A 281740-nucleotide genomic window follows, 5' to 3' on the forward strand; every position below is an offset into this window, starting at 1 on the left:
ATTGAATGTGGTCTTGTGAAGTTTGGCCAGAGGTGGCTCTGAATGAAACGACACAAACTGGCTTCCCGAGAAAGCGCTGCAGATGGGCCCATGAATCTGATCCCTGCCTCCTGCACTTGAGATGGCTATCCAGTTCCTTTCTCTCCACTCATGGCCTGTTCTCCTGTCAAATGACCCCAGTAACTGTGAGCCAATGACACAAAAAGAAGACACTGAATTCCAGACGCTTATTTATTAATGGTTCTGTGAAATCGTTTGGGCTCCACATTACAGGTGTCGAATTCTGGTCAGTTGAATTTAGATGAAGGAAAAGGTACAAGAATATGCTTACAATCTGAATTACTGGTTAAAAACTTGTGGTGCCATATTACAAATTTAGTTCATAGCATTTCTTAAGACAGTGAGTGTGATTGGTGAACATTGCCTGTGCAAGTGTAACATTTATATAATCAGCTTATGCAGAAGTGAAGTTTATGACTGTGTTCTCCTTTAACCTCTAGTTAACCACTGACACCAATAACAATGTTCAGAGTGACACCAGACAGTCCTTTTAGTGGCATTTCAATTATAGAAATGAAAAAATGAAAAAAACCTGTTTGGTTTTTGTTACAGTCTTAATCATAGCATGATTCCAGGCATTTTTGGAAAGCATGCAAGAATGAATAAAGGGGAAAAAATAGATGAGCAGGCTTGAAACTGCAAGGTCAAAAAAATGCCACGGTCAGATAGTGGAGAGTCCTACATCCTTTTGAACAAAACTCATCACTTTTGTAATGTGAACTGATTTTATTCCCTTTATCAGTGCAGAGGTTAACATGAGCAAACCACCTTACTTCCTGTCTACTACTGTTGGCTAGTGAGGGTCTCAGAAGGGACAATCCAAATGCTTACATAAAAAACGAGAACCCTGTCTTTACTGCCAGCCTAAACCAGAGGAAATCAATATTTCATCATCTCTCCACCACACGGGGCAAGATAGAAACATATTAATAAATGATGATTTGGCAGCTAGTATGACAACAACTCTTAGGAGGCAGTCAGCTCAGGTCAAGCACTGCCATAGCTTTTGTACTGTACGATGTCTAGTATGACTCATTTATCAGTATTATTATAATGTTTGTGTTTTAACATAAGTCTGTTTTCCCTAGCCTTTTAATTCTCTTGACTGTGTACAAATTATCATCTTAAGTGTTAAGGGTGATGTTGGCAAGCTAAACAAAATGTTAATAATAATATGCAGAATGGTGCATTTGTAATGTGTTCACAGAGCAGAGAGATGTAGGTCGTTATGGATGTGTGTAGGCACGGATTCATTTTTTCTTAGTTTGGCAGTTCAGATAAAAATCTATGTATGTGGCGCCACCTCACGGTTAAAATGAAAACAGCAATTTGCCAAGGACTGCATTGGAATTCACTGCAAAATAAATAAGGCTACAATGACAATGATCACCGTACCTGAGAATATTTGATTTATTAATTTATTTTTTCCTGATAACACTTCGGCAGTCACGTTGTGTGCTTTCTGTCCAATGTCTAGAATCAAAACTAACAATGTCAGATTCGAGAATTGAGTCATTCTACAGAAACGGCCACTTTTCTGTCCTTAGACTTTACAGAAATATTACAATTGAAAAATATTATTTTTTTAAATATATTTTAAAATGAAACAATATGTTATTTGAACAATTACACCCTCCTGAGCCATCAATGTGGCATTATCTTTTTATTTATTTTTTTATATAGAATTAATATATATAATCAATTATATAGAATTCCAAGTAGCACAAAACTGCTCGTCCCCACAGCCATGTACAGCGGGAAAGTGCTTTCTTTTGAGGTCAAACATAGGATTTTCTACCATTTAAAATACAAGTCTATTCATAACTATCAAATATGTAAATGGGATAAAAAAAACTAAATGCCAAATAAATATTATAAAATATATAATGAAAACAGTGGTCCCCTGGAGTTGTGTCACTGGTGTTACCGTTTAACAAAAGTCTCTTATTTTGGAATAAAAAATCAAACTGATGATTTTTATTTGACTTCCTACCTTCTATTTTCTAAAGATCTGTGAAAAAAGGCCTATGTTTCGTCCACTGTTTCTTTTCAGATACCAGCCATTCTCTCATTTATCTCATGATTTCATATGAAGCTTTTAGTTGATGGCACTGGTATGACTTATTTTTTTGTTAGGGAATTGTAAAAACAAAAAATCTATAATCCAAATGGATTAAACTACTTAATTTAGTGAGTATACCATGATTGACAACATGTGGTTTGATATCTTGCGGCGGATTTTGTAAAATGCATTTTTCATGAAAATTGTCACTGGTGTTACCTTCCTTATGGATAACAACAGCGAAGATCATATCAGGTCTTATGTCACTGGCGTTACCGTACTGTGTTACTGTACTGTTTTTGTCTGTCACATTAAATACATAAAACAAAATCTACTTATTTCTTGCGTTTTCATTATTTTTTTGTAACTCTGACTACGTGTGCTGAAAAATATAGAGAAATAATATTTCATAAAAACATTTAATATTGCTAAAGAAGGTAACATCAGTGACAAAAAAAATTATACATGGGGTCTTGAAATAATTGCACAAAAAAGCTAAAAAAATAAAAATGTAAATGTATACTTGTAATGTACTTCAAATCTTAAAAGAAGCCTAATAATATATATATATATATATAACTCTCAAATTGTTCCAAACCTGTATGATTTCTTTTTCTTTTACTGAAATACTAATGAATGTGGGTAACCAACACTAACGTCCATACTATGGAAGTCAGTGGAGACCAGCAACTGTTTGTATATTTAGTTTTATTATAAATCTGCAGTACACAAACCACATCTCAAAGACAAGAAAATTATGAAATTGCATATAAAGTGTTAAGTTCTACTTATTTGGGGACAAAAAAAAAATCACTCTGAAGTTCAACTCATTGCATTTAATATAAATTTAAACTACATTTTCATTTAATTGCAATTAACATGCAAGTTTGCTCTTAATTATATTCTTTTAAAGTATATTTCTCAGTAATAAAAACTCCCTATGCTGAAGTGGACTTGTTTTTCACAAGGGTGGACAGAAGTGGAAAATAAATAACTCCATTTAATACAAATTAGTATGCATTTTATTTCAAAAATTCTTCAAATCAAGGACTGTTAACCAAAAAGCACAAACTTTAAACTGTTAGGACATCCACGAGGCACACATAATCCATCTTTTAAAAAAAACTATTACATTTTCAAATATGTCCATGTTGCCAGTGCCAACCCCTGACAGTCCATATCAATCCAAAGTTATCTTTGTAAAAAATAACCATTTATTTGTATGCAAACTAATTTTTGCCTTATACACATGTTGATTCAATAGTGCTACTCCCACCACGTTTATGAGGTACAAAACCTGTTTTAGCAGCCTTTCTAAAGCTACAGTGTGTTAGTAATGGAAATAAGCAGGCAAATCCTGAAGAACGTGAGTTTAAACCAAACTGCAGTGCTGAAGTGTACTTGTGGTTAATTAAACCTCAGGTTAGCCTAATGGTTCAAGTCTCTAAATCTATGCTAGCACTCCCTTTCTTAGCATGTCAATGCTAATTAATGCAGCACAGCACAACTTCAAGTAAACATTTTAAAAACATAAATGTTTATCATGTGTCACTGCATCCCAACTTGCTTAATTAGCTAAGACTAAAGTGGTTTTAATGCCTGAAAACCAGAGTTCAGGTAGCGCTAACAGCAAACTGATAGCCGTCTGTGTAACATGTCGTTCTTGTCAGAGCATCACAATAAATCAAGAGATTGTCCATCGTGGCTCATTGTCGACAGTTCTTTCATTATTTGTGAATTAAATTAATGAAACACACTAACAAAAAAATGAAAAGAAACAGTAATAAATAAAGATTATGAAACAAAATAGCATTTGTTGTCTTGGTTGGTTGACCACAGTGACTGCTGCGTTACATGCGGTTACAATATACACATTTGAGGAAATGACCGTCATCTTATAGACTCACATACAGACTCTCCTTACTGCATCATTTCAATGCTGAAAGGATCTCCCAAACCTATTCTTCAGAGTTGAGGTTTTTTGGTGGATGTTGAAAAGGAAAGCTGCGAAAAGGGCCTTCAGTACACCCGAAGGGGGTCCTGAGTTAAGTCTGTTGAAGTGTTTTACGAAGCATGTAACATGGACATGAAAAGCTGGTCAGCGTCAGTAAGCTGTTAGTAGATAAGCTGCTCTCTTTCCGTACCCACAAACCTTTTGCGAGCAGCCATGGCTTTTGCTTTATTTACAGATGGGCCTGTGAAAAGAAAGAAAGGGAGAGGCTTGAAAAACTTATCAAATTTTCTTTTTGGGGCACAATCTAAATATTTAATTTAGAAGACTTTATATGGCTGGGTTCAGAAGTCTAGGGCGCTATAAAATCCATTTAAAAAAAAAAAAAAAAAAAAAAAAAAAAAAAAAAAAAAAACTTTATTCTGTTTTACTGGATTCCTTTTTATTTCCTGTTTTAATTGTCCTGTATTTTGTTTTAATGGTTGAATTAAATTTTAGAAATCAAAAAGCATTTCAAATTAAGTCATTCAACAATTTCTTAAAAAATAAACAGTTTTCACATTTTATGGATTTTAATGTCTTAATTCCATTTTAATGGTTTAATTAAATTAATAATTTTATAAAAAGCATGTCTAATTAATTGAATTAAGACTACTTTAACAATTAAATACTTTATTAAAAATTTTACCATAGTACATACTATAATACATACAATTTTTTTTTTTTCAGAAACTCTGCTGTCCGTTTAATTATTATTATTATTATTTTATTTATTATCCAATACAAATTTATTATCAAAAACAGTGATAATTAAATGAAGGCATGACAGATTAACAATCCCATTTTAAGTAATTCAAACAAAGTGCTGGTTTATTGTTAAAATTAAAACCTGGAAGAAAAATCATGTCTTCCTTAAAAATAGTTGGGTAATACTTTAAATATTATTGTTATTATTACTTCAAAATAGTGCTGTCAAACGATTAATCATATTTACATGCATATACATTTACATTCTTATATTTTATATTATATTATATATAAAATAAAATTTTTCTTGTATTTATATATACATAATAAATAAATATACACAGTACAAACTCATATATTATGTAAACAAAAACATTTATTTTGGATGCAATTAATAGCGATTAATCGTTTGACGGCACTACTTTTAAAAATAATATTATAATCTACAACAGTAATGTTTCATCAGTTTCTCCAAGTAAAACTGAACTTTTATTTTGGTGGGATGTCTTGAAGTTCTCAAATCTAGGTGAACGACTTCTTACCTGCATAACTGAGTAATACAGGCAGAAAGATGAGGCCGTGAGCGGCTCCTAGCAGGACTATTGAGAGATACATGCGGAAGTAGAAAATCTGGAAGATCTGGGATTTGGACAGGGCGAGAATCAGGATCCCACCGAATTTAGTGAGGGTGATGCCACTGAACACCTGCGGAGTCAGAGCAGCACGTAAGAAGGCGCTTCATTGCACTCACATTATGTAGCTTCATGTTCGACAAGAATATGTTTGTGCACGTCACATTCATACAGCAGCAGTAAACATCACTCACAGAGCTGCCCATGTGTGCCAGCGCCTCCTCTGCCCGATCGACCCTCGAGCTCCTGGTACTGACAGAGAAAGCCCTCACAATATGACTGCAGAACTCCACCGATATGCCACAACACTGCCAAGGAAACAATTATGGGAAATGATGTTAGCAAGCAGTGCTAATAAAGTGCTTCAGTAATGAATGTTATTTGTAGGTCACAAGCTTCAACAATCCTGTATTACCAATTCCATGAAACACTATTCCTTTAACTCACCATGACAAGGTTGACCAATGAGACCGCGTTGAGGCTGATATCCCACAGCCACATGACTCCGAACATGTTGACCAGGATCATGGCAATGGTGAAGGACACCAGTACTGCCGACCACAGCTCAAAGCCCAAAAGCACCGTAGACACCACAAAGATGGCCGCCAACGACACACCAAGGTTAAAAGCAGTGTCATAGATGATCGTGAGATACTGTTCATAGAAGACGTAGAATACACTGTCCATGGGAGAAAAAGAAAGTTAAAAACAGGTCAGGGGCCATGGAGATTTTTAATTACTGATTACAACCCTAGTATGTATGCATGTATATATCAATAAATAAAGATTTAGTATTACCACAATTCTCATAAATGTGACAATAAGATAACTGTTACTTTTCAAAATTGACTGTTTGGAATTAATGTGTTGAGATGACAAGCATAGTGTGTATATTTATATAAATATATATACTAGTTCTACTACTATGACTATTACTAATAAACAACAACAATTACAATTTCTACAACAATATTTTTTGGTACACGTACCATTAATGTGATGCTATAAAATAAGCAAACATTATGCTCCTTTTTACAACATGAAAATTCCCCAGGAGGCTTTATTTTACTGTGTGACATTTTCAAATATTTAACTATGAAATTGTGTTAAATTGATAATCCCAGTATTCATTAAAATAATGTAATAAAACATGAATAAACATTGAAATTCCTTACATAAGAGGTATGTGAAGGCTGCTAGGACCTGCAAGACTTTTGGCAGTTAGCACTCACCATAACTGCCCCTCATGAGAACATATTTGTTTGCATTCAGAGAGCTTCATGTTTATGATACATTTGCACGATATCACCACTCTTAATGGAAGTAGGTCACTAAGGATGATTTTTCCTGAACATTCCATGTGACTAACTATTAAATCAAATATTTAAAAAACAGCGGCAATTTTAATTTTTATTTTAGTGAAGGGCGTCACAATAAGGATGTGACATCATCCCATGTTCAAGGTGTGTTTACCTGTAAGGAAAGACGCTGTAAGTCTTGTTTTGTGGCCCGATGGCCTGCGTGATGTTGTCGGTAAGCTCTCGTGCCATCTTCAAGGCATCAATGAAGTCAGATGATGTTTTCAGGATGGTGTGATAGCTCATGAAGTAGGTGGCACCTACGTCAGTGTTGTTCTGTATGAGATCCACAGCAGTGCTGTATGCAGCATGACCACTGCATGGGAAAGAAAAGGAGCTATTAGTCAAAACAGAGATTCCTAAACTTTTTCTGTGAGTTGAATCCACTTGAAGTGGATATAATATTTGGTCATTGTACCCAACATAGGCGTTTATGGCATACTGGTAAAACCCTATGTACCCTGATTCCTGAAAATTGCATTAATTCCTGAAAATTGAAACCTTGTGTAGAATACAAATCAGACACAAAACGGATCACTAAATGGATGGTAGACAGGAACTGGATGCATGAGTTTATAGGAAATCTGATGAATGGAAATTATTTAAACTTACCCTTTTCCACACTTGATATTTGGGTTGTCTGAGAGAAACATGGGGAGGAAGTGCATGAATTCAGTACCATTAGGCCTCTGCTTCCCACTAGTGGTCATAGGTCTGCAGTGAACACAGGTCTTATCCACCACTGATGGAAAAAAACAACAACATCATAAGCATTAAAAAAAAGAAAGAATACAGGACAATAGTTCATCCAAAAATAAAAATGCTGTCATCACCTTTTGTGGAATTGTGGGCGAGTAAAATTTTTCATTTTTTGAAGAACTATCCACATAATCTGATACTAAAACATGCTTTTGTGATGACATTCACATATATCATGACACATCATTTCCATTTAAATATATTTAGGTCCAAAGACCCAAGATTAGTGTGATCTGTACAGTGGCATCTGAAGTGAAAATTCAATAACTAACAAACTCCACCCTGGACAAAGGTCCTCTGGGGCAGTGGAGGTCAGGGCTCTGTTGATTCGGTGGATAATGGTTTACCTGAAGCATTGCAGAAAGTTCCAGTGCTGTTATAATATCTGCAGCAGGAGGACTGCGGCTTCACCCAGTCAAAGTAGTCGTCCAGCCAGGAAGATGGAACATTGCTGATCTTAGTACTAAAATTACAACACAAAATATGGCTTTATTGATCTAACAAAAGTTATTCAAAAACTGAAAGCAGGTGGTTAAGTCAGGAATTTTCTGGGAATTTCCGACACTTGCATGACTGACAAAAAGCCAAACACTGTTTATTGCATGGTTATTATAATGAACTAAAACCAAAAACTACTTTGTTACTCAAAATAAAATGGTTACTAAAATAACAAACAAAAACTAGATATTTAAAAATAAAAACAATTTAAAATAGGAATAAAACTATAACGATCACATTAGCCGGTTTCCCATTACAGATTTGCACAAAACTTTTGCTTTATTTTATAAATGTCAATAAAAAAAAAACCTATTGTGAATTGATGCGGTTTCCATTCACTGATTTTATGCGACTAAAACCTAACTTTTTCCTCTCACGATTCGCAAAGTCATGGTATTGAATGTTGGGAGGTTTACGTATATTGCAGCCACTTTTTTTAATTGAAGGAGACTTAAATGAGTATCTTTAGTGAAGTAGTGTGGAAAAATGCTTCTGAAATGTGCCACGGCGCAGCTGGTATAAACAGCTGTAATGCACCACAGATGACTGCAGAGTAAATAAGGGCTTATCCAAGCATTAATGGCAACGAAAGCCCTTTATACTTCAGAGCGGCCACGTATGAAGTGTTTCTTGGAGGATATAGTACATTAAAGTGTGTTTTACGTCAGGTGACCTGTAAATACAAAAAAATTATATTTTCTTTTGTTGATTTTGATTGCTTCCATTCTCCTAATTTGTAAGTCGCTTTGGATAAATGACTAAATGTACATTTTCTTTTTTTGGATTGCCTGAAAAACCACCTCATGCGATCGAAAAAGTTTTTGTGATATATGGGAGCTTTTGCAAAACAGACGTGTTTCAATTTTTTCAATTTGTGTTTCAGGCATATTTTTTATTTGTGCATTTTGAAGGTTAATGGAAACGCGGCTACTGATTCTAAAAGAAGAATGGTTTCCTGAAATCACTGAACTCACTGGAAAGGTATCAAAAATGGTCACTCACTAGTTATTCAAGAGAGATGCGGCATAAATTTGCTGGACTAGAGAGTTGCTGTTGCAGCCCACTCCACCACACACTGTGTTCTGACCCTCTGATGTTTTATAGTCATGTCCGTCCTCCACCACAAAGTAAACTGGCGCCCCAGTGTGCAGGTACTCACTCAGATTCCCAAAATAATTCATCACATAAGAGTCCTGTGAGACGGTAAAGATTTATGTTCACAATGACAGCTTTCAGGTTCTTCAGAATGCAAATATGTGGGAAAGGATTGAATAGGTATATACGTACATCAGGCATGGACAATCTCTGATCAAGTCCAATCTCCACTTTATTAACAACGGCTATACTAAATGATAGCATTCCCACAAACACAGCAACCTGCAAAAGAGAATCAAAATTTCAGAAAAATGCCAAACTTGATAAAATCTTTGTACATCATTTCAATGTTTATGTAGCTTAAATGTTATACAGTAGCCGTTGCACCACAGTTATACATTTATTTTAATTATTTGCTTTATATTATATCATTCATAATGCATTAAAGTGTAATAAAAAAAAAGATTAATACTACTTGTATTTTGTCTTGTTTCTTTACACTTACCACCAGTGGGCGCACCCAATCCTTCAAGATGAAAGGAGCGTATATCTTCTTAAAAAAGCGGAACAGACAACCTACTGATTTTTCCTGCTGTCCCTCAGACAGCTTCACACAGCACAATATATCTGGACGATTTGCCTGGGAAACAAATAAGGAAGGAAGGAAGCAACATATCTGAAGCATCTCAAATCATTACATATTGAAACAAAAAAAGTGCTTAATACTACAGTGGGTAATCAATCACTGTTTTAAGTATATTAAAAGCCAAACATGAAGAAAAAAAATGATGAAATGTGTTGTTGTGAATTAAAATCGAATATTAAACCTACTTTATATTTCACTTTTTTCCCTGTTCCTCTAATTCTGTTTTCTCCCACAGATATAGTACTGGTGTGACCTTTGACCTCTCACCTCTTGTCTCTTGATGTCCAGGCCCAGCAGGGACACAAAGCAGCTGATCTGCAGAAGGAAGTCAATGAAGACGGCCAGACCAGCGAATAGAGAGAACGTCCTGACTGCAGGCATGCTAGACAGAGCACCTGGAGACACATGTAAATAGGAAAACTATAGTCACCTGGAACGGGAAATGAGAGTCTCACTTTATGAAAGCTTCTTTGTACGTAATGTAATGTAATGCATACTGACAGATTTTTTTCATTTTTTGCTATTGCACAAAAACGTTTTACACATTTTATACTAATACTTCTGCAAAGTAAAGCACTTAAAAAGGCCCCACTTTTCTGCTAAGGGGGAAAAAAAAGAAAAATACATGAAACTAATTTGTATTTGTATAAGTACATTTAAATTATTTTACTACTTTTTAACACTACATCAGCAGCAAAAGCTTAATGGAGAGAAAATTAATGATTTAAAAACAAAAATTAAAAATAAAATAAAAAACGTTTAAATGCAATACACCACGTATCTCGGAATAAAAACTGTGCAAAAATGTTTAACAGTCATAAGAGTTTAACAAGGAAAACATGATGGTGGTTCTTCATCTTTCATGATATGTGTAAATCTTGAATGATATAAACTACACCTGGTAAAAACAACTTGACCATACCTAAAATTTAAAATCATTACTTAAAAACGAATTAAAACAAAACCCACTTTCTTATACTAGCATTAATTATTGCAGTGGCATTCATCCACATTTCATCTGCCATTTGTTAGAAATTAAGGAGTTAAATTACAAGTCTGAGGATACCTAAAAAGAAAGCAACGGTCTCAGAGAAGGAAGAGAGGAACATGCTGGGAGCCACCTCTCCGAGGATACGTCCAATCTGCTGATGAAGCTCCTCCTCAGGCATTCGCTCATCCCTCTGAAGAAAATAAAAACGTATTACTCGGTAGTTTTGTGAAGGCAAACAATCTCATCAATCTGAAAAACACTGAAGTGAAAATTACCATTTAAAAACAGGAACTAAAAAGGTGCTCGTCTGAACTATTTTAGTGGAATGAGTCAGTTGACATTAACAATCAACAAAAATGGTGTCTTGTTGCAGCTGAATCTGCTCTCAGGAAACACCACCCACCTGGTAGGTTTGTACAATGATGAAGATGTTGTCCACACCCACAGCCAGCACGAGGAAGGGAATGACCTCAATGACAATAAGCGTTAGAGGGATGCCGATGTAGCTGAAGATACCCAGTGAACATGCGACTGAACTCAACACGATCAGGATACCGGCGATACCCAGAGAGATCTTAGAGTCCACCTGTGAAACATGTACAAATGCAACGTTTAAAATAATTCGGACATGCAAGGCCAGCTTAACGATGCATGCACAGATCACACAGTCAAGTAAAAAAAACAAAAGAGTTCGCAAACCAAAAAAAAACAACAACTAATGATGTGTCACAAATGTGTCGATTGTGGCACTAAATTTACAGTAGAACCTTAATGTAGTGCAGAAGCGGAAAAGGGCTTAGTTATTGAAGAACAGCATAGCCAAGCACTGAAAAATTAACACTGAAATTGTAAGTGTATATTGCTTGCATAAGTATATAAGGTTTATAGCATATTCTTTTGAATTAAGCAATATCTATATTAGTGCTGTCAAACAATTAACTCTATAAATACACACGATATATATATAAAATATTTACATGTATTTACACACATATTTATATTCATATAATTAATATTATATATAAATATATAAACATAACAGTTTCCTTAAATATATACATGCATGTGTACATAAATAAATACACACAGTACACACATATATTATGTAAACAAAAACGTTTATTTTGGATGCAATTAATCGTTCGACAGCACTAATCTATATACTGCACCATTACCAAACAAACATTTCGAAATACTGTCACAGCATCAGAATTAAGGCCACATTTAGAATAAAGATATATGAGGGTCTTACCAGCAAGGTCCAGAAGCTGTTAATGTGTCCCAGAGCCAGGGAGATGTAGACAAACATGATGACGTAGCTGATCACGATGGTGGTTACATCACTGTTGCTCTCGCGGTTGATCTCATCTTCAATGCTGCGCTCCGCACTGAATGAGATGGTCAGGTTGGGGTTGTTATAGTTCTTCACAAAGTCGATAAACCTGTAGAGGTATGGGCAATGGCGGTTACTCCTGAATATACTGTATGTGACCACAAAAGAGTTGCCATTCTAGATCAAATTATTCATTTTTATAACCTTTTCATAGAATATTCAGCCATAGGATATACTAAACAGATCATTTAATCAAACCTACACTTTCTCCCATGCTAAAGCTTTGCCTAGTTTGTCTGTGTCATTCAGGTAGTTGTTGACAGGAAAGGTGATCACTAGAGCTGTGGCATTGTTGTAGGCAGTACCTATATATGAAAGAGGACAAAACAGAAAAATGTAAAGTTATTTTTTAAAATACAATAGGAAAAAACAGTTACAGAAGCTAAAAGAAAGACTATTACTAGATTATCACCATTACATACTAGATATGATTTGTGCCAAGAAAAACTAAATATGAAACTTACAAAAACACATTAAGACCCAGCATTCATTGGTAATATAGCCAATAATATTGTTCTTCCAAAAGCACCACATCAAGTAGTGGCTTGTGTTAAAATAGCTTATATAGTAGATTTGACTTATGTTTTAAAGTAGTTTTAATTTATATTTACAATATCTGTTAGAATGCATTGAATAAATACACAGTTCCTTTAAACTGTAATATTTCACTGACTGTTTACGTCAGTAATTATGACTGTCTAATGTCTGACTTGACTCTTGGTAATGTATTTTGGCCCGCTCCCAAACATATGATTCGACTCTCCATCGACTATCGGCAAGATTCGAAAATTCCGATTCGACTATGAAAATCCTTAGTCGGGGACACCCCTAGAAAGAGTACGTAAAAGATTGTGGAATACTTTAAAAACAAACTCAAATTGCAGAGGCTTTGCAAATCTCATCATTTACATTGCATAACATCATCAAAAGATTCAGAGAAACTGGAGAAATCTCCGTGCGTTAGGGACAAGGCTGAAGACCTTGGTTGGATGCCTGTCGTCTTCGGCCCTCAGACAGCACTGCATCACTCATCGGTATGATTCTGTCATTAACACTACTAAATGGGCCCAGGAATACTTCCAGAAACCACTGTCGGTAAACACAATCCGTCGTGCCATCTGCAGATGCCAACTAAAGCTCTATCATGCAAAAAGGAAACCATATGTGAAGATGGTCCAGAAACGCCGTTGTGTCCAGTGGGCCAAGGCTCATTTAAAATGGGCTGTTTCAAAGTGGAAATGTGGTTCTATGGTCAACAAAGTGTTCTATGGTCAGGCGAGTCCAAATTTGACATTCTTGTTGGTAAATCACAGACGCCAGCGTATTATCAGCGTTCAGTTGAAAAGCCAGCATCTCTGATGGTATGGTGGTGCATAAGTGCATACGGTATGGGCAGCTTGCATGTTTTGGAAGGCACTATGAATGCTGAAAGGTATATAAAGGCTTTAGAGCAACATATGCTCCCCTTCAGACAACGTCTATTTCAGGGAAGGCCTGGTGTATTTCAGCAGAACAATGCAAAACCACATACTGCAGCTATTACAACAGTATGGTTTCGGAGTAGAAGAGTCCGGGTGCTGAATTGGCCTGCCTGCAGTCCAGATCTCTCACCTATAGAGAACATTTGGCGCATCATTAAACAAAAAATACGTCAAAGATGACCACAAACTCTTCAGCAGCTGGAAACCTATATCAGGCAAGAATGGGACCAAATTCCAACACCAAAACTCCAGAAACTCATAACCTCGATGCCCAGATGTCTTCAAACCGTTTTGAAAAGAAGAGGAGATGCTACACCATGGTAAACATGCCCCAGTCCCAACTATTTTGAGACCTGTAGCAAGCATCAAATTTGAAATGAGCTTATTTTGTGCATACAATTAAAATATTTCTCAGTTTAAACATTTGTTACTTTATCTAGGTTTTATTGTGAATATGTGAATAAAATATTGGCTCATGTGATTTGAAATTCTTTGGTTTTCATTTTATTCAAATTTAAAAAAATGTCCCAACATTTCTGGAATTCGGGTTGTAGACAGGAAGTGAAATGGGAGAGGGGGAGGACAGGATCGGGAAAGGTCCACGAGTTGGGACTTGAACTTGGGATGCCCGATGCACAATGGTGCTATATGTTGATGCGCTGCCTAAGAGGCTATTGGCGCAGACTAAAAACATTTTTAAAATCTTACTGACCCCAAATTTCATAGGGTAGGGTATGTTTCCAAAATGAGATCACGTTCTATTGCATTTTGTGTTTATTTCAGTTAAACTCACCCTCATATCCACCAAGAGCAAGCCAGGGGAAAACTGGTCCTCCAAATGTACCCATGCAGGGGTCATGTAAGGGGCTCGTGTCATCCAGGGCCGTGGGAGAACTAAGACAAAAGCAAAAGATAAGAAACAATGAAGAAAATAAATAAAAAAAAAGAAAATAAAAAAGAGGCATATTCAGAATTTATTCAGTTTAATTTACGTTTAAGTTTAACAAATACAGTACATTATGAATGACAACAGTGTTCTGGAGGGAAAATATATTTTTGTAGTCCAAAAACTGGAAATAAGGTAGCATTTTATCACCTCCAGTGCCATAGTCCTGTCAAAGGGTTTTTTGGATGGGTTTTTTCGTTAAATGCCTGAATTAAGGTCTGTGGCTCACATTATTCTACAACATAAACCACATCAGCAATCTATATATACATTTTTAAAGTTCGAATTGCATTTAGGCTTTAAAATTCATAAAAGTTGTTTTTCATTTGATGATAAAGAAAAAGGGTATAAACTGTTGCTGGTCACTGAGCTTATTTTCTGCAGGGAATCAGGGTAACGTCCAGGGTGGCTTACAAAATTACATCACCACTGTATCACTCTATTAATCAAAAAAAAAAAAAAAAAGGAAGAGCTCACCTGGCACAATATAGAAAATGAGTGTGGTAGTCAAAGTAGACGTAGAACTCATCAGCAACCACATGATCCAGGACTTCATGACTGTTCTGGTAGTAGTTTAACACACTTAGGATGGTACAATTATCGTTGTAAGGAGCCAGTGGAGAAAGACAGATGTCTTTAAGAGTAACCGTCTCTCCCTTATATTCAGCTGTTAGGTTTGTAATTTCTGTCTGAAGATCCAACACCTACATCCAATAGAGCAAGAGTTGAGTATGGCGCATGGAGGATTGACTGAATGACTAAAACACTGAAATATTACCACTGTGAATCATTGTGACTCCATTTCATACATGCAACTTGAATGCTCTCAAAACAAATGACAGTAAAAATCTATTATACTGTCATACAATTTTTTATTAAATTAAAAAGTGTCTTGCCTGATGGAGAAGTGTTATGTTCAGAATGGAGGAGAAGTTGATGTCTGGTCCCGACATGGGTGAAAAAACGAATGATGCATTCACCGGGGTGGTGATGATGACCTGCTCAGTGCGGAAAAATGGTCCGAAGTGCTGGTCGAAATAGTCCTTCTCCTGCCTGGCCCTGCTGCTGGGAGACGACCAGAGCTCCACCGGGTTGGTTGTGATGCGCATGTAGGTCAGTCCGGCCGAGCAGATCGACACAAGCACCACGCTGGTCAGGATCACAGTTAAGGGGTGACGCACACACATGGAGCCCCAGCTGCTGAAGAGAACGCGGAGACCGTTCTCAAAACGCTCACCCAGTGTCTCACAGCATGTAGCATCACCTAAGAAATAAGCAAGACATTCAGTGAGGACCTGAACTGAGAACTTCTCCATTGCCCATATAACCCTCATTCCCTGAAGGAGGGAACGGAGATGTTATATCAACACTGACGTTAGGGGTCTCCTAGTGACTGACTGAAAGAGAACTGTTATTCTGTGTACAACTGGTTATTCTGTTGGATGCTAACAGAGATGTGTGAATTTCAGAACCACTATTATAAAACAAATGCAACTGCAGAAATTATGAAATAAATATTAATTTTAGCAAACAGTTTCCAGGGCATCTTTTGAAACATCGAATTCAAGACTTCAAGACAGGGGTGCCCAAACTCATTCCTCGAGATCTACCTTCCAGCGTAGTTTAGCTCCAACCCCAAAACCTGAACCAGCCAATCAAGCTCTAACTAGGCCAGGGGTGCCCAACCCTGTTCTTGGAGATCTACCTTCCTGCAGAGTTCAGCACCAACCCTGATCAAATACAACTGAACCAACTAATTAGGATCTGACTTGATAATTACAGACAGGTGTGTTTGATCAGGGTTGGAACTGAAGTCTGCAGGAAGGTAGATCTCCAGGAACAGGGTTGGGCACCTCTGAACTAGGCATACTAGAACATTCTCAGCAGGTGTGCTGAGGCAAGTTGGAGCTAAACTATGCAGGACACCGGCCCTGCAGGACCGAGTTTGGGCACCCCTGCTTTAAGTAGTAGCAGTATATATTTATTTAATGCCATGTCAGGATCTTCGGCTATTTTCCCCTGCTTTAAGACATTTAAGATCTGCACAAATACAATTAGATATGTCCATAAAGAAAAAACCCATACAATCATAAAATAAATCATGCATCTCAGACCATTATACTCAATTAAACTGACATCTAAACAGGCATGTTTTATTGTAGTGAAATTGCTTTATGCACCAAAATATCAATAAAAATATATATCAAAAAAGATTAATCAAACAGATTATTGTGCAGTTATAATAAAACGTGTACATTGATCTTAATCCTTTCTTTCGGTGACAGGGCGAACCAGCTGTAAAAACAATGACAGTCATAAAATGTACTTTTACAACCAACACATCAAAATGTAAACATAATAAAATAAAAATCATAATTCATCAACAGTAAAGCATGAAGTTTGCTCTGAAAGTGTAATAGATGGCACCATATCCAAATCCCAACCTTTTAAAATGATAATTAACACTATTTTATGCACAAACATTACATAAAAAATATGTACTTACCAACTAAATCTGTGCCATCAGAGTTTATGGAGTGGGGAAGGTTGCTATCAAGAATTGGGCCATATTCAGATGTGACCATCCTCCTCCTGTAGTAAAGTAAAAAAGTAAAGTTAAGTAAAGTAAAAAATATTGAACTTTGGCTTAATTTTAAGCAACCTGACTGAAATGGTCTGTTTGATTCTGGATTGATGTGTGGACCCACCATAAACCAACTCTATCTATATGCAGATTTCAAACAACAATTATGTATACATAAAGGCATCCCTCATACTGTAGGCCTACATTTGATTAAACCTGCTTGTGTATGCTTAATAATTAATGGAAATCAGCAGGGACCGGGCAACACAACAGCATACTAATGTTTAACACGTAATATACATTCTATATTTTTTATGTTCAGTGTGTTATTCAAAAATTTAATATATCATGACTTTTTACTCACTGGTTTAATTTTGATTACACTGAACTTCGGTGTTTTAAGCAATTACATTCTTATCGCATTTTGAGCTTTGGTCTTTCTTTCGGTTTCACGGTTTCAAATGCTCCAATAAATATGGAGATTTTTCCAAACAATTTTGTCTGAACCATTGCCACTTTAAGTATACAAAATGTACAACAGCTTATGCATGTTACCATAAACTCCCATTTATGGCAAAATACACTATGCAATTTACTAATCAAATAAATCCCTTCTGCAATGTCACAGATTAAGGGGGAACTTTCCCTCACAAATCTCTCATTTCATTGATTAGTGCATGTTTAGGTCAGTTACCTGTAATACCACGCCCCCAGCACAACTCCAAAGAAGATCATGAGGAAGGCTATATAAGAACACCACATGATGACGGTCATGGCGTCCAGGCCAAGGATGGTCCAGGGTGGAAGGACTGAGGGGGCCACAGGTGTGGGGCCACATGCTTCACTGCAGTCCTGACATGAGCAGGGCCCCGAGCCGTCATCCAGAGACTGTGTACAGTTAAACGTCACATTGCTCATTGGAGTCATGCCTGCGATGGTTACATCTGGGGAGACCAAATATTTTTAAGACCCATATTATACATTTTCAGCACTGAAACCAATGTCAAGAATCTTTAAATGCTTTCAAGTACACTAAAAGGCAGATTTTTAGGTCACATTATAGTTTGAAAGCAATAAAATGAGTGGATTACAAGCAACAATTCTGCAGTTTTTATGAGCTCAATCTCAGCAAAGTGTCTTGTGATTCTGAAAGTGTTTGTGTGTGTACCTGAGAAAATCGCCTCAATAGCGAAGGGGACTTGGCCATTGTTGATATCAAACATGTACAGGATCCAGTTGTTGGGAGTACACTGGCTAGCGTCTCTCCCGCACAGCAAACTGAGGGCTTTGACATTGGTGGAGGGGGCCTGAACGTCACTGCAGGCGTTATACATGGCTGCAGAGGGACATAAAATAAATTATTCCGTTACATTTGTAACCAACAGTAATTTAAAACAATAGTTTGTTACAGTCCTATAATTTGACTGGCTTTAATATAAGATACAAGTCATTTAATGTAAGAGTAAAAGTAGTTTTATATAAGAGTACTGGGACATTTATATCACTTCACTTGTCTGCTTTCATTGTGTTCCAGAACAGTATAGATCGCAAGCAAAAGCAGAATTAAGTATTGTTGCCTGAGGCAAGGAAAAAGTTTTTGAAATTCAAGAGTGTTGGTGTTTGTGAGGTTTGAACAGACTACAGAATGCTTTGAAACGAAAACAAGTCCTGATATGACCTGCTTTTAATACTGGACAAATAATAATAATAATAATAATAATAATCTATATATTACATATCCTGAAAAACAAGTCTATCAATAAAAAAAAAAAATACATAATAATAATTAGTATTAGCAATTTAATGATAATAATAATAATAATTATTATTATTATTGCTGTAGAAATAATTGTCAACAATAAGCAAGTAATACAGTATTAACAAATAATAATAAATTATTAATGTTGTTAGTATTAGAAGCAGTACAAATTAGGGGATATTTATTACTAATATTAAGGTTAATAAATCCCTATTACCAAGAAATACTTCAAATTAACATATTTCTTAAATCAGTAAGAAATGCTTTAAAAAGTTAAAAGAACAATAATTAAAAATGTGTTCCTAATTTGTTTTAAATGTAGGTACCACTATGGTACCACATGGTCTGTTTACCATTTCTGAATTTAGGGGTTCACATTCATACAAGTCACTTCTGAATCATGTATCTGAAGCATCAGTAAATTTGTGATCTTCTCCTCTAATCACGGTTCCTCACCATTGGCAAAGGTCTGGCTGATATAGTAGGACACCTCGTTCACATTAGTTTTGCTTTCGTTAAATGCAGAGAACTGTGTGGAATTGAGGAAATCACTCTGTCTGGGACTGCAGGTAAGCTCGCAGAACAGGGTCATGAAGTTGAAGAAACATGCCGGACACCTGTCACACAAAAACAGAAACAACTTACAGCTTCTATGAAGTGCATGTTATATTACTGCCATAAACTGGGTGATTCTCCCACTGTAAGCTGTGTCAGACAAACACATGTTATTTGATTTTAACTGAAAATGTGACTTGGATTAATAAATAAACTGCTCGTGACTCAATAATGGGTCAAAGTTCTTATGCCGCACAATTATCTTACAGTATATCTTTATAGATACATATCAGTCATACCTGGACAGGTACTGAAGGGGGATCTGAATATTGTTTTTCAGCGTCTTGAGCTGTTGGGTGTCACAGCAAACTTGGTTGTCCCCATAGACCAGTCCTGGGCACAGCTCCTGCAAACAGTGTGAGAGGTCACAAATGATTTTGCTTTCAAAGAAATCATTCTCTTAACAGGTTGTTAAAAAGCAAAATAGAATCTATTGCAAATAGATTCTGGTCAATTTGAAAATGCTGTATACTTAAAAGACCCTTCTTTTTGAAATTAATCCAATTTTAGAAAATCTAAATCAAATTGAAAAAAAATTAAAATGTAAAAATAATGTATTACAGCAATGAGAATCGCCATGAATATGAAAACAATAGGATTGGTTTACACACAAAAAAAAGAAGAAAAAAGAAAATGCATAATTTGCAATATATATAAAATTTACAAAAAAAAAAAAAAATTTCACAGTCGTTTTAGTTTGCCAAGTAAGGCATGATGTTGGTTCTTTAACTTTTAATTATTATCCATGTGCAAGTCTTGTATGACCACACCTAGATTTAAAATTAATAAAAAATATTTCTCTTACACTAAGATTTGTTTCATATAGCTTTTTCTTCTGTGACATACATCCCGTTACATCTGCCACATTTCATTAACATAAGAGGTTTAGCATAACAGAGAGGAATTTGACACTGAAATATTCAGGTTAAGGGTCTCTTTCCATTGATTCAGATCTCTTACTGCGTAGACTAGAGTATTTGTCATTGTGAGGTTTGACACGTGAGATAACAGAAAGAATCCCCTTTTCCAAAGGTCAAGGAGAAGTTATGTTAAAGGAATTTAAAATAACATACAGTTTTGGAAAGACAGGGTGAATAAATAATGACACAGAATTTTAATTTTTAGGTGAACTCTCTCATCTAAACACTATGAAACGTCTTGAACAGCAGACTAGTGGTTCTAAAGGGGCATGCTCTCTTACCTGTAGCAGGTCCTGTCCTTCCTGGTCAGGTAAAGGTATAGGTGGGCCTGTGTAATTACAGTTTAACTTCTTCTCTGGAATTTTAGGAGAATCACCACATTCACCATACCAGATACAGTGCTGGCCATGCACCTGAGCGGACACACATGAGAAAACAATTCAATAATGCAATATCTTTTCACTGAACCTATTTCTCAAAACTTATGTCAGCTTTTAACAACTCTTCACACAGAATGAGCACAACGGCAGTCTATGTGGGTGAATCTATGGATGCATGAATGACTACTAACTTTCAAATTATATTATTATTTTTCTCACTTCATGCTACGTTTTGTTATGAGTCATTGTTTTATAAAGTGTAAATAACTTTGAAAAAGTGACCCAGGTTATATAAATGTGTCCTAGCTACTGTATAACAAAAAACAAAATCATCCCTCTGCTCTGAACATCTGTTTAGCATGATATGTAACCACTGATGTTTAAAATTAAATGTTCCTCAAAAATCAGGTTCCTTCCCTTTTTCAGTTTCATTTATGGGGGGTTACTTTCAAGACAACAGACCTTGTTGTCCTCCGAGACTTACACAATTTCCTGGAGAAAATCATCACTAATCCAGAATAGCATCTCAGTGAAACCAAAGAAGTGTACATTCCTCAGCTATTTCATCACTGCAGTCATGTGACCACAATTCACAGACACATGTGCTGCATTCCGAAGAACCGTGTCTCTCCCCTAAGTTGATTTTTCAATTAATGCAATCAAATTCAACAATGATATACTGCTTTTAAGATCAACAACTATTTGATTTTAAATGGTAAACAGTACAAAGTGTTACAAAGGTCAAGGGTCAAGCATTTAGAGCGAATAACTGTCAAGCTTTTGTTGTGCTGAACAGTCTCCAGTCATCTGAAAACAAAAGAGCGTGACTGTTCATGTGACTGAGGCTTGTGCCATCTCTTACGCAGGAAACTTTGGGACAGCTGAGTCATCATTTTTACCATTCCCTTTTCCGGTTTGGTCTGTTATGCCGGACGACAACAAGGCCAAAGTTATGACTCACTTATTGACATGAAAACTATGAGTAGGCTAGACCTGATAAATTCAGAAACAATGCACAGATCATTCACATGAGAAATCCCCTACAAAACAAAGGGTAACACTTTATTGTAGGGAATTCTCACTATTAACTAGTTCCTTATTAGCATGCATATTACTTGCATACTGGCTGTTTATTAGTACTTATAAAGCACACATTAATGCCTTATTCTTCATGACCATATTCTAGATCTCTTAATCCTACCCCATGCCTAAACTTAACAACTGCCTTACTATGGAAGCAGAATAATGCCAATAGTTTTTGAAAAAGCATGCTGAATTCCACAAATCGAACAAAAAGATGCATTGCAATTAACAGTGCTTGCATTTTAACGCCTTGTATTTCCAGGGCTTGCATTTTTAGGTCCTGAAATTGAACATAGTTGTTTATTTAAACTGTGAATATTTCAATTCTAAATATTTCACACACATTTTCATAATTAAAAATTCAATAATTCATATTCACCGTACAGAATTCACTTCCAAAATATTCAGTCTGTTTAAAAATGCGATGTATAATATTCGACAGGCAAATTTCGGTAATTTTATTTCACTTTCCGAATTCGCTGCCACAAATTCAGTGGTTAAAATTCGGCAGAAAATTCGGCGTTGCAAATCCGGGACCCGCAGGAATAGCAGTAGAGCACCGATGCATGATCTCCTGCTGATGTCAGCTGCTCACCAGCAGGTGGCGCAATCGGCTGTTGATGAAGGCCATTCATTCACAAAAACTGATTTGCAGAAATGGAGCAAGCTCTAAGTAGAAGTTTTGATGATTTTTTTTAATTCTTTATTCCGGTTGCTTAGTTTCTGTAACTTTGTATCATGGCTAGTGTGACTGTGCTGTAATACTGGGGTTCCCCGTCACACTCCAGGATTGCGTAACCGCCTCAGTGATATAACTAATACAGTGATACAAGACCTCAGATCTCAGAACACTTTACTGATGATTATGCCAACTATATACAGTGAAGCAGATGTGGAATATGAACTAACGCGCAAGGTTTCACGCTGTTTTCCTCCGAAATCGGTTAAAGAAAACGCGTAGCAATATTTTGGAAGTGAATTCTGTACGGTGAATATTAATTATTTAATTTTTAATTATGAAAATGTGTGTGAAATATTTAGAATTGAAATATTCACATCTTAAATAAACAACTGTTAAATTTCAGGACTTAAAAATGCAAGCCCTGGAAATACAAGGCATTAAAATGCAAGCACTGTTAATTGCAATGAATCTTTTTTTTCGATTTGTGGAATTCAGCATGATTTAATTTTCAAAAACTATTGGCATTATTCTGCTTCCATACCTTACTATTTATAAGCAGCAAATTAGGAGTTCATTGGGGCAAAATTCTAAATTAAAATAAAGCGTGACCAAACAAAATCTCTGAAAACCTGCAACATCACATACAACTTGAAAACAATAGATTTGAATTTCTCTATACAAGGAACCTGATCATACTATTAGAGAAAATGACTAACAGACTGAATCTATCCTTGGCATTGTCATTAATCACATCCATTAGATAAAAAGTGTCACTGTTGGATTAGTAAGTCAGTCAAAAATTACTGTTTTCTATTTTACACGAATTCTAATATTATAGTTCCTGACATCATTAATCAGGGCTTTACTTGTCTAACCTCTAATAAAAGGCCAGTATATTGGTCAGGATGATTAGTCAAATAATTAGTAGCAATTTTGAGATTACTGTCAGTTTTGAAGAAAAGGTACGGATGATTTTGAAGTGCTTTGAAATCTATGAGTGCTTTTTGATAACATGCATGTTGTATTTTCAAATATATTTATTGAATAGTCCTGATAAGGTGTGAAATAAACACACTGGCTATTAAAGTGAAAATAATTAATTACTATGAATTATCAATTATTAAACATGTTTTTGAATGATTTTAAAGTATTGCTATATCTGAATATGCCAACGCCACCCACAAATTGATTCAATTGTAAATAATACCACATTTCAGACATGATTTATGCAAAATATGGTTATTTGACAACATTATTTTCTATCTGACTGTTTTGACAATTCAACAGATAAAAAATATGCAATGTTGTTGTCTAGACTAGCACAACTGAGTCTGAGACATGAACAAGTCTTGGATTTGTGTTGACAGTTTGTAAGAAAATGAAAGAAGCGGGACGTGCAGCCAATATCAGTGAACACCTCTGAATATGTTGAAGGGATTCATATAAAATTACTCCTTGATACCTTAACCTAATTGATTTTTTGCAGTGTTGTAACCCGTTTTGTTTCAGTGTCCAGGAATCAATGCACAGTCCAAACAAATCTTCCATCTAAACATTGAGAGTAGTTTCAGAGTCACTGCTTATTTTAGTGCAGGTCTTTCAGTACTTATTTTGACCGAACAAGGGTATTTTTAGATAAGAAGCGAAAGCGGTTTCAACAAACTGTAAAGCTTTAAAAATTGAGAATCTATTAGAAAGCTGATGGTATTCTATGATATTCATGCAGTCAGAAACAGGAAGGCCAAACAAATGAGCTCAGCTAGGATCACTTGGTTACCAAACATTATGATGTTTGTCTTAGATTACTAACATAGATTCTGACTCATAGTCATTCACATGAGCCAAAAAGATGTTAAAAGAGCACTACATTGATTTATTTGGATTAAAGGTTTCAGATTTGAGGAATTGGGTCAAACAGAGAATATGAGATTCTAAACACATGAGATTAGACTTGGACATCATTCGCAAAGAAACAGTCCAATAAAATTCAAATGCATACTGTTTTATTGATGGAGAAAAGTTAAATGAAAGCAAAAGCAGATGAATTTGAACTTCAACGGAGAATCTATTTTCAGTCAACATGGAAGCGTTGTATAATCTTAAAACCTAGTGAGCTAACTTACCAGCCTAGACAGCAGTTTTGGCCTCTTCACAAACCTAAAATTAAATTCGGAAATTCGGAACAAAACAAAGCTGCCTAGACAGGTGCCTCAATAGGTTTTGGGAGTCATCCAGTGTGTCGTTAAGGCATATTTGACTCATCCTAACACGAACCATCCTTTAAAAACACCACAACAGCAGTTCTAGTCTACTAAAGCTGATCTTGCATGTTAGATCATGTGCTGCCATGTAAATCTGCAAAGACTGACAGATGATTCACATGATGTAGCAAATCACATTTCCTCTGTCAGAAAAGAGCACTTTGAACGACAAAGATACACGACACGCTTTTAAAGCCAAGCCTTTTGACTTAAAAATACACATATAGCATTTTGGCTTCTGACAACTGTTGAAAGCTGCCAGGCGGGTTGAAGTTTGTGCTAGGCTACAAATAGATAAGTACGTTACACTCGTTACAGTCAAAACAACAAATAACCGCCACACTTACCCACTGTGATAATAAAACGATGGTCCATAAAAGACAGAAAAGCTGTTTTCTCCCCGGTAGAAGCATCGCTCCTCTGACTCCAGAGCTCTTCTCTCGAGTAACTCTCATCTGTTGTGTTGAAGCTCTCTTATTTCCTGTCATCAAACTCAGTCCAGCCTTCCTCTGACTGCCACCTACCGGTCTAGAGTGTGTGATGCAGAGCCACTGAGAGACTGTAGCAGTGACATCTAGAGGAGGAATCTGAGAACTCCACCTCATTTGACGACAGAGTGCCTCATGAATATTAATTAGTAACGTGACGTTGTTCAAGTAGGCCTAGTTGATTTGCTGAAAGGCTAATGTTACGACTGGACGCGTGATTGACAATATTAATATTCATGAGGCAAGCCTGTTCCGTAGAATACGTCACGTTTTTTAAGTATTAGGCCAAGTATTTTACTTTCGAGAAGATATTAAAATCTATATTAAATCTTTATCTACCTCCAGTAAAAAAGGCAACTAAAACTTTGAATATATGCTCACTTTTTGGTGTTTTATTTTTTGCATAATTATAATTTTATTTTAATAATTAATGTGTGTTTTTGTAGGAAAGATTATGTTTATAGTTATGTGTGATCAATTTTTTTTTACATTTGTATTTCCTAAGCAAGTATATAGCCCACCCATAAAATTACAACTTTAATAATTTAAATACACTATTAGCTGATTTTATATTACATTTTGGTTATTTTAGCTGTTTTTTAGGTACTATTTCATTTTGTACAAGGACTCAAGGAGTTAAACTGACAGGAAATTAGTTCATTATATGACAGTTTAAACAGATTTTGTATTCAAAGATACCTGGTTTTTAATAATGTTCTCAAAACATTAGCACAGAAACATTTTTTATACATCATTCATGGAACTTTTTTTCTGAAACGTTTTAGTTGGATGTTTGCATAACATTTTTAAACGTTACTATTTGTTTTAGAACATTCAGAGAACATTCAAAAGTAACAATCCTATAATGTTCGCAAAATTATTTATTGAATGTTCCTTTAAAGTTTGTATATATATATATAAAAAAATGAATGAATAAATACATTAAAAAAAAAAAAAAATTTTGAAAGAAAAAAGAAATAACATTTTCAGAACTTGGAACGTCAGCAGACATTCTTAAAGCAGAATTTTGTTAGCTGGGTCTACGCCACCCTCGTCTCTTATTCACATGTTTGTGATCATGAAAGTGGGTGATATGCATAACTGTTGAGTTCAATCATGACTATTGATTAGAAGTAATGATTAAAACAGCTTTGATGAAATTAGCCCTTATTTGATTGCAACTGATGGTATCACACACAATTAATAAGTACAGACCAACTCTTATAAAACAAGTCTTTATTGATTTTACTTCTTATATAACAAAGGACAAGAAAGAACATTGTCACCATGGTTTAAGATTTCAAAGGAATGATCAAAGCAAGAAGGATAATGAATTTAAGATATCCAACCACATTATTTTGTTTTGTGCAACATAGCAATCATAGAGAAGATATGTTCTGTCTGTGAGATATGTGTCGGATTCATTGAGTTACTATTACAAAAGTCAAGTTAGGTACAGGAAGGTGAAAACACATGGACGAACAGAACAGAAATGGAAAATATGAGTGACCCCATATGTGGTTTTTATGACAACGGATAAAATACTCTGTTAGATACAATAATGCAAATGCCAGCCATATATTACAGTTCTGTACAAGTACCAGACATATGTTGGCCTCCGGATGAAGCTGAATCTCACAGATCTAAAGAGATCATCGTCTCAGCCCTGTCCGCTAACATTTCCAGCAAAAACATAGCAGTTCAATCTGAAATTTAACTCAAATTTGACTTTCATTCACAGCAGAGAGGAATTAAACGACCTCTGAGTTCATCTTACAAAGTGTTTCCGAAAAGTATTTGGACACATGAGCCACTATTAAAGATGTATTTTGCATTAGCCTATACAACACAATAGTAAAACAAAGGGCATGTAATGTACACAAATATATATCGCAAACGCATGTTTACTAGGTTTTTGAAGTATGAAGTAGTAGATACACAACCTTTCAAATGTTTGGGATCTGTAATATTTTTGAAATAAGACTCTTATGCTCACCAAGGCTGCACTTATTTGATGAAAAATACAACAAAACAGTAATTTGGTGATTAAGAAACATATCTTATTAATAGCATTATTATTTTAGAATTCTTTAATGAAAGTTAAATTTTTTTGTAACAATGTTAAAGTCTTAACTGTCACTTGATCAACTTTGCTGAATAAAAATTAAAAATATATTTCTTACTGAATCCATCGTTTTTGAAGATGTCATTAAGTTATATATTATAGATATTTCATATCTAATACAATGAATTTTTTAAAAGTGACTTAAGTGTCCAAATACTTTGGTGCAACTATATCTTTAAATGTTTCATGATTACAGACACTATTGAGCACAGTATCTTGTTTGCTCATTTCAAACATTATTAACATGACTGAAACCAGATTACTTAAAAGCAGTCTTTACATGCGTGTCGACAAGCTTGTTTCATGATATGCAATTTCAGCTCACCAGCACGTTTCCACTGGCATCGACGTGGGATTCTTTTCCTGTTGTCATTCTAAGCAACTTGTGACATTTGGAGAGAGCCACAGTTGTTCGATCCGACCAAGTCTAGCTCAGAATAAAACAAGCATATTTGAAAGGTAGCCCAGGTTATGAAAAGCTCGTTCTGTCCTTGACGGCAGGCATACCTGTCTGACAACTCTGCAAAATGTTTGCCTGCGTATCCGCTATAAATAGATGTCCTTCCATCTTTATCTACTGTAAAGTGGCTCATTTTAACAGTTACTTGTCTCCATAATGTGCTAGTGCACTTCCAGCCCCATGTATTCTGCATTTTCCGCAGCCGGCAAGTGGCCGTTAGTGTGTGTTTTGAGCTCCAGGGGGCAGAAGTCCTGCTGGTAGTCTGGGTTGTCCATGCTGTTCTGGGGGTTGAAGCCCTGTTCGCTGAAGAACGGCTGTCTGGAGAGGAGCTGTGCGTGGGACGTGTTCAGATACTCAGGTGGGGCGGCAGCAGCAGTAGCGGGGCTCTTAAAGCAGTTCAGGTACTCTTCCTCTATTTCGTCCAGTGCTGATGAAGAGTGCAGAAGTGTGCGGGGGGGTCCAGGGTGTTGGTATATTGGGTTGGTCATGCTGGAAATCAATGATTCGTTCTGGTTGATATATTCTGGGAAAGAGGGCAATATAGGGTTAAATACACAACTTATTCTATCAGTTATTTTAATTAACAGTTCATTAAGATCTTCATACAATAATGCCCTAAGGGTATTATCATCTATTAAAGTTATTGGCACCTAAATTCATGTAATTACCCCTATGACATTTCAAACCTATGCAGGCTCTTAAGGAAAATGGTGATGAAACAGAATAAGAAAGAAGGACAAATGATATCCCAATGCTTTTGCGTTTTCTCATGCAAAACCTTTATGATCCCCCAAGAAACGTTGTGTTTGCATGCAAAAGTTTTGTGAATGCCTGAAAAGCAAAACTTTTGCAAACAAACTAAAAAAGTTTCTTGGAAGAGCGCAAAACTTTTGTGAATGTACGCATAGTTTCTTAAAGGAATGCAGCACTGTTGCAAACAAACGCAAAGATTAATGCAAACAAACACACCATTTGCAAAGGCATTGAAATATAGTTTCTTCTTCCATTTTATTTTGTTCCCATCACCATATTCACACAACCTTGTATGACTTTTGAAAAAGGTAACTGTTCACAATGCGCAAATTTGAACATTCTGAGATTTGAAAAAGAGTTGTTTTTTTGTAAAAAGAGACTTAAATTTTGTCCTGTTCCTAATGCAAACACCTAGAGCCCACAAAAAGTGTAGCCGGACAGCCTCTGATGATTTTGTTTTATGTAAAAAGCAGTGTGAAAATTCTTTAAATTTTGCTTCAGAACAGCTTTGAAAACACACAAGGGTTTGTAAATTATTACTCTTCCTTTAAGAATTCAAATCAGAGCAAACCACAAGAATGCAAGATCAACAATAAGCAACACTGAGGTGCTCATTTCACCATAAAATAAAATGTGCCCCTTTATGCCCCTTTTGTCCTCATTCCACATATTTTAATTTCAGGAGATATTACAAGAGATATGATGATAATATGTCTCCCAATATCTGAGACAATTTGAACAAGTTAAACACTTTAACTTTCTAAAGTCTTGAAAAAACCCCTCCAGCCTGTGCTCGTACCATTCCATCCTGGAGCGGGCTGGAAGTCTCCCTCGTGGACGCGTTCTGTCGGATCTGGGATGTAACGCAGAACCATGCTGTTCTCCCTTCCTGGGAAACCATTCTGAGAAAATTAAAGTATATTACTTAGCAAGTGTCATCATGGTTAAACCGGTTTCATTTCCTGTAATTGTCAATAGGTGACTGGCTAGAAGATTACAAAAGCACAGCTGGGTACAGTTGCGCAACAAGTAGACCGTTGTCTTATATTTCATTTGTATATTGTGGGTGTTTCTTCAGCTGTGCAAACTTTTATGTTCAGGTTGATCCATTCTAATTAAAAACATCATGTATTTTGAACCAAAATATGAAAATACATCATAAAAAAACATTTTTCTAAAACTATGATCATTTGTGAAGAGACCGTGTCAATATTTATTATTTGAAAAAAATGATTTATGGAAATTTTCACACAAATTCTGTCTCTTAGTTGTGGGTTGATTTACACCATGAGAAATAAAGGGAAATATCATTAACAGTATATTATTGTGTGCAATTTTCAACCAATAATTTTGTCAAATTATGAAAATAAATAAATAAAAATATTTAACTATGCATTTAGGATATAAAAAAATTAATGAGAAAAACTTCAAATACTTAAAAACATAAAATGTAATTTCCTCCACACCATTTACATTAATACGGAGCCCCTAAGAGCTCATGGTGGTGGAAAGATTTCGGGGTGGGTGAAAAAAATATTTTTAAAATCTTTTGCGTTCTCCCACAAAACTTTGCGTTCTCTCGCAAAACTTTGCGTTCTCTCGCAAAGCAAACATCTTTGCGAGAGAACGCAAAAGTTTTGCGAGGGAACGCAAAAGTTTTGCGAGAGAACGCAAAAGATTTGAAAAATATTTTTTCCTCCCACCCCAAATTTTTTTCACCCACCCCGAAATCTTTCCACCACCATGAGCTCTAAGGGGCTCCGTACATTAAGGTGTCCTGGTTCCAGTACATTTGTTCATATTAACAATAAAAAGTATAATAACTGCTTGAGAAATTATTTTAAGAGGCAAATAGTTAAAGAAACACCATGGTGTTTTAAATCTAAAATGCACATGCTATACCAACTGCTACTGCAGTCTTAAAATCTATTCGATTTTCTCCTGTTTACTTATTTATTTATTTTTTTGGTTGTGCGAGTTATTAGTTAGCAATGTGATACTGTTTTGATGTTTGAATTTTTAGGCTTGTCTTGATGTTTTTTCTTAATCTATTTTTATTTTGAATTATGGAGTTCCTCAGGGCTCCATTTTGGCCCCTGTTCTGTTCTCATTATATATGCCTCCTTTGGGTAATATTTTTATGAATCAAAGGGTGTTATTTAATTTCTATGCCGATGACACCTAAAAAGTCTTAAGGTCCTTTAGCCATGTCCCTGTCTCATATCAAGTCATGGTTTTCTTAATTTTTTATATTTTTTGTATTATTATTTTTTCCCCCCATCTTAATGATAGCAAAACAGAGGTTATTGTGTTTGCTCTTTCAGGCCTTTTAGGTATCTCTGATTGTGACTTGGGAGATGTGGTCTCCTACATGTAAATCGTATCCTATATGTAAAAAAAACAAAAGCCGTGGATGTTATTTTTGATTCTGCACTTAAAAAATAGATAAATGCTGTAGTTAAATCACCTTTTTTCACTTAAAATTGCTAAGAGTTTCTTAGCTTTCACAGAGTTTGAGAGAGTGATACAACTCGACTTGACTACTGCAATTAGTAAAGTCAATCTAATATCAATTGTCTCAAAATGCAGCTGTCAGATTCCAGAATGGCACCTGGAAATTTGATCATATCTCCCCTTTATTATGTTCTCCGAACTGGCTGCTGTTCCATTACAGAATAGATTTTAAAATTCTCTCTGACCTTCTGAATCCAAATCCATCTGTTAAATCTCTGAGTTGATCTGAGCAAAGACTGTTGATGGTCCTGAGATTCAGACTGAAGTTGAAACATGACCGTGTTGTTTCCATCAGTTTCTATTCTAAATCTATATAAAAAGCCTATCATTTTACCCAAACTTATAACTGCTCCTACAGTCTAAGGTGAATCACTTATTAGTGTTTTGATGTCTCCTCCCTGTATTGCATTGCGGCCTATTAAGTGTGTACACTTAATATGTTTTTAACATTTATTTCAGTATGGTTTGTACAGCACAGTGGTCAACTACTGTTGTTTTTATTGTGCTTTATAAATAAAATGTGATTTCATTTGATTTAATATGAGTAACTTACCCCGTTTCTGCTATTACAGTTCCCAATGCTGCTGTTGAGACTCTGAAAAAACAAAATAAAAGTAACCATGTGTTTATTATTAACTCTTTAAAAACAAGTATATATTTGTAACATAAACCAAATACTGTTGTGAAATAAACTATTTTTCACTAGTTTTTCAATAAACAGTGCAAATGGGTATTGGAAGCTGTATTGAATTTTACTGGTGATTCTAATAATGCAACCCCAACTGTGTGCAGCATTATTATATACACTTATCCTATAATAACTTGCATATACATTGCAAAGCCATTAAAATAATTAACTGTAATGAACAATTTTTAATATGGGAGGGGTAATGAAACATTTAGCTGAACTTGTAGGACTATACAACTACCGATCTCCTTTTGAAGACCCCTGTGATAGGGATGTACTAACATTTAAGGTAATGTATTTTTTGCACTTTTTTGTATTATTTCTAGTCGCTGTTTGTACTATTGTTAATCCATTCAACTGACATAAAAGATGATTACTGAGGCCTGGATAAATCTTTGTATTCAACACCACGTGCACAAAACAGGCCTGTACCTGTTACGAGGAGAACAGAAGCCAGCCTTATTGTGCCTCCTGGACCATAACAAACCTAGTCAGCAGTTCACGTAAGCATGTCGTAGGTTTTCTTTTGCAAAACACGTTCATAAAATACAAGGAACTAGGAAAAAAACATACGCTAAATAAGCTACCATCTGTCAGAGAAACTACAGCCTTAAATGGCTATGCCTCAATGGCTGTGTTATATAAGACTCCGTCTGAGCTCAAGGCCTTCGTTCTGCCAAAAAAATGTTAACAAGTGTTGCCCGTGAAAGCAATCAGACTTGAAAGGCTGAGGGAGCTTTGCACGCACTTAGCGGCAGGCGCGAGGCCAGGAAACACTCAGAAAGCTGAGGCCTGGCGAGTCCTCTTGGACAGACATGCTTTGCTTTTCTGCTGCGGAACGGTCATTAATCAGGAGGCAGCTGGGAGGAAGCGGGGGAGAAGGTGAACAGACAGAAGGACAGCGGAACAGGAAGTGGGTGAAGGAGACCAGGCCAGAAGAAGATGAAAATCAGGCCAGGTACATACGCCTCTGTAATGTGAACTTTCTGTCCTTTTTGAGTGAAAACACACAACACTGTCATCAGATTTGATATCGCCTCCAGTCACTGCATTACTGCGACAGATGTTTTATTGCATTAATTTGGCGTGTAGTATGTAATTTAGTATAATTTTGAACAGAAAATATGATATATATATATATATATACATTAGTGCTGTTAAAAGATTAATCACAACAACTTTTTGTTTGCATAATATGTGTGTGTGTTCTGTGTATGTTTATTATGTATATATAAATACACACACATACAGTATATATTCGGAAAATATTTACATGTATTTACATATCTATATTTATATTCATATAATTTATATTATAAACAAATATATTTAATATATTAACATAACCTATTTTTCTGAAATATATACATGCATGTGTTTGTATTTATATATACGTAATAAATATGCACAGCACACATACATATATATTGTAAACAAACTTTTATATTGGATGTGATTAATCGCCATTAATCGTTTGACAGCACTAATATATATATATATATATATATATATATATATATATATATATATATATATACACACACACACATAAATACATACATACATACATACATACATACATATGCACAAACACAATATATCAGTTATGTGCCACTATTTATATTATAAATTTATATTAAATATAATATATTCATTGTGTAGTATTGGATGTATATTCGCCGATATTCATGCATGCTCTTAAATGTAAAATGCAAAAGTGTTTTTAACAAAACTGAAAATTAATATTCATACTTTAATTATGACGCTGTGATGCCAAAATTAACTTAATTTTTTAACTATTGATTTTATTTTTATTTATTTATTTAATTATTTATTTTGAATTTATTTAAACAAAATAGTATACATTTTAATATTGGTCATTTAAGGTAGCAAGGCTGCATTTACATGATCAAAAACAGTAAAAACAGTAATTGTAAAATTTACAATAATTGGTTTCTATTTGATATTTTAAAGGGTAATTTAATCTTCAGTGCCACACGATCCTTCAGAAATCATTCTATCATGCTGATTTGCTGCTCAAGAAACATGTCTTATCATCAGTGTTGAAAACATTGTGCTGCTTAATATTTTTTTGTGGTGTATTTTCATGATTTCAAAGTTCAAAAGTACAGCCTTTATTTGAAATATATATTTTTTGATAACAATGTCTTTACTGTCGCTTATTTAACGCCAAATTTAATTACAGTATTTTATCTGCTGAATAAAAGAAAATATTATGATAGATTACGGTGATAGATTAGGGTGGTGATGGCGCAGTGGATAAGACACATGCCTTTGGTGTGAGAGACCCGGGTTCGAATCCACTGTGTGACACCAATGTGTCCCTGAGCAAGACACTTAACCCCTAGTTGCTCCAGAGGCGTGCGACCTCTGACATATATAGCAATTGTAAGTCGCTTTGGATAAAAGCGTCAGCTAAATGAATAAATGTAGATTACGCCATGTTTTTAACCTCTGAATTGAGAAAACTAATCATATTGGCTGTCATGCAATCTTGTACGGTGTCTTTAGCATTTTTATATTGAGGTTGAAGCTCTATATTAGTATTGAGATGGAGTTTGAAATGACTTATAGAATATCATGAACTGAATATGGACCAGTAGAGTGTGTATTACCATAGAATGGAGCAGCTGTGTGCGGGAGGTGCTGGGGCTGCTGAAGAAACTGTGATTGGGCACTAAATACTCGTCTGCATCCACAGCTTCATCCAGCTCTCCACTCATCAGACTGCGGTAGAACTTGGAGTCAGAAGGACTGGGTAAATGGATCCGATCATCACCCTGCAAACAGGAAAACGCTCATCAGTGATTATACGTGAGCAATTCTCCAGAGAAAAAATCAGATTTGTGCTTCTCTCACCTGAATGACGAGATAGCGGGGCGGGTCACGTGCCATTTTAGTAAACTCAGCGATGAGCTCCCTGAAGCGAGGTCTGCTCTCTGCATCGATCATCCAACCTGGATGAAAACAGTGACGTGGTGATAAAGGAGATGATGAAAAAGAATTTAAGTTTAAGAACTTCAAATGTAACATCTCCTAACACCCTAATGGTATTGCTTTATTTATTATTCATAGGTATTGGCTGACATTGGATTTTTTAAATAGTGCACGCTCAAAATTAAGCATTGAAAATATGAATAGGTTTCATGTGTAAAAACCATTTATTAAATGGGAAGAAAGTACTACATAATACAGCAATGATTTAAACTTACATTTGACCATTATCATGTACACATCAATGGTGCAGATAGGAGGCTGAGGAAGTCTTTCTCCTTTCTCTAGAACTTCAGCAATTTCACTTGCAGGAATTCCATCATAGGGCTTTGTTCCAAATGTCATCAGTTCCCAGACTGTCACACCTAAAGTAGTGTATCATTCAATTCAATTTTCTTTTTTACACTGAAGTCTACATAAGTAAAATAAACTAAAAAAAATTTACTTTTCCGTCTGAAAAAAGCAATGGCAAATATTTCTGACATTAGAAAACTTACTAACCATAACTCCAGACGTCACTCTGGTGGGTGTATTTCCTGTGCTGGATGGATTCTAGCGCCATCCATTTTATTGGCACCTGTTGAAGGATATAGATAGATGATAAAAACCTTTATTTCAAATGTTAGAATTGGAAGAGAACACATTAGATGCATTCTAAAGATGAACGTCTGATTGTTCGCAGGCCTACCGCTGAGACACTAAAAAGGCCATACTCATCACTTTTCTCAACATTAGTTTTTATGATAGTTTATGGTAAAGCACTAATGCGTTATATACATAACAGTATGAATTTCTGTAAAGCTGCTTTGGAATGATGTGTACAGTGAAAAGCACTATACAAATAAATTTGACTTGACAGTTTAGGGACAGTTTTCGTTTAGTAAAAGACAATGAAAGACTGACAAACTTCTGTCAACAAGATCCACTTTCTCAAAAAAGAAATAACAGACCTTTCCACCATCTGCGTGATACTCCTTCTCATCGGCGTTCAACAGCTTGGCCAAGCCAAAATCAGTGATCTTCACATGCTGAGGGGTCTTTACCAGCACATTACGAGCAGCCAGGTCTCTGTGCACAAGATGGCGCTCTTCCAGGTAATTCATGCCCTAATAAAAGTCAAAGAGAATTTCAAAAGATTTTAGCTGACATACAGTAAGTAAATATAATGATGTACTCCTTCAGGCTGGAATAAAAATCCAGTAAAATTCATTAATATGGGCATCATGACTACATATTAGCTTATTTAAATGTTATGATACAGGAGTATTTACATCTGGAACTTCAATAATGCAATCATGAAAAGAGTGTAAAGTGTTTATGAGCCACATAACGGAAACTTTAACAGATCCAAACGGAACAATGTCGGAACAACGGAACAATATGGAGACACATGAATGGAAAAATAGTGCAATACTTCAATATGCGGCATTTATTATCAGAAGTGAATGAATTTCAATTATTTGCACACATGAATAGTAGATTTTCCTGCATTTTGTGTGTAAATGGAATGTACATAATGAATCTGACAGCAAACTGACTAATCGTGACGTGTGACATGACTATAATGAATGTAAATATGCTCTAAGGGAAAACATAAATTAAACTATGCCCCATCAATTAATAATCAAATTGATTTTTAATAATCGTAATTACTGTAATCATTTATTTAAAATATTGAATTTAAACAAAAAATACTGTATTAAAATATCTATTTTTAATCATTAATTGTACTGAGTAGATTAAATTGATTTCTCTAAAATCATCTGTTCATCATCAAAGCCAATGCCATTCAGTGATTGATCACAACATGTGAAATGTAAAATAAGTGTAAACAGGCACTAAGAAGTGCACGGATAAAGGAAAATATTACATGGATTAGAATTAGTGTGCAAATTGATGATGTTCAAACAAAAAGACAGTCAGTATTCAGGAACATGAAAGTATGTTTGATCAAGCATTTCTCAGAATGTTAAATCAACATATCAACCATATCGTACATTTTCTAGTCATATTCTGATCAAAGTTTCTCTCAAAAAAGAAATGCTACTCCCTAAGCAGTGAGGACCAAAAATGCCTGCCTGCTAAAAGAATCTTCACAGTTACTGATTTGCACTTTAGATATGAGTAAAATTAATGTTTTGAATATTTGTGAGCGGTACAGATCTGTGAGGGATATTACTTATTTTTAGTTTCATATCACCAGCAAGAAACCTGGATAGACGCATCAATTCATTCCAAATCTAAAAATAACTCCTTTTATCTTCTAGTTCAGCTCTAACCACAGCATATTAAACCAATTACATTTTGCCCTTTTCGTTTTATTATATAAGACAGTGGATAAAAAGCTATAAAAGTAAAAAACAAAAAAGAGAACAGGACCCAGGACACCAATTAATTAATGATTAATCAAATTAATTGCTAATAAGCATAATTCATTGTCATGAATCCTGTCCGTGGACTTCTGTCCGCTTGCCACCAGAGGTCGCCCTCCCATTATATTGACTCTCACATTACACAGACTGTTACATGTCACTCCGGACTACATTACCCATGTTCCATTTCACTGTTTACACCTGCAGCCAACTACACACACTATAAAGATCAGTCTCAAACAACCATTCAACGCCGAGTATTGGTTAGCATTTATCGCTCTTCTAGTGGTAGCTACTTTACGGAGCCAGCTCCCTAGTCCTAGTTTCTAGTTCTAGTACTAGTCTAAGTTTAGTCACATCGTGTTGCCTTATTGTCTGTTTTTTCATTTGTAATCTCATTTATCGTCTTGTCATTTGTACCTCGCCTGGATTGTCATCTGACTGATCACGTCTGTCCTTGGATTACTCTTTTGTCTCGCCTGTGCCATACCTGTTTGCTGGTGTTTTGACCCTGCCTGTTTCTGACCAAGCCTGTGAATAAAGCTCTGCAATAATTGTATTTTAAATAATAAACAGTGTTGGGAAGGTTACTTTGGAAATTAAATAGGTTACAGATTACCCTATTTAAAATGTAATAAGTAGTGTAACTATTTCAGTTACTTTATTATGTCACTGATTACATTTGATTACTTTTCTAAATTTGTAACGAATGTTTTCAATTGTTAAACATTTTAAACCAGACAGGGTTAACCTTACGGTAGTACTCAACACTGATTACTGTCAGACTTTTAAAATCGTTCATCACTTGAATTAAGATTATAACAAGATTATAATAATTTTAAAGTACAGCCACCAAACCAGACTTTACTTTGAGATCGCTCTGAGGTTAAATACAGATTTAAAATCTTAACAAGAAATAGTAAATATTAATAGAAGAAGAATTCAGATGTAACCCCCTTTGTAATCATTAACATTTTCACAAGTAACAGTAATTTAAATCCATATTTTTTCTCAGTAACTATAACAGATAACAGTTACATTTATTTTGTAGTTAAATTATGTAACACATTACATGTAACTTGTTACTCTCCAAGACTGATAATACATTTAAATAAATGTAAATAATAAAAGTAAAGAAAAATAATATATTACAATATTTAATTTTAAATAAATTGTACTGAACACATTAAATCTGTTCATCATCAAATGAAATGACTCAGTGTTTATGGCTCATTTGATTTCACAGATACTATTTAAACTGAGCTAGACAATGACATCTCTGAATTTAATAATGAAATGCCTTTAACTGAAACTTGAGTGTTTAAGCTTATCATTATACATTACTGACACTCTATCCTCCAATTTGATACTGTTAAAGTGCTTTAACACAATCTGTATTGTTAAAAGCGCTGTACAAATAAAGGTGACTTGACTTGACTTGTTTAGCAATCCATTTACCTTAGCAATCTGCACACACCAGTTGAGCAGGTGTTGAGAGCCAATGTTGTCTTTGTTTTCTCTGACGTAGCCCAGCAAACAGCCGTAGGGCATCAACTGGGTGATAAGTTGGACGGTGGAGGTCAAGCAGATGCCGAGCAGACGACACACATGAGGATGGTCAACGCTCGCCATCACATAGGCCTCCTTCAGATACAAACAAATGAGGTCAGTATATATATAGTATACAGCAACAATGACAAATACTGTCGCTGTTTATAGTCCCTACAGACTTAAAATTAACAAATGAGGTGCCTTGAGCACATTAGAAAATATTTGCAGGTATGGAGGCCTGGGGTTCTGAAGAAAAACGCTTCAGGAAAATCTAAACTTAGCAGGAACACTAATAATCAAACCCCTGGGCAATAAACTGGATTTTTCCTAGACGACTTAGAGCTGCCAACAACTTTTTCCTTTCAAAAAATGAGGGAGTGACTGGTCTCTATTTCATTACTTTTTTTCTTTTTAATATTCACTGTGCAGATCTGTTAAATTTCAGTTTATGCAGATTCTCAAAAGGTTATACTGGCTGTTTACATAGATGAGCTATCTTCAAAGTGACCTTGAGAAGCAGCCTGCACAGCCACATCCTCACAATCAAAGAGAATATTGAAGGAAATTACATTCTTTGTGTTAGAAAGGTCTTGTTTGCTGTTGCAGTGATGGGGCGCATGCAAAAAGCAGGAATTCCTCCTCCAGGTTGAACTTTTCTGTTCTATATCAACTCCACACAACATCCAGCAGGACTTGGTCAGATTACCCTTTAACTCAAGGTTATGTAGGATAGATTTCAGCTGCGCCTGTCACTGGAGAATAAGGCCTTTTCTGTGCAATCATTATCTTAACTAGAATGACGAAATGTCGGTTTTACTGTCTGTGTTTACTGAAATAATTTACATGTTAATTGGATAACACAGATACAGTGCAAATGCATGAATAATAGAATTTTGGGCAAAGAATGAAGGGAAAAGTGTTTGATTTTAGAGAAATACACAGCTAACTTTCAAATGTTGTCAAAATTTAAAATGATTTCATTCAGTAGCTACAGCAGGCTTGACTAGTAAGCCCGAGTCCAGACTACAGCGCCCCTAAAAATTATTTGGAAAATTAAGACACACTTAAAATGTAAATTCATTGCATTAGATACAAAATATCTAACCAAGTGGCATCTGCAAACAACTCTGGACATTTTCAAACATCTTTTAATGTTCAAATATCCTTTAGTATGTAACTTGTTGAAGCCTTTTTAATTGCCTATGCATTTTTTAAGCAGCAAACTGACAACAAGACCTTGAGTCACATGCAGTTTAAATTGTGAATAAGGTCTGATGTTACATGACAAACACCACAATTCAGACTCTGATACTCACATCCAAGATATCCTGGTTTGCTTTGGGAGACGTGGCTTCTCGTAAGACCTTAATGGCGACAGGGATCTTCACACTCTCTCCCTCTGGAACCCACAAGCCCTGCAGGAATGGACACATATCTGTTATAATATCTCATTCCGCAAACAAAGTAACACCCAGTGTTTTGTAACCGATGAGGTTTCACAGCTGAAATCATCTTGAGATAAAGAGATAACCTTTATGTCTACAGATAAACAACTAATTGAGATTGTGGTGTAGAGAAAATTAAGAAGGCACTGACAGAGGAAAGAAGAAAAGCACGTAGCAACACCCAAAAGAGTTGTTCCAAACCTGTATGAACTTCTATCTTCTCCTGAGCACAAATGAAGATATTTTGAAGGATGCGGGTAAAACTCATAAAGGTTTGGAACGGCTTGAGGGTGTTTAAATGATGACAGAATTCTCATTTTTGGGTGAACTGTCGCTTTAAATGGAGATCAGTCACCTTATACACAGTGCCGAAAGCTCCGGACCCAAGCACTTTGATCTTCTTGAACTCCGTCTCTTTGAGGATGCGCAGCAAGGCCTGGTTGGGGGCTTCTCCGCTGGGGGTCAGAGGCTCCACTAGCTGTAGAGACAAACAGAGTCAGGAAACACAAACACATCCCATCTTTGAATGAGTATGGGATGACACGGATCTGTCTGTATTCACGGAAGCTATTGTCTCAATGGCTGATTTCCATCAGCATTCACTGTTGACACTACAACAGTAAACTGGCTTCACTGCTTTGATCTTTCATGGTTTCACCAAGCTCTGGCAGCTCAGCTTCCTTTAAGTGTTTGGTTGTTTAACAGTAGATACTCAGAAAAAATATTCAGATTATGTGATCTGACCTCTCTTTCTTGCAGAAGTCGGCGTAAGGTTCTCTTCCTCTTGATGTGCTGTCTGCGCAGAAAAACAGCAACTCCTAGACCCAGGATAACAAACGCCAGCAGACCTCCAACCACACCAGCGGCAATCATGGGCAAACCCGAACTACAGATGAAAGGAACATTACTGAGTTTCTGCAGTGGAAGATGGCCCTCTCTTGAGATGTCACCACATCTCAGAACCGACTGAGTACTACTTAGATACCATGTGAAGAGTTTTGAGTTTAAAATATAGATTTTTTTGTCATTGGATATTATATGAATTAATTTATAGAAATATTTATGTTTTAGATGTCTTTGGATTTCTATTTAGAATTTAGATTTCTAGGGTAAAAATAGTATGCATTTGTTTGTTTAATTGTAGTTTTTATTTATTTATTTTATTTGTATACCTCTCTTAGAATTGGTAAGTGGCATGTTGTTTGTATTATGTAATTTAATAATTAATTTATTCATTATTAAAAATGTATTAATTTATTATAATTTATGGAAGTTAATATTCAATTATTCCATAAATACATTTTAAATGTTTTCATTATTTATCATAACTTATAAGGCCAATCGAAAGGAATCATGAGTGAATTTATAGTGTTTTGCTATTAGGCCTATGTATGATTATGGACTTATATAATAATGATAATACTGGATGATGCATCATCGTCCTGTACAAGCTAAAATATTTCTAGATTTCTTACACTTCAGCACAAAGGCACATTGCTGTCAAGAAGGATATCTTCCTTTATTTCTCACCATATGCATCATTTTCATTTATTACTTTATCTACTTTTGACGAAGGCTTGAGTATTTGGTACCATTTTCTAAAAATATGCAATAATTCACAGCCTCTTTATTACTTTTTCGACAGAAACTATGGTGACATATGAGGATGAACACTAATTCTTGGGATATTCTGGAAAAGGGATGTATGCAGCAAAGCATTATGGAACAGATTCTCTTCTTACCCTTTGAAATCTTTGCAGTCTCTCAGATCAGGCCCAGTACATCTGCAAAGCAAAACATAAATTGGATAAATCACAATTAGTGCACACTGCAATCCCTGATGAACCTGGTTAAATTACACAAATGACCGTTTCATGTCATTACATTCAAATGAAGGCATCATATACGATGCCTCTCTCACCCCTGGGTGCAGTTCTCATGACAGGACTGGCACACTCGCATCGCATCAGCATATTTCCAAATGAGTACGTCATTCTCTCCCGGTATGCCTTGTGGGCAGCGTGTTACACAGTGCGGCCCATCTTTGTAGTTTGCACAACCTGTACATTTGTCGGGTCCCTGGACAAAAGTTGGCAATTAGATGGCAACAAGCTACTTTTCTACAGTCTACAAGTGATGTGAATTTAATGATGTGTCTCCAGGACACAACTGGGACAGAAAACATTGGTTTGAGAGACCAGTGTGGTGCCATCAGCTTTTTTAAAAATAAGAATAAATATTGTTTACTGACTGGAGAATATGTAGTACTTTAAAACGGGTTTGATACTTACAGGGCCGGTGCAGGTCAGGGTTTCATTCATGAGCAGACATTCAGGGTCGCACTCAACACACGTTTTATTGACCTCATATTCACGTGGCTCACTGTATGGACAAAAAAATCCATTCTGGTCAATATAGTCGGAATCATAATTGAACAAAAAAATGGCAACACTTTAGTTTAGGGACCAATTCTCACTTTTAACTAGTTACTAATTAGCATGCATATTACTAAACAGCATATTGGCTGTTTATTATTACTTTTAAAGCACATATTAATGCCTTATCATATTCTAAATTCCTTAATGTAGAATGTCAATAGGGACAATTGGTCCCAAAATTAAAGTGTGACCAAATTTAAAAAAAATAGTGTGCCACTTTTCAAGTCGTTTCCATGACCTATTTCTTTGTTCCTTTCATTAAAAGTAGGCCAAAAAAGTAAGGGATCAGCTGGCCATAATCACAAAATAAACTAAGTGGTTTAATAAAAATAATCACATTTAAGATAAGAATTTAAATGTTTGCATTCAGAGACATGGCCTGTTGTAGACCTGTTATTTAGCGTTGAAACATGGATAAACTGAGAAGGCATCTCTCTCACTCACCCAGCCAGCAGGTTGCAGGAAGCAACACAGTGTTTTTTACGGGTATAATGCTTACAAGTGAAGCACATAGTGGGACCAGGACCCCAGCAGCCATCATTTGTGCACATCTCATCACACTTGCTGTTCTGATTTGCTGTAAAATTTATTCAGATAAGATATCAACACAAAAGATATGGGTAACACTTTATTTTGATGGTGCCCTTTGACCATTCTGTTGACTATAAGTAACTTTGCACATACACGTCAACTAACTCTCATTAGAGTATTAGTAGACTGTCTGCTTAATATCTCTTCATTGTGATGGTGTCCCAACAGACATTCTATATTTGCAAGTGTCAACTTATTCTAACCCTAACCCTACCAGACTACTAATACTCTACTAACACTCTAGTGAGAGTTAATAGATATGTAGGTGCAATGTTACTTATAGACAACAGAACGTGTTAAAGGGACCATCAACATACAGTGAAACCGGGACATGTGTTTTAGAGTCAAATGTCTGTAAAAGGTAACATGTAAAACATTCCCTTACAAATGGATGCTTGTCTTTGAAGGAATAGCTCACCCAAAAGAGAGAATTCTGGTACTATTTACTCATGCACCAAACCTGTTTTTACTTTCTGCAGAATGTAGAAAAATACATTTTGAAGATTCTTCGTTAACGTTTTAGATTTGGGAACACTATTAGCTATTTGCTTATTGGCTGTTTATTACCATTGTTGGGTAGTAACTAGTTACTAGTAATGCCTTATAGTAAAAATATAGTAGTGTAACTAATTACTAATAACATTTAAGTAATAATATTTCAGTTACCATCAATCAATCAATTACAACAATTAATGAAATTCAATCATCTCAATTAATTTTCATAATTTTTGTCATACGTATATGCACGTGACATCACCAACGCAGCACACTAGCTTTGTCAGAAGATGGAGAAGCCCACATCATATAGCAGCTGGAAATACAGCCATTATTTTAATTTTGTAGGGAGAAAGGATGACAAAAACATCAATGTCACATGTAAATTGCATAGTGGTACTAAGACTTTATCTACTGCAAACCCCAACATGTCTGGATGATTCTACCTGCTTGAGCCCTGTTGCAGATTTTACTATGTTGCTGTTTTATTAAATAACAGAAGCTGTTTAAAAAAAAAAAAAAGTGGCTTGTCATCAGTTTGAGTCAGTTCATTCATCTGTAACTTTCATGGATTCAGAGGCTGCAAAAAAAAAAAAAAAAAAAAAAAAAAAAAATGCAATTATCAAGTTTTTGGGATGTGATGGAAAAGTAATGTAACTAGTAATGCAACTAATTACTGTTGGCCGGGAGTAATAAGTAATGTAAAAATATTACTTTTGAAAGGTAACTAGTAATAAGTAATTTGAAAGTAGCTAGTAAGGAAAGGAAGTGAGGCCAAGTATGGTGACCCATACTTGGAATTTGTGCTCTGCATTTAACCAATCCAAGTGCGCACACGCACACACACAGCAGTGGACAGCCATTTATGCTGCGGCGCAGGGAACCTTGCAGGGAGCAGTTGGGGGTTCGGTGCCTTGCGCATGGGTCTCACCTCAGTTGTGGTATTGAGGGTGGAGAGAGCACTGGACATTCACTCTCCCCACCTACAATCCCTGCCAGACCTGAGACTCAAACCCATGACCTTTGGGTTTCAAGTCCGACTCTCTATCCATTAGGCCACGACTCCCCCCAAGAGTAAAGTGAGTAATATATTACATTTTCTGAGTTACCAACACTGTTTATTACTTACAAAGTACATATAAATGCCTTATTCTGCATGATCATATTCTACATCCCTTAACTCTACCCAATACCTAAACATAACTACTACAACAACTATTTACTTACTACAAATAAGCAATAAATTAGGAGTTTATTAGGGCAAACTCTTAGTTAATAGTGAACATAGGGGAAGTCGTGGCCTAATGGTAAGAGAGTCGGACTCGTAATCCAAAGGTTGCGGGTTCGAGTCCCCGGCCGGCAGGAATTGTAGGTGGGGGGAGTGAATGTCCAGCGCTCTCTCCACCCTCAATACCACGACTGAGGTGCCCTTGAGCAAGGCACCGAACCCCCAACTGCTCCCCGGGCGCTGCAGCATAAAATGGCTGCTCCGGGTGTGTGTTCACAGTGTGTGTGTGTTCACTGCTGTGTGTGTGCATGTTGGATGGGTTAAATGCAGAGCACGAATTCCGAGTATGGGTCACCATACTTGGCTGAATGTCACTTCACTTCACTTCACTTCACTTTAACCTAATCTAAAGTGTTACTGAATCTTCACACAGCTATTGTAAATTGCACTTCTGCTGCTGTTTATAAGTTATATGAACAACATTTATGGAGCTTCCATGATGTTTTTTGTGCTTTTTTAAAAGTTTGACAGATGTTGTCACTATGAACTGGATTTGGAAGAGGATTGTGTGAAGATTGAAAAATTCTCTTTTTGTGCTTTACAGAAAAAAAACCCCAGACACATACTGCACAGGTTTGAAATGACATAAGGGGGAGTACTTTACAACAGAATTGTCATTTTTGGGTGAACCAAACTGAAATTATTTGACAGGGGTTATTGTGATAATTCATTACCGCAGGTGGCAGAATCAGCATTTCCTAACATTTTGACAGTCTGTTGTGTAGATTTGAAGAGGCGTTTCCAGTGTTCAGGGCTGGTGTAGCAGAGATGCTTATTCTGAGAGATGACCACATCGCCGTCACTGATCTCCCTCAGAGAACGCAGGCCGAAATATGTGATTTCAGTTTGGGTGACAGCAAAGCTGAAGGCACCTCTGTGGGAGCAAGAAGGAGACACGGAGTGTCTTTATATACGAAACAGCAATTTATCGTCATGTGTCAAAATTCTCTGAGGATGCTGACATATTTTTTATTGACTTACTGCTTTTTTGTACGTCCACGGATGATCTCAAGGTTTTCAAAGGCACCGAGGGATGCCATGTCTTTTGGCCACTGCTGAATCACCAGGTAGCCTTTGAGTTAGGAGAGGAAGAATATCTTCAGGAATGTTTACGAACACTGAGGGGCTAAAGGTCCCCTACATGAAACAGCATTTTAACCATTACAAATGTCCAATATTAAACCACAGCATTCTCACCAGTGATTTCTTTTACGGTTTTGAATACGTTGAGCTTGGCCGGGTCCAGTCCTGGAGTTTTAGTATGCTGGTCACTGTAAATAATAGTAATAAAAAGGATATCAGAGATTGTAAAAGATTTGGCTCAATCACACAAATCTAAATAATTCAAAAATGGAAAATATTCAAAGTATAATTGTTTTAAAGCAACATGGAATGGTACTAAGCAATGTAGAATCAAATGATATTTATCAGAGAGTGTGAAACATCCTTCTCACCCATTAAATGTCGTGGTGAGAATTGCAACACCTCCGCTGATTTTTGTGCAGTTCTCAAAGGAATCAATGTTACTGGCATTGATTGACAGGACATTGGCCAGAGGCCCCATTCCCAGCCCACTGCAAACTAGAGGGATGGTAGGAAACATATTAAACATTAACTGCAACTTCTTTCTTAAGTAAAGAATTAGCCGTGAAGGCAAAAATAAATTCAACACTTATGCTACCAGTAAAAGGTTTAGAAACACTTGACTGAATTTATGCTTTGAATGATCGAAAAAAATCTTTAGTCCAAGCCTTAAATGACTTTAGTTTGCAAACTAATTTAAATTAATGTTAAGTATGAATGTTTCTGCAAAACGAAATTTCTGTCTGTCGACTATCCTGAAAACAAACGCAAGCATAAAAGTACACACACTATATATATTTGCAATATTATGGTAGGACAGACTACTAATAGACACTGTAATAAATTACAGTTTTTATAGCGTTAAATGTTTTTTTTAATTCTATTAAAATAAAAGTTGTAATGCACCTAAAACAAGACTAATGTGTTTGCTCAACTAGGAAAAAAAAGATTATTTTTTTTAAATTCTTTTTAAAGGAAAAGATTGTTACAAAACAGCATATCTCATCCTGATCAGCAGTCTCAACTGTACCTTTTGGACAAAGGCCATCACACTTCTTACATTTCCGAACTTCACCCTCATCCACCTCATAGGTGCCAGGGCTGCATGTTCGTACACATGCCCCATGGTCTGTCACGACATAGTTGTCTGAGAAAAAAAAAAACACCAAACCAGCAATCACTCCAGAGTCCTTAACCACAACCAACCAAAGCAACACAACACAACACACAACACAACACAACAGTAACTGATGTTCGCATCAAATCATTCTGTCATGGTTATGTTGCTTTCTGAAATGTTATTCAGAAACCAAAGTTGAGCAACAGTTGAAGAGTATTTCTCTCTGCTTGGAATGTGTCATTTATATTTTAACCCTGGTCCCCTAAAACATTAACCTCCAGATTGCAAGAATTCAAGATGTAAAGCAATAGCTCACCCCAAAATGAAAATTGTGTCATTATTCACTCACCCTCGTGTTGTTCCAAATCTGTATGAATTTCTTTCTTCTGCTGAGCACAAAAGAAGATATTTTGAAAATGTTGGTAACCAAACAGTTACCAGTAGCCATTAACTTCCATAGTATGGAAAAATACCATGGAAGTAAACGGCTACCAGCAACTGTTTGGCTATCAACATTCTTTCAAATCTCTTTATTTCACCAGAAATAAGACAAAAGGTTTGGAATAACATGAGGGTGAGTGAATGATGACAAACTTTTTTTGTCATGAACTTTCCTCCTAACAGATTGAATTCACATGGTAATGGTTATGTGTTCAACCAGGAAGACAGAATGAAGAATTGTATCTTGAGGGGTCTTACGTGGGCATATCTTGATGCACGTTGCCCCAAAACTGTATTTCCCGTCAGGGTTGGGAGCGAGCTGGTGGGTGTTGGGGTCATAGAGCATGAGCCGTGGACATGCGTCTTTACATGTCCCCTCATCCTTGAAGTCCTTACAGGCCTACAGAACACACAAACAAAATTTCCCATGAGCGCACAAGTCTGAAAGTATTTTCATTGCCCTTGAGGTTACTTTTACTGCAGCTGTACACTTCATTGGTAATGAATGTTTCACTGTAAAACTGCCTTGTACCGTTATTTAATCAAAATAAGCGTGTTATAGTTTTTAACACATTCAAGCTGCTGTGAATTTCTCACATTTTGAGTCATGTTACTGTCATTATTCACTCTGAACTATAGTTCAGTTCATAATTATATCCAAACATTATGTCTACAGCTATGGATGACTCCACTAACTGTATTTACGCTTACATATAGCATTCAGTATGTATTGAAAGATGAATGAGGAAACAAGTGAATTATTAAGAAACAAATCTTTATCTGTATATGTGCGGTTCTCACCAGGCAGTCAGTGGGTTTGGGTCCAGTGCAGCCAGCAGCACAATGTTCATTACAGCAGTCAATGGGTTTGGGCCCCTTACACCTCCCTGAACACTGCTCCGCACAGATCACCTTAGTCACTAGATACAGAGAGAGAAGAAACTCACAGATCCTGACGGTACTGTCTGTGTTCGCTAGAGTTGAGCACAGCAACAACAATTCAATATTCTTCTAAGGAGTTTTCAAAACATTCCTCTGGGGGTCAAGTAATGCTTTTTCAGTAGTCGTGAAATATAAGGATCAACTAAATAAACTAAAGAGGCCCATTAAAAACTACTCATAAAGCAGAAATTCCAAATTGTTACTCCAGTGCATTTTGCAGTGGGACTATAGATTACTAACCCAGGGTTAAATATAAACAGTATGAAACATGAAAAAACATAATTTAATTAATTTATTTGTTTAAATGTTTCTATGTAGTACACCCATTCAAAATTATAGGTGTTTATTTAAAAAAAATCTAAATTGATCAAAACTGTATTATAGTAATTATATTAAATAAATGCAGTTCTTTTTTAACTTTCTATTCATAAAAGAATCCTGAAAAAAGTATCATGTGAGCATAAGAGATTCCCAGCTAAACTTTTGAACAGTAGTGTACGGTATACAATGTGCTGTTTCCAGTCACTAACATTTGAAAGGTTTTCAATGTTTTGTTTTCATTATATCTTTATGAAACACCTCTGAATAGTATGTTTTTACTAAAGGTAGAAAAAAAATTGGATTCAGTCACTTGAGTAGTTTAAGACCACTTACTTTTTTGGCAGTTTTGGGGACCAGGGCCCCAACAGGAACCATTGTAACAGCTACGTTCACACTTCTTACCTGTGGGAGGTAAAGTAGAACCTTCATTCAAAATGCTAAATTAATTAGTAGCATTCAATATACATTTACAATAACAAACTTCTGAGGGACATACAGTGTTCTGCTGAGCTTAGTTCCAGCTTGATTTTAGGCTGGCTCTTCATGTTCAGAATGTCAGTCCACTGGATGGTCTCCACGTTACATAAATGATTGTTATTGGCAAATTTTATTCCACCCTTCAGTATTTCTACAATAGGAAAATGAAAGTGTTTGAACAATGCTTTCCTGTATGACAAACTTCACATTTGAAACACAGGTCTATTAATATTTTCCAAATATAACTTCCAGAGCTGGGTATGACAATTAATGAATATACAGTAATTCCCTCAACAAAACAAATGTGCGAAATACATAAATATAGGTCATTTGGGAGCATTTGTTATTCCCATTTATCAGGAAACACACACACACACAAAGAACAGTATTATATAACCACATACCAGTTAAGCTAGTCAGTGGCAACTGGTTTACGCCTTGTCCGATGCTGTTGTTGTAGTTCAGGAGGACAGCTAAAGCATATTTGTCGTCATAAAGAGAGTGGCCACGGATGATGCGCAGATTCTCAAGGGGGATTCTGGGAGCCGTGTTGATTCCAATAAGAACATAGCCACCAACTTCTTGGATGCTCTAAAAATCAGGAACAACAACACAAAATAACATTAAACACAAAACATATAAACAGTTGTCTGGAATAACATATAGTTTAATTTTATAAAAATCTGTCATGAAATATAAACTGGAATTAGCAACATGCTAAAAATATGGTGTACAGGTGACTTACAATACAACCAAACACTAAGGTAACAGTAAAATAACATTGATCATAGTGTTTGAAAATGGATATACCGTACCCTGAGAAAGGACAAGTCATGTTTTTCTGTCATATATGTGATTTCCAGGTTTTCCAGAACGACGGTGCAGTTGCTGTACATTTTTACCAGAATCTGATAATGGTCATCCACTGTTCCCAGAAGAGCCAGTTTGTTGTTCGCTCCCTGACACACTTAAACACACAGAGAGAAAGAAAGCCCAATTAAATCCATCTGAGGTCTTTATGGGAAAAAGTGCAATTCCAGCAAAACCAACAGCAAAAATTTTATTTGCTGGTCATTAAGTTTTCATTATTTTTGCAATTTGGTTAACTGTTAAACCTCCCAACCAAAATACATTTGAATATACTTTTTAACACATTATTATTATTGAATGAATAAAAATTATTCCAAAGTAAGACATAGGAAAGAAAACAATACTTTTATTCAGCAAGGATGCATTGAATTAATGGTGACAGTAAGGACTTTTATTGTGTTACAAAGCAAATAAATGTTGTTCTTTTGTACCTTCAATTCATCAAAGAATCCTAAATTCTTAAAAGATAGAAAATATCTTTATTAAATAATAGAAAACATCCTCATAAAAAAATCAGCACAAGCATTTTCAGCATTGATAATAAAATGTTTTTTCTTGTGACACTGGAGTACTGCAGGAAATTCAGCTTTGCCATCACAGGAATAAATTACATTTTAAAATGTATTACAATAGAAATCAGTTATTTGAAATTGTATTAATATTTCATAATATTTTTATTGTATTTTGATCAAATAAATGCACTAGGAGAATTTATTTAAAATAATAACACTGTACAAAAAAAAGGTACATTCGTATTCAAATCAATGAATCAAAGCTTTGTACACAGTTTAGGAACAATTACAGTCTTGAGCCTTCTTGTGCATTTCACTTTTGTGGAATTTTAGCCCATTTTGCAATGCAAATTTGTTCCAATTACACAAATTACATGGAGAGCGTCTGTAGACTGCAATTGTCAAGTCAAACCACAGGTCTAGGCTCAGGCCAAGCAATTTCAAAATCTGACAAATAAAAGGGTAAAATGATTGTAATAAATCAAATGTGGCTGCTGGAGTCAGAGCCAAACTGAGGCATGTAGGTGTCTTTTGCAGCTAATGAACCAGTCAGAATTCAGTGTAGGTGGGCGTTTGTTTTAAGTGCTCTGAGCGGCAACGGAAAGACTCTGTGGTGGGCCAAGATAAATAGCATTCATGGCAGAGAACTCATCTGAATGGCTTTCTCACACAATCATTTGGTGAAAAAAATCTACTTCATTTACTCAGTCTGTTCTATATTGCTGCAGAGACGAATAAGATTCTGACTAAGAGGCAAAAATAGAATTAAAGCCACTACAAATGTAAGGCTTTAATGATTAGTGACAGAATTAGTCATCAACAACTCCTATTTTGCACCACAAGATATCCCCAATGAGACAAAAATCTTAGCAGTTTCCACTAATAGATGCATCAGACTGTGAAATTGTGAATAATTACATTATCGTGTATGTAATAACTAAGTTATTGGTAACAGAAGACAGATCCAGTCATTTCAAAAGTGACTTCACTTGATCAGATGCAAAGGGTGAGCACTGATTTGAAGGAAATTAGCATTTCAAAATGTTAGATGAGACAAAATAACCTCAACACAAAGACAAAACAATGAATCAACAATTATGTATTCATGGGTCATGAATATAGTTTCTTGCTCTCTCAGTTCTAGTTTTAGTTGATTTAGTACATCAGTGTAGCTTTGGCAGCTAGCTGTTTTTTATTTTTTATTTTATTTCATGTTTATTTTAGGAGATGCTCATGTGTAAAAGAGCACAGTGCTGAAACACACAGTGCATATATTTATTTAAGTCATTCTCAATCTTTGCGATATGACAGTCTCACTGAGCCATATCAACATTTAATGTAACTCAAACCACATTAAATATGGGGTCACTTGCAACTAGTATAAATATGGTTTGTGCTGACCAATGTTATTTGTATGGTGAATTACTGGGTGCCATCAGAATTTAAGAGATGTCTAGAATCCACACAGAATAATTTAGCATGCTGTTGGGCCTGTGAGGTTTTTGGTGCTGTGTTGATCACCTCAAGGTCTACTCTGGGTCCTGAACCAGTTGAGAACCACTGCACTAGTCAGTGGAAGAAAGCATTGTTCTGTGGGTGGCAATTCAGATCTTTAATGGGCTTAGATAACAGTGAGGCCAAACAACTCAACCAGTCTCAGGTCAAAGTTGTTTCTAGTTTTAGGATAAACTAGTCTCCACTTTCAAAATGTATGTTGACGGTTTAGAGGAGCCAGTTTGAGACCAGGTCTTGAAGAATGGAGCTTTATAGTCACACAAGCGTCTCTCTCTATAAACATGGAATGGATGAACTATACAACACAATTGCAGAATTCACTCTTCCAAAACTCCTTAACAAAACTCACAGTATTGTAGCTTTGATAAGGTGTTGACATGGAGCAGGGGCAATACTCGCTGCTGTGAGGTTGTTGTGTCACATTCTTTAACGTGTCTGGTTTTAAAGGAAAAACTTAAGCTTGTAATATCAACAACCTTGACTATTTTAGTCAACATATTTCTTGATTGCGTAAAAGTATCTCCAAGTGTGACACATTTCAAAACTGAAACCATGGTTCATTTATTTACTTATCATATCCTGGTTTCTTTCATTTTGGTGCATTTGGATTGCTGAATTGGAAACAAGTAAAGATTTTTTTTTTTAGGCAACAAAGTTTGTCTTGTGTGTGATATATAGTACCAACAAACTGCAAATACCAACATGTGCTCGCTCCCAACTTGTCACATATAGATGCTTAGACAGGGGGACTCCTTGGCACTGGGTATCCTTTAAGCATAATTTTTCAACATGCAAGGTACACCATTAATTTTTTTGATAAACCTCTGGTGTCAATACAAAGATGCAAAGAACATCATCATTAAATTATATATTGGGGTATTATACTGCCATTATGATAACATTTATTAAAAAAATTTAAACCAAGTGTTTGAGGGCAAACGATTAATTTTATGTGAGGAACAAACCCAAAAGCGATCACCACCTCCAGCCATAATGTTCAAATTATAAAGGCATTCAAAAACTGCTGCCTGAGGAAGCCTTACATCAGGTTTGATTGTGAAATACCATTGGCTATGTTTGTGACCGACTGCATCATGCGAATGTTCAGATTTATCTTTTGAATGGGATATGACTGCACAATATGACTGCAATCTATTCATCACATAAAGATAATCTATAGCATCAGAAGGCTTGGAATATAACTGTTTTCTGGTCAGTTTTTGCAATAAATAGCACTGACGATACTTTTGTCTGCTTGTTACATGTTTTAAATGGTTGAGATTTATAATTATTACATTTACAATTGCATGCAAAGAATTAAATGCATCTGGATCGTACAAGAAGTAATGGTGTACCCTTAAAAATAAAAGTGGTAAAAATTGCGTCCATGTGTGACGAGTTAGAAGTGAAAACATGTTGCAAATACAAACTTCAAACTTGTTTAGAAGGATCTACAGTATACAGTATTTGCAAAGGGAATGTTGAACTCGTGGTATATCTCAGAGCAGTAGTATACAAACTGCGGTTGATGTCCCTCCAGAGGGCCTCAAGAGGATTCTAAGTAATCTGTGGAAATTAGTATTTTTTAATTATTATGTACTTTTAGGGCTGTCAAAGTTAACTGTACAAGAATGATATGTCTTGCAAAAAGTGGTAAACAAATACATTTGATTTGTACTTTAGTGAGTTATTCGCTATTACATTATATTTTAAATGTACTAAATTCCACCATCATTACATGTGGGTCTTTATACGTGCAAATATATAGCCTAGCTGCCATTTTATTTTAGGAAGGGTTTCCTCAGAAGGGCTTATATCTGAAAACTCCTGTCACAGCACTCAAATAAAACATCACATGTAAACTTCCTTTTATGCCTTATATCCTATCCAGAGGGAGTTTTGATGTATATTCTCATTTGTGCCCAACAGTTAAAGCAACTGGCCAAAAGTACTAAGTAGTTCTGAGGAACAGTGCTTCTGTTATGAGGAACAGCTTAGTAGGAAAAACAGGTTCCCTGTGCTCTCCTTTACTCTTACTGCAATAAAAGTGTGTTTCATAGCCCAGAGTAAAGCCATCAGCCTACCGCCTACACACTGGACAAGATAAATTCATAAACAGAGCCTTGACTGTGTTATCTAGGACGGCCGATATGGAGTAACTCATTTCCTGCGTCAGTCACAGGCAGAATGAAGGCTTTCTGAAGCAGATGACAGGTTGACTTCACTGGATGTTGCACAAAACATATGACGTCCTGAGACAGTATAACGCAGATGATACTGTAGCATGTGATGAAGAAATCATGGCCAGAGGTACCTTATGTCACTTGTTTCATCGTTAAAGCTTGAGCTGGCTTGCTTCCTTCTAGCAATCCTTCTGGCCCAGTGCCATGACAGTAAAGGTAAGGTGTGGCTCTACCTAGCAACTTCAGTGAGTATACTGTTCTTCTCCAGATATGACGTAACTGTGTGAATGTTTCTTATTGCCGCTGGCTGTAGGTGTGCTGAACTCATAATCTGTGTTCCCATGCACTCACACTACAGGTTTAACACCAAGAACCTGAGTCATGTAAAACTTGTTGCAAAATACAAAAGAAAAAATTATTTACTGTCTGGTCACGCATTTGAAATGCTCTTTCTTCAAGAGGGTGTGAACGTATTTGGTTTCTTTAGCATGTTACTACAAAATTATTCGGAAAAGGCTTGAAAAAAGGTTTGGGTGATTACCAAGACCAGTTAGTTCCTGCTTTGAGATTCTATCCTCTTTCACTCTTAACATGGGCGTAGAATATGCCCCCCCGCCCACCACTTTTAATAAAACGGAAATTCATCCCCCACACTTTTTTCTGGGCAAGCGTGTTCATGTAGAGGTTTTCAAGGGCCAGTGTGAATAAATCTAGATTTAAATTCAAAGACACAAAATGCATGACTTTTTTTTTGTATCCAAAATGAACCGATGTGAACTTTATGGAGCGCTCAACACTCTCATGCAGTGTATATTTCATTCATGTTTAAAAGCTGGAGAGCGCTCTCATGCAGTTCAAAAAGGACTCATAGAAATAATAACTTATAATGTACCAGGAAATCCCTAATATGGACAAAGCCATCCAGCTATTGCTGTAGCTGAGCTAAATAAAAAGCACAAACTTTTAACTGATGAAACATGAAGACGATAAACACACAACTGCGACAATGTCTGGTTTAGGTGTGTTTTTGTAAGTCATCTCCAGGTAATAAATAAAGCATATGAATAATGCAGTGTCAATTGACATAGCATTGATTACAGTATAGGAACTATAACATATATTGTATGCCTTATTCTGTCATAAATATAGAAAAAAAGTGTTTGTGGTATAAAACCAATCATAAAATTGTCATTAGGTAAATACAGGAAAATATATTATAGATAGATAGATATAGATTATATATTATAGATATATAGATACAAATGATTGGTTACTGACCAGCAGTGTATTAGATTTCTTAGCAAATTAAAAGAGATAAGAAAAAAACATGACAATTATACAAGAAAGAAAAAAAAAAATACTTTGTTGGAAAAATCAATAATAAGTGTGTCTATTAGCTATTATTCTCTTAGCATCAACAAACAACACTATGCTACTAGCATATGAAAACCTATGAAACTTATTTCTGACGTTCAGTGAAATATTGCAGGTCGGCATTTCTGCATTGCAAAATACACTGAGCGCTACTATACATTAAAAAATGTTTATAGGAAATGATTATGAGTACGTTCTTCATCTTACGTGAGTGTACGCCATTTCTATGACTCTTTACAAACACACAATTAATTTCTTAATGTAAAACCTTTTAAACTACTGAATGCAATAGACTTAATTTCTGCTAAAACCATTTCCAAGACAACATAAAATAGACAAAGGGGAAGAGATCATTTTCCCTCATAAAATACAGTATCATTACCTGGAATGAAATTATCTATTTAAGTCATGTAATTGAGTTACAAGAAAATAAAACCACAGTTATAAGGAAACAGCAATGCTAAACGATTTCCTATGCAATTCAATTTGGAACTAGGCACCTATAATATTAAATCAAAACATCTTTTTTCAAAGAACATTTTTTTTCTGCAGCATCCAACTGTACTTACTTACTAAGTATTATAATTAGAGTTATCAATAGATTTGTATTCATTTTCTTGATATTCCAATTAATTAATAAAACTAATTGCAATTAGTAATCACAACAAAGGTGTAAAACGTCATGGTAATATAATATTTTATAATAAAATGCATTCATTTCTAAAATATATAAATATATTAAAATACATATCTTTTTGTAGTTAAACAATCATATTAAATGTAAAATTGCAAACCCCATTCATTTAGATCAAATTAATTTAGGTGATTATTTCTCCTATTTCTCCCTAGAGTTCCTAATGAGTTACTGTATAGCATCACGTTTATTCCCACTTTGGCTGAAAACTTTTTCTGGAAGATTGATAGTGCGAAAGAGAACATATGTTTTTTTCTCAAGGATAAAGGCAGATGGTTTTGTACAGTAATTTTGATGTCTCTGAATCATCCATCTTGAATCTAGAGCTCAAGGCTTTCGGTTTAAAGAGCGGTTTAAACCCCTCAGGACCACTATCTGTTTTAATGAGAAAAATAAAGCTTTTCCTCAGCTCTTCCTGTGCATTAAGCCCACACTTCCCTCTCCTGCTAGGACAGAATTGTTTGAGGCTCAGCAGAGGAGGTGTATTCTGCTACATATGGTGCAATGTAAACAAAGATACCATCGCACCACAATGAAGGATTCTCTGGGTGTGGATGAGAATAATGTATTATGGGTCTTTGAAGCTCAATTCTGGATTCCGACTGGGATTGGCTCCAATGAATGCAATGAGTGGGATACAGACTCAAAACTGTGGAGATGTGGGGGTGTTCCAGATCAGGGACTTGAGGAACACACAGGAAGAAGATGGAACAAACAGAGACACACATCCACACAAAAACACCACCACTACCATTTGAAAAAGTGGATTGCAATAAAACAGAGAAAAAGAAAAAAATGCCCTTCTGACATTTCAGGAAGTTCCTTGTATGGGGTCAGTCATTGCGTTACTCCAAACCCAGATGCTATAGTGGCCTCCGGGGAGGGCCGAGGGAGCTAGAAAGGGCGGATTTGAAAGAACTGGGAGGAAAGACACGTGTTTGAACCAAGCCAGATGCAAAACACCCACAGAAGAGCCATGTATTTTATTTCACTTAATGTACTTTAAATGCATTATTAGCTTTACTTGCATAAAGTGATACTGTGTTGACTTTATTACACCGGCTGTAAAGCTTCCTCCTCTGTTGCGCATGAGGCTTCGGTGCTGAGGAGTAGCAAACTTAACAATACACATAACACTTGCTCAGTTGTTTAAAAGTACCATCGATTTTTCATTCAACAAACTGCTTTTTCTAACAATTGCAGTGTGAGAAAATGCTGTCATGGCATTAAATGTTCGGTTTCGGCTGACAGGATCAGTGACCGAAATAGTGGTGTATCATAAATGTTTTTATTGTTTTTATTTAAATGCTTATATTTCACCAATGAACTGGAGTAGAAGCATCATTATCAGGACGTTTGTATTAAAATTGCCTAATGTGCAATTTAAATATTTGTATACAAGCTGATTTTGAGTGTAGATTATTACATAAAATGGATCCATTAATTGATTATTAAATGAAACTTTATTTCCGTTTTTTTCCCCCAGCTCAATAAAAGCTTTAATTTCATAAAAAATGTCATTTTGGTACATCGTTACAAAAACGTAACGTGCTACGCTAAACTTGTTTCTCATTCCCTCTTTCATATTTACTTCGGCAACCCGATCTCATAAGAATTATTTCACGTATTAATTATTTCAAATACAAATATTGAATGAGCCTGAACCCCTAAACCTAACTTGTTGTATGAAAATGTACAAAAGAGTGTGAATTCAAACCAATTTACAAAAAGTAAAGCAGTTACGAATTGTCATGAGACTGTGTTGTCTGTGTTGTCGACTCACTCTTCTTTCAGACTGTTCATGTAGGCCTATATGAATAGATATATCAAAAGAGATACGCAGAAATATTTAGTTAAATACAATTCATTACCGTTTTCAACTCAGTTATACAGTTTATGTTTTGTTAGTGTGCTTAATGTAAATATAGCTGTTTAATTCTTTAATTCAAAAGCCCAAACTGTTTTGAGCCAGAAACCATTCTCATTTCAATTATTCATTGAAATATTATCTCATTAAATAGTTCCAATATAGTTTGTTATTTTGAATTAGTAGCTTTTATTGAAGCCAAACACTACATTTTTTTAAAGATCAGCTTAAATGGAGCTAGTAATTCTACGTAGCTGTTAGCTTGGAAAGCTAAAGTCAATGTAACTTGCCCAGCATTGAGGTCTCACCATGTTTTAAGTAGAAAAATGCCACGTTTCTACATTGAACAAAATCTTACACAGGAGATAAACGTTATGAACCTGATGGACACTGTGTTCTTAGACATTGTTGTGTTTGGGTAATCAATTTAATCAGATGAGAGAACATCATTCATCTTGCAAAGCATCACACTTTTTTTCATCGAAAACTCCTGAGAGAGACAAATAAGGACCTAAACTGAGGCAAATGTTTATCTCTCTTGGAAAGCACTCCCTAACAACTCGGTGTACATCTCCAGTTACACTTTGCAAATCTTTGACTTTGTTTATCCTGAGGCCCAGGGCTGGAATGCCGGAGAAAAGGACCTTTTGAGCACCTAGTCGTAACATTAGCAAAACATTAGCACGCTAGCATTTCACATTTTCCTTTGTGGACTTGTGATCAAGTTGCGGTGAGATCACATCTGCAGGATTTCACGCAACTAGATCATTCCTAACTTGGTGGCTTTTGTTCTATTATTTACAATAACATTTTAAACCAAAATGTTTGCACGCTATGGACAAGTATAAACACCCCATTAGAAACATTATTGAACATTATTACTTGCATTAAGAGCCTAAAAGGCTGGTGAACATGTGAACAAAACGTGCCCATTCATGACACTCAGATCCGTTACCCATTGAGTTGCTAATGTGATCACTGGTGCCCACACAGTCATGGGCTTTATTCATCATTGGAAGAACCAGAGGGAGCCAAGAGCTGATTCACTTCAATAGTTGTCTTCTTTCTGTCCACTGATTTGATTTGTCTTTTTCTGTGATATATTCTTAGAAAGTAAACACTGTGGCTGTGTTTTTATTGTAACAAAGACGCACTGTTCTCATTAGCGTCAAGCTAAGATCATTGACTGACTTACGACCTCCTTTGTTGCTGTATATATGGCCGGTTATGAGTTGAAAGAAAGTTCTATCCTAATCCAGCCAGCAGTTCATTCCAAATGGTATATGAAACCCAACATTAGTGTTCGCAGGGGCGTAATTATGCCATCAAGCCTGACATAACCCTATAACATCAGATGACTAGGCAAAGTTGAGAAGTACATTATATTTTAATACAGCAAGCAGCTAGCCAGGGAGGTCAGCATATTTTTTACTTCAAACTTAACTTCCAGAAAATGTGTCATGTGAAGTAAATGAAGAAATGGTTTTATGAGGTTGAGTCAAATCCCTGGCTAGTTTTTGTCCTTATTTCTTAGAGAGTGAGGTAATGCTCAGTAATGAATGTGCTACATCTTAAGCTCACACGTTCACTCCAAATCAGAAACATACTCTATGCAAGTACACAAAAATAAGTTGAGAACTTCATGTGCAGTTCTTGCATTATTGTGGATGTCTTCAGTACTCAAGGGGTTGGGTTAGGTTCAGATATCTGTGCCATTAAACCAAATGAGCTAACTATAAACTATAGCTATCTATAAACAAGTCGACAGTTTGACTAACTTTTTTTTTTTTAGCAAGATTCTTATCAAACTGTTCATCTGGTCTGATAGAATTTGATCTGAGAAAAAAAAAAAACTGACCATAGTAGATGTTCATGGTGTTTTTCTACAATGTACCCTGGCAAAAACACTGAAAATACAACACATACTGAACATTTTCCAAATGCAATGTGAAATTGTATTTTTGTGTGTTTAATAGCTTAGAATGTTTGGGGTTGGTAAGATTTCAAATGTTTTTGAAAGAAGCTGCATTTATTTGTTTAAAAATGCAGCTAAAACAGTAATATTGTGAAATATCATTACAATTTTACATAATTGTTTTCTATTTTAATATATTTATACATGTAATTTATTCTTGTGATTTCAAAACTGAATTTTCAGCATCGTTACTCCAGTCTTCAGTGTGACACGATACTTCAGAAATCTTTCTGATATGCTGATTTGGTGCTCAAGAAACATTTTTTATTATTATCAATGTTGAAAACAGCTGTGCTGCTTAAGCTTTTTGTGGAACCTGTGAAACATTTTTTTTCAAGATTATTAATTAAGTGTTAATTGTAATAAAATTAAATTTTACTGGACCCAAACTGTAATATTTTAATGTAAACTGTAATAGACAATTTATGCTTATAGACCCTTTCAGGGCCGACGTCATAATTACGCCACAGCGCTAGCTGGAGGCAAAACAAATCAAAAACTGGAGGCAGCCAATTCAAACCAGCACAGATTTGGCTATACAAGGAGCTTAAAATATCATCTTCTTGTGATGTTGGGTGCCTGAATCGTTGTAGTAGCAGCTCCAATTTGAAATTTTTATTGCATAACTGCTGCCACTGCCAGACAAAAAACCGAACACAGCTGTGGTTAAACGAGTTAAAATGAGTGGACTGGACAGAAACGATCAGCAAAAATGCTCACGTTTGCAGGGCACACTTTTAATCAGAAAAGGATAAAGGTCTAAAGATTTCTTATGCATCTCACTACTATGTCATGTATGAAATAATGTCTGTGTACCTGTGTGTAAAACAACAAACTGATGATTTATACGCTTAATCCTTTGTAATTGTATAAATTGCTGTGATTAATTGTGGCTGGAATAACAATGTAGCAAAATAGTTGCCTGCTGAATTTGAAATATATATACATCTTCATGACTAGACAGACACTGTGAGTTTGTCTTAACTATACACGTTAATGTTAGATGTGAGTCACTCAACCGGAGGTAATCCTCTCGGATCGTCCATCCTTTGAGTTAAAGTGTGTGCGGGTCGGCCAATCTGGTTTCGTCCGTTAAAGTTAACCTTTTCAAATAACAATCACGGACCTGGACAGTGAGTGACCTTAGATATGCAGGTTAAATCAGAATTTCTCCAATTATTGTTAAAAAAACAAACTAACAAACTTCATATCTAGCATTAGTGAAGCAGTCAGGGAAATCTTTCTACCTCCACCTAAGCTCCGCCCACAGAAAAACAGAAAAAAGGTCTATATGATATCAGCACAGTTGTATCATTGATATTTTTGACGTTATGCCTTGACTTTTCACCATTAATGTCTGTATTAAAATGAATTAAAAACGTTCATCTTAAATTTTCTTTTTACATATTTTAGAATTAACATATAATAAAGGTTATGTCACTGACTTGCATTCTTATTCCTGAAAACCTTAAAAAATATATTATTTAGGCTAAATCCTGATATAAACCATGGCATCAGCTTTAGGCATTCGGCAACTTACACACACACACACACACACACATTTCATTTGTACTTACTACAGGCAAAACAGGAAGTCGGAAGTGCTGAGAGAAGGTGAGAGGGCAACATGGGCAAAACTGTGGTCACTTTCCAATTTTCCACTACTATGCAATAAAAGAGTCTACTACACATTTGCTGAATAACCCACACATTTCACAAATCATTCCAACCGGAAAGAGGCAGCTGCATTTCGGGAATCCCCTGTTGCCCTGAACATTCCAAAATGTTTCTTTTACTACAGAGCAGCACACAATGAATCTCAGAGGTGACAGCTAACCACCAACTTCAGACGTTTCTTTGGGACTCAAACATGAAACAACACACTTATCAAGTGTATTTGTGAACATCAAAATGTATTTGTACGAATATATTTAATCTACCCCCCTAACAACCTAGATTTTATATCATTTTAGCAGATGTTTAGGCATACAGAACAGGCGGTGATGTTTTTGATTATGGGTATGCGAGTGACCGAGAGGATGGAGCTCTGATTTAAAGAGTGTGAGTGCACTGGAGCACAGGGATGAGCTTTCTGTGTGCTGCTACCAACCGTTACTCATCATTTACTCATTGTAACATTCTGCAGTTCACATTATGGCACACGTGGTTTTGTTCATGCAGATTAAGAATGACTCCCTTCCAGAGGCTCACGCACAAGATGGACTACTCGCACTAAGACTATGTTTCGCAATAGCGAAAAGCCTTTACTAGAACTGTGACCAATCAGATTTTTACTCTGAAATCCAAAGGGGTTTAGATGACACATTAAGGAATCACGTTTAAAATGCAGATTATGTGCAAAAAACACGATAAATCTCAGGAAATCTATGGAAATGAGCAAGACCCAGTCAAAATACTAATGACTAGTACGTTATCATTTCACATATTGTAGCTGATATCTTCTTTTAGAACTGAAACTCATCTGGAATTCACCAATGGCTTCGCATCATCTTTTCCATTGAAATCAAGGCATGGACCAAGGCAGAGCTCGCAAAACAATGGCACTATTTGTTTAAAACTACAATCACATCCTCAAGCGAGTTGTTTTAAGCCCACCCCCTCACTCTAAACTCAAGAGGATAGAGCGACCTGCTCCGTATCACTCAACTGGGCATTGAAGTTGGCTCGGAATAAACTTGTTCTGAGATAAATTCTAGACAAGTTGCTTTGAAACGTCCAGGCTTCCAATGGAGCAAAGAAACATGAGATGATGTGTTGGGAGATGAAGACAATACTTAAGAGTCTGAGACTGAAGAGCAATCATATTGCCAAAATCTTTGTGGTTTGAAGAACGTTCCACTGTGTAATCTAACCTAAAACCAGGCACGATGTTTGATGATGAATATGGTCTGAGATTACTCAGTGAGGTTTAATATTTTGATACATATGTATAGCGATGCCTCATCTTTCTCCTTCAGACAAAGGCACAAAATCACTTTCCAGAATGTTTTCCTTCACTGTTCCTTGCTGGTGAAATGATCTTCCCTGACCCTACCAAATCCGGAACACCAAATCCCAGGCTAATACTCCAGAAACAAAAAAAGGCAAATAAAAATGACTTCCATCAGCACTTAACCACATCCTGCTGAGTAAAAATCTTTCTCTATGATTTCACTATTACTTAATCCTTCCCTGTCCTAGTTTGCACTTGTCACACAGCTGATTGCACTAATCACACGCTCACCTGAGAACTATTACACACACCATATAAAGCACATTCAGTTCCTGATCTAGTTGCTGAATATTGTCTAGCGTTTAGCACTCTCCTAGTGTTAGCCACTTACCAAGCCTTTCCGTGTTTGTTTTTGTGTTCAGTCTCCTGTATTGTCCTGCGTTTATCACTCTCCGAGTGTTAACTGCCTAGCTTCCATTTCTTATTTTAGATTAAGTCTAGTCTTTTTGTGTTGCCTTGTTGTCTGGTTCCTGATCTTCTGGCTTGTACCTTGGATTAACCCTTAGCCTTCCATTGCTTGTGTACCTTGATTACCCCTCTTGTCAAGCCCACTGGATATTGTCCGCCGATTGAAGACCACGCCCCTTTACTTGAGTACTCATCTGTCTTGCCCTCAATATACCTGTTTGCCATTTGTTCAATCCTGCCTGTGTTTTTGACCATGTCTATTAATAAAAGCTTGCACATGGATCTGCACCCCTCATGTCTCGTTCGCCCCATTACAGTACTACTCTAAACAATGTCTGAGACTTTACAATGAACCGCTTGTTGTATTTCTCATTTGTAAGCCACTTTGGATAAAAGCATCTGCTAAATGAATAAATGTAAGGTGGTTGTTAAAGGAATGTTCTGGGTTCAATACAAGATATTCAGCATCTGTAGTATTTAAATAAAAATAGTTATACAATAAAAATTATAATACAATTTTGGTACATAAGAAATTAATAAAGGCTTTCAAATTTCAGAAATTTAATAAATCTAAATTATTATTTTTTGACAAATGTTCATTATTTTTGTTTGTTTTTTTAACAGAAATAACTAAATAATTATTAGATAGAAAAATAAACAATAAAATGAATAACGATACATAGAAATACATAGAAATATTGGGTCCCACTTTATATTAAGTGGCCTTAATTACTATGTACTATGTACATAAATGAGTACAATGTACTTATTGAGTTCATATTGTATTGCAAAACAATTTTGCTGCTATTAAGGTGGTGGTATTGAGGTAAGGTTAGGGACAGGTTTGGTGGGATGGGCAAGTTTAAGGGTGGGTTAAAGGGATTTTTAACTCAAACCATTGCAGTCTGTCAGTCATATAATGGCAGTCAATGGGACTCACGGCTTTGAGAAAAAATAAACATACACAGACAAAACCAAATTAAACCCTGCGGCTCCAGACGATACATTGAGGTCTAAAGACACAAAATGATCGGTCTGTGCAAGAAACTGAACAGAATTTATATAGTTTTTTACCTCTGATCCACTGCACTGTCCAACTGTCCTGAGCACGTCCACAACAGCCGGTGTGTGACGCATCTTCTTCTTCTTCTTGCTTTATGGCGGATCGCAGACTTATAAGTGCATTACCGCCACCTATCTCTCAAATGGACCATTGACACTCTATCTACAATCTCAATTAGGAGTTTCTTTCTTCTTTAAGGTAGTCAACAGTGTAATTATACATGAAATTACAGAAGTAGTTAACACCACCTAATATAAAGTGGGACCAAATGTTGTTTGTAAATATTTATAATATTTTATGAATTAAAAAAAAGTGTGTCAAACTTTTCTGTATAGCACATATTATTTAAATATTGCTTACATATATATATTTGTCGAACCGATTATCGGTCTATAATCCACTCAGAATGACTTTGTCCCATAAACTTTCATTGTAAACACATAAATGCACACAGGATTTTCTTGTTTGTTTTTACAAACCGAGTGATAAGTTCAAATTTTCTGCTGTAATCAATAGCATGCCACAGATGATGTTAATTGAATTCAAAGCATTCCTCTTCTGGTTACTTTAAAAAGTCTCCAAAATATCATTCACACTTGAAACAGAAAACAAACTGTTTATTATTAGTTACAAAATGTTTATTATTTCTCTAAATATAATTAATCTCTAATTGAATATCTAAGTCACTCGCAGCATAAAATCAGTTGAATCATTTTCTGGATTATTTACATTGATAGTTTTCAGCGGCACAAGCAAATAATGCTCACGTGTCGTAACCTGATTACATCAGTGAAGACTTCAGAACAGATGTTCAACCGGCTGCAGATGCAGTGATATTTCCTGTGAAGAATGCTCCATGTTTCCACTGCAGTTATAAGATCTCAGTCACCAAATTCCAGCAGTGCACCATGACCCTTCTTTCTATCCAGAACACTGACGCTGATACGCACCAACATGGACCAAAAGACTACACTGGATGACTTGCTTTCAGATGTGCATGAGGTGTCAAACCAGATGATAGAGCACCTTGCGGGTTTACATCAAAGAACATGATAATTTATTTTATGTTCAGACACAGCTGGTGGACACATGGCAAATCCACATGTAACAATAAATTGAATTTATGACTAAACCTAATTTACACCTTGTATAACAAGCTAGAAAATTTTTCAAGACTGAACAAAGGGTCATTTTATGAAGGTTCTGACTGTTGTGTGAACACTGTAAAAAAGAAAAAAAAAGAAAAAAGTTGAGCCAACTTAAAATTTTAAGGCAACCAGCTTCAGCAGATTTTTGAGTTTTCTCAACTTGTTGTTTTAAGTTTATACAACAAAAAGTTGAGAATCTCCTACAAAAATAAGTTGAGAGAACTTAAAAATCTGCTGAAGCTGGTTACCTTAATTTTTATTTATTTTTTTACAGTGAAGGTTATATGCAAAATGTATGGTCTAGACCAGGGGTGCCCAACCCTGTTCCTGGCGATCGACTGTCCTGCAAAGTTTAGCTCCAACTCCAATCAAACACACCTGACGCATCTAAATAAGGTCTTCAGGATCACGTGAAAATTAAAGGCTGGTGTGTTTGATTAGAGTTGGAGCTAAACTTTGCAGGACAGTCGATCGCCAGGAACAGGGTTGGGCACCCCTGGTCTAGACAAACAAGTTAGGGGAAAGAAATTTTATGAGACATAATCTTGCCGGAATTTTGTAAATAACCAAATAATATTTATTGGACAGTATGGCTCAACAGAGAAAGGTTGAGTCTAAGACAACATTGTTAATGTGAGATTCCAAATCCACATTTTAAAACTGTCTAACATTTAATCAAAGAAAATTTATAACAGAAAATTAAGATTAAATATTTAAATATTAAATGTAGAAATATGGATAAATAAGTAAACTCTAGAGCTTGTGTGTCATTCTCAAATCATGCTGGATAACACAAAGCTTTTTGCAGTTAATGCACATTGAGAATAGAATAGAATAGAATAGAATAGAATAGAATAGAATAGAATAGAATAGAATAGAATAGAATAGAATAGAATAGAATAATAAATGTTCAATTAAAAAATGAAAAACTAAATAATTTTCACTAGAGTCTCAGACTTTTTGGACCTTAATGTATTTTGGTCAACTGGCTTTAAAATCCTAATACAGCTCAGTGTTCTGCTGGCATTGTAAGGGGCCTTGGAATATGGTCATCGCCTGCCTCAAATTCTTCTCATATCTTTGGCTAGTCACTACGAAAACAGCCTCTCTCGCAAAATGACCTCTTGACCCGTTAACCAATTGTGAAGCCTCTAATCCCGGAGTTATGAGCATATGATTAGATTTTGCCAATGGATAAAAATTGTAGTTAAACTAAAACAAGATCTTTAAATGAAATATTCAAGGATTCCTTTTCAGAATCGGTCTGATGAGAAAAATTAAATACATAAAACATTTCCCCTGGACCAGTCAGGGAGTTAATCTGCACTTGGACCCATTCCAAGTTTATCTCTAAGGAGATTTTATCAGTGTCCTGAAGAGCCTCTACACCTATCACTAAAAATGATAGCTGGATTGCTTTGCTCTGAGGCATGTAACATCCCTCTGAGCTGTTCTGATGTCTACAACTTCCTTAGCACTGGAAATACCCCTGAGCAGCAAGACTGGATTAATTCATTTAATTAGAACCTCTTTTGAAAGCAGTATGACAGTATGCAGCATCACTGGATTGTGACTAATCTACTCCACTCTAAAACCTAGTGAGCAGGTTTAACCTAATTCATCATGTAATCCAAGATGGCATATAAATTTGTGGAATTTGCTTATAAATAAATTCATTTCATTAAAGTATGGATAAAAATAGTATCCAATAAAATAATTATGCTTATTAAATAATCACATTTTTAGTTTTCCGACATGCTAATGTCAGACTGATAGAATGCATTCGAATCTATAACCTTGTGAAAAAGAAATACATCTTTCAAAAAAGTACCTATTACTGAAGTAATATTCTGTAAAGATATAATTAAATGTGAATTGAATGTAATGTTTTTGGACACTTAATTGCATGTTATTTATTTATTAAATGAAAATGTGATATAGTTTAAATGTATAGCTGTACTGTGCACTACATAAGGGTCTACAGTCAAAGGCAATTTTCAAATTGTTAGCTTACTAAAAAGCTAACATTAAACATTACAGGAATAAACTCATATCTTCTGAACAATTTACATAAGGAGAGTTAATGTGCTTTTGCTACCTCTAAAGATTGCTCCAAAACAGTCTCTTAAGGCGCTTCATTTCACTTAGGCTGCACCCTTAGACGGCAGGTGCCTATATAGGGAACAGACAGCAAGACAGTTTGGACCAGAGCTTACGTGTAAGTGACATTGTTCTTTTTTATTATTCATTGGCTTCCTGCATTCTTTCACAGCTTACTTCAACTTCATTTATCACATACAGAGCAACCATGACTTATGAGAAAATGTAGTAAAATTCCTCACCAGCAGTGCACCTTAGGGCCTGACGGTTTTGAGACAGTCAACCTACAGTACAATGCAATGTTTCATATACTCCTCTCAACACTTAGCAAAGGAAATACCTCTTTTTTGTGAAATATCCCCAAATGTAACTACTATTAATGTTACTGAAGTGTTGCTTTAGTTAGGATGTCAACCGTCAAGAAAAAGGCTTAATACCTTTTCAGGTCTGTTAACAGGTTCTGTCTTGTTCAGGTTGGCTAGAACACCTGCAGTTTACCAGCAAGCAAATTAGACTATGGAAAAAATTTTTTTATCAAACTGCTATAAAGGCCTAGTTTATTGTCAGAAAGGAACTACACAAGAGGACCTGGTCATTCATTATTGAAAATACCAGGCCCATTTTACTTCTGCAATGTGAACAGGATCTTTTTCTTGGCAGTTTGCCACTATTCAATTGTTAACCTGCATTATTCACTCAGTCTTTGCTTCATTGTGAGCCACCTGACTTTTCTAAAGGGAAATTATAAAATACCAAGGAATAGCAGCCAAAAACACTCCCACAGCAAAAGAACTTTCAAAAATAGGGTGAATCAATAGTAATACCATGTTATATCAAACCTTTAGACATTAGACTTTAGACATAGTAATGTGCTAAAACCACTAAAAGCACTTTAGCCACCGCATGACAGGGCAATCTATTATAGAAGTGGACAAGTACTACAAATTTTGTTTTTTGATGTAATTGTTTTCCTCCAAATGCATAGAGCGCTGCAAGGATGACATATCTTTGTTTGCCAAAACACTGAAACAAGTTAGCATTTCCAGCTCCATCTTCCCAAAGTCAGTGGGTCCTTTGAATGGGTTTTTGGTTAAATGACTGAAATTAGGACTGTGTTTAACACAAAGTCAAGATATTTTCATGTTTTACTCTATTACAAAAAAATCATCAGTAATACCCCTTTGTGATTTTTTTTAAAGCTTGTCTTGAAAAAGGTGCTAACAAGTGGGACTACTATACAGTGGTGGTCGGGACGGGTTTGTTCACCCAAAAATTAAATTTCTGTCATTAATTACTCACTGCGATGTTGTGCCAAACACGTAAGACCTTTGTTTATCTTCGGAACACAAATTAAGATATTTTAGATGAAATCCGAGAGCTTTTTGACCCTCCATACATAGACAGCAACGCAACTGACACAAGGCCCAGAAAAGTAGTAAGGACATTTTTTTTTTTTTTTGTGCACAAAAAGTGTTCTCGTAGCATCATAAAATTAATGTTGAACCATTTATGTCACATGGACTCTTTTGCCAATGTCCTTACTACCTTTCTGGGTCTTGAACGTGTCAGTTGCATTACTCTCTATGGAGGGTCAGAAAGCTCTCGGATTTCATCTACAATATCTTAATTTGTGTTCTGAAGATGAAAAAAGGTCTTACGGGTTTGGAAAGACAGGGTGAGTAATGACAGCAATTCCCTTTAAATGGCTACTTGCTAGTCTACTTTAAGAGCTTCATTGTTGTTATAATTTCACCATTGAAAACAATTCTAACTCAAAATCCGGTTTCTTTTTTTCAAAGATTGAAAGAGTTTTGAAAGATTGGAATTTCATTGATAACCTATGTTAGAGCTTTTTATTTTATCTTAATATATTTAGGTTTCAAAATTCACAATAGTTGTGTTCTTTTGTGAATATTATCATATGACAAAAAGGTATAAGAATCATAAACTTTTTATGGTCAAAGTGCTTATTTTCTACAAAACATCCAAAGGCAAATATAAATATTTTAGTCATCACTGCAGTGCTCTATTGAAGAACCAAAAAATATCAAAACAAACTATCATAAGAAGATCACTGTATGTCCACAGATGTGACCATTATCGATGGTACACTGCCAGTTTGAAATGAAATTATCTCAGTTAATTAAACTAATGATGAAGAATTGCACAAACTCGCATCTTTTCATTACTAGAGCTTCCAAACAGGACGTTTGCTATCATAATCACTGTATGTGCTTCTGTAAAATACAGAAAATCCACAGATTGATTCAACTTCCTGCTCTCATCAACACAGCATTAGGTGACTTACTCTGACTCTGTGCATGACTCTTATTGCTTAACTCTAAGGTTTGTTAATTTAGTGAATTATTGTGTTTCAAAGGGGATGATAGTGAGACAGGATAATAATCTTCCTTTACCGCAGCATTTACTGTAAAAGTGAGTAATATTGTAAGAGAAGGCAAAGCATTATGCTGCCAACAATGGCGGTAAAGCCTGTTTCAAAGTCGACGCTAAATCATCGAATAAAGGTTCTTTTGTGTTACCAGCACTTGTCCCCATGGAAACGGCAATGTACTCAAACTTGTTTCTGGCTTCACTGATGAGGGCAAATGTTTCTCTTTCTGCATTTTCGCTATTTGTCACGTCCCATCCTTCTCATATTCTGAAGAAGTACATTTTCGAATGCCACAATCATGTCTTCAGTATTCAGGGAAACCTCTGTACACAAATCTCAAGAAGGAAATGTATTAATTTTAACACACAAGATTCTAACTTTTTCAGCCCTGAAGTGGTACTTCACAAGAATCTCATCTCGTGTAATGGTTATATAATTACATTAGCAGGCACTAATGTTTCCCTGCACGCTGGCATGTATAGCCTAAGAAGTCATTACGAAGGGTTGCAGTTCTGCTTAGAGGATATCGCCCAAATTAACTGACGAATTACCTAAAAGAGTAAAAGTGGGGCGTCTGGAATTAGATCCACTTTGCAAATCAACACATGCTGTGAGGCCTTGTAGACGAGACATGCAGTCTCGCTTTGGCACTACCATAACGCACCTCTAGACCAAACAAACACAGTCTGACTAAAAAAACACTTGTGCTCGTGATATAAAAGAAATCGGAAGATAAGGTCTGCACATTCCAAATCATCAAGGTATCATAATATAAGGCGCGAATGTCCAAGAGTAGGGTGGATATGGAGCAACATGTCAGATCCTGGTAAACACTAAATGAGCCATACGCTTGTTTTTCTTGCAATAATATCTGAATTTTGTTCTTTTCAAGAGCATTCGTGTGAAAACATGCCTGTGGAGGTTTCCATGTCAAGTTCTTCTAACATCCACACATTTGAGGATCTTTAGCCAAAAAGCCTTCGGCAAAGTGAGTAAACAACACAGCGATCGCATGGATATGTCATGACGGAGATGTGCTGCACAGTGATGAATTAGTTACGTTGTAGTGAACAGTAGGAGACTTCAGTCAATTAAAAGAGAGTAAATAGGAAAGAATGAAAGAGAGGAAAAAGTTCAGCTGTTCTCACAAGCCTCAGCTGCAGAAAGCCTAGGGCTGGGAAAACCACATCCAGCAGGACCTACATCCTAGATGCATATCACTGCAGTTCCTATGAGACGTGCAGTTTCAGCAAGTTAACTGAAATAGGACGCATTTGTGTCAAACATTTCTCGATGTTCGAGATACATGACAATCAATTATGACTGGGATGCATAATCAATATATATATTAATTAGCACAGAATTTTTACCATTGTGTGCTGGGAATGCATTGATTTCAAGAAATTGAAATTGTCAAATGCGATTACAACAGAAAATTATTTTGACAAACAATTTTCACACACATGCACAAACATGAAAAACGATTACAGAAAAGTACTTTTAAAGAACCTCAATGGGGCAAAATTGTTGTTAAGATGTTTGCTAACACTTTATTTTAAAATGTTAGTAAATTATGCATTATTAGTAACACTAAATCAAACCCAAACCTTAAATCTATAGTATGTTGTCAATTAATATTGCTCAATACTTATTTGTGAAATGACACTGCAATGAGGAAACATTAACATAAAGGGTGACGAAATGTTTTTTAACGTTTTTATAAAGAAAAGCATATTTAAAAGTGGGACAATGTTTTTTTTCTTACTTTTTTAATAAAACTTTCCAACAAAGGCTAAAACATATTTTCTATTTTGACATATTTTTAAAGGGTTACTCCACCCCAAAATGACAATTTTGCCATTAATCACTGACCCCCATGTCGTTCCAAACCTGTAAAAGCTTTGTTCGTCTTCGGAGCACAATTTAAGATATTTTGGATGAAAACCAGAAGGCTTGTGACCGTCCCATTGACTGCCAAGCAATTAACACTGTCAAGGCCCAGAAAAGTATAAATAACTCGGCGCCAAAAAAAGTATAACAGTATAACAGTATAGCGCCATTATGGAGAGTATCTGCTGACACAGAGAGATGAATTGTTGAATAAAGTCGTTATTTTTTTCTTTGCGTACAAAAAGTATTCTCGTAGCTTCATAACTTTACGATTGAACCACTGATGGGAGATGGACTATTCTGACAATGTTTTTTATACTTTTTTGGGCCTTGACAGTGTTAATAGCTTGGCAGTCAATGGGACGGTCACAAGCCTTCTGGTTTTCATCCAAAATATCTTAAATTGTGTTCCAAAGACCAACGAACCTTTTACGGGTTTGGAACGACATGGGGTAAGTGATTAATGACAACATTTTCATTTTGGGCTGGTGTAACCCTTTAAAGAAAAAATTTAGGAGAAGAGCTATGAAGAAGAAAGCGGGAAAATAAACAAATTTGATGCTGCAAAAGGAGCTGTCAAAATAAAATCACCAGGAGTAGTCTTTTAAAAAATAGACTTTGTCTCAAAAAGACTTATCACAGTGGGGGTCCTGAGTTTAAATTTAGCCTGGGTCATGGTCTGACCTTATTGCCTTTCGTACTCCCTCCAGTTTCCTGTCAGTTTTCCATTGACCTATATATTAAAGACAAACTGACAATAAATAAAATAAAACAATGTTTTTGTCTCCGAATGCGTTTAGGTAGCCATTCACCTGAGAGCAACAATACACTAAACAAAGCATGTAAAGAAAGACATCCATTACAATTCACTTCACACACGTCTATATTTTCACATCATGTCCTATACTGTGTTCTCACAATAGACGTGTGTAGAGGGAGTGTCACTGATAGCTGTATCACCTATCCTAGGGCATCTGTGGCCTGTTCGGCTCAAGTACTATTTTGAAACGTGATCATCCAAGAAGGCGCAGAAGGTTATTGAGAGCTGAATGCTTCACTTTGGCTGAAGGAGATTTCTTTACAAGCTCTGCCTTAAATGGAATGTTTTATGAACACAAGTTATAAATTATGGTTTGAAAAGTCAGTTAGATGTGGTGGGGTTTTGAAGAGGGGAGTCAAAATGGTTCCCCCTGCTTAAAAGGCAAAAACGTCTTATTTGACGTCTTACAAGTTTAGTCAGCAATACACACTCACTACACGCAGTGCAGAAGACATGATGAGATTTCAATTGGATATTTTGAGAAAAAACAGGTATTCTAGGACAAAAGATAATTCCAGACTTCAAAATGGGCCACTGTCAACCACAAAATGTGCTACAGATTCAATAAACGGCACTTTGTTTGCGCATGCTTCTGTTAGTGTGCATTTTAGCGTATGTGCGTCAGGAACTGCTGGCCTAGAACTGTCATCCTGTTTCTCAATGTTTTCCTTTACGGTTTTCTTTTTTTTCCCCCTTTTAAAGTTTGCTAAATATACACTCCATGGAATAATAAATGGAAACAGCACTTTCCAATTCAAAGGGTCTGAGAACAAGCACCTGAACATCACAATTCTAAAAAAAAACTATTCCACATCCTCCCAGATCATCTGTCTAATATACATATAGTAGTCACTAGATACTAGATATGAGGGGTCCATCCTCAGCGGCGTTATATTGCGATCAGACAACTGGCACTGTTTGATCATATAGTAAAGTCAAATATTTGAGTAATTGTTTGACGCTTTAGACAGGACAGACTCTGTTTGCAGTGTTTTTGCGTGTCAAAATCCTGTACAATGTGTTTCCTGCTATATTATACCTCAGTGATTTCCAATAGGGAATGAAAATATAGCCACCAATGAATGTCAGTGTGACGCACCACACAGTCAGTGTTGTCATGCTGTTTCTTTGTCTGGCTCTATTACTTTATTCAAAACTACCTTTATGCATACAAAGACTTACACCTCTTCTATGATGAGCGTGTTTTTAATTTTAACATCAAATTTAAGCATATTTAATTTTGATATTTTTGGTGGCATAAAGTAAAAAAAACGTCAGGGTGATACAATTGTACTTATATTCAAATAAAAAAAAGAAAATAAATAAATAAATCATATCGTAGAGAGGACCTCCTTAGACCCTCAATTGTGTGTGTGAAGGTAAATATGTCTTCTAAAAGATCAGAAAAGTTGGTCTTTATATATTAGTTCAGGTTGTAAAATGTGTAATTAATGAATAATTCTTGATATTTGTTAAATATATATCTTAGAATAATATACTTCAAAATATTTATAAAGGACAAAAAATTTGATGTGTGCGTTCATGTATTTAATGTGGAAGTTAAATATATGTAATCGTTTTTACTTGATGGTTAAACAATATCACATTCTTTAATGACAGTCCATCAATCTTAAAATGTTTAAAATGGTCACGTTTTTCATTTGTATTCAACATTAATACAAAGAAAATTCTAAAAACTTGGCAATTTGTTTTAAACCTGACTTTTAAAATACTTGAATTTTCCTTACCTTGGACACTCTTATTTTTTATTGACCCACAAGTAAAAAAGATATATATATATATATGCGTGTGTGTGTGTGTGTGTGTGTGTGTGTGTTGGTCTTTTCTAGTGGACAATTAAATGTGATGAGAAATCCTGTGGGATTTGCACAAACTGCATCTTCTCACATGAAGCCACACCCTTATGAGATGTCAAGAATGAAAAGGAAAGTTTATTTTTCCAGCCTGAATTCTAAGGTCTCTTTCCACCATAGATAATGGAACTTGATAATGGAAATGCTATAAACTCCATGACGTCCAGGTGCAATGCACCATTTCCGGGCACATTCATGAGTTTCCAAACATAGTCTTCCCATGATCTGGCAAACGTCACAGAACGAGCTTGAGAATTAGCATGCATGTTAACATGCAGACGTGGATTCTTATTAAGAGTTAAGAGTTCTTATAAGAAAGAAAGAAAGAAAGAAAGAAAGAAAGAAAGAAAGAAAGAAAGAAAGAAAGAAAGAAAAAGAAAGACATTTTGTCACGGGTAATCACAGCGTTTAGATCTAAACAGATTCTGGCTATTTCAAGCTCAATCCCTGTCACTGCAATCAGCATACAATCAAAATCTCAGAGCTGCCACACGACTGTGAATGACAAAGGAACTCGAAGAACATGACACTTCTGTCACATAGCTCTTTCCTTTATAGCAGTCATATGGAGAAACATTCAAAAACTGTCTGAATAAAACCCTCATTGTTCTCTGCCAAAGAGAGAGAGAGAGCCACTCCAGCAAATGAGGCACTGACTTCTTCGCCAGTTTTAGGTAACTGCTCAACAGTTTATCAAAGCAGGAGGTCCGTCTTTTCCGACTAACTCATTTGACTTTCTCCGCAGCTCTTGAAACTCCAACCGCTTCAGCAGATGTGAATCTGGGAAAGCCAATCACCGGGGAGAGGCATCAAGACCCAGAAACTACCAGCTTTCACATGCTGCAGGCCCCTTAGTAACGGACAATTTTTTACAATCGCCCTCCCGGGAACTCAATATGGAGCCATGAATGGGTTCTGGTAACTCATCTTGAAAGAAAACTTAGTAGAGGTGGAGGAGGAAGTATGCAGGTATTAAAGGCAGGAAATTGATGCCGGGCATTAGCTTTTGCTGAGAGAAATCACAGCCGGCCGTCTGCAAAACCAATCACGAGGTCATGCAAAGTGCGTGCAAACAGTGTGGGAGCTCGATGACAGATGAGGACAATGAGACAGCAAATCAGGATGGTGAAGAAATCGTGAGGTTTCAAGGTGTTTTGCATATCATTACCTTACTTTATAGTGTAAACAATGATGTTGAAATCGAAGAAATGTAAACAATATTGAAACAAAAACTCATGGTGTCAAGCATGTTTATTTAGTGGGTAGAGACTTGTGTCAATGGGATTTGCAAAAATAATCATTTGTAGGCAGCGAGCAAAGCTCTTGCAAATAAATCAAGAAATCAGGATTGCCACACAGAAGAGATTGCAGGGCTCGACAATAAGGATTGGGCCAGAGTGAAAGACTCGGGACAGTTGACGGGTTGCTCAGGCCACTGCTGCACCATCACGGAACTTATCATTTGCACATGTTTTTAAGCCTTGCCAATCTAAACATTCAAGTGATTTTAAAGGGGTCATCGGATGCCCATTTTCCACAAGTTGATATGATTCTTTAGGGTCTTGATAAAAAGTCTATAACATACTTTGGTTAAAATTTCTTAATAGTAGTGTAAAACAACACCCTTTTTACCTTGTCAAAAACAGCTCTGTTCATAGTGAGCCATTTCGTTGCATGTCCCTTTAAATGCTAATGAGCACTGCTCACCCCACCCCTCTCTTCCATGGGGTGATGAGCCGTTCTCTGAGAGACTCTTAACTTTAGCCGCATTCATCGTGAAACTTGCTAACTAGCACATTATTAGGAAAGGCGATTTGCAAAGATTCATAAAAAAACCTCATACTCACTTCTTCTATAGGTGAAGCTTGATCACAAATTATTTGCGAGAACATAGACACATTTAGGTAGATCAGGGGGCACATTCCCTTTAAAAACAAACGTAATCCACTGCGTCTTCATCGGCTCAGATGTCGGGAGTAAAATGACGATTGCCATGTTTATTATTACATCCAACAACAAAACACCTCACTTGCTTAGGAGACATTCTTGTCTACACCCGCTCCGGCGTTGAAACAATGTCGGACTGATTACAGCTCACTCAGGGTGGGTCTTTGCTAAAACCAAAGACTGACGCCACTGTCAATCAACAATCGTGGGAGGGGCCTATGCAGAACAACATCATTTTGCCAATAATCTGTGAACGGCTTGATATGAGAAAGGGGTTTGGATTTATCCTAAAAAAAAAAAAAAACTGTGGATTTTTATCATTATAGGGTGGTTTTGTACACATACTACCAAGACACATTTTACTTCAAACAACATGTAAAAGTGAATTTTGCATCCGATTACCTAGGGCTGGGTGATAATTCGATAACGATAATTATCGCGATATAATTTTCCTCGATAAAACGATATGAAGAGTTCGATAAATGTTCGATATAATGTTTATGCGCCAAAAGCGGAATGAAACAGCGCCTCTCATTTGAATCGCAAACTTGCTAGGGCAGATACGTTTATTCGGTCACGCAAGCACTAAACAGCGCTGTGAGATCCAGTGTGAAGCGCTTGAATTCAGCGATGAACACAAATGACTCGGTGATTTAAACTAGTGTATAGACAAACAGGAGAAACACTGTGTGCAACGAGACAGTCAGAAGGCTTTTCAATCTACACATCGCCAAAATTTACCATGGATTTACTGTAGTAACACTCACTGCACCAAGTGCACTAAAATAACTACGCTACATCTTTACTTCATATGGAAAGTAGAACATTAGCTACCTGTGTGTTAAAAAGTCCTGTTTTCTAACAGTCACTTGGCTGAGAGTGAGTGCTCAATTGATGTACTGAGTTCAAATTATGTTTTTCTTGTTCTTTTCTGTCAAAATGACGGAAAACGTTTTGAATTAGTCAAAGCTCAGGCAAATGGTGGAAAGTTTCCTGTTAGCTCAACCTCTGGTGTCGCAAGCATCATGCTCTCTCTACCTGTTGAACTACAGGAAAGCTGTAGGCTCAAAGCATTCCTTTGCAATGATTTTTTTTGGTGAGGAGATGTTATTTAGCCACCAGAGTACAAGACTGAAAGAGAGCTGTCATCGCTATTAAAGCTGCATGACACTAGCAAACCAGTGCCAAGAACTGTTCCCATATCAATTAACTGACCAAGAAGTTCCAGTCAATCCAACTGCATATGTTATTTACATTTATTCTTATTTGGCAGAAGACGCGATGAAATTAACGTAACAGTCCTCCATCTTGGACCGTTCTGAGGCGGGGGAGGAAGGTAATGGGAAAGTAGTATCACATCTCAAATTTAACTCACAATTAGAGGAAAACTGAGTTGATGTATTTCCCAAGATCACTGGCTAAACAATTCATAATCCCAATGGAGAACATTGATGGTCTCCAGCCATTACTGGAGTAATGATAGCTTTTTGAAGGAGGATATGTGACTGCAATAGAGGACAATCGGATTATGGTGCACTTTTTATCTGCCGTATGACAAATCGAAAAGACTATTTATCATAAAAATTATTTGAATTGGCAGACCTGGAGAACATGGAGTGATGTGCAACCTGTGTGTTTGAAAATTAGATGAGCCTGAAATTATGAAAATAGTCTGTCTTTGTATAAGGTATCAGTGTATAATTAAGGTATCAGTGTTGGCAAGGATATCAGGGTGTTTTCAAGACAAAATCTAAATGGGAAATCCGAACAGGCAAAAACACTCACTAGTGCAAACAAATCCATCTATGACCTTCATCGTTAACAAGAAACAAATCAGAATTCTTGTAAATAAATAAGAGAGACTTGAGATAAACAGGATTCCCAATTGGAAAGTTAATCCTGGATAAACATAAAGGAATTAATTAAATAAAAATAAAAAAATCAATTCTGCATTGGACCCCCAGTAGCTGACTCTTGTATGTTTTTATGTATTTTCCTCTTCAAGCCCTCTGAAACATGAATCCAGTTGATTCATTCAAAAGTCAGTCTAAATGATTCATTCACGACTCAAGAGTTCAACTCAATGATTGTGAACGACTGCAGTGCTTCACATCTCATTGGACGGGAAAATGTTTTGTGAAAAATGTCTTAAATTTCTGTTTGTTCTTTACAAAACTATCATAAGGCTTAAGAAGTCAAAAGGAGTTATTTTCTATATGTTTATGGTGCTTTTGCATCCTGTTGAATTTTGAAAGCACCGGTTCCCTATTCGTTGTACAGTAAGTGAATGTAAAGAATGCCCATTGCGATTGTTTTAAATTCCTCCTTTTGAGATCAACAAATGATGAAGTGAAAGTCATATGGGTTTGGAACAACCTGCGGACGAGTAGATAATGGCAGAAGATTCATATCTGTGTGAACTATCCCTTTAAAGGAAACTCTTTAAGATCATGCTCTTACTCACAGTTTCGGAAGATCCTAAGCATGCCAGCGATTCGATAAGGATTGGTACCTCACATGATGACTGTTTTATTTATCTGTTTTGAAATATTTGTGAGATCTGTCTTTTGTCTCACAAACACAAGCAAGTTGTAATTAATTAGAAGAAGCCTGACTCAACAAGCTGACTCATGTATGAGACGCACCGTCTAGTACAAGAAACCTGTGATGATTTTTTTTTTTGAGTAAATGACAACAGTTTTACATTTTGAGGTGATCCTATCCTTTTAAAGTTCTCTGCAGCAGATCTGCTGACATTTTAGAACTTGAGATTAAAATCATTTGGCTGCTTTAAAAAAAAGCAGCAATTTACTCTCTAAAAAGCATTGGGTTTGGACTTTTCTAGACATACTGTACACAAATATGCTGGCAAACCCCATTCCAACACTTTTACTACTTCAAACAGTCAAAGCCCCAGACCCAGTAAATATGACTAAAGCTCATCTCACACGTATTTGTATGCTTTAACTCTGAGTCACCTCTGAGCCATCCGGATGAGATTTAAGTGTCTGTAGAAGACCTGAGCACAACTCTCTCTGATGGACTGGATTAAATCCCCCTCCCTTTAGACAAAACTCATTTAAACACACAATGGGGGACTTCTTTCATTTTGGACTGAATGAAGTCCAGTAAAATAGGAATAACACACAAGAAACTTGAGTTTAAAGAATATGATCTTATCCGCTTTCGAAAAAGCTTTGATTTACGGCCCATCCCTTTATCGGAAGAAAGGAGGAGTTTTTCTCTGTTCTGCTCTGGTAATGTCTGTTTTGAAGCTATACTTTTATTTAGGTGGAAAACTAAACTAAAATAAAAATATATACATTACAAAACAGTTTTTGAAAGAAATCTCTAATGCTCACCAAGGCTCCATTTATTTGATCAAAAAAATACAGTAAACCAGTGGTATTGTGAAACATTATTGGGCAACACTTTACCATAAGATTCCATTTATTAAAATTAGTTAACAACATTAGTAAACATGAACTCAGAATGAACAATATTTCTACAGCATTTATTAATCTTAATGTTAATTTCAGCATTTACTGATGCATTATTAAATTCACAAGTTGTGTTTGTTAACATTAGTTAATGTAGTGTGAGCTAACATGAGTAAACAATGAACAACTGTATTTTCATTCACTAACATTAACAAAGTTTAATAAATAGTGTAATAAATGCACTGTTCATTGTTTGTTCAATACATTAACTAATGTTAATAAATGGAACCTTATTCTAAAGTGTTATTGTATTGTAGGTTATATATTCAGCTTAAATATTAAGCAGCAAAAACTGTTTTAAACATTAATAATAATAAAAATGAGCACCAAATCAGCAAATTAGAATGATTTCTGAGGGATGATGTGACAATGAAGACCAGCGTAATAGCTGATGGGGAAAAAAACCTGTTTTACAATCACAGGAATAAATGTCATTTTAATATATTTTAAAATAGAAAATAGTTCATTGAGTTTAATGATATTTCACAATATTACAGTTTTACTATATTTTTGATTAAATAAATACAGCCTTAGTGAGCAACAGATATGTCTTTTAACAACATTAAAATTGTATTTATTCTTTTGACCTATAGTGTATGTACTCTAGCCCAAAGTGTGCCCACATATGTCTCTCACTGCACTGGTGATTTAGGTGACCGCCTGAGAGACATTGTTCTAGGTCACAATGAGACTGGACGCTATCCAGAGGTCAGTGCCACACTAATGAAAGAAAAGACACACTTGAAAGTCTGTCATGTGGCTGGACGGATGACCAAATGTGGGACGTTTTACTACAAATTCAAATATAGCTCAACACGGTGCTACTTGGAATCTGGGCCAGCAAACGCATTTATCTAGTATTTAACCTGGGCAGTATATGAAGACTAAACAGCTGTTTCGGTCTAAAATATAAAAGATAGCTGCAGCATTTCTCTGACCTTGAGCGAGGCACAACAGGGAGCCCGAAGACATTATAGGACGTCATGACTGTCCTCACTGATACTGTAATAACTGTCCTCTAAAACACTAGGGGCTGGAAAACCAGCAATCAGTGCAATTAACAATGACAATGAGTGACTAAAACACCACTTAAAACCAATTTGTTGAATATTCTTCATACTTCAGACCTTTTCTCTATATAATTTCCATATGTAGTAGAAAGCAAAAGGTATCCAACTGTAACAAACAGTTGAGTACCTTCAAATGTAACATCATTGATGATTGTCAAAACAGAACTTACAGTATATTAAAGGAAAGTGATTCCTCTCTTGGCAACGTGAGTGTAAACCTGAATGAGTCCAAATGAGGTAGCAGACTGTAATAAAGTGATTTGTTTGTGCCCCATCTGTCAGTATTGGCACAGTCATGTGTTTACACCCCTGAGATTATCTTAATAATATGCAGAGTGGCATATAAACACATTTGAACTATTCTAATAAATGTGACAAACTCTAACATCGTAGATTAAATAAATGGCTTTAGTTCACTAAATTAATTAATTAAGAAAACAACCCGGTCTCATCCCAAGTCGTCACATATTGACGCTTTGGTTTTGGCGTCGCTTTTTGACGCTCAAGGTACCGAAAAGTGACGCGAAAGGGGTACCTTGAGCGTCAAAAAGCGACGCAAAAACCAAGCGTCAATATGTGACGACTTGGGATGAGACTGTGTTAAAGAAAATGTTCATTACAGTGAGCACTGGATTACATATTAAAACATCATTTAGATAACCTAGAGAAAAAAAAAGTTATGTGTGTGATAAAATATAAGTTAAAATCTAAAAAAAAAAAAAAAAGTTAAAATGATTGAATCAACCTGACTACATTTGTCAGGGCCAGATCAAATAAGGCAATAATTATTTTCACTTTTAAAAGAAAAATGCTTAACATGCTAAAATTGAAAACTGAAATTCTAATTAAAGTCATTCAAATTTCATAATTTACTGCACTTTTCATTTAACTATTCAAGATGAAACGTAAATATGGATTAAAAATGACAAAAAAAAAATTATTGTGAAAAGTTAAATGACATAAACAAACAATTATTTCACCATAGCAGTTAAATTTGACAAAAAAAGATCAAATGTTAATGTCAAACACTGAAATTAATTTAAAAAGCAACATGCAGAAGCTATTTCTACTTGATCTGACACATATAACAATGTAATAACTGTAACCTTATGTAGTCGGGTTGTTTTAAAATATATTAATATTTTGACTTTGAATGAAACCAGCCAACTGCCATGTTACCACATAGTTGCCTGATAAAACATTGTTATAATGCAAGAATCTTCCTCTTCTCTCAGCTTCTGCCACGCAGTATTGCACTGTAAAGCTAAAAAATCACAACCTTATTAAAAGTATGGGGTGGAGTCATATACTAAAATCTGGTCTGGGAAGTGAAAGGTTGAACGTTCAAACACAAGGATTGATTCGTGAACTACAGACACTCAACCTCAGGTTGTTCCAGAAGGAGCATTATCTGTGTCAAGTAAACTTCAATAAAAGCCTCAGTTAAAAACCACAAGTATCCAAGTGAAGTTCTCTGTGGGACTGTGAGCACAAACTTCCACTGTCCCAAACTGACCGAGGTTCCTCAAAGCGCACTGAAGGTATGTGAGCCGTTCCCACCAAACACTGCAGGAGCTCATTCTCCAACGAACTGTCTCAATTATTAAGGTTTAACCTTATACACCAAGTCGTTTCACAATACTCCTACCTTTCTTTTCCGGCGTCGCGCAGAAGCTCCATGAGAGCAGTAAGGTAAAAAACAATCCGATCTCAGCTGGTCCTGCCATTTCTTACGTGTAAAACCTCTCAGACTTCACTCCATAGTTAGAGGGGCTCTTCTTTCAAGGGTTTCTAAACGTTCAGGGATCTTGCCTTCTCGTCTTCTTGAGAAAACTCGCTCGGCTTGGCTGTAAACTTTGACAGCTCCTCCTCCGCGCTCGCGAACCTCAGCAGTGATAGAGGCGCGTCCTGCTGGACTGAGCCGCGCTCATGACGTCGGCAGCAGGGGCAGGGAGGATCGCGCGCGTGCTCTTCAACTTCAGGTAGCTGTTTGTGACATCATTCCGATAACAAATGAAATCTTCAACTTGCTGTCAATCAACAACGAGGACCCGCAGGGAAGAGAAATAGAGAAATTGTTTCTGTGTCTGTTTTTGTCACAAAATTAGACGCACAACGGTAAACAGAGTGCTGTTGTTACAGCTTAATTCACTTATGAATTAATGCACTGATGTTCAAAATGAATCCCTCCATTTTAATGAAAAATAAGATACTAAGCTATATTAGTCAACTAAACTAACTAAAATAATATATATGCACACTAACATTTTAAAGTTTGGGGTAAGACCTGTGTTTCTGATTAAAAAATAAATAAAAATGCAGAAGAAAATATTGTGAAATACCATTACAATTTAAAATGACTGTTTTCATTATTATTATGATTTTAACATCTTAAAATGTAATTTATTTATTTTATGGCAAAGCTCTAGTCTTCAGTGTCATGTGATCCTTCGGTGCTTTAGAAACCTTTCTTATCATCAACCTTGGAAACAATTATTCTGCTCGGTTTTTATATGTCAAACAACTTATATCAGTCTTCATCTGCCCAGTAGAAATGCATATGTCTACAAACTTCACCTTCTGAATGATTTTTTGTTCATTTATCCATTCATTTCTTTATTTAATGCCAAAAAGCTTGAAATAATGCTAATTCAAACCAGAGCTGTTATTTAACATCCATATACAACATCAACAAAAGTTTTTTTTCTTCTTCTTCTTTTGCAACTTTTGCAACTGTTATCGACGGTAGTGGTCATGTATGATTTCACCCATTTAGGTCATTTCTAGTTGGTTAAAGTGAAAGTGTTACAACTCCCCTGGGTTGCAACACTCCCAGTCTCAACTGTTTTTTCAATGATGAAACGAAATCCAATTGTTTCTCAGATTTTTCTCCAGAGAAAAAGAACCCTGTAAACTCAAGTGTCTCAGTTTCAGAAGATTTCAGTTTCAGTGATCTGAAGTGTTATCCACATATAGTTTTGTACGTTTGATGTTAAGGGGATCGTTCACCCAAGATGAAAATTCATCATTTACTCACCCTTAAGATGTTCCAAACCTGTATACGTTTCTTTCTTTTGTTGAACAAACAGGTAACAGAAGATATTTTGGTAACCGAACAGTTGATGGTCCCCACTGACTTCAGTAGTACAGAAAAATGCTGTTTGGTTATCAACATTCTTCTTTTGTGTTCAGGATAAGTTTTGGACCAACCTAAGGATGAGTAAATGACCTATCACACCGTACATCCCTTCAGATAACATCTAAATCAGCATTTATTTTGAGATACAGCATTTGCTCAAATCAAGTCTTAGTTAGGCTGCAGGGAGGGTCGTAACACTAGTTTACTCATTTAATGAGTGAACTATCCCTTTAGCAATTGTCTGTTTTGTTTCTGTTTATTGTTCAAAGGAATATAATGAAAACAGCAGAAAGTAAGTTAATTGTTAAACTGAAAAAAAAAAAATCTGCAAATTATTCTGATCGGATCTGTGAAAAAGCATCATCCGTGCAATAAAAAATGTGTAGATGTGTCAAATATTTTAATACAACATTCAAGACTACACATAAGGATGACAGAGAATAAGAATTTGCAAGTCATGATAACGACAGTGACATTTGGAAACTGTCCTTTGACATAATTCTTGGGGTCTCTTTATCTGTCCGGAAACCTCCCTTGTCTGTTGTGAATCGTCCATTGAGTCCTTTAAGAAATGACCATAGACATGGCTGCATTCATTTGGGTTGCCACAGTAGCCAGACAGTGGTTGGGAGATGGAAAGCATCCAGGAAGTTTGTGTTCCCAAAGGTCACCAAAGATCAACTGACCACAAAGAATCCTGTGTTTCCCACTCAAACTCCATTCTGTCTTGAGTAAACTGACCTTTTGCATCTATTTATTTAATTTTGTGTCTGAAGTTATGTAAAAAAATTAAATAAAAACAGCTAGTTTTAGTCTTCTCATTTGTAAAATAAAATAAGAGTCCTGGCAAAAAAAAAAAAAAAAAAATGTTAGATTTAACTGAATGTCACATTTAATTAATGTAATTTAATTGTTTGGTTTGTGTATTTGCTTCCTTAGAATAGTGATATAGAGCATCACTGGAAATACTGATTCCAAATTATATAGTTAGATCAGCAGTAAACAGTCTCTTTAAAATCTGTCAGAGGTTTATTTGAATGTACGTATTTGACATTTCTTTGGAGGGGTTTATTTGCAACACCTTATTCATTTCAAAAGTTGAGATTGCATCCAGCCACCCAATATCTGTGCAATACTTGTGTCCTGATTTCTAAACAGAGTAACACATGCAATTTAGCTGGCAAGCAGTCGAGAACATTTATTCAGACCGTTTGAGACCTAAAATGTGAATTATTCAAAAGATTTAACATTTATGTATTGACTTTTATTGTATTGACATCTTACATCTATAATCGGATTGTCTGTTGGAACGAATCTATTAAGTTTAGTTTGTTCAGGTCATGTCGCAACAACATTACCTGGGAAACAATTATGGATGACATTAATAAGAGTTTCAAAGTGGTCATTTCAGCAAACCGAGAAGGCCACAAATCTTAGTAATATCCTTAGCTAGACTGCGTGGGGACAGATGTGAAAGACCTCATATGTCTCCGGTCATTTTTATGAGCTAATATTGCATTATAGTAAGCTAATGCCTCGTTAAGTGGTTTTCACACAGGATGTAATGGGTGTGGTTGAGTTTTGATTGATTACGGATGACAAGGACAGGTCATCAAAATAAAAAAGAGACCCAGTATTAGCATCAGGTGGGCTGGGGGCGGTTCAAGATTCACTAGAGCCACTAACCTGTTGCTGGAAAGTTCCAGTGTTTTCGTCAGCCAACCCAGCCAATGAAAAAATGTAAACGTCAGGAAAAGTAAGACTTAAAGTCAAGATAGGCTAAGAACATTCTGTCCTGTATGGAAATTTGCAGGAGTACTGGTATCGAGAGTTTAAAAAGGCTTAATCTAATATCTATCATGTGGTGTTTAAAAAGAGTGTTATTTTTAGCAGTGATGGATATGTTTGACTACAGAAGGATAATCAAAACCATTCCAATACAAACAATAAAAGTTTCCAGTGATATGAAATATCATTGCTCTACTCAAGCAGGAACGCTGCTTGTCCAAAATTGTTAATGGACTGGAACTAACTCTTGCATAACACAGCAATCTATAAGCACATCTATAAGACCACAAGACAATCAAATAGAAAAAAAAGTTCATTTGTCGCATAATGTTGATTACCACAAAATGCTTACATTAATTCCCTTATTAAAACTTAAATGTTAGAGTACTGGCATTGTGTTGTCATAACTTTACACAGAAAAGGCTTATATTTTTTTTCACACTAAAAACCTATTAAAATACTTTTTTTCTTCTTTTTTTACGTCTTGTGGCTATGCAATTAAGCGTTTTAACATTTTCCAATCGTGCATTGTAAGTGTTACTTTTTAAAGAAAAGCAGAGAAAAGTGGAAATTCATTTTTATGATAATCAACAGTCATTAAGTGCTGTTTCCTGATTCAGAAGATATCAACTCAGAGTACCGTACATCCCTGGTATCATGTGAATCAGAAATTATTTTGAGATACAGCATTTGCTCAATTCTGTTATGTCTGAGTTAGGCAGGGAGAGTTGTAACACTAATTTCCTCATTTACTTAATGTTCCCAAAAAGATGGAACAAAATGTGCAAAAGCCAATATTTGACACGACTGTGAACGTGACTAACATCAACAGACACACTATTACTTTTTTAAAATTGTTTTGTTTAATACTTTTTCCAACTGTTTCATTAATATGGGTGAGTTGAGAGAAGGAGTTTTTTTGAGATTGGAATAAAAAAGTTAAATTCGTTAAATTAAATACATTTACAAAATTTAAGCTGATGTCTTATAATAGTGTTACAAGCCTCACCTTACTGTTAACTCACCCTAGTAACAAAAGCACTCTTTGTACTTGACATTAACTTAAAAAAGCTTAAGAACTTTTTTTTGTGAGAAACAACACAAATGGAAAAAAAACACACACTGGTTTCCCCATAACTTTTTTGATGAACTAAGTTTTTTTTTTAATTATTATTATTTTGTATGAAAAAGAGCAGCATTAACATGGTAATAAAGTAATTTTGTCTTATTTAGGGAAAAAGTCAAATAGGTTTCAACAAAATCAATATCAAATTTGTCACTTTTAGCACATCATGGCAATGGATAAAAACAAAACAGTTCCTCCAGGAAACAACACTAAAACATGTAGACAGTCACAAGGACTAAGACAACAGTAGGTATATATCAACAATATCCAGACAATAGAACAGGTAAGAATAAACTGCATTAACAGGCATTAGATTACTAGGAAATTAATCTCACAAAAAAAAAAAAAGCTGTCACTGGGGCGCTCCATTGTACCATATTTACCTCTAATAGGTGCATATTGGTACCTTTTGAAAGGATAATGCCCCAGTGACAGGTTTTGTACCTTTTTTTCTGAGAGTGTATTATAAAAAAACTGTAGCAGCAGTGGGATGATTGACTATAAGTACTAGTGAAAATATATATATATGTATTATTACTATTTCTAAGTGAAAATAATATATACAGTATACATGAGTGATGGATTGACTATATGTACACCGATTTCTGCAAAAGCATTTTATAGACAAATGTCTTGCAGACATTACTAAACAAATACATTTTACCTCCAACTGTGCAATGAAACATACAGATGAGTAACATGTGCATGACACTTCTGATACTACTCATCCAAAATAGCACATGTGCTTAAATCAAAAACAATCTTCACAAATTGCCGTGTAATACGATGCCTGCTATAGGCTACTGCCAATAACTGGAAGAACAACAGACTGTTAGACAATCTTTATTTTTGCCTAATAATTAATGCTCAAAAAGTCAAATATTTACAGTTCTCTGTAATCACACAATCAGGGGACTGTTTTTCATTATATAGTGAGAGTCAAACAGATATTGGAAAAGCACATTTAATCAGAGACATGTGTGCGTTCTTCTTGATTTGAAAAGATTAAAATAAGTAAAAGCATATTTTAATCCCTCATGTACAGAATGATTGACTCTCCCACATGATACACCACATGACCCTTGTAAAAGCCCCAAAAACATATTTAGGGCTAAATTTAATATTTATGTATTTATGAACTGCATATTTCCATTCATCTGGATTACACAGTTTTACAATAAACTAAATGTGATTGCATATTCGTCAGTCATACATAAATGAAAGAGGTAAAAATTCTGTAACAGTGCTAATAAACTTGTAAATACACAAAAACAAACAAACAAATATTAATATTAAATATCATTTGCTTCAACCGAATAAAGCTTGGCACAGCTATATAGGCATATGTTCATATTGTTTTCACAATGAACTGATTTCAAGCATATTTGAAAATATGATGATTTAAATAAATTAAAATAGATGCAAGTTAATAATAAACTATGATTTTCTAAATGCAGAAATCTGACCTGTTTGATTTATGTGACAAATATGCATCACTGAGTTTATTTATTTATTTATGTTAAAACTGTGTAACCCAAATTTATGGAATTTTAATATACAATTCTAATACATAAAATTAAAATGAAACTTTCACAAATTAAGATTTATTTTTAAATGGTATATTATGGGCCTTATTAACTGCAAAAGACTGCTGAATGAATGGGTAGATGCACTGGCACATATACAAAGTTGTGGACATAAGGTGATTTACATACATTTGCACAGCACAATGCACTTATTTACACCCATACACACACACACACACACTCAAACACAGTCAGCAGGGGTCAAGACTGAGTTCAAGGATGCCATCTGGGTGCACACAAATTATTAACAGCCCCATTCTGTTGATGTTATTTTATTCTTTAATCATTTTCAGAAAGGCAAAGCAGGACTAAACAATACATCTTAAGGTGTAAAGTGTTTTTAAGCTGGTTTGTGCTCTTCTTTAAATCCTGCTTGCCGAGACTCTCATCAGACAATAAGACAAGGAAGCAATTAAGTTGTTTATTGATGCAGAAGAGCGAATGTGTGATTCCACCGTGCAGGAGGGTCTCGCAAGCATTTTTTGCCCGCTTTGATCTTCCACGAGGACATCCAGCTGGACAGTGAAGGAGCCGTCCAAAACACAAAGGAAAACGGCTTGGACAGACAGATGAACAACAGAATACACTGTAATGAGGTCAATTAGAAGGTTATTTAAGGATACGGTTCTTTTCTCTTCTTTTCCTTTCTTAAGAATCTTATTTTAGTGGACACATACAGGAGACTGCAAAAACCTAACAGTGAAATCGACAAGAGTTCAACAAGATAGTTGATATTTCTAATTTTATTGGTTTTACTTAAAGGGACAGTTAACACAAAAATGTCCATTTACTCAACCTCATGTTGTTCTAAACCTGTATGAATTTCTTTCTGCTGCTAAACCAACTGTGTGCCATGATTCTTTAAAATATCTTCTTTTATGTTGCGTAAAATAATAAAGAATCTGGTACAGGTTTAGAGCAACTGGGTGAGTAAATGATGACAGAAGTTTCAATTTGGGGTGAACTATCCCTGTAACTTATGCTTTTATTTATGCAATGAATTTGGATTTATAGTTATTTAAGGAAATATAGCGTTATAGGAAATATAGTTTCTTTCACAAGCCCAAATTAAATAAGTTCACAATGCATTAATATTATTTTTTTAAACTTATTTGGCTTAACACAGTCAGTTTCCTCAGATGAAATTAGTTAGGGTAGTTAAATTGTTGGGTTTGCAGTGAGTTAAGCTGGTTAAGTTGTCAAAAATGTGTTTTTTTTTTGGGGGGGGGGGGGGGGGCAACAGTGGTTTGAGTTAGGTAGAGTATATGTTTATTTCATACACAACCCCCTTAAATTCATTTATTTATTCTTTTTTTTTTTCAGTTGTTCAGTAGCATGGGATATGTTAGGCTATTTGTTACTAGCTATGTAATTAATATTTAATAAATTATATGCAATTGCACAAATGTGACAACTTATCCTACAGCATATAGCGTGATGACATTCCCCAGGTTTGTAAAACATTGTTAAATGTGCGTTATATAAACTGTAACCTCTTTTTCTGAGCGATAACAAATGTACAGTAGATTTATGCACATTTTTGTTCTCTTTGCTGTTCATCTAAAGTTTGTGCAATTTGTTTGACTGATTTTTGCCCTATAAAGTTTTGAAAATGACTCACTCCAGCACCTGCCATGACATTAATCACAACCACAATAACTCAACCACAGTTCATTCAACCGTTCACTTAACAGTCACAGTCCTCTAACCAATCAAACGCCGTTTAGAGGTTCTGCTCTAATTATTAAGTAGCCATTGTGATTTGAAGAGCTGCGCCCACAACACTGTGTTGAGAAAGCTGGAATCTGCTGCAGGCAGTACAAACACAGAAGAGAAATAATTAGACTTAATTAAGGAAGGGAGTAAGTCTATAACATTCCATGGCAGCTGTTCTCCTTAAGGCTGTCTGCAACCTACCTGCCAATCATACAGAGCATTATTACATTTAGAGTCAACTTTAAAGCAAAACTGACCCAATTTAATGTGCATTCCAGCTCTCATTGTAAACATTTCATCAGTGTATGTTATTCCAAAGAAAGAAATGATCTTTAATTAAAACATAATAAGTTATTCTTCCTTCTTAAACTGTTAAGAACGGATTAATAAACCGTACACACAAATTCATAATCCGTGCACATGCTTTCGCAATCCGTTCCCCCGGGTTTGTAAGCTGTACTCAAGGATTCATTTTTAGAAGAACAGCAAGCTCCTATAGGTAGCCGACGTGTTAACGAATCATATTGTAGCCTATTATTGTTTTATTGCATATTATTATGTGGAACAGGCCTACAGCAAATTGTCTTAAGTGTCTTAAGTCTTTTTAAATTTTTCCAGAAAATCACAATAACTGATACTGCATTGTTGCTCCAACACTTGTTGACATGTAACAATCATTTTTATTGGTCTGAGTTTTTTAAGGCGGGCAGGGCAGAGTGTTATATGAAGCTTGTCAGAGAAAGTGTAAGGTAATTGACAGAAAATTTCATTAATCACTAATAAGGGTACTAAAGCAATTATAAGTAAGCTTACCAACAAAGCAAAGGTTTATGAACAATGTTTTGACATGCTCTTTCAAATAAAATAAAAAAAGTTTAATTTATAAAAGAAAAAGGTCATTTTAGGTATATGGCTGGTTAAGCTAAAATGGGCTGCACACACACACACACACTTTTAGACAGATATTGAGGGTGAAAATAGGCTTATAGGCCTAGATATGTATCCATACACAATCTTAAGTGTTTTTTTTTAATGCATTGCAGATAGTATGGCAGGAGGACAAGCAAAGAAAGGAAACAGAGAGATGAGAAGAGAAAGGGAAAGAAAGGAAGATGTCAGTAAAATGGGCTGCATACACACACACACACACACACACACACACTTTTACACACAAATTGAGGGTGAAATAGGTTTATAGGCCTATATGTATCCATACAAAATCTTAACAGTCTTTTTAAAAATAAATAAATACAAGCATACAAATGCACACAAAGACACCAATGCACAGAAACACACATGATCAGTTCATTTTTAATTGCATTGTTTAATTAAACATACATTCAACTTTCTATTTAATGAAATACATTTATGGTGTTGCTATGGCACACTAAAGACAATAGTGTCAATTTACTGTTAAAAATAAAATGATTTAAACTGAAATGAATGTTGTGCCGTGGCTCAAGAAGTTACCTGCTGATACTCTAACTCTCATAATTGTAAAACTTTTATACTTTTTCACATTTGAAAAATATACATATATTTAAGAGACCCAGGCTAATTTATGAGAATATCATTAGAACTCCTGCATAGCTTATTTGATGGTATTATAAGTCATTTACCAAAACGTGGCCCATTTTAGCCATTTCACCCTAGTTATTATTATTATAATAACTATTATATGTTTTATCCTATTGGTGATTAATGTAAAATAAACGCTAAAAAGAAGACTATTTCAGAAATGATTATTTCAAGACATGGAAAGCATTTTGGCTCGGTTATATGGGCCGTCCCAGGCATGGTTGCAATGTGTTCAATGTCAAACTCAAAAATCAGATTACTTTTAATTATTAAAAAACGCCATTATTATATTTAAAATAAATAATGATTTTATTTTACTGACAAAATATTTTAGTTTATCTTGTATATTTTTTTCATGAGCTCAGATTACATTTATAAAACAAAGTGACATATGTACTAGACAAGTGTGAAATTACTGTGGATAAAAAATTATGCTCTGAGCACGAACTGGATTTACACAATTTGAAAAAGTCAAAAAGTGTTACTTTGTGCCCCGCTCTGTAATTTCATAATTACCATTGTCTTTGAAATATGGTTAAAGTGTACTGTCAAATGTACTGACAAGCAATCACGTAAATGTAATTTTATTGGAACGTCTATGTCATGTATTTATATATACTTTTAATTATACATTTATACATAAAATATATTACCTTTAAGGTCTGGTTGCACAAAAGGGGCTTAGCTTAAGCCAGGACTAGGCCTTAGTTAAATTAAGACATTTAAACAGCTTTTATAAAAATGCCTTAGAAGAAAACATTACGGTTGTGCATCTTGAGACAGAACAATGTCACAGATGTATTTTAAGATACGTCAGAGCAAGATATTTTTAGTTGAGACAGCTCAAACATGCATTTTAGTCTAGGACTATCCTTAAGCCTTGTCTGTGAAACCGGGCGTATATGTAATATCAAATCAAATCACTTCTTTTTTCAAGATTCAAGATTTTTATTTGTCACATACTCAATTATACAGAGTATAACCAGCAGTGAAATGTAAGTAAAGTTTAAATTATAATACATTTAAATTTTTAAATGATAATAAATACTTGTGCTTTAGTGTGTTAGTCAACACATCAAAAAGTGTGCTTCTTTAAAGCATGACAAAAGATTATTAAAACATAATGATTTAAAATGTACTTTTAAAAAATTAAGACACTTAAGTGTGTACTTAAGTGTGTTAAGAAACATGAACTTGTTATGCACTCTAAGTACAATTAAGTGGCCTTTTATTTCATTAGTATTATATTATCTACATTTTTTTAAAATAGGCTATGCTTTTAAGATTTGAAGTACACTTCTAGTGTATGTTCAGCAATTAAGCAAACGTCATTTTCACAATGGATGCCCTTTCTGCTGATAATGTCAAAATATCAAAACAGCTGTTCTAGCAAACTTTCATTCGACACACTTTCAGAATCTAACCAATTCCAGATGGATCAAACGTTCTACCTGCATTTATATTTCATTTTGAAAATCATTTCCCATCTCTGCCACTATTATAAATATAAGTACATTATAAGTAAAATGTTTTGTAAACGACAAAAATTTAGAAGAGGAAATAATGGTAGAAAGGTCAGATATATTTTCTCATGTATCCACAAGAATGTCAGTGGATAATTTAAAATTAGACAGATGTACATAGAGCTACGTGTATCAAGTTAACCACTGGGAAATGGGAAATGAATTTAATGCTCATTTTCTTACTCAACATAAGCATTCTTTCTTCAGTTTGCTCTCTGTTGCGAATGGTGTTGTGCAAGGCCACATCAGACCGTTGCCAAGGCACACTTGTCATAGCATGCATGTCACCATGGCTCCTCTCCTGGTTAAACAATAAATATCTGCAACTCATGTAACTGAGTAAAGCTTTTTAAATACTAGGTGGATCAGCTTCACAAGTTCCCTTTATGCACTTTAAAGCAACGTTCAGTTTAAAGCAATACTGCAGGTTCGATCCAAGTTAAGCTCAGCTGACAGGATTTGCGGCATAATGTTTAAAACCATTAAACTTCATTTCTGACTTGTCTCTTTTTCATTAAAAAATAAGTGAATATACCGGCATTTACAATGGAATTAAATAGGGCCAATCTGTAAAAGTTAAAATACTTACTATTTCAGTAGTAGCCTTTAGACAAAAGATGTGAACAATATATGTGACCCTGGACCACAAAACCAGTCTTAAGTCACTGGGGTATATTTGTAGCAATAGCCAAAAATACATTGCATGGGTCAAAATTATGGATTTTTCTTTTATGCCAAAAATCATTAGGGTATTAAGTAAAGATCATGTCCCATGAATATATTTTGTAAATTTATTACCGTAAATATATCAAAACTTCATTTTTGATTAGTAATATGCATTGCTAAGAACTTCATGTGGACAACTTTAAAGGCAATTTTCTCAATATTTAGATTTTTTTGCACCCTCAGATTCCAGATTTTCAAATAGTTGTGTCTCGGCCAAATATTGTCTGATTCTAACATGCATGCATCCATGGAAAGATTATTTATTCAGCTTTCAGATGACGTATAAATCTCAATTTCGAAAAATTGACACTTAAGACTGGTGTTGTGGTCCAGGGTCACATATGTTAACGTGATTTTAGAGTGATAAAAAAAAGTTAAAAAGTAAAGTTACTGTATATCCGACTGTTAAACTTGGTTGCCTTTACAATGTAATGCTGCAGACCTTTAACAAATACAAAATTTTATAGGTAAAATAATACATACATTTTAACAGAATAATTCATGTAAATGTTTTATAAGATTCACATTTCTGCTTTTAAATTTTCCAAATATAGGCCACATTTATTTCCATTTTCCCTTCCATTTTTTATATTCCTTTTTATATTGACTTTATAAACAGGTAAGTGGCTTCAAATTCAAGCACTCATTACATTACTATGTTTTTACATGACTTGTCAGTGGAGCTAAAATACTTAAAAATACTGTGAAATTCATCAGTACTGTTTTTAACACTAAATATAATTTGTGTAAACTGATTTCACCTAACTGTGAATCTAAAGTACAGCACTGTTTTGGCTTGTAGACATGACTTGAACAGCTTCTTATGATTATTCTGTTCATAATTAATAGTTGATAACAGTCATAAACAACAGCAGTTAAGTATAGCATACAAATATTATTCATAAATGTGTGGTGGAAGGATCTCGTGCATGTTATTTAGATGTCTACAATTCAGATGTCAGTTTGTATCTTCTTTTTTTCTCTTGAAAAGCAAAGCGATGACACAGAAGCAATTTGAATAATGATACACACACCGTGTATATCTTTTGAGTCAAGACTTCTTCTTGAATTATCGTCATTTAATTCACAGCACATTTCAAGTGGCTGAGTGCAGCAGAGAGCAGTATCAATGTAATTGGTTTGTTTTTCAGATCAGCTGATCAGATTAAATTGCAGTGTTCATCACCGGCTCCTCACCAGCACAACTTCTGTGTGAAAATTAAAACCTTGAGCTTATTTTTAATTGAGCGCTATTAATACCCACAAAACCAGAGGCCACCGCAGATGCCTCTTTATATTCACCCTTTAATGTGCGAAGCGGATGAATTCATTTTCCCATGACTGAGCTTTCAAAGACCTCCCCGCCATTATTGGTCTCTGCTCTAATGCAGTAATTTGTCTTGCTGTTATACTGTATTAAATACACAACATTTCCAAACGTTTTAACGCTTTATTGTTGAAAAATCTGGAAAAGTTTTTTTTATCAAAGTTATGTTGTAACTTAATATTTGTAATAACTTTTTTATTATTTTCCAAATAATGATGACTACATAATGTGATTTGTCTTTTTCTTGCTCTCTCACCACACACACACACACACACACACACACACACACACACACACACATGTTGGTTTTTGTGGTTTATGGGGACTCTCCATAGGCGTAATGGTTTTTATACTGAAACTGTGTGTGCTATTGCCCTACACCAACCCTACACCTAAACCTAGCCCTCACAGGAGACTTTGTGCATTTTTAGATTTTCAAAAAAACACCATTTAGTATGTTTTTTAAGCCTTTTGAATTACGGGGACATAGGCAGTGTCCTCATAAACCACCTTCATATTGTAATACCTCTGTCATACCCATGTCATTATACAAATTTGTGTCCTCATAAACCACATAAACATGCACACACACACACACACACACACACACACACACACACACACACACACAGACACACAGACAGACACACACACACACACTTTCTTTTTGATGTATTTATAACAAACTGAAAAGATTTTTTAATTTCCTAATATAGTGAACCACCCCCATCTTGTGGTGGGCATCCACTGCCCAATCCCATTTGTATTGTACCTTTTCAAATTTTACAATTTTCAAATGTACTTTTTTAATTTATTTTTATTTTTTTGCACAATAATTGTGGTACAAAAAGGAATATAGGAAGATATGGAGCAATTGCAATTCTGTGTTACACAATAAAAATAAAAAAAATCAATTAATTATTTAATGTCTCCCTTTTTCTTTTCTTTTTTTTTTTGTACCCAACAAGAAAGTTACTGTTTGGTCTTTTTTGAAAAATGTGCTAAATGAAAGGTTGCACCCAGACTAAATATGGAACAGATTGATCAATAATTCCTTGGACCATAAACATATTTATTGCTTGTTCTGGCTAGTACTCTGCAATCAGTGGTCTAATGTTATTATTATTATTATATTATTAAACAAAATGATGCTTGACCGCTGGAAATGCTGGCGCTGACCCAATTTAACGGCCGATTGCCAGAAGCTACCGTCAGTTTCAGCGTCCCGCCTACCTAAGACCCATTTTTACACCTTCATTGATCTGTGATCGACAGGAGAGAAAGAAGAATGAAGACAGAATGAATGGTGCCTACTAGTCAACAAGCATCACTGGCGAGTGAGTCAGAGCGCATGCGCAGTGCTTACGCTCTGGATGCTGCTCAATATAGAAAAGCAACCTGCCTGTTCGCCAAGGTAACGTTTCAAAGCAGAAGAATGCCTCGAAATAGTGCATCCGATGTGCAAGATGGAATGCGTATTGCCAGCCAAATGACAAAATGTGCGGACGCCGATGCTTCTCCGCGCTCAGATGGTTTCATCTTCGGTCCAAAATGCCACTTGCTTAACTGACATACGAGGATAGAGACATACATAGTCATTGATAAAGGAAAATCAAGCGAATCTACAAATATGAACGGTACGCTGCTTACAAAGCGAAGGCTGGACTGTGTGTATGCGGTGCTGTTGTGGCTCCATCACGCTGTGTGGATGTGCTGCTCAGCGGCCGAAGACCATCATTTCAGCGTTGAGGTAAGACTGGCCCAACATCAGCAGCAGCATCTTCAGCTTGAGTCATGAACACAAAAGCGTATGTTGAGAAAACGCGTGCTGCTTTTACTGAGACCTACGAGAAGGGGATATATCGCAGGTCATAAATAAATCACAACAGCACTTGCACAGAATCACATTGAATCACCTGCTAGATCTGGATGTGTGCTATGATAGCTATATACAGCTATTCTCTTCCAGTCTAGTCTGTATTTGGGAATGCAACCCTGTTCTGTTATTTCGGTATAGTAAACAGAAATGTTATAGTCCAGTCTGGTTTAGCCTATTCAGTAATTCTGTGCACTGAGTGGAAAGAAAGCAATTCTATACTGTTATATTCTGTAATTCTGTATTCAGAGTAAAATGAATAGAATGGAAGAGAATATATTTTCTGTTTACTTTGTATAACAGAGCAGAACAGAATAGTAGGCTACGTAATTCATGTTTACCTTCTATTACAAAAAAGCATGAAGTTGAATATCATTCTTGTCTACCTTGTATTCTGAATTAAATAATAGAAATGTATAGACTTTTATTCCTGTCTACTTATTACACCAAGTTACAAAATAAAGTAGACTAGGCTACACTTAGAATGCTTCTGTAATACAAAGTAAAGATGAACTATTCTATTCTGTTATACAAAGTAAACTGAAATTCTACTCTAGTCTGTGATTTAGTGTACTGAACAAAATTCCTTCCTATTCTGTAATACAAACCAAATTGAAATGTTATTCTATTCCATATAGCCAACTCTGTTATTCAGTGTACTGAACAAAATAGAAGAGCAATCCTGTTATTATTAGATTAGATTAAAAGGCTATTCATAACCAGAATAGAATAGAAAGCTGCTATTCTATAGAATGTAAACAGAAATGTCATTCTATTCTGCCATTCTTAGTAATAAGTAGACATGAATTCTATTCAGTTCTAGTTTTTCAGCCTATTCTCTAAATGTGCACTGAGTAGCCTAAACATGAATTCTATTCTATTCTATTCTATTCTATTCTGTTCTATTCTATTCTATTCTATTCTATTCTATTCTATTCTATTCTATTTTCGTATACTGATGGACAAAAATGCTAACTGAAGTATAGTTACCTTTAAACATGCTTCATACTTAATTGTGCACTGTTACACAATTTAATTCACAAGCTCATAACAGTGCAGACCTGAGGCATGAGTGAGAGAGAGATCAGCAACAACCAGAGATATTGCTCCTTCCTCCAGTCCAAATCCATTCACTCAGAGATGACAATCAGACGCCTCTGACTGGCCATGCGACGATCAATGGGGTGATAGGGGAAGCAAGACCTCGATTTACTCAGTGCTACTCAACCACAGACTCTTGCGATAATGTGAAGCACATAAAGATTATGTAAGTTGCTTAGCAACTCTCCCCCAAACTCCTTTGGGCTGGAATGGGCGCAAATGTGATGTTTAGTGCTGCTGGCAGCCTTGGTTGACATTGAGAGAATTTGTCACCCGCTCGGTTCTGTTTGGCTGGGAGGCGAGAGTTGTAGAGGGTGCTGTGCCAGTAGATCAGCTCATGGTGGACATGGTATTGTCATGATAATATTGATTCTCTTTTAGAGCAGGCTGTATCGTCGAATCTGTCCTTCACAAAATTACAATAAGACCAGTGGTACAAAACCATCTGAATTCTAAATTCTTAGTGGTCTTCACTTTCTTGGAAACTAGAACCTCTTTCTTCTTTTCAGCTCTCTGCCACCCATGCAGCTCCTGTGTGGGTTTTTTTGCTGGCAGGGCTGCAGTGGTTGGCAGCAATTGTGAGTTGAGTGCACAGGTCAGTGGTCTTTGGGGAAGAAAGTGAATGTGTGTGAGAGAGATGAGTAATGACTGCTTGGAGGGGGGACCTCTGATCCTTGAACTAGAAATAGACTATAGAGCGCAAGGTTCTAGGATTCAGCGGTGAAATCAGGATTGGGCCCCCAGGGCTTTAATTACGCACGTCTTTCGCATGCAGGTGCAAATGTGCTTAGCTTAGTGCTAAGTCGGTAGCGACATTTCATGTAGCTCTGGTTCTATATGTGATTAATAGGGAGTCATGGGTTGTTGCTATGTGCTATTAACCACCGAGCTACGTAAACAGTCATACATCTTATTAATGGTTTGGATAAGAGGGGTGTAGGTTTTGTGGATGATAGAAGTGGACATAAAAGTATAGACCCTTCATCAAAATGAAGTTTTAAATGCATTTGAGTCATCATGATGCCCTAAAAGGAGTAAAGCAGGTTATGAGAATTATACTGCCGCTTGCTAAACATTTGTGCTATGGATATGATTATTGACTTGTCCCTCCTTTTCTTTAAAAAGGTTGCAGTGAATCACCAACACACTCTCATGGCAGCTCTTAACTTTTTTTTTGGTTGAATTTGTGGTGAATGCATATGAATTCATACAATCTCTTTTGTACATTTGCATATGATCGGCGTACTCACCACTGAGTTAGGTTTAGGGTTGGACCTTCATGCTTACTTTTTTCTAAAAATCATGTTTTCATTCAAATTAAATTGTGCAAATTCATACAAATTCATCCCCAATTCGCCAAGATGTTAAATAGTTTTATCTTGAGACTGGGTCGGAAGCATTTACAATGGGAGAAATGGGGCACAACTGGCACATGTTAAAATACTCATTATTTCAGTATAGCCATTTACACAATATGTGTTCATCAAGTTCATATGAAATCATAGAAATTCATATGCATTCAGCACCAATTTGTGAAAACATTATTATTTTATCTATATTATAGATCAGTTTGGAAGCACTAAATGGATGTTAAAATATATGTATAGCCACATAAACATATTTTTTTAGTGTAAAAAAAACATGTTCTAACTAACCTGTGTAAAGTTTTAAATTTTTTGGGCAAAATTTTGATGATTGAGCTCAACTTGTATTGAACAAATACTCTTTTAGATTGAAGAAGAACTAGCAATGACCTAGAAACACCTTGCATCAGTTTACAGCCAACCACACCAAGCTAAAAAATCACTTAGCAACTACATAGCAACATCTTGGCAACCATCCACAACAACCAACATTGTAACTGTAAGCTTTGCATAGGCAAGCACCAAAAATCAGTTTGAATGTTGTGAAATAGAGAGTGCAAATAAACCAATTTTCACAGAATCATTGACTCCCATTGACCTGAAACCTGTTTCAGCTCAAAATGCACACCGTATACACACTCATGTGCTTACAGCTGATTAAAGGCGTGGACAGTGGATACAAAGGGGTTGTTTGGCCTAATGGGAAGTTGCAGAAAGAAAAAGGGAAGGAGGGAGAGATAGAGATGAGCAAGAGAGAAGTAGAGGAGATTAGTAGATTCCTGGCTGCTGGTTAGTGGGCAGACTATGTATGTAGAGTAGAAGTACTTGAGGTTAGTTCTGCCACTGACCCCTAGGAAATGGATGGCGTTGCACTCAGGGGAAAATATGGCAGCTTATTTACACGAAGAATTGTTTGCCTGGAAACAGTAGCACATTTTAGGATGCAACCGCATTTCGGCATACTGACTCCTGTAATTGACTTCATTGATTGGCTTTTGCTGCAAGATGCAAATGAGAGAAGTGAGAGAGAAAGTGAGAATGAGCTACAGAGAAAGAAGTGAGAAAATTCTGCAGTGGAAAGAGAAGAAAGACATGTTCCCTTAAAACAGATGAAGTTGTATCCTGACCAGTTTATGTTCATGCAAAGCATATAGTATAGAGTAAAATGTTAGTAATTTAAAGGGAAATTGTTGTTTTAAAAAAGGCTACAGTAAAAAAAAAAAAAAAAAAAGTCTGTAAGTCTATATAGTTTTTATTAATTTTTATTTCAGTTTTAGGTCTAGTTATTTCAGTACATCAAGTTCATTTAACGCTTATTTAATTTAATGATGAAAAAATGTTTTGTTTAATGGTATCAATTTTAGTGTCAGTTTTAGCTTTAGTTTAAATATTACATGCAGTTAAAACACAGACACTATTGAACACACTGCAATTAAAACACAACGATGTTACTGTACTTATAGAATATATAAAAGCAGTAAAGCACACATCTCTGTCTATGAAACTGCAGCCTCTCGTCAGATGTCACACTCAAGACATTATATATTTATGATGGATTTTTCATCTTAGTGGATACACTCAAGGGTCTCCATAAAGAACACGGTTGTGCCAACGTCCTCCAGAAGGATGCTTTTCATCATCATCTCGTCATGCCCTTTTTCTGTCTGTCTCTGCCATCTGGTATAAATGTGGCAGCAGCTTCTGGGTAATGATCATTTTCATGTTGTCATGGTAGGGTGAGATTGTGACAGGATACAAACCAGCACCTAATGACTAAGCACTTTGAACATCAAGAAAACCTGTCTTAGACTGGCTCGCTTTTGAAATCAAACCCATTTCAAAGTACATCTTGCATGTGTATTATGGAGATACATATAGTCAGCTTTAGCCCTTTACAAAAAAATCAAATCATCGTCTTTCTGTGGGTAATATTCACTCTTGTCAGATTCTGCAAACAGAAATAATTCAAGCCTTTTTAAATTGTAATCATGTAATTAATAAAGCCTGTATTACTGTAAATACTATAGACAAATTCTGGAGTGACCATTTGGCTAGTTAGGATGAAATGTCAGTTTTTTGTTTGTTTTTTCTCCCAGTAAAATATTAATGGTCCCTCAACTTGCAGTGTTGAGTATATTAAGCCAATTAGGGAAGTGGGTGATATACACAAAAGTAAATAATGTGGTATTTCTTCTAGCAATATACACCACGATTTACACACGTGATTCAAAGACATCTGGTTCTACCAGTACGATATGACTTGGAAATTATAAGAAGTATCATTAAGCATTAGTAAATATAAGCATCTTTTGTATTAAAAGTTGGGTCACACTTTATTTCAAGGTTCAATTCACGCTATTAACATACCATTAACTATGACTTTTTCATTAGTAAACTCCTAATTTGCTGCTTATTAATAGTTAGTAAGTTAGTTGTTAAGTTTAGGTATTGTGTAAGATTAGAGATGTAGACTATGGTCATGCATGTATGTGCTTTATAAGCACTAAGAAACAGCCAACATGTTATTAATAGGCATGCTAATAAGCAACTAGTGAGAATTGGTCCCTATACTAAAGTGTTACCAAAAATTGTAAAATAAAATCATACATTCACCCAGAATAAATCATGTATTTCATAATACATTTGAGACATTTAGTAAAATACAGAATCAAACATTAAGCAAAATATGGTTATATCAAGTGATGTTACAGTATGTTATATTTAAGAAGTTATAGACACTCATGCAAAAGTTTGTGGTCTGTAAGATCAACACTGATAATAATAATATGTTTCTTAAGCAGCAAATTAGAATGATTTCTGAACAAATATACAAATATACATTTAAAATATATCAAAACAGAAAACAATTCATTTAAATTGTAATAATATTTCACAATATTATTGTATGTTTGATCAAATAAATGCATCCTCGGTGAGCATTAAAAAAAGACTTCTTTCAAAAACATTAAAAAACACACCAATTTTCTGAATGGTAGAATACATATTTTATTCAATTTGAACTAGATTGTAATTTTTGTGCATAGCTTTCTTTTTCTCTCTCTTTCTTTTGTTCTTTCCTTGCTTGGTTGGGTCAATAAATAATTACACTTGAGAAAATAATAATAATAATAATAATCTTGGACAGATCAGTTGGCTCATTTGGATGAATTTCCTTTGGTTGGGGATTCTGGAACACTGTTGGACCGCTGAGAAGATGTTAATTATACAATCATGTTTGCTAGATGCTCCATTTTCACCTATTAAGCCTGTTTTTCATCGCATTTCTGTATTTATGCATAAACATGAGTGTGAGAGCGCCTGTGTGTTTCCCCACCGAGTTTTATTCGACACACATTGAGTATATTAACGTGGCAGATTTTTTCTTCTTTCATTGACATTTTTAATGCGCATCAGTTTGGCTGAGCTCTGTATTTATAGCTTCACGAGAGAGTGATTACAACACCCGGAGGATGACAAAGTTGCTTCTATCTATGACTCTTTATCACCATGGTTACACCCTGTCATACCAGACCCCTGCGGCTCTATAGCACATCTGTGTTTTCTTCATATAAATTAGTAATCAGCCCTTGTGTTGGTTAGAGACGCAGGGTCTGATTAGTGCTAGAGAATCAATTTGGCTCTCAACCGATTTTGCTTTCTCATAAGGAGAACTAAGCTTGCATAGATATACTACAGAATATAACCAAATGTCCTTTTATAAGATACATGTACAACACAAATTTTTAAATAACTGTTTTTTTCTTATATATGCATGTATATTTATATATCACACATGTACACATTCATATAGAATTATTGATTTATGTGGTGGCAGATCACTAAAACATTTAGTTTGCTTTTGTTTTAAAGTATGTTTGACCTCAAGTACATTATCTTAAAAGCTCTTTCCAGCATAATGTTGTTTGGAATGAAATGATCTTAACATGCACCTTCAGAATACCACTCTTCTCAAATCACAGCTCTCATAGGACGCATTACAACAGGCCATTGCAGTTCACTGCAACAACAAAGAGACTTCATCAAATGTTCTAAATGCTCACATTTAGCGCTCTCTAGGAATGCCTTTTGCTGAATTCAGGACTGTGTACTAACATGCTACCTTTACTATTCCTGCAATATGGTGAAAGTAGTATGTTAAATGAATTCAGCCATTTAAATCCTGAGGCTAGCAAAACTAGCATCTCTGGAAGGTCAGTGTGATACATGTTAAAACTGATGATGAAACTTTAACTGTGCTGACTCATTTTGAGGGGAAAGACACTTTATATAAATCTTGTTGATGTCAAATATCATGTGACATCCCTTACGGAAATTATAGTAGGCGGTTATTTATAGTAAAACCTTGGTTAATATTCATAAGGGATGTCCAGTCAAATTTTGCATTACTTTGCCAGAAATTCATCAGTCATTTTGCACCCTTATGTACACTCCAGAATACTTTTAAAAATAATACATATTACATTAATAGCATGCTTTAAAATACTTAAGTGTGAACTGATGTGAGTGTGAATTTAATTGCTTTATTTATGATTAAGCAAGAAGGTATTAAAGTGTAAATTAGATTAAATTCATTTAATTGAATTTAAGTGGGTTTTGACCCACTTATGGAAGGACTTCATATGAGTAATTTCATAATTACATCTATCGTCTTCATATGACTAAAGTGTACTGTCAAATGCACTTACAAGCATTTATGGTAAACTAAAATAAACTTTAATGTCATTTCTACTGAAACTATATGTCATGTATTTAAATATATTTGTAATTATGAAGTTTATAATACTGTATATTACATTTAATTGTAACAAAAATCATAGTCAGGAAATTGCACTCTCTTTAAGAACACTTGGCCTTTTGTTTCATTAATATTATATATTTTTTAGTGCAATGCAATAGTTTAAGTGCATCTTTTTTCATGTTTGAAGTACACTACAAGTGCACACCTTTTAGACAAGGATATGGCTAATACAAATACAATATTTAGTCCAGTTTTTGTCCTATGTGTTTGCATGGTGTATCACACTTCTGCTGCTGTTTATGCATATGCAATATTGTTAATATTCTTAATAAACTATGATCATGTCAGTTACTGCATATACTGTTGGGCCTGGTTCATGTTAATCAATTGCAACGTTTGATTCTACAGACATTTTTGTTCCTTTTGTATGCAAACAATTTTGGTATCATGTTAGGTTACCATTCAACGTCCAATATACCATCTCAGCTTGAGAACAAAACCATCCGAGAACCAGGCTAAATTGAAATCCTGTATCCCTAAACATCTAGGCTCCTTTCCAAGCCTTGCGAGGGCATGTTTCGCTTCTTATTCTTTTTTGTTGTTGTTCAGGCTACAGCTGAGCCTTGGGGTTTAGCTGAGGACATTTTGTCAGGTTATGTTTGTTCTATCTTTTGCAGGTGTGGTTACAGAGGTATGGCTACCTCCACAAGACACAACCTAATATGGCTGTCCTGCGATCAGTCCAAACCATGCATTCCGCTATTGCTGCCATGCAGCACAAGTATGGACTAAACATCACAGGGAGCCTAGACAAGGGGACAATAGAGTAAGTACTCCTAAGCACAGATACATACAGTAAAGTCACACATAAAATGCACATATTTACTGTATATACTGACTACGACATATCAGGCCCATTCTCATAAAACTCTGATGTTTGTGTATGAAAATGACATTGCAAAATTATTATTGTTACATGTTTTGTGCGAAAGCTATTTGACCCTGTTACATTCCAAATATTGCAGGGTTGAGTTACAAAAAAAAAAGGTCAATCCAAAAATGGCTAGAAATTGTCTTATCATCACACCACATGAGTACACATAATGATATGCATTATGACATGTACATAATGACATTTAGTAAAAAAAACTTTGATGGCACTCCCTGTGATATTATGCAACATGAATGAAATTATTTTAATTGCAGTATTTTTTCTGTGACCCATTAAACTGTAAAGGTGATGAACAAGGACATACAAATTGGCAGGTTTCCCAAAATTTCAGTAAAACATAAGCTCTAACAAATATCAAACAATATGACTAAGTCCAGTATCTATTTTCCATGGTAATTATATCAGTGGTGAATAATGTGCACAAAAATGGGACACAAATGACAGTTTCCTATAAATGTGTCATCAATTAAATAATTTCATGTTTGATTCGAATATATCAGCTTTTCTTTGAACTGAATGTTTCAACACTGGTCTCTGATGTTTAGCTTGGACACCATAAGCCATTTTCCAATGTTTTGAGAACATTTTCTACTGCTTGTGTAACTTATTCAAAGATGACTGCACGGTGTTATGAAGGATGAGCACTCTCTGCTTGACCTTGCAGTCCATTTTATTCTGCCTTTAAACTGTTTTTTATTCTGTTTGTGTCTTCATGTTGTGATTTATTGATGACAAGTTAAGACGAGGCACTGATTTTCACATTCAGTGATATAAATAAATACATGATCTTTTATCTAAACAACTTGGGTTAGCGGGTTTGTAAATGCTAATTAATGTAAGCTGTAATGATGAAATTATGTAACTTGCAGTAAAATTGAACAGCGGGTTTCAAAAGCAATTTTTCATGTCACTAGGGACATTTTGAGTACTATAATTTGGTGTTGAATGTCTGTGATATATGTTTTTGTGCATATTTTTTATGTTTTTCAGTTATCTCCAGAACTGTTATCCAATGACTTCAAGTATTTCAGCAATATATATATATATATATATATATATATATATATATACACACACACACACACACACACACACACACACACACAACAACAATAAAGTAAACACAAGAACACTGATTTATTGTAAAAGTCTAATGAGTATTCTGCTGAATGAACACAGAAGCAGTTATTTTTAAAATCCATTCAAACACTTTTATAGTTATGCCTTAAAGCAGCAATGTTAGCTAGCCTAGTTTTTAATGTGATGAAGGTCAGAAATTACCTCACCCCTCCTCCCTTTGCTCTTTTTTTCTCCTCTAGCTGGATGAAGAAACCCAGATGTGGGGTACCAGACCTGCTTGGTGGGACATCTGGATCCCGCAGGAAGAAGCGCTATGCGCTAACTGGACAGAAGTGGCAACGCACACACATCACATACAGGTTAGTGTTAACAATTTGGTCTATAAATACAGCACAGACATTAACAGACAGAACTGTGAAATGAAATGCTCGAAATTTATAATGGAGCTTTAAATAAGTTGTCTTAAAGGTACAGTTGTCTTAAAGGCATAGTATACCAATTTTATGTAATTCTTTTTATTTTTAGGGATTCAATACTCTTTCAGGAGATGTATAGTAGCGCTCCCTACCAAAAATTCCATCAGTGGCGGGGAAAGAGTTAATGTGAACTGTAACTTTAAAGGGGACCTATTATGCTCCTTTTCACAAGATGTAAAATAAGTCTCTGATATCCCCAGAGTGTGTATGTGAAGTTTTAGCTCAAAATACCCGACAGATAATTTTTTTATAGCTTGTTAAAATTGCCACTTTTAGGGTGTGAGCCAAAACGCTCTGATTTTGAGTATGTTGCTTTAATGCAAATGAGCTATTGCTCCTGGAGAAGAGGGCGGAGCTTCAAGAGCTCAAGCTCCTGCTTTAGCAGTGCTAGCCTTTGCAAATCAACATTTCACTATTAGTACAAGCCTGTTGTCTTTACAGAAAACATACTCTGTTTAAAAGTCAGTCATCTGATTGTACTGTGCATAATACATTCGCTTTGACAGACAGGGAGCACAGTGGGATAAAAATAACAACATAGCTGGTCTCATGCATGGCATGCTATCATAAACTTTATAAGTCCCACTCGTCACAAATGGGTGGGACTTTTTCCCTTCGGTGACGTGAACAGAGGGAGAATCTAAAACAGCTTGTTCTGAGAGACAGTTTTTTAGATTATAAATGAGTGGGTGGATTTTTACCATTATAGACTGGATGTTTTCATACACTGCGGCCACACAACTGTATTCAAACACCTTATAAAAGTGATTTTTGCATAATAGGTCCCTTTTAAGACAAGTTAAGAGGTTAAAGGGGTGGTCACACCACACGTTTCGATCCAATGACTTCCATTCATATCCACGCGAATGCGGGAGAACAGAAACGCAAGCTCATGTGAAGACCTTTCACATTTCGCTGCCTTCGCTTATGTGTTGAATTTATATTTTTAAAAAGACTCTGCAGAGTGTGATGTCACATCACGACTGCTGCAGTGTCCAAAGAAATTGTTCATGCTTAAGGTCTAGTGTGACCACAGCTTATTCTTTACTTTGGTTGATGTCACTTCCTGTTTCCATATCATCTGACATCTTGTGTAAATACTGGCCTCTATCTGATGTTTAACTCTTAAAATTAATTTTGATAAACCAAACCCGATAGGCTGAAACAGACGTGGCTCAAATTGTCCTGTCACTGCCATCCTATATGCTGCACTGCAATGAAGACACAGCCAGGCATATAATAACCTCCAGCATTCACTCTTTAACCTTCAAGAAACATATTTGAATTCCCTGAAGATTACCTTCTAAAGGGCTCGGAGGAAATAGTGTTCTCTCACCTCAATTTAGACTTTCCCGGTTACAGCGGGCGATAACGGAAATGATTTATTCAAATCCTGCTTTTTTTAATTGATGGGCCACCTATGCAAATGGAATGTAAATGAAGACAGGCTTGGCAGTGAGTGACTGGCCTCTATAGAGAAAAATCAGCTGAGATTTTCAGGGCCTCTCAGTCTGTTAGAGGAAGATAAAGACTTCAATGTGGGAAATTCAGCAGAGATGCCAGTCTAAGGGCAGTTGGTGCAGTTCACTTTGGAAATGAAAATGCTCCCTCTTTTCTGTGATATTAACACATCATAATAGTAAGGGTTTTTACTATGACATTTGATATCTGATTAAATGTTGAGAACACAAACTCAAAACAAACCATTTATAGCATATATGAAACAAAGAATTGCTAAAGATAAGTGAATATAACACAATAAGCTTTATAAACTCAAAAGTAAGTGATACAAATAAGCTTGCATTTGAAACTGAATATTAATATTGTGCATTACTGATATAAAACATTATTTTGGCAGACTACACAAAACAACTTCAATTTGTCTATTATTCAAGCAAATGTCTAAAAGGTTGTAGAGTTGTCTCTGCACTAAAAGAAGTTACATATTCTGAAATTGAAGAAGAAAACAATAACTGATCAATCAAAAACAAATACAGTTATGGATCAGTGATCAAACTAATTTATGTAATTTCAACTTTTTCTACATTAGACAGTTTTCTCAAACTTGAAAAGTTTGACCAAATTTACTAATTTAATTTTTTTTACAGTGTATAAATTGTAAATCGCATGTTAAAATATCTCTTGGATTCATGATTTTCCAATAACGGAAAAAAAAAAAAAATTGTGACAGAATGAAACTTTTTTGATTAACCATCCCCACAAAATCAATTCAATTAGCTATTAAGAGTATAAATTCTTCTTCTTTACTGGAAACCACCTTAAAATAAGCTCACCAGCACAAAGATGTGTCTCATAGTTATTGTCTTTATTGTATATTGTACAAACCATATATTGGACTTGTTTATATTTACTAGTAAATATTGTTTTTTCTCTTTGATTTGTTTTCAGCATTAAAAATGTCACTCCTAAAGTGGGAGCACGAGAAACGCATGAGGCCATTCGCAGGGCGTTTGATGTATGGCAAGGTGTCACGCCGCTACGCTTTGAGGCCGTGCCCTACAGTGCTTTGGAGAGCGGCAAGCGTGACGTCGACATCACCATCATCTTTGCCTCTGGTTTCCATGGTGACAGCTCTCCTTTTGATGGAGAAGGAGGCTTCCTGGCACACGCTTATTTCCCAGGGCCGGGCATAGGGGGCGACACGCACTTTGACTCAGATGAACCCTGGACACTGGGCAACCCAAACCATGATGGTGAGAGAACGGCAGGTTAGGCCACATTTTCAATTTCAACAATTAACAAACAAATGAAGTTGCTGTTTCAGCAGGAATGTGAAAGTGACAGAAGCAGCTAAATCATTAATGACATCTGGAGACTTTCACAAGCACCACTGAAAAATAAATGACTGTTTTATAGCTAAAGCTAACAGCAATTCTGCAAAACAAGACTCACTTGTAAAGTAATTAGTGCTGTAATTTACTTGCTGAAATAAGTGTTTTAACAAACTGTGCTGTTTGAAGCTTTGAAAATACTAAGGGGAGAATTCACTAAACCGCTGCACCACCTGTGTGTGGTATTTAAGTACATACTCAACAAAATATTCTTTAACCAGCTTATGCAGCCACTAAATGTGCTGGAGCCATTAGTACTACTGTATATGCCATTTGTTACAAGTTTTTGTTACAAGTACAAGTATTGTTACAAGTAAAAGTTTTATGGGTTAACATTAGTTGATGCATTGGGTATCATGCGGTATGAATAACTTTCAGTCCTGAAACTCAGAACTTATAGATACTTTATATGCAATCTTCTAGTGATAACATAATTTACTACATGGCACAAGCTGATTGGCCTCTGCTGATTTTTGCAGCCAATAAGGTTGCTTGCACAACATTGGTTAAACACTGATTCAGTTGTTCGCTGTAAGCTGGTCCTGCAGCGGGTTCCTCTGAATCCCCCACCTCCCCCAGCTCCACCTGTCTGCTTCTGCTACGGGATTTATGTATGCCTATTTTATCTAGTTCGCCAAGACCAAATACTTTAACATTTTCATATTCATTACCATGCTAAAGTATTCAACTATTCAAAGAGTTATGATTGAAATATACTTAAATGTTAGATTTGGTAAAATCTGTTCTAACAGGATATCTGTAAAAATGTTCTCTTCTCCCTTTTTTCAATTCATTACACTACAGACATGTCACACTTCTAACAATTAAAGAGCCCATTCTATATTGTGTTGGTGAAATACTCCAAATAAAGTCTGTCAGATGTTATCTTCTGCATCTTCCACGAACGACGGCTGAAATCCATCTGTGTGTGGTATTTAAGTGCATACTCAACACCGTATTCTTTAACCAGCAGCCACTAAATGTATGCCATCATTTGTTAACTCTCTACAATGAAGTTCTATTTGTTAACATTAGTTGATGGATTAGGTATCATGGACAAGACTTACAGTCAGTAATGACGCTGATCAGGTTCTAAACAAATACAAATAAACAACGCTGTCATTGGTCGCAAAGGGGATTCTTCCCTGAATGTGTCTTGTGTGCACATGTTGATGTTTGTGTGCATGTCAGGTGTCAACTTTGTTTGATATGTAGTATTTGCGTTATGGTTGCACCCATTAAATGAGAGGTAATCAGATCCATCTCTTCACTGTGATCCGCACTTAGAGGCACTCAGCTTTAATTACCTGGGCCAACTGGATGCAGAGAGCTTTTAAGATGCTCATCTCCTTTCACAAAATGTCTCGGCTGAGACAGTAATGAATGGCTGTGACTACATTCGCTAAAGGCATTTTTACTGCCGCCTGCACTCAGGACCCTTGGCTGTTTGTTTTGCTGCCGTCTCTGATGTTACACGTGCATGGCATAATAGCTTCCCGTGGTTTCAGGCTTCATTAGAGTCACCACAGTCTATATGGAGCACACACTGTGTGGTTTTCTTTCTTTATGTTAAGGCTGATTGGCATCAACATGTTATAAAATAAACAGCAATTAGGAGATTATTTTTAGCAGGTCATTTAGAAGTGAATGCTTCCCATTGACTTCACTACCAAATCAGATTGTACAAAGCTCCAAAATAAAAGCACCATAACAATACATTTTATTTGAAGGTGTCCTTTTTACAGTGTATTATACATTATAAATTATATATTTAGGTACTGAGTAATATTATTTTACTAAATGGTTAGGGTTAGGATTAGGGTTTGTCTTACGATTACTTGCACGTAATTATGCACAATTTATTGTTATTATAATAGTAAGTACGTGTAACGTGTAACAAGGACACTTTAAAATAAAGTGTTACCCAATAGTCCTATAACTCCTGCGCTATATGCTAAGTGTTTTGAGACCTATATAGCTGTATGTGAGGAACAGAACCCAAATGACATGTTCAGAATCAGATATGTTGTTTGAATCACCTATAGCACAATTTACAGAAATAATATTTTTTGTCTTTGAAATATGGTTAAGTATAATTCTGAATGTACCAACAAGCATTTAAGGTATAAACTAAAAATATACTTTAGTGTAACTTCTTAATTTATGGCATGTTTGTAATTACACATTTGTAACGATGAAGTTGAAATTTAGTACATTTAAAATATATTATCTTTGAATGTTACGTCAAATAACACCCTACAGTTAAAATTATATACGTGTGTTAGTATGTTAGTCAACACTTCAAAGTTGAACAAAACAAAGATTATTAAAAGTGATTTAAAATATCATTTTAAAACTTTAATTTGAAATAACAAAATGCACTTGTTAAAATCCTGTCTGTATAAGTACACTTAAATAGCCATTTATTTATAATTTTATTTAATTGATATTACATTATCTGCAAGTACAGCTTTTGACAAATGTACCTTAATGTTTAAATTACACTACAGGTGCACATTTAATACAATACCTTTACTGAGAAGGATAGGTTACATAACATATTCATTCATCGTTAGGTCAGCATGGAAGATATTTCCAGTTAAATTGTTGTATAATACAAAGCAATGTGGGATTTGTTTTGCATTCTGTTTCCAAAGCTACTGTTTCTGTCATGCCCACACACTGTACACATGAACATTACAACATTAGGATGACTCTCAGATCAGGCACTTGCGTGGTGAGTCATAATGCCATGCTTCTCAAGATAAGAGTACAAGCACAGCAAAAAACAAAACAAATCTTGTATTTTATATGTCCACTGTTGTTTCTATACTCCTTAGGTAATGACCTGTTCCTTGTGGCGGTCCATGAGCTTGGTCATGCTTTGGGGCTGGAGCATTCTAATGACCCTACGGCTATAATGGCTCCATTCTATCAGTATATGGACACCGAGAGCTTTAAACTGCCTCATGATGATCTACAGGGCATCCAGAAAATATATGGTGCGTTTAAACCTCTGGTCCCATAATCCACTGGCTTGCACATATCTGTTTACAGTAACACTGATCAAACTTACGGTTAAGGATTTTAATCAAATGGACATCAATAAGGCTAAGGCATATCATATCGAACAGGCTATTATAGAAACATGGTGGTAGGCTTATTTGACTTATTTTGCCCGTGAGCAACTGCATTTCAACCGGAACAACTTCGCAACACCACAGCAAACCCCCAGAACACTCTAACAACTGCATAGCAACACAATAAAACTTTATAATTCTTCTTATTATTTTTTAAATGTACTTGTTTTAATTTGTACCTAAATTTTAACGATTTCATGTGTAAGAAAAACAAATGTATTCTTGTTTAATAAGGGGTAATGATGATCTGTTTTTATTCAAAGACACAATATCTTTTTTTAAGAAACTCTTGAAAAGAAAAATCATGTTTACCTTTATGACAAGATAAGGTACCTGATTTTTATGGTCATTTAATTAATAATAAATTTATTATAATAATGGCTAATAATTTTATATTTATAAATTAATCATGTATAATATTTGTAAAAAAAAATAGTAAAAAATATTGAAAAATTTAAAAATAGTAAAAAAAATAATAATATATATATATATATATATATATTAGTAACATTTTACGATAATGTTTCATTTGTTAAAATTATTTAACAGGAACTAACAGTGAAAATACTTCTAAAGCATTTTTTAATCTTAATGTTAATTCCACCATTTCAGCGTTCAACATTCAACATTTCAATACATTATTAAAATCAAATGTTATATCTGGTATTTAACCTGAACTGACCTAACAATGAACCAATGAATCACTCCCATGCATTGAAGAAGTGAGGAAAATATGTTATTACATTTATCTCATGACATTTTTTCAGTAGTCAGTAAATTTCTTGAAAATGGAATAAAAGTTTTACACAGCCACATGAAATACAAAGTGTACATTCATTTATTTGAACTTGGCACATGTGCTTTCAAATACATCTTTAAAAGATTTGACACTCTTGTGATTTGAATTTTATATTCATTCCGCAGGTCCTCCAGACAAAAATCCTCAGCCTACAAGACTGCTTACGACCGCTACACCTCCTCGCCTGCACCTACCAACTGACCCTCGAAAGCATGACCGACAGGGTCGCCCTCATCGCCCTCCGCAGAAGTCAAAACCAGCCCACCCCAACTCCAAACCCAACATCTGTGATGGAGGTTTCAACACTTTGGCAATCCTACGACAGGAGCTGTTCGTCTTCAAGGTATGAATAATGAACAGCTTCACTGAGAAGTAGAGAAGCGTAAATTGCGTGTTTCCTAACACCAATACACTCTCATTAGGATCAGTGGTTCTGGAGGGTGCGAGATAATTCTGTGGTGCCTGGATACCCGATGCAAATTAGCTACTTCTGGAGAGGTCTGCCTCCCAAGATCGATGCTGTCTACGAAAACAGCGAGGGGAAGTTTGTCTTCTTCAAAGGTAAGATGTGTTTTCCTCCAACTTTTAAATCTCACAGGCTATATATAGACGTGAATATGTGAAGGAAAGAGCTCAGATATTTTCACACCTGGTTTGTTTGGAGTTAGTTTCAGAACCTGGCATGTTTTCTTCCTTAGTTCAGTTCATTTAGGGATATATGAATACAGCAATTACCCACACACAAAAATAACAGATTAAACACACTGGAGCAATTTGGATGTGTTGAGAAAGCATTCTGACCCAGTGGACCAACGAACCGAGCTGTATTATCATTCATAATGGGAAATTTGTTACGTAAATAGCAGCAGTGTCTGATTCTGTGGGTGAGCACATTAGTTAACACGGTTCATCTTAAACTGTTGTATTGATGGGAACCTGGCCATCATGAATGATGGCTACATTGACAATAAACCTGTAGAGCCAACTTCTCGATGAATGATGCTATGAGGGACATAACTTGGTGTGGAGGACAGTTTTACTCACATGTGATTGGAAAAACAACAACAAATAAATAAAACATTTTGGCATGCTTTCAAATGCTGCCTTGTAAAAGTGAACTGAACCAAGAAGCAAACACCAGTATTTATTAATAATAGTATTATTAATAAATAATAATACTATTATTATTACTAGAAGAAGAAGAACATGCATGCATTTTAAACACTAAAGGCAATATTTTTCTTTTCTCTGCATTTCTGAAGGCAACCGGTTCTGGGTGTTTAAGGATACAACTCTACAGCCCACATATCCTCAGGACATTTCTCTTTTTGGCAGTGGAATGCCCACACAGAGCATTGAAACAGCTGTTTGGTGGGAAGATGTGGCCAAAACCTACTTCTTCAAAGGGGACAGGTCAGTTTTATAGCTTCTAGCTACAGTGTACAATGGGACCCAATGGACACCGCCTTCACTTGACTGTTCCATAATGTCTGAGATTTTCTGACTCTGTCTACTATTACAGATACTGGAGGTACAATGAGGATATGAGAACCATGGACCCTGGATATCCAAAACCTATTACTGTGTGGAAAGGCATCCCAGACTCTCCACAGGGAGCCTTTGTGGACAAAGAAAATGGTGAGACATTGAAATGATCCTAGCTGACAATGCAGCGCCTTGCAAAAGACCCCAAACCAATTCGCTCATATTACAAATCTAGTTTTGAAATATGGCCATTGAGTTTCACAGTACTGGAACTCACAATTAATTATTGCTATAATTGAATTTGTATCGGTGCCATGGCCTGGTGGTTTGCACATATGCTCAGACACACTGAGTTATGACTTTTTATGTAGGTTTTATTATTATAACAATAAATGCAGTATGCTTGCATTTTATGTACACAATAAAATATAGTCTAATGTAAAGTAATTTAATGTAATAGTCTAAAATATAGTCTTGATGTAAAAATTGTAAAAAGGCCTAAAATTGATATGCACATATATATATTTTTTAAATATCAAAATGTTTTTAGTTACAAAATGATATATTCTGTTTTTCATAAATACACAATGACAAAAGTATTGGGACACACCTTTACATTATTGATATGCCATGGTCAACTGTAAGTGGTATTATTGGAAAGTCGAAGTATTTAGGAACAGCACCAACTGAGCCACAAAGGTCACCAAGTGCTGGGGTGCATGTTTCGTAAAAGTTGCCAACACTCTGCTGATTATAAACTTCCACTGGCATTGATATCAGCACAAAAAATGTGCATCAGCAGCTACATGCAACCTTCACTCCACCAAATGCAATGCAATGCATTGTATGTAGTGGTGTAAAGCACACCATCACTGGACTCAGCAGTGGAAACTTGCTCTGTTTGATAGTCTGATGGGCAGGTCTGGGTTTGGAAAATGCAAAGAGAACATGGCCTGCCTGACTGCATTCTACCAACTGTAAAGTTTGGTGGAGGAGGGATAATGGTATGGTACTGTTTTTCAAAGGTTGGGCTAGGCTATTACTCGCAGTGAAAGGAAATCTTAATGCTTTGGCCAATACATTTTAAAGTTCTATGCTCCCAACTTTTTGAGAAGAGTTTTGTGAAAACCCTTTTTTATTCCAGACTGTGCCCCAGTGCACAAAGCAAGGTACACAATCTCCCAGAAAAACTCCAAAATCTTGTGGAAAGAGTTCCCAGAAGAGTGAAAGCACTTATAGCTGCAACGGGAGAACCAACTTTATATTGAAGTTTATGTGTTTAGAATGCAATGTCATTAGATGTCTCTAGTCAGGTATCCTATTACTTTTATCCATATAGGTGTATATCATATCCACATATAAGTATTTTGTTGAGCCACTAGACTGTAGAAATGCTCTACAACTTTTCACCATCTTAAAATCCCTCCAGAGTTTCAGGGTTTAAGTAATTGGTTTACTCTGGAGGACACTGTGTTGACTGGCAGAAGAGAAGACGTTTCTCTGAACTATGATCTCTGGATCTGGTGATCTCTGAGCTCCTTCACTGTGATAATTGGCCTCTCTGTGGCTTCTCTCACAAATCGCTTTGTTCATGCTGAGATTTTTGAGACAACCGGCTCTAGGCAGTATTTGGGTTTATAACATCTACTTCTTCATAATTGAACCAATAGTGCCAGATGGGACCTTCAAACACAATTCATACCAATGTTTTATTTTATCTGGAATGGGACTGGTACAAGAAGTTATATGGCAATGGTGTCTTTTTGTTTTTGTACCATGCATTTTCAAACATGATGATATGTTGACACTCTTGGAGTACTCTTGGTACTTGGAGTACCATGAACATTATATATGTATTACTAGTAACACATAATTGCCTTGAGTTTTAATGTCATTAGGCTTAAAATGTCTTATTTTCAACTAAGAAGAACACATAGTTATGTTTTCCTTTTCTCCTAAGGATTCACATACTTCTACAAGGGGAAGGAGTATTGGAAGTTCAACAACCAGAGGCTGAGAGTGGAGTCAGGCTACCCAAGGTCTATCCTGCGTGATTTTATGGGCTGCGACGGCTTACCTGCTGACCCCGACTGGGACTGGAGCCCTCCACAGGAAGAAGAACCGCCACAATATGACAATGACGACGTTGATATCGTACTCAAGCTGGAGAGCAGCGGTGGAGCAGAGAAAGCGGTGGCCATCGCCATCCCCTGCGTCCTGGCCCTGTGCATGATGGTGCTGCTTTACACCGTGTTCCGCTTCAAGAGGAAGGATACACAGCGCCACATACTGTACTGCAAGCGATCCATGCAGGAGTGGGTCTGAGAATTAAAGGTCCCACTCCTTCTGCTAAAACTATTTCCATCTTTAAAATCCCTTCAAAGGTCAAAAATTGGCTCTTCTTGAGGCGCTGACTTTATGTCGGTATTTGTTGGCAGACAAAAAGGACGACATAAACGAACAGCATGCCGACTTCCTGTTCCCATTGTCAGCCTTCGTAGATGGCAATGTATAATTTTTGTATGGTTTTGGAACTCTGTGTGGCTTTGGTGGCCATTTTGGTTCCTAGAGTCCAATGCGAGTAAACTGTTACTCTACAAACCATAATTATGAACTTTTCAATTGATTTGGGAATTATTTATCATCGGACTCCTGATCTAGATACTTCATAAAGGTTGAACTCACCTGTGTCACTCCGAAATACTTGCTTGTGTTGAAAAAAACTGATACCCAAACCAAATATGCCCTTAGTGTCCAAAGAGGATTGCTTCATTCACATGGAATATTCTGAGATGACTGGCTTATCGATCATTATTTGAGTTCTATTTGGCTGCATTCATCTGGAGAATACATGGGATCTATCTGCTTGGAAATCAGAAGTACCTTGACATATAACATTGGGGCTACATGCAATATTTCGACGAATGCCTTAATCACATATTGAGTTAATTTTCTGTGTGTTATTGTACATGTGCCTGTGTGAATGTCACCCCTTTCCATTCATTCCTTTGCTTAGCACTGTTCTTTTGATGCATTACTGACTGACGGAGATTTGCTGTAAGATTTGAAGTGCCGCTGACTGTTTAAATGTTTAATTGAGAACGTGTATGGCTGCTATCCATGTTCTGTGCTGCTTGCGATTCTAAAGCTTCAGCTCAGAACATTAGACTTTTGGTTAAATGCTTCCAATCAATTCATAGGGAATTTATTCAACGGAAGAATGCCGTTTAGCAGAAATACCTAATGAACCTTCCTTGAGAATCAGATTATCAACCATAAAAAATAACATGAAAATTTTAAAGTTATATATAAATACACTTATATTAGCAAAGTTTTCAATGCAATATGTAGGCTAGATTTGAACAAAATACTTGTGCTTGCAAGGCAGCAAGTGAATTGTGGTAAAGATTTGGGTTAATTTAGCTTTTGAGCTGGTTCGGTGAATGAAGCTGCATCATCAGCACCACTCATGCATCTTCTGTTGACCAACCAATAATATAAGATAGTCTTTGAGGTGTAAAGCCTATATTCACATGAAAACTGCATTGCCATATGTGCATGAATACAGTTGTTCGACACATGCACACTAGTAAGTTTCATCTTTGTGCATTGTCTCTGCTACTTCACTTCACAATTTACTACCAAATTATATGTAATACCCAATGAATTTAACCTACACTGAAATGTTTGCTTTAACATTACACAATTTTGAAGCATGTGAGTTTCCGAACGTGAATAAGCATCAACTACTGCTCCGAAGTGCACATGCTCTGAAGTGGCCAAGACCGCAAGAGTGGGCATTGGAACAGGACCACAGTTAGAAAAACCTTGACTGAGCTGCTGATAAAATGTCTATTGTACGCATACCCTAGTGTATGCATTAAATCAAAAGCATACATTAAACTTAACAATAATGTATCCATATTTAATTTGACACAATTCAAAAAGATGCACGTTACATGTACTTACTATTATAGTAACAAGTAATTATGCATAATTACGTGCAAGTAGCCCTAAGATAAACCCTAATCCGAACCCTAACCACATAGTAAATGTATAATTACACTGTAACAAGAACACCTTAATAAAGTGTAACCGGAATTATATTTTTTCCAAAACATTTCCACTGGAAAGAAAACTTTAAAACTTTACTTTTTTTTTTCACAGCATTTAAAAAAAAAAATTAATGCTGTGATTTACTAGTCAGAGAAGAAGTACGAAAAGAGAAGTTGTATTACAGAGCTGCCTTGCAAACGCCCAAAGTTTACTTGATAAAGTTGAATGGCTCAGTTACTCCTTTCAGTGGCTTATTCATTTCAGGCATGGTTTTGGGTAAAATAGCATTTGTTGCACAGCTAAAGGGAACTAAGAAACTGCAATCAGAGAACTAGCTTCACTGCTTATTTCTGCTTTCCATGTAAAAATATTTGTTAGCATGGTCATTCACAGAGTGTATCCAGCACTAAACACATCAAATGTTTGATATTCCTTTTGAGTGTTTCTTGGAAGTGGAGTGATGTATATTGTCATATGCCTTGTTTTATCTTCCGTTTTATGAACTGATCTATAATGGACTATGGTGTTTCTCGCCATGCCATCAGCATCAGCCTTCCAGTTGCACAATCATGAGAAGTGCACATGAATTTCCATGCGTGAAGTGTTGTTTTCATTATAAACAGAAAATATCTCGCGAAGATGCCCCGTTGAGGTCACTGAGTATTGGATGTGTATCTGAACATGCTGTATATATATCTCATGTAGTGTCTTTATTATGGATATGAAAGGCACATTATACAATACATCAATAATAAGATATTATCTATTATCGGATGTGGCGTGTGAATCATTCTTGTGAACTCGAATGAAGAAGTTAACAAAATGTACCAGGCAACCATAAAACATTAACATGTAATTTATCCCTGAGATTCACAAAAGGTTGTTTGGATGATATAATAAAACAGTTTTACATTAAATAATTTTGCTGGCTCATGAAAATATCGTCTCTGTAATAGCACAACTTTATGATGTAAGCAGGGGACTTAATGGACCGGTAAGATCCTGGGGAAGGTATATTTTTAATGTGCTTGAAAAAAGTCTGATGGCAAAGCTGAATTTTCAGTATAGCCATAACTATATTCTTCAGTGTATTCTTTGTGCTGTGTAACATTTTCATATAAACATTTTTCAGGATTCTTTGAAGACTAAAATGTTAAAAAGAACAGTATGTATTTGAAATAGAAACCTTTTGTAACATGATACAGTCATTGCTGTGATTTTTGATTAATTTAATGCATCCTTGAATATACAGGTATTCATTTCTTTCAAAAAAGTTTGAATAGTAGTCTATATGAATATACACTTTTGCATAGGATTTTAAAATTCATCCTGTTGCACTGCAGGATTTTTTTTTTTTTTTTAAGCAGTGCACAACATTGCAGTTCAACAGGATTCACTCATTCCATATAACTACACCGAAGGTTTATGTTCCTCCACCAATTTGGAGGACCACAGAGCATATCAACCTGCTGGAACTAATAGTGTTCAGCCTAGGGGTCTAGCTTCTCATGCTACTATGGCCATTTTATCTTCACTGGATCCCTTTTGACGGGTCTCCCTGGCGGACATCTGCACTGCTGCTACCTTCACTGTGCACTTTTACCAGGTTTGGCCGCTGTGTTCAAGAAATCAACAGATATCTGTGATTGGCTACATTGCTACAAAAATACATTGTAAATAGAAACCTTTGACACTCCTCAGTGCACAAAAACATTTGCCAAATCTCTTTCGCCAGAATGCTATTGTTACAGTTTCAACAGACTGTGCTCTTGCTTTCATTTTTGTACAGAATAGGATTAAGCACTAAATAGATTGTGAAAAAAAAATATTAAAATGTAAAATATTAGTTCTCTATTTGAATATATTCTTCCTTCAAAGCTCAATTTTCAGCAGCCATCATTCCAGTCTTCAGTGTCACATGATCTGACAATCAAGAAACCTTCTTATTATCACAGTTGAAAATTGCTGCTCTACATAATGAAGTGTGGAAACCTGGCAATGTGGGATTCTTTATGATCTGAAAGTTTGAAGAACAGCATTTATCAAGTAAAATGATCAATAATCCCACTGTTTGATGTCTACTAAATGTATGTAGTAACAGAGTAAAACCAGCAGATGGCACCATTCTACCATTTTCTGTCCCATTATTTACTGCATGCTCAATCACGTTTGGTATTAAAAATAAAAACAAAATAGATTAAAAATTAAATTAGAATAAATATCAATGCCCCTTTGATGCATTTAAATGATCTGTGTTGTCTGTCTTCTCTCATTCTCATGCTTATTTGATTGTATTCCACTTGTTTTCAGCTGTGGTGATCAAAATGAAGCAAACCTGAATTTCTTTGCATATCACCACACTTACAAAAGTAAAATATCTTAATATAAAAACACATGTCCGAAGTAGTTCACTGAGTATTTGTTCCAGCCCTTTTTGTTCATGACACTGGAACAGGAACATGTGGAGCAACTCTGGATTTGCCCAGAGCCTCTCTGCAAATTTGAGAGTTGCAATCCTCCATGACAGAGATTTGAGAAACAGTGTCTGAGATAACAATTGCACATGCTTTTCATAAATGGGTGCTAGATGAAAGCTTTAGCTGGAGAAATGTCAAACCCCATCCCAGCTGGAGTTTGCATGTGAGAGATTTCACAATTTGGAAAACAAAAATCTGCTATTTGATGGGATCAAAATGGAACTTGAAACTAACAATAGGGGCAATAGGATTTAATATTTGTGTAAGCAGTTTGTAGTATTATAGCGTAACTTTAGTAAAACACTGTATTAACATTTACAGTATCATTCTGCTTGCTATGCATTCTCTGGTCCTGGAGATACATTTTCCTGCAGAGTTTACCTCCAACCTCTTTAAACTCTGCAAGAAAGTGGGCTCCCACTTTATATTAGGTGGCCTTAACTCCTATGTACTTACATTTAAATTAATAATTTGGTACAATGCACTTATTGTGTGCATACATGTTTTTACATTGTACTTATATTTTTAAAAATACCTATATGTAATTACATCTGTAATTAATTTTAATTACATTTATAATTACACTGTTGACCCACCACTTACACAGTAATCCACCCTTAAACCTACCCATACCACCAAACCTGTCCCTAACCTTACCTGTATCCCACCTCAATAGCAGCAAAAGTGTTTTGCAATACAATATTGAGCACAATACGTACATTGTACTTTTTTTTTATTATGTATAGTAGTTAAGGCCTCCTAACATAAAATGTGACTGAAAGTGGATCTCGAGGGCCAGAGTTGAGAATGAGAACCCATCCTATACATGTATTTATGTATATATACGCACTGCCATTCGAATATTTGGAGTTATTTTCATTTTAAGATATTTTAATGTTTTGAAAGACATCATGCTCACCAAAGTTGCATTTATTTGCTAAAAAAAACAACAACAAAAAAACAGTAATACTGTGAAATATTATTACAATTGGAACTGTTTTCTATTTTAATATATATATATATATTAAATGTATTCCTGTGATAGCAAAACACTTATCCACTTATCCACAGTGACTTACAAAAAGTGCTAAAATAAAATCTGCAACAAAAACAAAATTGTGCATAAGAAAGTCAGTTGAACATTTTAGAGGTGAGTGACTTGGAGCCATTCAATACCATAAAAACTGAACATGTGCCATGAAAAATGCAGTTCTGTCATATGTTCACTCCCATTTAATTTCATCTTATTTTTGAGGGTTTGTGTAATCGAGCACAGTCAGGTTATAGATCACATTAAAGGGATAGATCACCCAAAAATGTCATTATTCTGTCATTACTTACTCACTCTCATGTTGGTCTTTGTTCTGTGGCAAATAAAAGAAGATATTTTGAAAAATGGTAGTCTTTTTTTCATCCAATAGGCTAAAATGTTGTTTTGTTCCCAAGGTTTTCCAAAGTATGTTCCACACAAGAAAATCCCACAAGTTTAGAATGACATGAGGGAGAATAAACTATCCCTTTAAGTTCTTTTCAAAACATTTACTTTCTTGTAGATATCAGCATGCTCTTGATGAAGATGGTTTGTCCATGAAATGCCTTCCAGGACAAACAATGAAAAATCAACAGAAGTACTACAAAGAAGTTAACAGCACTGGAAATGTAGCTTTTGCCTGAGGCTGCACGTTTTCTGTTTTGACTTTATATTTGATCAAAAGATTAAAACAAGTCATTGACATTTATCTCTCCGAAGACTCAAGATGTTAACATCTGTCATCAACACAGTGGGTGTTTTATTCTTCTGAGGTTTGAAATTGAGATGCAAAGCACCATTTCTCATCCCTCTCCTTCAAAGCCACGAGCCCACACTGAGAGAGCAGGGCTCTCCATAAATTAGTCAGAGGTCTTGCTGGGAGATCGCGATGGCGAATGAGGTGCTTTCGGCTCTGTTTCATACTTCTTTGCTGTCATTCAGCTTTGCCTCCACAACACAGCGGAGTGAGTTATCACATCAGCAGCAGTAATGAGAGCCCTAATGCAGATGAGTTGCACTCAGATTTTGCTGCATGAAACCCATTGGAAAGACTAGCAGCAGTCAGGTGCTTCCTGAAATGGTGAGTGAAACACGTTCTGGTTAATGCGCGGCCTTCCTCTTATGTCTACCTCTCTTGTGTTCATTCTAGTGGGAAAGCTAATTCACACCCATGTTTATTTGTAGTCCAGATTTAAAGGTTAACCATTAACCAGTTGGCTAATAAAGTCAAATGAACATCACAGTATGTACATAATTACAATACATTTTCTTTGTGCAGATGTTTTGGATTATAGCAATATGGGGGTTGCTATGTGGTTGCTAACGTGTTCTGAGTGCTAGAGTGACTTTGTCTGACAAAAGATCTTGCACCAGTACACTGCAAAAAATAAATAAGGTAACGATGCAGTAAGGCTTTTTTGTTTGTTTGATTTCAGTTTTTTTTTTAAGATACTTTGCTTAGCCAATATAAATAGTTTCTTCGTGCAATACTGATTGTCTTATTTTGCTAATAAACATATTCTTGTCACGGCAACTGAAACAACAATGGCAAACATGGAGGTAGATAAGCAAATTGTAACAATTGCATTAAGAATATAGTGAAATTTCTAGAATCCTTAATGGACAACATTACCTTTGCTTATAAAGGAATAATCACCCTACAAAACAAAGATATCCACAGTAAACTATTTAGTGTTCGAACATACTCTAGGCCTCAATACTTGACACACAAACCTCAAGAACGGTAGTAATCAACAAATATAAAATAATGAGCTCTTTACAACATAACAAGAAACTAACAAAGCTTAAATGAAGTCAGCAAACAGCAAAACAATAATCCTTTAAGAGTAACTGCATAATTTATTCATGCTGCAATGCATGCTGGAAACTTACAGAGCCTTCCCTTGTGAAAAAGAAGCGCACTTAAGTATACTTTTATAAATAATATACTTTAAAAGAACACACATAAGTGCAAATTAAATGTTATTTCCAACGCTTAAATACATTGTAATTGTAATTAACTGCAAATGTATCACATTTTAAAGTGATATTAAATGCAATAAGTTGAACTTTTGAGTATTTTTTTAAGTGGTACTTTTTAGTACATCTTTATATGTACTTTCATAATTGTTTCTAGTGTCTTTAAAATATGGTTAAAGTGTACTACTAATGTACTAACAAGCAATTAATGTTAACTAAAATATACTTTAATGTCAGTTAACAATACACAATTAAATGTAATATTTTCGACCACCTAAATGCTTATTATTTAATAAGCATTTAGGTCAAAATTTAAACCAAAAATTGATGAGTCAAAAGTCTTAATTATTATATTAATTTAAACAATTATCAATACATTATAATATTAATTAAATAACATACAAACACATTTTACTGTTTACAATTTTATAATGAATTATCTTGATCCACCAGTTCACATTTACAGCTCTGTGTGTTTGCAGAGTAAAATCATGGGTCGATTTTCACATTGGTTTGAACAAAAAAACAACCCAATGTTCCTGCAATACTGCAGTTCTAGGACCCTATTTTTTGGGACAGCGCCATCCACTCCAACAGAGGAGATCCATGGAAACTATTCATTTTTTATCCTTCCATCTTATTTTTAATGTAAGAGTTAGCGTTAACCGTTTGAGGGAGAGTCAGCAATCTCCATTTAGCCATTTTAGCTGTGCTTTTCACTGTTGTTGTGCTATGATATTGCAATATTTACCATTATATAATCAAAGGTGCATAGAAGAGTTTATAAAAGTGTCACTCCACAATAAAATAGAAAAATATATAAGTATAGTATTTTTATGTTACATTAATCAGTGTCTATCACACCTTCCTGAGGAAAGGATATGGACCAGAAGACATTGCAATTACTACATATTTAGACAGACTTAAAGTTCTAGATCTATACTTGTGCTCTTATTATGTCAGTTATTTTGCCTTTAATGTAAATAAACATGTGCAAACAATATACTTGCTCTTGTGAATTTATTTAGATGTTAATTACACTTACAAATTGATTATCATCATGTTGATATGCTATGTTACTATAAAACTCTTAAGACAAATATGTCTTCTAATATCTTCAATTGTTGTGTAAAAGTTGTGTAAACCGAGCTGCAGTGGACACATATTAAATGACTTCACTTGGACCTATAGTGCGATCTGTCTCTTTAATACCGCGTGAGAAACAAGAGAAAACGTATCTCAAACCATGTTGCACACCGTTTCCAGGAAACATGTCGTTCAATCCGGAACCCTTAGCAAAACGTTGGACACCGGTGCGAGCCTGAACGTGCCCCAGTTCTTTCACGCTTTTAAAACCATTAATAAATCTAATCAACTTAAACAATTCAAGCACATTCCATTTTTCAAAAGACTGAGGGAGAACTGTGGACATAAAAGGGATGGACCAAACAAGGAAACAAGATATTAATTAAACACAGGTGATGAGAATGAACGATGATAAACTAATGACAGGAAACTAGAACAGGAAAAACCAATTAAGGGCAAAAGGGAAACTAAAAAGAACCAAACCGTGACAGATATCGCCCCCCTCCCAGAAGGGTGGAGCAGGGCCAGGACAGGGAGGAGACTCGGGAAGCCTCCAGGGCGGATCAGGAGACTCGGGAGGCCATGGAGGAACAGGGGACTCGGGAGGCCATGGCGGATCAGGAAACTTGGACGGACATGGCGGATCAGGGAGCTCCGTGGCCTTGGCCAGGCCACACAGGCCATGACTATATGCCCCCCCCCCACACACAATTTTCTTGGGGAAGTTCCCCTCTGGGAGCCATTGAAGAGGAGTGGGCTCTGTGGGGCGCTCTGGAGGAGCGGGCACTTGAGGGCGCTCTTGAAGCGAGATGGACGGAACCAGCGGAGACGCAGGAGAGCTGGACGGAACCAGCGGAGACGCAGGAGAGCACTTGCGAGGAGCAGGCACTGGAGGGCACTCACGAGGAGCAGACGGGCTTGCCATATTCACAGGCGGCGGGCTGGCCACATTCTCTGCGAACGGCAGGCTTGTGTTGGCCGCGAACGGCGGTGGACTTGGGTTGGCCGCTAACGGCGGCGGGCTAGGGTTCCCTGCGAACGGCGGGCTTTGCGCGGGCGGCAGAATCTTCTTCGCCGCGGACGGCAGTGAGTTCAGGAGACGAGGGGAAGAATTCAGCGCTGACCGGATAGAATTCAGCGCTTCACCCCCAGGTCAGCGATGTCGAAGGTCCACTTACGGGCTCGCGGGGTCTTCAAAGGATGTGGGCGACCGCCATCATTGGGGAAGAATTTGGGAGGGACTCCGGCCGTTTCTCAATATGCGTACTTGTCTGTACTTGTGTTCTTGTGGACTTGTGAAACGTCATCAGTCGCTGCCCAAGTACTGTTCCAATTCAAAGTTCACATCTAGCCAAGTCCAGTTCAAATCCCCGGATGTGTTCTTGATCCGCCCCTTTTACCGAGGATGCATCGAGAGGTGACTTGTGCGGACTTGATACGGGCCATAACCCAGAATTCAGTTCGTCCTCCCGTCCTCGAGAGTTCGTTCTTCCGAGTCGAACTTGACAAGTCCAAACTCGAAAGGACGGAAGTCCAGACTCTGCGAACTTGGTATTGAGAAACGGCCTCCGACTCGGGATCGAAGACTCTCCAGACACCGGATGACCGTTTCCTTCCAATTCAGGTTGGAGGTTTCTGGGAGCTTCGTGTGTTGGTGGTACGTGATCCCGAGCCGGAACAAGGTCTTGAGGACATCCTCCAGGGCACTGGAAAGGGCGAGCGGCACGAATGCCCTGGCAAAATCCAGCGGGTCTGGATGTGCTTGGGATAGGGCAATAAATCCTGCTCGGTCATCCATCCTGTTTCGGTCTGATCTTCTGTTATGGGTATGTGGTTGTAGATAGAAGCGCACGACGAGGAATGGAAGAAAAGGAGGTTTTTAATAATCATCAACACACTATACATAGATTAACTTAACATTAAGATCAGACAAAAGATTGAGGGGAGAACTGAGGACTTATAAAGGGATGGACCAAACAAGGAAACAAGATAATTAATTAAACACAGGTGATGAGAATGAACGATGATAAACTAATGACAGAACTAGAACAGGAAAAACCAAATAAGGGCAAAAGGGAAACTAAACAGAAACCAAACCGTGACAGTTATGTGATTTTACTGATTTACACGTGAAAATGGGCTTTTATGGAGGAGTGAAAGCACACGACTGGAAAGGGGGCAGAATGGGGCGAATTAATCGTTTTATCTATTATTATTGTATTTTCATAATCGTTGGAGGCCGAAATCGAAATTCGATTAATTGCACAGCCCTAATTTGTATTCAAATTATTTTACATTTATTAAAGTACTAATAATCACACCAATTTGTACCGCAAGTGTTTTACCAGTTACTGCACTTTAAGTGGGTAACACATCAGATGTGAAGTCCTGTGGCTAATGAACTGAAGTCTCGCACAGACACAAGTCTTTCTTTCCAAAAAAAACTGAATTTAAAACTAGAATATATATAATATATTGAAATAAATTAGGTTAAATGTTTCAAGAGGGTTACCAACAGGTATGTTTAGGGTTAGGAGTTGGTTAGGACAATAATTAAGTGTATACAATTAAACAACTACATAATTCCTTAAAAATAATAAAATACAGAGTTGAATAGCAAGTGCTATAAAATAGTATGAGCCACTAATATTTGGTCATTTAGCAGATGCTTTTATCCAAAGCGACTTACAAATAAGGACAATGGAAGCAATCAAAATCAACAGAAGAGCAACGATATGCAAGTGCTATAACAAGTCTCAGTTAGCTTAATGCAGTACACATAGCAAGGTTTTTTATTATTATTATATAATAGATTAAAAGAAAACAGACAGAATACAAAAAGATTAGAAAAGCTAGTGCTAGTTTTGTTTTGTTTTTTAAGAAAACAAGCAAATGGATAGAGTGCAAGTCTAAAAGGGATTTTTTTTTAATGAATAGAATTAGAACAGAGAGTACTATAGTTAGAGGGTCAAGTAAAGATGGAAGAGATGTGTTTTTAGTTTCTTGAAGATGGCTAAGGACTCAGCTGCTGGGATTGAGTTGGGTAGGTCATTCCACCAGGAGGGAACAGTTAATGTAAAAGTCAGTGAAAGTGATTTTGTGCCTCTTTGGGATGAACAATAAAGTTCTGTTCACTTGCAGAACGCATCTGTTCAAGAATAAAGTTCAACGTGAACATATACTATTTAAATATCAATAAAGTGGGGGGTATATTTGCTTTTATCAATGTTTTTTTATTAAATGTAACTCAATATAACATTGTGACTATACAGTAAAAAAGCTTTTACTGTTCTAAAAACAGATTTGTGAGCAGTATGTTTTATTATTGTGCAAAAATTATACAAGGGTTTGTACAAGCAAGTACATAAACAAACATCCATAAGAATAAGTAAAACAATTCATGCCAGGGGTACAATTACAACAATTTTAACAAAAAGCTTCATAGGTCTTTCTTGCTTTTTTGTTCTTAATTTTATCAAAAGTAGAACCATATTATTTAATCTCTTTTATAAAATGTTCAAAGTTTGGCTTAGCTTTAGTCCATTTTTCACATGAATGTGATATTTTCCAAGTAAAATAAGATTTGTGAGCTGTATTGGATTTGAAGATGTTAGAAACACACGCCATTGTTGTCATGTGGTGAATTTGGCCAATCGTGAAACAGCTGTGTCGTCTTCAGCACTCCTGCAGTCACTCTGGAGAAACTGCGATCCGTTCCACCTGCACGATGCGTTCTGCGCATGCGCTTAATTACGTAGTAGAAAACGTCACGGTTTCCCTACACTTTTGGTATCACACATGCAACTGGCGGCATATTTTTGTAGGCTGCAGCACCCTCAGCACCCCTAGTTCCCGCAGCCATGATCACGTGTCTCCACACTGTATCTCCAGTAACAAATCTGCACTGATCCTGAAAAATGAAGAACTCCAGATAAATACAAAAATATGGCATATTACAAACACAACCAGTAATGGAACATCTCGCTCTTCAAATGCAAAAAAAACACAACACATTAAATATGACAAGATCGGATCTTTGAATTTTGTTTAGTGAAGTTATATTGAATTTTAAATTGTTAGTTAAAAATACAATATTGTATTTTCAGCAACCAAATTTCTTGGTCACACGTGATAACATTCCGATATCAGAATGCATTCATAGATAAATTATAAGACACAATCAATTCACCTCCAGAGTCCATATAGCAAGAACTGCCAGGTGTGATAGCCGCAAGAATGGTAAGACTATTTAAGAATAAAGAAAGCTTATAACAAGATATACTTGATTCGTTATCTGCAGTACTTAAAGTCTGTAATCATCCAAACGCGCCACTCCTTTGTTGTTGTTTGATCCTTCACGTGTCGTGACTCCAGAAACATGCCCTGCGTCCCAATGTGCATACTATCCACCCTATCTGCCCTAAATAGTACTGAAAATTACTAATGTCACATAGAATTTAGGATGGATAGTAGAAGCACACTTTTTCACAAGGGTTAACATTTCAGCAATGTGACATTTCTTGTTCAGACAACTGTGTTTGACTAGTAGGGACAAGATTTGGGATAATTCTCTTGGTCTGAGACAGGTTTTTATGTAGTTTCAATAAAACTGCATTTCAGTACAACCCGAATTCTGGAAATGTTGAAATGTTTTTTTTAAATCTGAATAAAATGAAAACGAAAAGACTTTCAAATCACATAAGCCAGTATGTTATTCACAATAAAACATAGATAAGATAGCCATCACGGTGCACACACGAGGAGGAACACGGGAACACTCAGACAAGGATATAACTTCAAATAATAGTCTTTACTGAGGACATCAAGGCAGGGCAAGACACAGACAGGAACACCGGGGAGTAACGAGTAGACCAGACGAAATCTAACTCAACAGACAGGACTATAAATAAACAGGTAACTCATAGATAACGAGACAAACACAGCTGGACAAGAATTAACTAATGATAACATATAACAAGGACAGGAAACGAACCAAATATGGGCACAAGAGGCGGGAACACATGACACACACGACAGAGGACTGACAATAGCAAATGTTTAAACTAAATTTTATGCACAAAATGAGCTCATTTCAAATTTGATGCCTGCTACAGGACTCAAAATGGGGGCATGGGGGCAGTTTCTGGAGTTTTGGTGTTGGAATTTGGTCCCATTCTTGCCTGATATAGGTTTCCAGCTGCTGAAAAGTTTGTGGTCATCTTTGATGTATTTTTCGCTTAATGATGTGTAGCAAATTAGCTCAAAGTGAGATGAACATAATTAATCATAACTGGTTGTTATCAATTATATATTCATCTTCAGGAATTAACTGTAGCATTAATAGTACAATAAAATTATTTGTTCGTCCGCAGTATGGACAGTTTTAATCGTCTATTGACTCTAAGGAAAATTATTTCTCTGGCTACGAAAAATAATTTCCACGCTAATACATTGCTCATAGAGCATGTAATAAACCGAAACGTCAAAGTGACCTCATTCTGTTAGTAGCAGACACAGACAACCAAGCGTGAATACATATGGATGTTTATTGAACTACACTACAAGGGAACATGTAACATCGAAGTAGACACAAACATACACACATACGACTCGGCTCGGCACGGCTCAGAACGGCACGACAGGGCTCAGTTCGGCTCGTTTTGTGTTTCCACTGCAGTTTAGTACCGCTTTAGAGTGGGCGGGATTATTAGTAGCCGTGACTCCTGAAAAACTTTTTAATTCTGCGTCGCTCCATCACACTCTCGCTGGATCCGCTCCTCGACTATCAACGAGAGGAATATCTGTACTTCCTCAACAGACAACGAAACAGCCATTTTATGGTTGTTTAAAAAAGGTGCTCTCATTCAAAACAGTTGTCAAAAACCATTGGCAATTTAGCACCCATATAAACGTTGAATTTGGGGTCAGGTCTGTGAATTATATGCAAATGTAAAACGGCTAAAAGGGGTCTTTTAAGACATAAAGTCCCAATGACCATCAAGGATCATAAGCAGATGTGCAAAATGTTCATAATACAGATGTGCAAAATGTTCTCTATAGGTGAAATATCTGGACTGCAGGCAGGCCAATTCAGCACCCGGACTCTTCTACTATGAAGCCATGCTGTTGTAATAGCTGCAGTATGTGGTTTTGCATTGTCCTGCTGAAACACATGTCATCTGGAGGGGAGCATATGTTGCTCTAAAACCTTTATATACCTTTCAGCATTCATAGTGCCTTTCAAAACATGCAAGCTGCCCATACCGTATGCACTTATGCACCACCATACCATCAGAGATGCTGGCTTTTGAACTGAACGCTGATGACATGCTGGAAGGTCTCCCTCCTCTTTAGCCTGGAGGACATGGCGTCCATGATTTCCAATAACAATGTCTGACATAGAACACTTTTCCTTTTTTCTTTGAAACAGTCAATTTTAAATGAGCCTTGGCCCCTTGACACGAAGGGGCTTCTGGACCATATTCACATATGTCTTCCTTTTTGCATGATAGAGGTTTAAAACCCCGATATATTTCAAACAAAGTTCGTTTTCGTTCTTCGTTTGGGGGCAAAAAGAAGTTCGAAAAGACTGAGCGACGGTATACTGTTTTCGAACATTCCAACACCCCCGCGCTGCTGGAGGCGGGGTGTAGATTTATGTAAACGTGTCGCGATGCTACAGGTGTGGATATATTTGTGGCAGTTCAGTTATTCGACACAGTGTATTTATGTTACTAGTGAATAGGAGATGTTGTTCTCCCTCTTGACCGCCGTCAAAGAAGGCGGAGTTCATGAACCCACCCAACGATTGCATAATCACCATGGACCAATGGTAGCTCAAAGGTGTTTAGAAGCCAAAACGAACTCCCCCAGAAAGTTTGCTTTGGTGGGCTGTATCAAACTGCCAAAACGAGCTCAGAACAAACTTCGTTTCGGCCTGATTTTGTTCGAAATTATGTCATATCAGTTCGTTCTTTGATTTAATTTGAAGTATATCCGGGCCTTTAGTTGGCATCTGCAGATGGCACGGCGGATTGGGTTTACTGACAATGTCAATGACAGAATCATGCCGATAGTGATGCAGTGTCATCTGAGGGCCCGAAGACCACGGGCATCCAACAAAGGTCTTCGGACTTGTCCCTTACACACAGAGATCTCTCCAGTTTCTCTGAATCTTTTGATTATGTTATGCACTGCAGATGATGAGATTTACAAAGCCTTTGCAAGTTGACGTTGAGGAATGTTGTTTTTAATGTATTCTACAAGCTTTTGACGCACTCTTTCACAGATTGGAGAGCCTCTGCCCATTTTTACTTATGAGAGACTCTGCCTCTCTAAGACATCCCTTTTATGGCTAATCATGTTACAGACCTGATGTCAATTAACTTAATTAGTTGCTAGATGTTCTCCCAGCAGAAGCTTTTCAAAATGTCTTGCTTTTTCAGCCCTTTGTTGCCCCCGCGCCAACTTTTTTGAGACCTGTAGCAGGCATCAAATTTGAAATGAGCTCATTTAGTGGATAAAAGTGTAAAATTTCTCAGTTTGTTATGTTCTCTGTTCTATTCTGAATACAATATTGGCTCATGTGATTTGAAAGTCTTTTAGTTTTCATTTTATTCAAATTTGGAAAATTTGGACCGAGTTTGGACACCCCTGGACTAGATGATTAAAAAAATGTGATTAAAAAAATGCAAGGCTCAGATACTTTTTTTTTTTTTTTCAAATGTAGCATTTGCAAGGGAAAAAACACCTTAATGATGGATTTATTTCTTACAAACATGCAGCTTTTCACTTCACAAGATGTTTAACTAGTGTACTGGATTGTTGTGGATTATTTGCAGATTATTGTGATGTTTTTATCAGCTGTTTGGGCTCTCATTCTGATGGCACCCATTGACTGCAGAGGATCCATTGGTAAGCAAGTGATGTAATAGAAAACTTCTTCATACTGGTTCTCCCCCATTGACATCCTGGATGGCTGGAGGGTGAGTACATTTTCAGCAAATTGTATGTTTGGGTGAACTACTGAAGTGTTCTTATTTCAGTCAGCTGAGGTGCAGCTTTCAAACAGGTGTCTGTTTCACACCACATGGCAGAAGCCCAGTTATTTTCAACTGGCCTTGAAAACAACACACAGTTTTTACCTATCATGAAATGATGATTACTGCTACATACACAACACTTTCACTCTGTTTGTAAAAAACAAATACAAATTAACTATCAATTGAGGTTTCATTCATGTATGATAACAATGTGGGACAAACATACATGCTTAAATTGAATACTTACATTTAGGTCTGCTAGCGGCAGAAAGGCCAAAAAGGGCTTTCTTCTGGCCTGCTTCTTGCACAAATGTACGAGGAAGCTTCTGCCTGACTGTATACACAACATTTTTGGCACAGCACAAACTGAAGTCTTCTCTCAACGCTTATGAGAGAACCACACACTGATATGAATCTCCCAGTCTTGTGCCAAAAAAATCTTTGATTTGCATAAACTGTGATGGGTCACAAGTCTATCAAGCAGAATGCTGAACTAATTCACACCCAAGGCTGCAGAACCGTGTCAGCTTTGAATAATCTTCTGCCTGATGCTTCCACAGATGTTTCAAGATAAACTTTATCCACCAATCAAATGATTTATTTGTTCAGGTATACAGAAGTTGGTCAGAAAATATAAACAGGCATCAAAGAGATGACTTATCTGCATGTAAATTTGAGTTTTAGGGGAGCTTTACGAGATGCACAAAAGAGTCAACCCCCCCCCCCCCCACACACACACACACACACACACACACCAAGGTTTTAAATATCAAACTTTTGCTCAATTAATCACATCATCTCATAGAGGGTCGTCTCATGTAAGGGCCATTTAAACTTGATTGCACTGTGTTCACGGTGTATGCACTGTCAGAGTATATAAATTATTAAAATGTTACATTTTATTTTTATACTCCACATTTGACATACTACTAATTACAAGTAACTTGGAACTACATGTTAACTAAGTCTCCTTAGAGTATTAGCAGACTGTTGGGTTAGGGTTAGTTGAATAATTTGACATGTACAGTAGAATGTCTGTCAGGGGAACATAAAAATAGTGTTAGCATATATTAAGCAGACAGTCTAATACTCTAATGGCTGGTAGTTGAAATTTAGTTGTAAAGATATTTATAGTTAGAAGAATATCTACTGTCAAAATAAACTGTTACCAATTAAATTAATGATAAAATAATTTGATGCTGTGCTGATACTATTGGTGGATAATATATCCCTGTGTTTAGTTCCTGTTTGGTTTCGGATGACTGCATTTCAGTCCTCCTGGGAAATCCGTATTTATGAGTTGGGAAGTCATAATTGCTACATTCAAATCATTTTGGTCAAAGCAAGATGGCAATTCTACAAGATATTTTCTTAATGACACACCCATAACTTGTAATGTGTCTCATTCATAAATATAAATTTAAATCTGTGTATTTATAAACACTGTTTGGTTTAGCTCTTTGTTCATTCTTGTCTATAGGGTATGTTTACCTGACAGCGATATCCTAAAAACAGAAAAGTTTTTCCTTTGCATTTTTCATGTACAAATGACAATAGCTGCATTTCCATTACACACCAAATTGTTCAAATTTAAACTGTGAATTAAAAATATGCCTAATATGAAACACATCAATTTGCAAAAACTCCCATATATTGCAAAAAAAAGTTTTAACGCTCATATGAGGTGGTTTTTTCAGCAATTTCAAAAAGGAATAAATCGCAAAACTGTAATGGAAATATTTACATGTCTGTTTACAAAAGTCACATGATCATTTTTTAAATGTACTATAACCTCCAAGAAACACCTCATACGTGGCCACTCTCAAGTATACATGGCTTTCCTTGCTATTAATGCTTGGATAACCCCTTTTTTACTCTGTGTGGTGCATTACGGCTCCAACATAGCCACCAGCCACTCTAGTCAATGCTTGTTTATACCAGCCGTGCCGCGGCATGTTCCAGAAGCATCCCAGAAGCAACTGTCCGCACTGCTTCACTAAAGATAAATAATGGCTAGTGCAGTGGCTGCGATATTTACATTTACATTTAGTCATTTAGCAGATGCTTTTATCCAAAGTGACTTACAAATGAGGACAATAGAAGCAATCAAAACAAACAAAAAAGCAACAATTTGCTAGCGCTATGACAAGTCTCGGTTAGCCTAACGCAGTACACTTAGCAAGTTTTTTTTAAGAAAACAAGTAGATAGAATAAAGAAAGCTAGTGTTAGAGGGTCAGATAGATACAAAGAAGACTAATAAATACAAAGAAGATAGATAGATAAAACAGAATGAGAAAAGATATGTGGTTTTAGCTGTTTCTTGAAGATTCCACCAGGAGGGAACAGTTAATGAAAAAGTCTGTGAAAGTGATTTTGTGCTTCTTTGGCATGGTCCAATAAAGTCATGTTCACTTGCAGAACGTAAGCTTCTAGAGGGCACATAGGTCCAAAGTACTGAATTTAGGTAAAGGGGTGCAGAGCCAGTAGTGGTTTTGTAGGCAAACATTAATGCCTTGAATTTTATGTGAGGTGCTATTGGTAGCCAGTGCAAATTGATGAACAGAGGTGTGACGTGTGTTCTTTTCGGCTCATTAAAGATTAATCTTGCAGTGGCATTTTGGATTAATTGTAGAGGTTTGATGGAACTGGCTGGAAGACCTGCCAAGAGATCATTGCAATAGTCCAGTCTGGACAGAACAAGAGCTTGAACACGGAGTTGTGTTGCATGTTCTGAAAGAAAAGGCCTGATCTTCCTAATGTTGTAAATATACTTAAACCTACCAACATCTGTCGCTATGACTTATCGCGAGAGGAAAAAAATAACGTTTTAGTTGCATTAGAGCCTGGTTTCATAGGCAGGGCTTAGCCTAAACCAAGATTAGGCCATAGTTCAATTAGGACATTTAAGTAATTTTTTATAAACATGCATTAGAATAAAGCATTACTGGTGTACACCTTCAGACAAAACAAAGGCACAGACATGTTTTAAGATCAGTCAGTGCAAGTTTCGTTCAGTTGAAACAGCTCAGATTTACATCTTAGTCTAGGACTAGGCTTAATTAAGCATTGTCTGTGAAACCGGGGGAACATCTGTTAATGGAAACACCAATAGGTCAATTCGCAATAGGTTTTTATCGACATTTCTAAAATATCACAAAAGCTTTGAGCAAATCTGTAATGGAAACATGGCTACTGTTTACAAAACGACCCCTGTTCACACCAAGTGTGCCGCAAATGACCTAGAAATGAAGCAAAGTGTTCAAGTGTTAATTTTTTTTTTAAAGTTTGGTTTAGCTAGTTATTTGATGCTATAAAATTGGGGTATGGTGTCATGATTGTGTGCTTTGGCCTGTGGGAGTTTGTGCGGGCCTTTGATACCGAGGCTCCACCTCACGATCACTACTGCGCAGACTCTGCCTCCAAACGAATCACTACTGCGCAGACTCCAAAATTACGTCATTTTTGCAAGATGACAGTGGCCATACTGATAATGTTTTGGCTTCACTTTTCTATAATGGAAGGAAGTGGAGATGCGTTTTCCAACTTTTTTTAACAGACTATGGTTCACTCGGATCCAGAAAAACAACTAAAGCACTATATTGTTAAATACTATGTTGAAGCACTATATTATGCCTGTCAGGCCAATATTTGGCAATGTGACTTTGTAAAGAAACGCTATGCGAACACATACTACGCATGCGCATGACGTCACCGTTTTCACAAATTCAACTCTTTGTAGTTTACATGGAGACAATAATGATAGCATTTTCAAAAACTTCCACTTTGAAACCTGTTTTTAAAAGTTGTGATTTCAGCCACCCAAAAAAACATTGAATGGCCAGAACGCATAAAAAGTTTAACATGTTAAAAAAACCCACATAAAAACATTTCATGTAAATGCTGCCTAAAATAGCATTGGTTTGCATGCTCCTTGAACTCATGTGTGTATTAGCTGTAAATGATTATGCTTGCTGCTAATAGTATCCTCACCTCTTCCTTGCTCCTGCAATCCAATGCCTGTCATTAGGTCCTTCAACAATAATATTTTAATTTATAGGTTGTACATAAATACTGTCTAAATATTATGACAATACCTGTTGAATTTGTTACTCTGAGTAACATGGATTAATATGCAAATAATAAAAATGAGTTTTTCTTGTAAGATGTTTTGGCATAGCTAAATGTGCTAGATAAAGTGGGCTCAGTTAAAGTGGACCACCTTTACGCCTCAGTAATTCTACTCAAAAATATGAAATAAATTGACAGTAACTGATTATTTTATAATTGACATTTATTGAGTGTGATTGACTGGTCATCTGTCTAGGGTGTTTCCCAGGCGCTGGGACTGGTTCCAGCATCCCTGCATGCAGTTCTGCCGAGGAGAAGTAGTTTGCATAAAAACATCATAAAACATATCTGGATTATTCTGTGAATTTATTCACATAAGGGCCATTGACTCATCTGGGGCATTAGTTAGCTGACACACATCTTTAATGAGAAATCATACCTATAGACATATGGATCTTGTAGTCTCTGATGGGCCTTTTTTACGGTGGCCGAGAGAGCTCAACGCGCTGCAACTTCAGAAAACACATGCAAATAGACAAAACACCAGCATATCAAGAAAACATCTTCATCATTTTGACAACACATGCGCTGCAAATCCTCACAACACATGCAAATTGAGAAACGCTGCAAATGCCCACAACACATGCAAATTGAGAAACGCTGCAAATCCTCACAACACATGCAAATTGAGAAACGCTGCAAATCCTCACAACACATGCAAATTGAGAAACGCTGCAAATCCTCACAACACATGCAAATTGAGAAACGCTGCAAATCCTCACAACACATGCAAATTGAGAAACGCTGCAAATCCTCACAACACATGCAAATTGAGAAACGCTGCAAATCCTCACAACACATGCAAATTAAGAAACGCTGCAAATCCTCACAAAAAAATGCTGCATGGACCACAATGGAAATGTTTCAAGGGGACCCAAAAAAAGTGACGGACCAGCTGGGATTTGCTTATTGTGCACTGTGCAGTGGCTATTGGTTGAGTTGTTGTGAACTGAAAGGTGAGTGTTTTTTTGTTGTTGTTGTTTATTTTAACACTCTGATTGCATGATTTCTTTGTCTTTTGGATATTATTAGATTAATAATGACAAATTACACGATTAACGTTATTATGTAAGATGGCTAACTTATCCTCAACTAAATATAATTTCAAGGTTAATGAAAATAAATTTGCAATGCTTCATTAATTGTTAAAACCAGGTCAAAATAAAAATGTCAGTAAGAATAATATTTTAAAATTTATTCAGGCCCCTTTAGTAGGCTAATGAAAGAAAGGACATTTGCATGTGTTGTGAGGATTTGCAGCGTTTCTTAATTTGCATGTGTTGTGAGGATTTGCAGCGTTTCTCAATTTGCATGTGTTGTGAGCATTTGCAGCGTTTCTCAATTTGCATGTGTTGTGAGCATTTGCAGCGTTTCTCAATTTGCATGTGTTGTGAGCATTTGCAGCGTTTCTTAATTTGCATGTGTTGTGAGCATTTGCAGCGCATGTGTTGTCAAAATGATGAAGATGTTTTCTTGATTTGCTGGTGTTTTGTCTATTTGCATGTGTTTTCTGAAGTTGCAGCGCGTTGAGCTCTCTCGGCCACCGTACTTTTTATTATTTTTTGTGGCTGCACTGTCAGAAACAATATTGACAACATTGTCTGTGGAGGTCAACTCATCAGACACAGCGAATTGCTGTCATGCTAATGGATTGTAAAAGATATAAGAAAAACGATGAACAGGACTAATAATAAAAAACAAATCAAGATCAGGAAAAATCAGATTACTGATTCTACTAAATAGCTATCTTTACTAACAGTGAGTGCAGCAGGCTTTTTATATTTCACAGGGGATGAATTGAAACTGACATGAGAAGCTCACAGCTGTTTGGCAATTTTCAGTGGGTAGATACTTAATAGTCTTTCCTGCTCTCTCTCAGGACTAATTTTGTACACGAATCCCTGGTCAGATAACTCCCCAGGACCTGTCACTATTAGTTAGATCAGACTTGTGCAGGGAAAATGTATCACGGCTCAACATGACACTTTAAAATCATGGATCAATGGTTAGATCGAGCTTATAGCTATGTGCACTTTGTTGCATACAAATTGCTTTCTCAATATGCAAAGTATATTTGGGTTAGTCAGTTGATGGGATTCTAATAACAAAGAATAAAATTGACCAAGATTTAAGATATGGCAAACAGTTTTCATTAGGCTGTCAAAATAGCAGCAGGGCATATAAATTAATTAACAGACACAAGCACAAGCAATTAATTCAATAAATAAATGAAATAATAAACTGTTAAACATGCTAAATTAATATTATAATGCATCTGCAGGAAAATGTTAAACCTGATATGCTGTTCTAAGCTGTTTTCCCACTATGGACTCTCATGGAAACACAGCAATTATTGTTTAAACATTACATAAAAACATCACAAAAATAGAAGCCTACTGGATTTTCAGCTTCATAGTGATACATAGTTTCCAAATGTTCTGTTTCATAATAACAGGCTTTATTTGCTTAGGGCACTCACTTGAGTGAGGATGTATTTTCCACAAAGAGCCCTTATATAATAAAATACACCTCTCACAGACGTCAGTGAACAGAAAGGGGCGTGGCAAAAGCGACTCAAAGTTTAAAAACAGGCGAACTGTCTACATTTACCCACATCTTCGAATTAGAGGTACTGCATTCGTTCGTAAACATTTGATTATTTATTCATTTCATTATTTCGTTTTGAACACTGTGTTTAACTCTGTAGAGATAGAGGTAACATCAAGTCTCGCGATATACACATAAAATCGCGAGACATTGTTGCTCCGGCTGAACTTGCCTGCAGGTCTTGTTTTTCACTTTATCCTTTATTGTTTATTATAAATCACTAACTGCATCACGTTGTGTGATTTAAAAATAACAGCTAGTAACACTGCATGCTTATAGCCTGTTGTGAGGAACTTTGTAAACGATTGTTATTGAGGAAGTCTGTGCAGTAGTTGTCATATATGCTTGTTGTTTGATGTGATACGGCTGCGCGGATATACTGTTAATAATCTCGACGGCACGAGCATGCATCTTAATGCATGCAAACTTGTTAGCATGCATTGCAAGTGAATTTACTTATGCATTCGTATTTGGAACTCAATGGCAGTCTGTATTACTCTATCAATCAGCGCAAAGTCCGAACCACCAAGGCGCGGCTAACCCATTAACTTACATCTCTTATGAGACAGCCAAGATTAGTCATTTGTACAGCAGCCTACAGTTTTACACCAGCCAAGCATGCACTTCTACTTCAAGCATGCAATTATTTCTTTCTTAGTAGAAATGGAGAGATAAGTTAAAAAATACATTTAAGTAATTTTTATTCTTTCAACTATGTGTGCATGGATTGTGATAATATCACAGACTGCATAAATCTGTGCTGCCAGTGCAACATAAACAGTGCTTAGCAACCCTATTTATTTTAATCACTGTTACTATTTGTTGGACAGGATCACAGAACCATGCCTGAACAGAGCGGTAAGGTCCAGACGGTGCTGGGTCTGATGGAGCCCGATCAGCTGGGCCGCACCATGACCCATGAACACCTTACGATGACGTTTGAGTGCAGCCATGTTCCCCCATCACCTGGAGACGAGGGCCTTGCTGCAGCTCCCATTGAGATGAAACATCTTCACTGGTTGCAGCAGAATCCGTACAGTCACAATGAGAACCTGCTGTTGAATCAAGAGATCGAGGCGGTGAAGGAAGAGCTGTTGTGTTACCGTAAAGCAGGAGGAGGATCCATTGTGGAGAACACCACCACGGGCATCACCCGAAATCTGCCCGTTCTGCGACAGCTGGCCAAAGAGACGGGTGTGCATATCATAGCTGGAGCGGGGTACTATGTGGACGTGACCCACTCTGATGAGACAAGAAAAATGACCGTTGAGAAGGTTTGTGTGGGTGTTGTAGCTACACTGTTTTGAATATTTATTTATTTTATTTATTTGAAAGAAGTCTCTTACGCTTACCAGGGCTACATGTATTCGATGAAAAATAGAGTAAAACAGTAATATTGTGAAATATAATATTGTTACAATTATAAGAATTGTTTTTAATGTAATTTATTCCTTTGATGGCAATTTATTTGAAATAGAAATCATTTGAAGAATTATAAATATTTTTACTGTCACTTTTGATCAGTTTAAAGGGGTCATATGCTGTTGCTAAAAAGAACATTATTTTGTGTATTTGGTGTTATGCAATGTTTATGTGGGTTAAGGTTAAAAAAACACATTATTTTCCACATACTGTACATTATTGTTGCTCCTCTATGCGCCGCCTTTCTGAAACGCGTCGATTTTTACAAAGCTCTTCGTTCTGAGAAGCGAGGTGTGCTCTGATTGGCCAGCTATCCAGTGCGTTGTGATTGGCCGAATACCTCAAGCGTGTGACGGAAATGTTAGGGAAATGTTATCTTACCATATTGTGATGCCGTGTCCCGGCGCAACTAGACCAAAACAATAAAACCCATTATAAACGAGGCATTTGTTGCATCCAGTGAGGACGTAATTACTGATTATAATGACTTATGCTGTCTTTTTACGCGTAGCGTTGCACCGTGCTTCATAAACATTACCATGTCTGCATTTGTGATCGGAGAAACACCAAGCGCTACTCTACACTGCTCAAAACTCGCGTTTGAATAGTCAGTGGCAAATTCTTTAAATATGAAAATGGACTTACAGGCTGTGAGTCAGAAGCGCCAGACTGTCCTTGCAAAGTTGGAATTGCCCCACTTTATAGAAACATAAAATGCGCTGCACACGCTCTAATATTTGGGTTGAACTGTTCTGGAACAATGTTGTAAATACAACTTACCCACTGATTTCTTGTCGTGTCCTCTTTTGGAAGCCCAAACAAAGTAGTTACGCTTTCACAATAAAACACTGTGTCTCCAGGACATGGCACCGACGGCAGCAACAATACTACAGCGAGAAAAAACGCCCTCTTTCTTTGCGTATTCATTTGGGCGGAGTTATGCAAATCTTCCCACACAGTGACATAGACATGTGGGGGTGTTTAAATGAGCCGTTTTAGGAGGGCGTGGATGAATCTTAACTTTTATAAAGAATATCTCTTTGGGTTTGAAACTTTAGTCTTTGCAAATGTAGGTATCTTATCTATGCACAAACAGCTTGTAACACTCCAAAGAGAAAGGAAAACTTGAAATCGCATCATATGACCCCTTTAATGCATTATGGTTGAATAAATTAACAAATTTATTTTTCGTTTATCTTACCCCACACTTTGGAATGGTAGTTTTTCTCGGTTTCTACAGACATATTAAACAGCTAAAACTGCTTCTTATTAATAGTTAGTAAGGTAGTTGTTAGGTTTAGGTATGGGGTCAGATCTAAAATATGGTCATGCAGAATAATGCATTAAAATGTAGTTTATAAAAACTAATAAACAGCCAATATGCTCGTAATATGCATGCCAATAAGCAACTAGTTTATAGCGAGAATAGATCCTTCAAATAAAGTGTTACCAAGATTTCTATTTCAGATAAATGCTGTTCTTTTGAACTTGCTATTTATCAGTGAATCCTGAAAAATCAAATGTATCACGGTTTCCACAAAAATATTACTGTTTTCAACATTGATAATAATAAGAAATGTTTTTGAGCACCAAATCAGCATATTAGAATGATTTCTGAAGATCACATGACACTGAAGACTGGAGTAATGATGCTGAAAATTCAGCTTTCCATCAGGAATAAATTACATTTTAAAATATATTCAAATATAAAACAGTAATTTTACATTCTAATAATATTTTAACAATATAATTTTTTTTCTGTAGTTTTTTATGAAATAAATGCAGCCTTTGTGAACTTCAAAGAACTAGCTTAAAAAAAAAAAAAAAAAAAACATCTTAATTATTATGAACTTTTGAGCAGTAGTATACATTCTAAAATTGTAGATGAAACAGATGGAAATGATTTGTTCCCATTTCTCAAATTCTCATCTTTTTTTCCTCAAGCTAACTGATATCATTGTCAATGAGGTGCTCCATGGCGCAGACGGTACAGATATCTGCTGTGGTGTGATTGGAGAGATCGGTACAAGCTGGCCAATCACAGAGAGTGAGAAGAAGGTTCTGCGAGCCACCGCTCACGCTCAGACTCAGCTCGGCTGCCCAGTTATCATCCACCCCGGACGGAACAAAGCCGCTCCTGGGGCGGCCATCCGCATTCTCCAAGAAGCAGGTGGAGACATCTCCAAAACAGTCATGTCTCATCTTGACAGGTAAGGAGAAATAGGAAAAATTTGATGTATTCTGAAGCCTAATGACAATCACCAGAAGTAAAAAGCTAAATATAGGCTATAAACGAACTATACTATGGTCATCCAACAACACTTTCAGTCTTTTATTCATAAAACATTGTATCTGAAAGTGCACTCAATATTCTAATGTGTGTCTCCTTTATAGGAGCATATTTGATCCACGAGAATTACTGGAGTTTGCAAAGATGGGGAGCTACCTTGAATATGACCTCTTTGGCACAGAGGTGCTGAATTACCAGTTCAACCTTGATGTTGACATGCTCAGCGACAGCCAGAGAGTTCAGACGTGAGTATCTGCGTCCAGCAAGAATAGCAGCCAATACATTACAGTAAATGGGTCATAAACATCTGCCTCTGTTTCTGGTAATCAGTAAATGATTATATGCTATAAACATGCCAATTTGATTAATGCAGATATTTCCTGAGACTCTCCAATTTATATAAAGTCGTCAACCGATCATTGAGAGTAATTTTGTCTTGTTGCACTAGCTTGGCTTTCCTGATCAGAGAAGGTTATGAAGACAGACTCCTCATCGCCCATGATATCCACACCAAGCACCGACTGACCAAGTACGGCGGTCATGGCTTCTCCCACATCCTGAAGAATATTGTTCCCAAAATGCTGTCTCGAGGTATCACTCAGAACCAGGTGGACAAAATACTGATAGAGAATCCTAAACAATGGCTGACATTTAAATAAACCAACTGCCTTAAAATTCGATTTTCTTCCTCGAGGTAACATACCAAAAATTGATTTCTAATTTTAATTGTTAGGAACATTGATGTACTGTTGATTTTGGTGCTAAAATCCTTACTTTGGTGAGCGTTAATTCATGTGCACTGTTAAAAATAAAGGTTTCATAAGAGGGTTTTTATAGAAACATGATAGAAGAGCCATTCTGGGTTCCCCAAAGAACCATTCAATGAACAGTTTTTTGTTTAATGTGAAGAATATGCGCAGTGGAATGGTTTCTTCATGGAACCATTGATGCCAAGAAAAACTTTTATGTAAGATGGCAGAGTTGGGACCCATAGCTCACGTGTTAAGCAGAATATTCAAATCAAATATTCACCAGTCTTCAGTGATCAAAGTTCTCTCACCACAAAAAAGTGGGTAAAATAAAAACATGGCTCTGAGTCATGGAAAATAGGTGCTTTTTACTTAAATTGGATAAACTACCAAAGAAAATATGATTAATTAGACTAATAATTCAACTCAATTAAGCCATAGATAATGGAAACGTGGAGCAGTACTAGTGTATTCAAAGGTCTGATGAAATCTCCTTTACGATATCCTTACTAATTAGCAATCATGCAATCACACATTCTAATAGTTTGTAAAATTTTCTTTCTGGTATTGTGTAGCTGCAAACATCTCAACCAGTTAAAGCATTGGTCTCAAACTCAATTCCTGGAGGGCCCAACCCTAATCAAACACCTGATCCAGCTAATCAAGCTCTTCAGGATCACTAGAAACTTCCAAGCAGGTGTGATTTGGAGCTGGAATTGAGTTTGAGACCAATGAGTTAAAGGGATAGTTCACCCAAAAATGAAAATGCTGTCATCATTTACTCGCCCTCAAGTAGTTCCAAACCTGTATGAATGTCTTTGTTCTGCTGAACACAAAGCAAAATATTCTGAAGAATGTGGGAAACGGAGCAGTTGTGGGGCACCATTGACTTCCATAGTATTTTTTTTTCCTACTATGGAAGTCAATGGTGCCCCAAAACAGCCTGGTTACAAAGTTTCTTCAAAATATTTTCCTTTGTGTTCGGCAGAACAAAGAATTTCATACAGGTTTGGAACTACTTGAGGGTGAGTAAATGATGACAGCATTTTCATTTTTGGGTTCACCATTCCTTTAATAATGCTGAACATACAGTTGCCCCTTGACAGTGACTGACTATTAGAACTAAGGTGATTGAATGTGACCGTGTGCCTAAAGTAAGACTGCTTGCTGTACACATTTGTTCTTTGGCAAGCCTGATGTTTCAAAGCACATCTGATAATTTGAAGGCATGCGTTCTGACAGGTCATTGGGTAGGACAGAGAGATGAGTTTCTCTGAAGCAGGTGGCTGCTCACAGTGACTCCTCTAGTAGAATAATGACATTGTCAGGTGCTCTGTTCCCATGTGACAGCAAGGTAATATAAAAAAAACAAACATGCAGAGTCATCCATAAGTTACTTATAAAAAGATGGCATGTTAATTAATCTTGCCCGTTTCTTTTAATTATTAGTTTTTTTCAAACTGACTTCCTTTTTTAATCTATAGATATAGGACTACCATTTTACAGTTGTATATTGTTTAGTGCTTTTACAGGAATAGCTAAATTCTTGAAGCAATCAAGTCAAGGATATTTCATAGTTGCATTTGTTGATTGCTGTACTGCACTATATATGTAGAGCTTTTAGTTTTATAGCAAATTTCTACACGCATGCAAATCATACAATATATTTTATTCACACTGCACATACCAGACGGTGATAATATTTTTAAATGAGGACATTTATATAAAACGGTACAGAACTGTGGCTTGAATGTGACAATTTGTGTATGAAGAATGAGAAATTATTAAAGAAATGTAATCTGAACTATATTTCCGGGCTAATGGCGGGTGCTCTGTAACAGCCTCTTCTGAACAGCCATGTGTCAGTGTAAGGTAGGCACATATGGAATGGAATGATGTCAAAGGGTTTTCTCTCAATAAATATACTACAATCATCAGTATTACGCTGTAAGATTTTTTTTCTAAATCACAGTGATTTTTCTAAAAACTAATTTGTGTGTAGAGGATGTGTTGACATGCTTCGAGATGTATGATCATTCAGTAATTCAGCTGGACGTTCGGATGTTTTTGTCCTTCGCTTTGACACGGATGAGTTGTCACAAGCTTGATGGTTAAACTTTGTGACTGATGTCAAAATGAGGTACATTTGAAAGTGCAGTCCATGCCACGGCCGTTAATCAGCGTAGACCATGAAGCCTGAAAACGTGCTGTATTTGTTGTTGTTTCCCCCATGCGCTTTGCCTCCATCTAGTTTAATGTAGATCTCATCTCCAGGCTCCAGGTGTAAAATCACACTGTTGCTGGCGTAGTCATAGTTCTGATCTGCATCCTGCGCTATTGCACTTGCACGCACCTGCAAGAAAAAGATTAGAACTTGTATTAAATACAATAAATACTTTATTAATCCCATGAAATAATTGCACATTATGACTCCATATTAATTACGACACCTTAAAATTGTCCCTATTTAGCATTATTTTCTGAAGACAAGGCAACTTTTTTTTTTTTTTTTCATGAACGTGGGCATTTTTTTTAAATAAAATATTTCTGATTTCTGAAGTGCTATTGTCATAAAGAGGACATGCGGGCTTTTTGCAATATCAGAATATTATATGTGATACAGAACTTGTATAATAACAAAACAAAATGTAATTATAATTCTATAAAAACAAAATGAATAAAAAAAAATTGTTTTATTCAAATGTGTAATATTCTATATTCAATCAGTCTCCAGTTGGTGCATATAACTAGACTGGCATAATAAAAAACAATGGACACAATAAAACACATTAACCTTTTTAAAATATTTTTCATTATATACAAGTATTGATTATTAGAAAATATTTAAAGACATTTTTTATTTAAAAACGAATAATTTCTTAATTTATAAGTATTCAAAATTATAAGAAAAAAAAGATTTCTTATGGATCAGTTGATAGATTGACTCATTGATTGATGAATAAATTAATTATGACAGGTGGATTTATGAGCTACCTGGTTATTCTTGCACAGATCAGCCCACATGCTGGTCCCGTCACCACCTCTCATTAATACATGATACACGAAAAAGTAGATCCCTGGGATGGAGCAGGTGAATTTACCGCTCGAGGGGTCATAGTGATTGCCCAAGTTAGTGACCACATCATCAAACTTCAGCACCTCGTAACCCTCGTGTTGCTTCTTGAGTCCCGCGTAGAATGCGATTCTGGGCACGGTGCTGTACGTCTCCGCGCTTATAACACCGGTGACCCCGGGCGGACCGGGTAATCCTGGTGGCCCCGGTTCTCCTATGACCCCGGGGGGACCTGGAGGTCCGGGTGGACCCGCCGGACCCGGCTGACCCCTCGGACCGATCCGTCCCGAGCGCCCTGGCTCTCCTTTCGGAGCACGAATGAAAGTTGGTGTGGACTGAACCAAGCGGTTGTCTGTCGGTGCTGATGATGGAGACTTCGTTCCGTACGGATCGCACACCATGCGGCACGCGCCGAGCATCTCGTAGCGCGGGTCGGATCCCGCCGCGCTGACCAGCACGGGGATGAGAATCACCAGCACCAGCACCATCACAACACCCAGCACGCCCGTGGCGACCACCCGCGCTCTGACGCCCAGTCTCGACAGCACCGGGCGCGCCTCGCGCTGCGATTTACGCGCAATCTTGCTCGGCGCAGAAGAGACGCCAAAAACAAAAATGAACTTCCCCGCAGCTCCAGGGAAAGTCAATTAACTTTGCAATGAAGACGTTATATCATTCCTTGAACTGATGACAACGTCACTTGAACTAAGTTTTTGTTTGTTTATAATGAAAACGAAGTTAAAGACTGGGAACACAAACAGAAATGTGTGAGAGATGCATTACATCCCTGCTTTCTCACCTGAGGCTGGATACGTCGTGAGGAAGACAGAGAGAGAGAGAGTGCGCGTGCACGTGAGCTGTATCTTTAGAAAGATGCAAAGACAGATTGATCCAAAGTGGCCCAATATCAAAAAGTGACTAAGAAATTAATGATGAACTGTGTACTCATGGTAAGGGTATTTTTCTTAAATAGTTTCCAAAAAAAAAAGTTTAATTGTTGTCATAGTAATAGGCTAAGCAACTTTTTTTTCAAAATTGAAAATAAGACATGTTTCTTTAGCACCAAACAAGCATATTATTATGATTTCTGAAGGATGTGATGTAATGGAATGATCTTTTTTCCATCACAAGAATAAATTACATTTTAAAATATTTTCAAATAGAAAACAGATATTTTAAATTGTAATAATAGTTCACAATATTGCTGTTTTACTGTATTTTAGATCAAATAATTGCAGCAACGATGAAGAGCATACAACTATTACAAACAGTGTAAATATCAATGCCAAAGAATAGCAACACACTACATTAAGAGCCAAAACTGTCATCAGTGTAAATTGTTATTCTGCTCATCCTACAGTAATAGAGTCTCCTAAAGTCTCTCTTTACCCATAAATCAGCTAGACAAATATAATCAATTGCACCAATTCAGAGTGATAAAGCACCTCAAAAGTTCCACACATTGTGATCTTAGACACTAATATCAATGATTCAAAATTAAGTTCTCAGCACCTCATCAAACTGAAGGACATCAGTGAGGCTATTTGCATATTTAGTCACTAAATTAAAGGGATAGTTCACCCAAAAATGAAAATTCTGTCTTTGTTTACTCACCCTTTACATGTTCCAAACTTGTTTCTTCTATTGAATGCAAAAGAAGTTATTTTGAAGAATGTTGGTAACCAAACAGCTGATGGTAGCCATTGACTTTTTCCCCCCCTTACTATTGAAGTAAATGGCTATCTTCTTCTGTAAGGTTACCAACATGCTTCAGAATATCTTCTTTTTTCTCAACAGAAAACAGACATTCATATGAGTTTACAACAAATTGAACTAGTCTGACCAACTAGCAGTTAGTCAAGAGGTAGTCAGTCTTACTTTTTGGATTTAAATTAGATCAGACTATATTATGTATATTATATATTTATGTAACTGGTTAAAACCAATTAAAAATGATTATCTTAATCTAAGCAGTTTATGCAACCAACCACAGGTATTTGTGAATGAGAGATAGGTCTACTACTTAATGAAGATTGTTATACTGCATAAAACAACACCCCTCATGAGGAAGCGCTAACCTGTGAAATTTCAAAGGGTGAATTAAAACAGCATGATCTTCATTTCTATCACCTTAACTTTTACTAGACATTAATGTTATAAAGAGCATAGGTGGGGACCATGATATTCACCAAATGTGTTCTCACGCGTGCCATATCTCATATAAAGAAGCATCATGCATTTGCATAAGAAGCTCACTGCTTCAATCACACCTCCTGCACTGTATGTACACAGACAGACAGAGATGCACCAGTGCACACACCCTCTCTGAGTCAATGAGCACTTGTGTCCTGTCTTGTCCTCTCCAGCTGGCTCTCAGTGGCTTACTCAGCGTGATTGGACCGTTACTGATAACCATGAGTCACATGCCATCTTCATGTGCACAGCAGTGCTCTAACAGACAAAAAACATGAAACCCCTCCCCCATAAAATGTTGTGCATTACCATTGTGAAATATATCTAAATGCATAGGACAAAGCAAAGCAGCTGTTCAATAAACAATGTTCTAACATCTTTGCATGAAAACAAACAAATGAAAATATTGCACAAGATTATGCAATTGTTTGGTCACTGAACAGCAGACATAAACATTGCAGAGCTCTCTATGTTTCTGACATCTGCACGGTTGAGCACTTCTATTTCTTGAACCGTAATCAAGATTTTTTTTTGTAGCTATAATAATCGGCAAGACTAAGATGGCTGTGGCAAGGAAGAAATTCCTCAAGATGGTAGGTATTGGATAGTCACACAAAGCCAGACCTTTGAATGATGGCACAAAGTCTCTATACACTGTAAACATTATTTGGCCAAGTTTTAAGTAAAGCAAAGATTGCTGGAGTGTGTTTAATACTACTTCAGTCTTTCTACTTCAAAATTTCATGTTTAATTCAATGTGTTAATTTTATTATATAATTATTTGTGAAATTTGCTAGCAATTTCTAAATGGAAATACTAAAAAAAGTAGAACAATCTGCATTAAAAACATCAGAAAATGAACTGATAGACTGCTCCTGATCTCAAGGAAGTAACAGACCAGTAAAGTCCAGATGATGGCATGAAGTCAGGAAAAAAATCATCTGTTCTTATATAAAGTAAATGACATTGACTTGGAATATAGTGCAATAGTCATTACATGGAAAGACCTTTTGAGTGCCATGAAAAAAGAAAAATCACACGTGTTTATGCCTGTAAATGTGTTGTATTACTACGCAGATGCTTTTTTTCTCCATCATGTTTCCAAATGACCTCAAACAACGTGCTTCACAAGCTACGATCTCTGTCTCTTCTTTCTCTGTGACTAATTGTTTCTATTGTGGTCTTTGTTAAGTTTGTCACTCGGCAGGTCTGTGGCACCAGGCCTGAGCCAGAATGGAGAGAGCAGATGAACAGAAAGAAAGAGTAGGTGCGACCACACCATCACCCCCTCAAAGCATGGACTCTTACTGCGCTGCCACTCACTCCTGCCGAGGGATGATTAACTATACTTATGTAACCAGCCCGTTCTTGACTTACTATAGAACTTTCACACACCCTATGCAAGCCTCATTACGGATTCTTCAAATGATAGTTTGCCTTCTAGCTTGCCTTCTAGTGGCTTTGTTTGGACTCCACAAGACCTCTGAATGTGTCTTATGGTATCTGGTTCTGAGACATTAGCAGCAGATCCTTTTAGTCCTGCAAGTTCTGAGGTTGGGGCCTCCATGGATCGGATCTGTTGGTCTAGCACAAAATGCTCATTCAGATTCCAGTTGGGATAATTTGGAGAATGTTCCTCGTCATGTTCCTCAAACCATTCCTGAACCATTTTTGCATTGTGGCAGGGTGCATTATTCTGCTGAAAGAGGGCACTGCCATTAGGGAACACCTTTGCCATGAAGGGGAATACGTGGTCTGCAACAATCGGCAGGTTGTACATGTCAAAGTAACATCCACATGAATGTAAGGATCATTTTTCCCACTCCCAACACGTGAAATTCAAGAACTGACTTCACTTGCTGCCTAATGTTCACCATTTGAAGTGTTACTCACTTCACCTTTGAGTATGTTTAATGTTGTGGTATAATCAGGTGTTCAAAATAAAACATCACAAACAAAATAATTTAAATAAAACAGTTTTGAAGTGTATAATAATTGAGTAGTGTACATTTCCAGAATCATGTTGTGTACCTGAAGACATTGCAGGACCACAAGTTGTAAATTTCAGTAACACTTTATTAAAGGGAGCAGTTCTCACTATCAACTATAGTTGCTTATTAGCATGCCTATTATTAACATGACTCTGGACCACAAAACCAGTCATAAGGGTCAATTTTTCGAAATTGAGATTTATACATCTGAAAGCTGAGTAAATAAGCTTTCCATTGATGTATGGTTTTTAGGATAGGACAATATTTGGCTGAGATACAACTATTTGAAAATCTGGAATCTGCGGGTGAAAAAATAATATATATATATAGAGAGAGAGAGAGAGAGAGAGAAAATCGCCTTTAAAGTTGTCCAAATGAAGTTCATAGCAATGCATATTAATAATCAAAAATTAAGTTTTGATATATTTACAGAAGTAAATTTACAAAATATCTTCATGGAACATGATCTTTACTTAATGTCCTAATGATTTTTGGCATAAAAGAAAAATCAATAATTTTGACCCATACAATGTATTTTTGGCTATTGCTACAAATATACCCCAGCGACTTAAGACTGGTTTTGTGGTCCTGGGTCACATATTAGCTCTTTATTAGTACTATAAAGTACATATTCTGCATGATCATATTCTACATCTTTAAACTTAACAACTACCTTACTAATTATTAATAAGCAGCAAATTAGTAGTTTATTGAGACAAAAGTCGTAGTTAATGGTTTGTTCAAATAAAGTGTGTCCTAATTTTCAGTTTAATGCAAGTAACTTGTAGAAGAACTCAAATGGATTGATTTTAATAACTCAATTTATGTTTGGAAAAAGGTCCTACACGCTTAGTTGCACTAAGCTTCATTTGCCCTGTTGCTTTGTAAAGCGTTCGAAAGGGCTTAATGATTATTCTCTCCTTTTAATTACAAGTGAAACTGAAGCAAACATTCGTGAGTTTGTTGACAGAGACATATGGTCTGCAGAGGGTGTTTTGGCACAATCGATGAATCTTTGAGTTCACCAATTTTGATCAATAGATCTAGTCTAGGATTGATCAATTACTCTGTACACTCCCGAGACAGCAGGGAGGCAAGTATTGGATAACCTTGATAAGAAAGAGATTTATCACCATCACCATGGCAACTCTGATCATTTTCAATTTCATTAGCATTTTTTAGCATCTACATATTCATCCATCCACATTCTTTCACAAGTGGACATATTACTAAAGTTCAAACTTTGGTGAACTGTGAAATACCGTGGCCTCAAATTTATTTATGCAATTATGGATACAATCACATGTAAAAATCCACAATCAACCCTAACCCTGTTTCTCATAACTAAATTTTCTAAGCCTTGTTCTAAGGTTATTTTTAGTGGATATATGAAGTCATATAGCCTTTTAGGTGGTCAAGCAACCACATGGTGAAGTTAATCACGTTAACTAATGAACATGACAAGTGTTGGGGGTGACGCATTACAAGCAGTGTTGGGTGTAACAAATTACTGTAATTGAAGTACTTTTCTTGAAATAGTAAAGTAAGCTAGTCTTATTCTTCTGTAATTTAATTACTGTTACTTCTTATGTAATTGAATGTAATACTGTGTTTAGACTGTAGAACATTTATACACAATACAATAGTGGATTTAACATCAAAATGTAAAGTATAACCTTCAAATGCTTGCTTTTTATGTACCCTTCTCATTTTAAATACTTTGGTGAGTTAATAACAATATTGCTAACACTTTAGTGTCCAATTCTCACTATTTACTTGTTGGTTATAAACATGAATATTACTGGAATATTGGCTGTTTATTATTTCTTAAAAGGCACATATTAATGTCTTATTCTGCAAGACCTTATTCTAAACCCTTAATCCTACCCAATTCTTAAACTTAACAACTACTTTACTAAGTATTAATAAGCAGTAATTAGGAGTATTTTATAATAATAATAATAATAATTTGTTACATTTATATAGCGCTTTTCTGGGCACTCAAAGCGCTCTACATACAAGGGGGGAATCTCCTCAACCACCACCAATGTGCAGCATCCACCTGGATGATGCGACGGCAGCCATATTGCGCCAGAACGCCCACCACACACCAGTTTACTGGTGGAGAGGAGACAGAGTGATAAAGCCAATCAGTGTATGGGGATGATTAGGAGGCCATGATGGTCAGAGGCCAATGGGGAAATTTGGCCAGGATGCCGGGGTAACACCCCTACTCTTTCTCGAAAGGACTTTTAATGACCACAGAGAGTCAGGACCTCGGTTTAACGTCTCATCTGAAGGACGGTCATCTGAAGGACGGATTTTGAGGCAAAAGTCATAGTTATTAGTGCGAATTGGACCCTAATCTGGAGGGTGGTGATGGCACAGTGGATAAGACACATGCCTTTGGTGTGAGAGACCCGGGTTCGAATCCACTGTGAGACACCAATGTGTCCCTGAGCAAGACACTTAACCCCTAGTTGCTCCAGAGGCGTGCGCCCTCTGACATATATAGCAATTGTAAGTCGCTTTGGATAAAAGCGTCAGCTAAATGAATACATGTAAATGTAAATGTAATCTAAAGTGTGACCAGAATAATTTATGTAGTTACTTGAAAGAATTAAAAGAACCGTTATCATTAACTTTGATATAATATATAAAATAGATATAGGATTTAGAAAGTAATTAATGAGAAATGAAATACTTTTTTGGGAGAGTAATTTGTACGGTAATCTAATTACACTGTTGAAGATGTAATTAGTAACTAGTAATTAGTAACTAGTAGTAACTAGTAAGCAAGAGATTAACAACAAAATAGCTTACTTTTTCAAATAAGTAAACTTTGTTTTCCTATTTATTCACTGACACCTTTCCTGTCCCCATGTTGAGAGAAATTGGGAGTAAGTGCAGAGACAGAGGCATTTTCTTCAGCTTGAAGAAAGGTTCTTCAGCTTATTAATTTCAGTTTTGGTGTAAAAGGGCCTTTACAATTGTGAAAAATATAACTTTTGGATTTTCTGTTATTAAAAATAAATGGCCTGCATGGCAGAGTTCCAAGACGAAAACCGCTGCTGAGCAAAAATAACATAAAGGCTCGTCTCAGTTTTGCCAGAAAACACCTTGATGATCCCCAAGGCTTTTGGGAAAATACTCTGTGGACTGACGAGACTTTTTGGAAGGTGTGTGTCCCATTACATCTGGCGTAAAAGTAACACAGCATTTCAGAAAAAGAACATCATACCAGCAGTAAAATATGGTGGTGGTAGTGTGATGGTCTGGGGCTGTTTTGCTGCTTCAGGACCTGGAAGACTTGCTGTGATAAATGGAACCATGAATTTACACTTATGACTGGTTTTGTGGTCCTGGGTCACACACACACACACACACACACACATATATATATATATATATATTAATGGAGTAACGCAATTTTGTAATGCATTACTTTTCAAAATAACTTTCCCCAACACTGAACCCACTAACGTTTGACTACTAAAGTGCCACAACAGATTTTTAACATCAATTTACTAACTTCCTTTTTGCAACATTTTGAAAAGATTGATTGTGCTATAGTTCTTTTTCATAATGAAATCGCATTCATCCCTTGTTAGTTCCGATTACTATTCTGAATGGATCAGGATTTTTGTTCTGAAATAAGCCACTTTTTAAATCAATAAAACTAATCTTGATCGAGGAGCTTTTCTTTCTAAGATGGCTTTCAGATGCAGCAAAAGCAAATAAAGTTGTCATCATCAACAACTTGTTCCAAGATGCAGTCAGCATTGTATCTATAGCCACTGGAGTTGTTTGTGCTTATGTAATGGGTGAACATGCTCAGAGACCCTACTGGGTGTTAGCTGCTCAGGACTGGCACACGTTCACACCATGTCTCTCTCCTTCTGCTGTCCGTGACAGAGGGGAAGCATTACTAATCTGCCACAAACAGAGCAACAGAGGCTCTCAGAGATGAAGGCCAGAGGATATATAGAAAAACATGTATGGAGACAGAGCGAGAGGATGAGACAGAAACAAACTAGCATATAAATGAGCATGTAAAGCCACTTTTGTTCTGCTGTGACAATGAGTGGGTCTTCTCCATACTATCGAGCCTTGCATGGCTGAAATTTCCATGACAAAGTCTAAGCCCGAGCTTTGACGAAATCGCAATGCAGTACACATTTATTTGCGTCCAGGACCTGAAATAAATTCTGGAAACCAATCCATGTTATTCATGAGATTTCAAAATTCACGTGGTGCATCATTCGGAGCACAGCAGTCCTGATATGTAGGCAGTGAAGATCAATGGGAAACTTATGAGAAGCTTGCCTCAAATTGCAATGTTAGTTTGAAAGGGAAAAATACCCAAGTGTTAAGCTGAGGTGCCAGTTTTGAAACCCACTGAACAATAGAGCTACTGATTGCCTTTTGCTTTTCGTGACTGCATATTGGAGGGTTTGTTCTCATAATGGCAAGAGCCTGACTAAATGCATGTCTTAATTGTAATGTTTAAAGGAACCATGCTGAGAATGGGAATGAAAGCAAAGGGAGTGACTAAAAGGTGAGAAACATGAATGATGGAGGTTGAAGCAGTGTCTGGAATATAAAACAAAATCTTTGAAGTGTTTTTACATTGTTCCATTGGTTTGAAATGATAGTGGTTAGACACACTTACAACTGTGCACGTAAGTGCTACACATTTCCACTCTTATACAATTTAGTATGCAATGAAAAATAGAGAATATGATGCAATTACTAATAATTGTGCTGGTAAAGACTGATGTATATTTCAATACACGCATTTATTGTAATGTGAAATAGGCTTGCATCAGGGACCCCTTACAGGGGAGAACATTTTCTAAGCACCCTTTCATAATAATTATAACAATAATTAGGCATATGTAATCAAATTAAAATAACAGTTCCTCATATTTTTCGCTAAAAGCTATTTGGCTGCACAACATAGGTTTACAATATTCAGTAGCCAAGATTCCGAAGAGCCTTTCTGTTAAAATATCTAACAAGGCAACAGGAATTCAAGCATGAAATATTGGGAAGTGATGCTACTGACCTTATACTTCATAAGATGCTGAAATGTTTTGACCTTGTCCACTTTCGACCACTTTCAGAGATAGTTGAAAATGCAATGGAACTGCTTTCATAGTGTAGACACTCATGTGGTCAAATGCATTCGAACACCCACAGAAGACAGCCTTGACACCCACTGAAATAATACATGAGCGATATGGGATGTGTTTTAGGAAAGTGTCGCAAAACAATTAATTAAAACTTTGTTATGTTGTGCCAAAACATGCAGGTTATGATCAAAATCATAATTTTCATTCGCCACATTTCCTGCCCATTCATAAGTAGTGAAATGCTCCATTCATTCAATCATATTTGTACACTGCACTCAGCACTCTCACGAGTGTGACAAAATAAGAGGAAGGGTCTAGATGAAATCTCAAATAAAATAACCTCAGCCGGTGACGTCATTGGATTACGTGCACCTGAGGGGTTATAAATAGATGTGAAACGGACACACCTTCATGTTTCTTTGTCTTCAGAGACCGCATTGTGTGTGTGTGCTGTGTGTTCAGCGTGTTCCCTGTTTACAGTGTGGTGTTGATATAAAAAAAAAGTGATCATGTCTAGCGAGCCTGTCAAGAGATGCTTGCCACCATGTGCACAAGTCATCCCTGACGATGACCCACAAATGATTACTGCTTGGAATGTCTTCGGGAAGACCTCGAGGAAGATGAGTGTGAGCGCTGCGAGTCATTGTCCTTCAGAGTTCTCTGCTCCAAGCTCGCCTTCATTCATGAGGGGCAGGCCTCTGCATCCTCATTGAGATCATGGAGCGCGCATGTCGAACTGGATGAGAGGCGAGGATTGTCTTGCCTCCATGATATGGAAACTGAGAGCACCACCTCTGAGCACTCCTCACGTGATGACTAGGGGTGTCCCCGACTAAGGATTTTCATAGTCAAATCGGAATTTTCGAATCGTGCTGATATTCGACTTTTAGTCAAATCATATGCCTGGGGGCGTGGTCAAAATACATTACCAAGAGAGTCAAATCAGGCCCAGTCATAATTACTGACACACACAGGGAAAATGTGTAATAGACGACTCGCAGATACAAACGGGTTAAATAATGTTTTATGTTTTGATTAAAAGATAGTTAACATTAAATGTCAGCAAAACCCTAAGAATTCACAACATTTTTTTTTCACAATAGTGCTCTCATTATAATATGTATATGATGGTAGTTATTAATGTTCTGCATTTCTGTTTTGAGCTGCACACACTGAAGATGACCAGTAGAATGAAGCTTTGACAGCAGGTTTTTAATCAATGTGATTTAACTCATCATTTATCTCATAGCCTATAGAATACGCTTCGTTATTTATACAACCTAACGTTAATATTACGACTTATATGCTATCTGCACGAAATACCCTGAATGAACATGTCTGCGCGGCTCTGAATGAACTCTTTTTGTGGACGCGTTCTTCATGCAACAACGTGCAGAAACACGGCAGCTAAACTCTAAAACTTCACAGCGTTTTATTATAATAGTGTTGTCATTATAATGTTATGTATATGACAGTCCCAGTCATAGTTATTAAAATAGTTATTATTATGCAAAAAGCTGGTTGCCTTAAAATTTTAAGTTGGCTCAACTTTTTTATTTTTTACAGTGAATGAAGTGCTTTACTGCTGGGCAACTCAACCAAATGCATCACATTCGAGATAAATAATATATACACGATATATAAACCGGCTCAAATGTTTTGAAATCGGCACGTTGTACCCTACCTGATAAAAAAAAAACAGTTTTTCAATCTGCCTGTGTCAATTTCAGTCTTGTTAAAGATTTAAATCTCTGCCGCCAAAATGCTAAAAATTTTATCTCGCACAATGACCAGGTGGAAGAGACCCTTGCGGGTTGTCTCTCCCTTGAGAGCTCATCATCGCTATAAAAGCCAATGCTCCCCACCAAGCCCTGTAGATTAACATCCATGCTGGTGGGGAAAATGTCTAGGCAGCGGGTCAGGATGGTGCTGCCCTTCACACCATGGCGGTTTTGCAGGCGTACCAGGCTGACCTGTTGAAAGACCTGAGCATGGGCGGGGGCATCAGTGATGATGCATTTTCAGAGCTACACCGAGCCACGGATCTGTCTCTTCGAGGAAATGGCCCGTGTCATCTGCCGTTCTATGGCTTCTATGGTTGCCACGTGGCTTAACCTCATGGGCATCATGGACAGGGACAAGTTCCTCCTCAATGCCCCCATGTCGCCTTCCAGCCTATTTGGCAACTCCATAAATACATCAATAGTTTCCGGGAAGCCAAGAGACACGCAGAAGCTTTTAGAGGAACACAATTTCTACCAAGGGGAACTCAAACCATCGGAACGCAATTTTTACCGTAAATATGCTGTTTTGCTGTTTTAATGATCGCCCCTGCTGAGGACGATCATTTTGTCCAAGAAGAAGTCCTCAGTGTGATGGGACCAGGATGTGTCCCCTCAGGGAGGGGTGCAAAAAATTCCAACAGAGAGTAGGGGCTCCTTCCTGGCACCCTCAGAGGACTGCCGGACAAACTCCATCCCCACTGGTGTTTCGGGGAGCAGAGGTTTCCATCTAAATGTTACATGTTCGGTTGCCTCCTGCCACGTTTCAGGACACGAACATCTAACATCCCCCCCAGCAAAGCGAAGTGTCAAATCTAGTGCCCCTTTCAGAGAATCTGGCAGCGTGGAAGCTACTGCCAATTATCATTCCATGGGTCCAAAGGTTTGTAGAGAAAGAATTACAGAATTACAGTTTGCGCATTGGCAACGGCGTGGTCTCCACTTCCGTGAAACCGGAACAAGCACATTTGTTGACACAGGAATTGCAAGCTCTGCTGGACAAAGGGGCCATAGTATATGTTCCCCTGCCAGACAGAGAGTCAGGCTACTACAGACAGTATTTTCTGGTTCTCAAGAAAGATGGGGGGGGTTGCATCCAATTTTAGATCTTTGCGGGTTGAACCACTACTTCAGAACATACAAGTTCAAAATGATGACAATCAAAATGATTGTTTCTCAGATCCAATTGGGGGATTGGTTTGTGAAAATCAATCTCAAGGATGCATACTTTCACATAGAAATTTTGCCACAGCACAGGATGTTCCTGAGGTTCACTTTTGGGGGTGCGAAGCTTACCAGTATTGGGTTATTCCAGTCGGCCTAGCCTTGTCATCCCTCACATACACAAAATGCATGGATGCAGCACTGGCTCCTCTGCGTCTTCAGGGCATTTTAAAATTACATAGACAACTGGCAGATTTTGGCCCAGTCTCAAGAGCTTGCGCTTTGACATCGGGATGTCATCCTAGCTTATCTCGAATCTCTTGGGTTGATACTCAAAGCCAAGAAAAGCATTCTCTCTCCTGCCCAGAGGACAATGTATGGGACATGTCCTGCACGTGTTGAATCCATTCTAAACACCTTAAAGAATATCAAGCTAGGCCAGAAAGTTACTACTTTTAAAGGGGTCTAGGTCTCATGGCGGCTGCATCCACGGTGATACTTTGGGCCTCTGCACATGAGACTGTTTCAGTTGTCAGAGCCAGGGGATTTCATCCAAGGGCCAATCCCCAGAGGCAGATACGGGTTACGCGCCAGGGGCTCCGTGCGAAGATATTTCGCATTTCGCTGTGCAGCAAAGTTTAAATTTGGTGAACTCTGGCCTGCGACTTCGTAGCACCATGTGACCAATGGCAAATCGATACGTCACAGCATAACCTCCTATCTGAATTAAAACAACATACATTTACATCTCTACACGCCACTAGTACTCGAGCTTTAATGTGTGCGGTTGCCAGATATCAAGAGTTCAAATCCCTGAATCAAAGCTTCGCTGTTATTTGGCAACTATGCGCTCGCTCCTCATTGCGGAAGCGTCGCCGTGATGATCTGAAAACACAGACAAACAAGCTGGAGTTTAGCGATTTAAAATGAAAGTGTCCCTCAGCAGGTCTGTGTTCTGTCATGAGATCTCGACTATATTGTTTGCAATTATGGTTACTGAATAAATGCACTTACTCAACCACTGTTGTTTTAATAGAGAAATAGGCTATTGCCATTTAAAATGAGTGGAATTACTTGGAATTTCACTGTTATAATATTTTTTGTTTGTTTTAGCAGTTTTCATAATGTAGACAGAGAGATTGCACAAGTCGTTGGTATTAATTTATATAATAAAAAGCCTATAATAAATCAGTACAATAGATGAGGTAAAATACACCATGTATGAGTCCACATTCTATTGATTTGTGCTTACAACTGAAAGTGCAATACCTGAAATGCAAAAGTACATTTCTCAAATGACAAAAATCATTATGATTATAATTTGGAGCAAAAATAATTTTGATCAGTTTACCCATTATACAGCATGACAAAAATTTGACTAAAACCTGACTAAAATGCTCATACATTTCATTGACTTAAAATTAACTAATCAAAAATGTAACAAATGTACATTTGATGGTTGCCAAAATTAATACTGCTGTATTGTTAATTAATAGGCTAATAATCTTATTGCTAATGTCAAGTTTTCATTGACTAAAACTAGACTAAAATACTTTATATTTTCTTTGACTAAAACTAGACTAAAATGTTGAGACTTTTAGGCCCGGTTTCACAACTTAAGCCAGGACTAGGCCTTAGTTAAATTAAATATTTAAGCAACTTTTACAAAAATGCTTTAGAAGAAAACATTACAGGTGCACAGGGAATTCTGGGCCCTCTGCACTGACTTTGCTAAGCTGTCTCCTGTATGGAGAAACTAGTCGCATGCATTGCTCAGATGTGATTTTGGCCCATTCTTACACAAAGTCTTCAAATCTTGAAGGTTCTGTGGGCCTCTTCTATGAACTCTGATCTTTAGTTCTTATTTTCTATTGGATTGAAGTCAGGTGATTGGCTGGACTATTCCAGCAGCTTTATTTTCTTTTTCTGAAACAAATTGAGAGTTTGCTTGGCTGTGTTTTGAATCATTGTCTCGCTGAAATGTCCTACCTTGATCATCTTCATCATCCTGGTACTGTAGGTGTTGGGACTGAACCAGCTAATATTAGGTGTGTTCGACTTGGAGCGGCGCTGAGCAGAATGATCAGTGTATGACATCGAAGTACTGTGAGAGCGATAAGAGAGCAGATGGATCCTGATGCTTTCGAATTGCTCTTGCGGTACTTTGATGTCATACACTGATCATTCTGCGCAGTGCCGCTTCAAGTCGAACACACCTATTAATTTCCACTGACTAGGGGCGGGATTGCTTTCTAATTACTGATAGATTTCAGATGGTGTCTCCCTTTGAACCTCCCTTTCTTCATGTGTTCAATACTTTTTCCCTGTGTCATTTCATTTTATTAACGTAATTTCTGAACTTTTTTTTCTTCTTTGTATGCATGGATTACTTGGGTTGTTAAACCATCTGGGGAAAATTTCAAGTCAACAGCACCTTTAGAAATATATTTACTGAGAACAATGGTGATATGTTCAATACTTATTTTACCCACTGTATATTGGGGCATTTCTTATTTGATACAGAATACAGCAAAAACAGTAATACTGTGAAATATTATTCATTCTTTGATCAATAGAAAGTTCAAAAGAACAGTGGCTAAAAAAGAAATCTAAACTGTTATAATATATTGTTTATATATATAGTATTACTAAAGTATTTCTTTAGTCAAAGACTTGACTGAAAAAAAAAAATCAAAATCAAGTTCAATGTGGTTTCAGACTTTTGCTTTGGTAAGAAATGTATGTTGAGGACACAAACATAAACATGTTAATTAAAGAATTGTCATGTGCAAAACATTCTGGAAGCATGATTGTCTTGTGCCACATTCATCTTTGAGCGGCTGGCAGATTAGATCTCTGCCTCTGCTGTTGCTGTCACCCCCTGTTAAGACAAGCACATCAAGATCAATCAGTAAGCAGCAAACAGAGGCAGCATTTAGAGGCGGTCGTCAGGTGCAAAGACAAAGGCAGCGGGCGGTATGAAGAAGATGCTGCTTAATTAAAACCCAACTCTGCCTCACCACTGCTAATATGGGCTGACAGAGGTCAGGGAAATTATAAGAGACTGTATAAAGTTTGGATAGACTTACTAGTGGATAACCTCTTTTTTCATCTTGAAATTTTATTCTGAGGAAACAGAGAAAACTAGATAAAATGATATCACATGCCATTGCCAATTATAGGTCTTATAGCTTGGCAATGTTTCTGTGCAGCATCATGTTCACTGGCAATGTTCTACCAATGTCTCTGATGAGAAAAAACAAATCCCTTCAGAACCTAATGTTGTGCTCTGTTGAGCATTGCGACATCTCTAATTCACGTCTTCTTCTACTCCCATTGTTTTTGGAATAATTCCTCTGTTTATATCAAAAGTTTGGAATATTTGCAGTTTTATAAAGTTTTTGAACGAAGTCTCTTATGCTCATCAAAAATACTGTTCAAACAGTAATATTGATACATTTCTTTGCCATTCTAAATAGCTTTTCTCTATTTCAATTTATTTAAAAATGTAATTTATTCCTGGGATGGCAAAGCTGATATTACTCCAGTCTTCAGTGCCACATGATCTACATTTTTGTCTGGTTTCTTTAATGAATAGGAAGGAACAGCGTTTATTTGAAATGGAAATCTTTTGTAACATTATAAATGTTTTACTCTCTTTACTGACACTTTTGATCAATTTAATGTGCCCTTCCTAAATAAAACTATTAATTTTGTATCCTATACCCCAAACATTGATGGTGGTATATATAATAAGAACAAATGTTTCTTGAGCAACAAATCAGCTTATTAGAAATATATCTGAAAGATCATGTAATACTGAACATAAAAGTAATGCCGGCTGCCATCGCACCAAAAAATTACATTAAATGTATTCAAATCGAAACAGCTTTTTTTTTTAAATTGTAATATTTTTATTTTTTATTTAATTCAGCTTTGGTGAGGCAGAGAGACTTTAAAAAATATTATATATATAGTTTTATATATGATATATACAAACATTAATCTTTGTGTGGGAACATTAGATTAAAATGGATTAATTGTCAAGATTGTAGATTGTCAATGTAGCAGTTAAAATCAAAGAATTTCTCACAGAGTGCTGACGAGAGACAATTAGCTTTAAAAAGTTCTGAGATGTGAAGTTCTCAAAGTTCATCTCATCCCATTATGTCTCTTAACTCGTTAACAAAATGACACCATCAAAGAATGAAGCAGTTGGGCTTCTCAGTAGTGTGTCTTTGTGTGGGAGAGAGACAGAGGTGTTACAAAACAAGGCTTCAATTCAAAACATGATCAAGTGTGATTTCTGTGGTGGTGTGTCCTCTAGTGGTGAGGAGTTTGTGTCTGTCTACCCCTAAAACAGCACACAACACAAACATGTTAATCCATATTGTATTATATCTGCCATATCGGTCTGTTATTTACACATACAGCAATGTTGTAGCGTACATTGATTCATGAATTCTTTTAGAATTTCAGTGGCCACAAAGCACTGAAGGGAAAAGTGCAAAATCAGCTCAACACCCGTTATTTTCATTTTACTATTCACGCACCACACTAACATACATCATACACCATACCTCATCAAGAAGATCTGGACGTTCAGGAATTGTTCAGGACTGTTTGCAAAAAATATATCATCATTTTGTTAAAATCTTGAGAAATTAGAAATCAAGTCTTGCTATTTCTACCCACTGCATGTTAAAATAGTCCTATCAATTTCATAACGATAGTTTAATGGTATATTCATAGCTACAAGACATACAATTATCCAGTGGCAAAGGTGCAGATTAGTCTCCTTTAAGGCTCAAGTGATTATTTGGCCACATTCTGAACAAACATTAAGTCACTTTTAGTCAGTCAGTTGTGGTAGAAGGGATGGTCGAGCTGAACTGGGTCAAGAATACTGCTGGGTGAATTTCTGATGGAATTCCTTCAGTTTGTTGAGCATAATCTTGAGTTTGTCTGTCGGAGGAAGGATGGTCATCCTGGTGAGACAAAGAATTTTTTTTTTTTTTTTTGTCTTCATCTCATATTTTTTACCTGTTTAGCAATATTGCACATAGCCTCACAATTCTAATAATTTCCAATATTTTAATTGAGATGTTTGGTCTATTTGCAAAATAATTATTTTGCAAACAGCATGTATGCAAATATAAATAAATGTCATTTATTTTTCTGTTAATTAATCCACAAATATACTATTTTTTATTATTTATTGTTTTAGCCAAATATTCCATGCACTACAATTTCTCAATTAATAAGTGCTTGACAGCACGCATAATAAATTCGGCATGAAATGAAAATTCACCCTATCTATATTTTCTTAATGCATAGGTATAATTGTGAATAATTCATTGTGTTATTTTATACAAGCTTAATTTTTATTAAAAAAAATTATTTTGACATGACTCGTCCAGTGAAACTCGTCCAGGACACACCCACCTGAAATGATAAGTGCCTTCTCGTTGACCAAAACCACTGCCAGGAACGAGACAGATCCCGGTCTCCTCCAGAAGTGTCATGCAGTAGAACATGTCTGGAGCCTGACCCTTCGCCTGTATTCACACACCCAACAAGCCATGAAGCAACTAAATCAGACCAAGCAGAAGACATACAGAACACGTGACACACACCGACCTTGGCTTCGTTGATGGCGCGCTCAGGTAGGGTGATACGGGGGAAAGAGTACATGGCTCCCTGCACAGGGTTACAGCTGATGCCTGGCACCGTATTCAGAATCTCCTCGGTCAGTTTGGCTTTTTCAGCCAAGGCACTCAGAACGGCTGTTCGTTCCTACATGAGACAGAGGAAGAGGGTTGAAAAAAGGGAGAAGACTGGGATACTAGCCAATGCGGTTAATTGGATTATACACAACTAATTGAGAGCAAAACACCCAGCCTCTCTTGCAGAAACAGAAGAAACACTGTGCAGCAGTTGAAAACTATATCTACGTTCTTAACTGAATACAGACAAAGGAACTATTTACAGTGATAGATCACTTAAAAAGGAAAATTCTGTCATTATCTACTTACACGTTTATCATTGCAAACCTGAATTATGTCATTTCTTCATCAGAACACAAAATAAAGATGTTCGAACAAAATGTCTGAGTGTTTTTGTCAATATAATACATCAATGAGAATTTAGAATTTACATAAATTCACGAAAACAGTTGAAATAAAAAATATGAAATTGAAAAATATTGTATGTAATTTTGTTCTCCAGAAGGATGCAAGACAATGGGTCTAATTCACTAATCATATGTATGCACACATTTGTGTGTGAAATCTGCATAGGAACATTTTATTGACCAAATACTGATTTAACCAACAATAACTTTTTTATTAAAATCTATTTATTCTATTAATTCTATTATTATATATATTTTTTTAAAATATAGGAACAATAGAGGCTACAAAAATGACATACACTGGGTAGCCAAAACTTTTATACAGAAATTATACAGATGTATATATACACACACACACACACACACACACATACACACACACTTATGGTCAAAAGTTTGGATAAAAATGGTAATGATGCAAAATATTATTATAATTTAAAATAACTGTTTTCTGTTTGAATATATTTTAAAATGTAATTTATTCCTGTGATGGCAAAACTGAGCAGCCATTTGACTGGAGAAATATTTCTTATGATTATCAATGTTGAAAACCGTTGTGTTGCTTATTATTTTTGCGGACACTGTGATAGACTACCATTCAAATGTTTGGGGTACATAAGATTTTGACCAGTAGCAGTATACATGTGACCCTGGACCATAAAACCAGTCTTAAGTCACTGGGGTATATTTGTAGCAATAGCCAAAAATACATTGTATGGGTCAAAATTATAAAAAATTTTATGGCAAAAATCATGTTCCATGAAGATATTTTGTAAATTTCCTGTCGTAAATATATTAAAACTTAATTTTTGATTAGTAATATCCATTGCTAAGAACTTAATTTGAACAATTTTGTCAGTATTTTGATTTTTTTGCACCCTCAGATTCCAGATTTTCAAATAGTTGTATCTCGGCCAAATATTATCCTATCCTAACAAACCGTACATCAATGAAAAGCTTATTTATTCAATCTCAATTCTGAAAAACTGACCCCTATGACTGGTTTTGTGGTCCAGGGTCACATATATATTTTAAAAAATATATTTTTTATGGCTTGTTTTATGCAAATGCATAACCCCCAATTCATTAACATTAAATAAAGGTTAAGAAAAAATGCATGTGTGTGTGGTGAATTAAGTAGATTTTTTGTAACAGTAATCCATGCAGTTCATTGTGAATGAGACCCAATGTCTTGAAAATAACTTTTCCCATAATCTTAGTCAAACGCTGCCTTGATAGTTTGTCTGCTTGCTGTGCTAAGAATTCTGCAACATTGACAGAAGAAGACACCTTCATGAAGGTTTGGTAGGAGGGTTCTCCAGGCTGAGGGGAGTTGACCACCAGATCCATGAGGGCTTGTCCAGGCGCAGGCGGGCACAAACGCACTGAGACCAGCTTGGTGAGCTGAGCCTTCACCTCTAGGTCCATGTTGATGACCTCCATGTATCCCCCTCGAAAACCACATCTGAAAGTGTCTGTTTGTTTATGAATGTAAGAAACTATAGTACATTGTATGGACTGGATGAACTCAAAACATCAGCATGCTGTGTATTGTTTAATTCTGTGATTCTTGTGTCACTCCGTTTGTGTGATTTATCTGAAATGATACGCGTGACAGATGTGTACTCACTCTCCCATATAGCACTTAGAGGTGGAGTGGAATGATGCCAGCTCTACTTTGCTTGAATACTCTGGACCCATCTCAAACAGCACCTTCTTGAAGGAGTGAAACTCACAGCCCTCTGCATACACGTTATCCTGATACACCTAAGAACACAGAGTAAGAGAGATGTTTAGTGCTTTTAAAGGAAACATTGCCTGTAGATGCTATTACTACAGTTGCACTTACGTGTAAATGCAGATTTCATAGAAATATATATACACCTTATTAACTTACCTCATCTGCCATTAGGAAGAGGTTTTCTTTGGCTGCAAATCGGATCACATCTTCAATACATTGTCTGCTTTGTACCTGACCTATTAAAAGAAAGAATGGAAAGAATTGAGTATAAAATGGAAAGAAAAGAAAGAAATCATTTATAAAATATAAGAAAATCTGGTGGGTTTAAAGTCAGAAAAGACTAAATTGGAAAAAGGTACTATGTTTTTAAACTATGTTTTGGATTGTTATACCATGTAAAATATTTTTGTTGTTTCTTTTTAAGCCTCTTACTTTTATTGTGAAATAATATTGTGGATTTTAATGTAATTTATTCCTGAAAGATGAATTTCCAACATCCATTACTCCAGTCTTCAGTGTCACATGATCATTCATAAACCGTTCTAAAATGCTGATTTGGTGTTTTTTTTAGTATTAATCACAGCAGAAAATGCTTGAGCTGATATTTTTGTGGAAACGATGATACATTTTTTTATTTTTTCTTTAATAAATAGAAAATTGTAAAGACCACAGTGTATTGGAAAGAGAATTGTGTGTGTGTTGTTGTTCTTCCAAAAAAAAAAAGAATCTTATTGACCCCAAAATTTTAAAATGTAGTATGTATATATTAAACCCAATATAAGCCATTAAATTAGGACTTAACCCAACCAAAACAAAAATATATTTATATTTACATATTTATATAATATATTTATAATATTTATATTTTATAAAACTGTATGCATTTATTATACTATAGTTATTTCATTATTATTATATTTGTATTATACCAAATAAAAAAACTTTATTATAATTATTAATTATTAATAATTTATAAACAATTGGAATTGTTTTTGTAAGGAAAGGATCTTGGGGGCTCACCAGTGGGGTTGCCGGGGTTGATGATGCACAGTACACGGGGGTTGCAGTGCTCCCTGGCTGCCTGTAGAGCACGCTGTAGCTCACTAATATCTAGACTCCAGCACTTGTCCTCATTCAAGTAGTAGCTGATCTGAACAGCACCCAGCTCTGCTATAGATGCGGAGTAAAGAGGGTACTGAGGAATAGAGATCATGACCCCTGTCCGTGTCAGACCCTCCCCAGCAGTCAACAGCTTTAGTATGGTCTAAAAGACAACAAGAGAGAATAAGAAGACCATAAGAAATAAAACTACATTGAAATGAAATTAAGCAAATAAATAAATATATGTTATATATGTATAAATTGCTGTACTAATAAGAACTAATAAGTACACTGGATATTTCAGAGCAGAAAACTGGTAGACTGTTTCTTTAATTGGCATACTGGAGCAGACTGACTCTGAGTACACAAGTTCAGTGTACAGAGACCTGTGTTTGCCTGACGTACCACAATGCCGTCACTGGCTCCCGTCGTGAGGTAGATGTTATCAGGATCAGACGGTATACCGCCGTCACGACGCTGTATGTAGTTTGCAACATCGTGCCTCACACAATCAATGCCCTGACTGGTTGTGTACGCACCTGAGAGAAGGAACAGAGCAAAGGGGGGTATGAATATGAAAATAGTGTCCTCACAAACTATAATAGAGCCTTAAAACCACAGAGGCCTTTTGGACAGTGACTAATATCATCACTTTAATCAGTAACATCTTGACTGGAGAATACTGGGTAACATCAGTGGTTTCAGTAGTTAACAATTAGTAGAGTTAGAGTTTAGTTTATAATTAAGACTTTTGGTTAAAATGTACATATAAACATGTATGTAAGTCCTGTAACTGTCACCACTTTTTTCTGCTTCTGTGCAAAACAAAAGATAACAGTTTTGCATCAACTGGTTTTATCCATATAAAACTAATTGAAAGTCAATGGGGTCCAAAACAAAACTGGATCTTGCTGGTTATTGTTGTATGAACAATAATTTTTTTTAAACTTGATGACAATTTTCATTTTTGAATGAACTATCATCACTTTAAGTTTTTCATTATTTTTAATTTGCAGTTCACTTAAAATCCACATTAAATGAAAACTGACCATTATTTACTTTATTAATACATATTTCATAGCCTTACAGTGCACTGTGCACAATATTCAAATACAACTTTACTTTTCAGATGACATCACCAAGGCCTCTTATTTTTCCTTTCCAAAAGAGACCACTTGGATAAAAGCAAGAACCTCTTAACATTTTTTTTCCTCAATAAATATCCAGTTTCTCTCATAAATGTATCACATTATAGAAATAAAATAGGTTTCATGTTGACTTTATATATGCGTGATTATCTAAAGGTGAATATTTCACATAATCTTTCACATTATATGAGATCATCTGCATGTGTAATAATTATAAAACAATTGGAGACTGTTGTCATTTGATATTTCATGCCAACTTTCATTAAACACACATCACATACCGATGCTGTTTCCTCCACATGATTGCAAAATACGCCTCGCTCGATTTTTGGCATCTTCTGGAAACTTGTTGTCATCAAGTAGTTGTGGATAAGTACACAACGCCATCACCTAGAAAAAACAAATAGCTTATGAGGCTATATAAAAATCAAGAAAAAAATGAAAACTAATAAAAAAAAAAAAACTTGGCTATGTACAAATGGGTTCATCAGAAACTGTTGACTGTTGACTGAAAGCGCAGTGGACCTGAAAATGACTGGAAACATCTACAGTAGATCATTCATTGAGACTCTTAGTCAGCAAAAGGAGAGGAATCACGTACCTGTCGGAAAAAGGTGATTGGCCGTTGCCCCATAGCGTGAGCATCTCCGATGTTTGCTTTAATGACCTCGTCAAAAGGCTTCTTGACCCCCTGTAACAGATTCAAAAAACAGACTTTCAAGTCATTCCAAGTCAGAGAAGACAGATGACAAATGAAAACAATGCATTCTAAAATTGGCTCAAAAAACAAAATGTTTGTATTCCTCCAACTGGACAGAATCGCCATTCCTCCAACTGGACAGACATAGTTTAAATCCAAAAAATAAATAAATAAAATCAAAGTCTGTGTCCATCATACACTAAACGATTTTCAGTTAAATCTGTCTAAATTTCCCAGAATCTGCAGACTGGCTATGATTTTTGCCATGATGCAAAGTTGAGGGATTGCCAAGCCACTGCTAAGCATTTGCTAAGGTGTTTGTAGTGGTTGCCAGTGTATTCAGGGTTGTTGGTAATGTGTTCAAACTCAGAAGTGCCCACCAACAAGTCTCAATAGGTGTGTTTGACTTAATGCGGCACTGAGCAGACTAATCGACATTTGACTTGAAGTAGTGGATGCTGGTTAGAAATTTGGGCACTTGGGATAGTGCTGACACCACATCACTGTTATGTATCCCATCAAAACACAACAAGAGTGACAGCTGTTTTATAAATTGGCCAATGACAACAATGACTTGTTTCATATTTATTCTGACACCTTCAGTTCCACTAATGCTCACAAATCCGTGTTTTCACCATGAACACTCCTTATGAAATGGCCTGGGTGTGAACTGAAATGTAAGAACATTAATATTCATGATGAAGGCTCTACCTGATTGGCTGGTAAAACAACTGGGTAATCATCAGCCTTAATATAGAGTGGGCTTTAGGTATAGGGACTAACAAACTAGCAGACTTTCTCCACCATCCTATATTTCAGACATTTGCACATCAAGGCTCTTCTTCACTTTAAGGGCCAGATTTACTAATTGCACCAGCGCAAACAGTCTTTTGGCATTATAATAGTACTGCCAGGATTTACTGAAGACATGCAGTGAAGAATTAGCACTGAAAAGGCGTGGACACAGTTATTTTTGACCTTATTGAATATGCATTTGTAGGAGTTTCCCTTTCAGATGCAACATTTATGGGAGGAGCGTATTCAAATGAATCACGCAACATGATTTACTAACGTTTGTGCTCGTCAAATTACTGGTATTAATGACCTAAAAAAACATGTCTTAAACTATTTAGCGCCTGTGTTGAAAGTAGATCACCTACTTTCTGCTCATTTACGACTACGCTAATTTGCACTGTGCTTGGTAGGCTATATTGCATTGGACAATATGTAAATGAGATGTTGCATCACCCACAGAAATTTCCATGCCTATCAGCGCTGTTTTGGAATTGCACTCTCGTGCTAATTTGCCCTGTTTAGTAAATCTGGCCCTACGTTTGAGGACATTTTTTTTCACAGGTTTTATCGTTCACCAGAAAAATGCTTAAATCTGATCGCTTAGAAAAGAAATAGCGGTTATCTCCTCAATTGTACAAGATGATTCTGAAATCATCTGACCAGCAGAGGGTTAAAATGCTGTTTACATGTCTTATCTGGTGAACAAACAAGCAGCAAGGGTCAGTAGTACTGCTGATGGCAGGGGTTCACCCAGTCCCCTTCTGTGTCCCATTCTTTCTGTTTTGTCATTTCAAAGCACTTTAACAGACTGTGCAGCTGAAGCCTAACAAACAACCTCCCTGTCACTCTTGCTGCATGCTGATTGGAACACACAAACACCTTGTTTTTTCCTAATATGTTGTTCTCTCCTGTGTGGTACACACGGTTCTGACAGAGCAAGAAAATAAAACGGTTGTCTGAGGATTTTTTCCAGTGACATGCATGTATTACCTGCTCAAGGAAACGATAAAAGATTTCAATGATCAGACAGATGGAGTAAAAGCCTATTCAAACACTGAATGTGAATATGTGGGATAAAGACATCGCCGTAGGAAAGAGACGTCAATGAAATCACTTCAGTAGCTCAACTGTTGCTCCTACAGTGATGAGATTAAATGGAGACAGGACTTAACCCCAAATGTGCCTCCTGTAGAGTGCTCATATTTGCCAAGCTACCAGTGTGTAATAAAATTCACAGTTTTCAATATGAAGATTTGTCATCACCCTCTGAATTGTGTAGCGAGCAAAGGGAGTGATGAGTTGACAGGAACGGCGTGATTCCCCAGCCTGCTATGAGTCAGCATTCCTGCAGCTGCATTTTGAACTCTCTATGAGTGTTAGATAGAGTTCTTTGGTAAATCAGCCAATTACTCAGCTATTGCGGTTGTGAAGTCTAGAAGTAACAAATGTGTGAATGCATGAATTTCTCACTGCCTATAAGATATCACACAATTTAGAGATGATGATAATAGGCTGTTCTATTACAAGAAACAAGGAAACCACAAATAAGGAAAAGTGATCTAAACTGGGGGGCAAGCAGATTGTATAAAAAGAATACTCTTCAAATCCTAGACAGCAGCTGATAATCCTGTCATTTATGAATAGGCAAACATGGGTTGTATAAAAATCTCAACAACAACAAAAAAGTAGAATTAAAGGAATTCCACTTAAAAATCAAAAAGAAAGAGAAATGGTTACCAAAACTGGTTACCAACTTTCTTAAAAATATCTTCTTTTGTGTTGCACAATAGAAAAACAGTCATACAGGTTTGGAATGATATGAGTGTGAGTAAATGGTGGCAGAACTTTTGTGGTAAACTAGCCCTTTAAAACCCCCTAAATTAACCCTTTAAACCATGTTTTTCTCTGCTAGCTAAAACATATATGGTTTGTAAATTTATCCTTGAAATTTGAGTTTTGGCTGCAGGAAATCTTTTAGTATATGTCTAATTTCGCTCAATATATATAAAAAATGTTTTCTGTCAAAATACCAATGTTTTTGTGACAGTTTATTCTTCTCATTGTTCTACACTTAATGCCCTAATTTCTGCAAGGTGGCACTGAAAGGAACTCTTATCAACTTTATATGGCAGCTAAGGTTTTGTTTCAAGAGAAGTATTATTATATTCAGCTATAATGAATTTTTGGAATGAATGCCTAAATTATACAAATATGTGTCTAGTTTCGAACATGAGCTGTTTAATTAAAGTAGAACATTAATGAGAGCTATAACAGTTGAATTTCACTTGAAAGCACATGCGTTTTTATTAGCTATTCGAAACTAATAAAAACAATTAAGAACGACGCATTAGTCAGTTTTACACTTGTGATGGAAATATGTTATGCAATGGCCTCAGAAGGAGTCAAAAGGGTATATCAACATAGAATGTTCAGAAAAGGTCACACTAAGGATGCTCAGATAAAAGACTGTCTCTATGATTAAATAATCGATACTTACCCAAAAAGTGCTTAAAACAGTAGAATGGTGAACCAATGACCAGATCAGTGTAACCAATTACAGTGAAGAAGTGATTTTTACTCAGCTACAAGGTATAAATGTTCATGTATCCTTCTATTCAGGGAGTCTCTCTTGGTTGACCACCGCAAAGACTGTGATAGTGTTGGAATACTATAGAGCCGTCCTCGAGCTGAGGCTGTAATACACGGAGTTAGTATTGAAGATCCTGTGTCGGACCAGCATACAGCTGAGAAGGACGATGAGAGTATATATACACTAAAGACCTGTGTGCTCATGTGTGATTGCGGTAGCTTCTTGACAGGACGCCGTCACCATATTTCAGGGAAGTATTGGATTGTACTGTACGTATTCAGGGAATTAGCTTGAGATACTGTAGTTATTATATTAACAAATGGTAGTTGTTTGAATTGTCTGTGGTGAAGTCAGATTAGTATTGGAAATGTCTATAACACACTGCACACACAAGCAATGTATGACTGTTTCTATTGCTGTGAGAAATTTATTTTCATAATTGTTCAAATTTGCTTAAATTATACTGTACAATGTTTGTCAGGCCACTGGAATTATTACAAACTTGATCGTTGTGAAATATAACTTAAGGAGGGGGATCACATGATAGTTCATTTAAACTAAACGGATTCAGTCAGACTGAATAAAAAGAGCGAGCTTGTCACTGCGTGTTTAACTTGTATCATGCCCGACAGGCATCTTCTTAACGAAAGGTGAGTAGTACATGCCAATATTTGTGTTGTTTCATAAAACCCATTCTTGCAAAAAAGTTCAGCATGCTATATGTGTGATATAAAACATAGGCTTAGTGCTGAAATTGTACTTGCACTTGAGTATGGCTCTTTTATTCTCTCACATGTCATCCTGTCCCTCAGGCTCCAGCTGTCTGGAATTCAACAAACAACAGTGGGGCTCCCAGTTGGTACCAACGGGACTAGATTACAAGCGGCACATCTGTTTCTCACTAGGGAGAGACTGAGTCTCTGTCCAATAGAACAAGATGCATCTACCAGAAACTCCAACGTCCCCAAAAGAAAAGACCAAAAGCATTATTTCCCAACTCTTTAACTATTGGTCTCAAAGGGGAGATGATTGTAAATGGCAGCCAACCAGAAGTAGCTGTGTGTCTACCGCCCCTAAGGGAATGATAACCTTTAATCCTGTTTGAGTAGAGGGTGGATGTTTTGTGTTGGAAAGAGGTTTCAGACCTGTAAAACTGAGTCACGCAGACTTTCACCGTATGAAGCATGAGGGACAGTGGGTCACATTTCACTAAGCATTTCTGCAGTTATTACAGTTGGCTTTGCCCTACATTAACTGCCATTCATTTAGTAAACATACGACTGATGATCTACATTCCAGATTTATAGCAGCATGTGAATTATGCATTAAAGACAGATATATGCATTAAAGATACAGTGCAGGATAAACAAAGGTTAAAAGGTTGCTTTAAATGAAATGTAAAAAAAAAAAAAAAAAAAAAGATTGCAGCATTGTGCTGATTTTCACGTACAATTTTTTTTCTTTTGGTAGTGCACTTGTTTTTGCGTGTGTGTGTGTGTGTGTGTGTGCACAACCTCACTTCACAGAGGATAGAGGTAAGTAATGGTATTTGCTGCTTAAAAAAATATTCATAAAAACAAATGTACTTTAGGAAAGTTTGAGCAAATGTTCATAACATATCATATTCTAAATATTAATAATATAATATACATTTCTGGTGTATGTGGAACATTATGATTGATAATCAGAGATGTGATTTTCTCTATTTTTCTGAATAAGATTTCTGTAATACATTTGGGGTGTAACTTTTTACTGTTGTGTTTTTACTGAGCAATCACCAGTTTCAACCAGCAGAGGATATTATTTTGGAAAGGTTATTCATAATGTCCTCATGAAAGCAGTTATTTTTTTCCCTTTATTTGTGTAGTTCCTATTGAAACAGCAGGACATAATGAAGGGTTACCTGCTAGTTAGTTGCAGGAAATTTTATGGGCGGGACATTCTCACTCTAGCAAACAATTGATTGGACAAAATCCTGTTCAGTGCAAGATGATTCATCAATGTTTTTGGTCCATAATCCCAGAAGAGACAGAGAGTTTACAAATGTGCATTTTTTTTTATTTTATTTTTTTTAAACGACTTTAGTTAACTTTTAGGAGTATGCTAGCATGTATGGACTCAAACCTAAAATCCCTAGACTAAAAGCATCAAAACTTAATTCTGATTTAATAAACTTTTTAGACCATATGTTCAGTATGAGCTATACAAAAGATCATTCTGTTTTTGTCTATCAATATCTGGAACAAATAGCCATTTTAAGAATAAATGCAAATACATTAAATGAATGTATGGTATAATCATACATTCGTTCTCCTGCTCCTGTGCCCCTGAAATGTTCATGAACCTTATATTTGGACTTTCTGTAGCTCTGGGCATCGTAGTGCACTGTCCTGCAGAGTTTAGCTTCAACCGAATCAAACAGCATAAAAGCAATTGAAAAAATAAAAGGCATTTGAAAAAAATAAAAATAACCAAAATAACTTTTGTAAGCTTTAAATAGGCTAAGCGATACACGTGGTCTAAAAACAAAATATCTAACACAAGATTTTTTGGTGAGAGTGTGTTAGATCTGGAAGAACATAATCCAGCTTCAGCTGTTGTTTTGCAACAGATGTTTGAAATCTAATATAATTTCCATGCGTATTAGTTCTTGAAAGGTGCTGTAGTTTACTTAGATACAGCCACCAATTTAAAGAGTGAGGTAAAGACTTGACAAACATGTTCTCTGTTCCTACAACAATCAGTGCTGAATCTAGCCTGTGATCTTATCAAGGGCATGACCTCAGAGTTTACTACTCCCAGCACCACTCATATGGCCATCAGAAATGAGGATTGCTAGATGTCTGTAGCCATAACTAAATGAGTAACAAATAATGGACTTTATCCACTAGTGAGTGATGACAGTCTGCTTCACAAACACTGAGTAAATTTGCCAAAAAACAAAGGATAGAGAGTGACACTGGACGTAAAAGGCACTGGACGTTTTTCTGCCAATTTATTTTTGAAGAATAGAAAGAATAGAAATGGCCTATATATGATCTGAGAGGTTCAGTGCACATGCAATAAGAACTTTTGTCAAGTAACCTAAAATGTGTTTTACATATAAAAATGGTTTTATTTGGTTCTACACTGTTACACCAAAAGTAATTTGTAAAAGTAAAACCATACCAAAAAATTGCTCTTAAATTTCACAGTAGCTCATCAAGTTATTTTCGCTTTAGAGCGGGGTGATAGACACATAAACACGCTGCATTATTATTATCCTGATATGCTACGTGTATGTCTTGCTTCCAAACTGTGCGCATGAGAATTACGGGATGTTTGCTGAATTTACAACCTGCCATAACAAACTTTCGCGCAATGCATTACTTTTTTTTTTTTTTGCAAAGGTGTAATGAATACTGCTCGTACCTCTTTTAGCTCCTTCTCGATCTGAACCGCACGCTGAACGATTGGTCCGCGAACCGCGTATTCAACCTTCTTCACGTTGGCGTTCATAGTGTCAACGGTAAGCACTTTCCCCCGAAGGGGTAACGCTCCGTTTTCGGACATTTTCTGGTGTAGATGTTCGCTTTGGGCCGCCGGGAATGCAGAAAGATTCCTATGGGGAGAAGAAAGGGAATGCAGTGGAGAAAAGTTCAGGACCCAGTCTGGAACCTTGGGGTACACCGCCGCGTAAGCCTCATATCTTCCCCATTTCAAAACATTCACGGTTCTATTAGATAGCATTTTTATTTATAAACAGTTAAAAGCGTAGGTTTAGGTTCTTAAACGTTGGTTATCAGCGCACGTTTGCTGTTACGTGCATAGTAAACCCAACAAAGATCTACTGGAGAAGACCTTTGGACTGTGCATCAGATAATTCAAGATTTCATAAGAAGCATAAGCAGCTGCTGACCCCCACTAAATCCCCACGCCTCTTTTTATCAACCGGGCTCAAAAACAGTACATTCAGTGTTTCTCTAGTTACTTTTCCATGACTGCCTCTATTTAAATGGGGGGTTTTATAGCTAGCACCTCCTCCAGACAGTGGGCTACATTACGCACCAGAAGTGTAGAAAGGGAAGCCTCCTCGGTTACCGAGACGACAGACAGGAACAATCGACCCGTGTGAAGCGTCTGAAGCGGCTCCAAACTTTGACCGGTGTAAAACTTCCCTTCACAGTGAACCTCCTCCCATTGATCCAATAACTGAGAATAAAGCACGCCAGCTCCTCCCATGTTGACTAAGGCTCTGTGTGTCTTGCAGAAGAGATAACAAACAGTGGGATCACATTTCAGGGTTATGGGTTCTTTGAAAGGAATTGTTCCGCAAAGGTAGCCTATTGGCCAACTTCATGAAATAGTAGAACAGTTGGAGAAAATGGCAAAATGACAAGAATTGATGCTAAATATAATTAGTCGTCATGTGATCAGGGACCATGATGTTCCAGACAGCATGCTCTTCGTTATTCAACCACTTTGGTCTTATTAGAATATGCAAGAGGCGGCTGGTTGGTTGTTAAAGAGGAGATATTACAGGATATATTATATAAAAAAATGGTTCTTTTAAGAAAACGATTCTTTCACAGAAAGTTAGGGAACCCAGAATGGTTCTTCTAAGCCACTGCAGTGAAAATTCAACTTTTCACTTTATACATTGTTTACAGAACCTCAGACACTTTGATCTTCTGAGATAGACATACTGTACACACCAGTGCATTAACACACAGACATCTGTTTCCACATCACACAGATAGAAGATGCGGGAAAAGTCCCTTCTCACCTATCCTCTCCACCCACTTCCTCCCACCCTTCTCCCTTCTCTCAGCTCACTCAGAATGGTCAATAGCATAATATAATGTTCTACATGAATGCAAGTGATATTTACAGTCATGTTTGGTATCATTTGAATTGTTTCAGGGCGACTGGTATATGGTCTCAATTTTACAGGAAGTAAACTAAAAGGTAATACAGATCCTAAGAGTTTAGAGATATTTTGCTCACTGTATGGGGTGTGCCATTTCCCAATGTGTTTCATGCAAATTACCATCTGTTCCCCAAAAAGGTGTAAATAAACATGTCTAGGACTTGATCAATGCAAATTCCAATTGTTATCTCCTGTCCACACACTTCATACTATGTTTTTTTTCTAAAGTCATGTATGCATCTTCTTAGAGTCATCTTTGATTGATTTGATATCTCTGAATTGGCTGTGTAATTGGCATATTACATTTTTACCTGACTGCTAATTTGATTTTATTCTGCCTTCTTATTAATTATTTTCTCAAACAGATTAAGTGAAGGCATATGTTACCACAAATCTGCATCCAGCATTAAGTGCATACTAGATTTCAAATTAGATGGAGCATGGGGCACATCAGGTGAGATTTTAGATTACTAACTGGTTATTTCTAAATATTGGCTTGATAAACAGTACCAGCATAACCTCTGATTATTGTTTGAGCTTTGTTACATGGGTGACTGTAGGGGGCTAAACAGAACCACTATTTAAAAATGGTAAGCATGGGCGACCTACTATAGTTAGTCAAGACCTCTGACTAATGATCAGACTGGCGAGTTTGTGATCGTGAGGTCCACATAAAACAGCCGATGTGATACACCCTGAGCGACATAGATTCCTAATGAACAAGTAAATATAAAATAAAGAGTTAAATAGAATAATCAAATGTCAGAATAATAACAATTAGAAAAGGACAAACAACCAATTTGCATTTCAACCTAAATTTGAGGTCATAATAAAGTGGAGTCAGATTAGATATAAAATGGAGTAAGATTAGAATTTAACTTAAATTAAATAACGTTGCGTACTGAAAAGACCGAACACGCAAGAAACCTTCAGCCACCATTGGATACCTTGCTGGGCCAATTGCGTGAGCCTTACAACAGTATATCATCTTTCAAATATTATTTTCATATATGTGACCCTGGACCACAAAACCAGTCATAAGGGTCAATATTTCAAAATTGAGATTTATGCATCATCTGAAAGCTGAATAATTAAGCTTTCCATTGATGTACGGTTAGGATCGGACAATATTTTGCTGAGATACAACTGAAAATCTGGATTCTGAGGGTGCCAAATAAAATCAAAATATTGAGAAAATTACCTTTAAATTTGTCTTCTTAGCAATGCATATTACTAATCAGAAATGAAGTTGATATATTTACAGTAGGAAATGACAAAATATCTTCATGGAACATGATCTTTACTTAATGTCCTAATGATTTTTGGTATAATAGAAAAATCAAGAATTATGACCCATACAATGTATTTTTGGCTATTAAATATACCCCAGCGACTTAAGACTGGTTTTGTGGGCCAGGGTCCCATATAGGACTTTAGTGGACAAAATATCACACTGAACCACCGTTATGATGTAATATGTCTAAATGTAATAATATGAAAAGCATATTTGCAAAAATTTTCAAAATTTTAATTTTCAAAAATCATGTTTTTATTGTGCTGGTTAGCTGTTTTTTTTTTTTTTTTTTATCTAGTCAAAATAACCCAACTGCAGTTTGATTGAGATGAATTGGCATGCCAAATGAAAAAAACATGATTTATTGTTAAAAATGGAGTTATCTGATTTTGCAAATGAACTCTTCACATAATCACTCAAATAAAAACTGTAACAGCTATCATCCATGATTTGTACTAACATCAAGATTCAAGTTTGTACATCGTCTAGTATGCTGAATCAAGGAACAGATGTCTGAATCAGTGCTGACTGAATAACATACAAACTGTTTTCTGGAGAGGTTTCCCAGAGTTAAATGATTAGTCAAAAGAATTTTATCTAGTGGCACATTTAATTGCACACAGCTCAAGCACAAGATATTGCAGCCATAAAAGCTTGATGGTGACAAGCAAAATTATGTCATGAAGTTGTACCTCAAATTTAGGGGCGGAAACATGCGACCTGCAGCCATATTCGCCATAAAGCAGAGAAGAATATGTTTATATATTTCCTCATCACACCACTCGTCAACAGCCTATGAGGTAATCTTGCATTAACAGGCACTCAGAGTGCTAATAAAGATTAATAACGACAGATGAAGCTGCTCAATAATACATATTTTAAGTTAGAGACACAAGGCAATGCCTGCTGCTCCTATTCTGTGATATAATGTCTGATCTAATACTCAAACTAGTTTTTCAGTGAGACGTTCCAACAGTCAGGGGCCCCATAGACTTCCATTCTGAGCGCCTTTCTATCAACACATTGTCTTTGCAAACTGAGGCATGTCACAGATCTCAACTGGTATTTAACCCAGATTATCACTTTAAAGCAAAGATAATGAGACTGGGTGTGGGTGAACAGCTTGATATAAAACATGCCTTATTTATTTTTATTCTTTTTAGCCTTTTATACAGCTTATTGGCTGTAAATATTTCAGCTTTTTGTCGATCAGACTGCGCTGACCTTTGACTTGAGGGAGTGACTCGGGGAAACTGTGTTCGACCAGTTAAAGATGTGATAAGTTGAATTTGTTAATGGATAATTATATATGAACAAAACAACAAGGACTATAGCACTTTAGTTGCCTGCAAATGTCATATCCTGTGAAAACAACACACCTCTTCATACATTCATATACTGATTAAGAAGTCTTCACAAGAAAATGTTTTACAGAAACCCATGATTGGATTTCTTTCCTAAGTACATCCAATAAAAACAGCCAAGTTTCCTTTCCTTTTTACACATCACGCGCATTCAATTTATTTTGTCACTATCTTTTTTTTTTAGTTTCTAAATTGTTGCGTGCAATCGCAGGATAACTGTTGTGCTGGCTGTACAATGTTATTTATATTTAAAAGGAGGTGTAAAAATGCAATTAAAATGTTCATTTCAGCAATACTCACACCCAATCCTGCAAGTGTTTAGGTACTTCTTTTACATCACCTACACTTGTTACAAAAATACAGGACTGATAATATAATTAGGCAGCAGGGGGCGTGGTTCCACTGATTAAAAAAAAAAAAAAAAATAAAATAAAAAATCACACTGAAAACATAAATGTGGTTCAGAAATAATAACAGCAGATTTATTGCTAGAATGCAGAACGATTTTATTTTCTTGTTGGTGCTATAACATGAAAATATAACTGAAACATAAGGAAACATAAAAAATCTAAAGATGCATATGTATTTATTCACATCACCAATTCAAACATATTATAAAACTAATTTGTTCACCAGTGTCATTAAGTGAATATTAAAATACACAGCTTTTGAAAATAATGCTATGTTGATCCTCAATGCCAAACACATTTTCCTTTCATGTTTAGCAACAACAACACACCAAAGGTAGTATGTGGTATCACAGTGTGAATGCTACACATATACAGTTATACAGTAGTCATTAAGTGCTTTTGAGTCTATATTTTGATTCACTTTCTAGAATCACATATGTTTATATCCTGTGTTTTATAGCCTGTGCTCCTAAGAAAGTACAATTTCAGGTTCAGGTTCAATTTGTTAACATAGTTAATGCATTAGGTAGCACAAACTAACAATGAACAATACTGATGCATACAGAATGTAGGTATTGTAGGTATAGGTGTTCAGTGTTTAATTTATACTCTAAACTGTATTCGTAGATGCAGAAATTACATTCTAACATTACAGTAAATAATATTAATAAATGGTGTACATAGTTCATTGTTAGTTCAAATTAAATCTTGTTGTCAAGTCTTAACAAAAAGTCTTCTTTTGATTAATATACAACAAGGCACAAGCCATAATTTGAAGATCCCGACCAGAAATTGCCAGTGACCAGTTAAAGGGATAGTTCACCCGAAATGAAAGTTCTGTCATCATTTACTCACTCTAATGTCGTTCCAAATCTGCATGCCATTTTTTCTTCTGTGGAACACAAACAAAGATATTGCCATTTTTTCTCAATGTGATTTACTGTTGTATCAAACAATGACTGTCATTTTTAGAAGATTCATAACAGGTCATACAAGGACATGAGGGTAAGAAAATGATGATAGAGTTTTAATTTTATGTGAACTATCCTCTACTATTAATGCTTGAGCTGTTCATTTTTGCAAATCCAATAAGTCTGGTACCTGGTTAAGTAACCCATACATGTCCAAACCAATGCCCTAAAAACCAGTTGCAGCAGTAATCGCTGACAGAGTCTGTGTAGCCACAGTACGCAAGGCAAACGTGGGCACAGAGAGATCCATGAGGAGAAACAGCTGGTGTTGGGAACTCTGCAGGCCATAACACTTACACTCATCTGTAACAAGGTAACACTGCACAGGGACGTGGGTAAAACCCTGAGAGAAATCCTCGGAGGTAGTTGAGGCAGACGAAACTGACGTCTCCTGAGAGGTAAAATATCGAGTCACGGCAAATGTATAAAAGAGGCGGAGGAGCTCCAAGCGCCTGCCTGAGGAGAGGAGAGGAGCAGCCTCTGAGGAAGCACCACTGCGAACATGAGGGCAGACGGTGACGGCACGTCGAGATTCACGGTTGATGAGGAGAAGTGCCTGGACGTCCCAGCGAAGGCTAACAGACGGGGGAAGAGTAGAACGTTTGGCCTGCTCCAAACAGTTACGCAGGTTCTCCACAGAAGTGGACCAAAAACGACCGATGAGCTCATTCTCTGCCTTGTACAGAGAAGGTTTGGGACCGCAGAGGACGCACACGTGAACCCCAGGAAGTAGTTGGAAACTGAGCAAGCGAATGGCGACGGTAGGACTTCCTTGGGGAAGGAAGACGGGGTAGTCATATGAAGATGCACCGGAAAGCGAGTGCATCAAGACTAAGAGCACAACAACTTCCTGGGACGTCAGTCGAGACCACCACTTCTCCGTGGCCAGTGCCACACGGCCGTGCACCAGCAGACAGCCAAATTCACTCTCCGCTGCTTGGGCGAAGGAGTCTAGGGCTTCCTGGAGCAAGGCGGAGTGGGAGAGAAGCAAACAGTCGGCACACTGCGTCAGATCTCCCATAAATCCCTGCTCGTCATTAATGCGCTCCAGGAGCATGTCGATCAGGCGGTAGCAAGAGCGCAACTCTCGTTTTAGCCTCTCTACGTTGCGTATGTTTGCCAGCTCATCCTGTCCCAGGACCAGGACCATGCAGTTCCACACGTTCTCCAGCAGGCGGCGCAGCTGCAGCTCACTGATGGCGGAGCCCCCACTGCCGCTCACTGCAATCAGCATCAGGCTCTCCTGAAACACGCCCCAAACCACACGGCTCCCTCGATCTGTCTCACAGCTCGCTAACTGAACCCCGTGGCCGGCGCCAAACATATGGACACCATTTAGGGAGCCAATGATGGAAAAGGGAAGCTGCTTTGTGGAGCCTCGTGAGAACAGAGGGACCCCACTGGTGGCTGTGAGGCACAGCAGTTGGAGGGTCTCTGCTTGCAGCATAGTGAATGTAGACTGGGATGGAAAGTGGCTCTAAACACCAATCAGTGATGGAGACATCTTAAAAAGCCTTTAGGTGCACAAAGACAAAAAAAATAAACATATTAGAACTTCAACATTGAACATACTACAAAAGACATTACACTGACATGACATCTGTGAACAGTAAGATGGGGTAAGATACCCTCCCAATGTGCTTTACTTTTAAATTCTAACACGTTTAGATACAAGTTTAGCACATGCAGCATGATGATGCATCAGCCAATGTGACATTAAAGGAACACTCCACTTTTTTTTGGAAATAGGCTCATTGTACAACTCCCCAAGAGTTAAACAGTTGAGTTTTAACGTTTTTGAATCCATTCAGCCGATCTCTGTGTCTGGCGGTAGCACTTTTAGCTTAGCTTAGTATAGATCATTGAATCGGATTAGACCATTAGCATTTGGTCATCAAAAATGACCAAAGAGTTTCGATATATCATAGCTATATCATAGGCTACTGAGCTGGGGACACAGGCGTTGCGTAATAACATTGCGCCTGCTGCACCAATGGTACGGCAGCAAAGCTCCTTGATTATTACGCCGGAATGAGAGTATAGTTCCTAGCCATATCAGCCTAGAAAATCGCAACTTTTAATTTTCCGTCAGTCTCAGTACACGATGTAACTGCAGAAGAGTCAATCTTTAAATAGGAAAATTATCGAAACTCTTTGGTGATTTTTGAGCGAGATGCTAATGGTCTAATCCGATTCAATGATCTATGCTAAGCTAAGATAAAAGTGCTACCGCCAGACACAGAGATCGGCTGAATGGATTCAAAAACGGTAAAACTCAACTGTTTAACTCTTGGGGAGTTGTAAAATGAGCCTATTTCCCAAAAAAGTGGAGTGTTCCTTTAAGGGAAACTGATGTAATTTTAGTTATCATAGCACAAAATGTAACATTATTAATTGAATAATTTAGCAGATGCTTTTATTCAAAGCAAATTATAAATGAGGACAATGGAATCAAAAAATATATTTTTTCTAATACATAAAAAGAAAACAAGCAACTGTGCTATTGTGTTATGTCAGTTTAGCTGATGACAAAGCAGAATCCCAGTAAAAGAGATTAATCTTGGAAAGTAAATTTATTCTATGATTTACGTAAGGGATTATAAATATATACATGTTTAATTGCCCATATTTTAATTGAAGATATCTCATATTTGAGACGCTATGCTTTCGAACTGAATCCACTCAATAAACCTATAGGTTTTAATGCAAATCAAAGATATACACATCTGAAATATATATTTGACGCATGTAATTACTAAATAATAACCCACGATAATTTCATTTCTTTGTTGTATTTTTGTCCAGTGCACAAAGACAAATTCCTTGTACATGTAAACCCATTGTATCTGGCAATAAAAGGGATTGTGATTGTGAAAGAACTTGTGAAGCATTGATTGAAAGAGTTTGTCCTTTCCCTGTTTAAACATTGTGGCTAAGAGGTTGTATGGGGATAAATGTCCCATCAGATATTTGTCCATATGGAAATCCTGATTATTACTAGTACTAGTAGTTACACTTTAAAGGTTGTCTTGGATAGTTAGCAGATGTTATAGGGTGTTTTCATTAACATAGTAAAACAAGAAGTGTATGTGGGCAGCCTGCTAGTGTAAGGATGTGTTAGAACTAGACTTAAACTTCGGGGTGTTGTTATGCAATAACAGTGTTTACATTAATGGGATTCGTTGTGACGATGTGCAATTTTTCTGATCGTATGATCAAATCATAATCATTCAGCAGCATTAGAGGTGCTTTGGCTGGAGAACGACGTTAACGTATTGTGACAGTGAAACTAGATTTTGGCTAGCAAACAGGTCACAAGTTAACACAGGCACATTTCCTTGATTCAGCCATGCTGCATAATGTTACGCCGAGAGTAAAATCCTATTTGAATCCATAAATCCGCGATTGAATCAATGCTGGAGTCGTCCCATCACATCTGGAGCGAAGGACCTGAACCAGGAAGGAAAACACGGAACAGTTAAACCGTAACATTTGCCCCGGGGGTATCTTACCCTTTCCTACTCCACTAACTAGAAAAGCTGGTCTTCATGCAAAGTGTACGCTAACGTGACACATCTGCGTCAAAATCACAACAGTTGTTTTTGCCCGTGCGTTTTTCGTCTAATTATGCAAACGTCGAACAAACCTGCTAAACCACGCCGAAACATTCAGCGCTGTGATAAGCGTTAGTTCGCATAATTGTGCCCAAAGGTTTTTCCTCACAGGATTAAGCCGCTAATGACTTAAATGGGTAGCTGCTAATAAGAAAAACAATTAAATAATTGTCTTGCCTGACTTAGAGAGTTGTAAACTTCACGTATCCACAGCAACATCTCTGACAACAACAGCAGTTCCGCTCTTCTTCGCAGCCAATGAACGTGAGAACTGATGGCTCCACACCGCCACCTGCCGGTGACTACATGTGTGGTAAAAACAGTTCACGCTCATGTTGTTGGTTGTTTAGATTGTATGTGTCTTACGTATATTTAACATTTTATTTTATTAATCCTGAACAGTCTCACTTTAAGAACAGAACTTTTAATATAAAATAATCAACACCCTCTTATTTTCAACACTACTTGTATTAAATCAAATCTGAAGGATTATATTTTATTATTATTTTAACAGGAATTAGCAACCAAAAATCAAATTTAAGATATGCCAGATTTATTCAGTGGCATGTTTAAAAATGTGAAAAATGTATAATCTAAACATTTACAACTTGACAATTAAATGTTACTTGCTGCAGTCTTCTTAGCATTGAAAATAATTAAATTTAAAGCATTTTCTTTTAATCATGCCACAACTAATAAATAAAATAAAACTGAGATCAAATCAAAACAGTCCCTTTCAAAAGGAACAAACAGTATAATGCCACTTTTCTTATTTTAACAAATTAAATGCTTAGTTTGTACCAAAATGAATGAAACTCACACCTTGCAATGCAATCAACTCTGTATTGACTCCCATTGTGTGACTCTTATAATTAGCAAGTCACATGTAAACCACTCAATATCTTTGAGTGATGCTGCTGTCTTTGGCATTGCTTAGGCTATCCATCTAAACAAGCCAAAGAAAGTAATTCATCATTTAAACAGTGTAGATATCATGACAGAATGTAATCAATCACATTCATGGACGGGACTTGAGAACATGGCTACTCGTTTTAAGTCCTTTTAAGACAGGATAAACAGATTAAAGATGGTTTGTTTCATTTAACCAACTACTCTTATGCCCCTTACTGTTGGTGTATTATTTTGGATAAATATTTCGATTATGTCATTCTACCAGTCTCTTTATTGGTAATAAATATAAGGAATATATAGTCCTGCAAGTAGTTTTAATAGGTACCTGTAGTTGAAACACCTCAGATAACTGTTGGTTAAATGACAAACATTTTAGATTGATGTTGAGATCATGAACTATCTGATAATTCTCCAAAAAAAAGAAAAAAAAAGTACACACTCACACACAACGCATGTCATTTATAAACATTTTATTTTAGTCCAGCTCTTTTCCTCTTCCTCTTTACTCCATCATAGCATACAGGATATAAGATCATCAGTTCTGAAAAAGCTGAATTGTTAAGCCTCATTCTATTATGGTAAACAGTACCACAACGACAAGAATATGTGCCAGAGAACTAAATTATTCAGGTTAAGTTCCATATTCAAGAAGGAAGGAGGCAGCTATTAATTTACAAAGAAAACAAGTAAAAGAAAAGTAATACAATGTGTGACAAGAGACACATTTTTTACATTTGTGATGTAGATTTGCTGACTGGCTTTTCATTCATAATACTTTATCCTGTGCAAACTACAAAATGGCTGTTTTGGGGTCCAAAAAATAATTTCTGCACAATTATTTCAGGAATGAACAGGAAATCAGGAGTTACAAATCACATCGCTGCTTGTGACTTATCAAGATTTTTACATTACATCAAGGTAGATTGACAGAAAAATAACATTACAATTGATCGGAATGCAATTTTATGGCTTTTTGATTTTTCTTCATTACCAAGGCACCAGAGAGGAATGACAGGGTTGTTGCACCTCATAGAAGATAAATCAATAAAATCAGCAAGAAGCCTCGAACTGGCAAGGAGTGGATACTTGAGACATCATTGGTCCTCTTTACATGCCCATTCGAATGCTCTGAATGATCTGGAATATTGCTGAGGAGAAAAAAAACATACACGGTGACATTACAGATGGCTGACATTCCAGCCTTTGGAAAAGTTGAGGAGAAAGAATACTGAAAAGCTGAACTTGGTGAAGTCAAGGCTTAACATAAATGCCAGGTTCGGTATAATGGGATATAATGGGTCATTACGCTAGTGGATATTTATGTTTCTTCACTATTTTGTCTCATAAAAGTAAACTATCTGTAGTTCCAAAAAGTGTTCTCTCTAACAAAGTAAATCGTATGCTCTTGTGTATCGAATCAAATAAAAAGATTGCAAAATCATCCAAGGCACAAAAAAGTAAGGGCAAGCAAACAGAGAGCAAGATGACCAAAAACATGCAACGACAATGGCATTTGTTCAAAAGCAAACAGATTCTCGAAGGCAACGAGTAAAACCTCTGTGAGAGCTGGCAGCAACCCAGAAGCCCGGGCCAAAGCATGTGCCACATCAGATCTGGATGGAGCGGTTTATGACGTTGTCAAAAAGGCTACATCTTTTAAGCTATGTCTCAAAGCCTCCAAGCCAGCTGGGAATGAGATACTTTGCTCTTCCTGGGAGTACTTAAGCGTTGTTGGCAATGTTCTTAAATGCTGTTTCCAGAGTAGCAACACCTGCAGATCCCTGTGTTGTACCCAGTGAAAATAAGTCATGCTATCAGTCCAGCCTTGTCCATGTAAATAGTGTGCATTATTATCTCGGCCTTCACTACAGTGCAAGGTTTCAGTGTGTGCCAAAAAAAAAATTGTGGAGGTCAGCTTTGTCTAAACAAAAAGAGCAACATTTGCTAGCATAAGAATAAAATACCATTTAATTTAATGTGTTTGTTATATGACAGATCACCTATTAATGTTTTTTTGTATTGGTTACTCACCTGAACCGCAGACAACAAAGATGAAGAGCGCCAAGAGCCACGGTCCCACCGAAACTTTATCATCACTGACGTTTTTCTGCGTGAATTTACATTAAAATCAGCTGCAAATGCGACTTTTAGTTGTCCTTTCACTCTAGTAGTGCAGTGGGATTTAGTAACGAAAGTGTATATGCATTACAGCATTAAGAACCGCTATTTTACTGCAAATCTAGCAATACCCTATATTAATAGTTTAATCAAACGTCTTTCTTTAAAGTCAGGTAAATGAATCCATTACATGAAGTTAATTTGACTTCTGTTGTTGTTATGAAGAGCTGTCTTACCGATGATTTGACGTTGCCTCTCTGGGTGATGTTTTTGCTGTGTTTCTCGTTGGCCATACGAATCCGCTGTTTGGCGACCATCGTTGCAGATGCTGGTGGGTTGTAAAAGTGTGTGTCACAGATATGAGTGAGGAATGAGGATGGAGAGAAAACTCCGTCGATTTTTGTCTACGTCCCACCGGTCAGTGCTACGTACTCGGAACCTAAGCTCCGCCCACACCGGAAGAACACAAATGATGCTCGGTCCGCCCAGCTTTTTTTTTTTTTTTACTTTAACTCTCAATTTAGTTTTTAAAATGTTGTGTCAGTCTTCCGTAGTGTGTTATAAGCTTGTTAAAACGTTCTTATTTATAAGACCTTCTTGCCGAGTGTCTGTGCTGTTCTTATTTTTCATTGCGTTTTTGTTTAAAAAAGTCAGTAGTATAAAATTATATACTGATTTATGGAAGAAATCGTTCTTTTTGAGTGAGAAATAGTTGTTTGAACGGGTTTGTAACAGTCTGGGTTTTGAATTACCATCCATTTATTTAACTTGGGACATATGAATTACGTAGGCTACGGAAGATGAATTGTTTTATATTTAGTTATTTTTTCTATTCATGCCAAACGACTTGCATAACATTACACCAAGTGCGGAACAACAGGAACAATAGAAACAAACACATATCATGTAATAATGCAACAATAACACATTTATACACTGAAAGTTATTTTTGACGTTTCAAAGATTTTTTTTATGCTCATCAAAGACAAAACATAGGAATCGTCTATTAAAATGGACAGTTTTTACCCAACAATCTGCATTTGTGTATAAAAAATGATAAGTATAAAAAAATCGATGCTATTTGTGTATAAAAAAATTATGAAAAATAAGAATGTGAATACGACAATTTGACTTTTAATAAAGAAAAATAATATTATAATAATAGTATTTATTTAGATTCTGTATTTTTTCTGAGATAGGTAGGCCTACAGAAATCGTTCAAAAAAGCTTTAACACGAACATATTCACTATTTTATTTTCAATTTTGGCACGTTTTATCATGTTTGTTAATAGATATTTGTGGGGAAGAGACCAGACCAAATTCCATTTAACGTGTATTTAAAAAGATGATGCGGGACAAGCTATTTATTTATTAATTTTATTTATTTTTGTGAACGGGTTCAAATTTGTAGTCTTGACGGGTTCGTTGAAAGTTCTTCGTCCAAATGCGTGACCCCACGTCAAGCAGTCGCCAACCAATCACAGCGTGGCTTCCTGGATTACCCGTATGAAAACCAGCACCTCACTTCCTGCTTTCAGTTCAGTAATCAGTCGTCGTGGGGAAGATGCGTTGGTTAGCTCTGTCGGTGGTAATATTATGGGCCTGTTCTCTTTACAGTGCCTCGGCGGATAGCAGTGGCGTCAAGAAAATGAAGGTGCAGTTTGCCACGGGTCCACTTCTCAAATTCCAGATTTGGTGAGTGAGAGTTTGGGCGTTTTTATGTCGCTCGGTCGCTCGGTCGCTCGGTCGGTCTGTCCCCGGAACAGGCCGAGCAGTGTATGACATTGAGTGTGTAGCACAGCGATGCTTGACCCTGCAGAGATATTAACCACGCTTACTGGAAAGTGTACTGGGACAGAAGCGCTCATTTGTCTCATATGGCACAAGTAGTGTATCAGATAACCTCAGCAGGATGTTATAATCGGCCAGTAATCCGGTGTTAAATGGAGGGCTGTCACTTGAGGATTAGCCCATTGGTGTATGTCATTTGAGACGCTGCTCGTTTAATAATGCAGCTTTTATGGATTTATAATCAGCTGCTGTAACATCTAGTGTCCAATGGTAGGTCATCTATCATAATCTGAAATGGAAATCATTGTTTAGATGATTAGTGCGCAATAGTCGTATATCACGTCAGCCTGTGGTTGTGACCCAAAGGCTCTGAGGTGTGTCTTCATCTTGTTTGTTTTCTGCAGTGTCTCCTGAGGATACAAGCGGGTGTTTGAGGAGTACACGCAGGTTTTGTACCAGCGGTACCCAGACATCCGCATAGAAGGAGAGAACTACCTTCCTCTGCCTTTATACAGGTAATCGCTTATAAACCACTTACATGTCTATCCTCATGGCCAGGAGTTTAAAAAGTAAGTGTGTGTGTGTGTGTATAAACACAAATGCACACACCTTTGCAGAAGAATCATCATTGGCTTGTACATCGTTTACTGTAATGACAGCTTTTTTCCCTTCTGCTCACAAAATCTGCATTTATGTGGTCACAGATAAAATAAATGCACTACTATTGTGAAATGGTATTACAATTTAAAATAGCTGTTTTGCAATATATTTTAGAATGTAATTCATGTATTTGAGTTTTTTTAGCATCATTACTCCAGTCTTCACTGATCCTTCAGAAATATGCTGATTTGGTGCTCAAGAAACCTTTATTATTATCAATGATAAAAACCGTTTTACTACTTAATACTTATGAAGAAACCGTGATATACTACCAATAAAATGTTTGAGGTATGCGTGACTCGTTAATAGAAATGAATTATTTTATTCAGCAAATATTATGGCTCAAAAGTAACAGTAAAAACACTATAATGTTACAAAAGATTATTTCAATTAAATGCTGTTGTTTTGAACTTTCTAGTCATCAAAAAAATCCTGAAAAATGTTTCCACAAAATATTAAGCAGCAAAACCTGTTTTTAACATCGATAATAAGAAGCATTATTAATAACAGAGCACCAATAATAATTTAATGCTAAAACTTTTAAAGTAATTGGTGTTATGAATGTAAATAATGTCTGGTGCTTGAGACATTGCTGGTCATTTAGTGTTTCTGTAAAAAAGAAAACAGTAATTCTACTACTACAATAATACTACTAATTCAACTATTGTGTGTGTATGAATTATTTATTTACATATAGTGTCTCTCCTCTTTGTTTTTTCTTTCCTCCAGGCACATTGCTTCCTTTCTGTCTATGTTTAAGCTGTTGTTAATCGGTGTGATCATTGTGGGCAAGGATCCGTTTGCTCTATTTGGCATGCAGGCTCCAGGTCTCTGGGTTTGGAGTCAGGAGAATAAGGCAAGACCTCAGACTTTTCCTGTTGAGAGATTTTCATTTGGTGGTTTAGTTTTTAGTTCCTAACTAAAACCTGTTTGAGTAGTATGTTCCAAATACAAACTTTTTCCCCATGGAGCTCATTAATCTGTAACTTTGTCACCTCGGTGACGTTTGTGGTTCTAGGAGAACATGTAATACACTAGGGACCAAAGAGCAAGCTCTCATGTTAATGTTCACCTGACTGTTTCTGCACTATTTCTGAAATGTAGGCATCAAAGTACAGAAAAAAAGTTAACCTTCAACTTTCTTTGATTTTTGTTTCAGTTTGAAAAAGTAGCACAAGTCATGTATAAACTATCCACAAAATAGTACAAACAAACTAGCTGCAGAAATGCTTACTTGATGGGATTTTTTTGTTTCATTTTTTAGATATATGCTTGTATGATGGTGTTCTTCTTCAGCAATATGATTGAAAATCAGTGCATGTCTACGGGTGCTTTTGAAGTCATGCTCAATGGTAAGTGTATTTGATTCAAAATTTGAGGAGTTATATTATGTAAATGTGTGTAACTTTTATATTTTAGTTCATGTAATATTTGTTTATAACAAGTCATTTATTTTATTTGTGGTATGCATATTATAGTATTTCACCTCTTTTCCTTTTTGTAAAATGGGATGACTGAATGTTTTTATAGTTTAGAAAATCCTTTCAGAACATATGTCTTAACCCAGGGAATTTATGCAATTGCAGCAGATAGAAAATGTATTATGTAAGAAATGATTAAAGCAGAAGAGCTCTCTGTCCATTAGACATGCTAAACATGCAAGTTTGTTGACGCTTTTAAAGGGAAGCAGTGTGGCGGTAGCCTAATTCGGTGGTTTAGTCTGGCGGAAGTTAGTAAAATGGCACGGTTGCACTATCACTATGGTAACGCTATTTTGGGGCATTTTTTCGGTTAGATGTTCCAGTTTGGTCCAAGTTGGAGTCAGGCCACCTGCCTTCCATGCAGCAGCTAGTCCAAATTCTGGAGAATGAGATGAAGATGAACGTGCACATGGACACACTTCCACACCATCGCTTGTAACCTTGCCTCTGATTCACTGAATGGAGCCGACGACCCTTCCACGTATGTTTACCCATCATAACCCTACCAAGCAGTAAACAAATTTCTATTATTTAAAATATTGTCTCGTTTTAAAAATTTACTAGTATATTTAAAAAGTTTTTGACACACAGATAGCCTTAGATTTTGACAAACTACTTGCAAAGTTTGGGGTCAGTACGATTTTTCTAAATGTTTCTTGATTGAAAATACAAAAAACCTGTATTACATAATATTATAAAAGTTCTAAAAGAACAGCATTTATTTAAAATACAAATTTTGTAATGTTAATGTAATTTCTATAATATTTGATGAATTCTTGCTACAGTAAATAAAAGTAGGCTATTACAAAAAAAAACATGGGTAAGCAGCTAAACACTAAAACTGACACAAAGATTTTGAATTGAATTTGAATGTTTTGACTGTTCTCTTGAATCTTAATGTAGTTGAGCCAAAAATGTGTAAATTTCTTTTGTACGGTGGAAAATATGAATATACTTTTTCATGAAACGGTGAGTTAGACAAATGATATTCCCTTTTCCTCTTATAAATGAATGAATTAACTTTTTCCACATTGTCTTTTAGCTCTGTGGTGAAGCTCTCCTACGGTTGTGAGGTGACGTTTATGAAGGTTTGCGCTGAAAGTAGATACTCTACTAGCACACGCCCGATGTTCTGCGTTCTCCTTACCGTGCCCCTCGGAGATGCACCACCTACAGATGCTGGTGTGGGATCTACGGCAACAACAGTGGCCATATAATTAGGATTGCATCCCATCTCTTGTGCAATAACCATTTGGTTCAGGTCAGGATATATGTTCACAATGACTCTCAATTTTAATTTTAGTTCCGTTAGTTCAGTCAACAGAATTTATGATGGCATGTTTTTTTCACATCCTACTGTACAGCTAACTCTTGGTCTATGTCTTATTTAGTAAGTAGATATGAGAAGCTCCTAACTTATATGCCCAACCCCTATCATGATAATTTAACAACTAAGTAACAATTCTATTTCTGAGCCCTGGATTTTATATTGCTTTGTATATCTTAAAATGTTTACTAAAAGGAAAATAAAATGGAATAAAACTAAATTGTTGTTCTTTATTAGAAGAACAGACTTGCAAATGATTTTTACAGTCTTAAAACATTTGAAAAAAAGAGAATTATAAGAGTAACATTGTTGCAATTAAGGTTTGGAATAATACTTTAACATTAGAAATGGCTCCTTCCTTTGTATTAAACATGTGAAATATCATTGTTCACCCATTTGTCCTGTAATGCCATTAACCTTGTCCACAATTGGGTTTATTCTGGTTTTACCCAGATCACATCAGGTGAAGAGTCTTATGTGCTTATCACCATCTAGAATCCAATTGTGAACTGATATTTACAGTTAGTGTATTTTGTCTAATGAAGGCATTGTCTTATTTTGGTTATTGAATAAAAACATTTTACTGTACAAAAAATTCATCTTGAAGTCCTCGTGAACCATAAGGTGCTACTGACTTTGTTTCAGTTTAGTGATGTATTTCCAGCTGAAACGGGATATTGAGTAGAGGGCGTGGTTTTATTTTTGTGCTCCTCCTCTCTGTTTCTCACTCAAAGCAACCGAACGGTTGGAGGGGCGTGGTTAAGGATATTCTGCCAAAGCCATCAAACCGACGTCATCAAACCATTATTTTCAGCGGATTAACTTGCATGGATTAATTGTTCACATCAAGACTAGGAATGTGCACTAATGAAGTACATAAAGTCAGTTTCGATTTCTTGTGGACTTTAATAGCTTTTCAACATGGAGTTATATTTCTATAATTGGAATAAAAAGATCTCTATTATATTGCAATACCTCAAATTTTTGATAATGCTGCAAGTAAAATTACACACAATATGTTGGGTACTAGTAAAACATTTAGGTCAGTTTGTTAAATGTTGATTAGCTTAAGATAATGTTCTCTGTTAAAAAGAACTAGTCGAGACCTTGGCTTAAGGTCTGTTCACACCAAGGATGATTACTATAAAGTTAAATGCCTTTTTTAATTCTATGAGAATAGCAAAGTCCACACCACAGCTATAACGATAGTGACACAGAGGAACAATATAGTTAAATTAATTTTCGGAACAACTTTTTCTTCAGCTAATAAATGGTAAAAACAGGCAGGCAACAAAACTACAGCGTACGCTTATAATAAAAAGAATCTTATTCCTTACTGTTCATTTCTTCCTATTTACTTGTTATAGCACAAAATAAACATGAATGAATATCAGAAGATATCTTGTTTCAACCATGGAAAAACGTCAATTCACACCATTTTTCAAGTTCAAGTCCACTGATGTTATCTATTGTCCAGTCTGGTTGGTAGATTCAGCGTTATGATTGGTCAGATCGCCTGCCAATCAAACTCTCGGCAAAGTGTGAATTCCAGGGGAGGTGACAATTTTGGATGAATTTGTACAATGTGAATGTTTCACAATACAGCAATGGGGCAGACCGTACGAAAACGTACGAATGAGCCACAACATAAAATAGTCATTATTCGTCATCAGATTGTTTTGGAAGTTAGTATGAGGGCGAAATAATTTCCTATGCAGATTTTGAAACCGCTTGTAGTTGGTTGCATGAATTTGCCACATTGACCGCAACAGAAAGCAGCTGTGTTTGAAAGTCACTTCTGTCTGAGCAGTACTTCATACATCGTTAAAATATTGACAAGTGACATTGACAACATTTTCCACAAACATTCGCACCTTTAGGTCAAGTCAAATTACTCCAGCATGTTTTGTATGCTTTTTCAAGCATGTCAGTTCATGGACAGGCCTGCAGACAGCGCTGGATAAAGGCCTTGTCTGGCTCTTCCATTTGTATTTTGTGGCTTAAACTCCTCAACCTTTGGACCAGCGAGTGGAGGAAAGGTGGAGGTCTGACCCGCAGGTGTCTTGGGCTGGATGGGAAGGCTTGGCACTGCTGTAACCGTATCAGAGCCATGTGAAGGCCAACCCTGCATGCCAGAAGTACCAGTTCCTCTTTACACATGAAGACTTGAGGAGGTGTGTTGTGTTCTTTAGACTATAAGCAAAGACATGGCAGACACAACATTTAGCTGGACCGAATTGAGTTGAGTAGCAAGTGTGACGGATCAAGAAAATGTCTTTAAAATTGGAGATCAACTTAAAAAGACAAGACTTGTGTACTTCCTTACCAGCTCACAGCTGCCTACTCTGAATCTGGCTTGCTGTCCAGACGCAAGAAATGATACAAACACCAACTGTTGCCCAAGAACTCGTACCCCTATATTTCTGTTGAGTGACAAAAAGAGTGGCCTCAGGGGTGTTGGGGTTTGAGCCTGGTCTTTCCAGCTCCATGATCTGATCCTTCTCCCGCCTTCATCTAGACTCCGTCCACCCCAAGCATCCATACTCAACCTGCTCCACAGAAAACAAGCCACACAGTAATGTCATTTGTATTTTATAATTAACTGAGATACTTTTAACCTGAAGCCTGTTTCATAAAACAAGTTTACTGAGTAAGCCAGGTTTATTTCAGTTAGTCTGACTTTTTGTCAGTTGATTTGATTAAAAATAAGTCAGACTAACTGAAATAAACCTGGCTTATTTTGTAAACTTGTTTTATGAAACAGGCCCCTGAGGAATTATTAGTTACTAATAGTTTAACGTATAGAACTTAAAGGGATAGTTCAACCAAAAATGAAAATTCTGACATTTGCTTACCCTCATGTTGTTTCAAACCAATAAGTCTTCTGTTCTTCTTCAGAACACAACAATATTTTTTACTGATTTATTAAAGATACTTTTGATTTTCTCTGATCTACTTTGTCCATCCATTGACACCCAACGAATCCAAAACTTTTACACTTTAAAAAGTACGATAACATTTGACCATGTTTGAGCTTCTGTTTCCTATATTTGATGTGCATTGATCAATGCTGAATAAATGTCTTAATTAAATATATCTTATAAAGTGATCATGTCTATTTAGAAGACTTGTATTCAACCACTTGATTCATAAGGATTACATTTACAAAGTCTTTTTGAAAAATGTGAATCGTCAATAATCTGGTTGCTTGGATTTTCAGTCAAATGTTTCATCCACTGAAGCACTGCCTATTCTCAGTTTTCTTTTGTGTTTCGAAAATCACCTTAAGTCTCATATGTTTGGAATGACATGAGGTCATTAAATGAATCCGAAGTTAAAAATGTATTGGGGTATGAAGAAATGAACATTAACACTAGATTAATAAATGATATATGTTAAAATGATCTTTAGAGAGTGCTAACTACGGCTACTCACAAATCAGGCAACCAACTGGACCTTATTTACACACGACACCGCTCCACTGATCATGTGCTGGTTACTCCACTACACACCTCGGATCACTTCCTCCTCACTCTTAACCTCAACATGATTCCTGACACATCACATACCATCACATACCAGTCACTTTTCGACGTAACTTGCGTTCACTCTCACCCTCCCGGCTATCTGCTATGGTTTCATCTTCACTTCCTCCTAAACAGTTATGCTTTCTTGATGCTATCAGTGCTACTGATACTTTCTGTTCCACTCTGACATCTTGTTTAAATACTTTCTGCCCCTTATCTTCCAAGCATTAGTTAGCGTGTTATTGTGACAAACTTGAACGCGTTTAGTTGGGTTTTTCCCAAATGACAACATGATGAATGCTACCATCTAGTACCACCCCTTGGCTATCTGATGTTCTCCAAAAACATCGTTCTAAACTCAGGGCTGCGGAAAGGGTATGGCGCAAATCACGAAATCCTTCTGACCTTAATTTATATAGATCACTCCTCTCTGACTTCTCTGCTAATGTTTCCACTGCTAAAAGGACATACTATCATGACAAAATTAACAATTCGCCTAACTCTCGCATGCTCTTTAAAACATTTTCCTCCCTCCTTTGTCCTCCTCCTCCTCCTCCATCATCTCTAACAGCTGACGACTTTGCCACATTCTTCATTACTAAAATTACAAACCTCACTGCACAATTTTCCACACCACAATCTATAAAACATATCTTACCAGCAAACATACACTCGTTCACATCCTTCTCTCCACTCTCTGAGGCAGAGGTCTCTAAACTCATCCTTTCCAGTCATCCTACTACCTGTCCGCTTGATCCTATTCCATCTCATCTCCTTCAAGCCATTTCTCCTGCAGTTATACCTGCACTCACTCACATCGTTAATACATCCCTTCACATTGGAATTTTTCCCTCAGCATTTAAACAGGCTCATAACTCCACTCTTAACACTCTTAACCCAACTCTTTTAGGGAACTATAGACCGGTTTCCCTTCTTCTTCGACTGAAAGTGCCTTGCTTTCTGTTGTTGAAGCCCTAAGACTTGCAAGAGCGGCTTCCAAATCTTCATTACTTATCTTGCTGGACCTGTCTGCTGCTTTTGATACAGTCAACCATCAGATCCTCTTGTCAACCCTATTGAGAAAGGGCATCTCAGGAACCGCACTACAGTGATTTGAGTCTTACCTTTCTGATAGGTCCTTCAAAGTATCTTGGAGAGGTGAGGTATCCAAGTCGCAACATCTTACTGGGGTGCCTCAAGGCTCAGTTCTTGGACCAATTCTCTTTTCTGTCTACATGGCATCACTAGGTTCTGTCATTCAGAAACATGGCTTTTCATATCACTGCTATGCTGATGACACTCAACTCTACCTCTCATTCCATCCTGATGATCCAACGATAGCTGCTCGCATCTCAACGTGTCTAACAGACATTTCTTGCTGGATGATGGACCATCACCTTCAACTCAACCTAGCTAAAACAGAACTGCTTGTAGTTTCAGCTAACCCATCACTTCATCACAATCTCACCTTCCAGTTAGGCTCATCTACCATAACTCCTTCAAAAACAGCCAGAAACCTTGGAGTTGTGATTGATGATAAGCTGAATTTTTCAGACCATTGCTAAAACTGCCCGGTCCTGCAGATTTGCATTATACAATATTAAGTAGATCAGGCCCTTTCTCTCGGAACATGCAACACATCTCCTTGTTCAGGCTCTTGTTCTGTCCAGACTTGACTATTGCAATGTTCTCTTGGCAGGTCTTCCAGCCAATTCTATTAAACCTCTACAATTAATCCAAAATGCCGCTGCAAGATTAATCTTTAACGAGCCGAAAAGAACGCACGTCACGCCTCTGTTCATCAACTTGCATTGGCTACCAATAGCTGCTCGCATTAAATTCAAGGCATTAATGTTTGCCTACAGAACCACCACTGGCTCTGCACCCCTTTACCTAAATTCATTACTTCAGACTTATATGCCCTCTAGAAGCTTGCGTTCTTCAAGTGAACGACGCATTATTGTACAATCCCAAAGACACTTTCACAGACTTTTTCATTAACTGTTCCCATCTGGTGGAACGACCTGCCCAACTCAATCCGAGTAGCCGAATCCTTACCCATCTTCAAGAAACGGCTAAACTCATCTGTTCCATCTTTACTTGACCCTCTAACTCTAGCACTCTCTATTCTAATTTTATTTTATCTATGTCTTTTTATTAAAAAAAAAAAAAAATATATATATATATATATATATATATATATATATAATAATTATCTGTACTGCGTTAGGCTAACCAAGACTTGTAATAGCACTTGCACGTTGTTGCTCTTTTGTTGGTTTTGATTGCTTCTTATGTCCTCATTTGTAAGTCGCTTTGGATAAAAGCGTCTGCTAAAGGACTAAGTAAATAAATAAAATGAAATGGCTTAATGTTGCTGTGCTTTTTAAATCTTTTAAATGCAAATCTGTTTGTGTGTAGACAGGTTTTAGCATATATATATATATATATTAAAGCAAAGATTAATAAAACAAATTAATAGTATTCTCTGCATTATTGGCTGTAATAGAAGAAAATATATAGAAGTCACGTGGAAGTCACGATTATTCACCCAAAAAATAAACATTCTATCATCAGTTACTCACCCTCATGTGACTCTAAACCTGTATGACTTGCTTTCTCAGAAGATATTTTGAAGAATGTTGGTAACCAAACAGTAAGCAAAACATTTCTCAAAATATGTTCAGACGAAAGAAAATCCTACAGATTTGGAATGACACGAGGGTGAGTAAATCTTGACAAAATGTCCATATTTGATTGAACTACCGCTTTAAGCATTTCAGACTGTCCCCTCCTCAGTTAGATCAATAATCAGCCCGCTTGAGACATTGATATCTGTGGCAGTGTAATAGCAATTGACCCTACCAAATGCTGCCGTTGTTATGGTAACAAGTGGCTCTGCCATTAGACTGAAAGAGGGCTCTGACTGGACAGAGAGGAGTCGGCATGTCATCATGTATGATACAGATCCTTTCCTTCTTACTGCTGAGAATGATGAGAGCCAAGTTTCCTGAGGGATAGCTGTACCCATGACAATAAGGACAAACAACAGCAATACGTCATAGACTAAATCCATTTTCAGATTGCTTTAAAATCATCTATACTTTTTAATGATTCATTGCACCACTCTCTTGGCCTTATACTTGTACACTTTAAAAATACTTTTAGTTTGTGTTTTCTGTCTCTTAATGAAATTTATAGTCACAGACAATCCTAGAAATTAATAATTACTTTTTTTTTAAGTTTGCATATGATAGATAATCAAGTAAACCTAATTGGCTTAAGTGTTCATCTTGAAATATTACAAACAATATAAAAGTTATTCTTACATATACAAACAAGATCATTTACATAAAAGAGATGTATAACAACCTGAAGTGGGATAATTTAAATGACAATTAAAGGCCTTTTATTAACTAAAAAAAATATAAACTATCAATCCGATGACAGAAGGCATGTAGTAGATTGTGTACAACAGGTTTTTCAACAAAGTTTTGATCATGTTGGTCATTTAGAGGCCTTGGAAATTTGTGTATCAAATATGGTACAGTAAGATTTATAAGGTTAAGTAATAATGGATGAGTATATATAGCTGCTTTCACACAGCTATTGCTGCTTAAAAGGACTCATTTAGTATTTCACATTATCAAAAGGATACAAAACTTGTGCAGAAGCATCTGGAAACACAGTGAGAAATTTATCTCCATTAGAGTAGTACTTCTCCAATAAACTTGAATTGTACTGAAAAAAAGAGACCAGAGTGTGTAGTTCAAGCACATGATGATACAACTTTCTAACACAGTAAATTATGGTCAGTTACCTGGTGATGAGTTAAACCAAACTGAATTGACCCCAGATCAGAAGACTCATGTGTCCATTGCCCAGAGGTCTCGTCCACATGCATGTACTCTTTAACTTTCCAAGCATCCTCATTGGGTGGACAGTTAGAGAGCCGGAAACTGATGACTGCTTTATCATGAGGCACATCTGGGGAAAGAAACCATTCATTTACCACATCTCTGTATTACTATATCACATCACACACAAACTAATTTCAATTTTAGTTTTAAATTCAATTTTAGTGAGTGTTATACATATGATACATTCAGTTTTATCCAATATATTAAATAAATCAAAATGTCTAAGCAGTGGAAATGGTTTGATTTTAAATGCTGGCTTGTGAAATATGAAAGCACACTTACTTTCCCTTTAAAGTAAAGGCATAAAACGCCAAAAACAAAATCTTACATTTGACCAAGTTAAATTACAATGCTGCTGATGAGAACCAATCTTTGAAAAACTGATCTGATCTAGATCATGTTGACAATCCGACACATGCTTCAGCTGCAAAAACTAAAAACAGATTTTGTTGCCCTCTGACAATCTGAATAATGAACTGTGTTTGTTCATCAGTCTTTTGAGAGTCTGTTGCACTCTCACATACAACTCTTTGCAATACTTCTTCCTTGCATTTGCATTGTTTGCCCATGTACCAGGAGCTTCATTTAGGAAGAATAACAAAGTTGTGTGTGTTCTGCCATTATCATGACATGTTGCCATAGTATAGTAACCCACACTCAGAATTTCTGCTCTGCATTTAAGCCATCCAAGTGCACACCTACAGCATTAAGTAGTGAACACTGCTCACACACACCCAGAATAGTGAGCAGCCATTTATACCAGCTCTAGCTGAAGCAGTTTTGGGTTCTGTGCCTTGCTCAAGGACACCTCAGTCGTGGTTACTAAAGTTACTGAGACTCGAACCCATGACCTACATACTTCTAGTTGAGAAACTAATGAGGGGGTGAGAGGTTAACATTTCCAAAAACAATAAAAAAAAAAAATTGCCCCCCCAATAAGGCCCACCCTAACGTACACATCAATATTAAAAATAAATAAATATATTTCATATTATCAACTTATTCACTGAAGAAGTCCTGAATCAGACATCACTAACACTAATCCAAATTTGTGTTTACACCAAGTTTAATTTTTACCACACAAATTTACTGTACGACTTCAGATTTATGGACCACTTTTGTGATGCTTTTATTGTGACGTTTTTATGGAGCAAATTTTGTGACAATATTCATCAAATAAATCCAGCGTTTTGCAAATAAACAGAATCTGCTTGTCAAAGAAAAACTCGAATTTCAAAGAAACACAAAGTGATTTGCAAATACAAAACTCGATTTGAGAGAGAATGCAGAGGTATGGACAAATATATGTATTGTGTGTTACAGCTTGATTTTCTCACAAATGCATGCTGGAAGATTTTCTCACAAATGTGTGCTGGCAGATTTTCTCACAAATGCGTGCTGGCAGATTTTCTCACAAATGCGTGCTGGCAGATTTTCTCACAAATGCGTGCTGGAAGATTTTCTCAAATGCGTGCTGGCAGATTTTCTCACAAATGCGTGCTGGCAGATTTTCTCACAAATGCAATTAAGCAACTTCCTTTTCCAAAAACAGCAGATGGCGCTGTCGGTCAATTTACACTAGTTTCCCGAGACACAAAACACCTGCTTACCTTTTCAGGGAATACAGCAAACCAGCATGAGTGGGGGACAGGTGAGTTTCTGTCTTACTATATCTATAATTAACCATTTAGATGTTTTCACAAAGGGACCCTACTACAATGTTAGTGAAATTCAAAGTAAGTGCTGTAAAGTTGTTAACATGATTGATTAGTTCAAAAATGAGTAGTGACACGGCTAAATATTTAACTAGGCAGTCTTTCCCTATAAAAACCATTCCATTCTCCATACCTCTTATCCACTGTTGGATCACGGTATTTAAAATAGGCTGCATATGTTGATACAATTGTTCAACATTCAAAACAATGCAGGGGTATAACAATATATTGTTATACTAAGATGCAAATGTATTGTGGAGAGCGACAACTGTGTAACAAAAATGAAAGCATTTTGAATTGTATTTTTACATTTAGTCAAGTAAGATTTATTGTCATTCTGCTATAAATAACCTACTGAAAGGAGTAGGCTAATCTAATACTAATAGGCTACTATAATCAAACTAGTTTAAGTTCAGGTGAGCTTTATTGTGATTCAGCTATATAACTGTACCGAAATATAATCTAAACGTTAAAATTCCCTTACGAAAATTAACCATGGTTTTACTAAATAAATACCATGGTATTTGTATTAAAGCTGCCGTTATAGAAATGGTAACCTGCAAAAACACATGGTTACCACACTTTAACTATAGTAAAACTAACTTTAATTTTCATAAGGGATAGGATATCATAGTTTATTATCATATTTATGTTTATATAGCATAGTTTATATACATGCGTAATACGTTTTAGTATTACAATATATTGCGGCACAATAAATTGTTATACCCCTGCATTGTTTTGAATGTTGAACAATTGTATCAACATATGTAGCCTATATATTCTATATCCCGCAATGGATAAGAGGTACGGAGAATGGAATGGTTTTTATAGGGAAAGACTGCCTAGTTAAATATTTAGCCGTGTCACTACTGATTTTTGAACTAATCAATCATGTTAACAACTTTATAGCACTTATTGTGAATTTCACTGCATAGGGTCGCTTTGTGAAAACATCTAAATGGTTAATTATAGATCTAGTAAGACAGAAACTCACCTGTTCCCCACTCATGTTGGTCTGCTGTATTTTCCTTGAAAATGTAAACGGGTGTTTCGGGACTCGGGAGAATAGCATAAATTGTCCAACAGCGCCATCTGCTGTTTTTAGAAAAGGAAGTTGCTCAATTGCATTTGTGAGAAAATCTTCCAGCGCACATTTGTGAGAAAATCAAGCCAAGTTTCCCTATAAAAAGGCAAATCAGTCACACAGTTGTAACACACAATACATATATTTGTTCATACCTCTGCATTTTCTCTCAAATAGAGTTTTGTATTTGCAAATCACTTTGTGTTTGTTTAAAGGTCGAGTTGTTCTTTGCAAAGCAGATTGTTTTTATTTGCAAAACGCTGGATTTGTCTGGTTTATGGAGCGAATTTTGTGCCAATATTCATCAGTTTTATTGTTTAATGGGTAGTAAATAATGACAAAATTTAGCATTTTTTGTTAATGGTCCATCCATGGGCATCCTGTCCAACACGTGGATACTCACTGTTGTTTGATGCCAATAAACTGGAGTGAGCATCTCTGTCATATCTCTGCATCTCTCTCTGCTGCTGTCTGAAACTAAGCCAAAGGTGGGAATAACAAGTAAACAAAATCATTTAATTCTGTGAAAGCATATTTTTACATTTTCATAATATGATTAAGTTACATCAAAGTAGCCTATATGCCATGTCAGTATGTAAGATTTTTTAAAAATGTTTTTGAAAGAGGTCAATTATGTTATTTACAGTGCCCTTGAGACACGTTTTTAAGGAAACGAAGAACATAATTTATTTTTTCTAAGTTTATAAATGTATTTCCTGTCAGTTTACCATCTTTACTGTCACTGTCAGTTCACTGCATCCTTGTTAAAGTTATTAGTTTATTTATTAGTTATTTAAAAGTGTATTTTAAGTATATTTTATAGTATATTAGTATATTTAAAAAAAAAAAACTGATGCTAGAACGTAAGTGTATTATGCATCACAAACCTGCGTTTTTCTCTTTCTTGTGCTTTATCTTGTAGTTCTTCGTCCTCAGTGATGAAGGGGTCATCTTGTTGAGCAGGTCCACTAGGCCTTGCATCAGAACGTTTCATAGCTAGATGCTTTTCATGGACCACAATCTCAAACAACTCTCTGTAGTTCTCACAGCAGAAGTCCTGAAGTCCAATTAGACAATCATAAACTCAAGAAAGAAAAGTGCAGAAGCAGTAACGTTGCGTTTCCACTGGCATGTAGGGAGAGCAGCGGAGCGAGCGTATTCAACTCACTCCTATAGAAGTTGATCTTAAACTAGTGCTGTCAAACAATTAATCGCATCCAAAATAAAAGTTTTTATTTACCCAATATATGTGTATTTATATTTTGTACATATAAATACACACACAGTATGTATTTTGAAAATATTTACATGTTTATATTTATATTCATATAATTTATAATAAATACAAATATTTAATTTAAAAATAAAAATTTTTTCTTAAGTATATACATATAAATCATAAATATACACAGTACCCACACATATAATACATAAACAATAACTTTTATTTTGGATGCGATTAATCGAGATTAATCGTTTGACAGCACTATCTTAAATGCTCACGTGGTGTATTATGGGATTGAAAGCAGTGCGGAGAAAGCATTGAGAGCAGCCAAGAGCATCAAAAAGGTTGGGCATTCCTCGACTTTATGCAACTATATCAAGTGACAAACTCCGGGCGACAACCAGTCGCTGTGAAAAGTAGGCAAGGCAAGATTTTGACATGTTTCCGAGTGTTTGCTGAACTGGTGGATTACTGAAATGAAATCACTTGTCGTTGAAAAAGTCATATGCAAAAGTAAATGCACTTTGCATGCTTTCATTATAACTGTCGTTAAAAGAAGATAAAATGCGAACAGGGTGTGAACACTGTTTTCAGAGACATGCTCTGCCCTATATTTGACACGCCCCAAAGCAGTAGCGCTGTAGCGGCACTGAGTGCAGATTTGACGCTGTAATGGAAATGCACCGAGTTAGTGTCGGCTGCTTGACCTGCCACTGCTATGTATGTGGACATGCCACCACCAAATGCACCTGCCATTCGACCTGCCACGGCTATGTGCGCCTGCCACTCGACCTGCCACCGCTATGTGCACCTGCCACGTTAACCCTCACCACTGAATGTGCTTGCCTCGCAACCCGTCACCGTTATAGCGAACAGGTGGCGTGACACTTAGGTGCTGTGTGCTCCATTATGGATTTAAAGAGAGGATTAAACATAAGATCATGTCGCAAATAAGTGTCTGTTTGCAGACAGTGTAATTCTACATTCATTTACCTATTTGCCACCTAACTTACGGTGCGTTTCCACTACAGCGTCAAATCTGTGCTCCGTGCCGCTGGCAATGCTACTGCTTTGGGACGTGTTAAATTTAGGGCAGAGCGCCTCTAAAAACAATGTTTACACCCTGTTTGCATTTCATATTCTTCTTTTCACAGCGATAGGTTGTCACTTGGCATTTTTCGCTCTATATTTGCATAAAGTCAAGGAATGCCCAAACTTTTTGATGCTCTCAGCCGCTTTCAATCCCATAATGCACCGCGCAAGCTTTAAGCTCAACTTCCATAGGAATGAACTGAAAGCAATAGGTTACTGTTTGTAACCCCGGTTCTCTCAAACATCAAGTGGAGAGATCCACCTATCGGATGTCCTTCCCATAGCTGGATCTCGAACACGAGATGATGAAAAAGAACAAGGTTACTGTTCGTAACCCTGGTTCTCTGAAACATAGAGTGGAGATATCCACCTATGGGAAGGGCATCTGATAGGTGGATCTCGAACACAAGATGATGAAAGAGAAGGAAGGCACAATTCACTGCGCTTGCTATGTGCCAGTGGAAACGCACCGTAAAGCATAACGGTGCGTTTCCACTGGCACGTAGCGAGCACAGCAGAGCATTTTCAATTCATTCCTATGGAAGAATATGAAATGCAAACAGGGTGTAAACATTGCTTAGCTGAGCGCATCTCAGGGTCTGCTCTCCCCTCTCTGCAGGACATCTACCTCAAACGCTGCAAAAATAGAGCTGTCAAAATCATCAAGGACTCAATCACCCTGGTAACGTCTATTCACTTTGCTTCCATCTGGTAAGCGCTTCCGTAGCCTGATGGCAAAAACTGAGAGACTTAGGAGGAGCTTCTTCCCCCAGGCCATCAGGCTCCTAAACTCTAACTCTGTGTCATAACATCACTTATGTTATGACACAGACTCCATGTAAATATCACCATATCAATAAGATATTCATCATTTTTTCTACCTCATATGCTGCTATTTAAATACCCCGGACAACTTTTTTGCACATTCCTGTTATATTACTATTTATGTCAACAACATACTGACCTGCAAATTTATATATATATTTTCTTTATCTTTTATTTTATTCTTTTTATTTTTTTTTCTACTTTTCTTTTTCTTAATATTTGTCTATACAATTGCACTGTCCTTGGAGCGGACCTGACCTACATTTCACTGCTGGCTATACTCTGTATAATTGTGTATGTGACGAATAAAAATCTTGAATCTTGTTTTTAGAGGCGTGCTCTGCCCTAAATTAGACACGCCCCAAAGCAGTAGCGTTGCCAGTGGCACTGAGTGCAGATTTGACGCTGTAGTGGAAACGCACCGTTATTCCTCACTTTAACCCTAAAAAGGGCAAAACACAAATAATGCAACTTGATCATTTTTTTCAAAACTTGAATTTTAATTTTAATGTTTGTATCCCACAGGTTACGTTGCCAGTTTGGGGGTATAAATGAATTGAAAACAAAACACTTGTTTGTAATTCCTGAACACTTTGGAATACAGACCTAAGGTTGGTCTCTTTAAAGAAGACACATAGCAGATTATTGCTGAAGTGAAAACACTTAAAAAAACTAAAGTATAAAAAAAGTTTAAGGTTACAATAAAGATAATGTAGTATACTATATTTTATTTTATATAAAATAAGTATTTTATAAAATATGTTGAACTCTAAAAATTTCTATGAAATATGTCTAACCAAGTTGTGTTCCAAATTTGAAGTTGATATCACAACAATTGTGGTTCCTGTGAGAATTTGATTGGGCACTATACCAAAAAATAACCACTTGGTTACACCCAAACTCAATAGATTTTTTTGAAGCAGTTTTCTGTCACAATATCACTTATATGTGTTTTGTCAAGATTACAAAAAGATCTGATTTTCTAAAACAAAAGCCACAAAATCACAGAGCCTATATATATATATATGTTTTTATATCTTGATTTATACCCCTAAAAAGGCAACGTATCTTTGAGACACAAACACAGATTAGCCTTAGCATTTAATTCATAAAATTTCAATCTAAACCTAATAAGATAATGCTGAATAACAGCTTTTTAAACAGGTAAGTCCCATCCAACATGTGTAAATATGTGAACTAGATCAACTTTTATAGGAGGGTGAGTGGATTTCCTACTACAGGCCGCCATGCAGTTTTAAATGCTTCCTGTGAGCAAAAAAAATAATGTAGAAACAAAAGTCACCTCATCTAAATATTCGCAACAAACACCCTTTCAAATTGAAACCAAGAAATAAGACCTACACTTTCACTGCTTCTCCCCACAGCCTCTCAAATGTTTGTATCTCACAGGATACGTTGCCAGTTTATGGCCTGCATAATGGCGCGCCCTGCGCCGAAGTGTCACGCCAGCCACAACTTAGCAGGTTTGATGCTTCCACAATATCTCTCACTGTTTACATTCAGATTAATACATATAAACAAACAGACAATGCAATTCTACATTTATTTATACATTTGTAACCTTACCTTAGGTTTTGTTCTCTTTAAATCCATAATGGAGCATGCGCCACCGAAGCATCACGCCTGCCACAACATCTCTCTCTGTTTACACTGATTGATGCACATAAGCAAACAGACCGTGCAATTCTACAATTAATTTTGAATTATCATTAACAGCACCTAAGCTTGCGCCACCTGTTTGCTATAGCGGTGACGGGTTGCGAGGCAAGCGCATTCAGCGGTGGCAGGTCAAGTGGCAGCTGCCCATGCCATGCAAATATTCTACTCCCTCTCCGAACCTCTCGTGTCTCTGCATATACCGGATCCAGAGGCGGCCAAGCTCTCAAACCACAGAACTGACAGCATATTGGAGAGTCCAGTTGCTGATGGGGCTGTGTAAAACAAGTTATTTATTTTAAAAAATCAACAGTTTTATAAAATGTTACACATTTACCATGGCAGTGATCAAATGAATGGCTACCTGAGGACTGTACATCCTTTCCTGGGACTCTCTTTTGTATCTTAAAAGTCCTGGAAGCCCACGACAAAGATCTGGTGAGGATTCCAACGTCTGGAAATAGTCCTGCTCCATCTGCTGGACAGTACAGAAAAACAGTGTGGCCAGATCATTAAGGGTGAACAGGTTAAGGGAAAAAGCATTCATTTTTCTTAACTCTAAAAGAAGAACCTATTGTCTTGTACTTATATCTGGTACACATTTTCAAGAAATTTATGTACACTGTAAAAAAAAAATTTTATTCAATTTCTGAGTGAAAACTGTTGTGTACACTGCATATTTATTCAGTTTAAGTTTCCACAATGCAAAAAGCTTTTAGTGTCTGGAAATATCATAAGAAATGCTTCTTACACAATCAATATAATTTAGGAGTGTTCCAATCTCTGAATCCATTACTGCCGAATCAGCATCTGACAAAGTGAAAAAACAACTTTAATATTCACATTTATAGAGGTAATTCTAATAACTGCTATAGTATTTTCTGTGATACACATCAGGGGGCTGACTTATTTTCAGTTGATTTGGTTCAAAATAAGTCAGACTAACTGAAATAAGCCTGGCTTATTTGGTAAACTTTTTATGAAACAGCCCCCTGGTAGTATTATTTTCATTTTAGTTAGGTGCCCTAAAATCAGAATATCATTAAATCTCTCAATCATATCACACTGATGAGTTATATATATATATATATATATATATATATATATAAAGGTTAAGAACTTCACAAAAAAAATAAAAAAATCCAAGTTTCTGTCAAAACTACTTGCACTCTAAATTCAAAACAAATTCTGATGAATTGATATGCTCACCTTGCTGAAAATTTCTCTTTTGATTGTCCATATCACACAGGTATTCCTAGGAGCATATGTTCACAATTCCAATGGTCCGGATTATATTTTACCTGCAGTTTCTTATATATCACACTTTTTTTTCTCTCCTTAAGTAGAGAAAATATAGAGTGTATGAAATATGAGATATTTTCATTCCTCTGTCACACTTTATCTTCTGAATAATGATCAAACCTGAGGAGAGGAATGTTTAGTCTCAGCTGGATTGTTCCACAGCAGTACACTGAAGGTATGCACCCAGTGCAGTGTTGATGGTATCCACGGTTATTTGAGAGCTCTTAGGGGAGTTGTCCAGCCTGTAATATCAAACGCTGTGGGAGACCGTATAGCGTTCAGGCAGACCTGAGTGTCAAAACAGAAGCACACTGTTGCACTTGTGTCTTGGTATAAATCTTTACACAACTAGCATGCTTGTAAATAATTCATCATATATTTTGTTTTCTCTCACTATATGTTTGTTCTATATTTGATTGGGTTGTGTGTACCTAAATTAAATGTCCATCATAGAATTTTAACAAGCTCAACACATAATTTGAGATGCTGAGAAAATTGTGTGTGTGCTCGTGTGAGCGCGCACACACACACACACACACACACAGTGCTGGGTAGTAACTGATTACATGTAATCTGGACTCCATAAACAGATGAATAGATTCCAAAAAATTAAGTACTTGTAATTAGATTACATTACATTTTAAAATGCTCATAAACAGATTGTTTGCTCATTTATAGATTACATATTTTTCACACAATGGCAGTAAATTATTCATAATTAAATTTTCCCTAATTCTTTTTTCTCTCTTAAATTTTCATTTCTAATATTGTACTGCTTTTATACACGCCTTCGTAAAAAGAATGGTTAGCACTTTTATTTGTAAGGTAGCCTAACAACCTCGCCATCTGTGCTGAATTAATGTTCAGTGTTTGTCGTGTGACAACACTTTAACATACTACTCTGAAACATTTGTTGCTTCTTGTATAGACTACTGTTTCACACACTATTCTTTAAAAATATAGGCAGTATGCATGTGTACCGGGCAGTAAGAAAGCATGCCATTTCAAACACAGCCTAGGAAACCACAGATCAGGCAACGAATCTCGCGTAATAATTAAACGGAACAGGTGATTTGCCTTTAAATTACTCGTTAATTTATGGAACGTGCGAGTGCAGCGCGGTACCGCACGGTATTTAATAGACGCATCTCATTCTTCACGAGCATGTGCTACAATGGCGTCGTGGAAAATAAGGGGACGGCTGTTAATTATATTAAGCTCTTTCACGTGCATTACTTTAATACGCTGTAGAAGTCTACGGTCTTCTGAAACGGAAAAAACAAACGATGAAGGTGGGGAAGATATTTCAGAACAATTTATGTCAGACCACGAGGGATATTTTGTGCCCTTAGTTGATTTTGAATATCTCGGTGATGACCCCGGAGTTTCAGGTACGTAATTAATGCATGGTTTAATATCAGTATGTAAATACGTAATTTCTGTCCATTTCAGTGTATGAGAACTATAAACTTAAGCACTGCTCGAATTGAAGGGGGGCTGGGGGGATCCGGGAACCCCCATAAGAAGTAAAAAATAGACTTAGGGGGGTCCCTCAGACATTTTTATTTGAGTAAAAATGATAATGACAAATGTGATTAAATTCAAGCAATGGATATGGTAAATTTAAATTTCGTGAATTATTTACAATAATTTTATATTAAGTTTGTTTATGGGCTAGTTGTCATGTCTCTTTAAATTTTAAACGCCCCGCCCCACATCTAAAGACCGCTAAGCGCAGGACATCGTTGACATGACTGCTTGATTGGCGCCGCTCCGTCAAGCTAACTTCAGCTAAAAAAAAAAATGCAGAATAACAAACCTCCACTCGCAGTCGGGAAGAGGAAGCTTCTTACTGACTTTTTTGAGGGGTAATTTTTCTCTCTATATCTTTCCACTATATTTATCAACTCCATGCCTTTTTGTATTCCTTGCATAAATTATTATTAGGCCTGGTTCTGGGGTGCTAGAGATCTCGTTGAAGATGAGTGACAGCTTTTTAGTAATTATAAAGGGAGAACTCGTTGTGCGGTTTCTGTGCTATATATATATATATATGTATATGTGTGTGTGTGTATATCTCTCTCTCTCCATTCAGAGTTGTATAAAACTTGTTTTTCATGCTGCTAAGACCAACGGCCACATACACGCTGCAAAGTTTCGGGTATTACATCGGCATATAAATGCGGGATTCACTCTTGAAATAGCTATGATTGACATTGATAGCCATAGTAAGTTCCTGAATAAAGCAGACTTGGACAGAAATGGTTGAATAGTCTGCTGACTGACAGACTCACTCCTAACAGTCCACGCCGCCACCTACTGGACGTAACTATGTAAACTGCACTGAAATCGTAGAACGTACACTACTGTTCAAAAGTCATTTCTGTTCACCAAGCCTCCATTGATTTGATCCAAAATACAGTAAAAACACTAATATCATGAAATATTATTACAATTTAAAATAATACAATAGTAAACAATTTTCAGCATCATTACTCCAGTCTTCAGTGCCTGTAACTGTTACTGTTTACTTCTGTTTTTTTCCTTTTTTTTTTTTTTTTTTTTTTTTTTTAACTGCTGTACTAGAGACACTACTTTGTAAATGAATTCTTGAAGAGTTGCCTTGTGTGTGAGTGCTGTGATTGCAGATAAAGCCAACACACTCTCTCTTACGCTTTCATACACCTTTAATGGTATATGCTACTTCCCCGTCACCCCTAGAATAAAAGGGATCGTAACACGCATGATCTTCAGAAATCATTCTAATATGCTGATTTGCTGCTCATGAAGGATCACGATGTGAAAATAGAACAATATAGAAAACGGCGGTTTCACATTCTCACAATATTAATGTTTTTACTTTAAAAAAATACAAATAAATATATATGCTACATTTCACTGCAGGTTATACTCAGTATAATTGTGTATGTGACAAATAAAAACTCTTGTGTCTGTGTGTATATATATATATATATATATATATATATATATATATATATATATATATATATATATATATATATATATATATATATATACACACATACAGGTGCATCTCAATAAATTAGAATGTCGTGGAAAAGTTAATTTCAGTAATTCAACTCAAATTGTGAAACTCGTGTATTAAATAAATTCAATGCACACAGACAAGTAGTTTAAGTCTTTGGTTCTTTTAATTGTGATTTAGTCTCACATTTAACAAAAAACCCACCAATTCACTATCTCAACAAATTAGAATATGGTGACATGCTAATCAACTCAAAACACCTGCAAAGGTTTCCTGAGCCTTCAAAATGGTCTCTCAGTTTGGTTCACTAGGCTACACAATCATGGGGAAGACTGCTGATCTGACAGTTGTCCAGAAGACAATCATTGACACCCTTTACAAGGAGGGTAACCCACAAACATTCATTGCCAAAGAAGCTGGCTGTTCACAGAGTGCTGTATCCAAGCATGTTAACAAAGTTCAGTGGAAGGAAAAAGTGTGGAAGAAAAAGATGCACAACCAACCGAGAGAACCGCAGCCTTATGAGGATTGTCAAGCAAAATCGATTCAAGAATTTGGGTGAGCTTCACAAGGAATGGACTGAGGCTGGGGTCAAGGCATCAAGAGCCATCACACACACAGACGTGTCAAGGAATTTGGCTGCAGTTGTCATATTCCTCTTGTTAAGCCACTCCTGAACCACAGACAACGTCAGAGGCGTCTTACCTGGGCTAAGGAGAAGAACTGGACTATTGCCCAGTGGTCCAAAGTGTTCTTTTCAGATGAGAGCAAGTTTTGTATTTGGAAAACAAGGTCCTAGAGTCGGGAGGAAGGGTGGAGAAGCTCATAGCCCAAGTTGCATGAAGTCCAGTGTTAAGTTTCCACAGTCTGTGATGATTTGGGGTGCCATGTCATCTGCTGGTGTTGGTCCATTGTGTTTTTTGAAAACCAAAGTCACTGCACCCGTTTACCAAGAAATTTTGGAGCAGTTCATGCTGCTTTCTGTTGACCAGCTTTTTAAAGATTCTGGTTTCATTTTCCAGCAGGATTTGTCACCTGCCCACACTGCCAAAAGCACCAAAAGTTGGTTAAATGACCATGGTGTTGGTGTGCTTAACTGGCCAGCAAACTCACCAGACCTGAACCCCATAGATTCTCTATGGGGTATTGTCAAGAGCAAGATGAGAAATGAGACCAAAAAATGCAGATGAGCTGAAGGCCACTGTCAAAGAAACCTGGGCTTCCATACCACCTCAGCAGTGCCACAAACTGATCACCTCCATGCCACACCGCATTGAGGCAGTAATTAAAGCAAAAGGAGTCCCTACCAAGTATTGAGTACATATACAGTAAATGAACATACTTTCCAGAAGGCCAACAATTCACTAAAAGTGTTTTTTTTTTTTTTTTTTTAATTGGTCTTATGAAGTATTCTAATTTGTTGATGGTGAATTGGTGGGTTTTTGTTAAATGTGAGCCTAAATCATCACAATTAAAAGAACCAAAGACTTAAACTACTTGTCTGTGTGCATTGAATTTATTTAATACACGAGTTTCACAATTTGAGTTGAATTACTGAAATTAACTTTTCCACAACATAATTTATTGAGATGCACCTGTATATTGGTTTGTCTTCACCCACTGGTTCCTGAAATTACATTTTGAGCTGTTATGGATAAATGAGTTGACTTTTTTGAGAATCTCCTGGACATGCCTACGTTAAACTTATAAACTATTATAACGACTATATCCTGTTTGCCCAGTTGTCTTGCACTCTTTGAATAATACTTAATCTCATCCCTATAGTATCCTTTTGCTACTGTTTAAGTAATTAAAAAGGTCCAGTTGAAGTTACTGACTGCTCCTTTATCACTGCTTTCTGGAACATTATGAAATTATTCCTGTGCCACTGCTGAATTTGAATACCATTCAGTGTGTCTGAAAGCCATCTGTATAGTTTCTACAGTTTTTGAGAAATTTCAATGTATTTTTGTCACCTGCTTTTACGGATCTTCAAGTGCCTTATATGTAGTCCCCTGGTATATTTGCCATAGTTGCCCTTTTGGGTCTGCTGCTTTGTCACCCTCGAAATCCAGTATTACTTGGAGTAAGCCATTTAAAAGAAGAATAGTAGCTTCTCTCTCTTTATGCAACATTAAATGGTATATAGTTATGCATATTATGATCAAATATATGGTTTATTTTGTATAAATTGTATATTGCGAGACTAACCCCCACCCCCACCAAAAAACAAAAGTCTGATGGTGGGGACCCCCCATAAGACTTGATTCAATTCGAGCACTGAACTTAAGGTCTTCAGAAAAGAAAAGTCATTAATTTAAAGGGCAACTACTCGGTTGTTTTGAAGCAGCCTGGGATGCCATGTCTCCAAAGTTGAGGTGTAATGACGATCTCATGAAGTTACAACTCAGTGGTTCAGATGTAGCAAATGTTGAACTCTGTCGAGGTAACCTGTTAATTCATTATGCATTTATTTACTAAAGATTTTTACCAATATGATATCTTAACTTGTACCTTTTTGTATATCACAGGTAGTGGGGTGCCTGTTCCTCTCACTCAGTTGCCACCTCACTGTGGACACGCCACACCCACTTATGGAGGTCTTGTCTATGTTACTCCCTATGATGGCTGTGGTGTTGCGCAACAGGTATTGCTTTCTCTGTTCCATTTAGCATGAGCACAAAGTAATGTAGACCAACCTGTATGTTCATGATGTCTTTCAGGGAGGGTATTATGTGACGCAGATACAGTGGCAGGGAAACTTGGCAGTCATTTCTTGTCCTGTGACCTCTACAAGTGAAGCCTTCCTGGGACATTATCCTCCTGAATATCTGCACATTCTGCTGCCTCCCTTTTCTCCTGATACACAAAGTCCAGATGCACCTGCAATGCTACAAGCATCTGATACTGCAACACTGAAACCACCACCTCCTGGGTACCCTCAAGTGTATCTGCAAGGGTTTTGGCCTTTTTCTCATTATCTTTATCCTGGAAGGGTCGATTCCATAGCTAAGCAAACAGAGGAACCTTTTACAGCTACCCTAGTTCCCCAAGCACCAACTGGAGAGCCTCAATCTCCGAAGTACCCCCAGATATCTTGGCCACACTACTACTATCCCGATTACTTCTCTCATGGCAGACCAAAACCCACCTTGAAACCTTTTCCAGTTGATGGCTCTAACTCTGAATCGGATCCCCAAGCACCAAATGAAAACCTTCAACCTCCCAAATACCCCCAGATGTCTTGGCCTTATTACTATCCTGATTACCCCTATTACGGCAAACCAAAACCCACCTTGAAACCTTTTCCAGTTGATGGCTCTAACTCTGAATCGGATCCCCAAGCACCAAATGAAAACCTTCAACCTCCCAAATACCCCCAGATGTCTTGGCCTTATTACTATCCTGATTACCCTTATTACGGCAAACCAAAACCCACCTTGAAACCTTTTCCAGTTGATGGCTCTAACTCTGAATCGGATCCCCAAGCACCAAATGAAAACCTTCAACCTCCCAAATACCCCCAGATGTCTTGGCCTTATTACTATCCTGATTACCCTTATTACGGCAAACCAAAACCCACCTTGAAACCTTTTCCAGTTGATGGCTCCAACACTGAATCGGATCCCCAAGCACCAACTGAAAAGCCATACCCCCAGATGTCTTGGCCTTATTACTATCCTGATTACCCTTATTACGGCAAACCAAAACCCACCTTGAAACCTTTTCCAGTTGATGGCTCCAACACTGAATCGGATCCCCAAGCACCAACTGAAAAGCCATACCCCCAGATGTCTTGGCCTTATTACTATCCTGATTACCCTTATTACGGCAAACCAAAACCCACCTTGAAACCTTTTCCAGTTGATGGCTCCAACACTGAATCGGATCCCCAAGCACCAACTGAAGAGCCATACCCCCAGATGTCTTGGCCTTATTATTATTATCCTGATTACCCCTATTACGGCAAACCAAAACCCACCTTGAAACCTTTTCCAGTTGACGGCTCCAACACTGAATCGGATCCCCAAGCACCAAATGAAAACCTTCAACCTCCCAAATACCCCCAGATGTCTTGGCCTTATTACTACCCTCATGACCCTGTCAGGCCAAAGCCCACAGAGAAACCAGCTTCAGGCTCGCCAGCAGCAACCCAGACGCTGCAGCCCCCAGCACACCCTGGAAGTCTATTCCCTCAGTATAGCTATTACCCTGATTATCCTCTCTATTTGCAAGAGTTTTATCCACAATACCCAGTTCAGCCTCCTAAAACTCCTACTGCACCGCCTATAACCACCACTCCTCAACCCTGTACTACAACTGCAGCTTCTAAATGCAGACCCTCTGCCAACCAGCCTCCGAATGTGCCACCCCAGCAATATATACCTCCCAGTTCTGTGCTTTATGAAAAAGATCCCTTCGCGCTCCAATTTGTGGACTTTTTGGGTCCCAACTCTTTCCCATGAAGGTTTGTTATGAGGACTGAGACCAGATGTTTAGAATTAGGCTGGCAATGTGCTGCATGTGGTTTTGGAAAAAGATTGCCTCCTGCTTTAATGTTAATAGTTTGTGTATGCAGTGGCTGAAGTAATTCCTGCTCATGGACATGCTGGTTTCTGCTTCGTTTTGTCCTAATTGTCTCAAACTATTCAATAAATAAAATGATCAAATGCCTTTTTTTTTTTTTTTTTTTTTTTTTTTTTTTTTTTTTTTTCTTAAATATTAAATACAAGGTGACTGATTTAGGCATTTGTGTTTTAAATGTAAAACTGTAAGGTGACTGTTGGTAGAGAACACATGGTACGATGTGAGATTGGAACATCTAGAATAAAATTGCCAAAACGTGCAATAAAAAAACAACACTAGATCTGTGTTTCATTGTGAGATGCTTCTGCTCCTCCTTAGCATGCTCGCTCGCACACTCACTCACCCCCCCCCTTTCGTGTGTGATGCTGGTCTCAAGGGTGTAGCTCAGACACTGCAGTAGAAGGTAGGGCTCGGCTGCTGCACTATACAATGCAGTGAAAGATGGTGCACCAGGAAAAATGTGTTTACCAGGTAAGATGGGTCAGTATCTTCTGTAGTATCGGTGTGCCTTTTTTATGAGTGTCTATTTACAAAGTTGTTGCGTGTAAGGTGGCTTTTAGCTTTATTTCAGTCTCTGATACGACGAAAGAAATTATGCTCTGGGTGATTGTTAAAATGCTTGTAGATTTAGTTCAACGATAACTGAAAAAAAGGTGCTGCTTGAACGAACTAATTTTAACCCATTCCACACAAGGTCATATTTTTTGGTTTGTATAGATGGCTGCATTTGCTTGAAGTGGCAACATCTCCCACTAATGAAAGCAATCAAATCTAGCGGTTACTGTTTTTCAGATTGTACCGGAAACCTGGTTTACAGATTGCAAGCAGAGCTATTGATGATTTTCATTTGCCTCATCATGAATCAGCCTCTCTTCTACCCTGTGCATCCTTTTATCTAAATGTTCATCTGTGTAACTGCAGCCTGAAAAAAATGTCCATGGAAACAGGAAGGGAAAGTTATTGACTTTCACAATAGTAGGTCTTATTCCAGTGTTGAGTGCAAGGAATTATTTATTTATTTATTTTTTTTTTTATTCGTCATTCCGAGCACCAGAAGGCAACTGTGTTGCCATGACAATGAACTTAGTGTAATATGAAGCTCTGAGGGAACATGTTATTCTTGCCAATATAGCATCATCGGGAGTAGTCACGCATTTCTGTATTTACCCATCTAGTAGAGAACGTTCTATTAATTTCCAGTTTGACCAGAACACTAGGCAAAGTTCTAAGAATGTTTGTTCAAAGTTATCTGGCTTTAATAATGTTCTCAATGTTAGCACAAAAACATTTATACGTAGTTTATGGAACTTTTTCCAAAAATGTTTTAGTTGGCTGTTTGTGTGACATTAAAAATATTTTTTTCTGGTCTCAGAATTTTCAGAAAATATCAAAAGTAACATTCCTGTAATGTTAGAAAAAATTTAAAATGGCATAACTAAGCAAAAAAACACTTTTTAAAACGTTTAAAAAACTGGACATTTTCAATGTTCGGACAACATTTAGAAATTATAGCTTAACTGGAATGTCATCAAAACATATTTTGTATTTATGTGGATATGTTTGTCGAGAGCCTGAGCTCTTCCTTCACGTTTACAGCCTCGGGTCCCTCTGCTTTTTTTTTCTCTTCGTCTCTGTAATTTGCTGTTTATTGAGGCAGCAGTGATTTTGCCACAAGCACAAAATCAGAATTTATATCATACATTCCAATTCCAATCCACACTCTCTCTTTTCCCACAGCGATACCTTCATGCCCTTGATATCCAGCATGTTATTTAAACTGTATGAAAGTGGATGACATCTATTTTAAAATGCCACATCAAATATTCCTGGATGCGAGGTCTTCTGTGGCTTACTACATGCTGAGCGTTCTCTTCATTTATTGAAGTCGACTGTGTTTTCGTCAGGCCCAGAGGAATGAGAGGGAGTCCATTAGGCAGAAGCTGGCCCTTGGCAGTTTCTATGACGACGGACCGGTTACCTTTACTGGCTACAGCAAGAGCAGCAAAAACTGCCTGTCCTCACGGTCAGTGTGTGCTTGTGTTCAGTGGGTTGGCGGTGTCTTATGTAATGCTGATTGGTTTTGTTTTTCGACAGGAATGTCAGTGTATACACTACCGGTCAAAGGTTTGGAATAATAGGGAATAATTTTTTTATTTTGTTTTTGAGGAAGTCTCATAACAAAGGCTACATTTACTTGTGTGTGTGTATACAGGTGCTGGTCATAAAATTAGAATATCATGAAAGTTTATTTCAGTAATACCATTCAAAAAGTGAAACTTGTATATTAGATTAATTCATTACACACCGACTGATATATTTCAAATGTTTATTTCCTCTAATTTTGATGATTATAACTGACAACTAATGAAAGTCCCAAATTTAAATATCAATTAAGACCAATGCAAAAAAAAATGATTTTTAGAAATGTTGGCCAACTGAAAAGTATGAACATGAAAAGTATGAGCATGTACAGCACTCAATATTTAGTTGGGGCTCCTTTGGCCTGGATTACTGCAGCAATGCGGCGTGGCATGGAGTCGATCAGTCTGTGGCACTGCTCAGGTGTTATGAGAGCCCATGTTGCTCTGATAGTGGCCTTCAGCTCTTCTGAATTGTTGGGTCTGGCGTATTGCATCTTCCTCTTCACAATACCCCATAGGTTTTCTATGGGGTTAAGGTCAGGCGAGTTTGCTGGCCAATCAAGAACAGGGATACCATGGTCCTTAAACCAGGTACTGGTAGCTTTGGCAGTGTGTGCAGGTGCCAAGTCCTGTTGGAAAATGAAATCTGCATCTCCATAAAGTTGGTCAGCAGCAGGAAGTATGAAGTGCTCTAAAACTTCCTGGTAGACAGCTGCGTTGACCTTGGACCTCAGAAAACACAATGGACCAACACCAGCAGATGACATGGCACCCCAAACCAATGACTGTGGAAACTTTACACTGGACCTCAAGCAACGTGGATTATGTGCCTCTCGTCTCTTCCTCCAGACTCTGGGTCCTTGATTTCCAAAGGAAATGCAAAATTTACTTTCATCAGAGAACGTAAATTTTTCACGCTTCTGACGCTGTCTCTTGTTCAAGAGTGGCTTGACACAAGGAATGCGACAGCTGAAACCCATGTCTTGCATACGTCTGTGCGTGGTGGTTCTTGAAGCACTGACTCCAGCTGCAGTCCACTCTTTGTGAATCTCCCCCACATTTTTGAATGGGGTTTGTTTCACAATCCTCTCCAGGGTGCGGTTATCCCTATTGCTTGTACACTTTTTTTTTTTTTTTTTTTTTTTTCTACCACATCTTGTCCTTCCCTTCGCCTCTCTATTAATGTGCTTGGACACAGAGCTCTGTGAACAGCCAGCCTCTTTAGCAATGACCTTTTGTGTCTTGCCCTCCTTGTGCAAGGTGTCAATGGTCATCTTTTGGACAACTGTCAAGTCATCGGTCTTCCCCATGATTGTGTAGCCTACAGAACTAGACTGAGAGACCATTTAAAGGCTTTTGCAGGTGTTTTGAGTTCATTAGCTGATTAGAGTGTGGCACCAGGTGTCTTCAATATTGAACATTTTCACAATATTCAAATTTTCTGAGATACTGAATTTGGGACTTTCATTAGTTGTCAGTTATAATCATCAAAATTAAAGGAAATAAACATTTGAAATATATCAGTCTGTGTGTAATGAATGGATCTAATATACAAGTTTCACGTTTTGAATGGTATTACTGAAATAAATCAACGTTTTCATGATATTCTAATTTTATGACCAGCACCTGTATATGTATATGCATACATACATACATACAGTGGTGTGAAACCTTAAAGTGTGACAAACATGCGCAAAAAAAAAAAAAAAAATTCAGGAAGGGGCCAACACTTTTTCACACCACTGTTTATAATCTATCCTCTTGTTTTTTTTTTTTCATGTCTTTAAATTTTTTTCTTTTACATTATTCTAAATGCTCTAAACAAAGATATTTCATTCAGTTATGGTATGTTCTCGATTGAGGACATCGGGACTCAATTTCTTTGAAAAACTAAAAAGACATGAATGAACATGCATAGGCAAAAACAGTTGATTTTTTTTTTTTAAATCACCAATACATTTTTTTTTTTTTTTTTTTTTACCAAACTTTGTATAAAGATGATTCGCAACTGTATTACAACAGAATGATTCGATATACCTTTTTTCTTTATGCAAAATGTGTGTAAAATGGCTATAAACTGAGTTCTCATTATATGCAATGTATCTATAAACTAAATCTAATTTGCATATTAATGTGGTTTTGGGGCAACATGTAATGAAAAAGAAATGTAGTAATGGGAGTAATAATTGACCAGATTTTCATAATATATAATATTTCATATAATATTTAAATATAATTTATTTCCCTATTCATTTATGTCTTCCAAAATGCGTAATAAACATGATTTTAGTCCCGGTGTCCTCAATTGAGGACATGTATGAAATCAACATCCTGTTTCGTAACAGAAAGTCATATTTTGATTTGAAACCCCATAACATTTTCCTGAGATTAAAAATTAGACAGGTTTAAATGATAATTACAAAATATTATCATATTTATATAAGAGTGTCACTAAATTAATTTCAGACATTCTTGAAGACCAAGGAGAGGATCATTTGGTATCTCTGAAAAGCCCTAAATGTGCTCTGTACAGGACATCCAGACTTAAAACTGCGGCATGTATAGTCTCAGAGAAATATATATATATATATGTATATACTCTCACACACACACATATATATATATATATATATATATATATATATATATATATATATATATATATATATATATAATAGAAATCATTCTAATATGCTGATTTGGTGCTCAATTATTATTAATACTCAGTTATTGATAATGGCGATGTTATATTATAGTCATGATGAAAAGTAATTCAGAACTTTGAATATAGAAAAATCAAAAGAACAGCATTTCTTAAAGTTAAAATAGAAATCGTTTGTAACATTATTGTCTTTGTCACTTTTCAACAATTAATTATTTTTTTTATGGTTTTTGAATTGTAGTTGAAGTGTATAACGGTTTCCACAAAAATATTAAGCACCAAAAACTGAAAATTCAGCTTTGCCATCACAGAAATAAATTAAATTTAAAAATATATTCATAAAAAAAAAAAAAAAATACAATGAAAAACAGGTTAAAAGTATTTTTGTTTAAATAAATGGTTGTTTTTCAACAATATTAAAATTTTTAATTATTTAATTATTTTTACCTTATTTTTTAAGGTTTGGAGCACTTTGGGAAGGAAGGAAGAAAGAGTGTCTGTCGATTTGACACATTTTTTCAAGAATAACATGAGGAAATTTAGACAGTGCTGATGTAGAGAGGCAAAGATGTTGTAGAGAGTGAAAATATCAGCAATTAATCTGCAAAATAATGTTTCTGCAAGAATCTGCTCCTTAAGAGATCAGTGCTTGTAGTTGTCATTTATGCAATTGTTATTTATATTATCCCTTAGTTTTATAAAATTTCCATTAATCCTAAAACAATGCAATGAAGTGCAAAATTCAAAATACAGGTCAAACACATCTGTATAAATAAATACTGCTTAATAAATATTACTTACAGCGTATATTTCACAGAAAAAAATTCCACAGCATACTTATCTGTACAAGAGATTCCACAGAACCTGGTTCATACCAGTCTACAGAAGTGAACTCTGACATTGAAGACATTTCTATGTACAGGCTTCACTTGAAGCTTATAGCCAGTGTTTTCGTAGAATACTATTAACCACACAATTCTACTGGAACTGAAGAGAAAAGTCTAATGCACAGCTCTCTGTGGGAAGTGCATCACTGTAGTTCACAAACTCTAAAAATAGACCTTTCACTCTTTCTTTCTCTTTTCAGTAAATATACTATCTCAAGAGTTTATTTTAGAGTTATAGGCTACTTAACAGTTTACTATGACTGAAAGAAGTCTTTTTTCCCTGAAATAGCACCGATAGATTACCAATCAAAATGCATTCTAATGAAAAGCTGTGAAATAAAAAGGTCAACAGCAAATTGAAAATTAAAAAAAAAAAAAATCCTTAATCTTCTTTCACTGCACTCTCTCTGCACATGATAGGCTTCAGAATGGGGTGAATCTACAGATGTGCTTTGTGAATGACAGCAGCAGTGACCGGGACAGTGATGCAGAGGACAGCAGAACCGAGACCAGCTTGGACACCCCATTGTCACCTATGGTATAACCCCTAGACTTTTAATAATACACTAAACAAAGTTCTTCTACATTTTGGAACTGTGAGTTTTTGATTCTGTCTCATTACAGAGCAAACAGAGTTCCTCTCTGTCTGACCGGGATACAGGAGAGGAAGACCTGGACTCAGAGGATTCAGAGTTCTGGCGGTTACAGCGGCGGCTGCAGGAGGAGGCCCGTGTGGCTCTGGCGTTGGCCCGTCCCATGGCCCGCATGCAGGTGGAGGTGGAGAGACAGATTCAGCTTCACCGCAGGTCCCCTGTGGCAGACCTGGTCAGTCACACAAGTCTCCAAGAATAGTGCAGCACTGGGTTATCCTCGCTGTAGTTTTCACAAGGGCCTTCGCTTCACCTCAGAGCACTACCTAATAAGAAAAAACACAATATGTACAACTTCACTTAACTTTGTTCTTGTGTTATAGTTACCACATCTGCCACACATCAGTGAGAGTCTAATGAAGAGGAATCTGAGGCCTGTGGACCTGAGGGACATGAGTCTCGGTCAGTTACAGGTCATCACCAATGACCTGCACTCTCAGATACAAGGTAAAGAAAGCAGATCGAAATTTTCAAAATAAGCACCTACTTTGTAATTTCATTATATTCTAAGATATTCATTTTTTTTCTTTATTGTTTTTATGTCTGTGTGTGTACTTAATGTAAAATATATAAATAATAAATAGTAAAAAAAAAAAAATTTTGTAGTTATATGATGCAGCATCTAGAAAGACAAGTGATTCTTTGTAGTAATGGCAATAAAGAAGTTGATTTGACTTGTAATTGCGTTGCAGGTCTGAATGAGGAGCTGGTTCAGCTGTTGTTCATGAGAGATGACCTACACATGGAACAGGATGCCATGCTGGTGGACGTGGAGGATTTAACCAGGTTAGTCCGTGACCCATTTAAAACGCAGCTTAAATTAGAGCTTACATTAAGGTTGGGATGAGTACACATAAAAAAAGGGTCTTTTCTTTCATGTTTCTGAACAGGCATGCACATAGCCAGCAGAGGCACATGATGGAGAAATCTGTGACCAAGGGTAAAGCAGCTTGCCACGGTCGATGTGATTCTCCATTTTGAGGCGAAAAGCACAGGGTCCAACTTCTCGTGTTTCACTATATGACGAAGCAGTGTACTCACTATAGATCCTTTTTTTTTCAACTAGATGTGTGTGTTTTTGCCTATGTTTCAAGCTTTGTGTGAATGTATGTTAATTATACATGCTGTAAGTGTTCATGCATGCCCGCACTTTAGCTGAGGGTTACACACTCACTTTGTTGATCCTTCATCATGTATAAATACAGAAAGAATCATCAATCACTGACAGGCTGGATCTTTTCCTGTACAAAATATCTGCTGGTTTCATGATACTGAATGAGAATGGACCTTAATAGGAAACAACTCTAGAGTAGAAGGCTAGTTCACCCGAAAATGATGATTGTGTTATTATTTACTCACCCTCATGTCAATCCAAACCTTTATGAAGATATGCCAAGAATGTTTCTGAACTGTTTTTGCCCATACAGTGAAAGTCGATGGGATCCAAAACAACATCAGACCCCAGCCGACTTTCATTTTCAAAATATTTTATTTTCCACAGAGGAAAGAAAGTCATCCACGCATTCGTTTTTAGGTGAACTATCTATCAACTGCTTCTCTGTGCAGATTATTGCTGGATTCGCTTATTAACCTTATGCAGTATCCCTCCTTAGGGATGAATAAGTTTACTCTACTCTCTAGTTTTACTCTGACGCAATGTTTGCACTGGCTGATGTGCTGTGTATTGAGCTCTCCTACCTAAAATATAACCAAAAGTGAATATTAGGATGATGTTATTTGTTTGAAGCTGCCTGGTGTGGTGGAAATTAATTATTGTGTTCACAATGAACTATTAACGTCAGTCTTTTAAGAATGTCTATTTTACTTACTTTTTCATCCAAATGTGGCATTTCCTGTTTCACAGATGTAAATGACACAACATAGTTGAAATGCTGTATATCTTTGTGCACAGAACTGTAAAAGGAAATTATGAACAAATAAATGACTTAATATGGGCCAGTATGAAATGGAATTACAATTGTGTTTTTCTTAAAGGGATAGTTCACCCAAAAATGAAAATTACACCATGAATTACTCACCCTCAAGCCATCCTATGTATTTATGTCTTTCTTCTTTCAGACAAACACAATCGGATTTATATTAATGAGTTATATACTGGCTCTTCCAAGATTTATAATGGCAGTTAAAGGCTGTTGATATTCAATAGTCCAATAGAAGTCCAATAAAGTGCATCCATCCATCAAATAAAGGAGGAGGAGGAGGAGGAGGAGGAGGAGGGGGGGGGGGGGGCTAATAAAGGCCTCCTGAAGAAAATTCATGCTTATTTGTAAAAAAAAAAAAAAAGAAGTCATATTTAAAATTGTATAAACCTTAATCTCTAGCTTCCACTAACTTCCATAATCGAGTGGCATTTTCCGTGCTGATGGCCTGCACCCCAGCAGAACTCCTGTCGGACAACATCTCCAAGACGCTACGCTCCATCTGACTAGTAAGCCAATTCTCAAATAACTACTATGATGACTTTTGTTCTACCCACTTAAAAGAGAAGTGCTTGCATTGTCCAATCTATACAGACTGTGTCTGTTCCCCGAATAGCGAGGTCAAAATATAAATTTAATGCAGGATCTAGAAAAAATATGATCGTGATTAAACCAGAAAAACGAAAATACATTAACTAATACAATTTTTAAAGCTTGGGCTCCTAAACATTAGATCACTCGCACCCAAAGCAGTTATTGTAAATGAAATGATCACAGATAATAATTTTGATGTACTCTGCCTGACTGAAACCTGGCTTAAACCAAATGAATATTTTGGTCTAAATGAGTCCACCAAGATACTGTTATAAACATGAGCCCCGTCAGACTGGTCGTGGCGGCGGTGTTGCAACAATATATAGTGATATTCTCAATGTTACTCAGAAAACAGGATACAGGAGGTTTAACTCATTTGAAATACTTCTGCTTAATGTTACACTGTTAGATATGCAAAAGAAATCTCTCCTATCTCTTGCTCTGGCTACTGTGTATAGACCGCCAGGTGCCATATACAGATTTCCTAAAAGAATTTGCAGATTTCCTCTCAGATCTATTGGTCAATGTTGATAAAGTGCTAATTGTCGGAGATTTTAACATCCACGTTGATAATACAAATGATGCGTTAGGACTTGCGTTTACTGATCTAATAAACTCTTTTGGAGTCAAGCAAAACGTCACCGGGCCCACTCATCATTTTAATCATACGCTAGATTTAATTATATCGCATGGAATTGATCTTACCGATATAGATATCGTACCTCAAAGTGATGATGTTACTGATCATTTCCTTGTATCGTGCATGCTGCGTATTACTGATATTAACTATATGGCTCCGCGTTATCGTCTGGGCAGAACTATTGTTCCAGATTCACAAATAACCTGCCTGATTTATTTCAGCTGCTCTGTGTACCCATAAATACACATGAACTAGACGAAATGACTAGCAACATGGGCACTATCTTCTCTAATACAGCTGTTGCCCCCCTCAAATTGAAAAATGTTAGAGAAAAACGTACTGCGCCATGGTACAACAGTTATACCCATTCTCTCAAGAAAGAAACTCATAATCTTGAGCGCAAATGGAGAAAAACTAACTTGAAAGTTTTTAGAATTGCGAGGAAAAACAGTATGTCCAGCTATAGACCGGCTCTAAAAGCTGCCAGGGCAGAGCATATCCGTAAACTCATAGATAATAACCAAAACAATCCAAGGTTTTTATTTAGCACAGTGGCTAGATTAACAAATAAACACACGCCACCTGATCTAAATATTCCCTCACAGTTTAATAGTAATGACTTTATGAATTTCTTTACTGATAAAATAGATAACATCAGAAATACAATATCAAATGTAGATTCTACTGCGTCTAGTATTTCAGCTTCATTCATCGCACCCAAAGAAAAACTGCAGTGCTTTACAACTATAGGACAGGAAGAGCTAAATAAACTTATCAGTTCATCTAAACCAACAACATGTTTATTAGATCCTGTACCCACTAAACTACTGAAAGAGTTGTTACCTGTAGCAGAAGAACCACTTCTCAATATTATTAACTCATCGTTATCTTTAGGTCACGTCCCAAAACCATTCAAGCTGGCGGTTATTAAGCCTCTTATTAAGAAACCACAACTAGATTCTAATGAACTGGCAAATTACAGACCCATTTCAAATCTTCCGTTTATGTCTAAAATTTTAGAAAAAGTTGAGTCTGCTCAATTGTGCTCCTTCTTGCAAAAACATTATCTCTATGAAGAATTTCAGCCAGGTTTCAGGCTTCACCATAGTACAGAAACTGCACTTGTTAAAATTTCAACTGACTTGCTTCTTGCATCAGACCAAGGCTGCATCTAATTGCTAGTATTACTTGATCTTAGTGCTGCGTTCGACACTATAGACCATGATATACTCATAGATCAATTACAAAACTATACGGGTATTCAAGGGCAGGCTTTAAGATGGTTTAGATCATACCTGTCCAATCGCTACCACTTTGTTAATTTAAATGGGGAGTCATCTCAATTATCACCAGTAAAGTATGGAGTACCACAAGGATCTGTCCTAGGTCCTCTGCTATTTTCAATATACATGTTGCCCCTTGGTAATATTATTAGAAAATACGGGATTAGTTTTCATTGTTATGCTGATGATACTCAATATCTCAACAAGACCAGATGAAACTTCTAAACTATCTAAGCTAATAGACTGTGTAAAAAAATTTAAAGATTGGATGACCAATAATTTCCTCCTATTAAATTAGATAAGACAGAGATATTACTTATTGTACCAAAAAACTGTACACAGAATCTCTTGGATTACAATTTGCAACTAGACAGATGTACTGTTATGTCCTCTAAAGTGAAAAATCTGGGTGTTATATTAGACAGAAACTTGTCCTTTGAAAATCATATTTCCCATGTTACAAAAACAGCATTCTTCCATCTTAGAAACATTGCCAAGCTTCGAAACATGCTACCTGTTTCTGATGCAGAAAAGCTATTTCATGCATTCATGACCTCTAGACTGGACTATTGTAATGCACTGCTAGCTGGTTGTCCTGCATCGTCAATAAACAAGCTACAGATAGTCCAAAATGCAGCGGCTAGAGTTCTTACCAGGTCAAGAAAATATGATCATATTACCACAATTTTACAGTCTCTGGCTACCTATTAAGTTCCGTATCATTTACAAAATATTATTACTTGCCTATAAGGTTGCCCTAAATGGTTTAGCTCCTGCGTACCTAACTCGTCTTCTACCACGCTATAATCCAACCCGCTCCCTAAGGTCGCAAAACTCTGGACTTTTGGTAGTACCTAGGATAACAAAGTCCACTAAAGCAGGTAGAGCTTTTTCACATTTGGCTCCCAAACTCTGGAATAGTCTTCCTGATAACGTTCGGTGTTCAGATACACACTCTCTGTTTAAATCTAGATTAAAGACACATCTCTTTAGCCAAGCATTCATATAATGCATCTTATAATCTTGTACTGCAGTTATATCTGATCAAATGTACATTTATTATTCTTTAGCTTGGGTTGAACAAATCATTTTTGCTTAGATGGAACAGCAGCTACGCTAATTATGTCTTTATTTGTTTCTCTGTTTCTGCCACGGGATTAACATCTGGACATTAACAGTCTGGATCCAAACCTTAAACGATCTGAGATGACCGAACACCTGCAAGATAATGCCAACCCCTCAGAGGACCTCAGAGGATGCCAACGCTCAGACAACATACAGAATTACCAAATTTTGCCATAAATTAAATATATTAAGGTTCTGCAATATATAAATATATTGTGGTATATTGTGGAAACTTAATTTCTGTAGAGCTGCTTTGCAACGATGTGTATCGTAAAAAGCGCTATACAAATAAACTTGAACTGAACTGAAACTTGAAGATGACATAGTAGCGTCTGCTCCGGTGACAAGTGACAAACACGGTTTGAAAACTAAAACAAAAGACCGGTCATGAGTCACAAGGGATGAAGCACTCAACACCAAGTGTTATCGTGGTTTGTGTTAGGTCAGTCCCAAAAACAAAACCTGTTAAAATTAAAAATGCAATAAATAAAAATAACTGTGTTAAAAAGAAAGTACCTTTCTTTATTGAGTTCACTCATCTAAGTTTTGTACCCAAGATCTCCACAGAAGTGGAACAAAGCAGTGACTCTGTGAAAATAGCACTTTGTCATGAAGTATCAGCATATGGTATCTGAACTGAGAGTCAAGTACTTGTATCTACTTCCCTTTTGTGGCCATTACGCAAAATCCAATCACCACTGTGTTCCTGCTCTCTCCCCTTGAGCCCATTGCCACAGTATTACATCATTTTTAGGAGATATGATGTGTCCACTCCATCAAATGATCACAAATAATAGGGAAAATAAAAGTTAAGTTGTTTTTAGTGGATATTCCACTCTTGTTCAACATTGTGGCCTACAAAACCAATAATATGTGAATGTATATGAAATTTAATAAAATTAAAGAAAAAATAAATACGTAACACTTAAAATACATAAAATGAATGTAACAAATAAACAATGAATGTAATAACCTGTCTAGTAAATGCAATGTACAATATGCAGTGTAAACTCTGTATATGGGCATTTCCAGGAACAGTGATGTGTTACGTGCAAAAAAGGGCAAGACATGTGAGTTTTTAATGTCAGTCTCTGTTAACAGGTTTTGTTTTTGGTGAAAAGGTTTGAAAAACATGACACTGGGAAAGCTTGTTGTTTCATGCTTAAATCATTTCCAAAGAGAGGAAATGTGAAAAATTCACTTAAAACATAGCATTCTTATTGTCAAAATAAAGGAATATTCCAGTTTAATGCAAGTTAAATGCAATAAAATGTATATGGGACAAAATGTTGATTCAAAATTACCACAAAAATTATGACTTGTTCCTTGTTTTCATAAGAAGAAGAAGAAGAAGAGGAAGAAGAAGAAATCAGGGGGCAAGGTTTTGGATGATGTAAGGAAAGTTATTCTCCTAAAACATGTTTATTTGAGTGAATCTGTTTGAATCATTGTCATAGTTTTAACACATTTCAATCACTCTTAAATATCGAACAGGCTATTTTAATATTTACAGATTTGCTCCATTAACTTCCATTGTAAGTGTCCTCTTCTTCAGGGGAATGAATGAATGAATAAATAAATAGCAGAGATTGATTTTGTTTGTAATCAACATTATAGCCTAACACAAATTCTGTCAGACTTGACCTTGAATATTTTTGACGTTTTACATTTTATACTAGGCTATGATAACATTCCACAAAATTCCTATAAGACCATAAACCCCGGTGTTTCTGCAAAATGTTTATTATGACTGTAAACGAGAATACAACTAATTAAAAAAATGCATGAAACTGATAGTGATGAAAGGGGTCTTACTAAACAGAAAGGTTCTAGATTCTTATCCTGCACACACACACACACACACACACTGTTTTTATAAAAATATCCACACACACACACACACACACACACACTGCACTTGTGAAGTAAATCGAAACGTGCGTTAATTCCCACCCATGCAAGCAGTGTCCTAAACTCCAGAGCTCAACATCTGTAATACCACGGAAATTACAAAACACATGGGTAGCCGGTTATTTTCATTTTAGTTAACAGCAACGAGTTTTGAAAAGGAAACTCCCTTATCGCCAAATGATTTATAAAGCACAAATCCTGATCCAGAATATTAGAATACGCAAAAGCTGAACGCAACAATGCTCCCCAGGGTCTGTACTTGTAAGTATTTTTATTTATGATTTTAATCTACAAACTATTTCGGTGCTCTATAGGCTACTATTCATTTTAATGTTTCTAATAAATGAAAGATACATCCTATTTACATAATATGTTGTGAAATGTGACATTATTATAATTTTTTATCTTTCTTCCAGATTTGGCCGTCAGCACTCTGTGCTTTGCTTTGCTGTGGCAATGTAGCATCGCCGTCCCGCTCGGAGCGCGTCAATCACCGCTGCGCCTCACCGAAACCTGCAACGCACTCGCGCGCTCTCTGCTCTGGAACGTGTCAGCGGTGCTGGAGATGGTGAGTGTCATTGAGTAAACCAACACATAATAGCTAAAACACAAACACACACACACACACACAAGTGATCTGAAGTCTAATAGCCTATTTATTATCCGCTTACAGGACCACTTGTTCAGCGGGTTTGACTGCACACAGCAGAACACAGAGGTGCACATCAGGACGCAAACGGTGTCTGCTTGCACACCGCAGGTAAGAGAAGAGAGTCACATTAAAAATGATATGATGATGCTATCCTAATGGAGTTTAAGCATACAATGAAATTAATTATTATTATCATTAGGCTATATTGCAACCATCATAAATATTCATAGCGCAAATAGTCATAGCACATAAGTGGACAAGGCGTTACAGTAGAATGACATGCCATTGACTTAAAAAAAAGAAAGAAAAAATAAGCATCAAGATTTTAGGTTCAATTTATTTATAAGCCAATGCATAACACAATATGTTAAGTAGATGTTTAAGTAGGTGTAATATTCATCACTTTTATTCATTTTAAGGATATTTTGCCATCATTAGTCAAATGGTTGTAACAAATAGTTATTAAAAATTACAATATTGAATAGTCATAAAACAAAAAATATATTATTGTTGTTATTGTTACTACTACTACTAAAAATAATAATAACAAAATAACAATAAAAGTAAATGCAGTAACACTTTCTTTTAAATTATGCATAATTACATGCAAGTGATTCTCCAAACCCAAACCCTAACCCTATAGTAAGTGCATAGAGTTAATATTAGTACTTAAATTAATAATTACACTGTCACAAGTGCACCTTAAAATAAAGTGGAACTGTAAATACTACCTATCGTAATAATAATAATAATAATAATAAAAAAATAGTGGTTGCTGTTTAAAATAACTCTACACTGTGAAAAAAAATTGTTGTTTCAACTTAAAATAATTTGTTACCCCCGCTGACTTAAACTTTTTTTAGTTTATTCAACTAAAATATTTCAGTTGTCCCTTAATTTAACATTGAGTAACTTCAAATTTCAAGTTGACTAAACTAAAAAGGTTAAGTCAGCAGGGTAAGGAATTATTTTAAGTTGAAACAACTTTTTGTAAAATATGACTTAAAAGTTCAGCTTGTTAAAATGATAGACTCTTGTTTGTGAAAATAAAATCTGTTTGTTGAAAATGCTTAATTATTGTCAGTAGAAGCCACTGAAAACAGAAATCAGTAAGTTTGCTGATGAATATAAATAGCCATTGTATTCAAAAAATCATTGCGTATACTTCTCCTCATAGTACATGCTTGATGGCTGAATTTCAACATAATCAAAACATGTCACATATTATGTTTTCCACCCAACAGAACTCCAACTGCGCTCACAGTGCTGTTCAAAATATTGATGAGGTAAACGTATAATCCATTTCCCCAATTCTTCTGTTTATTCTTCTGTCGATTAGTGTCTTTTTTCTGTTACACTGACATAACCTACATTGACATATATCTTTGTAGAATGAATGCCTTCAGAGAATCCTAGAAGATCTCCACTATTACCGGGAAACATTTAGAGCCTACTCCAACTCAGAGCTCACCAAATCTGTAGTTAGGAGCATTGATGAACTCATGCAGGTAAAGTAAACCAATCAAGCAAACACAAACAGCTCTCTATAATTACTGTTGATTGCAAGGCTCTTTTTCACTTTCTTTTTTTGTGTTGTAATAGAACTGCTTCTCTGTCTCTGCGACGGACAACTCTCCGGTCAAGGTAAAGCAGGTTATAACTTATTGATAATATGCATGGAACATGTTGAGTGCATTCTTTTGGCCTCTGTGATGCTGTCGTGTTAAAGTATGAATATGTATTTTTTTCAGGTGTCCATGGATCACCAAAAATCTTTTCAAGAACGACTGCAGCTGTGCAAAGTCCTAAAGGGTTTCAAACTTCGAACAATAACAATAAATCGTGTTTTTAACTACATTTTGTCAAAATAGCACACTAGCAGTTGTTACAGGCCAAGCACCTGTTCGTTTACTTTTATAAAAAGCAATGATTATTTATTAGTAAGTTATTTATTGTATTTAAACATTATTTATTAATGCAATAATGTATGCTATTTATTTTTCAACTTGATTAACTTGATTTGTTTCTTGTTGATTTATTAAAGGTGACCATGCACTTCAGCAAAAACTTGTTGTACTAGTCATGCTTTGTTTTATACATATACAGTATAGCCTAATGGTTAATAATACAATGTATAATTTGTGTATCAGTTTTGTGCATAGAAATGTTTACCTAAATAATCCAGATGACCAATAAGGAAAGTGATCATTCAGTTTATCCTTTCTTTCTATTTTCAAATATCACTGGCATATTCAAACATATGTATATGGTTATATTACCGAGGCATTACAGTGTGTCTGGTAATTGTTTAACTAATTTACTAATATCCTCTCTACTTCCCTATACCTTTTGAAGTTTCATCATCAGTAACCAAATATTGAGAAATGTTATTTTTCTTTTGGTTTCATACAAGCCAATGCATTATGACCACAAAACAATTGCTGTCATCACATAAGAGGAAATATCCAACCACTGGATTACTATGTTGTAATTCCAAGAAACATTTTCATTCTAGCCGTAAGGGAGAGAGAGAGAGAGAGAGAGAGAGAGACAAAAAAAATAAAGTGATCAAAAAAAAAAGTTTTTACCAAGGTGCCAAAAAAAATTAATCAAAAGGGGGATTTAGTGAAAATCATCTGCCATTGGAACTTGGACTGCTCCCTCTCATTCTTCCAAAGAAATGGTTCTTATGTCTCAACTCTATGTCTGAATTTGTTAAAGAAGTTACAAAGTTTGAAACTAACAGGTCTAAGTGTTTCTTGCACTGTGTTCACCTCAACTGAAATAACGTCAAACTAGAATGCATAACTTCATTCGAAAAAACAAACAAAAAATTGTCAGGGTTTATACAGCGAGACTGTCTGAAACTTTAAACAGCAGCATTCTGCAAAATACAAAAAAAAAAAAAAAGTGTACTGAGTTGTTAATTATGGGAGGCACCTCTGGTTTGGGGAAATTCCACTAAAAAAAGACCAAAACAACCATTTCAAATAATAAGGCTGCATTACAAATAATCTGTATCCATCAATTTGGCGGAATGAGATGTACATTTTCCTTAATGATTCATAATCAGATGTCAGGAGAATAACGTAATGCTTGGTATTTTAATGAGCATAACAAGAATATCCACAAAGAGCTTTCTTTTCCTAATTGTTTTCCCCTTTCTATTCCTGTAACAATATGAAAAAAGACAACATATACTGTGCATTTGTGGTCTGCTCCCTTGATTTAATTTACAGAGTATCCCATGAATAAATAATTGTAGAGTCTTTCATGCTATACTCATGTATTTCCAGGTTTGTTTTCACAAGAATGCTTTAAAATGTCATTTAGCTTTTAATCAGGAGTGTTCACAGGAATGTTCCTAAATACAATGTTTGCTATTTGCCAAAATGATGGAAATGACTTTGAAATATTATCACTCAGTGATCACTTTTTTTTTTTTTTTTTAAAGATTTATGTTTGGTATTTTTTGCCTGTATTATGATAGGACAGATCAGCTGACAGGAAGTGGGAGAGAGATAGGGGGGCAGGATTGATTGGGAAGCATCCTCTAGTCAAGATTCGAACTCGGGACGCCTGTTGCGATTGTCATCTCATCAGAAAAGCCGGTTCTGTGATTAAAAGTAAATCTCCATCACATGCTTTCAGATGGAGCAGCATTTACTACACAGAGCCATAGATCACTGACAAGCTATGCAATATCACGTTCATAATCACAGATGAATCGCATTATGAACACTATATAGCATCGCTTGTCAGCGATCTACGGTAGTAAAGGTCAGAATATTAAATGAAAATGAAACATTTTAATTGTTTACAGTAAGATACAATAGAAAATAGGAAATTTAGAAAAACAATATTTAATGCCACTTGAGTCCATGAAAAGGGGGTCCGTAAAATGTGACGCATCTGACGTCATTCACGCGCTCCTGTGACCCGGCAGAATTTAGGACCCAGCGGTTTCCGCCACATCCAGGCAGCTCGAGGCTAAAAACCGTCGGAATGAAAATGCAGTCGTCTTTATACAGCATTGCCCTGGTTTCTTTTATACTGGTTTTTATCGCGTCACATTTCGGAGAGGTGTTAGCCGATGGCAAAGGACGAGGTAAAAATGTCTATAAATTTAGACTTCTGAGCAAATAATCCCTATCAACGCTAGCCGTGCGAGACCCCCGGCTTCTGACCCGGAACACGGATCTAATGTAACTCCCGATTGACCGAAATAAATCTCAGTAAGGCTAAATGTCTATTGCTAAATACAGTATTATATCTGTTCCCATAGAAGTGATAGAGTATGTTTCATTAAATACTGAGCTCATTCTAAACCTCAGTTGATGGGATTTTGCAGCCGCATATAAGAATAATAATCATAAATGATCAGATGTAACGTTATTTAGATGTAAACTCACGCCTCTGTCATTATATTGTGTATCGGACGAAAGACTGATCACAGGTGCATTGCTGCAGATCTCTTTGTTCTGTGGATGCAGTCGTGGCTTGTTCCAACAGGTAGCACTCTTGTTCCTATCCGGATGTATCATGTTACATTTCTGTAATGGATTTGTGTGTATTCAAGGATTTGGGGACCATATTAACTGGCGGAGCCTTGAAGATGGGAAGAAGGAGGCAGAAGCAAGGTACATGTGGTGTGATCTTGTCCTTCGATGTCCTAACATTGTATAAAAGACATGCCTATGCCAGACTTTCAGAAATATAATCAGGTAATGTTCAGGCACTTAACCCTAAAAAGCCTGCTGTATCATATTTGAAAACACCTTTCAAAGGGCTAATCAGCTTCATCAAAAAAAAAAACAGTTGGACACAATCTACTACATGTTTTCTGTCATGTGATTGGTAGTTTATAGCTACTATTTAAAATAAATAAAAGGCATTCTGCATGTTACATTATAACAGGCATTTGCTAATTTCTAATTCATTTATTTTTTTGCTAAGTCAAGTCTTTACCGAGTTACTTGCTTACACATATTATTGGTAGACATAGAGTGACAATACAGAGTATTATATGCATTTTATGCAATTAGCTATACTGTAATAAATATCTCATTGATTCACATTACAGTCTATTAGAATTTTTCTCCCATGTATATATGTATATTTGCACTATTTTTTTTTTCTTTCCTCGAATATGAACTCCATATTCTCTTTTATCATTTTTTTTTACTATGTAAGCCTGGTGTATCAAATGTGATACTCAACAAATAATAAAAAAAATAACCATTTAGTATGTTTCCAGGGTATTTATTGATTTTTGATTTACACAATGATCTTGTTCCAGCGGACTCCCTCTGATGGTCATTATTCACAAGACTTGGTGTGGAGCCTGTAAAGGTATACAGTGTACAGCTTAATGAGATATATGTATTAATATTTGCAATACGATCTGAAATACACTACCATTCAAAAGTTTGGGGTTAGCAAGTTTATTATTATTACTATTATTTTTATATCATTAAATACAAACAGTAATATTATTTAAATTACTACAATTTAAAAATAACATTAAAAAAAATGTTGAACAGTTGTGTTTTGTGATGTATGAATGGCTTATTCTGTTACCTCAAAGTGTACAGATGATTTATGATGTTTTAAAAATAACTTTATAGCATTAAAGCCCAAGTTTGCTGAATCAAAGGACATCTCTGAGTTGGCTCACAACTTTGTCATGGTTAACTTGGAGGTAAGGAGGTCCTCTTCTCATTATTTACTTCATGCTTTTCACAAAATGCATATTTTAATTCTGTCAGAGAGGGTTAGATTATAAGGTTTTTTTTGCTGAAACCACATGTAGTAATACACATATTGTCAAGTACGTGTGTTATTATATTTCACATTCTCATTACATGTCCTATGTGGCTATAGGATGAAGACGAGCCAAAAGATGAAGCCTTCAGCCCAGATGGGGGTTACATTCCAAGAATACTTTTCCTTGGTAGGTCATATACATTAACAAACCTAAGCAAATGCACTCGTTTAGAACGTCAACCATTGTTTAAAGGTAGACTCTTCCTTCAGATATTAGTGGCCTAATAAAAATCAGTTTTTGTGAAGGTAAGAGTCAGTTATGTTTTGGGTGTGGAAAAGTTTTTACCACATAACCAGCAGAATATGACTCTTATTGCAGAAACACGTTACGTTTAAATAGTGTGATTCTACAATACCATCAGTAGCATAGCGTTTTACTCTTGTGTGATGCTACATCCACACCCCAAGGTGTCAGTAAATGGTCGAGGTAACATCTATCACAACATGGATGGAAAATATTTTCTCTTCTTTGGTAGACCCCACTGGTAAAGTCCACTCTGAGATCACGAACAAGAACGGGAACCCCAACTACAAGTACTTCTACAGCAGTGCAGATCAAGGTAAGAAATTCTAAGAAAAAGAACATTTTAAAAGTCACACACACACATATTTTATTTATATTAACTTCAATAATGCGAGGTGATGGCATCAACAAAAGCATATACCTTTGATTAACAACCTCTGAGCTTACAGTAGGTCTGTCTTTAAAGGTTTCCAAGTTAATGCTTAAAAATGACTGTTGCACTCTGTAGAATAGGAACGCAATAGTTACGACGCAACATTTTGCTAAATATTTTACAGTATTTTGAAAAATGTTGTTGTCGTCATGCACAATATAGTGCATTATTTACATGATCATAAATAATTCAATGTATTGCCTTGATCTGTGTTTGAAATGAATAGTTTTTGCTTGCTTTGCTTCAAAGAGCAAACTTTCCAATGGCAATGCAAAACAGCACTGGCTGTGTGTGCAGTCCATTCTAAAGAGGAATTTGAAAAACAAATGAGATTTTAGGTGCAATGTGAACAAAACGAGTGAGATGTTCCTTGACCACATTTCTCTTCTGTGTGCAGTTGTGGCTAGCATGAAGGAAGCTCAAGACAAGCTGACTGGAGATGCCTTCAGGACCGCTCACATCGGGGATGAACTCTAAGAAGGGCAGAAGCTGCATGGAAAGATCTCAGCCAGAATACTGCATCACCTTGCTGGCCACATTAGATCCATCCATCCATCTCCAACCTCAGCTCCTCCCGTCATTTCATTTGATATGCTATAGCACAAGACAACCTTCAAAAATGAAGGAATTTATAATGCATTACAGATTACATTTCAAAGTATCGCAGCTTGCGGTAGATTGGTTTATTACTTTGAGAACCAAAGCATACTTACTGTCCATGTCACATAAAGGGTGCTAAAATTGTATTTTTCGTTTTGCATTTCAGAAATTCAAAGCTGACGTGTCCACATTGATTATTCAGGTTGAAATCAATCGCCCCTCTTAACTGCATTCTTAAGGCACTCTGTTTTTTAAGAAACATGCCAGCAATGCAAATCTCATGTGCTTCCAAGCCATATCTTGCAAGCTGTGGTAAAACTGATCCAGTTACCCAGTCACTTTTATGAAGAGCTTTATAATCCCCAAACTGTACCCACCTAAAAACTAGTATGTTTTCATGAGCGTACCAGTTCTATTATGTTAAGTTATTAGAAATGCTAACAGTATCTCTTAAACTTGCCAAGTTTCAGTCCTCAATATATGGATTCACCTTTCATTTTAAAGATAGAATTTTTACTATTGACAATACCTGTGAATTAATGCCTGTAATGTGAACTGGTACCTTTTTCTTTTTTTTTTCTCTCTCTCTTTTGGGATTGAGAGGGAATTGTCTGTCTTCGCCATACTGTATTTTTACCAATATGTCAAATGAGGCTACAAATAAAGTTGATATAAAATATTGGAATATAGTTATTTCAGTGTTAACTTACAGAGTAGAGTGACCAGTGCGTAAATCTATTATATTTTAGCAATAAGTTTCCAAAAGGTACTTGATGGAACTATTTAAAGAGTCTAATTAGTGCAAAACTAAATAATTATTTGCTGCATGGTGTTAAAACTGGATTGGAGCACAATAGAATTTAATAAAAAGTTGATAACCCATTTGTAAATCTAACAAAAGGGGGGGGGAAAGAAGGTTTTTCATATAAAAGGATACCTAAACTACTGTTCAAAGGACTTTTTTAAAATAATTAATGCTTTTATTCATCAAGGATGCATTAAGTTTACCAAAAGTGAGTGAAGACATACTGTCGCAAGATTTCGATTTCAAATAAATGCTGTTCATTTGAACCTATTTCTTTTTTTTTTTTTTTTTTTTTTTCCTGTCAGTAACACAGATAACACATGACAGTACGTATGTGTAGTTATGCTATCATCATTCACAGCCTTTTTTTTTTTTTTTTTTTTTTATATTATTTTTTTTTTATTAATTAATTAAATTTTATATACCCTTTTATTTAACCATACTATGACCGACAAGACCAGGGGACAGAGAAAACAAGAGAGAGAAAAAAAAATAAATAAAATAATAATAATAATAATAATAAAATAATAATAATTATAATGATAATAATAAAAATAATAATAATAAAAAAAAAAAAAAAAAAAAAAGGAATTAGAAAAATTTTCTAATTCCATTTGAACCTATTTCTGAATACATGCAGCCTTGGTGAGGTTTTAGAAGAACAAAAAATACCTTACAGGTATATGAACACATTATGGAGCTGTTTTGGATAGGGCTCTTACACAAACCACAACCTCATGATTGGTGCTACAGCAGGGGGCAGTCATTATCCAGATAGTCTTTCTGTTTCACTGTGAAACGGAAAATGGAAACTACTTTGCTATTGGTGGTGTTTGCAGTAAGTCAAACCCAGTGCAACAACACTAACAACATTCTGAGCATAAGTCAATGCTGTAAATAAGAATTAAATGACAGGCTGTGGTTTGAATTATAAGCAGCAATCTTACCTGCCGTTGATAAGCTAAAAAATGATCAAATTCACAATACATCCTTTTTCACCTTTAATAAATGTGAAAAAACAAGCAAAGACAAAACCTGTGATTTGAGTACAATAAAAATTGTTCATACAAAATTACATTGACAACACAAACGTGAAGGCACACAAAAACATACATCTATCATACAAAGTGATCTCTCATGGATTATATTTTACAATAAACTAATAACAAAATCAACAATATGAGCAATTCATTTGTGATATTTTTTTTAATTAACTGGTTGGCACTATTTTTAAGGGTACGTGACAGCTTACAACCATGTTTTAACGTGTATATTGTGAATTGACTAAAATATAGCTACTGAAGCTGCAATTTCTCAAACGTTTCATCACTATTAAATAAATTAAAGTCTAAAATATCTCTAGAAAGACAATTGATGTATATCCATTATTCTATACAAAATTCGGTAACACTTTAGAATAAGGTTCCATTTATTAACATTAGTTAATGTATTGAACAAACAATGAACAATGCATTTATTACACTATTTATTAAACTTTGTTAATGTTAGTGAATGAAAATACAGTTGTTCGTTGTTTACTCATGTTAGCTCACACTACATTAACTAATGTTAACAAACACAACTTGTGAATTTAATAATGCATCAGTAAATGCTGAAATTAACTAAGATTAATAAATGCTGTAGAAGTATTGTTCATTCTTAGTTCATGTTTACTAATGTTGTTAATGTTAATAAATGGAACCTTAATCTAAAGTGTTACCCACAATTCTCTCTATGCTCTCTAAAAGAGTGTTTCAAACATCACCCTTTCCCTTGGCTTTTTTTTTTTTTAAATGTCAAACTCCCAGCTTCACCTACAAATGCTAAACCACAGAAATAGATTCTCTAGATTCCCATCATCATCCTGGTGCCTAACTGCTGTTGAGAATGTATTATGTGAAGACAAATGCACTGGTGATATTTACTATTATTTTCTGTTTATTATTTATTTGTATTTATACAAATATTTTTGTCAATCACATAAATTTAAATGTTCAGCATGCCAGCTATAAACTGCATGATTCTGAACAGGATGCTCTTGATTTCAGCTCAGTTTTTTAATGTGTGGTGTATGTGTGTAGCAGCGCTTAAAACCGTCCCTGTTTAGCGTCACCGATGGCTCCCCAAACGTCGAACACAAACTCATCTGGGAAGGCAAAGTCACCAAGAGCCTGGTCCAGAGCCATGGCAAACTCATCAGGGTTCTTCTTATCTCTGCCCACCTCGACCATCGTGGCGGCTGTACAGAAGTGAGGAGGAGGAGGATACAGTCATCTCGTTTTGCAATACTTAGAGCCTGACACTTTTTATTAATATTTGTTAATGCAACAAAACCATTGCAAAAGACACTCCGGCACCCAGATTTTGGTACTGTGTGGTTACCCAATACAGTACCAAAATTATTATATATATTTATATTCTTTTTTTACATACATAAGCAATGAAGATGTTAAAAGTGTATAAAATGTGCACTACCATTCAAATTTGTTTTATGGAAATTTATGGTTATTCAGTAAGGATGCATTAAATTTCCCAAAAGTGTCAGTACAGTACTAACTATGTTTAACAAGATTTCCATCTCACGTAAATGCTGTTCTTTTGAACATTCTCTATTTAATTAATTCGTTTTAGCCATGTTGATCAATAAAATGCAGCCTTGGTGAGCATAAGTGACTTGTGACTCAAAATGTTAAAAATCTTACTGACCCCAAATCTTTCAATGGTAGTGTACTGTCTTAAAACACACTTTCAATAATAATAATAAACATACATTTGTATAGCACTTTTCATACAAGATACATATAATATATAATGCAGGCATGAAAAGTAACATTGATTGACAGTACAATTTCACACAATATCAATAGAAACAATACTAAAAACAACTAAGTTCACACGGTAAAATGTTCATGTTAAAATATAATCCTTCAATGAAGATGTAGGCAACACTCCATGATGTGAAACACTACAGAAATCTCACCTAATTCAGTGTCTCGAATGCCCATGTAACTCTCAAGAAGGTCATCCACTTTCTTCACTGCCTTCTCTTCAAACTCTGAGGGCTGTAGAGTAAGAGAAAAGCTTTATATATACTCCTCAACTGAAGGTCACCATGACTCTTAAAGGGGTCACCGGATGCAAAATTCACTTTTCAAGTTGTTTGAACATAAATGTGTGTTGGAAGTGTGTGTACACATCCATCCTATAATGATAAAATCCACCCAGTGTTTTAAAATCCCCTTTCTCAAATCAGGCTGTTCTGAGGTTCCTGTCAGAATGACGTAGTTCTGCACAGGCCCCTCCCACGATAGTTGATTCCTCCCACGATAGAAGACCGTCTTACCTTAGACCTGCCTTAAGTGAGCTGAGAGCTGTCCGCCATTGTGTTAACCCCAGTGCAGGGGAAGACAAGAATGTCTCAGATTAAGTGATTGAGGTGTTTTATTGTTGGATGTAATAATGAATATAGCAGTCATCATTTACTCCCGACATCTGAGCCGCTGAAGACGCAGAGGATTAACGTTACTTTTGCTTTGAAGTGAAAAGCGCCGATCCCCAATCTGGCTAAATGCATCTGTTTGTGAGAATCATTCGTGATCCAGCTTCATCTACAGAAGAATTGAGTATAACGGCTTTTTATGAACCTTTGCAAATTGCCTTTCCTAATAATGTGCTAGTTAGCCAGTTTCGTGGCTAAAGTAAACAGTACTGCTCGTCACCCCACGGAAGAGAGCAAAGCTCATTACCATTTAAAGAAACGTGGACTAAAAATGGCTTGATGAAAACAGAGCTGATTTTGACAGGTTAAAGAAGGTGTTTTTTACACTACCATTGAGAAATTTTAACCAAAGTATGTTATAGACTTTTCATTAAGACCCTGAAGAATCATATCAACTTGTGGAAAATGGGCATCCGATGACTCCTTTAATTCTGTCAGTGACCGTGTAATGTTATTACATATGTTTCCACCATGAAATATGAAATTAAAGGTCAATTTTATCTCAAAATTCTCACTTTTTTTCTGAATTGAGTTTTTGTTGCACAATTCGGACTTAATTTTCTTAATTCTTAATTGCCACCTCACAATTCTCTACTTTTTTCTTGCAATGCTGATATCTTGAAATTCTAACTTTCCTTTTTACAATTGTGGAAAATGTGTCAGAATTGCAAGATATAAACTCAGAATTGCAAGACAAAAGCCATAATTGTAAAATATGAACTGAGAATCGCAACATTGAGAAAACAATTACCATCTCCTCGACTGTTGCAGGACCCTTGGAGCGCAATCTGAGGGTTTCTCTGCCTGTGCCTATCTTGCCATCTCCTGACGATTTGCCTCCGCCTCCGCCTCCTCTTGACCTTGGTTCAAGCATCTCTGCCAAGTGAAAGAACATTTTTACATTAAATCTACATTTATCAACACAGTAACATTTAATAGATCACAATGCACAGAAATAGGGACAACAGTAACAATAACAATTCTTGAATTTATTAATCCATTTATTTTTCCATCTGGACTTCAAAAAATTATTCAATAAAAAGTTCTGTCAAATAAGAAATAAAAAGCTTGGATATCAATTACAACATTAAAAACTTGGATATGAGGCAAAAAAGACAGTGTATTTAATGTATTCCATAAGGCAGTTAAGTATGGCGAATTATGTAAAGAAAATTTAAGTATAAAACGTCAAATACATAAAAGTAGTTTAAGTCTGGATTATGTCAATAGCAAGATTTTTTCAAAGCTTTCGTGCTGCAGTACACATTGCCATTGCTTCTCTGATTGGTGGATCTCTCTTGAGGATTATGGGTAGTGTAGTTCTTCATCGGGAATTGAGCAATTAAACGTTTTTCTTTAAAAATGAAATTGACTTTGGCTACTTCAGTAGCAAATACCATCACTTATCAACCTTAGAGCTCAAGAGCAGTCTGTCGTATAAGATGTATACTTTATTGTTAAAAATACACTTCTGTATTGAGAATATAAGTGGGATTTTTAGTTCAGAAACTACTGTTGCACTCTACTATCTAGATTTTTTTTTTTCATACACCAGTCCCATACAATATACAATATCCAGACAAAATGAGTACTTCAACAAGAAGGACAAACCGAAGGATTTCATGGGCTCCATGAGTTTGATGGTGAAGGACTGATCCTTAGGCAGCTCCTTCAGCATTCGCGCCACCTCAAAATGCCGCATTCCAACGATGTTCTTTCCGTTAATGCATTCGATATGATCTCCCACACAGATCACCTTTACCCCATCCATCACACTGCCCTCTTTGATACGCTGCCAAATGGAAAAACAGACACGCTTCATATTTAATAATAACTTTTGTTAACATGTTAAAGTTGCAATTGATTAAATATATTTTTGGTGTACTTTTACTTTAACCATTACCTAGGCTTAAAGTAATGCGTATAAAAAAAAATTTAAAAAAGGGTCTGAAACACAACTAGCTCTTTGCTTTGAAGATACAAATCCAGCATTTAGCATGTGATCTTACAAACACAGTGTGGCGTTCTTCTAAATTAAATGATTAACTTTTCTCAATCAAAGCCTGGCTAAACTGAATTAAATATCATTTTTATTTGTGCACAGGGATATCTTACAATTTAGAGAAAATCATACAATACTCTTCAAGCACTAAATTTGTTTACTTTCAAAATCATGCAAATCATTATCTGTACATGGGCAGTGCTAGTACTACAAGCACAGCACTTGGAAAACTAATTAAATTGCTAAAGAGGCGGCATCCCAAAATAACACCCTGATCTAACGAAAGCGTCATTGTGAGTCTACCTTTATGAAGGCGTATCCAGCTCCATTGTCTGTGATGGTGAGCCCAAGTGCCTCCTCAGATTTGTACACCTCCACCTCCTTTTTGAGTCCTTTTATGTGAGCGAAGATGAAGTCCTCCAGTCCTATCTGCCCTCCCAGCAGCTTTTCCATATCAATTTTGTGGGTGTTGAGTGTGCAAAATAGGATCTGTTGTAATACATTGAGAGGAGAGTTTCAACTATAATGAGATGGCAAGGTTTAAAGTCAGAGAACAATGAGAACGTTGAGGATTTATGCAAATGTACTAAATTTAGTTTAGTAGCTGATCACACAGCCAGAAATATAAAATGTTCATTGGGTGTTTAAAGGGATCATGCAATGAAGAATCTAAATGTTCCTGATATTTACACACATAAAATGTTACTCTAGAATAAAAGCATACTGTAAGTTTCAAAACTCAAAAGTAACTCCCCAGTTTAAAGGTATACTTACACGACAGCAACATAGTAAAAACTGTTAAAAAAGAGTTTTTGAAAAGCTTTGTGTACAGATGACATTGTCAAAACGATCCTAGTTCACGCGGATCAGCGAAAACGACTCACAATGTTTCTCAACGTAATCATAGAGGTATATTTTGAACAACTCATATCTGTCCATTAATCACAAGAGCAATATTGCTGGTAGAGAAAGACCTTTTTAGGTGCAAAAAACTATTTATATAATACAAAATTTTGACCATTACATCATAACCTGTGATTGTGTGCTCATGTGCATTTTGTTTTTTATGAGAACAAATCATTATAAGCGCAGCTCAGGAAACATTATAAAATAATGTCAAAAATGCATTTCATGACCCCTGTAACGTCACCGAATATACTATAACATTTTTAAAAGATAAATCAGAAATGGAAATCTGCACTGAAGTATTAAACCTTTGTGTTAGTTTAGTTTTTGTTTTCTTTCCTCCTACCTCATATAACTTCCATCACAAATTTTTTGTGAGTGAACACAATGCTCAGGGAATCATTTTGCTTGTGACAGCATGAAATATTCTTTTATTATATTATTATATTCGCTTGCCATTTTACATACCCCAGAAAAAAATTGGGTAACACTTTCTTTTGATAGACATTTGACTAAATATAACAAACTTTGCAACTACATCAACTGTCACTCTTTAGATTATTACTGGACTGTCTGCTTAATATCTGCTGACACTTTATTGTGATGGTCCCAAACACAAACTCTACTGACTATAAGTACCTTTGCAAATACACTTATTCTATTATAGCATAACAGTCTGCTATTTACTGCATGTACTTGCAAAGCTATTTATACTTACTGTAGAATGCCTAAAATGGACCATCAAAATCAAGTGTAACCAAACTTTGCATTCACTCAAAAACATTTGCTTTCTCTTGAAAAACTTTCCAGAGAATGTCTTCAGAGAAACTGCAAAACATCTGCATTTCTCCATTTGAAAAACATTATTCCAGTACAACACAAGTAGTGTTTCTCTTAAAGATAACAACATATCTAAAAGGACACAAAGAATTAAACATGAATTTTAATAATAATTTGTCCTGTAAGAGTTTCAATTAATCCAGTAGGATCCTTTTTATTTTAATTTGATTCCGGTACTATCCAACAATGATGTCTTTGGATTGTTTCCAAAAATCTTATTTTAAAAAAAGTGTTAATTTTTCAGCAACAAGTTTATCACTTAACACATTTCACAACATTCTCATTTCACAGAATTTCCCCCTTAATCAATGCAGAAAATGCGAAAGAAGTGCAGATTAAAGGAAAATAAGCATTTAATTAACATCTATTATGCAAAAATAAAATAAAATAAGTTTCTGTCCAGTGTTGTATCATTTAAAAAAAAATACTGGCACATACACAATATCATACTAATACAAAAATGCAAGAAGAACTTATGCTATGCTATTGTTAGGCTATTTGCTCTGCCGCCCAGGCCTTTCCATGATGCTGCCAATCCAATAACAGTGTTTTGTTGACCTCCAAATGCAGAGATCCACACAGACAGATGGAGTCACCCTGGTGTCAGTCATCTAGAAATCTGGCATCATGTCTTTCACTGTGACTTCCTGGCAGCAGCAAGGAAACATGAGACCTAGCAACCTGAGACCCCAGATTTAAGGTTCACAGCTGATGAGTCAGGACAGTCAACACTTGGTGAAAACTTGTAGTATTATTTAACAATTCAAGAAAGACTAAAAGTATTCAATTTGTTTCATGATAACTTCATTGTAAACATGTACAAACATGCACATTTTCTAGGCAAGTACCACCTTTGGACACAATTTGATGAGAGACGGAAGAGAAAAGATCAGTCCATATCAGCTCTTCATAAAAACATTTGGTGGAACAGCCACTCCAACAAAGACGACTTGTTTTCTCCCCCTTTTGTGCACTGCGGGCACTTTGGACACACATCAGCTGACATGCATACAAGACTGTTGCCCTGGTTACCGGAGCCTATCAAAAGGCCCGGGATTAAGAGGGAGCTTTCGTAGGGGGGGAAGGAAAGGGCTGTTGGCTACTAGACGGCCAGCTTTGCTTCGCCCTGGCAGCCTGGGAGGTGGATCTTTGCCATATCTGTGGGAGGATTCACAGACACCTACACTACGTTACCAAGGCTGCGACTGACATCATGCTTCCTCTTACACGTCGCACGTTTTTAGAGACACAGGACGTCCTCAGCAGCTACGCCGTGACGTACCCGCCCACATTGAATGAGAAAATAAAAACCTCCTTCAACTGGCAAATGTTTCACCTTCGATACGAGGCACACCCACAGACAGGATTGCGACAGGCTGACCTTTGCAGAATCACATTCTCAAGACAAGCAGGAAGTCAACCAATCAAATCAAAACAATCTTGTCAGCCAATATACAGGATTATAGTAATCTAATCCAACAACACTTCTGAGGAAATAAAGTAGATTGTGGGACAAATCTCCATTTTTAGTTGGATAAAGAGATGGGGAGGCCTGTTTCTTTGGCAACCAGTTGCTATTTTGGGGTCTTGGCAGGGCAATCTGCTCTAATTACAAAGAATGAATGAATGAAAGAGTGAAGCCTAAAGATTAAGTGTGCATTAATATGAGTCCAAAAAAAAGAACAAACGTGATATATACAGTGGGTTTGGGCTTTGAAAGATTAACACAGTTTAACAGGTCAAAATGCTGAAGCAGCCAGGTTTAACACTACATGAACATGTTTGTTGATGAGGTGAAGAGAATCATCAAATCATTCATTACAACGACTGACTAACCATCTAGCTTAAAGATTACTGCATAAATCCATTCACAGCAGCAAAATAAGACTCATCAACATTTTTCCATAGGTAACCATTAACATTGCTGAGGTACAGGAAGCTTTCAAAACTTCACTGTTTACTCCCTGTGAATGAAGAGGGTTGATCGCGCTAGTGAAAATCTCAATTGTGTCAACTTTGCAGAAATTCACAATTCTGTCATCATTTACTCACTCTCATTTCAAACCTGTACGACCTTATTTCTTTCTTTCTAAAAAATTCCAGTTTCAGATGTGGGCCAAAACAACACTGTTGACATGTTTGAAAATAACTTACTGTGTTCCACAGAAGACATACAGGTTTGGAAAGACAGTAACATTTCTGGGAGAACTATCCTACTTTGGTAGCCAAATAAATAGCATGTTTCTGCTATTTTTATCATAAAGTAAAGGTAACAATCCCATCTAACATACATATGATAAAAACGTGTTTGTTTAAAATAAACAGAATGACGTCTGAAGTTACAACATAACCATCTAAACGAGTTTCAATAGAGGCGCGACTGAAATTGTGTTGTGCTTGAATACATTCCATTCTAGCTGACAACAGCAAGTACGTACTTGAAGGACACGTTACAACACTGATAAATTATATTCCTTATAATGACCCTGAGCGGGATCAGTCTCTCCTTTCAGGGTGACAAGTAATTCAACATATGACAAGCTGGTAAATGGCTTCTAAATGAAAGTGAGATGAAAATGGCAGAAGATATGCACAACCAATGCTTTGTAGGGACAATATGAGTCAATATATCCCCAAAGAGTTTACGTAATGCATCTTTTACTTTTGAGCTTTGAATTTGTCATACCCTAACAAAATATTATTCGACTGAAAATACAAGTGATCGTTTTCAGTTTTACTTGAGTAAAAGTTCAAAAATACTTGATTTATTCTCAAAACATTAAATTTAAAAGGTCATCGGATGCAAAATTCACTTTACAAGTTGTTTGAACAAATGTGTGATGGAAGTGTGTGTACACATCCATCCTATAATGATACAAATCCACCCAGTGGTTTTTTTAAAGTCCCTTTTCTCAAATCAGGCTGTTCTGAGATTCCTGTCAGAATAACATAGTTCTGCACAGCTCCCTCACACGATAGTTGATTGACAAGACCGTCTTACCTTAGACCCGCCCTGAGTGAGCTGAGAACTGTCCGCCTCCGGTGCAGGGAAGACAAGATGTCTCAGATTAAGTGATTGAGGTGTTTTATTGTTGGACGTAATAATTAATATAGCAGTCATCATTTACTCCTGACATCTGAGCCGCAGAAGAGGCAGAGGATTAATGTTACTTTCTCTCTGAAGTGAATGCGCCGATCCCCGATCTACATAAATGCATCCATGTTCGCCAGAATCATTCGTGATCCAGCTTTATCTACAGAAGTGAGTATAAGGGTTTTTACGAATCTTTGCAAATCGCCTTTCCTAATAATGTGCTAGTTAGCCAGTTTCGCAGCTGAAGTTTAGTATTCTCCATAGATATATACATCTAGATGCCTCATTATGGACTGTTTCTATAGGCCGCGATACGTAAGCTATCTGCCATTTTTGGAACGGTCTGCAAATCTTTGAGTGCACTGACTGTAATTACAGCAATTATACGCTTGTATATTTTTGAATATTCATTGATTCAATGCGAGATGGCTGACGCGTCAACGTATCTGGAGCGGTCGAACAGGGAATCTACACATATCTATGGTCTGCTCGTCACTCCACGGAAGAGAGGGGCGGAGTCAGCAGAGCTCACTAGCATTTAAAGCAACATGGACTAGATCAGCGTGCTGAAAACAGAGCTGATTTTGACAGGGTAAAGAAGGTGTTTTTTACACTACCATTGAGAAATTTTAACCAAAGTATGTTATAGACTTTTCATTAAGACCCTAAAGAATCATATCAACTTGTGTAAAATGGGCATCCGATGACCCCTTTAAATATACTAAATTATCAATTTAAGTTACTGATAATTCAAGAGTGCAAAACAGTGAAAAAGTGTACCATATAGTATTTAAAAATGAAGAAAAACTAAATGTGTGTACTTGTGTGCTAGGTTGAAAATATAAAAACACTGGGGAAAAATGTGGTAATATTTAATTAAATATATTCACTGATTAAAATTAATGTCCACCACTGGTAATTCTCAATTATGACACAATAATGTAATATAGTAAATATAGTATATTAAACCAGCATAAAGGCAGTGCAGCAAAAACTAACTTTATGCAAAAATACTGCTCAAACAAAAAATAAATTTTTTGAAATATGGGAAGACGAATTCTTAATAACCCCATAGAATATTTTTCCCATTGCTGACATACTGAAACAGGAAGTCTGCACTGGAAACAGGAACTCGGACACATTGAAATATTGTGGCCTATCTATCTATCTATGTATGTATGTATGTATGTATGTATGTATGAATCTATGCATGTCTATGAATGTATCTGTGCATATGTGTGTGTGAATGTTTCTATGTATGTATGTATCTATCTATCTACAGTATCTATCTATATATCTCCAGTATCCATCTATATATCTATCTATCGACAGTATCTATCTATCCATCTATCTATATAGTATCTATCACCAATATGATTTTATGTCATGTCTTAGTCATGAACCATAATGCTAGTATCTGGTGTTGGTGGGTGGGATATTTCTAAGATATTCTGCACTACACAAATGTTTGTCTAGTCATGAGTAATGAAATATAATTGGTGATTTTCCCAGAATTAGACTTTTTTTTTCTATATTAGCTACTTTCAGTGCCACAAGCTACAGTTGTAAGTCTATAATAGACATTAAAATAGGTTGAATTTTTTTATATGCAAAATATAAAACGCTTTACTTCCTTCTAATTGTAATATTCCTGCTGGGCTTTACACAATTCACCTTACCATATCACATACCATATCCCTGAATAACCCAATACTGTCATAACTGGAATTAAGGGTTTAGCTAGATTTCAAATGTTACAGAGAACTGGTCTTGTATCTACAATGGATGATACTGTCTATGAAGCATTATAGGAATCTAGATTGGCCTCCAGTGAGGATATGTACATTGTTACAACTACAGTTCACATGAAAGAGTATGTAGATGTCACAGAGATATACTTCGTGTACCTGCCACACCAGATAACGCTGATACTAATAAACATTACACTCAAATAAAAGGAAACTTTCTAGTTCATTTTTAGTTTTAATAAGGACTTCAAAGAGAAGATCAATGCAGACTACACTTGCTCAGAACACAAACTGGTGAGTAAAAGTAAAATTAACTAGTCAAAACATGCAGCAGTTTGAAAGCCTAAAGCAACTGTTCATTCTAGTCTAGTGAGGCCTGCTAATTCAAAGATAACACAACAATCAACCAATACTCCTACTCAAAAACATAGAAAGCAAAACCGACTGTTGAGCAGACAACACAGTGTCCAGACAGCAGCACCTGGATGCAAATGCTAAACAAATGACATGTTAGCTCCATGAAAGGACACTTGTGTATTCACGCAGTGTAGCATGTGCAACAGAGTTCACCTGTCATAGTAATAAACAGACTTTGACCAGTGAACTTCTGTAAAATTACAGATGAATGTCTTTTTACTTGTTTTAAACCACCAACAGCGATAGCTGAGAAGTCTGGCTTCAATCTGCCAGTCACTTGACAAAAGGAGACTCTTTGTCACATTAATTTTGCATAGGAAGGTAATGAATGCTGTACACGCGTTAACATGTTAACAGAGGGCAGTCTAACCTAATCCACACTGCCCTTTTAACCGGGTATACTTATTTTCACGAAGCCGACAAGGGGAAAGTTTGAATGCTTTGGGTGATAAGATATTGGGAGTAATTTAAGTATACCAAACAATCCATAACATATGACAGCTTTCCAAACAATACCCACTTCATTGGCTAAAAAAATCATCCAAATATCCTGGTAAAGACAGCACTAAGAATCAATAGATGACATGCAAAAGAGTAATGAAATGCTGCACAGTATGCACTGCTCCGCTCCCTCCATCCCCGGGGAGTCCGGAGCGATTTATCATCATGTGCTAGGGTTGTGCCCACTGTAACAGGATGTGAGGGACTTCCTCTGAGGACCTGCAATAAACCCACCATTTCAACATGCAAATAATTAATGGTACATTTCTGTGCTGGTATTGAGGTATCAGCATTGGTTAAAATTCACAAGGCCGCAGAGTGATTTATATTCAGATTACTATCAAATCCATCTGTTAGCTGACCTTTAAACACCACACACCAGATAGGTCTGTCCAAACAGTCCTGTTTACTAGTCTGACTGGTTTTTAGGATGAACCCCCTTAAGTGCTTTCAGTAGAGCAACTATTCTAGGAAACTTTCTCAAATGGGGACCAACTGATACATGAGAGGCTAGACAACACTATTCACTGACACTCTGAAGAATAAAAGTTCCAATTACAACCAACAGGACTTTTATCACCTGATGCCTTAGGAGAATCTTGTCTTACTCAATACTTATTAGTTTTCTAACGATTTAGAAAGTGCACTGCTTTAAAATGCCCAGAATCAAATACAATGAAGCCTATAATATCAACAACTATTTTTAATCTCCAATAACCAAACTCCAATTTTAAGTTCCAAATACCTAATTCAAGAACTTGGATACATCCTTGTAAAAAGGAGAAAAAAAAAATCATCCAGTGAGAATAACTACAAACATTTCCAACCCAATCCTGAGACAACATCGTTTTACAGGGTGGTGGTTTCATTTGAATTTGTATGAAATTTGTACAGAAATATACAAATAAGATGTTAATTTTAAGATATGACTTAGCCACCAATTCACCAAGATGTAAAACATTTATAAACTGCAATGAGTGTTGGCATTTCACCTTAGAGATTTTTTTATTTTTTTTTTACAAATATTATAAGCTAAAAGTGAATTATGTGGTGCTTTTAAAATCATGTATATGGGTCAATGTTATACCACATGTAATTTTTTTATATAATCTATTAGTAAAAATTATATTAAGAAGTAATGCAAATGACACAAATATTAACTTTAAAACACCTATGTTGCACTACAACAACAAAACACAGAAACTATGCCAATGATTAAACTAGAAAAGTTTTTTGACGAAGCAAATTCTTGAATTAAAAATAAAGAAAAAATGTTGTTGCTTTTATTCTAAGGATAAAAAAGAACCATCGATGTGTTGTAACCGTCATACAGTAAATCTATCATGTAGCAAGATCATCATAAAACAGAGGACCCCTTTAGACCCTGATGACTGGCAATTCTATGAAAAGGTTTTGTTAAGGTCAAATGGATTAATAATAAGAAACCCTTTTGATATTTATAACTTTTGTATTCACCATGTCTTCAAAAAATATTTAGCTTCTTAAAAAAAATGTGTATGAAAATGTTGTTTATCGTAAACAAAGTAGTACACCACTTTGGTGAAATTAAAGTCCGGGTAAAGTATTTTTGAACATTCGACTTGGTGATTACCACCATGTCATATAATAATAATAATAATAATAATAATTCTAAGCACTTGGCACATGTGTTTTAAACTACATTTTTAAAACAATTTCCTTTTTATTATTAAATTTGCCATAGACCTTTTTATTATTATTATTTTACGAAACGTTCCACTTTCTGAATATAACCAGAACTTATTTCTGAAAACCAAAGCTGGTTATCATCAGATAAAAATGTCAACGACGTCCAGCGATTTTCAGTTCCCTGTACCCAGAAAGACGCACCTTATGCAAACACCAGGCTCTGTAAGTTCACGAGGAGGTTTTTGATTTGCAATTTAATTTGTGTAATTCATTTCTGACTCACTGCCTGCGCACTGACTCGAGTTCACACTGAGATATTTAACAAGTTGACATTTACCTCATCCTGATTTAAATTAAACGCTTCTGCTATTTTGCCGTACAGCTCTTTGACGTTCGTGAAGCCCTCGATCCGGCCCGTGGGACTCCCGTGCGCGAGCTGCGTGTGAAACACCAGTTTCGGTCGCATGTTGGCAGGTGGAGCAGGCAGTCCGCCACCGTTCACCGCGGACTTCCCGACACCTGCGTGTCCGCTGACCTCCTCGTTTTCCACTAAGTTCGAGCTTTCCTTCGACTTGTTTTTCTTTTTCCTGAGTCCCAAAGGCATGTTTGCTCCTCCTGTAAGTCCGTAGGGGGAATGAAGTACACGGGAGCCGGACAGCTAAAGCATCGAAGGACGGAAATCAACCTGTTGAATGTGTCCTTTTTGTTCCCACTCTTCGAAACCGAGCCAGGGGTTAAAGGCGGTAGTATTAAACGGATAGTAGATTAGAAACAGACGGTATGCCGGTCTACTGTAAACTCTCTTGCCGTTGAGGCGCAGGACAATGAACAACTCTACGGCCAAGCGCACGCGCGCAACATGACGCCGTGACGTCATCCAGAAACTCATTTACCTGGATCAGGTGTCAATTAATTTTTTTATTTTTTTTTACTCCAAACTCACAAGCAGATGAAGATAAACATACGCCTACCAATAATGCTTATTATACCATAAATAGGTACATTTTCATGTCAAAAGTCTGGTAAATCGTGTAGAAATTACTATAGATAACCAATAACACGCATTTTGAATTTTTAGTAGTCTATTTCTCTCAGTAGCCTGCTCTGAATGGCATCTTCGTGCCATTCACTTTTAATCATTTAGTAGGCTGAGTAATGATCAATCTTGTTTACCAATTGTTTTCACTGAGATTTAAAATCTAGTTTCTGCTTTCAGAAATCATATCCATCATTCTGACACGATGACTAATTCTGAGTAGCAAAGGTTGCTGACTGTTTTTGACCTTATTTCCCTCGTGTAGTCTGATTTTGAACATGTGGCGTCCTCTGGCGGATATGTCAATGAATCACGTGTACAGTAGTTGAGGATTCTGTATCTCCTACAGTTTTATTAAATTATATCATAAAGATTGAACCGTAAACTTTCAACACAATGCACTAGGAGTAGTCAGTGTAAGATAAAGTAATTCTAATATAATGCAAACGCTCTCCTAACTTTCCATGAATAAACATGGTATGCTATGAACCCACAGCACAAGTAACCAAATTTTTGGTCTCTGTCAAAGACAGTTACATTATGTGAGTCCATTGCTCACATTTAAAAGGATCTGACATATCAGATCTGAAAAGGCATTAGTAGAGTCTTGCTAAGTGCTATCACAAATGAAGGCAAGTATCTATGGTACCGTCACACAGTTCACTCCAAGCCATCATTTACTAAAATTATATCATATTGTGCATTTAGAAAGAATAACAGTACATGATCTGTCAGTACAGATGGGATCTACTTGTGAAAGGCAATTCAAAAGATGCATAAAAATAAAAAAATATTCAAACATAGATTGCACTGTAAGTTGGCACTATCACTGACATACACAAGCATGCAACACAATTCATATATATATATATGCATTAGATATATAACATATATATATATAACAAACATTTAGATAAAAAATAGAAATTGCACATTCTCCAAATTTGATTTGTCATCTTTGTCCACCTATGAAAGGGACTGAATTGTTCATGTAGAAATGTCACTAAAGTCTGTCCAAGCTCACTTTATGAGACCGGTAAGTGTCGTTTCAGGACATCCTTGGCATTAGATGGCAGACTCTCAGGAAAGTTCACATCAAACTCCACAATAAGGTCTCCTCTTTGTTCTGGGTTCTTTGGGAAGGGCAGTCCTTGTCCGGCAATGATCTTCCTCATGCCAGGTTTGATAACATCTGTTATCTTCATATTGCACGTTTTACCGTCTATCGTCGACACGGTGACAGAGCAGCCACACAATGACTATGAGCAAAGAAAAAAAAAATCGTTAGTAGGATAATAAATATCGGTTACACTTTACAATAATATGCTCTTAACTTTAAATATGCTATAAGACAAATAACACATAAAAGCAGTCTTGTTAGTATTTATAACTGCTATATAAATGTCTAAATTTTACATTGTCATGCATTTATAACTACGTTTTAATGGATGCCTTGTGCAAGATGCTTTAAACTCTGATACAGTAACTCTGCAACTGAATTGGACCTGCTTTTAGATACGCATTCATTTAATTTCATTTTTCATCTTATTCATAGATCTTGATTCACAGTATGTTCTTTACACTTTCTTCTTAAAATGACAAGCATCAGAACAGGAAGCTGGGAACAGAATGAAACTTTCACATTAAGACAGTAACCTGGGCAAATACCTACTATATTTCCAATTCATTAGTCTGCAGATATTGTGTGCAAAAATACTAACTTTTTCCCTTTTGTCGTCTATATCCCATCCAACAGCCTGAAAGCATATTTTATTGGTTTGATGGCCACTCTGTGTCATGACATTTACAGAATGCCAATGATTCTGCCATATATGTACATCTTGATGGCCCTGTAACAGTTTAAGTGGGCGAGCTCTTTTCTGGCATCGCACAACAGCTGATTGAGCTCATATTCCTTCCTGTCCAAACTGCATTATGTAAGAGACGAGATTTCACACAAAGAATTTGACATTTTTAGCTAGGCAGATTTACAAAACCTTGCCTTATACAAACCTGCACATATAGATAGATCTATAGACAGTAAAAGTGTTTATATTTTTAAACTGACACAAAATGCTACAGTAAAATCATGTTAATTGGCAATTTAACATGCTAAACTGTACTTCTTACATACTTAAACCTACCATAAATTGTGGAAAATTAGCTTGCATTTAATGGTATTAATAAGAGGTATACATTTAAAACCTGTAGGCCTAATTTTACTGTAAAATACTGTTTAAATTATATTTGTTGGAAGTAAAAATAATGAATTACCATATAATTTACAAGGTGAAAATCTATATAATGTTCAACAAGACAACATTTTTTAAGTCAGATGGATGAATGGATGGACAAATAGATAGATTTAGAGCCCTGCTGTAATTTAACTTATCATATATGGTTGACAATTATATTCCATGAACTATTACTGTAAAATATTGTAAAAAGAAATGCTTTTGGAAGTAAAAAAAAAATAATTACCATCTAATTTAGGTGAAAATCTGTATTATCTATATCAATATATATTGTATTTTAGAGTCAGATGGATGGATGGATGGATAGACATTTACAGTCAGATGAATAAACAGACAGTCACATGGATGGATAGATGGATAGATAGACGGATAGACGGATAGACAGATAGACAGATAGATGGATAGATGGATGGATGGATGGATGGACAAATTCATTTTTAAGTGGCTTCTCTCACCTGGCGCAAACTGATCCGGACCGGGTACACGATATCAGACCCCTCTCGGCGAAAGTGGGCGTGGGGCTTGTCTTTAATGACAAACACAATATCGGCAGGAATAGTATTAGGCGTTTCGTCACCCTCGCGTGGAAACGTGATTTTGGTTCCCTCTTTCCACCCACGCTTGATCTCAATAGTGAGGATTTTGTCCTCGTTTCTCAGAGTCCGACCGTCTGGATTCAAGCGCTTGCGTGAGATTTTCATGCGCTTGGTGCATCCGTGAAAGACCTCCTCCAGAGACACCCGGAGCTCGTGGTGGATCGCGGGGTCCTGTTTTCTGCGCGGCGGGCCGCCCTGACCAACGTGCCGCTCGCGTGGAAATCCATTTATGTTAAAACTCGTGAATGAACCAAAGGGGTCATTTCCGTCCACCTCAATGTCATCGTCATCTCGTCCGTTGACTTTCCTGCCAAAAAATATCTCGAAAGGATTGGCTCCCCCAAAAAACGTGGCAAACGTCGCGTGAGGATCCCCATGGAAGGTGTAGGTGAAGTTGCCTCCTGGCCCGTCGGTCGCCCCTCCACCTCCTTTAAGACCTGAAATGCACAGATTTAACAGAAAACACGTTTTATCTCTGAAAAAAAAAAAAAACTGAGGAAGATTCAGGCCACAGGGCCTATGATGTTAAAGGCTTTATGATGCCTGATGTTAAATTACTATATGATGTTAAATTACTATGCATGCACTGCAGTATGCCTAATTAAATAAACACACATAAATCATGCGCACGTCAAACCAGAGCCAACAACAGAGGTGACATCCAGTTTCGACGCTTAAATACAGAACATATGCAGTCTTTTCCCGGTTTGAAAGAAAGTGTTGGTTGAGCACTGACGAGGACAATAAACCATGACTCCATGTGGCCAACTTTGTATAGTCTACTGTCCAGAAAATGTCCAGAGAATTCGTTTTCATTACATCCGATAAATTCAAGAGATTAGCAGACAGAAGGATTACGCATTCATATTTTCGCTGTTATTATGGATAGGTTATTATAAAAGCAAGCCTACCTTCTTCGCCGTACTGGTCATATATTTCTCTTTTCTTTGGATCACTAAGAACTTCATAAGCCTCCGCGACCTCCTTGAATTTCTCCTCCGCATTGGCCGTCTTGTTTTTGTCAGGATGCCATTTCAGAGCCTGTTTTCTGTACGCCTTTTTGATGTCGTCGTCTGATGCCCCTTTTGCGATTCCCAATATTTTGTAATAATCTTTGCCCATTTTCTCCTATGCAGACCCGGTTGGCGCCGCTTCCCGAGGATTCGTCAGTCTCTTGAAAAAGACCGTGAATAAATGCAGCGTCGTGGCTACGGTGTCAAAACCTGCCTCTTTAAACAGTGCTACAGATGAGCAGTTGATCCTGTTGTGTCTGTTTGGAGGCGGTTACTCAGCACTAAAGATCTTGTGTTATTTTGCCCGCTTTAAATAGCCATTGCTCCCTCCCCTGAACCAGTGCAGCTCTGGAAGCAGAGTGTGCTTTCTAGAACGTAGCTGAAGCACGTCATTTCCCATTTCAGATCAATCCAAACTCACTCGAGCACCAGAAGCGATGTGTTGTAGTCTATGTCTCCAAGAAAATTCTGTGCTGTGGAGATCTATCTATCTATCTATCTATCTATCTATCTATCTATCTATCTATCTATCTATCTATCTATCTATCTATCTATCTATCTATCTATCTATCTATCTATCTATCTATCTATCTATCTATCTATCTATCTATCTATCTATCTATCCATTCATCTATCCATCCATCCAGCCGTCCATCCATCCATCCATCCATCCATCCATCCATCCATCTATGTGTCTCTTTGTCTAACTCTCATTAGTTTATCTGGTCATCTGAGGATAATGGGACAACATTTTAGTGGCTGTACATTTTACAGTTCGGACATATCAGTAGATGGTAGCAAAGATATTATATCAACCTTGAACTGAAATCTGATTTGTGCCTTAAAATATATTCATAACATCATAATAATACAAGTATTATTTAAAAAAAAAAAGGAAAAACATCTAATAACTTAATCTTTTGAAGTTCATCAAAGTTGGACTTTCCATGAACATTGGCTAATAATAGCCTAGACAGAGCACAGTATTAAACAAACACAAAACATGACCAAGGAAACACACATGAAACTAATAAAACAAAATCTATCTATGGGAAGTCGTGGCCTAATGGTTAGAGAGTCGGACTTGTAATCCAAAGGTTGCAGGTTCGAGTCTCCGGCCGGCAGGGATTGTAGGTGGGGGGAGTGAATGTCCAGCACTCTCTCCACCCTCAATATCACGACTGAGGTGAGACCCTTGAGCAAGGCACCGAACCCCCAACTGCTCCCCGGGCGCCGCAGCATAAATGGCTGCCCACTGCTCCGGGTGTATGTTCACGGTGTGTGTGTGTTCACTGCTGTGTGTGCACGTTGGATGGGTTAAATGCAGAGCACGAATTCCGAGTATGGGTCACCATACTTGGCTGAATGTCACTTCACTTATTCACTTCACTTATAAACAAAATAAACATTAGCTTAACAACATAAATCAAAAATATAATTCAGTCTATCTATCTATGTCTATATCTATGTCTGTTTACCTAACTCTGTTTTGTCTTTCATTGTTGATTAAAGAAAGCCTGCTATATATTTCAAATATGAATGATCAGTATGCTTACTGTGGGTCAGATGTAACATTTCATTCCAAAATTAGCTCATGCTGCTTCATTAGCTGCAGTAGCCTTTAATGACCTTTCTGTTTTTGTGCTTCATATAGCCTATATTGTCTCACATTTAACCCAATCTATCCTTCAGATCACTCTAAACCTTTAGACTAAAATAACAGTAATAAAACTAAACAACAATAATAATAAAACTAAACAATCGGCCTAAAAGTCAAACTCCTTGTAACATTTATCTTCAGCTGTTCTAAAACTGTAATGCTACATTTGTGTTGTTGCTATGGATGCAGGTTATTAGAAGTCATTTTCTGAAAATAGATGGAAAATATGAGATAATAAAAGGCACCACTCTAAGAATAGTAGTTCAATCTTTCACTGGCAGGTGGTAGCCTGCCAGAAAAAGATCCAGTTTCCTCCCCATCCCAACCTTCTCCTCACTCAGACCTGTGCATACTTGAAGCAATCTTTGAAAAAAATATTAGAAAACAAAACTAATAGGAGTACAACATAAAGGAAATAACCAGAAATAACCATGTTTGGTCTGTAAACAATATTGACTTTAATAAACTGCACTGCTTGTCCCATATAATAGCCCCCACAGTTCCATCTGCTGGTTAGCATCTGTATAGCATGAACTTTCTGTGTCTGTGAGATGCTGGGATTCAGCTGGACCACCACATTGTACTCCATTCTCTGGAGAGATAAGAGTAAATAAGGTGAAAATACAGTAATTCACCACTAATTAAACTAATAGACTTACCCTCCTTAAAACTATTTCCCGTATCACTTAAATACGAACATTTTTTCTTTCTTTTACACTAGAAAGCTTAACAATAATAATCATGGATCACTTCCGCGGCTTGTTTGATAAACTCGACAAGAATAAAGACGGGTTTGTATCTACAGAGGAGCTGCAGAGTGAAATGAGGAGGATAGGTGTGGAACCAGTTTGTGAAAAGGTTCAATAAGACAATACATACTGATACATTTGTAGAGATGTAGCCAAAAGTATTCATTCGTTCATATGTATCTGGATTACATTATTGTCAGTAGGCTTAACATGATTCTTTCGTTTAGGCTATCATGTCCAGTTATGACCAAAATGAGGATGGATGTCTAAGCTATCAGGAATTTCTCATTTACATGATGAACAAAGAGAAGAAATGGAAAATAGATTTCAATGCCCTTGACAGAAATAAATGTGGTAAGCTGTCTGTGATAAATGTCCATATGTTCTGTGGATATAAGATGTGCTCTCAACTCACAAAGCAATACCAAGAAAGTGGCAAAACTTTATTCCTTTGATACAGGGGCTATTGACCTGGAGGACATAATGTCTCTGTTTAAGGAATTAGGTTTGGTCATATCAAAACCGAACGCAAAGCGGATCATTCAAATGTAAGAGGCCTGATGGCGTTACCTTTACATTTGCAATATTTTATCCTTGATACTTATTATAAAGCATTGTTTACCAAGTCACAAGCATCAAGATCACTCCATGTGTGTAAAATGAGGCTGATACTTTGACATATACAGGTTTATGTAAATCTCAAAGAGACTTTGTTATCTTACACAGTTAAAGTTAAATGCATTACATGCATGTATTGATTATGTTATTAATCAGTTCGATTATTAACGTTAATTTTGATTGTCATTAGGATGGATAAAGAAAACTCTATGACAGTAGACTGGGAGGAATTCCTCCAGCACGTCATCATTAACCCAGCAGAAAACATTGGAGAGTTGGTATCTTCCTGGAAACATAACCTGCAGCTTTTAAATACTTAAGAAAATACATAATACATACTTCACCTAAAAGGAAAATTCTCTCAATATTGTAATGTTATAAAATAGTGCCATCGCTGTTGTGTAAGACTGTATTTGTTCTGCAGAACACAAACAAAACATTTCAGCTCCAGCAGTGGCATTTAGGTGTGTTCCCTCCCAAAAGTGATTACATCGCCTCAGCATACACTAATTAAACCACAGGGGGCATGTGAATTATGTTTATACATGGCTTTATGTGCTTTTTGGAGCTTCAAACTTTGTATGCAGACTTTGTGTGGAGATTTCAATCTAAAAATCATTGTGTTCCTCAGAAAAGCTGTACACGAGTGTGACATAAGTAAATGGTAAATTAGCTAAACTATTACTATTTTGCACGTATCTGCACTGTTCATAATCAGGTTTATAAAAGGATGTTGTGTTTTTAGGTGTAGGAGAGAGTCGCTCTATGCCTGATGAGTTAACCCAGCAGGAGACTGACCTGTCTATCTGGGGGAACTTTATATTGGCCGCAGGATTGGCAGATGCTGTGTCTAGAACTGTGACAGCACCAATAGACATGTTAAAGACACAACTTCAGGTAGTTATTGTTAGTCATAACTAAAAAAAAATTGACTACACTTGTTGAATTCACTTTAATGTAAGGCTTTTCACACTGAATGCTAGCGCTGCAATGCTAGAGCTGTTGTGTAAACAGGTCAAGTGCTGCATTTGTCCCATCAGTGACACTGACACTGCAAATATGCAAATAAGAATTGAATAGGATAGGCATAAACATCAGCTGTGAAATGTCAGCATATGAATACTCAGGATTAATTGTAAACCCTATAGAGATGTAGTTGTAAAAGATAACCCAAGTGTGTACCTGGGGTTCAGGATGACTCCAGGTTAAATATTTCAAAAGCGAAAAGCCATTTTGATTGTAAAATCAAAGGAAATAAAGTATAATGCTAATAAATAAATAGTGTTAGTGCAACCAAAGAAGATACACCTACAAGAAATGATGATGACTCGTTAATATTTTTGGTTTATTTTGCCAGAAAAGAAAAAATATATACATTTGCAATTTTCTTTTACATATAGGCCAGACAACATACGGTGAACACGGTGAAAAAATGTACTAATATACTTTCAAACTTTCCCCAGCTGATTGATTTCATTAAGAATTGCAAGCATTTTTTTTTTGAAGCAGTTTGAATTTGAAGTTTTCTGAAATGTTTAAATGTGCAATTTGGACATTTTCTAATGAAATATGCATTCATTTGCATTTTGCATACATTTCCAGAACAATCTGAACATTGCATCAAATTTCAAATTTTGAATTTTGTTCGATCTTTCAAATCAAAAGCCTCAAGAAAAGTACAATCAGAGCAATTCGTTAGCTTAGAAATAATTTGAATTTCAGTTAAATTGTGAGTAATCACAATATATTTTAACTTGTAACTGTGAGTGTCTGATCTGACAATAATAGCCTAACAGTGCAATATGCTAAACAGGTTTTTCTATCCAAAGCTGTGTCTCTGGGATTCCGAGAGCTGCAGACTGGAGGTTTTAGATCCTTGTGGCAAGGAAATGCTCTTAATGTTCTTAATGGAACACCACAATCAATGCTTCAGTGCTTCATCTATGCCCAGGTGTAGATGCTCACTTGTGCACAAATGTTCAAACATTAATTCTTTATCTCACTGTCCTTGCAGATGAGGATGTACACACTTGGCGAGAGGGAGAGTCTGTTGGTCCATCAAAGGTGTAATGACTTTAGAACTATTGTTCTAATTTTAGCTTTTAGGGAATCATTCTTAGGATTCGATATTTATATGATTAATTGTTATTAATCAAAATGTCCAACATATACCTTCTAAATCATACCTCATTAACGACTTGTCCAGCAAACATTAACCAGTATGCCTTAACAATTCAGACTAATTCTGTGGCCACAGTAATACTTTGATTATGTAATGTTGACATTGGGTAAAATTAGCATAAGTAAATTTTGAGCGTAGGTACGCAATCTTTTTGGCAAGTAATTTCAGACTTGAAAAATCACATAGCAACAGACATGAGATTTCTTAATAGAATCAAAGTTTATTTCCCTACTCTAACACAATACTAAGCTAACGTACACACACAAACAGAAGACTTAAGCACACAAATAGATACACAAATTTAGGCAATGAATTGTTTTGATCTGAAGAGTTTTAGGTTCTAATGCTCGTTTTCAAGAATGCTCTAACAGCCTGAGGGAAATCACACGCATGGAACTCTTCTATTTTTACTCTTAGCGATGAATACAACCAGTTTCCAGCAGATTTAGGAAATATTGTCTTATTTTCCTTGTTCTTTAAAGATATCCAGATGTTCCTCTCAAATATATTCTGGGTTTTTAGAGTTCTCCCGAGATAAGAGATTCAGGGCAAGAGATCGGCCAGCCAGTCTGGGAGTGGGGCTTTGATTCCTGTTCAGGAATGTGTCGTCTTGAAATTAGGTGTGTGTGTGTGTGTGTGTTCCGACCAGGTTCTACAAAGATTTGGACTGGGCTGTGTGTCAGGGGCCGTGGCACATGCTGTGTTCTACCCCTTAGAGGTATCACAGTGACACAACAGGTTGGAGTTCCTTACTGTTAGGTGTTGTTTGTGAAATGTTTGTTAAAGAAAGTGTGTAGTTGTCATGTCTGTAATCATTTATATCTAGAAGGTGAACTTTTACAAAGAATTTCTCATGCAATAACCAGTAACACTCATAAAAAGTAATAGTTTCTTTGAGAAATATCCATATCATATTACTTTCTAATTTACTTTACGACAAAGGCAGGATACAACAACATAAAGAGCAAATATGGATGCAAATTAGGTGTATAAGTGATCTTTGTGTTGTATTATTTTCATGCTTGTTTCCGTTTCCTACAGAGAATGACGTCTAATGTAGCTTTGTTACACAAGCCTGTTGCCTCATAACAGCTAAATGCATGGCAAAATAAATAGCTACATTTAATCGTCGGTAATTGTGACCAAAAAGGAACACAAAAAGCACAAATAATGTTTTTGTTACTTGCAATAAAATAAATGTTAACTAAAAATGGGGAAATTGTATTGTATTTTTGTACTAAAATAACAATAACTGATGTAAAACTTTATATTGACAAGAAAGACAAAACACAACTAAAACTTGAATTGAAATTAAAATGAATAAAATATAAAAACATATTTAAAATATTAATAAAATCATAATAGTATCTCACAGTTGCTAAAATGACATTGATCGCGACAAAACGTTTAAAATAAGAAATGCCCTGATTGCTAGAATTAAAGTTGCAAGAAATAAAGTCACAATTGCAAAATATAAAGTTAAACAACATTTAAAGTCACAAGAGTCAACTGTGAGATAGCGACACTGAGATATACAGTCACGATTATGAATGTAGTCATAATTGTGAATTACAAGAAATAAACTCAATTCATACAAACAATTACTTTATATATTATAGTCATTTTCATCAACAGGACATGGAATGCATTCAAACTGACTTGTAGTTAACATCCACAATTACGACTGATTAGATCAACACTAATTTGCTGACTCATTTGTTAATTCTTCTAATGGCAGATGTTGAAAGTTAGACTCAATCTCCAGCCTGCTGGTACCTATAATGGAGTTTTGGGATGTGCCAGACTGATTTACCAGAACGAGTCTGTGTCAGCTTTCTACAGAGGGTTCAAACCCAGTATACTCTGCATGATACCTTATGCTGGAGTGGAATGTGCAGTGCATCAGGTAATTCAGGGCACTGGAGGAGGTACCGTATCTGAGCATTCAATCAAGAAGAGACAAACTGCTTTCACTTTCAGGCAGTGTTATTGCTGAATAGGCAAACTGCAAGCTTTACGTTCTTAACATCCTAAATTACACAGCTGTAAGTTTCATCTATTTCCTGATTGTACATAAAATAATAAAATGTTAATTAAAGAACACTGCTAAAAGTTTAAAACTAAAAATCTTATTGTGTGTTTTATTATGTGACATTTTGTACCATTAATCACCAGTAATTTCATATTTCATATTTTGTTTTTATTTTTTATTATATGAAATTATTTGTATCAATGAAGAAAATATTATCCTAAAATGTGCTCCATGCAAAAAAATCTACATTAATAGATTTTATTCAATAATATTTGACATCAAATATTAAATATAATTAATATATGAAGTTAAAAACTTAAATATGTTAAGTTAAACCAGTATATCCAAATCCAGATTAAGACCTTTTTACATGTTTGATGATTATTACTCAAATGTTCAAAATTATACAGTCTATTATGTTGTAACACTGTAAAAAAAAAGTAGTTTAAACTTAAAATAATTTGTTACCCCCGCTGACTTAAAATTTTTAGTTGTCCCTTAAATTAACATTGAGTAACTTAAAATGTCAAGTTGAATAAACTACAAATTTTAAGTCAGCGGGGGTAACACATTATTTTAATTTGAAACAACTTTTTGAAACATTTTTTTTTTATAGTGTTTTGAAAAAAAAAAAATATCACTTTGCATATTTGTCATTAGACCACTGCACAAAAATAGTGTAATTTTACTAAATATAGCTGTCAGACCTGTCGTGTGTCATGTGTTCCCGCCTCTTGTGTCCATATTTGGTTTGTTTCCTGTCCTTGTTTAATGTGATTATTAGTTAATTCTGTTCCAGCTGTATTTTAGTCATTAACCTGTGTATTTAAGTTCCTACCTGTTCAGTTTCATGTCGTCTGGTCTACTCGTTACTCCCCGGTGTTCCTGTCTGTCAGCCTTGCCCTGATGTCTACATTAAAGACTGTTCATTTGAGTTTACTCCTCGTCTGCGTGTTCTTGTATCCTCCCTGCTGTGTGCACCGTGACAATAGCAGCCTTTAATACTGCACTGTAATAATATAACAGTTATTGCCACCACTACATTGATGTGCTTATGTGTGATTATAATGACTAATTTCAATCAACTTCAAATATTTGATTTTATTTCACCCATGAATTAATCACTAACATGAGACCTTTCTCCTCTGGCAGTCAATTATGAGCTGGGCGAAACAGGATCCAGAGCACTTCAGTGACTCCAAGCTCTTCCTCTTCAGTTTTGCAGCATTTGCATCAGGAGTCAGGACAGGCCACCAGTTACCCTCTTGCTGTCATCAGAACACACCAGCAAGCACAAGGTGAACGTTAACCTGAACTGATGATAATTACTTGGATAAATGTTTTCTTTCATCAAAAAAATGTCTTCTGTGCTGTGGAATCATGTACATTTTTATCTTCCTCATCTTAGAATATAGCTGTCAGTCTTGTTTCAGAGCACTAAATACAGATCTGTTCACATACAATTTAATTTGTTAGCGTTTTCAATGATGTTAAGGCCTCCCAGTGTTATAGAAGTTGCTACTTTTTATACATTTTAGTCACTCTCTCTGTGGTAGCAAGCATTATTCAAAGGTTTGAGGGCAAAAACAGCAAAAAGCTTGACCTTCAGTTGTTCTTCCATACAGAGAGTATTCAAACAGGTGCAGTAAGCTCAGGAATAGTAATTATTCTCCTGTTACTACAAATATACAGTGCAACCGTGTTGTATAGCATTTGTCTTATGAATTTCTTTAGCATTTACTAAAAAATATTTGATAACTATGTTGTTTTTTCAGCTTTCTGTTCCAGCTCACAGAAGCCTACAGATGCTCTTCAAGGACTCTTTGGAATCTATGAGAAATATGGAGTCAGAGGTTTTTATAATGGAATGGGAGCTAGCTTTCTAAGAGCGGTTCCTTGTGCTTTACTGAATTACACCCTGACCTCAAAATTTGAGCCATTGCTTTCTTCATTGTTATAATGTTGAATAATGGATCAGGAATGAACCTTGTGTATATTGTTTTTATTCCTTTGAATTCTGTTAGATTACATATAGTCTTTGTGTTATCTGTTATGGTAACTTATGACTATGGTATCAGTATTGCAGTATCAGTTTGCTGATGTACATGTATGAGCACAGTCTCTGTATTGTGCATTCATATTTGCAGCACTGTATTGGGTTATGTATTTCACAGTTTACAATACGGTTTTTGCCATGAAATGTTAACCGTTTTCAACCTTCCTGACATCAAAAAATCTTTATTTGCTTGCTGCTATGAACTTAATCAGTATATGACACTGGTGTTAAATTGTAAGGCCAACTCAGACTTAATAAAAACTGGCATTTCCTTTTTTTATTTTGCTTTATTCCTTTATATTTCCTTTTATGCTAAGCCCCAGATGCTACAAAATTCCATTAACAGCCTTCCTGAATGTGAATATTATTTCTACTGTGTATAAAACTTGTTACAACGATACTCAGTATACCCTATCAATATCTGTACTGAGTGAAAAAAATCTACTTTTGGCAGTACATTTTACAGTTTGTTCGCAAAGAACTAAACAGGTATACTGAAAAGTAAGATGGGTAGAGAGATGCAGTGAGCTAGTGAACAAAGTTTCAAAGTTATGATATGATCACGTACAGTACTTCTAAACATTTTGTAAATATTAAAGGAATAGTTCTGCCAAAAATGAAAATTCAATCATTGGAACAGATTTGGATAAATTTAACATTACTTCACTTACTCACCAATGGATCCTCTGGGTGCCATCAGAGTCCAAACAGCTGATAAAAACATTACAATAATCCACAAGTAATCCAGAGAAGAAAAAAAAGACAGGTGAGCCACGGGGCTAGTTGTAGCATGAGGAAGGGCTATATCAGTAACTAAGGTTTTAAAGCAAAAGTCAAATTATAGGATTTTTATGTCGGTTTCAAACACCACAACTGTCTTAATTTACAAGATAATTTCTGTACATTTTCTGACCTTGAAACTAAACTACCAATATCAGCATATTTTTGCTGTTGGGAAAACAAGTAGACACAGTGGTACATTTAGAAAACACAGAACACAGAGCACTTGAATATCTGGTCAGGGCAAGTTTGTTTTATTATAATGTTATACAAATCCCTAATGAAAAATAACAATAATGATAATAGAAACCATCACAGACATTCTAATGGTTTCGACTTATACAAACATTACAAACCTTCAACTGTTAACCATTAAATCCATTACCAAATGTTTTCCAGTAGTATGTTTTGGGCCAAATTCCATTAGGTTTAGTGATTTTAACATACCGCCAATAGAAGACAATCGTTTACCAGAGACCCACGCTGTTAAAAAAAAAAACAAGTTGAGTCAACTTAAGTTAAGTTAACTTCTAAAGTTCTTTCTTTCACACAAAGACAGATATTTAAAGCGTGGTTCAAATAAATAAAATATGGTTTCATATAAATAGCCTATAATTTAATATCAAGTAAATATATGGTTCCAACAATAACAGGAATGCCAGGATAGTACAAGAGCCTTGTTTGAGAGGCCTTTTATAGGCAATGGTACGGTGGTCGAGAGAGCTCAACGCGTAGCAACCCTAGCTGTCAATCATTACATCAAGACGGGGCTCGGCAACAGGACACACAATAGGTCAGTATTCACCATTAACCAAACGCTTTTCACTTGCCTGAACATCTCTCACTGTTTACACTCAGATTGATGCACATAAGCAAACACACAGTGCTATTCGACACTTATTTACAACCTTATCTTATATTGTATTACTCTTTTATTTTTAATCCGTAAAATAGCGCGTGTTCTGTGGCACCTGAACAGGGACGTGCAGAGAGTTCCTCAGGGGCCGGGGCTCAAATGTGAAAAAAAGGGGGGATAATGTGAAGAAAAAAAAAAAAGAAAAAAAAAAAAATATATAGGTCAAAAGTTCGGATACATTAATATTTTATATTTTTGCAATAAGCCACAAAATGTTAATATACTTTAAAATACATTTTATGCAATGATGATTTATTATCAATGTTGGAAACCAGTCATACTTTTTTCAGGATTCTTTGATGAATAAAAAGTTCAATAAGAACAGCATTTATTTAAAATATAACTTTTGTAACAATATACACTACTGTTCTGCATTAAAAAGCAAACTTCCTGATTAAACATTAAAGCACACTAGTGTGAGAAACATTTTATGAGAAATGTTCAGAATTCTTATCTCATACTGTGAAAATTATTCATAAAAAAATATTTTTTCACTTAGGTGCCTACTTTCAGATAAATGAGGTCTACGATTAATCAGATGCAAATAGAAACACAAAACCAGTCCTAAACGAAAGAAAACAAGTTGAAAAAAAAATTGAATCAAATATTTGGTGATAATATATCATAATGAGAGATTTATAAGCAGTTGTTTGGAGTCAGTCATTTGTGGAGGAGCATCTCGCTCAGAGCCGGCGCCAGGTCACCTCCATTGGGGGGCATTTAAATCTCTAGGGGGGGGGGGGGGCACGCATCTCAATGTCGACAGCTTTTATCGGTACTTTCGCTTTCAAAATCGATCGTGTTCAGCAAGGATGGGGGAGGATGGAGGGGGGGGGGGGGGCACAGGAACTCGTTTGGGGGGGAACGGCCCGCGAGTGCCCCCCCTTGGCACCGGCCCTGGTCTCGCTGCAACCCACAAGATCCAGGAGGCGTGGTTGGATCCAGATCCAGCTCCCCCCACCTTACATTTACCTAAACCTACCCATCTCCACGCCCTGATCCCTAAACCCACCCCATCTCCACCCCTAAACCTACCAATATGATGTCACACTTGGATGTGGGCGGGGTTGGATGGCCACCGCAGGATGCAGCGAGCCCTACTTGCATTTTTGACCGGGAACACCACAAGTGTGACTAGGTGAAATATAACCCACCAAAAATGAAATTCTAAAACAATTAATGAGAAGTACTTATACCCTACGTGAACAAAGTCAGTAAGTTTGAGTCCAATGCGATAACGTGAACTAGTATTTTCAGGAAAAAGAAAATCTTTTCCAGGTCAATTTGACCCGAACACAACCAAATGATAATTTTGCTACAGTTTTTGCTTGGACATGTTAAACATATCTAATCAATCTGGGTAATACATTTTCATTTTAATTTTGCAACATATAAAGCTTTAAAATATGTTTTTAATTTGCATATTAAAACTAGTGTAGAAAATGGCAAATTTAAATGATATAATTGAATTTTCATTTTCATTTTGCACTAAATGTTGCACATATTCCTTGCTTTGCCACAAGAGGACAGCATCCAGAGACCGAACTGAATTCATCTGGTGACGTGGCCAAGGTTATTATGTTCCACAAACATGGCGGCGCAGCAGAATGAAGTGGATGAGCTGTTCGATGTGAAAAACGCCTTTTATATCGGCAGCTATCAACACTGCATTAACGAAGCACAGAAAGTAAAGGTGAGTGTCCTGCAAAAAAAATAGTCTTAAGACGAAAACACTTCCTCAAGAGTATGTCTGTTAGCTAACGGCTAATTCCTTATAGCTTCTATATATCACGTACCTATTTAAAGATTGTAAGTTAATTATCAAATGACAAACAACCACATATAACTGCTGTATATTTCTTTTAGACGTCAAGTCCAGAAAAGGATGTTGAGAGGAACATATTTCTGTACAGAGCTTATATTGCTCAGGTAAGTTCATCAGTCTGTTGTGTTATTGTTTTGATTTTGGAATAAACACTTATACAAATTTAGATTGATTTGCATATTATAGTTTTATGTAACTGTCAGCTACAATGTCTTTTACCCGCCTGTAAGTAAAGATACACAGCTGTTTCATCTTTAGAAGAACAAACACAGTAAAGAATGTCCTTTTTTAATATAAAATCAATACTTAGGTGGTTAACAGTGATGATTTCTGTATCCTCAGAGGAAGTATGGTGTTGTACTGGATGACATGAAGCCCAGCTCCTCTGAAGAGCTGCAGGCTGTCAGGATGTTTGCAGAGTTCATGTCCAATGAAGGCAAGAGGTTTGTCTTTTTACCTTTATTATAGCAGACCATATATACAATATAAAATCTATAAACACACAGTTTAGCCATTTTTTCTGTCATTTAAAAACATCTTCATAAAACCTGCAGAAGCCTTGAATTATGCAAGAACTGATTAATGTATCTTATGGCCTTATACTTTTTTTAGGGATGCAATAGTGGCAGAACTGGATAAAAAGATGGCCAAGAGTGTTGATGTTTCCAACACCACCTTCCTGCTGATGGCGGCTTCCATCTATCTGCATGAGATGAACACAGATGCTGCATTACGTACCCTGCACCAGGGAGACAGTCTGGAGTGGTGAGTGTCCTGAGGCTTTCTGGCAGTTTCACTAATTGTTGATTTAATCTAACACAAATTGGATTACAAATCCATAAATTGCTCACTGCCTATTTGTATTTCTCTTATAGCATGGCCATGACTGTCCAGATACTTCTAAAGCTGGACAGGGTTGATATGGCAAGGTATTTCTTTTAATTTATACATTTTTAATATTATTTAGATTTGTATGTACAGTATTAATGTTATATATATATATGTTTTATTTAAAAAGATATATGTAACTTTTATGATTGTTTTGCTACAAATATAAAAATTAAACCTGGTTTTAGTTAATGGCTTTAAATATATTATATAATATAGTAAATGTATTATCTGTTGTGTTGTTCGGTGTCTCCACAGAAAGGAATTAAAGAAGATGCAAGACCAAGATGAAGATGCCACTCTGACCCAGCTTGCTACCGCTTGGGTCAACCTTGCTATTGTGAGTATTGAAGTAAATGTGAAAAATTATTTTCTTGGCCGTTCCTTGTCTAAAGGCTGTGAAACACCAAGTTGGCTGTTAGCCAGTGTCAGGCAATCGTTGAATATCTGTCAGCCCAGTTTTTGTGGTGTGTTTTGCACTGTTTGCATTAGTTGGACCACCATCGGTGGCTTTTTCGTCAAGTTTTCGTTTCAAAATCAATCTTCTAAAGCAACGGTTCTTAATACCGTTCCTCGTGTCCCCTGTCTCTGCACACACTCTGCTCTGCACACACTCTGCTCTGCATCTCTCTCTCTCTCTCTCTCTCTCTCTCTCTCTCTCTCTCTCTCTCTTCAGCTCCAACAAACTGTTCCAATTATACACTTATTTTCACATAGCTTTAATCAGAATAAAACCGTATATTAAAAGCTAACAGAAGCAGTAGCACTTACAAATAACAGCATATCTAAAAGTATTAACCAACAGCAAAAAAAAAAAAGCCCCATACCAGTAAGAGCCGTGCTTGCACAGGTTCTGCACGATCCTCTTCACTAATATTCTCTGGGTCTCATTCGGGCTCAAATTGATAAGCAATATAGACGACGCCATTGTTTACAACACAACCGGAACACATGCTGCTGAAGTGAGGGGCGGGACGTTTAGATGCACACTAGAGGCGGTTTAGCCAATCAAAACACACTGGGCCAGCTAACCAGTCTGAGCCCATCACATATTTCTGAGGGAGGGGCTTCATAAAACCAGGAAATGAATACACCAGGTGTAGACTAAAGGTAAATTATGTGAAAAATAATGCGTTTTTAAAAAAACGAAGAATGAACACATGTTTGACTGCACCCCATAAACACAATCAAGCCTAGAAAAAACCAGTCAGCCACCCCTTTAGGAAGCAAGAGGACAACAAAATCATCCTCAATGCTTGAAGACTCCATTTAGTAGGCTACTGTTTTGCGAATATTTTCACAACAGGTTAATTAATACGCATCGGACTCGGTGTGCAAGGTTTCTGTGGGTGACAAATTTGTAGGCTAATGAATACGAAAAAACGCATGTGAAAATTTCAGACTCGGTGTGCAGAGACATTTAGACTTTCATCAAAATGGAATAACTTGCTTTTCTACTAAAAGCATCAATTTACATTTGTTTGCACTTAAACGTGAGTTGAAAAGTGTGTAATGATTTTGTTTTTCTATAAAATCTCTGCATATGGCTACTTGTTCAGTTTTTGCTGAATTCTATATTGTTTTTATGTTTGTTTGTTTGTTTTTGACTGGGAATTGAATGTGTTTTCGTTCTTCCTCTACCAACAGGGGGGAGAGAAATTGCAGGATGCGTACTATATCTTCCAGGAAATGTCAGACAAGAACTCGCCCACACTGCTGCTGCTGAACGGTCAGGCTGCAAGTCACATGGCTCAGAATAAGTGGGATGAGGCTGAGTCAGTACTACAGGATGCTCTGGACAAAGTAAGAGCCTGGATTTCAGCGCAGCAAATGTCAAGAAGTTTTGTCTAATTTGACAAGTGTAGACTGACTTCTTGGTTGAATCCAAGAACTTCAAGCTAAGCAAGCAACCCAAACTCAGACTATATTAGAAATGCTATCCTGAATCACAATCTAATCAGGGCTTAATTTTTCTGCTAATCTCCTATGTTGACCTATAGAAGGCAGCAAATTGATAGCCTTGCAAGGAAAACAAGCATTTGTGGCTGAAAACTGGAATTACTATTGAAATTGAAAGCAGAACTCATTAAGTTGTGCTTCATATTGATTATTCAATGAGCTGGCTTTGGTCCACTTTTAACTGCGGTGAAATGTCATGATTTGTCCTTTTATCTTCTACAGGACAGCAGCCACCCAGAGACACTCATCAACCTCATTGTGTTGACACAGCATTTGGGCAAACCTCCTGAGGTGAACTTTATAAATATAAATGTTCTTAGCACAGTCCGCTACAGAGGCAGTGGGATGTTAAGATTAACACTATAATCTGCGTGCTTCGGTGTATGCGAAAGCATTTTATACCCCGGAGGAAGCATTAGTTATTTATAGGATAGCAGAGATGCTCATAGTTTCTTTGTTTCTGCGCAGGTGACAAATCGATATTTGTCTCAACTGAAAGATGCACATAAGTCACATCCATTTATTAAAGAATATCTTGCTAAGGTAAGATTGTTTAGTGTGATACAGGACACCTTGTTCTGTTTTTCTTTTCTGAGAAGGCATTACTTGAGAAACTGTGATATAAATTAAGTACTAAGTTTAATAAAGACATTGTAAACTCCATTATGTTCCCACAGGAGAATGAATTCGACAGGCTTGCCATGCAGTACGCCCCCAGTGCCTGAAAGAGCTACGCAGTTTTAATTTGTCTCCTACAATGCGCCGCTATATTATTTCTCCACTTTACACCTTTTCAATGCCTTTAAACAAAATAATATTCAACTGTTTGAGATTTTTGTTTGCTCTGTCTTTTTTGACATGTCCAAAAGCTCTACAAACATTCCTGTATGATGGATAAATAAACATGTTTATCATACATAATGTTGTGTTATTGAAGGCTCGGCCAGAGAACTTTGTCCACATCACAGCCAATGTTGTTCTTTGCCAGGCAATGGGCAAAAACTCTGCTGTGCCAAATCCAGCCTTGACAACTCTCCACAACCATAGGCACCAATTCTGTCACCATAGGCCAATTCTGTTGTCTTTAACATTGCATGTTCCACTATGGCATGTTGGCTAATTATGTTCCTGCCTCTTCTCTATTTGTAAGATTGCTTCGTATACTTTTCCATTGTCCTCATTTGTAAGTCGCTTTGGATAAAAGTGTCTGCTAAATGACTAAATATAAATGTAAAGGTATATACAAAAATGCATTCATAGGGCCTTTCCATGAAATTAATTTCAAACATAAATACAAAATGAAGTAATTTTAGTAAATGAAAAAGACAGACTTCTGCAATAGTGCATTTGTAGGCTCTCCTGATTTACATACTCTCTAATATAGTGCAGTCTACTGTAGGCTAGTTGCACAGAACTGGTCCGTAAGCATCAATTGAAAATCTACATTTATTAGCACATACTGATATTGTAGATTTTTGACCCTTTATTAGTTGTGCTCAAAGGGAACAGTCAATGGTTGAAAGGCGGACAATCTTTCAAAGTTTACATGGTCTTCAACTACTCACACAGTTGAACAGCATTATTTTTGAAGGAACATATCAACAATGAGAGCATCTAGCTGTTGGGGGAACATTGCAAGCTTTCCACCACCATGCGCTGGTCTTGCAATTCTACAAAACGAAAGCGCACTTACAAATGTATGCATACAATAAGCATAGTAATGGAAATTTCTTCTATACATAAAATGTTGTATGGTTATTCCACGAATAAGAATATTTTCACCTTTGCCGAAATTTCATCATCCAGCAGCTGTAGGCCTACTATTCCTCCTCTGCCTCTCAGATTGTTTTCATCCATTGTTAGTATCAGCATTTAGCACACCTCCGAACTGACTAGCTGTATATATTGATCACACCATTAGAAACAATTGTGATCAATTTTGAGTTGTGTGTAAATGACAGCTGTGTTCATGGTGTGAAATGAGTGAGAATGTTTAGAGTTTTACAAAAAAAAGTGCAAAGAGTGTAACTAACTGAAATTGTTTTGCCAAAAGAATAATTTATTCAATGTGTCTGAGCATTTGGCTCAGAGAATGGGGTTTAGTGTTTTAGCAATTCAGAAAAAATAATAATAATCAAATTCTCAAAGCATGTAGTTTATAATTGACATTTTCACATCACTTGCTCTCATGTATCCTGTGCATATCCAGTCAAAATAATTGGGTTTCAAAGACAAATCGATATTTCTATTTTATTCAAATGAACAAATACAACCAGACGTGGCTGTTCAACCAACAAGGATGCCAAGTGAATGTTGTTCTTCATCATATCTTTTATTTAAAGTAAAACACTCAATATTTTGTTTTAATTACAAATGTTTTTGTAATACCCCATAGCTCTTTGTACACCCATTTAACCTTAGACCTAAAGATGCTGGGGAGTGCAAGCTGCTCCTGTTTTCCATTTATAGTGTTTTCCAGGACCCTCCTTTCACGGTACACATATCACTACCCTTCCTTTTTTCCATGCTTAAGCAGCAGTGCTGTGCTTTGCAAAAACATCATAAGCAGGTGATATATCATAGTCCAGGCACTGATCACAGGGAACGTTCTGTAAATATGTTCAAATGTTATGTTATAGGCCTGTTCATCTAGCATATGTAAAAACAGTTTTCCTAACATTCCCATAAAGCTATGAAAACATTTTCAAAGAAAATTTGTATAGCATTCTTAAAATATAATGTAAATGTCTATTACATGTTGCAGATAAAATATACAGTTTGGAAGCATTGCTTCCAGTCTGTGTTCTCCAGGTTACTAAATTTAAATTAAATATTTATTTTTAACTTCATTTTGTGTGTATGAGCAATGGGAACGTTTTGGTACAGTAAGACTCGGTTTTTAACTGCAAAATACGACAAAAATGCAATGTGACATTAATTATAGGAAGAACAGAAAGGGGGCACTGAGCTGACTCAGTTTGTCCCAATGAAGGAAATTACATCTGTCTTTATTATGTTTTTAATTTAATCAAAATTTCTGTAGAAAAATCTGTTATATTATCAGATAAATCCAATCTGGTCTCAAAATAGTGTGCTAGTTGACCAAAAATAATTTCCATTTTTTTGCTGACATCTAAGACTTCTTGTATGCCTCATTCATCACTGATAAAATACAAACAATGGTGGTGTCATCAGTAAATGTGATGATGCAGTTGCTGAAATGGAAATGCAGTCATAGGTGAATAGTGAGTAGCCTGATATAGAGCTGAGACAGCATCTCTGCGTAATACAGGTACTCTGAAAAAATATCCTTTTAGGATTTGCTAAGGGCAATGTTTGTTTGCACATAATGTTTGCAGGTCAATGACAACTTTTCTAGGACGTTATTTCTCCCTGTTTATTTGTAGTTGTTATATTGTAAAGGTTATGAATGCAAATTGGGGTCCAAACATCTACAACGTTTATTTTAAAAGTAAGCACATATTGTTTGCATCTAATGGTATTGAAACAGTAGTTATTTATTTCCATTGTGAGTGTCTCACTGTAACCCATATTTAAAGCAAAAAGAGTCACAAATGAAGATTTATGTCTGTGCTAATCAACATTACGCCACAAGTGCTGTCGATTGAACTTAAGAAACACACATACTGTACATCATAAGACAAGGATGACTAAACAAGCGAGTGGGTCACATTTTAATTACTCCTGTTATTATGTTTACCATCCTGACCACCTGGAGGCTGCCTGATAAAGAGTC

The 281740-nt window shown here is 36.3% G+C and overlaps 16 protein-coding genes and 1 pseudogene across 20 annotated transcripts; 8 read left to right on the forward strand and 9 right to left on the reverse strand.

Annotated features, from left to right (window-relative positions):
- Positions 1-2814: 2814 nt before the first annotated feature.
- Positions 2815-25392, reverse strand: LOC306845709 (NPC intracellular cholesterol transporter 1-like). Its single transcript, XM_079378657.1, has 25 exons — positions 25251-25392; positions 20779-20910; positions 19817-19923; positions 19419-19579; positions 18372-18539; positions 17898-18147; positions 17126-17211; positions 15516-15883; positions 15097-15323; positions 14467-14567; positions 12395-12497; positions 12052-12241; positions 11203-11385; positions 10875-10989; positions 10076-10203; positions 9668-9802; positions 9355-9444; positions 9070-9260; positions 7917-8032; positions 7423-7552; positions 6926-7126; positions 5900-6131; positions 5647-5760; positions 5363-5525; positions 2815-4317 (listed from the first exon to the last, which is right to left on the reverse strand). Exons 1-25 carry the CDS (start codon positions 25389-25391, stop codon positions 4238-4240), a joined length of 3912 nt encoding a protein of 1303 aa, XP_079234783.1. The 5' UTR covers position 25392; the 3' UTR covers positions 2815-4237.
- Positions 25393-26613: 1221 nt separating this feature from the next.
- On the reverse strand, positions 26614-83646 carry LOC306845909 (epidermal growth factor receptor-like). Its single transcript, XM_079378923.1, has 28 exons — positions 83377-83646; positions 50326-50477; positions 49915-50101; positions 49530-49661; positions 49367-49435; positions 48572-48690; positions 48029-48170; positions 47240-47356; positions 46581-46707; positions 46324-46397; positions 46108-46198; positions 45801-46000; positions 43197-43329; positions 42606-42696; positions 42236-42393; positions 42057-42098; positions 41059-41200; positions 40670-40792; positions 40186-40284; positions 38777-38962; positions 35897-36052; positions 35448-35523; positions 35165-35311; positions 34812-34909; positions 34568-34732; positions 31797-31838; positions 29529-29631; positions 26614-28499 (listed from the first exon to the last, which is right to left on the reverse strand). Exons 1-28 carry the CDS (start codon positions 83453-83455, stop codon positions 28138-28140), a joined length of 3612 nt encoding a protein of 1203 aa, XP_079235049.1. The 5' UTR covers positions 83456-83646; the 3' UTR covers positions 26614-28137.
- A 14221-nt stretch (positions 83647-97867) lies between these two features.
- mmp16b (matrix metallopeptidase 16b (membrane-inserted)) lies at positions 97868-118446 on the forward strand (the record flags this gene model as incomplete). The annotated part of the gene is made up of 10 exons (XM_079379104.1): positions 97868-97987; positions 106015-106163; positions 107609-107728; positions 110255-110574; positions 113538-113699; positions 114762-114979; positions 115059-115197; positions 115899-116049; positions 116159-116274; positions 118082-118446. The coding sequence occupies 10 exons, from the start codon at positions 97868-97870 to the stop codon at positions 118444-118446; spliced, it is 1860 nt and encodes a 619-aa protein (XP_079235230.1).
- A 23024-nt stretch (positions 118447-141470) lies between these two features.
- Positions 141471-147928, forward strand: LOC306846031 (N-acetyltaurine hydrolase-like). 2 transcript variants are annotated; one of them, XM_079379102.1, is made up of 5 exons: positions 141471-141550; positions 142359-142802; positions 144895-145160; positions 145345-145485; positions 145689-147928. In XM_079379102.1, the coding sequence occupies exons 2-5, from the start codon at positions 142371-142373 to the stop codon at positions 145897-145899; spliced, it is 1050 nt and encodes a 349-aa protein (XP_079235228.1). In that variant the 5' UTR covers positions 141471-141550; positions 142359-142370; the 3' UTR covers positions 145900-147928. The 2 variants fall into 2 exon arrangements, with proteins under 2 accessions (XP_079235228.1, XP_079235227.1); XM_079379101.1 differs by having other exon boundaries at positions 141534-141706.
- Positions 147929-148162: 234 nt separating this feature from the next.
- Positions 148163-149571, reverse strand: LOC306846032 (complement C1q-like protein 3; the record flags this gene model as incomplete). The annotated part of the gene is made up of 2 exons (XM_079379103.1): positions 148984-149571; positions 148163-148342 (listed from the first exon to the last, which is right to left on the reverse strand). Exons 1-2 carry the CDS (start codon positions 149548-149550, stop codon positions 148163-148165), a joined length of 747 nt encoding a protein of 248 aa, XP_079235229.1. The 5' UTR covers positions 149551-149571.
- Positions 149572-165701: 16130 nt separating this feature from the next.
- Positions 165702-179733, reverse strand: LOC306846693 (alanine aminotransferase 2-like). 2 transcript variants are annotated; one of them, XM_079380247.1, is made up of 12 exons: positions 179582-179733; positions 178946-179135; positions 172051-172140; positions 171731-171839; positions 170707-170840; positions 170221-170464; positions 169357-169436; positions 169090-169226; positions 168750-168924; positions 166967-167122; positions 166772-166884; positions 165702-166314 (listed from the first exon to the last, which is right to left on the reverse strand). In XM_079380247.1, exons 2-12 carry the CDS (start codon positions 179084-179086, stop codon positions 166224-166226), a joined length of 1470 nt encoding a protein of 489 aa, XP_079236373.1. In that variant the 5' UTR covers positions 179087-179135; positions 179582-179733; the 3' UTR covers positions 165702-166223. The 2 variants fall into 2 exon arrangements, with proteins under 2 accessions (XP_079236373.1, XP_079236372.1); XM_079380246.1 differs by lacking the exon at positions 179582-179733 and having other exon boundaries at positions 165704-166314; positions 178946-179512.
- A 4915-nt stretch (positions 179734-184648) lies between these two features.
- Positions 184649-185929, reverse strand: fuz (fuzzy planar cell polarity protein; the record flags this gene model as incomplete). The annotated part of the gene is made up of 1 exon (XM_079378428.1): positions 184649-185929. The coding sequence occupies one exon, from the start codon at positions 185927-185929 to the stop codon at positions 184649-184651; it is 1281 nt and encodes a 426-aa protein (XP_079234554.1).
- Positions 185930-189462: 3533 nt separating this feature from the next.
- LOC306846710 (stress-associated endoplasmic reticulum protein 1) lies at positions 189463-191589 on the reverse strand. The gene is made up of 3 exons (XM_079380285.1): positions 191363-191589; positions 191040-191115; positions 189463-190156 (listed from the first exon to the last, which is right to left on the reverse strand). The coding sequence occupies exons 1-3, from the start codon at positions 191441-191443 to the stop codon at positions 190116-190118; spliced, it is 198 nt and encodes a 65-aa protein (XP_079236411.1). The 5' UTR covers positions 191444-191589; the 3' UTR covers positions 189463-190115.
- Positions 191590-192627: 1038 nt separating this feature from the next.
- Positions 192628-196976, forward strand: LOC306845616 (thioredoxin reductase-like selenoprotein T1a; annotated as a pseudogene). Its single transcript, XR_013786009.1, has 6 exons — positions 192628-192822; positions 193323-193433; positions 194308-194434; positions 194843-194930; positions 195374-195540; positions 196102-196976. The product of XR_013786009.1 is annotated as a thioredoxin reductase-like selenoprotein T1a (transcript).
- LOC306845615 (glutamate-rich protein 6) lies at positions 196593-212258 on the reverse strand. 2 transcript variants are annotated; one of them, XM_079378520.1, is made up of 10 exons: positions 212206-212258; positions 211819-211932; positions 211637-211729; positions 207523-207692; positions 207039-207112; positions 203734-203900; positions 203572-203654; positions 202779-202934; positions 198713-198935; positions 196593-198579 (listed from the first exon to the last, which is right to left on the reverse strand). In XM_079378520.1, the coding sequence occupies exons 1-10, from the start codon at positions 212245-212247 to the stop codon at positions 198319-198321; spliced, it is 1383 nt and encodes a 460-aa protein (XP_079234646.1). In that variant the 5' UTR covers positions 212248-212258; the 3' UTR covers positions 196593-198318. The 2 variants fall into 2 exon arrangements, with proteins under 2 accessions (XP_079234646.1, XP_079234647.1); XM_079378521.1 differs by having other exon boundaries at positions 196927-198579; positions 211819-211929.
- A 1634-nt stretch (positions 212259-213892) lies between these two features.
- Positions 213893-220610, forward strand: LOC306846725 (uncharacterized protein). Its single transcript, XM_079380307.1, has 4 exons — positions 213893-214147; positions 218114-218209; positions 218295-218410; positions 218487-220610. Exons 1-4 carry the CDS (start codon positions 213931-213933, stop codon positions 220227-220229), a joined length of 2172 nt encoding a protein of 723 aa, XP_079236433.1. The 5' UTR covers positions 213893-213930; the 3' UTR covers positions 220230-220610.
- A 101-nt stretch (positions 220611-220711) lies between these two features.
- Positions 220712-228660, forward strand: LOC306846726 (schwannomin-interacting protein 1). Its single transcript, XM_079380308.1, has 7 exons — positions 220712-220821; positions 222255-222373; positions 226461-226578; positions 226665-226865; positions 227014-227137; positions 227383-227476; positions 227581-228660. The coding sequence occupies exons 1-7, from the start codon at positions 220792-220794 to the stop codon at positions 227669-227671; spliced, it is 777 nt and encodes a 258-aa protein (XP_079236434.1). The 5' UTR covers positions 220712-220791; the 3' UTR covers positions 227672-228660.
- A 10132-nt stretch (positions 228661-238792) lies between these two features.
- LOC306845980 (thioredoxin domain-containing protein 12-like) lies at positions 238793-243007 on the forward strand. Its single transcript, XM_079379011.1, has 7 exons — positions 238793-238943; positions 239415-239475; positions 240135-240187; positions 240463-240536; positions 240719-240788; positions 241138-241221; positions 241736-243007. Exons 1-7 carry the CDS (start codon positions 238841-238843, stop codon positions 241813-241815), a joined length of 525 nt encoding a protein of 174 aa, XP_079235137.1. The 5' UTR covers positions 238793-238840; the 3' UTR covers positions 241816-243007.
- A 721-nt stretch (positions 243008-243728) lies between these two features.
- Positions 243729-258266, reverse strand: gipc2 (GIPC PDZ domain containing family, member 2). The gene is made up of 6 exons (XM_079378972.1): positions 257756-258266; positions 248548-248733; positions 247854-248034; positions 246994-247118; positions 245724-245805; positions 243729-244982 (listed from the first exon to the last, which is right to left on the reverse strand). The coding sequence occupies exons 1-6, from the start codon at positions 258020-258022 to the stop codon at positions 244831-244833; spliced, it is 993 nt and encodes a 330-aa protein (XP_079235098.1). The 5' UTR covers positions 258023-258266; the 3' UTR covers positions 243729-244830.
- A 509-nt stretch (positions 258267-258775) lies between these two features.
- Positions 258776-262706, reverse strand: dnajb4 (DnaJ heat shock protein family (Hsp40) member B4). Its single transcript, XM_079378977.1, has 3 exons — positions 262217-262706; positions 261165-261742; positions 258776-259713 (listed from the first exon to the last, which is right to left on the reverse strand). The coding sequence occupies exons 1-3, from the start codon at positions 262425-262427 to the stop codon at positions 259480-259482; spliced, it is 1023 nt and encodes a 340-aa protein (XP_079235103.1). The 5' UTR covers positions 262428-262706; the 3' UTR covers positions 258776-259479.
- A 2013-nt stretch (positions 262707-264719) lies between these two features.
- Positions 264720-271519, forward strand: slc25a24l (solute carrier family 25 member 24, like; the record flags this gene model as incomplete). Its single annotated transcript, XM_079379938.1, is given in 12 exon segments — positions 264720-264836; positions 264955-265081; positions 265188-265275; positions 265536-265657; positions 266091-266242; positions 267159-267296; positions 267360-267398; positions 268177-268245; positions 269266-269433; positions 270712-270792; positions 270794-270857; positions 271335-271519. Coding segments are annotated over 12 exon segments (1350 nt in total).
- Positions 271520-274826: 3307 nt separating this feature from the next.
- On the forward strand, positions 274827-279227 carry cope (COPI coat complex subunit epsilon). The gene is made up of 10 exons (XM_079378426.1): positions 274827-275004; positions 275178-275240; positions 275479-275579; positions 275749-275901; positions 276012-276065; positions 276283-276364; positions 277672-277827; positions 278206-278274; positions 278452-278526; positions 278661-279227. The coding sequence occupies exons 1-10, from the start codon at positions 274903-274905 to the stop codon at positions 278706-278708; spliced, it is 903 nt and encodes a 300-aa protein (XP_079234552.1). The 5' UTR covers positions 274827-274902; the 3' UTR covers positions 278709-279227.
- Positions 279228-281740: the final 2513 nt, after the last annotated feature.

Source organism: Barbus barbus (assembly GCF_936440315.1).
Source record: "Barbus barbus genome assembly, chromosome: 26".
In the NCBI taxonomy this organism is placed as follows: domain Eukaryota; kingdom Metazoa; phylum Chordata; class Actinopteri; order Cypriniformes; family Cyprinidae; genus Barbus; species Barbus barbus.

What these genes read in the sequence shown, in the direction of transcription:
- gipc2 (XM_079378972.1), bottom strand. Translation starts at nt 258,022, where the DNA reads ATGCCTTTGGGACTCAGGAAAAAGAAAAACAAGTCGAAGGAAAGCTCG. An exon ending in CTGGATACGCCTTCATAAAG is followed by an intron (nt 248,035 to 248,547) that starts GTAGACTCACAA and finishes TCCATTTGGCAG; the next exon opens with CGTATCAAAGAGGGCAGTGT. An exon ending in CTGCAACAGTCGAGGAGATG is followed by an intron (nt 245,806 to 246,993) that starts GTAATTGTTTTC and finishes CTTACTCTACAG; the next exon opens with CCCTCAGAGTTTGAAGAGAA.
- LOC306845615 (XM_079378520.1), bottom strand. Translation starts at nt 212,247, where the DNA reads ATGGATTCAGAGATTGGAACACTCCTAAATTATATTGATTGT. An exon ending in TCCTAAATTATATTGATTGT is followed by an intron (nt 211,933 to 212,205) that starts GTAAGAAGCATT and finishes TGTACTGTCCAG; the next exon opens with CAGATGGAGCAGGACTATTT. An exon ending in TATATGCAGAGACACGAGAG is followed by an intron (nt 207,693 to 211,636) that starts GTTCGGAGAGGG and finishes ATTGGACTTCAG; the next exon opens with GACTTCTGCTGTGAGAACTA.
- LOC306846726 (XM_079380308.1), top strand. Translation starts at nt 220,792, where the DNA reads ATGGTGCACCAGGAAAAATGTGTTTACCAG. An exon ending in ACACCCCATTGTCACCTATG is followed by an intron (nt 226,579 to 226,664) that starts GTATAACCCCTA and finishes GTCTCATTACAG; the next exon opens with AGCAAACAGAGTTCCTCTCT. An exon ending in CCTGCACTCTCAGATACAAG is followed by an intron (nt 227,138 to 227,382) that starts GTAAAGAAAGCA and finishes ATTGCGTTGCAG; the next exon opens with GTCTGAATGAGGAGCTGGTT.
- LOC306846031 (XM_079379102.1), top strand. Translation starts at nt 142,371, where the DNA reads ATGCCTGAACAGAGCGGTAAGGTCCAGACGGTGCTGGGTCTGATGGAG. An exon ending in GAAAAATGACCGTTGAGAAG is followed by an intron (nt 142,803 to 144,894) that starts GTTTGTGTGGGT and finishes TTTTTCCTCAAG; the next exon opens with CTAACTGATATCATTGTCAA. An exon ending in GTCATGTCTCATCTTGACAG is followed by an intron (nt 145,161 to 145,344) that starts GTAAGGAGAAAT and finishes TCTCCTTTATAG; the next exon opens with GAGCATATTTGATCCACGAG.
- dnajb4 (XM_079378977.1), bottom strand. Translation starts at nt 262,427, where the DNA reads ATGGGCAAAGATTATTACAAAATATTGGGAATCGCAAAAGGGGCATCA. An exon ending in TGACCAGTACGGCGAAGAAG is followed by an intron (nt 261,743 to 262,216) that starts GTAGGCTTGCTT and finishes TGTGCATTTCAG; the next exon opens with GTCTTAAAGGAGGTGGAGGG. An exon ending in TCCGGATCAGTTTGCGCCAG is followed by an intron (nt 259,714 to 261,164) that starts GTGAGAGAAGCC and finishes CTTTGCTCATAG; the next exon opens with TCATTGTGTGGCTGCTCTGT.
- LOC306845709 (XM_079378657.1), bottom strand. Translation starts at nt 25,391, where the DNA reads ATGACAGGAAATAAGAGAGCTTCAACACAACAGATGAGAGTTACTCGA. An exon ending in CATTTTCTATATTGTGCCAG is followed by an intron (nt 14,568 to 15,096) that starts GTGAGCTCTTCC and finishes CTTTTGTCTTAG; the next exon opens with TTCTCCCACGGCCCTGGATG. An exon ending in TCATTGTACAAACCTACCAG is followed by an intron (nt 10,990 to 11,202) that starts GTGGGTGGTGTT and finishes TATTTTCTTCAG; the next exon opens with AGGGATGAGCGAATGCCTGA.
- LOC306846693 (XM_079380246.1), bottom strand. Translation starts at nt 179,263, where the DNA reads ATGCTATCTAATAGAACCGTGAATGTTTTGAAATGGGGAAGATATGAG. An exon ending in GAGCCAGTGACGGCATTGTG is followed by an intron (nt 170,465 to 170,706) that starts GTACGTCAGGCA and finishes GTTGTCTTTTAG; the next exon opens with ACCATACTAAAGCTGTTGAC. An exon ending in CCTACCAAACCTTCATGAAG is followed by an intron (nt 167,123 to 168,749) that starts GTGTCTTCTTCT and finishes TGTCTCATGTAG; the next exon opens with GAACGAACAGCCGTTCTGAG.
- LOC306845909 (XM_079378923.1), bottom strand. Translation starts at nt 83,455, where the DNA reads ATGGCAGGACCAGCTGAGATCGGATTGTTTTTTACCTTACTGCTCTCA. An exon ending in ATGACTTGTCCTTTCTCAGG is followed by an intron (nt 50,102 to 50,325) that starts GTACGGTATATC and finishes CCTGATTTTTAG; the next exon opens with AGCATCCAAGAAGTTGGTGG. An exon ending in AACCGTAAAAGAAATCACTG is followed by an intron (nt 46,199 to 46,323) that starts GTGAGAATGCTG and finishes CCTAACTCAAAG; the next exon opens with GCTACCTGGTGATTCAGCAG.
- LOC306845980 (XM_079379011.1), top strand. Translation starts at nt 238,841, where the DNA reads ATGAAAATGCAGTCGTCTTTATACAGCATTGCCCTGGTTTCTTTTATA. An exon ending in AAGAAGGAGGCAGAAGCAAG is followed by an intron (nt 239,476 to 240,134) that starts GTACATGTGGTG and finishes ATCTTGTTCCAG; the next exon opens with CGGACTCCCTCTGATGGTCA. An exon ending in TCCAAGAATACTTTTCCTTG is followed by an intron (nt 240,789 to 241,137) that starts GTAGGTCATATA and finishes CTTCTTTGGTAG; the next exon opens with ACCCCACTGGTAAAGTCCAC.
- LOC306846710 (XM_079380285.1), bottom strand. Translation starts at nt 191,443, where the DNA reads ATGGTCGCCAAACAGCGGATTCGTATGGCCAACGAGAAACACAGCAAA. An exon ending in GAGGCAACGTCAAATCATCG is followed by an intron (nt 191,116 to 191,362) that starts GTAAGACAGCTC and finishes AAATTCACGCAG; the next exon opens with AAAAACGTCAGTGATGATAA. An exon ending in CTTTGTTGTCTGCGGTTCAG is followed by an intron (nt 190,157 to 191,039) that starts GTGAGTAACCAA and finishes TTTTCTCCTCAG; the next exon opens with CAATATTCCAGATCATTCAG.
- cope (XM_079378426.1), top strand. Translation starts at nt 274,903, where the DNA reads ATGGCGGCGCAGCAGAATGAAGTGGATGAGCTGTTCGATGTGAAAAAC. An exon ending in ACGAAGCACAGAAAGTAAAG is followed by an intron (nt 275,005 to 275,177) that starts GTGAGTGTCCTG and finishes TATTTCTTTTAG; the next exon opens with ACGTCAAGTCCAGAAAAGGA. An exon ending in TTAAAGAATATCTTGCTAAG is followed by an intron (nt 278,527 to 278,660) that starts GTAAGATTGTTT and finishes ATGTTCCCACAG; the next exon opens with GAGAATGAATTCGACAGGCT.
- LOC306846725 (XM_079380307.1), top strand. Translation starts at nt 213,931, where the DNA reads ATGGCGTCGTGGAAAATAAGGGGACGGCTGTTAATTATATTAAGCTCT. An exon ending in TGATGACCCCGGAGTTTCAG is followed by an intron (nt 214,148 to 218,113) that starts GTACGTAATTAA and finishes GTTTTGAAGCAG; the next exon opens with CCTGGGATGCCATGTCTCCA. An exon ending in GCTGTGGTGTTGCGCAACAG is followed by an intron (nt 218,411 to 218,486) that starts GTATTGCTTTCT and finishes GATGTCTTTCAG; the next exon opens with GGAGGGTATTATGTGACGCA.